At 37.0% G+C, this 243,793-nt stretch overlaps 1 protein-coding gene across 3 annotated transcripts; it reads right to left on the bottom strand.

Moving 5' to 3' along the window:
• Positions 1-7,591: 7,591 nt before the first annotated feature.
• LOC117399447 (cadherin-12-like) lies at positions 7,592-111,123 on the bottom strand. Of its 3 annotated transcripts, XM_033998604.3 has the most exons (13): positions 110,665-111,121; positions 81,489-81,530; positions 62,644-63,017; positions 49,404-49,698; positions 40,814-40,933; positions 35,146-35,313; positions 31,326-31,513; positions 24,171-24,424; positions 18,395-18,531; positions 15,260-15,381; positions 12,626-12,743; positions 9,690-9,941; positions 7,592-8,857 (listed from the first exon to the last, which is right to left on the bottom strand). In XM_033998604.3, the coding sequence occupies exons 3-13, from the start codon at positions 62,875-62,877 to the stop codon at positions 8,358-8,360; spliced, it is 2,388 nt and encodes a 795-aa protein (XP_033854495.1). In that variant the 5' UTR covers positions 62,878-63,017; positions 81,489-81,530; positions 110,665-111,121; the 3' UTR covers positions 7,592-8,357. The 3 variants fall into 3 exon arrangements, with proteins under 3 accessions (XP_033854495.1, XP_033854494.1, XP_058879084.1); XM_033998603.3 differs by lacking the exon at positions 81,489-81,530; XM_059023101.1 differs by lacking the exons at positions 7,592-8,857; positions 12,626-12,743; positions 81,489-81,530 and having other exon boundaries at positions 9,789-9,941; positions 110,665-111,123.
• Between the last annotated feature and the right edge of the window lie 132,670 nt (positions 111,124-243,793).

Below are 243,793 nucleotides of genomic sequence, written 5' to 3'. Positions count from 1 at the left end.
TAATTTGGCAGGTTTGACTTGCAGCATATGCCTGACTTGCAATTGAAAAGGAACAAAGGAACCAGCTTGCAATTACTCTTGATAATAAAAAGTAGAATTCATTCTCCTCAGGCAGCAATAAATGTTTTTGAATTGAGAAATGCGATAAAAAAAACAACATATCTAGAAGCCTCAAGATATATAGCCTCATTGTTGAAGTTCTGATCCTATCTATAAGATCGCTTCCAGACAGCTGTTATTAATCTGAGTTATTGCTTTCATGAATAAAAATAATTGTATCACAGATGACCCAGGTCCTGTCTCAAAAGTTGCTGAACAGTGAAGAAGTTTTATTGAGAGAGCTGTAAAACAGATTTTTATAAAACAAAATGGCTCAGTGCCTCATTTCATAAAGCCTTAAAAAACTAAATTGTAATTATAAGTAGGCCATTTAAAAGTGAATGTTGGTTTAATGAGCTGTCTTAATAAACAGTCTACTTTTTGTCCTACAATTCAACCTTGACCATAATGACTACACATTTTTATACAGTGTTAAACTAGACAGGCACATTTGCAGTCTCCTTCATGTTTAGTCATTTTAGACATGTTTGGAAATGCATGATAAGCACTACATATCCTCATACATTATTATTTTGCTGTCTAAATCATGATTGCTTCCAGCAAGTACAAACAATCAATATCAATATCAATCAGTATTTATTTTATATTGCTTGATATAAAACAGTACATTTAATATAATTTAATACCATAAAAAGACATTTTTATACCATGTTTTTGCCATTATGTAAATGATTCCTTTTGGCATTGGCACATTGTGGCAGGGAGATTGCCCTGCACAATGGGAAATTAGTGTTGGTGTAACTTGTATGGGGACATGGGTTTGTTTTGTGTGCTTTTTGGAGTTTTTGTGTGTGATTAAATTATTGTTTACAGACGGGCGCTCAGTTTAGACAAGCTGCCTGCTGGGTTTGGTTGAGAAGAAGGGCAGCGAGTGATTGGCTGTTCCATTCTTTAATCAGCAGGTGGGCGGGTCTCAACTGCATGTCCATCACCATACAAACATCTGGTGGGGATCACTCTGGGCGACTGCAACGTCATCCTACAGAAGGGAGCTGTGTATACTCGAGAGGAGAGAATCCGCTCTGCAGGAACGACAGCTACGCAACCAAGGCCATAGGAAGCAGCAGGAGTCGTCGTATGAATACCGGTTCATAAGTAGGTTAGTTTAGGGGATAGTGATCCCAAGTAATGTATAGTGAGGGTTACGTAGTGTAGCCAGTTCCTGGAGTGGGAGGCCTCATTTTATAAGGCTAGCGCTCGCCCTGTTTGGCACTGTGGAAGGGTGGTGGGCAATTCACTAACACACACAGGAGGCAGAAGTTTTATTTGCAACACTGCACTGGTGCCCAGTTTTATTATTTTCTTTTGGCGTTATTTTCTTTTTAGCCTGCAGAGGGCGCGGTTGTCTGTGGCCTGAATACCGACAACGGTAGTCAGGTCCACAGTAATACCAATACAGGTACTTGCAGGCGCACTCACAGGTGCTCAAAAATAATAATGAAAACCAAATGCGAAAGAAAAAGGGAAAATAAAACACAGTAATAAAACTACAAAATAAAGGTGCTGCTTACGCAGTGCCCTCACTGCTGCTGAGCCAGTCAGTACGGGTCTCCGACCTACGCTCAGCTATTCTCTATATACTGGGGTGGCCAGAGTTCCCCGTATAACTACACGCGTCCCCTCGGGTACGTAATTATTTCTTTTAATTCTTGGTTTATTTTAAGGCAGGCTGTCTCCCTCAGCCGTGCTTGCCTGTTCTTTGTTTACACTGGTGTCTTCCGCCAGCGTCACTGGGTATCCTCTCTCCGGCCACCCGAATGCATAACCAAGTACAGTACTTATGGCCCGAGCAATCCCCCAAGGCCCGCCTCTCAGCCACTCAGAGAGAGGGGAAGCCAACACACCCTCTTCCCCACCTCTCCATGTCATCGCCATGACTGACAGGCGAATCTTACAAGGCTGCTGCCCTCTTCCTGCAGAACCACACATGCGTCAGCACAGACCTCCACTCATTACAGGCACCTTTTATTTGTAGTTTTTGTACTGTGTTTTATTTTACCTTTTATACAGCTTGCTGTATGTGTTCTCTGTGTGTTACCATCGCTCGTAACGTCACACGACCCCTTTGTTTATTTATTTTTGTATTAATACATCCTGCGCGCCTGTGGGGCATTTCAACTCCACCTTCCATGTCTCTCTGTATTGCATATCAGCGGTTACCCACACACATGACACGATCACCCTGTCACACACATACAACACATTGATCAGGTACATGTGAAATAAATAGGGGTGTGCAGGAAAACCCATTACTTGTTCTCATAATCATACTCGAAAACCCGATGCTTGTACAAATACTTATACTCTGATGGCGTCATAATAAGTCTTAATGTGTCATTTTAATTCTTGATAAGCACACAACTCGTGGTACAAAAACAATGCGTACAACTCGTGGAACATATCTTTGCCATAAAAAAATCTTAAAAGTTAATGCTTTTCAACAAAATAGCTTGTATGTGCAAAGTAAATGAACACTAGAACCGCTGCGGTTGTACCCATACCTATAACTGCCAGAGGCAGTCATTATGACGGTTACATTTTAAACAACATCACTATTAAAATGAAAGACAAACTATCGGATACAACTCAAAAGTTTTATTCAAGCACATCATATCATGCATCTGCACAGCCGAAACGCTGCATTTAAATGAACAATTAAACACAAATGGGTTTATTTTCTAACTTACTACTTCAAAAAATGAAAAACGGTAATAAAATAAACTATTGTGTAAACAGGCATATGTACATCCAAAACTGTAAAAACTAAATTATTTTTTAATTTAAAACAAAAGTAAATTGTGCGTGTGTGACTCGGTGCAGCACTGAATCCAGGTTGAGCTGCAGCAGCTTGCTGCTTTGCAGTTTTCTGATAAAAATGTTTCTGCCGAAGCGCTGTAACTTCCTTGTTTTTGTGATCCTGCATTTCAAACTTTTAAACACCATCAGGGTATTTAATATATGTTTTTAGGAAGTCATAAACGGACAACCTCATAACTTTCAGACACACAGAGTAATTTCAATTTGAAAACCTCAAACTGTCAAAATGACTGCCGAGGCAGTTCTAGTGTTAAAAGCAGAGTCATTGGCAAGGTGGTCAAACAAATTTTACGATTTTATCAAAAACAAAAAGTTCAAATAGATTTTTGTGATCAGTTTTCATATAACTTAGACATATCTGAAATGAAAAAAAATACCAAAATACGTTTTAAACATGTAAAAAACACCTTTTTGCGCACCAAATGTAGTTTCTTTATTTTTCTGGCAGCCTATTTCAAAGTGAATGTATGTACAAATTTGCTGACACACTGAAAGCAGCTCTCCACTGAAACTGTAAGGGGTCATCTAAAATTATCATCAAATACAGCAAGTGTACACAAGATCCCCCCCCCCCACCCCCATACATAAAAATATACGAAGTGCAAGAAGCTTGATAACATGGAAACTCAAGTTGTGCAGCAAAATTGCTATGCAGATTCTTTACGTATTACATTTAAATATCATACGTAATTCATGCATAATGCAATGCATAAAACACCCAGTACGCAGCTTATCTGAAGTGCTGTGCGGAGGTCTTTAAAATGACAAATAGACTTGCTTTCAGGTTGCTTCTCCATTCTGATTCAGGGATATAACCCTCGGGGCATTAAAAGCTATCAAGGAGTAATGGAAATGGTTATTGTATCGAAAACCAAAAAGATGTGTTGAAGAAACTCTTCACTGTGCACATAATTATTTCTCTCCATGAATATGTTAATGATGTTAGCGCCTGCCATATTTACAAAAAGGGTATTATGTACTGTTTTATGCCTTCCTATTACAACATTATGCTTTTTACCCCAAAACATTCCTAGACTAATAACACACAATTAGACATATTATGCAAATGACCTCTGTTAATAGTGGGATGTAAAATGCTTGCATGTAGTTATAGTTTTATATAATGCAAGTCTTTTCCATTAAATTATTTCATAAATTACAATTAAATTACTATTTTCTGTAGGAACTTGTTAGAAAATTGCAGACATTTGACATTTGCATCATAATATATAACGCTGCATTTGAATGCTTGCTTTGAAAATTGTGCGTTGGTAAGTTCCTAAAATGCATCCATTAATGGTTTCTGAATGTATATTCTGTTTAATGCTATTGAATTCAAAATAGATTGGCACTGCAGGTGCCATTGCAGAGCCATGAAACATACAGAGGCTCAGGGTCCATCACAGAATCCAAACATATCTGTGTATTTGTGTTATTTAAATATACATAAATAAAAAATGTACAATGATACAAATATACTATTCATATATGGCATACCCATAATACAGATTAATTTATACAAATGTTTAAAGGTGGATTACATTTATTAGTAATGACCTTTTTGTTAAGGACTTTTAAAGCCCATTTTGATCATTTAAATCAAGTTTACAGTTTATGATACCCCTTTCAAAAGTATAATGGAGGTCGTATGACTGTTTGCACCATTTAAAGTAAGAGAATGTATATCTCCCAATAAATACCAACAAAATTAATGCTTTGCGCTATCCCTTTAGTACTTGCCAAATTTGACAGCATATATTTTTAAATATCATTACCAAAATAAATGGGGTTTTTGAAAGGCTCCTACTTTTGGTATGCATTAGCAATCTTGATGTTGATGGTAGCCTACATTCAGGACTGAAACTCAGAATCAAAATACTGCAGGGTCAGTACAAGGCTCTTGCTGTTTTATATTGTTATATTGTTTGAGTTATTGGTGCTACAATAGGTTATACATGCAAATTATATACATTCAACAATTTTCTCAGTGGATGTTTAATCCATCCTGGATGGATTCTATAATTTTCTGGACATATGCATATATCTGTTTGTAATTGTTTGGATATAGTAAAAGACATGTCCATTGTTTTACTCTGCACTTCTGAAGACTGTTAAAAACCCAAATATGTGTACAAACATAGAACATGCATTTGAGAATTAAACTTACAAACGTACACACCTAAAACCAATATTGCTTGAGAATCATGTCCAAGGTGTTAAAAAAAAAGGTGGTTTAAACAACTCCACCATTAGTGTTGAATTTAAATCAAGGGAGGTAATGTTAAAACTTTACAATACATTAGTAAGACCTCATCTAGAATATTTGTTCAGTTCTGGTCACCTCGTTACAAAAAGGATATTGCTGCTCTAGAAAGAGTGCAAAGAGCGACCAGAATTATCCCGGGTTTAAAAGGCATGTCGTATGCAGACAGGCTAAAAGAATTGAATCTATTCAGTCTTGAACAAAGAAGACTGCGCGGTGATCTGAATCAAGCATTCAAAATTGTAAAAGGTATTGACAATGTCGACCCAGGGGACTTTTTCGACCTGAACAAATAAACCAGGGGTCACAAATGGAGATTAGATAAAGGGGTATTCAGAACAGAAGATAGGAGGCACTTTTTTACACAGAGAATTGTGAGGGTCTGGAACCAACTCCCCAGTAATGTTGTTGAGGCTGACACCCTGGGATCCTTCAAGAAGCTGCTTCATGAGATTCTGGGATCAATAAGCTACTAACAACCAAACAAGCAAGATGAGCCAAATTGCCTCCTCTCGTTTGTAAACTTTCTTATGTTCTTATTATAAAATGCAATAAAGTAACACAATACTACCGCTGAAAGCATTTTGTGAAAAAAAATATAATAATCTTAATCACTTTAAGTTCTTAAACTACTTTACTTAATTAGACATCTGTTCAATATTAATAAAGTGGGTGTACTTTCAGTTTTTGACAAGGGCCACTGATTGCTCCTGTCCAGTGGAATACTGTAGCCAGGCAGTTTGCATTATGTGCTTGGGTTTTTTTTATTATTATTATTATTAGTCGTAGTAGTAATCGTACTGCTACTAGTAAGTCATAGTAGTATTTTTATTATTAATTAGACACAATGCAATATTAATCGGGAAGCTGTTTTATTGGCTATTGCAGAGACGTTTTTATTCCGTACATAACTTATTGACTGTATTTAAAAAAACAAAAAACAACATTTTCATTAAAGCCTGCTTTTATTTAACTTTACCTGCTGTAGTTAGGCTATTTAAACAAAAGGTTATGAACAATGTAGAATAAAAAAATAATAATAAAAAAAAAAACATTTGAAAACAACATGCATGAGGACCCAGGAAAAGACCTGAAGCACCAAGCTGACCGTAAAGGGTACATTTTCCTCACTGTTGCATATACCTTTGTTCATTTTGCACATACATATATAGTTATTTTACCTGGAACATGCTTCCTTATCCCCCCCCCCCCCCCCCCCACCCAGAGAAGAAGTGCATGGCTGTCTTAATAACCTGCATAACCACTGATTGTTGTTGATAGATCCCTTAATGTTCTACCATCTTCTACTGCCAGTTTCTAAAGTGTCTTGCGTAACCCAAGAAAAAAATGGTGCTACAGAATGTCAGCTTTAAAACAAGCTATAGCTTGGGGCTATTAGGTTTTTTTGTTTTGAAATTGGAAGCATTTATTTATTTATTTATTTATTTATTTTGTTATGCACTTGAAAGATACTTCATTACTCTAAAATAACTAGTAAGCAGAATTCAAATATAACTGAAAAAATAAAATACTTGCAAATTGTACATTAGCTGTGAGGGCAGTCACAGAGCAAGTCATAGAGCAACATGATAAGGTAAAAACATGGTAAGGTAAATGGTTTTGGCACAAAAAGAAACACAAAATATGCTTTGGATTTATAAACAATATGATCTACCATTCCAGTCTGTCAGGCAAAGAAATGGTTCACAAAGAAGCCAAATAATTATAGTCTAGATATACTGACCAGGAAAAAAAATACATCGGATGGGGTACAATTTGATCAGGATATTTTCCTATATGAAGTTCTTGTTTGTACTGCTGTCATACCATAGTTGTAAGCTCCAATAAAGTGAATCACAGATTGTTGAAGACAGACGGTTCCAGCCCAGGATCAGAATATTTACCTCTGTTTACTAGCATTGTATCTCTTTGCAGGTGGAGCAGGTTATAATGATAGTATTTCTTGCACATGAGTTATGGTGTAGGTAGGTAAGCCCTCTGTGGCAGAACTGATCAGCTAGTTTCTTCTACATTCGCACGCAGGTACCTTGATAAAAGTTTCAGCAGGCCACGATGACTTTGGGAGCACCACTGGAATGTCCAGTGAGTGGTGCTGAATTGGCAAGCAAGAGCATTTCTTTTCTGGCCACTGTCCAGGGTGGTGAACATGCCTCCAGGGCTGTTTAAAACATGTGTAAAATCTATAATGGGGACAGTGTGCAGGGCAATACCAAACTTTTATCATGCTGCAAAAGATTTGAGAATAAGGGATTACACTGTGTGTGGGTGTGGGTGTGTCTATATATATATATATATATATATATATATATATATATATATATATATATATATATATATATATATATATATACACACACTGTATAGTTGCACTGTACGTATTGGAAATAAAACTGATGAAGTGCGCAAATAATTACCCTAATAGATTTGTAACTAAAATGTCTTCATATTCTCATGAAAAACATTTGATTTCAAAGTAAATTATAAAACAATTTGTACTGCTGTTTTGTTTATTTAAGAAAAAAGGGTGTTTATTACAGGAACTGAATATTAATATTCAACTTTAAGCCCTAACATTTTTTACAAGTTACAACTCATTACAACAATCCCCTCATGATTGACATGTCTGCTCCATGTAGTTCATCATAAAACATCAAGAGGAAGTTTAATTTGTTGTAAATAAATCAATACATAAATAAATAAATAATGAACAAAATCTTTGGCCAAACTAGGGCCACATACATGTCCCCACATTTTTGTCATTAGTAATGTTGTTGCAAGAAAATATTGTTTTTGGGGTTCCATTTTAGTAAGTTGCCTTCTATTTCTTATAGTAGGATCAAACTGTTGAACACATTTTTTTTCTTACTGTACAGGAGATTTGAAACAAAAATAGTTACCTTGAGGCACTTTATAAGAATAGCAAAGAGAGTCCTTGCCAATCTTCCTTTCTAAGTCTTTCTTTCATCTATCTCTTAGAAGTAGACTGTAAATATTAATTGGAAGGCTGACTTATTTCCTTTGTCTTCTGTATCACATTTTGCAAGATGTTCTCAAAATTACTTGATAATAATAAATAAACCCCCAAATTTAAACAGTAGGTTTACACAAAAAAGACCCCCTACTCCTGTAAAAAACCTTAAAGTTTGTCTGTTTTTTCCAAATGAGACTCATATTCTTCAAATATTCCTGCCAGGGTTTTAAATCGAGGCCCCCACTCCCTGAGGTAATCATAATCCTCATCAGCGTCAGTAGCCAGTGACTCAATGGAGCTTAAAGACTCTGCTACAGAGCCATCACCTTCATAGGCATATGTTGCAAGTGAGTCATATGGGGGTGCACTGGAATTAATGTCATTCTCCTGCAGCCGCTGGTGAATGAAATCTCTGATGTCTGCACTTTCTTGGGAAATAGGTGGCTTGGGACAGGTCTCAGTCTCTGGCTTCACATCCCTTCGAAACGTGTTGTCTTTAATCACTTTGGGGTTCCTCAGGGTGCCCATGTCAAAAGCATGGGTATCTTCTTCTCCACCACCTTCATCATCATAGTGTATGACATTGTCACGGATGTCTTCCTTAGAGGTCATCAACGTTTCTTTCCTCTTTTGTCTCCTGAGCCCAACATAGAGTACCACGATCACTGCAAAAAGTACCAAAAAAAAAAATGATAAAGACAACCCTGAGTCAAAAATGTTGCAAATCCATTTTTATATGGTCGTGTTAGGTCTGCATACTGACCTATTGTATCCTGTTGTAAAATAACTATTAACTAAATAACAAACAGCTATCATGAAAATATCAATAATCTCAAGGGGTTTGTCTGACTATAACAAAATTAATGTTATTCTGTTAAAAAAAAACATTGACAGTATTACTAAAGCAATAAGGCACAATGGAAGGGGGTAACAATGAGGTGATCCAAGTTTTAAGGAACCTACAAGTGTTCTTGTGTTGCAGTTATCAAAAACAAATTAAAAAGCAAATAGTGGATTCATGGTACGTATTTGTGAAGGGTTTCATGTAAGAGCTTTAAATCATCAGTTTTATCAGAGCATGGTAACAATTAATTTACAAATAAAATAAAATAAAATAAAATAAATCAATTAATCGCATATTTTATATGGAGTATGGTAATACTCTGCCACAAAACACTGAGTAAAATAATACATTTGACATAAAAATTAATCTAAGTACTAGGACAGACATTAATTTATTATATTTAATTTTACTCACACATTTTTATTATATTTAATGTTACTCACATATTTTTATTAAGGCTCACTTGGACAATATTTCCCTCATTTAACACACATATTTTAATATTTGCAAATCCACTGCCTTCATTTGAGTGGTACTTAAAGAACTTGTTTATACCAGTCCTTGAAGTCTCTATGAACCTGCCTAACCTGGACCCGTGGAATGTATCCCAATCCAGAAAGGGCTGATGAGAAGAAAAGGGAAAAATAACTAACCCAAAAGTATAATGATGCATACAAGGATTGCTATCAGTGCCCCCGTGCTGAGCCCCACTGGTAAGAAGATTGCTTCAACATTGCAAGATAAGAGGGTGCCATCAGTAGCACATCCACAGACTCGAATGGTCAGAGTGTTTGTACTGCTCTGGACCGGATACCCGCTGTCTTCTATTACAACAGGCAGGAAATAGATCTCCTGCATTCTACGACTATAGCCGTTCCGTTTGGTTAGAATCCCAGCTGTGTTGTCTAAAACAAAATAGAACAAAGCAGCGTTAATACAGGCTGACACAGTCGCATCCACCACAGTGCTGATAAGAAGACTGTGATGAAAAAAGCTTGTAAAGATACACTGAGCTATCACGTGAAACAATATAGTGGCATCATGACATTCTACAGTACAATTTAAAAACAATGTTATGGATCAAAAATTAAACCCACGTACCAAATTAGAAGATCATAGCTGTGCTTCACATCCTTACCCATTAAGTAATTATATGGTTGTTTTTTTTTGGGGGGGGGGGTTGTCTTTATTATTCATGTAAGTGGAGTGTTGTTTGTGCCCAAGAAGTTATGGTTTCAACTTTGTTTCCATATTAAATTGTCCAATAATATATTGGCAATGTTGGGGTAGAGTGATGTCCTTTGGATCATAAACACTTTGTGACATTGTCTCTTTAAATATTTAAACAGTCTTTCAACAGGATTAGTATTTTAAATGATAAAAGGTGGGTCAACACGTACACATTTCCCCTGTGTACAATCAGAGTTATAATGTAATTTTTCAGCAGGCCTGGAGGCGCTGTGTGAGAATGCTGTCTGCTCTGCGGGGGATATCGGCTCCCTGTGGCCAACATCCTGGAACGTATTTTCGGTCTGAGGGCCTCCTGTTCCCATTCAGTTCCCATGGTGGTGGATTTTCCAAACCCTGTGTTACTATCTATTGTATGTATGTATTTTGTATATCTGTTGCTGCATTATATAAAAGGCTTATCCTTATTAATAACACAAATAATAATTCTGAACAACAATCTAAGGGTATAGAGCTGCATCAGTGAAGCTGCTTGGCGCCCATCTCTCTCTCTCTCTCTCTCTCTCTCTCTCTGTGTGTATGCTGAGAGTGCGTGTGGAGTGAGTGGTGTAAGTGTTTTCACTTATTTATTTTTGCGGTATTTATTTGGTTTAAAAGTATTATTTACTGTAGGTGTTTTTTTGTTAATTCCAGGGACAATATATGGCCAGTCTAGGGGGTAAGCCTCCCCAAACTTTAATTTTGATAAACTAACAAAGAAGGTACAGGCTAAAATAAAAGTCATTGCACAAGAGTTTGTGTCGGTGGAATCCTGTGCTCTTGCAATTGGAAAAGTTGTTGGATGTGAGAATGTGAAATGTGCTTCAAGAATGAGTAAAGCAGTCGCAGTTTTTCCCAAGTCGAGAAGACTTGGTAAATATAATACTTGAACAAGGTTTGGTGGTGAAGACACTCTTGAATGTTACCCAGAACTTTTGTAAGCATGAGCAATCCAGAGGTAACAGACCGTAGTTTATATTTTCAAAATACTTGTAGCAACAAGAATTAAACCAGGAAATTATTTATTATGAAGTGGTTCATAATATGGAATAGTTTGAACTTAATTAAAATACTTAATAGTTGCTATAAGCTTGCTTCAAATTCCAAATATCTAACCCTTCAATCAGTTCACAATAGAGCCAGCAGTTGTTGGAATACATACTTTGTCAAACAGGTTTTTTTTTTTTTACTTAGGAACAGGTGAAGGTTATTATTTTTTTTCTGAAACAAACACAATAAGGGGAGGCCTGGAGGAGTATTTTTTTTAAAGTAAATAACATCTAAACATGTCTATAAGAGACTGAGTATGTGTCAAGCAGTACACTGAATGTGCTCCTCCAGTAAGGGAAGGTTAGCCGACCCTGTCACTATTAATTTGTTCAGCTCATATTAACAAAGATTTTCTTGACATGAGTTGCCAGGAATTTAGAATCAAGGTGAACGGGTAAAGGTTTGTTTTCCTTTCTTGTTTCACCTTTACTTCTGTCATCCATTACTTATCAGACCTAAGATGTGTGTTAAATGATTGGTACCCCATTCATGCAACAGCATCATTAGCAAAGTTCATTACAAACAAACTTAACCTGCTATCCACAATGTTGATACAATTATTATTGCCTTTAGAATTTTGATATTTGCAATCAGTATGAGGGAAGCTAATATTATTGTGATCCAGGTTTAGGCAGGATATGTAAATCTGTCTTGTAGCAATGCAGTGACTGTCATGAGTGACATCAAATAGCATATTAGAAGGTCAACGCAGGCTGGGTATCAGATAAAAAGAGGTGTGATTTTGTTTGAAACTAGAACACACTAATGATGCAGTTCAATGATCATACAAAAAGGATTCCCCATAGAAAGTAATTAAAAGTTCTGCGATGACAGTCTTCATTGTGATTCAAAATATTTTTAGTCACACATCAATGTTTATTTCAAACCCCAGAGTTTGAGACCTCAACAGAGAATTATTGTATTATTTGGAGGCTGTGTGGTCCAGTGGTTAAAGAAAAGGGCTTGTAACCAGGAGGTCCCCGGTTCAAATCCCACCTCAGCCACTGACTCATTGTATGACCCTGAGCAAGTCACTTAACCTCCTTGTGCTCCGTCTTTCAGGTGAGACATAATTGTAAGTGACTCTGCAGCTGATGCAGAGTTCACACACCCTAGTCTCTGTAAGTCGCCTTGGATAAAGGCGTCTACTAAATAAACAAATAATAATAATAGTAGCACAATACACACTATTAGTTTCATCAGGATTTCAGTAAACTTTTTTTATTTAAGATGGTAAGGTGTACACTGCTGGAAAAAGATTGTTGTGAAATACAAGAGATGTGGAAACAAGTGCAGATTAAAGCATACTTACTTCCGTAATCGTAGACTGTAAAATTGTGTTTCGTGGTGGCCTCTGGGGGTAATTTAAAAAAGAATTTCTGACCAGCAGGTGGCAGATCTCTGTCATTCGCACTGACGGTTTGAATTAGCTGTATAAGGAAATAAAGTTAAGGTTATGTCTGTTCAATGTATAAAAAAGGAAAAGTGCATTTGGGCACTGTACTGCACAAAGCTATTGAGTTAATGGCATCATTTTAGCATCAGCCAACCTCACTGAGCAATGTCCAAGGCTTTTAAGTGTAGCCTTGAAATTGCAGTAACTTCTGGTTTTTAAAGTTAAAAAAAAATATATATATATATTTTACTGCGGGAAGCTTCTCAACTTTTGTCTTTAATTTAATGACCATATACTGAATGTCTGTTATATCTTTGTATTGGTATTTTGCAAATGTAAGGTTATTGTTCTCTTTAAGCCTACAATGTATTGATTTTGTAGAACATTAACTGACAGCTGGAAAACGTAGACAGCAGTTGTGTTTTATAAACTATAACAATTTATATATATATATATATATAATATATATATATATATATATAAAATCTTTTTCTACATTTAGATATTTTTTGTTTTGGATGAGGCGTCCATTGCAATGGATTTTCACTTGAGATATATGAGTATTCATTATAAAAAACTTAATTAAAAACAGTAATGGTTTAAGCTTGAAGCCACAAATGTCAAGAAATCCATTACAAAAACAATGGTATTAACTTCAATGGTGCAGCTTGAAGTCACAAAGGTCAAGAAATGCTGTACCACCTATAGCTATTAGGTATTTAGCAGATACTGAGATGTGATGGGCAGGTAGCATTCAATGATAAGGGAGGCAGTGAATATTATTTTTAAAACCTTAGCAACAACACCTTAAACAGGATCAGAAATCCCATATACACAATATCTAGCACATAATATATGCCGTTGAAGTGGCCTGAAATCCATGAGCTGCATTGAGCCGATATCCAAGTATGATGAAAAATAACGTTATAATTTGCATTGTACACAGGGGAAAGTTTAAAGAGACAATGCTACAAAGTGTTTATGTTTCAAAGCACAGCACTCTACCCCCAACCATTGTCAAGATATTAATGGTTGAAAATTGGACTTAAGCAAAGTTGAAACTATAACTATGGTGGCACTGTCATGCCGCAATAATAGTTTTATACAAGTTTATCATTATATTTTTTTGTATGCAGTGGATTTCTTACTTTTTCACTTGTGGAATGTGGGATCTGGGTTGACCAGAAATTACATCTTCCCTCATCCCTGATTTGTGCATAATTACTGTTGTGCAGGGTTGGAGTTTGATATATAAATATGTCAGGAACCCATTGGAGAAAAATAAAACAAACATGAAAATCTTAAGTAGGAAGGGAGGGTGGAAGGGAGGAGATGAGATGCTACTTTTTCTGTCTATAGTCTGTAGTGCTGTTGTAATTAGAGCCATTTGTAGTTACAGTGTTTTACTGTACTCTTCAAACGTACTACATCCTCCTATCAAGCCTTAATAAAACCCTTCTTTAGAATAATTGTTTTACTATAAAGAACAAATTAGTGTATGAAATAAACAGTCACGCAGTCTCCAAATAGCTCAATTGTAGTTACATCAAACAATGTACAGTAAAAAATAAAAAAAAGTCAGATTGAATATTTGTTAAAGTCTGTTTCTATGAGTAGGAGCTGTACGATTAAAACTCAACAACAATCCTGAAAAATTACAACAAATGTGTGCAAGATGAGAAAGATTTAGTTTCAGTGTCTAAAGCAGACATTCTTTGTTCTTCCGACATTACGTGCGGCTGGAGGCACAGCTCGCTGTAGGTCTTTCATTAGTCCCCCAGTTGTGGTACCAAATCTAACTCTGGTTATGCAATTCAGTCTAATATGCCTACATCTGTAAATGTGCCAACAGCTATTTTCACAGGTGGCTTTATTTAAAGTCTCATAGTGCCCCGGGGGTGGACTGTCATAGCTTACAGGGCCATCATGAGCCACTTTAGATTTGTAAAATACTCCAGAACGATGTGTAACAGCAGTTAGCGTTTTGTTGCAATTCTAAAATTCCTGCAGGAGTGGAGAAGGTCTTTTTTTGTTTTGTTTTCATACTAGACAGTTTTACACTGCACTGATGGTAAGTTGCAGCATCATTAAAAAGAAAAAAATATTATGAACAAAACCCTGTAATCCCACTTGAAGTATCTGATGGAAGGATGTAAAGCACTGGAGCTTTGCATTCAAGCTTTATATCTATGTCATAATCCCCTTCACACTTGCTTTATTGTGGGCTGTCAAGAACATTTTGTAATTAAAAATCTATATTTCAGGAGTGTCCATGGACTGATTCTGATTGTGGCAGACACCAGTTGTTCAATGACCTTTTCCAGTGTCACACGGTTTGTTCAGTAAATAAACTAAATATTTATTAAAGGTTGCATACATCCATCTTATACTCTATAAGCAGTTACCAAAGCCATGGCTACCATTTCATTTCAGCTTGTTTAAAGATGTACAGTTCTGTAAAATAATAATGTATTGGGATTTTTGTATATATTATATCTACATATATTTAAACGTATTTATAAAACAAAACATAGAAAAGATGGTTGATACCTGGTTTGTCTTAGAATTTTCACATACAAAAGTCTCATACGGTATTGACAATTCTGGGGGAAACTCATTAACATCCAACACATGGACGATGACTGCAACTTTGCTGGAAAGCACAGGATTATCTACATTAAAAAACAAATACATATAAACAGTTAATAAACAGTGATGAAAAAGCAATTCTCTGAGCAGACTTTTTCTTTAATGTACGTGTTTTAAATACATATATATATATATCATATATATCCTGCAACCCCCCCCCCCCCCCCCCTAAACTTTAAGCCATCTTCATGTTTAGGGTCTGAAAATCATATGTGAGACCATCTCAGAGGGTGGCCCAGAAATGACTAAAATCTTCCCTAGGTGTCCTGTACATGCAAGCAGTCCTTGAAACAACCTTAACAAATATACATGGATGACTGTAAATGAACATGCAATTGCCAATAGTACTCATACATTAAAATAAAACTGTTTGAGGTAATTCATCCTGTTTCTGATGACTTCTTGGGTCAACAAGCATGTGCACTCACACATTAAATAATGCATTAAATAATCAATTAAAAAATATATTGCATCAATATATAAAATATACAAATATGCAAATCGGTGATCATCAATAACAGTAAAGTGATGTCCTCTTGAGCAACTATTTATTTATTTTTAATGTTCAAGAAGTGTATATAATGAAAGAGAGATGTGGAGAAATAAAAATGAAGCTGAACATGAATTACAGTTTGCCCTTTGTTACACAGTGAATGAGCAACATCTAGTGGTTTAATGGTATGCTACAGCTCTGAAAGGGTACATTACTTAGCAGTATGTATGGAGCTCTTGAGTTCCAGGTATAATTAAGAGAGTTAACATTTTCACAATGTTAAACAAATAAACTTCAATTTGAACAGGCCTGAAAACAGCTGTTTAACTACGGTATGCCAAACACAGCACAGCTGCAATTTCCTCAGGCATCGTAAAAGATTACTTTAAATATATTGTGTTACCATACCCAAAGCTTACATATCTATTTGGTTGATGCTTGCTATACTGTTAAGGACGTATAGACACCAAAAGAAAATGTTTTCATATTTCCAATTGTGAAAATGTGTGCTGAGGCAAAAGAAAATGTTAAACAGGAATTTGTATCATCCCTGAAGCAGTTGATGTTTTATAAGCTACTGGAGTCTGAATCAACTCCACTACGGCACTACATAATAACTGGTGTCTTTATAGCATTGCTGTATATATTGCTTTGATCAATTCTCAGAGTTATTTAGTAGTGGGTGTAAGTCACAGTTTATGTAAGTTATGGCAGTTTTAGAGCCCTGTTATGTTATTTTTCTGTTTAAGATGATGTAATACTCTTAATAAATAGAGCTGGTCTATGTATGCATGCTGGATTCTCAGGTAAGGATGTGTATGGTTAAACACTTCAAGCTGAATTGTTGTACATACCATGGTCATATGGTTAACATAAACCTACCCCAATGACGTGACATTTTTAAATATCTATTAAATCAGAAGCTTGCAAGGGGGGGGGGGGGCAACGGCCACACTGCAAAATTTCAATCACACACTCAAAACACTGCCACATGAATACATCTGCTGCTAAAAGGCACAAGTAAACCTCATTACTTTATGAAAAAGTGCCTATGGCCACTGTTTCCTGCGAAGAAACGGCAATGGCAAGGAATGAAAAAAAAAAGTAAAAAATAAATAAAATGTGGTGTCAACTTTATGTACTATTTGGGAATAAAGAAAACAACGTTTAACTTGAACTGCTATTTGGCATCCTTACAAGTTGTAACGTCTTGCTGTAAAATAAAGGCATGCACACAGGGGCCATGCCCCCTGCCCCTGTTGCTATGCTGTCTCTGCTTGCATTCTGAGCAATATTACCTTTTGAAAATGAATGAATATCTGAACGAATATTTAAATTATGAACGAAAATTCAAACATAAAAATCCTGTGTTCGTCCCAGCACTAATTACAGGTGATAAATTGCAGGCAAATGATAGCTGAGACAAACGAGAAAAAGGTGTCGATAATTAAAAAGGTGTTGATAATTCATTCTAAAACGTCTATGAATTAAACTACTAGTAGTCATTTGTAATAATTGAGTTTATACAATTTATATTAAAGACTAACTGTGGTGTGATAGTTTTGTAATTAAGTGATAAAAAGGGTAAGTTTTATCGATTTTAAAAACCGTACCAGCTGAAAGCTTACAGCTTCAGTTTAGAAAGCAATCTATATTGTGTCCCAGGGAAAAGCCAGACACAACTAACACCATTAACTCCTGTGCCTGACCTTGACAAACCATACAACCTATTCTGAGTTTCTCTAACAGTATTTACATGTTAACTGATTTTTAAGATCAAAAGAATTATGTGAAGTTTTTCTTTTCTGTGCCATATAAATAAGGTGCTCAGGATTTGTTCCCCCTTTGTTTGGTCCTAAGTTTTCTTTGACAGAAACAGCACTCTATAGGTCCGTCTCTCCTCCATGTTTCCTTCCAGTAAGAGTCTGCAGCAACTCCATGCTCACTGATTGTCCCTTTCAGAGGGAACACAGGTAAGAAGTCAAATTAATTGAAATTAAAACTGCAACTGCGTAATGAATGCGAGCAGTGAACAGTGTACAAAAAGTGAGTCAGATAATGGATAGTAAAATTGTAGGGACACGTTTTAGAAAAACACTGACATACAGTAGGAATAATACTAGGTCAGTTGCAATATGTGGCCTAAAGGTGGCCCTAAAACATGTACAAATGTGGCTTAACTCATGCACACACTCAAGAACGATCTTGACTTGAGATTAACTGGTTTATTAAAGAATATCTGTATTTTAGATAAATTACTCTGTCAGTACAAAGTCTGGTGTCTCAAGCAACAAACATTGCCTTCACATACCAATCAATAGATGCTGTAATCACAAGGCATTTATTTTTTGAATTCTGCCTGCAATATATAGAAAGTTCCTACTAATGCAATCAATAATGTTTTATATTCCAAGACAATACAATACTGTTCATATAAAATCGGCCATTTAATACAATGATTTAAATGTATAATATGTGGTTGTTGACAATAAAAGGAACATGTAATTCCCCATAAATTAGTATTGATTATTTGTCATACTTACTAACTTTAGTTGCAACAATGGATATATTGTGCTGTGCCATGTTCTCTCGGTCCAAGAGTTCCTTTGTAGCGATGGTTCCTTCCACTGGATCAATTTCAAAATAACTGTCCAAATCACTCTTCCAATCAATAGAATACCTGAGGAATCACAAGATTTTGTTTTTATGAATATATACAAAACATGAAATACATTTTTTATAAAACAGACCACAGCAATTGCATTGTTTATATTAGTGGTAGTTTGCTTATTTTTATTGTGAGTACAGTATGCATGTCCTCACTCTTTTTTTCTTCACAATTTAAATCTGCAGTGTCCCACAATCTTGTTAGACTAGAATATAATTCCTGATGGTTTACTAAATTATTCCATAGTGTAGTCTCATGTGCATACTCTTTATCAGAACGCGGACCGTGTTACATAGGAGCTTTATTTATACAGTATCACCCACATATACAGTAGAACCTGGTTTTTGCAAGCATATTTTGCATGTGTTTTTTTTTTCACCATGTTGTGTGCAGTGTTTAAAAGGGTGGGTATCGGTAAAATCAGACCAAAACTACTGTAGATCGACCTAAGCATTATCTGACGTAAGTAAATTGAATGAAAGTCGACTTGGGCCACAGTGAAATCAGAGGTAAATCTGGTCAGCTACAGAATCATAATTTCCCTAACCTTTACAAAAGAAGTGGAATTTTCAGCACCAGATGAATTATCAACACCACTAGAATACTTCACCAAGTTTTTTGACAATTAATTGTTTGAGCTCATAGGCAGTCAAACCAATCTGCAGTAAAGCACATAACATGCATAGTATAAGCATGGAAAACTGCATATTTAGGCCCACTGTTTATATTTACTGTGGTGTCAAACAAAACTTGTGTTATTAAAATGCCATCTCTTCTCTAATTCTCTAATAAAATGCAGCGTACTGGAAAAGGGGCTTTGTATAAATATGAATAATGTTTATCATTTTGCACAGTCATTATGCAAAATGCTTGATAAACAATTGTACCAAACCTAACGCTCCAATGCTGAATGATTCAGACTGACAGTGCTGGAGTGTAATTGGTTATAGTAATTTGATTACAAAAGCCTTGAACAAGTAATTACAACAATTACTCTTCAAGTAATGTGATACAGACATTTTATAATTAATTACATTTTATAAAACAACGTGAGAAAGTTCAGTGCAGGCAAGTCAAAAAGACTGAAATGGCCTTTTTATAAACCACACATCAAACTACAAACCAAATTTAACTTCCAGAGAGATCACATTATATTCTCTATGTCGACTTCCAGAGAATGTTTTATATTTTAATTGGTATTATCACAGCATTACTCCCACTGCACCAAAAATAACCTGTATGTGCAGAACAAAGTAATTTAATACCTGCTTACAAAAACACATGCTAAAGGGAATTACGGCACACCACTACAACTTAGAATCATTTAAAGAATCCATGAAATGTAAACTAACATTGAATGTGAAATATTAATATCAGGTTTCTTTTTTAAATATGTTGCAGTCACATGATAACTCAGCAACTTTCCAGTCTGTTATGAAACAGCATAGCCTTTTTTCAGTGCAAAGATGGTCTGTACTTGCATTTGTTTTCTCTACGTACTTGCAGTTTATTGCAAGTCTGTTAATGAACCACAGCCTGCACAATGCCCCAGGGTCTAGCCAGGAAACTTTTGTGTGTCGTAGTTGACGATGTACGTCCCTTTTTTCACGTAAATGGCGTTTAAGACTGCTGCTATCCAGAAAGCGGAGTTTGTGGGTTGTGGGTGTTCCTCAGTACATGCTGCTATGAGTCTGTTTAGCTCCTATTCTCCCTGAAGAATTGTTGTTTGCTTTTCTGAATGCCACCAAGAACACATGTGGAATTAACTTTTCCTTAAGTAACTGTTATTTGTGTTTATTCTTACTTGTTTATAACTGAAAAAGTATGATATAGGTACTGCTGCTTACAATTACATGGTATATGTTTATATACCCCAATGTAACACAATATTGATTTTACAATGCTGTTCAGTTTACTGCAGAAGGTTGTTTCCTAAAAAATGGCAGCATGCCTTACTTAAAACCTTGATTAAGAGTTTGTACACGTGCAGCCAGGTATCCCAATTTCAAAAAAAAAAAAAAGACATGTTCTAAGTCCATCTCTGTTCCAATGCACAGTTGTAGTGGATGCCTACATTGGTCAAGTCTAAAGCAGTCATGCTTGACATTACCTATATTGTCCACTGAAGCCACAGATTAAATAACTTCTTTGTGGATTTGTATTTGAACCTGAATAGGTTTAGAAATTACTTTAGATTACGCAGAATAAAAAAAAACAACAACAAACAAACAATGGTTCAGTGGTTAATGCAATAGTCTCATCTATCAATTTAATTTTGGTGCATGTAAGTCCCAGTGGAGTAAAATACAGAATACAGTATTCTAAAAGCATCATTCTGTGTGTATCAGAAATTATTTGGCAGCCTTGATCTCACTTAAAATTCTGAGTGGTGCATCACTGCACTTTTTAACTGAATCTCCAAAAGAATAATGTCAAACAGACTGCAGAAAAAAATTTGAAAACAGCTGAAGCACGCTAAATCTATTTATTTAGCATCAAAAACAGAATGCTATCACGTTTGTTTTATTAAAAGAAATATGTATATGAAAACTGATATGCAAAACATTGCTTTACAAATACTTACACACAGTATATTGATTATGTAATTAGTTAAGTTGTAGTAACTTAACTAATCGAACCTGCGAATGCGAGTGATGCGACCTCGCAAGGTTTGTTGGTCGTCTTCTCTTTCAGGGAACCGGGGTTACATATGTAACCTATCTTCCCTTTCAATTCGAAGACGACCAACAACAATACTTTTGGGAAAGTATACCAAAGCCGTCATGAGGGAGCGTGAGTGGAGACAGCAGATGAGAGACGTCTCGCTACCACCAAACTAATTTTTGTGGTGTGAGCGTGCAACCTCAAGGACCCTTGTGCCTAATGAAGGCATAGAGAGATCTACCACATTAAGTCGGTAGAACCTAGTGAATGTATGCAGAGTAGCCCAGCTAGCCGCAGTACAAATATCAGTCAATGAAGCTCCTCTAAAGAGGGCCCATGACGTAGCCACTCCTCTGTTAGAGCGCGGCCACCTGCCCAGGTGGGGGCAGGCTGGCATCAATATATGCAGCCGAAACTGTGTTCACAATCCAGTGAGACAGTTGCTACTTCGAGAGGGCTTGACCCAGGGTCCTTTCACCATGACAGAAGAAGAGCTGGTCCGACTGAAACAGCGCTCTCGTCCTATTCACATAACCTCTCAACGCCCGAACCAGGCAGAGGAATTCAATCTCCGATAGTTCCACTGACTGGTTTAAGTGGAAAGCGGGGTTGCTGACATGCAGATATAGCTGCTAGGTACACCTCTAGCAGATCTTGCAGAAACTGTAAAATAAGTAATGCCACCAGGAGAACGGTCGCCACTTTTGTCTGGACTTTCTCTAGGAAGGCTGGGAGCAACAGTATCAACAGGAATGTGTACAAGAGTGTCCTGGGCCACTCATGGGCTAGGGTGTCGACGCCTAGTGGACCGCCACAGCGGTGGAGGGAGAACCATAGGGGGCAGTGGGTCGTCTCTGCCATGGCAAAAAGATCGACTCTGGCCCTACCTAAACGTTCCCAAATGCGCTCTACCACCTGAGGGTGGAGTCGCCATTCTTACGGGTGAGGACCCTCCCTCGAGAGGAGGTCCGCCGCCCAATTCACTACTCCAGGGAGTGAACAGCCCGGAGGTTATAACAGATTCCTCTTTGCCCAGCTCAATAGCCGGAAGGCTATGCGGTGCAACCACAGGGACCAAAGCCCTCCCTGGCGGTTGACATACTCTACTAAAGACACGTTGTCCGTGCTGACAAGGACATGTCTCCTCTGGAGCACTGGAAGGAAATGCTGGAGAGCGAGGTAAATCGCTCGCAGTTCCAGCGTATTTATGTGCAGGGATGTCCAGCTACCCGACCAGGACCCGCAGACTCCGCTGCCTGCAGACCGCACCCCAACCCGAGTTGGATGCATCTGTCATCACCACAAGCCTTCAGGGGCCCTGCTGGAGCTGCTGAGGCTGAGGTGGAGCCTGCTTTGGAAGCTGCCTAGGATGGCGTTGGAACTGCCTCATCCCTCCACAGGACGTGCAGGGGTGAAATTTGGGCATTGTTATTGAAGTGCCGAGGTGAAGCATCAAGGCACGGAGCGTCTAAGCACCACGGGTGCCAAAGCACCAAGGCTCTGAGGCACTGGGTAAGGGTGTCTATCCTGGGCCGTGCGCAGTCACACAACCGGTGCAGTGTGTACCTCGCAGCAAAATGGAGCACCTCCTACAGGCGGAGGGCATCAAGGCACCAAGCACTGAAGGCGCAAGCACCGAGGGTACTGGGCAAGCGTGCCTAGTGTGGACCACATGCTGTCACAACTGGGGCAGTGCATAGCTTGCAATGGAGTGGTGCACCGCCTACAAACAGAGGTGCTTAGTCTAGACCACGTACAGTCACACAACTGGGGCTGCGCATACATGCAACAGGGTGGAGCACAGCCTACAGACAGAGGGCACCGAGGCACCAAAGCACCGAGAACCAAGGGTACTGGGCAAGCGTGCCTAGTCAGGACCACGTGCAGTCAAACAACCGGGGCAGCGGAGTGGAGCACTGCCTACAGACAGTGGGGCACCGGGGGCACTGAAGCACCAATGCACCAAGCACCAGTTGCACTGAGGCGAGCTGAGACAAGCCGGCAGAGCCAACTCAACAGTGGGTTGGAGTAGAGCTGGGTCCCGGTGGAGGAATCACGCGTGTCTTTTTTTTTTTTTAACTGCACGGCAGTAAGAAAACACACACACACAACAAGAGCTGTGAGGGTAGAAAGTCACTGCTCGGTGAACTGTGAGATTTTTGGCTGAGTGCACCGAGAGGGTGGGTCGAGACAATCCGGCGGAATTATTATTTTTTAGCTGCAAATAGCAGAGGAAAAAACACAAAACAGCAAGTTCTGAAGGTTAGAAAGCTGACTACAACCGCAAAGCGATGTAGGCTGTTGAAAAGAAAAAGTTAAACGCAGCACAGTTGCACAGCGTTTATAGCTCGGTTCACAGAAACTAAGTTTCTGATTCCAGGGAAGTGGCAAGCTGACTTCCAGCAATGAATTGCAGGCAATAAATTGCAGGGGAACTCCAGACAACTCGAGTGAGAGCTTGTTTACACAGACTCAATCACAGCAACTGGCCAGGTTAGTTATACCTACCTTACTTACCTGATGTGAGAAGCAAAAGAGAACATGATCTCTGCGGAGTGACTACTTATTCCCTCGGTAAGAGGGACTGAGGACGTCACTCCCCAGAGGAGCCTATTGGCAGCTCTGACATAAAATGCTCAGTAAATACCTGACCTGTGGCAGGCATATCCCAAAAGTATTGTTGTTGGTTGTCTTCGAATTGAAAAGGAACAGTGTATTGCCCTGCATTGCAGCAAAGCTTGTGTTTGTAGCACCTTTCTATTTGTGTTCAACTGCTAGATATTTAAGTGCCTATTTAGAAACAAAAATGACACCTAGGCTGCCAAATGAACACTTCACTGTATCAATCATGAACAAAATATTGTATCATGAAATACATTAACATTTGATGTTTCTTCAGAAGTTTTTTATATAGTTTAGTAAGCCATGCATACAGGTATGTTATGATATATTCCGAAGAAAATAACGTGTTCAAACTAAGAATTTACCTTACTGGACTGCTACCAGCATCCAGGTCTTCAGCGGTCACTGCCCCTATAATAATGCCAACAGGGGAATCTTCATACACGTCCATCGTGTAAGAAGGTTTGGTGAATACCGGAGGCTCATCCACATCCAAAATATTAATCTTGACAGTAGCTGTGTCTTTATATGGTCCAAAGGCATGAAACCGATGGTCTAGATGAGCATTAGATGCTTCCACTTTGAAAGTATATGCCTTTTTTGTTTCAAAGTCTAATGGCTGGAACACAAGACACATAAATAGGAATTATCATTCTCCCCCACATGTACACCAACAGTCATATCTATATGTAAACTCCTGTTCCATTTGGAATTAATGAGATTTGCAACTTGCTGTCTACTAATAATCAAGCATTTTCATTGAACATCCTGTATACTGGGTTGTCTATTATCTTTCAGTGTCTGTAAACAATATTTGTTACATTTTGTAATCATCACAGAAGGAATAACCATCACTGTCTAGTACTTTTTTTCTATATTGGGGCTCATCTATTACGTTCTATTCAAGCTGCTGTTTGTAAATCAAAGATTTGAAAAACCAATGTCCACTGAGTTAATAATCCATGGGTGTTTTCTTGAATTTCAGAATTCATCTTGGAGACACAGGTGGGCTCTGCATAGCTAAGAAAAGAAAATTGATTTTAAGAAAGAGCATTAAAACAAACTGGGCTTTGATTCTAAATCAAATCTGTCCAAAAAAAAACATAACAGCTGTGACAGTGATATCAGCAGGCATCAATAGTCTATGAGCATGACCTCCATTTCAGAGGAATTAAACTGCAGTTTTGATGCCCCAAAAGCAAACCGAAAGTATTGGGACAGCATGAGTATATCAACATTATTTGTGTGTAGTCAGTTTAGCAACAAAACAATACACTGAAATGTCGAATCTGTCTACCAGTATTGGAGTGTTACATTGTGTAGATAAGAGTCACTAAAGCCTAAGTCTGCTATTTTCAAAATAGTTTGTATAAAAATACATCATTCTGGTAGGTCACTGTGGTCTCTTGTAAACTGCCTTTGCATGTTTCTCTGGGCATCTTTTTCCTGTGAAGTATGAATTGAAGCTTTGCAACTGCTGTAAAAAAAGCCAACAAGGTCACCACTGCCGTTGGGAGACCTATTATGTACTGTATACACCTGGCTTTCATTCCTACAGTATATCAGTGTGCTGCTAAATGTCTTTTGACTTGTATCGGGCTAACTCCAAAGCATTGTATGAGGGGAAACACAAAAATTTTATACAAGTAATTCAGAAAGTAAGGAGACAATGTGATAGTCAAATCATCCACAAACCAGCCACAATACAGATATATTGTACTGTAGGCTAATTCTTTAAAATAATCCCAATTTACACTACTGCACTGTCCTGGTGTGACACAAGGTTGCATATGCCTGTAGAGAAGAGGTCAAGGCTATAGCGCAGAAGGGTCTTTGATAGATGTACAAGCGTTTTTTCTCTACAGGCATCTACAACCTTGTGTCACGCTTGGTAAGACAGCTAGTGTGGAGAGGGATTATGTAGAGGCTGCTTAATGTCTCCCACTTCAGTCTCAGGTAGACTTTTATCAATCTGCTTTATGTTTCTGTTTACTTGGTATGTTTTGTCTCAACCTAAAGACTATCTACATAGACCAGTAAATATTGCTCATACTCGACGGCTGTCTCGTTGTTTGATGGTTGTGCAGCAAAAATCCTAAACAGAAGGTACAGTTCAGAACCGAAAATAAATAAAGGAATACATGACAGTATATATTTATATAGTTTAAACACATGTTGTGTTTAAACTGTATAAAGCAGTGTGGAGTAGTGGTTAGGGCTCTGGACTCTTGAGCAGAGGGTCGTGGGTTCAATCCCAGGTGGGGGACACTGCTGCTGTACCCTTGAGCAAGGTACTTTACCTAGATTGCTCCAGTAAAAACCCAACTGTATAAATGGGTAATTGTATGTAAAGAATCATGTAATTGTAAGTAAAAATAATGTGATATCTTGTAACAATTGTAAGTTGCCCTGGATAATAGCGTCTGCTAAGAAATAAATAATAATAATAATAATAATAATAATAATAATAATAATAATAATAATGTTGTATGCACATTTATAGGTATGGAATAGTTTTGTATTATTATAATAGCACCAGTTTGTATTTTTTTTTGTTATTTTGGTTTCAGTTTAATTTACAGGTCAGACAGTTATCAAACATACCGTACATTTTTGGGAGGTGTATATTTATTTATTTATTTATTTTTCTTTCGATTTTACCTCTGTTCCTATACAAAATATTATTGTCCCAAATTCTGTTACAGTATATGAACCATATTTTCCTTTCAATCCTACCAATTATGAAATGTTTACGTTTCCAAAACAACACAACCTGGGAAATGTGCTTTAAAGAAAGCTTGCTCCTTTGTGATGTCATCAGCCTGTGTGCGCTTCTATCAAATCTGTAGGAGGCAGAACTGCTTTGGACACATAATTTCCCCTGAGAAAAAAATTATTTACAAAAAACAATATGTGCCATCAAAATCTCAGTTTGTTTTTCCCCATATGTCTAAGCAAAGTTGCCTAGCCAAGTTGCAAGTACAATGCTACAGAAATGAGCTCTAGGCAAGCTTCAATTAATACATTTTAATGAAGGGCACATCATTAAATATCAATTGACATTTGGAATACTCTAGAAATGTCATTATTAAAGTAATTTGTGAGCCAAAAAGTCATTATTGATAGTCATCGTTTGTAAGAGTTCTTTAAAGCACACTAATACGATGCATTTAAAATCCCTATCTCCAGGCAGATAGTTTTCATTCAGGTTTTTTTTTCTGAATGTAAAATATGTATCGTTTCATGTAAAGATTCCATTTTTGTCTTAGATCTTTTTGCCCGTCCATTTGTAAGTTTTTACAAAGACTTTAAAAATATAAAACCTGCATGAAGCTGAAGCTGTTCCGTTTATTGGTAGTCGGTAAAATATCACTGAAAATATTTCCACGTTTTTCCACATGTTTTGGTATAACCTAGTTATGATGGCCTGTACTCACATAGTTTAATATCAGAGTGCCTGTCTCATCTATGATCATATTACATTTCATTGAGACAGAAAGTATTTAATTTACACCATATGCACAGGTGCGCCCTAAAGTTGCTACCCAAGAAATCAATCAAATTCTGTGTGAAATATATCAATAAAAAGTGAATTTTGTCTAAATTAGTTTGTGCTGGGCTAAGCGATTTTAATAATACATGTCTGTATAAGTGAGATCTTTTTTTCTGTTTTTGATTAAAGTATTTCTCTGGGAAGGTGATGGATTTTACACAGTGGTGTAGTGGTAAATAAAAAAGTGGGTAAACTCCCCTGTTTGGCGCTCCAGGCCATTGTTTCCGATTTTTAAATTGCCATTAAAATGGATTTGTAGGGACATTAACAACACTTTTTTAAAGAACTATTTTAAGGATTTTGTAAAATCACAAACTGAAGAAGAGCCTTCAAAGCAAACAAAGTGTGCACTATATATATATATATATATATATATATATATATATATATATATATATATATATATATATGAAGGGTGGGCCTTGCACTGTCTGGATCTAGTGTCATTGACAGAACGGTGCTTTTGGAGCCACGAGCTGACGTACTTTTTTGGTTCAAATAGTGCAGTGGGGGGTCCATTCAAATTAATCATCATCAAACTGGCAATATTTGACACTAACAGAGCTGCTCTCATATCGCTTGCAATGTTATTCATGAGGCTAAAACCTCTTTCACAATCTGCAGTGCTACATGGAAAAGTCTGCACACAGAGCAAAAGTGGTTTCAAGCCCTCAGGGTCACTGTTGGGTTTTTTTTAGATAGTCTCGCATTCCATTAATGGCTTGTTCTGTACTCAAACTGAAGCGTCTCCACAGTCTTCTCATTTGTTCCTCACCATGGCAAACACTTGGAGTTGATGGCTATCTACTTGAATCCAAGATGCTGAGATCTGCCTGTATGAAAAGCACTTTTCCATATTGTTAATGAGACTCTGAAGAAGCTGTCCAACATTAATACATTTCAACTTTGGATTTGGCTTCAGAGTAATTGATCTGAATTCTACCAAGTCTTTGGCTTTCAAAGCCTCTACATATTTTTCTCCTGGGGAGTCCTTGAAGGAGGCTAACACTCTAATAGTCTGTTTCACTAAATGTTCAGTCCTGAGAAGGGTCATAGAATGAGCCTGAAGCTCCTGAGACAAATTAACTAGCTCATAGAGCACATCATTCATCAGGGCAAGGTCACAGAGGGATTTTGAAGCGGTCTGCTAAACCTCAATATATTTGCCTTTCCTTGCCGTTTCTTAGATCATCAGAATCAGCATTTTCAAAATGCTTACAAAGGGCCCCAAATGTCACCTATACTGATCGTACTGTCCTAAAACTGCTAGCCACCCAGCGTACATCTAAGATTCGTCCAATGCGTAAGATTTGGGATCCTACTTCTGCTGCTGCTTCATTGAGCTCACATTCATTTTTGTTTGACTGGCTGTAAATATTATGGAGCTTTTCCATAAAGGCTTTGAAATGGTTGACACTGTTGACCTCATCAATAGCATCTGCCGCTACCAATTCTTGTCTATGGTTCATACAATGCCACGTAAAAAGTTTTGGGTATTTTTAACACAATCTTGTCACCACACCAGAGTTCATGCCTAGAATAACACTAGCCCCATCAGATACAAATGAAACACAGTTTTCTTGAAGATAACTGTCAGTGAATCCAGCATTCCTTAAGCATTCAAGGAGTGCTGAGACAATACCCTCAGCTCTCTGATTTTCAAGTTCCACAAGGTCAAGGAACAAAAAAATAGGACTTTCACCTTCAATAGAGGCTTTAAGAGTGACGATCATGGCAGCTTTTGTACTGAGAGTACTAGAGTACTGAGAGTTTGTTTTTACTGCAATACCAATAAAATGTAAGGCTGTAGTTAATCCATACCCCATAAGTTAGCATTAAAGTATGTACAGTATGACTTTAAAGTAATGGAGGGATGAACATGGGATTTTCATGTTCGGATATTCACTCATAATTTAAATATTCGTTCGGATATTTGTTCGTTTTCAAAATGTAATAAAAGCCATTATATTGCTCAGAATGCAGGCAGAGACTGCATAGCAGCAGGGGGTGTGGCCCCTGTGTGTGCCTTTATTTTACAGCAAGATGTTAGAATATGTAATACGTAAAAGTAGAAAAATATTCCAGGACTAAAGAATACATTGTGTAGGCCTTACTTTACCCAAGTGAATTAACTACAAAACAACGGATGCTAAATGCTAAAAAGGTATTGACAATGGCGACCCAGGGGACTTTTTCGACCTGAAAAAAGAAACAAGGACCAGGGGTCACAAATGGAGATTAGATAAAGGGGCATTCAGAACAGAAAATAGGAGGCACTTTTTTACACAGAGAATTGTGATGGTCTGGAACCAACTCCCCTGTAATGTTGTTGAAGCTGACACCCTGGGATCCTTCAAGAAGCTGCTTGATGAGATTCTGGGATCAATAAGCTACTAACAACCAAACGAGCAAGATGAGCCGAATGGCCTCCTCTCATCTGTAAACTTTCTTATGTTCTTATTAGGGATGCACCGAATCCAGTATTCAGATTTGGCCCAAATACCTACTTTTTAGGCAGGGTTCGGATTCGGCCAAATACTTAGGATTCGGTGAACCGAATCCAAATCTTATATGTCCGCCCAGACGCACATCCATTTTAATACATCCCTCCAATGTGTGCAATTCTTCTTTAAATAAAATACATGAATCCGGTATTGAACGTAACTGTTGTATTTAATAACAAGAACACGTTTGATGAACTCTGTCTCGACTCCCTAAATTATTGGTGGCGCACGCACTAAACACGCAGCTGCTGAATGCAAACATACCCCCGTATGCAACAGCACATTACATAACACTTTTCATGGAGTAAAGTATGCAGTAAACCTGTAATATATAGTAAAGGCAAACTGTTGTAGACTTTTGTGCTTTGTTGCTTTGTCTGTCAAATGTGTTCTAGAGATCATACTGAGATAAATAAATAAATAAATAAATAAATAAATCGTGGCAGACAAATATATATTTTTTGTAACTTTACATCTGTCAGGTGTGCAAGATGTTGTTGAACAATATGCTTTAGTAAATTACATTTTACGTTATTGCGATGTGCCAATACAAGTTGAAAAATTTGGGAACTGCTGTTTTATTAAAATAATTTTTAAACTATTTCATAGCCTATCTGAATGTGTTAAACACACGGTGCATTTAAATGGGTTTTATTTCGTAGGGAGATCATTCAGGTGACTCATCACAGTAATTTTTTCTTCATAGCTCTCAGTCTCAGATCAGGTGACACAGGTTGAAACGTCATTAAAGAAATGAGTGGGTTATGGTAAAGATGCAGCTCTCCTTTCTTGTAAAGGTAAAGTAAACAGTTCTGTATTTTGACATTTCTGTTGGGGGGGGGGGCTAGCGGTAAATTGTGTACATTTCAAACTGAAATCTTGTTCAGGGATATATTCGGTAATAAAAATACTATTAACTAAAAGGCTCAAAACTATAGATTGTGTGCGTCCCTTGTTAGTAGGTGCCAGTCTGTTTTTCGTTCAACAGTTTCCTTCAGTTTTCTTGACAGTTTTTGTAGATTCGGTATTCGGCCGAACCTTTTGAGATGGATTCGGTATTCGTCCGAATCCCAAAAACTTGGATTCGGTGCATCCCTAGTTCTTATGTTCTACCAGTACAACAGGTTGCCAACATTTCTGAGCAAAATAGGTTTTATGAGTGTGATTCTTTTTCTTCTTTTGTAGTATACTTTGTAATTAATTTTCTGTCACAGAATCGCAGTTCAGTTTTTTCATTCAGCCATTTTCATCTTGTTGTTTAGGAGTGGAGGTGGAGGGCATTCCTTTGAAAAAGGGACTGACAGTGATGTGAACCAATGACAGACCAAGACTATTGCGGTGCAGTGTAAGGATGTGAGGGCAATAGTTAAATCTATTTTTGCTCCTATGATGAGGTTTTAACCAATCACAGGCCAGAATTTCGAAGCACTGATTTACACCATGTGTAAAGTAACTGAATGTACCTTTTTAAGTATAAGAATTCCATCTTGAGTGTGCTCGTTTGTTGTAATGTCAAACATGTTTCCACCATCTCCTGGAACTATGCTGTACTCAATCTCAGCACTTTTACCAGCATCAGGGTCGTGAGCTTTAATTCTTCCAACAGATGATCCCACACGAGAAGACTCTGGCACTCGAAGGTGGAAGATACCTATTATAAAATAATAAAACAATATTGTTTAAAAGCCCTTTTAAATTACTGGAACATATAATGAAAATATGGATGAACCATGTTTTCAACAAAAACAGTTTCCATTATATAATAATAATAATAATAATAATAATAATAATAATAATAATAATAATAATAATAATAATAATAATACTCTATTTTTATATAGCGTCTTTCATAGTGGACCACCATCACAAAGCGCTTTACAGAGTTAGGCTGTGAACTGTGCATTATATGCAGGGTCACTTACAATAGGACATTGATTTAACATCTCATCCGCAGGATGGAGCACAAGGAGGTTAAGTGACTTGCTCAGGGTCACACAGTGAGTCAGTCAGTGGCAGAGGTAGGATTTGAACCGGTGACCTTCTGGTTACAAGTCCTGAACTTATAAAACCAACAATGCATCAAACATAAAACCACAGCCATATTTGAAATATATGAAGGTGGTTATGTACTGGTACCCATCATAAATAGAGTATGTACAATGAGATAGTAGAAGCACACTCCGAGGTGTATTTTAGTGTGAGCCACATTCAAGATCACTCCAAGTAGCAGCTTTTTTAGCAGGACATCTAGTAAATTGTGTGCCTCAAAAACAGCTAGATTCGGTGATAGGAATAAGACTTCCATTGCATAACATTTTGATGCATTCCTAGTTTTACTATGAGTTTAATAAGACACACCTGAGCTTGTTACCTATACACTGGTGCTAATCAAGCACATTTTAAAAACCTGGAATGCATGAAAGTGCTATGCAATATGAGTCATATATCGATCCCTGAAATTGCTTGCCACTTCCGCATGAGCATGTCAGGCAGATCAGCAAAGGCTAGCATCTTATCTGCTCACTGTTAAACATTACAAAAAATGAACAGTCTCCCAAGTAAGCTTACTTAGCTGCTGCACGGGACCCAGTGAGTCAGTTAAATACTGTAATACCTAATTGGAATTAGATTACCTTATTAATAATAGTAATCAACATATTTAAATGTGTTGATTATACCACACCTGCCAACGCTCCTATTACAGTGACAAACACCTGTAACTCCAATGCAGACATAAATATCAGAAGATTAAAGGTGAGGTGATAACGGACAGGTAGAAAGAGCTTTTGGTAAATCAATCCAACCCCCAATTATCCCATAAAGAAGTCCAACAAAAGTCAGTTATTCCTGAGTCATTGACACATCTTTTTAGCCTGTGGAATATATTACCATCAAATATTCTTTTAATACTGCGACAGATATTGAACCATTTCATTAGCATACAGTATACAATTATTATTTTCTTACTTTTTAATGTCCCTTGTTCACAGTTCCCCAGCTTTAAGGAGATGTTTTGTAGATATATTACCGGTAATCCTATATCATTTTGTATTCTTAATAATTACCCTCTTGAATTTATTTTAAAATCTAGAGGTTTATGTTGACAGATCGTTTGACAGATGCAGTCTCCATTTCAGCATGCTGATCAGATTTATGACTACATTTCTTAAACCAATGCATTTCTTGATTTGTACTAGATTAAGTATAATGGAATAAACACTGGGTATTGGGATATGTAAAATATTTAAAGATGATTATTACACTTTGTTCTGCTTATTATCTACATGCCACTACTGTTTCAATGACATACTTTACTCTAACACGGATACAATCTTTTTTAAATCAATTGGAGATCAAAGAACATTTCTGATATTCAAATTTAGAGACATACTGAGGAGATATTTCTAATGATGACCATATAAAATGATATAATGCACAATTGTACTTTTCCAGGGATATATGATTTTGGAATTATTGGAACACAAGAACATGCAACTCTTTAATGATTGTTTTAACAGATACAGGGTATTTGTTGCTTATTCTAAAATACAGTATATGCATACTGTATAACCAATGTAAAGTTTCAGGTCTTTCAAAAGTTAACTTTTCGTAGAATATTGGAGGTATGTGGAGAGGGTTTGTGTCCTGCATTGCTTCGTTTCCTGATTTAACGACACAAAACAAAACCAAGACCTTAGGACAAACAAGATGATAATAAGGAAACTGTTGGATAAATATGGAACTGTCAATCAATCAATCAATCAATCAATCAATCAATCAATCAATATTTATTTATGTAGCGCACTTCATATCAATAACTTCGTCTCTGAGTGCTTTATATAAAATAAAAAGTACATAAATAAGAAAATATCTGCATAGCTGAGAAAATACATGAATGATTAAATGAAATACACAACAATTAAATAGCAACAACAGCATTACCCCCTGTGCTGAACACTCTCGGAGACTGCACAGTGGTTGGTGGACATGCCATAAACAGAACGGGCCAGTGTGTCAGCATGAAAACTTTTGTGGCCAATACACGTGTTGTGTTGGCCAGTCCTAGTAAAAGAGCCATATTGTGTTGTACTGGTGCTTCCACTGCCAGATGTTACTGAGAGGGTGGCTTTCTTGTTGCTCTTTAGAAAATTCAACACAAAGCTGATGGTGCTAGCAGCAATGCGACCGCCGCTAAGTCATGAGTTGATTATGTTAACCACCTCACATAAGTGAGTGCTATTTTGTGGATTGACTCAAAGTAGTTGCTGAAATACAAGGTTTTAGTTTAATAAAGTTTATTGACAAGCTGCAGTCTTTATTTCATTCTTCCTGCTCTAACAAAGAGTCTAAATAAGCCAATTTTACACAGCACTTTGATAACTGCTTAAATAATTACTACTCAGTTTGGTACTAAGTTGTCTTTCAAAATTAGAAATTGTACGAAAAGTCAGTTTCTTCTGCGTTGCGTGCAATGTTTGCTTACCTTCACTTCTGAGTGGGCTCCAATCATGGCGTCCGTAGTGATACTTGCATTGAATCATGGGATAGCATGATGGAATCACAAGATTGATTGTCCTATCCTGCTTGCTCTGTGTTGGGGCAGGGGAAAGGTGACCCAGAGTGCCACTTGTCCTGCCCACTGGCTATAACTGCTACCAATGTAGCATCACAGTTCAGCCAGCACACAGGGCTGGGGGTCGTGGCCCAGAGTGTCATATGTCCTGCCCGCTGGCTATAACTGCTATAATTTTTTTTTTAGAAAATTGCTTGCTGCACATTCGCCACTCAGTATGCAGTGTATGCGTAATTTCAGTGTGTTATGTATGCATCTCAGTATATAGTGTATGCATTTTAGTATACAGTATATGCATTTGCATATATGGTGTATGCATTTCAGTATATCGTGTATGCATTTGAGTATACAGTGTATGCATTTGAGTATACCGTGTATGCGTCTCAGTATATAGTGTATGCATTTCAATATATATTGTATGAATTTTAGTATACAGTTTATGTATTTCAGTATATAGTGTATGCACCTCAGTATATAGTGTATGTGTCTCAGTATACAGTGTATGCATTTCAGTATATAGTGTATGTGAATATCAGTCAGTGAATTATGCCCCATACGGCACCTCATACAAGGACCCCACATTTAGCAGCGATGTGTTGTCCTGTGCAAGTGAGTAAAGTGATCTGCAAATACAGTCGACTTAACAAGGTAAGATATGTACTTTGCAAGTAGGAATAAAACAAACAAATATCACTTTAATTTTCACTTACTTTTTGGAAATCTGGGTGGATTGTCATTGACATCAGCAAGAGTAATGTTAACAGTGGTTGTTCCAGCTAACCCTCCCAATTGTCCGCCCATGTCCTTAGCCTGGATGAGAACCTGGTACTGCTCTTTCATCTCTCTATCCATGTTTGGTAAAGCTGTCCTTATAACTCCTGGTGAAGTCATGGAATTAAATTAGAAAAAAAAGTAAAGGATTTCATTTCTCAGAAGATAATACATACTTCCTTAGAGCCTAACAATGTTTGAATTAATGATTATGTTCAAAACACTTGCGAGCAGCAGCTTAAATTCTAAATCACAATAATGAGACAGACATACATATTTCAGACTTGCTCAGAAAACTGTTCAGAAAAGGGTCTATTGACGTTTGAAACTGGGATCATCAGACCTAATAACTTTCCCCACTGCACTGAGGTTCAAACCGTGTACAACCTTTTCTGACCAGTACAATAAATGACAGGTCAGCACAATATCTTAATGAATCCACTGTACTTGGGTTCTGATATAAACAGGGCAATATAAGGTTACAGTGCAAAACAATATTTAAATACAGTGCAGTTTACAGTAAGTGCAAATACTACTAGAATACAATATTAGATAAGAAGTAGCAAGTTGAGATTAAAAAAAAATTGTATCTGCAATGACATAATAGCAGTGCAATAGTGCAAGGATAGTACCAGCCTTAAGGTGCAAACAATGTATGGGATGAAATTAAACTATTCTACTGTTTTTGCCACAGATCTTTAGGGGATGTTGTGCACTAGTTTGAATTTATTGAACATACCAAGAGTACCAGTCCTTTGCTTCAGACACCAAGAAGAGTTCATCGTTATATTGATGCAGTTAATAGTCGGCATTTCCAAATGGGTCACGGTTCATCTTGCATGGAGAAATTGTCTCTATGTTTTAAGCCATTTTATTGGCATGACATTTTTTTAAGCATTGATGATATACAATGTTTGACCCTTCAGCAGACTTTCTATTGGTTAAAGTGGCCAATTAAAATAATGGACCATCTGGTGCTGCAAGCATACTCTGCCGAGCAGTAATGGTCACTATTAGCACTATTACAGTCGTCAATCTTTGTCATGCGATTCATGATTGAAGTTGCGATTTCAAACTAAAGTTCAATAAATAGCAGGGCTAAAGGGCTTTACATGGGAACCCAGCATGCTCAAAAACCATCACAAATATATCAAAGGGTGTGCTGTGTTATTTGCATAGTTGCATATCCAATGAAAACATATTGCTAATTTATTTTTCCCAGTGGAATTCAACTGGCATCTGACCAGGCTTTTGTTATTATAGCACAAAAAAACTTTATAAATACCTCTATTAACAACCAATATGGGACATACTGTTATTCACCTTTTGTAACAGCTGTTTTATAATTAGAACCATGCTCTAAATCCATAGGAACAGCATTCTTGTGTAGACAACTATTAAATAATTATTGTTTCTACAGTGTAGATAAATTCATATTGTTACTGTATGTGTGCACATAAACATCAGTATATGTATGGAGCTATATACTATATAAGTGGAATGTAAATCAGGCCAGACCTAAAAAAATAAATGCTTCGTCAGAATTGCCACGCCCAAACAAAATGTTTACTTTTATTTCAAATTATGAAAGTGGAAAATTAGTGCATTTCAAAAACTTTTCATCTGTGTTGACCCCAATTATTGCCACGACAGTGCCTTCACAATCTCACTTACCCTACATTTTATTTTCAGTCACCCAGTTCATCACTGCCAGTAGTAAGCTAACAACCATTTCCCCTCTGTGTAGCAGCAGTGTTATTGGTGGTTGCCACAGGGTTTCAAACAACTACATTGCAAAAAGCATACTTTAAACATCCATGTGTATCAAATAACAATACTTTAAGTATATATGTACTGGTATAGTTAAACAAGGTTTTATGTTTTGCTGCGATATTTTTCTATATAGCATAAGTATTTTGTCATGATTCTGTGCTGCATGTAGGCCTACTCTGGGAATACCTTCAAGTTTGACAGTGACTTTATTTTTTATATTAAAAAAGGCACTTTGTATTTCACTTGTTATACTGTTTTGTTTTTTCAAAATATAATACTTGTGTAGCAATAAATCTAAAACCACATTTTGAAGACTTGTGGACCATGTACGAAAATATCTTTCTACTGTATGTTATTATTCCAGTTTTGGTTTGTAATTTGTTGGTACATATATGAACGCCAGATATTTGATTTATATGTGTATTGCACTGATTTAATGTTGTGTTCTCAGTTAAAATGCTTGCACAAAAATAGATTTGCAAAAGGTTTACATTTTTTTTTTGACATGTTCATCGCTTCTTGAAAATAAGCTCTGTGGACGTAAATATGGGGCAGGACAAAGCCCTGCTAAAAATGTATTGTTTTGGTTTTAGAACGGGTGAATTTATGGGTGTATTTAAATGTATTGTGGGTTTATTTAATGAATGAAACCGATTGGTATTTAAGCAATGTGTGTCCTAAAAAATTGTCTTGAGAGAATATTGTATAATATCAAAAACTATGATAATATACTATATTAGATATATTTAGTGTACTGTTATAAAATAAAATGAGTAATAAAATGTCACAACAATCCAACTTATTAGGTCCCGAGTTAAAAAATGAACTAGTATTCGTATACAGTAATTATATATTGTCCCTTTCTTGTTAATGCTCTGTCTGCTCTCTCGCCACCTCTCCCTCCCTGCTTCAAAACTCTGTGCCCAATAACAGCAGCCGCGGCCTCTCAGTTTGTATACCATCACTCTCATTGTCACTCTCATCCTCGTTACTCCCCCAGCTTCATTGGGGCGTGTCTCTTCAGGAATACGGGTAGGAAAAAAAAGGACACATGCTGGAATGTGGTACGTGTTTTTGGTGGTGGTAATTCTTTCGTGTTCAAGATTTGCTTTTGTTTGAACTTTTTATTTTGCTCTGTGAGCAGTGTTTTGCATGCTCAGTTCAGTTATTTGTGATGAATTATGTTCTGGAGGCAGGTCTGCCCCATAAGCAGAATAATACATCTCAAATCTGATTGGTTTACTATGGAAAGGAGGCAGGGTTTTGTTTCAGTGACATTCCTCCAATTGGTTTACATTTGGAGGCAGGGTTATTTTTTACTTCTGACTGTTGAAAGAAGCCACTGATTTGGAGGGAGTTGTTCATTTATATTATATTAACTTACAAACTTTTCAATTTAGAAAGCTTTGTAAGAGGTGTTCCTTAAAAAAAAAAAAAAAAAAACCTGAAGAGAAAATGACCGATTTACATCACATACTTTTAATAAAGCATTTATTTAAGGTTTATGAAGCATCTTCCCCCAAGGCAGATTCTCACACTGACAACGAAGCATCTTCCCCCAAGGCAGATTCTCACACTGACAATGAAGCATCTTCCCCCAAGGCAGATTCTTACACTGACAACGAAGCATCTTCCCCCAAGGCAGATTCTCACACTGACAACGAAGCATCTTCCCCCAAGGCAGATTCTCACACTGATAATGAAGCATCTTCCCCCAAGGCAGATTCTCACACTGACAACGAAGCATCTTCCCCCAAGGCAGATTCTCACACTGACAACGAAGCATCTTCCCCCAAGGCAGATTCTCACACTGACACACACACACACACACACACACACATCTTCCCCAACGGCAGATTCTCACACTGACAATGAAGCATCTTCCCCAGTGCAGATTCTCACATTGACAATGAAGCATCTTTCCCCAGGGCAGATTCTCACACTGACAATGAAGCATCTTCCCCCAGGGCAGATTCTCACACTGACAATGAAGCATCTTTCCCCAGGGCAGATTCTCACACTGATAATGAAGCATCTTCCCCCAGGGCAGATTCTCACACTGATAATGAAGCATCTTCCCCAACGGCAGATTCTCACACTGACTCAAGCATCTTCCCCTAAGGCAGATTCTCATACTGAGAATAACACATATTCTCCCAAGGCAGAGGACAACCATGACAGTAACACATCTGTAAACATAAATATTAATTATCCACACCTGTACATAATTATATACGGCCTATATAATATTATTGTTAAAACGAATGACTATGAATGACCGCTTCTGTGAACTTCATTCTTGCAAACACTTGCATATATTTTTGGTCACGCAGTAAATAATAAACATATTATTTAAATAATAAATTCCCCAGTAATGTTGTTGAAGCTGACACCCTGGGATCCTTCAAGAAGCTGCTTGATGAGATTCTGGGATCAATAAGCTACTAACAACCAAACGAGCAAGATGGGCTGAATGGCCTCCTCTCGTTTGTAAACTTTCTTATGTTCTTATGTTCTAATAGCAAAACAGTATGACATTGTGAAAATGTAGGATGACATTTTGAAACATAGCTCGCTGAATAATACTCAAAATAAGAATATTCTATAGAAAAACCTGACAGGCTCTATTACCAGCCTAAATTAAGTAAAACATTAAAACGATACCTTCCTTATTAATACAACTGGGACTGCATGTTGGAAAATGCTGCTTAATTAATATGAGGGAAGCTTAAACAAATGCTTTATTAAATAAAGAAAAAGCTCTGAAAACAGAGATGTTAAAAAATAAAGCTTAAAAATAAGACTACTTAATTTATACTGTAAAGTATGCAAGCACATTTAGTTAAAATATCAAGTCAAACTTTAAAAGTTTAAGCAAAAGGAACACCTCTTACAAAGCTTTCTAAATCAAAACGTTTGGAAGTTCATATAATATAAATGAACAACTCCCTCCAAATCAGTGGCTTCTTTCAACAGTCAAAAAAGTCAAAAATACCCCCACCTCCAAATGTAAACCAATCAATTGGAGAAATGTAATTGAAACAAAACCCCGCCTCCTTTCCATAGTAAACCAATCAGATTGGAAATGTGTTATTCTGACTGCGAGGCAGATCTGCCCCCAGAACAAAATTCATTGCAAGTAACTGAACTGAGTGTTTTGTATATCTTTTTTAGTTTTTTTTTTGCAATAAATAGGTGCAGCAGTGCTTTCACCCATAGTATCTGTCGGAGCGTCTCCGTCAGCTCCCTGGTTTGGGGACGTCACTACCCAACCGTCCTGCCACAGGCTCCGTAAGACCGAGGAACAATATATACATTTTTTTAGGTCTGACCTTAAACAGCTTTTTAAATGTGTAATTACAGTACTTTTAATATATTTTAAATCATTTGGGATTTCAATTTATTACCCCTTCATATAAACTGCTCAAAATTTGGTTTCTAGCTAGTTCTGTTGTTATGTAACTAAAGCCAGTTTTATGATGTGTTTTTTTTTTTAAAGCTATAACTTAACACAGTTTACAAATTCCACGTGCGTTACGAGGTGTTATCATATTTCTGTTTTCAGTTTTCTGCACTGATATGTTTACTGAACTAATAAACTCTCAATTAACACATTGACAAGATAACATATGACACCTAGAACACAGTCTAAAAAGGTAAAGTGTAGAAAGTAAAGTAGCTTGCAATGACTCGGGCAATCAGCTGACAGGGGTCACTGTGACCTTCATACCCAGAATGTGGAAAAAATAACAAAAAATATCCATAAGTTAATCAAACTGTGGAACGTTGTATTTTACTATAATGCATCAGAAAAAGAAGATTGTATGTGATTACCTGTTTTAGGGTCAACTGAGAAGTAAGGTTGTCCTTGTAAAATACTGTATACAACTCTGGCACTGTTGCCATAGGTTGGATCATCAGCATCTGTAGCACTTATCTGCATCACATAGGTTCCTTTTGAGAGAGAGAGAGAAAAAAAAGATATATATTATTATTATTATTATTTATTTCTTAGCAGACGCCCTTATCCAGGGCGACTTACAATTGTTACAAGATATCACATTATACATTATTTCACATTATACAGATATCACATTATTTTTACATACAATTACCCATTTATACAGTTGGGTTTTTACTGGAGCAATCTAGGTAAAGTACCTTGCTCAAGGGTACAACAGCAGTGTCCCCCACTGGGGATTGAACCCACAACCCTCCGGTCAAGAGTCCAGAGCCCTAACCACTACTCCACACTGCTGCCCATATATATATATATACACACACACACACACACACTGAAGACAGCACCAAAATAAACATCATTGGCTTCTAAATGTAATAAATGTTATCCATTCTATTCTACAACAAAAGCAAAAGTAATATGCTGGCTACAGGTTTTGTTTAATTTGGATTACTTTCAAGTGAATTTCAGCTTCATACAATTGCATATTTTGAGAAAACACAGGGCTATTACTATGATCTGAGTACATCTACACCCTTTCCATGTGGGCCAGTGAGAATTGAGAGGTGCACCCACAGCCACAGCCTAGCATTGGGTGTACCTCGGTGCCACTTTACCTGACCAGAAAAGAATGAAGATGTTATTAATGTAAAAACATTATTCACACCAAAGCTGTTACAAATTCTGAAATAGTTCTGAAAGGCAACCCAAGATCGAACACATCTACCAGACAGTTATAATTTATAGACAGTAGAGGTGATACTGGTTGTTTAACTCTCTTCTCACCCTCTTGCTTGTGGCATTGTAAATCTGTCAAAATGTGAAATATTGGATTTATTTTATGTGTTAGTCATAAACTATGACATCAAGGCACAAGGTCCTGGCTAGCTCCAAAAAAAAAAAATCCAATGTTTTTAGTTGGGCCTTGACATTCTCCATATAATATAGCTCCAGCCATACAAAAAATGCATAAATAGGCAATGTTACATCATAAAGTCACATTGCCAATTCATGACTACCAACATATTTCTTTTTTTAATTCTCAGTGCTATGTCTTTTAAACTGCTGATCCAAGCACTGAAAAGGTCGACCCGTTTTGAAATTCCCACATTAGGCAAACACAATAAAGAAAACTGCCTTCAATATAAACCTTGTGAAAACATACTTACAACAGGCAGGAGACAGACTAGACACTTACATGAAATAGGCATTGGGGAGCTCCATGTTCACTTAGCCCACTTTTTTATACTATAAAAAGTGGAATCCTTATAGTACAAAAATAGAGAATGGAGCTGAAATTAATTTTATGATATCACCTGATACCCTTGATGCAATTCAAACCTCATAATTCACAGCAGTCTGTCTATTATTCTCTATAGGAAGCATATAATATGCTTGCAGCTGTTATGAGGTAACACATCCTACAGGAAAGTAAATAACACACTGACACATTGATTATGCAAATTCTTCCCAATTCCATAATATGACTAACACACTTTTCTCAAGATAGTGTAGTTATCTTTTCTTCATTCCCAGATCCTTTATGAGATTTGTTTCTTAAATGGTGCACTCGCTTTCCAACAACATATGTTATGTCATGTGGTAGGTCATCTTAAAATAGTTTACAGTCCTGGTTGGAATAAATACCAACAGTGAGTAAGGTTCCTTCTAAACTGTACTGGTGAGCTACAGTAATTATAATTAGGCAGTCAAATGTGTTTATTCTGTCATACCTTCATATGTCTGTAGTGTGTACTTATATCTTCTAAAACTTTAAGTTAGTCATTCATAGCAGTTGTTAATGATCATTGTTGCTGATTGTGGAATTACATGTATACATTTTTGTTTCATTTGATATTTTATTTTCCCAAAAAACTAAACTTTCGTTGGCATTCTAAAAAGAAATGTTGAACTTGAGATTATTAGCATTTTTAGCATTTTTTAAAATTTAAAATCAGGTCAACACAACAATATGTGATCTGTTAAAAAGGCTGTCATAAAACTATGAATCTTATTTAATGAATTTCTATTGTATTAAGTGATGTTAAGTTCCGTCAAAAATTATTGTCATTTTCTGAAAGCATCCAAGGCATGTGCTGAAAATGCAATTCGTTGTTCAATGGTGGAAAAGGTGTGATTTTATTTGTTATACTGTATTACTCTAGTATGTGAATATGTGCACAATTATAATACAATAATATGTCTATCTGTTTATGGTACTGTACAAATAGCAGTGCAATAAAAAAAAGTAGATCAAACCTCGAATACAACCAGGCGTGCCTGGTATAACTGAAGGTGTCCTCTTTCACTAGAACAAGTCTAATATATATAATATTTTTATAACACCCCCCCCCCCCCCTCGCCGATAAACATCACAGATGAGGAACCATGATATTTATGACTCACCGCAGTGCTTCATCACCATTCTGATTAGGGAATGGCAAGCTCAGAGCATATTAACTTGTTCTGTCACAAGCATGAAAAAAGTAAATCTCTGGTATTATGTATTATGAGGAAAAATCTTGCTGATGCTGAAATCTGATCTCCCTTATGGGGTAAGCTGTTTTCTTCCACTGAAAAGTGTACACGCCATTTACTAAGGCAAAATAAAAAGCCAGAAAACTTAAAATACTGATAAGCAGAGGGGTGCATGTTTACCCACACAGAAAGAGAGGAGACACAATAGTACTAAGTGAGTATAGTAAAAAAAAATATTCAATGAGTGAGGGGTTATATAAACACAAAATATTCAATGAGAGGGGTTATATAAACACAAAATATTCAGTGAGTGAGAGGTTATATACACACAAAATATTCAATGAGTGAGGGGTTATATAAACACAAAATATTCAATGAGTGAGGGGTTATATAAACACAAAAGGACAAAGTTGTTTATGTTTTTACTACAATCTCAAGTGCAGCAAGTCTCATCTGGCTAATCTTGCTGTGTTTTTCAAAACAAAAACCCAGACAGAGAGGGAGTACATAGAATTCAAAAACAACAAACAGCTCTATATCCACGGAGAATCAGGATCTAATAGGATACTCATAAATCAATTGATCGACTGAAAACGTTTGAATGTTTTAAAGTTGCACAGTGACTTACAGATACATGTTCTAATAACACTGTGACATAGACAGTTCAGAGGTGAAGTCACAATCCTAAAAGAATGCATTGTCTTCCAGGTTCAGTCCATGGGGAAATTCAGAGGTTCCATAAGAGAGCGCTTTGGACTATCAGTGCATTATTTGCTTAACAATTTTGACTGCATATATATGATAAATTACCCATTAGTGGCTGTGGAAGGGTGAGGGTATTCACTGACACGGGAGACAGAAGATTTTATTTGGAAACACCGCACAGGTGCCCAGATTTATTTATTTTTCTTATTAATTGTTTTATTTACTATATCCCGCAGAGGGCGCTGTTGTCCGTGGTCTGGATACTGCCGACAGTAAACCAGGACCACGGGGTTACCAACACAGGTATCCAACTCCATGCACCTTCAAGTGCTCAAAAGTAATAATGAAAACAGAAGGCGAAAGAAAAAGGGAAAATAAAACACAGTAATAAAACTAGAAACAAAAGTGCTGCTTATCGTCCCCTCGGGTAGGTAATTATTTCTTTTATTTTTTAAATTATTTTTACAGAAGGCTGTCCCCTCAGTCGGGCTCGCCTGCTCCTTATTTCATGCCGGCCTCTTCTGCCAGCGACACTGTACTTCCCCCAACACGGCCACCCGAGCACATAACCAAGTCAGTTCTTATGGGCCGAGCAGTCTCCCAAGGCCCGCCCCTCAGCCACTCAGAGAGAGGGAAAGCACACACACACTCTTCCCCACCGCTCCGTGTCATCGCCATGGCCGACAGGCGGATCCCACGAGACTGCTGCCCTCTACCTGCAGTAATACGGATGTGCCAGACAGTCAGTCCAGATCTCGCCTGTTACAGTGGCCAATTCAGTTAAACTCCAGAAAGCCATTCCCAAATTTGCAATGATTACCAAAAAGCTGGATTAACATGTTTTATGTCCCAAAACCATAGCCTTGCTGACATAAAGATTCTTCCAATAAAAAAGTGTAGAATCCTAGCATGTTGGATACAAGGGAAAACATTATAAAGGCTTTACTTTTTAAACCACAGCACCACTCAGACTCCAGCTTCCAGTGAATGACTCGAACATTGATCTATACTGTATTTCAAGGGGCCTGACTACCATTTTGGCACTGCTGTCTGTCTATATCTTTCTCTCTATTTACTATAAAGAATACAATTATTCAGTAAATAATAGCAAATCAGTAAGACATTGTGAAAATGTAGGATGACATTTTGAAACATAGCTCGCTGAATAATACTCAAAATAAGAATATTCTATAGAAAAACCTGACATGCTCTATTACATGTCTATGGTTTGGCTACAGTACCTAAACGGATAGAAGATTTTAGACAATATGTGAAGGAAAGGCTAAAAATAGCTTTCGATATTTCGCTTGGCCAATCCAGCCGTCTTTGGGGAAAGTTTGCAATTAAACCTCCAGCCTTGGGCTTTTCTTTTATACATGCCAGCTGACTTTCGGTTAACATTTAATTTTCTTGAAGTGTCCTATTCAAATTTTACATTGGAAGAGTATTATTGATTCTGAAAAGTATATGTCTATGGGGCCTCATTGCTGTGCCCCATGAATCCAATGGCAACATGCCATCTACCTCATTATGTTTAGGTACTGTATTCCCATGTTTCTTTGTAAACTAATTTGTAATGCTGCATTGTATTATCTTTCCATCCACAAGAAAACAGCTTGCAAAATTTAAATATTGCCCAAATCCAAATAATTTGGAGGCTAGTGTTAGTTTTATATTTGTATTGTTCCATTTGAAAATGTGTTTAAAACATAATAATAATAATAATAATAATAATAATAATAATAATAATAATAATAATAATAACACAGTGTAACAATTTTTTTTTTTTTCTTTGGTTCCTGGGTAGTAAGTGTTATTTCCTAATTGCTTATGCCTCAAAGGTACAGAAAATGGCTATTATTCCCCACAAACTTTGCTTTTGTGACCAGGACAGTGATATTTTGAAATTTACCTATTTTCCAGAACATTCCAGATAGATTCAGTGCTGAGTAAACTTGGAGTAACTTCTAGAACTTTCTAGAACTTTCCAGTAATATAAATAGTAGTATAAATACAGGGGCCTTAAGCCCACCAGTTCAGTTTAGTTCCAGCTGCCTAAGTGGATACATATCTGTATTTTTCTGAGATGGCATCAAGAGGCTGCAAGCATCCGACAGACGCATTTTGCTATGTCTGCGGCCAATTTATCAAGACAAGAGCGAAAAAGTACTCCGTGGAAGCATCTGCTAAGATGTGTGAGGCCTACAAGGCATATTTCAGCATGCCTGTCGGGGATCAAGACAAACCCTGGGCACCTCATTTCACCTGCGAGCACTGCAAAAAAACTCTGGAAGGTAAGATGGACAATTGTTGCTCGGAATTTTATGTTATAAAATTTGTTAAAATTTTTAAAATTGTAAATGTTTTTAATTTTAAAATGTTTTACAATTTTCAATGTTATTGAAAAAATATATCATATATGAAAAATGTTGCGAGAATCTCTTACACATTAGTCATGGGTGAAATAAATGTATTTTTGTAGGATGGTACAGAGGGGAAAAGAGAGCCATGAAGTTCGCTATCCCAAGAATTTGGCGGGAACCCACTGACCACTCAAGCAACTGCTACTTCTGCATGGTGGACCCTTCCAAGCAGACCAAGTTCTCTGTGGGGAGGAACGACGTCAAGTGGGAACCACTGGTGGACCCCCGGAAGGTGCTGATGCCACCACTGCACATCAAATTGGGCCTTATGAAACAATTTGTCAGAGCTCTAGATAAGGAGTCGGCAGCCTTCAAGTACCTTCAAGACTTCTTCCCTAAGCTGTCTGAGGCAAAGGTCAAAGCCGGTGTCTTCGTCGGACCACAGATAAAGAAGATCCTGGAGTGCAATGAATTCCCCAAGAAGCTCACTAGTAAGGAGAAAGCGGCTTGGAACAGCTTTGTCGCAGTGGTTCGGGGCTTCCTGGGCAATCACAAGGCCGAAAACTAGGTGGAGCTGGTTGAGACTCTGGTGAAGAACTACGGCACAATGGGCTGTAGGATGTCCCTCAAAGTCCATATCCTTGATGCTTATCTTGATAAATTCAAGGAGAACATGGGAGCGTACTCGGAGGAGCAAGGCGAGCGCTTCCACCAGGATATACTGGACTTTGAACGCCGCTACCAAGGACAGTATAACGAGAACATGATGGGAGACTACATTTGGGGGCTGATTCGTGAAAGTGATTTACAGTATAATCGTAAATCTCGAAAAACTACTCACTTCTAAATCTTTTGTAGTCATTTTTGTATTACTTTAGTATAAATACATGTTAATTTGGATTCATATGTTGTTTTTTTCTGACTTTATGTGAATGAAAAGACACAAATTTGCCAGTTTTCTCATTGGAAATAGGTCAATTTCAAAATATTTATTATTTATTTCTTAGCAGACGCCCTTATCCACTGTCCTGGTCACAAAAGCAAAGTTTGTGGGGAATAATACTCATTACATATTACTCATTATATTTCTTTCTCCTTTATTGTCCTGTGATTATTGTTACTATTTAACTGTACATCTGGTAATCCATTTATTAAATATGTCAAACAGGTTTTAAAATTGTTGTTGTATAACAAACAACTTAATAATTTAGTGGCTGTAGCAAATAGTAAATTGTAATCATTACAATAGATGTGACTTTGCGGAAGTCATAAGGAATGAAAATCTAAAAAATCAACTGAAGTCACATAAAGGCTTTTTGTAAGAGAATAGCGAGCGTTAGTTAAAAAAAACTAAATTAGATAAATTACTTAACTTAATAGATACACACATGTATTCTGTAGATACATATTATAGATCTATGCATTAATTATACTGTAGTATTTTTCATATGCATGCAATTTGAGTTTCTCAAAGCGTACATTGTCAAACTATTTTAAATGTTTTGTTTATAAATCTAAATAGTCCTTGTATCGCATCAAAAGGAGCGTAGGTTACTGAAGAAGAAGCTGTGTATGTACCTGTTGGGATCTCTGTTATGCATTTATTAAGCTCTGTACTCATCCAGTTAATCCTGATTGTGCGCACACACACGATGAAAGCTGTTATGTTTAGGGTTTACCTCAGATGTATTACACCCACCATACAGGTTTATAGGGATCATTAAAACATAATGTAAAGACGCTTAATAGACAGTGTAGGCTTTCACAAGGGGTGATTGATACCACTTGAAATATATGTAAGTGAACTGTGATAGCATGCAGTGAAGGCATGCTTTGCGGACAGAAACAGTGGTAAAAATAGCTTCAATATAGAGATGCAAAGAATGCCCTTGTGGAAATTCTAATTTCCTGTATTCAATATGTGGTGCAACTGTCAGTGTAAGCAGCAAAATTGCTCTGAGGATAACCAAAGCATGCAATTGTGTTCTGCTGAACATGCACATTTTAGATCAAATTCTGACATGCTTGTCTAAATATTCAATGTTCACTGTTTAATTGTGTCTCATTCTGAAAAAAAATATAGTTGCTGGTACTCAATCGGGCCTATTCAATTGATATATATATATATATATATATATATATAAATATATATATATATATATATATATATATATATAATTGAACAGAAAAGACCTTTTTAATGCTGCCCTCTTTACAAAGCAATATGTCAATGAATATGTTTTTGTTGTACTGATTTTTATTACATGAGAGTAGCTGTTATTTACTTCATTCTAGTATTACTCGGCTTTTGCCAAGATAAAATGAGATAGTAGCAGACCAACCAAGATTTAGCTTTGCTGTAATGTATCAGCTTTCAGTGCCTTTCCTCTGCCAGGTAATGTGGATTTCCTATTGGCCCGGTGTTGATGGCTGAAGTGTAATGCTGGCTCCAGGGATCAAACCAAAGTGCAGCCTCCCTAGTGCCTCAGCATTGGCAACCGTCTGGAATAGGTTTTCAGGCTGTATCTCTAATTGAGTAATTGCAAAATGTGTCCGGGCGGGTTACATATAAAGGACTAAGATAAACTAAGCAATGGCAATGCCACTTAATGATAGAACATGTCCCAATATAGCAGGATGTGCATGTTGCAGGGGGTATTGTTGTCTTTATGAACCATAAGTATGTTTTTGTGCACATGTACACATTGTAGACATTTGTGTGTGTGTGTGTCATATATATATATATATATATATATATATATATATATATATACACACACACACACACACACTGCAAAATGCAATTTTATAATTCATGATTTTGGTCAATTCATGGTTAGATCATGTTGACAATACATGTACTGTAGTGTACTGTAATACGATTACATGGAAAGCTGTAAACCAAACATCCACTTACCTACTGGAGACATTTCTGGTACACTAGCTGTGTAAGGACCATCCAAAAACTTGGGCTCATTGTCATTTATATCCTGTACCTTGATGACAAACTCTGATTCAGGCTCTAGAGGCCTGCCAGTCTCTGTATCTACAGCCTGAGCACGTAAAGTGTAGTAAGGCTTTTCTTCTCTGTCAAGTCTCCTTAAGGCATGAATGTCCCCAGTAGTCTTGTCGATTGTAAAAATAGAGCCAGCCCCATCTCCCGAGAGAGTGTACTTCACTATAGTGTCACCCTTGTCCAGATCTGTATGCAGCTAAAGAAAGTGAAAAAATACAACAGACATTTAAAACAGGTTTGTCCAAACATATTTTTTTAACAGAAAATTATGCATGCATGTAACTGTGGCAGGGCGAAACCCCTGCAAATGTAAATCGTGTGTGTGGGGATGTATGTTTGGCAGGGATGGGGTTAAACCTGTCAACAATTGACAACATTTATTTAGACTCCACTGAGATTAAACATCATTTCTACAATAGGCACCTGTGAACATATGTTACTATACATTACATTATTCCTATTTCTTTGATTGTCAGTTTCTCCCCTTTAAATAAGAAGCAACATTTCAATGAAAATCTATAATAAGAAAACAGAATCAATGGGCTCACTCTTAGGAATCTTCAAGCAAGATACTGGAAAAGCAAGTTGGAGATTGTTATAGTATAAAGAAAAATAACTACAGGTAAACTTGTTATTTTAATCAGCATTCAGAATTACATTATATAAAGTTCATGGAAAACACAAAAGAAACATGCTACAGTATTCGTTTTACTGCAGCTGCATCCTGCTTTAATAATGTTTCTCCTTTGAGAGACCTTGTTGTGGGGGGTGTCTACACTAAGGGCCTCTCCCTGAGAAATAGGCAGGCTACCTTGATACATCTTGTAACTTGTCATACATTTGAACTGAATCATGATTTTCTTTTCATATTATTTTTACACTTGTCCTAGATCATTATTCAACCATGGTATAGTTTCTGAACCTATTCTAGTGCCCACTATTTTATTTATATTAGCTCTGATAAAGTTGGAAACAGACTATTGTAAAAACTGACAGAAAGCTTTTTATTGTAGGGTGCACATAATTGTGTGACATGTATGCATGCATGCATTTAAAAATATATATATATAATATGCAATAAAGTCATTGTTTACATTCCTCTTTGAAATTTACAAAACCGTACTTTAAGAGGTATGTAACAGTTATCTTAACTAATGTATTTTTCTTCTTGTTTAGAATGACTTATGCATATTATATTCTGTTTCAGTCATCACAGCTTGGTGACTTAAAAGCTCAATAACTTGACAGCACCTTTGTGCCCTCATTGAAGCTCTCAGTGCAGTACAGACCAGTGTAGTTGGTGCAACAGAGTGTAACCACGAATCTGTCCTCAACAATGGGAAAATAGGGCAGGTGATGTCATTATTCCATGAAAACCACTTCCAAATCGCCATAGAAAATAGCAGTAGAAAAAAAGAACCCGAATTGCAGTACATATATAGACCCCCCCCCCCCCCCCCATTCCCCATTCCCCATTCCCCATTCCCCATTCCCCATTCCCCATTTATTTATATTTAAATATATACATGCACATTTTACTAAATAATAAAAATACATTGAAAAATAGCTGCTACATAAAATAATATTATGAGGTATATTTTAGTTATCTAAAGAAAGTTAGCTCTAAAAATGGTGTTCTTCAATAATCCTGCTGGGATATTTATCCCACTAATTAACATTACATAAAATACCGTCTGAAAAATCAGGATTATTATCTGTACATTTTAATAGTAATGGCCCACCCTCAATAATGAACCACACAACAATACAGTTTGCGCATATAGTTATGAATACACTTTTATATAAATGTTTGTTATTAGTAGTCATATTAGTAGTATTGTCACCTGGCCGATACGATCGGACCATACAATGTAGTACCAACTACACCAGCACGGTAGTTACCAGTACAGATAACTAAATACAGAAACAAAATAGCACCTATACGTTCTCTATAGGCGATCCTCACTTTAAAGCTTACACAAGTTTGCTCGTATTTCATTTAAGGGAGCCACACCAACAGAGATCCACCACCAGCCAGGATTGAGAGCAATAAACCACAGATGACTATTTAACAGTTTTATTTATTTAATGTCAGGTATTTATACAATGCAATTGGACATTTTCAGGGTACACAATAATTAAAAAAATGCACATTGGCCTCTAGTGCCACCATCTTGGATGTACAGGCAGCGACACGTGCAATCACTCGTTTCCCGTAATTTACTACAATTTCACATTAGCCAAACTCATTGAAATTGTAAAGCCAATTAACACCCTCCCCCACGAGTGCCGCCCACCCAGCCAAAACCTGTACCACTCAGCTCTGAATACTGCACTTGTAAGAAGCTTCAGATCCAATCCCCTTTCGTTCCCACAGAAGTCCAGAATTTTTGTCCCACAACAGTGCTTGTCCAGTAAAGTTCTGATGGGACAGGATGGGGGATAGTGCTTGGAGTCCTGTCCCACTCTGCACTGATGCTTGTGGGTGACAGCAATGGTCAACTTAAATAAACACAGACGAGGTAGGTAAACCTGTAGTTAATCCCAATAGATTTAACTTTAAAACAATCCTAAAAAGTTTCTTACTTTAATATATTAATAAAAACACTAAACTAAAACCTTACCTATTCTTCTAAAATACTGATTATAAACCACACTTAAAATGTGCTCTGCTGAATAGCTATGATTGAAGTTTAAAATCAGGGATGTAATCACTAATAAATTAGTCGAAAAACAGGAGAAAAGACATAATCATAGAAAAATAGAGACACAGAGAATAAAAGTGCAAAACTCCAACAATCCTGTTTAAGGCTAATTAAGATCAAACTAAATATACAGTATATATATATATATATATATATATATATATATATATATATATATATATATAAACAGATAGATAATATTCAGATGAAAAAAGGCACTACTTTTATAAAAATATTCAGTATTGTGTTTTATACCAGACAAAAGGAAACAGTGTTTAACTACGCTATCACAGGACACTAGTCACACATTAAAAATAAGCTGATCTGTCCAGCCACTGCAATGCCGCTTCTTCTCAAGTAGGTGAATCCTTGTTGCAGTTGGCTTGGCTGTAATATCTCCTCTGTTGGTTTAGTTTATGTTTCTCCCTCCATCCGTCCTCTGTCCTGTCTATTTAATCTCTCTCCTTTGTTCTCTGTGTGTCGCTGGTTTGTGTCCCCGTTCTTCTCTCTGTCCCAGTTCCTTTTCTCATTGTTGCTCTCTGTGTCGTTCTTTACTTTTCGTTTTAAATTTGTTTTAAGTTTTAAATGGACTTCCTTTCCTTTCTCTCTGTGTTCCTTAGTGTTTCTCCTTCTTGTTCGGACTGTTTCCTTTCTCTGTTCTCCAGTTTTCTTCACCTAGTGTTTTTCCCCTCTTCTGTCTTCTCCTAGTGTTTTTCCCCTCTTCAGTCTTCTCCTAGTGTTTTCTCCCTCTGTCTCTGTATCGGCTTCCTGCCTTTTAAACCCAGAGCCAGTCAAGCACCTGTTAATTAAGTCAATAGCTTACAGGTGTACATAGTCACAGGGGGGTTAAAATGCTTGCTGCAACCAATACAAACAAAACATGTGAAAAACCCATACCACATATAAATAATGACAACAGTGCTCAAATAATCATAACACAGACGTGATTCCAAAGAAAATAATAACAAACAGAACAAGTCTTCAGTGCACAAAAATAAATAATAAATAATTCAAGTGAATCTCCTTAACGTGTTTGACAGCAAAGCACAACCTTTATATTGTCACCTCGTGACAGTATTATTAGTATAATAATAATAATAATAATAATAATAATAATAATAATAATAATAACATTATTTATTAAGTTAAAATAAATGCATAAATAAATAAATAAATAAATAAATAAATAAATAGCTTTTATGGCATGTAACTAATGTTTTTCAAGAACAACATGCATTTAGATTTACTGAGGATGGCAGAACAGAACATATTGTTTTTCTTTTTGAAAAAAAAATTCTATTGAAATCATGTTTATTATGCTTTAGGATAGACAATTTTTCATGTGACACTGGACAAATGTTTACATGTAATTTAAAGTGTGTGTGATTACCTTTGTGCCTGTAACTTTATATCTGACATATCCTGTCAGAACAGGCATTGTAAAATGTACGTGTGAAATAGACATATTTCACACGTACATCATATTATGCCCAGGAACAAAACAGTTTATTTAAGGCAAAACAGTTATTTAAGGCAAAAATAAAAATGTTCTTCTGATTCTAACTTCTTATAAACAGTGAATCCCCTTGTTCAGCATTGTCATATTTGTCCTTGCAAGAAATCAATCATCCAATTACAAAGGTAAATCCAGCCAGTAAAGATGATTTATAATGATTGTTTTCTATTTTTAAATATTTTTGGCATACAGCCTATCCAACTAATAGACAGTACTAGACCCTGAACATCCTGCTTCAATTGTCTTGAACACATATGTATGTTTAAATAGATTATTATTATTATTATTATTATTATTATTATTATTATTATTATTATTATTTTTTAGGAGTACTTGCATTATTCAGTTTTGGTTTCAACTGTGTTTTGTTGTATTCATGTACTGGTGTTACAGAGTTTGTTTTTAAAATTGAGATTAGCAGTTTTTAGGGTTACCATGTGACTCCAGATTAACCGGACACTGTGAGACAGAACAGGATTTCAAACTTGCCCCTAAATTGAAATAAATGAAGGTGTAAATGAACCATCCTTAGCTACAATTAAGAATGGTGCTTAAATACCCGCATGCACGTCAAATAATTGTATTATACTAAGAATGAATTGTAGCCAGTCGCTATTTTTTTCTGTTTGTTAAAATTCAATCGCCCATATTATTCTGCAAATACAATCGCATCATCGTCTCGTTGCTCTATCGATAAATTAGCTATTCGTTCATTAAGATCTGATCAGAAGCAGCTGATCAGTGTGAATTGTTTGCTGTGCCCAAGCAATTCCACCACAGCAGGATTAATCTCAGCAAAGGTGGAGCTCATTTAAACGTGAATTACTTTCAATTTAGGGGGAATTTTGAAATCCCGGTCTGTCTCAATGCGTCCGGTTAATCTGGAGCCATATGGTAACCATAGCAGTTTTATCATCAACCTTATATATGGGTCTTGCGTCACCACCTAATCTTATTATACACCACTGTGTATAATAAGAGTCTAGTACACCAAGTGTATACGACTGTTAGCGTTCACCATGTGTAGTAATAATAATAATAATAATAATAATACATCCGAAATACATGTACTGAATGCAGACTGTACAGAATTTTTCTGTTTAAAAACTGCATCCCAAAAATGTACCATCTGCACTGAAGAAGTATTACTCCAGTTTCCCGAGTCGAAATAGGACATTATTATTTTATTATTATTTATTTCTTAGCAGACGCCCTTATCCAGGGTGACTTCCAATTGTTACAAGATATCACATTATTTTTACATACAAATACCCATTTATACAGTTGGGTTTTTACTGGAGCAATCTAGGTAAAGTACCTTGCTCAAGGGTACAGCAGCAGTGTCCTCCAGCTGGGATTGAAGTTGAACCCACAACCCTCCGGTCAAGAGTCCAGAGCCCTAACCACTACTCCACACTGCTGCTCCATGCTTGGTATCAAAATAAACACATACTGGACATTACTTTTTTCATGAAATGTGGATAAATTTGTCAAAATAACTTTCAGTAGTTAAAACTTATACTACAGCTGTCAAATAAATTGTAATTTCCCACCAGCGATTATATTTAAGCAATAATGACCGACAAGCAGGGCATTTCCTGGACATTAATGCTCCGACTGGGAGAGTTGAAGGCCCGATGTGTAAATCTAGTACAAAGCGTCTTTATGGTTTTAACAGCAATAACATTAAGATTTATAACCTTTTATTTATTTATGTCCTGCGATGCTCGTCTCGTGCTGCTGCAGTGGTTCTTTGACGGTATAATTCCGCCTGTGAACAGCGAAGTGAACTATTTTTTCTCAACAAACAAGAACGTGTTTCGTCTGCTTTTTCGAAAAGAAAAGTTAGTTTTAAATAGGTAGATATAACAAACTGATTCTATAACTAAGATTATTATTAAACAAATTAATGTATTCTTAAAAGAAAGGAATTCAATTAGTAATTTAAATATTTTAGTTATTTATTTTGTAAAGTTCATTGTCTTTTATTTTATTGTTTTGTTTTTTTAAGTTTATTTATTTCAAGTTGAATTGCTGGTTTCCTGTGAAAGTGCAGTTTTAAAACATAGCGGGTATGTTCATGGCTGGGATTTCTGAGGGTGGAGCTAGGCATTGGGCTTCGGTTTTTTAATGTGCTTTTGCAGGTTTGCGGTTTTTAGAAGGTTTGCTGCTGATTTTCAACTATTGACGGCTGTTGCACATCAATAATTGCAGGAGTTAATACATTGGAACGATGTGAAGACCGTTCTCGTTTGCTAGATAGAGATGTTGACAGTCATTTTTTATAGAGGACTCGTTTTTGTGACCTGTTATAGCCATTATTTCATGGGTTTGTTGTGGTTCTGACAGTTGACAGTTATACTCAATGTTCTTTTTGGTGGATTGATACCTTACTGTACTTTATCGGTGATGGTTGTGTGGACATTCTGAGGGCATTTCCTGGCCATTAATGCCCTCTATAGCAACCAATCAAAAGACAGCATTCCCGTTATATTTATCTGACAGGTTTATAATACAGGTTATTAATCAGTATGAGATAAAAAAAATAGAATATATCTTCCCTTTGGGGAGGCTCACAAGATCAATCATAATCCTGGATCCAGTAGGAACAGCAAGTGAAACTGATGGGGACATTAACATTTTAGAAATATGTCCTGACTGTGATTTGAACAGCAGTCCCATTAATAACATATTTGAAAAAAGTATAATTTGGCAGGGCAAATAAATGGTGTCATTATCCTTAATGCAGACATCATTTCAACGCCCATTTTCGGCAAGTCTCACAGCATGTATCACCCACATATATTACAATACTAAATCTTTCAGCTCTTTATTACATAAAAATGACAGATTGTAAGTGACTGGCAAACCTGCTGCATCATTTTACGTACAGTAATCCTTTTAAATTACTTAACATCTGCAGCTGTGAATTATTTTGGCAAGACATTTTTGCTTTGCCCAAAATGCAGAAACTATTTATGTATAATTATATCTGTGATTACATTGTTGAAGTTAATTTCCAAACCCAGTTCATTAAACCAGGTTTAATGAGTAGAATTCAAATGCACTGCTATATATTTCCAACTCATAACCCTCATTGCTAATTCCCTCAGAGCAAGTAATGCAGACTCTTTGAATAATGTATTGTACATTCCCATTAATACAGGAAGCCTATTTACCATGTACATGTAGAGTGTGTCCTTTATAACACTTATTTAGTTTGTACTAGAAAGTATTTTATTTTTTAAAGAAGGGTCTGAATGTTATATTGTTATTTCTAAATGTAAGAGGTCTTTTCTGGACAAATAAATATATTTGTCAACGTGCTGATTGGCTAAAACAAAATACTATAAAAAAAAAAATACTGACTGATATTATGATAAATTTCATCCAATTGTAAATTGGTTAATCAAAAAATATTTTATTTCTAACCCAGAGCAAAATCAAGCTTGAAATGATGAGCATGTACTAACCAAACAAAGTGTGCACTGTTTTGTGAATAACAGTGTGTACATTAATATTATATTAGTATAAACAGACTTTTAACAAATGAGAATAAACTTTAAACGATACCTAAAACAGTTAAAAAAGGGTTTAGTGAAAGGCAAACTTCATTCAAACTTCATTTAATGAATTAAAATGAACTTGGAAAAAAAATCCTTAAAACAGTCCTTAAAACTTTGTGAATAAGGCGCTTACGATACTATTGATAGCATATGCTTCCTTACACCAATCATATTGGTTCACTGTCAAATCAGCCATATATATTGTAGCAGTTACTCGGGTAAGGCCCTGATGGAATCAAACAGATACAGGGTGACTGTAGAAAATGGGGTAGTAGCCCGTATTTATTTAGAATAATAGAAAGGGAAAGAGCACGGGGTAGGCAGACGGATGGGGGAGGGATCAAAACACACACAGACACTGAACTCCAGCCACAGCTCCTCTGGGCTCGTCACTCGGACTCCCGTCCTGTTTCCCTTTTCCCACTCCCAGTCGCTCCCTTATCCAGACTGGTTGTCCGTCCTCTCCCTCTCTCTCACTTCCCAGGGGGGAATCGCACAATGGTGGGTAAGGGGCTGTCACGGCTGGCCGTAGTAATGACGGATGCTGGGTGGTCCTCTCGCTGTGTTCTTGCTAGTCGTCAGTTCGCCTGTCGTCTCAAACATTGTCAAAGTGGCTAGCGTTAAATCCAGCAATTTTCAAAAGTTGCTAAATTGTATAGTCACGACATCATCAAAAACACTTCAATACACCATGCTTTTCCCGTCCTGAAGTAGTACAGTCTGTTGCACGCCATGGTGACTTTATCACATCTACACAACCTTAACATGCCCTGATGATTATGCAGTTTGTTGCATTACTTGCGCATAGTAGGTAGTTACAGAAAGGAACATGTGAAAAGCAGTAGTGGTCATTTTGTCGTATTTTTTAAAATAATTTTTGCAGTCTAGCTCAAATAGGGGTGTCAAAAGACAAAGCACAATAGACTTAGCGATTCCAAGAGAAGTGTCAGTCTCAGAAGTAATTTAAGGGTTGGATAAAACCTGTGAAAGGCAAATCGACCAAGGCCTATTGCTGTTATTGCAAAGCTGAACTGTCTGCAAAGGTTAGTGATTCACAGATCCACTGTTAAAGCAACACAGCCATTCAGCAGCAGTCAGCAGCCTGAGCCATGTGCCGGTAATCAAGAACCATCTACATCCAAAGAAGGAGAATGGGACTGGGACTGGGATGAGGACATTATTAAGATTCAGATATGGAACGATTGTTAGTATGTACTAAGAAGTATAATATAAAATCATCAAAAATGCCACTAGAACACCACTCTCCTTTTTATAAAGTTCTCTAAATAACACCTAGCGACTTCTTGGGATTTACTGTCTGGAATACTTGGTAAATTGTCTAGCGACATTTTTGGTGACTTTAGAATGTCTAAATAGCAACATCTAGCAACTGTGGTGTTCGGCAACTTCCTGCTTTGTGGAGTTGGCAACACTGCATCCTTCCCTTATGTCACTGCATTGCTTGTGGCAGTAAGGGTGACAGTCTCTGGCCCCTTTGGGACAATAAAAAGGATGTTGTACGAAATAAGATGATATGTACTTCATGAGATGAGGTCAGATAGGCACAGGGATATCTAAAAGTTAACTTAAGAAGACTAAGAAAACTGCAACTTTCATTGAAAAATGTATAAAATATCCCATTGTAACTTCACGGACCATTAAGTCTCTGTCAGGGATGAAGGATTGCTGTTAAAGCAATGTCGCAGGAACCATATTAGATCTGGTCAGTGGTTTCTGATAAATCTAAAGAATTCAGGCAATTTTCTGTTTTCTAAAACTTTTTCAAAGAAGGGGTGATATGGGCAAATGCAGGTGTCAAACATATAATGCTGACTATTATTACTAAGGCACAGCACAATAAACAGTACCAGAATGAGGACATATTCAATGTCTTTTTGCAGACTAAATACATGTGATAAAAACAAGAAGACAAATGCATATTCAATGGATCTTAAATCACTATATGAACAGATCAGGAACCAAAATATTGGCGGTGTTGTAATAATAATAATAAAAAATTGTCAAACAAATACCTTGCAGTAAGTAAAGGAAGATGACGTCCACAAGATCACCTCAGCGTTTCACATTAAAAGATGCTCTGTTGATGAACAAATTAGTACTAAAGAGCTGAAATGGTCTCACCAGCATCACCAGTTAGAACTTGCAAACATTAATAAGGACAGGATCACAATCAACCACAGATCCTGAAATCCTGGAAAGTTGGGGTATGTATATAATAACCTTTAAGTACACTATATGTATATGTCACAGGGTGACAAGCTTAAGTGTTTAAGCCCTTTTTTTGATTATAATATTATTTATTGTCAATTGCACTTTATCTTTTGTTATTCACGATTTGAGTTTTTGAATTGCACGTTTTTATTTGATTTGTATTTATTTTACGTATTGTTTTTTATATATGGATTTATTTGTATGCACTGTTTGTGTTGCACGAGATCGTTTGTTTTGTTGATGTACACTCTCTCTCCGCCAACCCAGACTGACAGTTATGGCAGAACCCTGATTACAGGAAGTGTAGCGGCGATTGGGCGAGGCAGTGGTTTGTCCCGCCCTCCAAGCTATTTGAGTGGACCCAGACGCAGTAGGAAAGAGGGAAACGAGACGGGAAAAAAAACAAAGAAAGAGCGAGGGCAGTGCAGGAGGGCAGCAGGAGCGATGGCGACAGAGGACGCAGCTAAGAGCCGAGGCATGAACTAAGAGTAGAAAGAAGTTGTGGTGGATCGGGTGAATTGGATACAGTGGCTGAGCGAGTGGAACGAGTATTTATGAGAAGAGCTGACTGGAGGATTCCGCTGGTGTGGCGAAACGGCGGAATCAAGAGGAAGGCGAGAAACTACAATAGGAAGGGCGTGTCGACTAGCCCTCCCGCAGAGTGAAGTGCCTCTCTGATTTTTAACCTTTGTTTTGGTGTTTTGCACCATTAAGGAACGCTGAAATTGGAAGCCTCCTGCAATTTGTATTTTAGATATCCACTGCATTTGGTTTTAGTGTGCTGTGCACTTACCCCTGTACCCGACTTTATACTCTAGCCCTGCCCCAGCTGTAGTTGTAATAGGTGTATGGATTTGCTGCTGTAGTTGTAATAGGTGTATGGATTTGCTGTTGTAGTGGTAATAGATGTATTAAATTGCTGCTATAGTTATTTTTCGGTCTGAATGTGTTTTAGCTTTGTATAAATACACTACCACAATTCTGTCCTGAAATTAGTTTTTGTGTATTTTTATTTATCTTAAACAGTATCTGTCTGGGGTTTTATTTATTTTAAGGAAGATTGACTGCGTGTTTTGTTTTATTTGTTAGTTTATTGCAAGTTTACACAGAGAAGATCCTTTGGATTCTGATGGGACCGGCAGTTATTCAAGTGGATTGGAATCACTGGCTTGCAGAACCACGTAACATACTGACTCTGTTCCTAACGAATGGACCTTGTCTTGTGATTGACGTTTCGTCATTTGGACTGTGTGATCTTGCTGTATATTGTGTTTAATTATTGTATTAACCTTGTTGTGTCTTTTGTGTTTGATTTAAATAGTTTGTTTTGTTTAGTTTCTTTTATTTTATTATTTTGTTGTTTTTTTGGTTTATTAATTGTTTCTTTTGTTATTAGTGGGTTTTTAACAATTGTTAACGAAATAAAACTGTTGTCTAGTTTCTGGTGTGCTGTCCATTTCCTGGGTGTTGGTTGGTTGGTGGTGTGGCTCCCCACCAGAATATAATAGAACTTGTGTTGCTCTTTTTAGTTTGAACTGTTTAGCTATTCAAATATATTTCTGGGGTGCAAATCCCCAGTGGCGTAGTCGGAACCCGTATAATAGCGTGCCCTGCGACATATATAACCGTGTCCCTTTGAAAATATTTATTGCATTATAGCATATCCGTCGTAATGCAGTCCTGTAAAATTTAAACAATGGTTACTGGAATAAAAATGTTTTAGTAAAGTTAACACAAGTTGCAGGATAACTACCGACTGCATACATAAGACTAGATGGGGAGCTTGTCAATAAGTGATTTTCAACTATTATTTCCTCCAGTCTTCCCCAAAAAATCGTCATGCAGTTTTTAGCATGATGCAATGGGTTTACATGTAGCTCTGATTTTAGCCCCTTTATGATGATATAATTGGGTTATGTAGTAACCCAATTGCTGCTGTTAATTTAAGCTCAGTGGTATTTTCACAATGGACAACATTTGTACAGCAGTCTGATGACTTATTGTCAACCCATACATGAAGCCTGTGCTGTATCACCATTTCATGACAGGTGCATGGTAATATCATATTTTAAGACTGCATGTACTGTAAATATAGCCACCGCCCGATACTACTTTAAAGGCATTTACATGTCTTAGTAGGATTGTCAATGACTTCTAGTTATGCCTCAATATACAAGCAATAATATATGTGTAGCTTAGCTGTTTCCGTAAGATTTTATTTATAGAAGCAAGTTGGACATACCAAAACAGAGACTGAATAAACTGCTCCTTTGGTAAAAAAGATCAGGTAAAACATACTATACCTTCCAAAAACTACACAGAAGCAACACAGCAATTGCTGTGAGATGGTTTTGGACTGCACACACATTGCAATGTGTGGGTGGAGAATCTATTGATGAACTTCCACTCCATAAATACAGTCATCTCTCATTAGTACAAATTTTAAGGGGCTGGCAAAACAATTAGTCTTATCAGTAATTCCTATTATGAGGAGTTTAAGCATACTGTGAGTTTGTATTGACATTACAGAGCCAGTGAAATCAAATTTGAATTAATCAAAATGATTATGCAGTCACTATGTCAAGGACTTGGAGAGTGGCTATGCAGTAGTGTGTTCCTGTAAGCAGAAAGGCCAAAACATGTGGCTTTAACCAATTGACAACAGGTGCAAAACTTTCCTCATGTTCTAAAAGTGAGAGAGTTGTGCCACATGCATTTCTTGTCATGATAATGTGCTGCATGCACTCTGGGAGTAGCTTCAAGTTTAACACTGACTTTACTTTTTATATTTAAAAAGGCACTTTGTATTTTATACAGCTTTGTTGTTCTTGTTGTTGTTTTCAAAATATATTACTTTTGTAGCAATACATTAGAACAGCAAAGTGGTCCAAGACTTACACATTTGTTTTAAAGACGTGTGGACCGTGTACAAATATATCTTACTACTGTTTACTAATGTTAGATTTTGTATTAATATGTGGATTGCACTGGTATCATTTTGTGTTTTGGGAAAAAAAAAACTTAATAGGTTTGGTAAGAAAGGTTTACCAAAAAATAATACTACAACTTGTTTAAGGATGAATTTCAGGTGTTTGAGAATACAGTAAACAAACACATATTACCTTGCCAACATACTGAGGGTCCGACCCCATATACTCCTCCAGGACAAAGAACTGGTTCCACACCCAGCCACGTTTAACTCGTTGAAAACTTGGTTGTACATTTCTCAGTAGTCCCACAATGCCCCCGGGATGTTCCTTTCCCAGTTTTCTATGTGGTGGCGACTGCAGGGGTGTCAAGAGACCTTTGTCAAACAGGAACCAAAGAAACAGCAACAAGCAGTTCCTTGTAAGCATTGGCAATCTGTTCAGTACAGGATGGTGTAAACTCCAAAAGATTTAAGTGAATTTGACAGCAAGCAGAGAGGTGAAAAACTTGACTCAGTAGGAGCTCCTCCAGCGATGTGTTCTGTTCAAATCTCTTTCCTGTATAGTACCTGAAGTGGAAAAAGATGTAACAGTTACATTTTGTTTACTTTGCTTTTCTTTTTAAAATTATACCAATAATACAGGTAGTGGACAAAAAAATGGAAACACCAATGTGGGCCACTATGGTATCCCGCTCTGTACAGTTCTCGGCGGGCCGTTTTTGATGAAACTGGCTGCTCGCGACCCAGGTTGAAATTTGCAGTCAATTGATCTGCAGTTGCTCGCCTGTTTTGCCTTGCACTTCGAATTAATGCACGGATATCACGATCCTGGAGTATGTGCTTCCGCCCACTGTTGCCCTTTGCTGATGATGTCTTTTCCTCGGAGTTCCATGCCGACATCACCTTAGACACCATTGCTCGTGAAACATCAGCAAGTTGAGCTGTCTTGGTCACTGAAGCTCCTGCCAAATGCGCCCCAACAATCACCCCTCTTTCAAAGTCAGTGAGGTCTCCTCTTGCAGCCATGCTAGCCATAATTATAGGCAACCAGGCCTGTCCAGCATTTTTATACATGACCCTAAGCATGCTGGGATGTTATTTGCTTAACTAATGCATGAGCCACACCTGTGTGGAAGCCCTTGCTTTCAATATACTTAGTGTCCCTCATTTACCCAGGTGTTTCCATTGTTTGTCCACTTCCTGTATGTTTGAGTAGCAGGAAAGGGCTTGTAACCAGAAGGTCCCCGGTTCAAATCCCACCTCAGCCACTGACTCATTGTGTGACCCTGAGCAAGTCACTTAACCTCCTTGTGCTCCGTCTTTCGGGTGAGACGTAATTGTAAGTGACTCTGCAGCTGATGCATAGTTCACACACCCTAGTCTCTGTAAGTCGCCTTGGGTAAAGGCGTCTGCTAAATAAACAAATAATAATAATAATAATAAAGTAAAAGCAAGCCAGAAAATAATGCATTGTATTGTATTTTAAAACAATGCAATCTAGAGTAAATGTACAGCATTGTAAAATGATATGAAAAATGTAACTGTGTAAAACACTTTTATAAGGGAACTTTTAGTCTGCTGGTACAATTCCATCATTCAGTAAACCAATATACATCAGTATGCAAATCTTTGTTTGATTATTCCTGCAGTTTTAATTGACATGTAATAATTGACTAGCAGCACTCTACAACCCCTACAAGCTATTCATGACATACACTCACAGACACATGCAAATTTATCAGTGGAATAACACATTTTTTCAGTGCTAGTGCAATGTCAAAAACTTCTGACCTATTGAGTTTGTGCTCAGGGTATTCTGTGACTATATTATAAAAAATAAAAAACAAAAGAATGGCAATTTATCCATTTTTTGTGTAGATGAAAAGCACTGCTCAAGGTGTAATTTTGTGACTTGCAGCCTCCCACTTTTAACTGTTTCTGAAACTCAAAAGTTTACCTGTTATAGTGTGTAATAAAACTGCTTAGCAGGGGATTGGCTAGTTCAGTGACAGAGGAATGCTTAAATACATCCAGCTCAAATACCATTCTATTGTATCTATTTATAAAATGAAAAAAAAAAAAACCACCTAGATTGTATATTACAAAAGGTTTAGAACATACACAGCACACCAATCAAGTGCATTTACATAACTAACTTAAAAATAAAGAACTGTATTTAGCAGCAGTGTGGAGTAGTGGTTAGGGCTCTGGACTCTTGACTGGAGGGTTGTGGGTTCAATCCCCAGTGGGGGACACTGCTGTTGTACCCTTGAGCAAGGTACTTTACCTAGATTACTCCAGTAAAAACCCAACTGTATAAATGGGTAATTGTATGTAAAATAATGTGATATCTGTATAATGTATAATGTGATATCTTGTAACAATTGTAAGTCGCCCTGGATAAGGGCGTCTGCTAAGAAATAAATAATAATAATAATAATTTATAAAGGTTGTTCTTAGACTGATTGTTGGAGAAAAAATCTTAACCCTCTTTTTTCTTCTGTAACTTGTGACGTATAAGCCTGCCATGTTTTGATACCTGCTGCCATGAGGAGCTGAATATGAAACAGCAATATGGAGACTTGTCTTATTAACATACATTACGTAAGGTGGAAGACAGCCAATGTGATGTAAAATAATGGACTTTCACTGTCAATTTAATTTCTCATATTGCTGAGAATGGTTCTGAAACACTGAAAAATACTAGTCATTGACAGTATGTTTGTCATTGTATTTACTTAGTTTCCTCTAGTATTTCTGATATATGTACACAAAAACGGTTTTAACCTTAAATGTTTTTTTGTTATTATTATTATTATTATTATTACAAGTTGGTCCAAAATTAGCTTGACATTTAATTTTAATTAATCATCTAAATTAGTTTCCCAACCCACAAAACAAGACTCCTAATTTTGAAGCAGTATTCAAGGTCATCCACCTACTGAAAAACACTACTAGAACAAAGGTTTGCTGAGAATATTGTTAGCACTAATCAACAAAGTCCCACTGACACACTTCTCACTATACTTCTGGGATTTCTGAATCCCTAAACTAATCCCTACTAATAATAATACAAATAAATAAATAAAAAAAAATCCCGGTTCCACACACAATGGTCAGAGATTTTTAGTTTATTTTACCGAACACAGGTTTGTTGTCCGGGTAGCGTGGACTCTTCTGGTCTTTTGGCTTTTCAGCAGCCTTACGGTGTGTCAGCTGACCCATTTTATTGTGGGATACATCCACCAGCCAATCAAGAATCACAGCCATCCAATCCTCGACTGCGATTCCCTGTAAACAAACTTGGCTGGCAGCGCCTCAGGCAGAGAATCTGACTCTCTAATAACTATTTACACAAAACCCCTCAACCAAAATAAACAAAACACAAAAACATATTTTCATATGCAGGGCCTCAGCCCTGCTGCACTTGGATGTTAGAATTAAGATGGCAACACAACATTAGCACTAGTAAAAGAACAAAGGCCAAATCTGTGCGGTATGTAAGTTTGTCCACATTGTGGAAGTTGACACACTTTTAAAAGACACATAGGTTACAATGTTATTTTGCAATATAATTTTCATCTAGATATAGATGGTTTTAAGATAACTAAATAGGTATATAATTTGTTATATTATTACTGACACAAAAATAAGGCTGGAAATATTGTGTAAATTGGAAATATTAAAATATTAAAATAATACTGGAAGTTTAATTTTGAAGAAGCAAGACTCATTCATCTTTCTAACCGTACACAGTGTGAAGTGTGGCTGGTTGGTTTTGCCCAGAGACATAAGTGAAGCTAATCCCATTGGTTCTCAAATGAACAGAGATGAGGGAATTAGATAAATGTGTGTGACAGACGTACCTAAACATCTAGTCATATGCAGTTATGTAAACATGTATTTATTTTCATAGAAGATCTGGTACCTCCAAGATGTTAGTATCACTACACTGAAAATGTACAGTATATTAAAAATACAATATGCTTTACTTTTTTTTATAGGCAAATGAATAATGAATATATAAAACAAGTGTTGAGAAATCTAACTTGGAATAACTTTTTCATATTCAATGTATCCGAGTAAATATTCTTTTTTTACGGGATTTCAGTTTAGAACCTGTCATCGCGTGCCACTTTCCAGCTCAGCTTCACAGGGCTGGGCTTGGCAGACCGTCGGCCCTGGACGAAGCTTTCTCTGGATAATTTTAGTAAAAGCATTTGGAATAACTAATAGCCATTAGTATCACGTAAGTTCCTTTTGAACAACGTTACTGATTCCAAAAAATATTCAAACCAATTATGTGACTAACTGATTAATCTCAGACAATAGTTTCCACACATATAGGTGTAGTGAGTGATTTATTTTTGCACACTCTTAAAATTCTGGTTGCGAAAACAAAGGTTTCAAGCAAATGCTATTCCAGGGTGGTACACATTTGGTAGGCCAACATGACATTAATCAGTTACATTTCCCCATTTACTATGTGTAAATTCTATAGAGCAAGGCTATTCTTACTCATTATAGTATGAACTTTCAGTAGACATAGTTGGAATAATTCTAATGTCCATTAGAACTACAGGTAGTTTTGACAAAATATGTTCACACCTTTAGCAATCTATATTAAAACCATATCCAGTAATTTAACTGATTTATGTAATACAATATCCAAATCATATACAGGGTTATGTGGGGAGGTCAGCATTTTGTTGACTCTTCACACACAATCTATACAAAAAGGTTATTATAATTAGTCAGAATAACTAGCTGTATATTGCAAAATATTAATGGTAACCTTGCAGATCACACTCATGACAGCAGCTCATCAGCACACTACTAAGTATACCTTATCACTGTGTTCCCACAGGAGATTTAGGTCATGTAACATCTTTAACAAGTGATGTCAATCTAAGCTTAGATCCCCTTCTCTAGGAGAGGTAGTCTGAACAGCGAGGGGAAGAATGTACGGGCTGAACTCAGTTTCGCCGCAGTCTGTCATGCAGCTGCCAGGAGAGTTTTCGCTGTGATGCGAATATGTCTCCCGAGCTGAGAGCGAGAGATCCCCATTTACTGGGAATAAAGGGATTTGATTGAGAAGGCAGGGAGATTGAAAATCATTTCCCCTTTCTTGTATGTCTTTTGACCGCAGTGGGTCAGTCTGTGTGCCACAGCTGCTTCTCAGTGCTTGCGCCCTGTTTAGCGAATCAAGCTGATCCTGAAAAGACTGCTTGTCCTCAATCACAGTACACAATGCCTTTTGCTGACTATCTCTCTGATTTACCAATGTGTCAGACTTATTTACCAAAGCATTTTTTTACAGACCACTGATAAACATTTGAATTTTAACTCGTCTCTCTCCTGAATTACCACCTCGCTGATTTGGACAGAATGAACTTCTGCTTCTTTTGCAGTTGTTATTTCAACCAGATCAGTTTGTTCACGTCCAGTAATTTGAGACGATGTGGGTTTAATGTTAAAATCAACATCCAGTATACTTTCAACGCGAACAGGGACTTCATCCCCTGTTGCTCTCTGGACTAAACGTTCAAATTCACAAAACAACGGTGTCACTGTTATTCAAAGCAATACCAGCAAAATAATTATATCTAATTACTTTCCACCAAAATCTGCTTGCAGCTGATTTAATGTGCACAGAACTGAACTCGCTTTCACAGTATAACACACAGACTGCAGCTTCAGCAGACAAGCAGGCCACGCCCAGTTTCTCTGCCGACTCAGTTTGTGAGAGGAGTATCAGAATAGTGCCATTTCATTTTAGTATTTCTGTGTTTAAGAAATTATTTTTAAATTATTGTCACTGTAATCCAGTTAATTTCAGTCTATGATATCGCAGCGGGGCCTCCAAAATGTAGTGAATTAGGTATACAATTTATTTAAATATAAATTAGTCTCTAGTCGCCCACTCAGGGACGTCAAAATCTAAGAAATGAGACACACCATATTAAAGTTCTGGATCATGTCTGGATTCCCTTGACAATAACTGACATTCACACATGTCAGAAATATAAAACAATAGTTTATTTAAGAATAAAAAGGGGTACACAATGAATCTAATATTACAGAAAGGAAAGGCTATTGGTTAGAGATATGCGTGAATAGTATACAGTTAATTGATTTATGATAGATAGTCAAACAATTACAACCACCATCATCATTAGCATACGTGGTTAATATACTAACATTCATTATGGCTGATCACACAAAGTGTCTACTTTGCATTAGTATTTTCAATACCCGTTTCTCGTTGTAATTCATATCTGTATGCACAAGAATTCAAGATCACACAGTGAGTGAGCCGGGATTTGAACTGGGGACTTCCTGGTTACAAGCCCTTTTCTTTAACCACCAGACCACACAGCCTCCGAGGTGTGTGCTGTATAAAACTTCCCATTCAGAACGGAATCCAACATTCCAGTACCTAATTTAGCAAATTAGTTTTACCGTGTTAATTTATTTAGTTAAGATGTGATCTACCAAACTAATAATATGTTATCAACCTATATTCAAATTAACTCAGAAATGGGGCAATGATCAAATTCTCTGCATTTACGAGGCAACTCCTTTGCATTGCACATTTCAACAAACAAAATACATATTTTATATACTCTAAAACAGGAAGTTATATTCTATGCCTAGAACAATTTATCCACTAACTTGATAGCATTTGCTACAGTTAATTTCTCGAGTCATAAAGTATTTAATATGTTGAATCGATCTTAATCGATTTTCAACAAAGAAGAAGTCAATCTTCTTTGTTGATGAACACTGCAGCTTCCCGGTACTTTGCTTTAAGTACGCATTATGTTGCATAATCTCACAATAAACAAAGTTATTTTCAAATGGAGATCAGCTTGTTGATTTCCAAGTCTTGCAGCATTATCTTTCTTATCGGCAGTTTTCCAACTGGAAATAGTTCAGTTGATCAGATGTAACTCAGTTCAGATAATGCATTGCAATTGAAAAGTTATGTAGTTTGTAGAGTGTTCTCGTTGCAATCCTTCTGTACGGCTAGTACATGACCTCAGGTCCGGCTGCTGGCTATGCTTCCATCCGTTTTGTGGAGCGACGTGGAAACCATGACCCGCTTTCAGATAACGGCAGTGTCCCATTTACTGTTTCAGTCTCTCGTAGGGTAAAGAGCTAGGGCTCTCTTCAAAGCTGATTTCAGCCATTCTTTAGAACATTGGTTCTTCCTTGCCTTCCGTGAATTTGAGCACTTATGCTCCCATGACTTCAGAAACTTTCTTCAGAGCAGTTTAGCTTCCATTTTGTTCCTCCACACTCCAAGCCACTTCCTCTCAGCACGACTTTATCTTGCCTAGAGCCCTGCTTCTCCTGTGGGGAGCTTGCTTAGTGTGAAGCATGCTGTATGGGAAGCACGTCCTTTGAAAGTTGCGCGGCTGCTTTTGTGTTTCTCACTTCCACCCTGTGATTGGTCAGTTTGTTTACTTTGGGCTGTGCCCGAGTCCACATGGGGTGTTTCTCATTGGTTGTTCTCGTTCAGAGATGGCCCCTTGTTCTCAATTGGTCTGCTGTTTCGCCCCGTCGGCTAGATTTATGAGATGGACTGTTTTCTGTCTGAGGTGTCAAAGCACCCAAAACTGTGTGGTTTACCTTGTGCAAGATACTACTGGCGCCAAATGATACATTCAGCGATGGGGGAAGATCAAACACTTGTCCAGCAGTTAGTTTATGACTCTTTTTTAAAAGCATTCTTTGTCAGTGGGGGGAGTTTGTGACCAGAAACCAAGTAGACAGAGAATGGCTTATATTCTCCATTTCTGTTAATTTCATACACAGAATGATATTATGACCCACTCTGACACTACAAAATCCAGTCACATACAAAAACTTTATTACAAATATATTTGGGATACTTTGGCATTTTTGTTATTAATTTTTAAAGTGTACATTGCTTCTAAATAGTTTTGTTACTTTTACTTTTTTATGTATCACACACTACAGTACATTGCTTGTAAACTGTTAGTTTGCTGGTCCATTTGATTTGCAAGAGAATATTGCATGATAAACAATATTCTGCTTTGATTTCCTTGCAACTGTGCAATCTAACTGAGGATCAGATGTCTCATCTTGTCTTTTAGGTATTGACAAAAAATATTTTGTGAGTAATTATAATTGCTTATGTTAAAACAGATATTAATGCAGTTCACATCTAAAGAAAAAGCTACCATTGCTCCAGGTTAAATATGGCAGCACATCTCCTTGGTGGACTTGACAACACACATCAATACAAGTTTCTGAAGGGAAGCTTCAGAAGTACATTTTCTCAATAGTTCCTGTGGTGTATAATATGGAGACAGATGCCTTGTGTGGTTTTGTGCTTACTTGGGATTCAACACAGGAACTAGTCAAAAACACATTTTGACTGATTGCTGCTTTTATTTAAACAGAAACATTCACAACATAAAGTAAAATTGATTTTCAGTAGCATTAATTGTCTTACTTTAACAGAATACAGTTGGCAGTTTGATATTAAAAAAAATGTTTGTTCGACATGGGGTGAAATAGGTTCTCACTGCATAAAGCCAAAGCAAATCAAACATCCCTGAAGTACAGAACAAGCCATACAAAAGTCTGGAAATATATATCTTAGTTCATTTCTCACTTTGTAAAAACATAATGGGATTTGGCTGTTTCAAAACTTACATAAATGTTCATCCCTCTCACTTGATGCATATTTTATGAGATAAGTTCATTACCATATGTCAGCTCTCAGTACAAAGCTCTGACCTTCTTGTCTTGTTCAGATAACATGAAGTAAAGGGCTGACAAGATACTTGCACATCACCTCTCATAATCAGAGAACATATGGCTTCTAGAGATGGGAATGAGATTTAAAATGGTTACAGAGTTATACAGAAGTTATTAGCTGTCAGACTGCAATAAACATGACTAACAGATAACGGAATTAACTGTGCTGAATAGAAATCATGTAGATGAGCAAACCTCACTCCCCGTCACCAAGTATCTCCTTGGAAGGAATTAAAAAAAAAAAAAAAAAATGTTGTCATGATGGGCATACGAGTGGGTTGTCACATGGTTAAAATGAAAATCTCTAAGGGGGAGCATCAGAATACCTCTCATGCTTTTAAAAGGGTCCAGAATCCTGTATTTTATTAATCTGCAGGGTAGCATGGCTTGATATTTGAAGTGATTTATTGCTTGGTAACACAATATAATAAATTAATGTTATACATTATGGAGTAGATGTAAGTATAGGCGCAGTGCAAATAATTACTGATACAAAATTCTAATTGCATTGCAGCCAGGCAATTATTTTGCACTGTGCCCTATGTAAGCTTAAGAGCAATGTAAATTACTCAAACCGCACAAATAATGATCCAGAATTATGATAACGAGGGTCTCAATGTGTGTATCAGTCTATTTAGCGTCCGGACTTGCACAGTTCGGAGTACAGAGAGCAGTAGTCGCTGTATGATATTTGTGGAGCACAAAAAGAGTAAGGGCAGCAAAGTCCTCTTGGTGCACGGAAAAGAAAAGAAAAGTTTTCTGAGAAGGAGCTGAGAGTCCTTACAGCTGAGGTCACTCAGCATGAAACAGAGTTGTTTGGAAAAGCCTCAGCCAGTATCCTTAGGAAATGATATGTATTGGCCTGTCCTTTTCAGCATGACATCCAAAAATGTGCCTAGCACTCTGGAAAAGGTGGATTGGGCTATCCCTCCAGACATTCCGACTGTGGTCTGAAAGGAACCAGAGGCTAAGTAGTGCAGAGAACACAGGGATAGCGGTACCTAGATTGATGCTGGTGTCCAGCTTATCCCTCAATTCAGCTATTAGGTCTAGGATGACTTGTGGAGTGAGACGATAATGCTTTAGCACTGCATCCTCCGCCATCTCAAACAAAGTGACCCTAGGATTGAATATTTGTTCCTGCCTCTCCTTAACAAAACCCAAGTGTCGCTGCATCAGGCAGTGTACCACAGCAGCCATCCTGAAGCCAATGACAGGTCTCTGCAGGTGTGTGCTTTTATACAGCACACACCTAGGAGGCTGTGTGGTCTGGTGGTTAAAGAAAAGGGCTTGTAACCAGGAGGTCCCCGGCTCACTCACTGTGTGACCTTGAGCAAGTCACTTAACCTCCTTGCGCTGCTTAGTAGCCAGATAATTTTAATGGATTAATGATAACAAAGTGTACATTTGATATCGGGTGCAGAACGCCAAGTGAACACCATTCTTTACATATGCTGACTCTAAAATCAGACTTTACGACTGCTCAACACGATTTACAGCTGCATTATCGGGGTTTTGCACCCGCAAAACACTTTGCATGTATCCTTACATCTACCACTATGTTATGTATGTTAGATACAAAAGACAGCCATAGCCATCCTATCATCCAGATTCTTTTGTAGGGCATATGGATTAAGAAGTTGTTATTTACTACAGGCATGCAGTATAAAGAGATAAGTAGATGGCTGCAAAGATAGACCATCAAAGTCATGACTGTTCACAAAAACCCTACAAACAAACGTATTTAGGTCAGATACATATTATTAGGACATATATTATAAAAAAAAGCACATATGGCACCTCATGGTATTTGAATCTGTGGCAAGAATGTTATATGATTTCACATGAACCAGTATGAACATACATGTGTTGCAAAATCATCCCCTGTCATTTTCATATCATTTTGCATAAAGAACCCTATGTTACAGAACAATCATTACAGCACCTCAATGGGAACAGGGTCCTTCCATGTCAACTCCCAAGAAGGTCTTGCTGACAGGAATCTAAAATTAAATGAGATGAGTGCATAGAATATGACATATTTCCAATTCCTCCACTGTATATCCAGTACATAACAAGTTACCCACCCCCAAACTTCCCCACTAAAAACAAACAAAAAAAGCCAAGCAAATGCTGCAGGGCACAATATTATTAAATACATCAAGCTGTCAAATCACAGTCAAGTCACTCACCTCACAATGTTATATCATTTATATTCCATATATAGAAGTATGGCATCAAAACATCCTATAACTCACCACACAATGAAAGAGAATGCCAAAACTGAGATACAACTAAAACGGCAACAAAATACAAAAATAATAATGTGTCATGCTAAATTATTCAACAAAGGTACTGCTGGGGATGGAATGGGTGTTGTGTCCAGCTTTGGTCAGAGAGAGATTCTATGACTATACTTTTCTGGTATCTTGGTTGTCACTGTGTAGCTCTTTGCTTTATTTGTGATGCTCATGAACAGCATGATACTGCAGACTAAGATTGGGATTTGGGGAATGAAAATGAAAACAAGTGATTAATACACAAACATCTGCCAGTCTTTTATAAACTAACACAGGAAAGAAATGTCTGTGATTTTGCGATTACAGCCAACTTTAGTATATAATTAGGGCTTCTGTTTTTCAGGTTTTATTAATTGTATTTTTCGGTGCTTATTTTTAGCTATTTTCAAGTTTTGTGTAAATCGTTTTTTTCAGGGCTTTCGTTTTTGATATATTGTAAGAAATGAGTGTTTTCAGTTACTTTCCAAAATGCTTGAGCGTTTTTTTTGTGTGTCAAAATATGTATAGTAGTAACTCGACAGTACTTGCACACTTAAGTTGTACCTTATTTCCTTTGCTGTCTTCCACAACAAAATCCCTATGGTCACCGGCACATTCTTCTGGGGTTTTTGTGTGTAGGCATTTTTGTACATTTTGCCAAAATTCTGTTTTAAATCCTCCGTATTTTAACTGTAATACAGCTTGAAATCGCGTTAAAAATCCTCCATCCTGATTGTAATCTCGTTTTAAATCTCGCAAGCGGAGTCTCCGATAGAAATGTAGGTACGTGCTATCATTCAGTAGTTGGGGCGGGTTTAAAGTATTGAGAACGAATCAATGATAGATGCAAGTCAGGAAGGCGGGACATTGCCCAGCAGCGCTGGGAAATGTATTTATTATTATTTGTGTAGTAGGTTTTATTTTTTAATGGAAAAACGGTAAAGTCAATATGAATTGATTAACCATTTTCACAGTTTTTCCGGTGTTTATTGACTAGCCACCGATTTTTTTTTTTTGTATTGGTTGGTGTTTTATCTGGTTTTATCAGTTAAAACCGAAAATCAGAAGCCCTATATATAATAAGGGTGCAGCCACTGTTGTTATAAACCATTCATATGGATGATGTGCTACTTTACTACAACTTCCCCACATAAGCAGTAATGTAAATACATGTGCGGCCTAGAATAAGATTAATCTACTTTGTTAGGGGGGTGTACAAATATATAATTTCAAATTAATTATTATACGATTAAGAAATGTACAAGTATACTTCAGATTTAAGGAAAAGGTGTTTGGAGCAATTTGGTGTTAGCAGAATATGGCAGTGTTTTTTCTTGGTGAGATAGTGTGGGGACCTTAGTTTATGTTTTTAAACGTTTCCTCCCCAATTTTGTTTGTCTATAAGAAACAATAAGCTCCTAAGAGGCTTTATCTGAAATTACGATAGTGTCCGCGACTGGAGTTATACATCCCAAGCCAAAGTCGCTAAAGAAAGTCAAAATCAACTACCACATGGTAGAACCTTCATCGAGTGGTCACTATTGCAATTAGATAACAATTTTTCTCATTATTTATTTAAAAAAAAAAACACTTTAAAACCTAGATTTGCCTTGAACTTGTCAAGATTTGTCAGGCGCTCTTCCGCTGAGAAAAGTTTTAGGAAAATAGTCCAGACAATGTTCATAAAGAATCACATACAGGTACATCATTACAGAAAAAAAAAATAAACAAATAATGTTTTACTTGTCAGAGCTTGTCAAGAGCAGAGTCATTATCAGTGCCAGATATCTGAATGGAGCAATGTTACTGAATATTGCTCCATGTGGTAACGTGGCGGGCAGTCAACGCTGGTCACTGGCAGGAATAGCACACCCAGAGGCATTAACTGGAGTTTAAACGCCTTGGCGCTCTTTTATTGTTTTACAAAAACAAAACAAAAAGGAACAAACAAAAGGTTTAAACAAAACAAATCCAAAACACTACAAAACAAAACAGCACCCAAGCACAGTTATCCTGGTACCTTCTCTTTCACTGTTCTCTCCACACTGTTCTGTTCAGGCTTGACAACGTCTTCACTGAACTTTGTTAAATGATTAATTTTGAAAAAAGCTAGGCTCATGACACAAGTAGTTTTGAAAATACTATAACAGAGGTAGGCTGACTTTATGCAATCCCCTGACAGGGAAACTTCACTTTTATTGTAATTGCCCTAATTAAATATCGAGCAATAAGCCTGGTCCCTGGGTGTTTCTCTTTGCCAAATAACTGGTCTTGCCTCTTTCATTCTCACTCCAGTCAATGCCAGTAAAAGGTTTTTGTTGTGCTAGCCTCTAGATGCCCTTTTCAATGGCTCTTTTTCCTGCTGGGAACAGAACCCCAATTGAGTTATGATTGTCCAGACCTTAATGTAATCTTCATTCAGTGTCAGGGGTCTTTGTTTATTGACTGACACCTTTCAGCAGCACACAATTAAAATGTACAGAAAACAGATGATCACATAGTCTGGATATTGATATTTCTTTCCTTATTTACTAAAAGTTTCAAATTAGTCATGCCATGCACAATACTGCTTCTTGCTTGTATTGAATATTCTTTTGTAATATCAATTAATAAGTGCAGTTTCCAAAGGGCATTTCCATTAAATATTATGTTATGAATACAAATGCAATTGTTTTTAAATATTAGTGATAAAATGCATTTCCTAAAACGAAGATTCATACTTATTTTATTAAAACAGTAATCTAAATGCAAATTTCAACTATCCTGTCTACACAACAATAATGCTTTGGGCAAAGGTTCATGTACTTTAGATATGTACTTTCAGGGGCATGCTAACAAATGAATGTGGCGCAATGCTCAACAGAGACTCATTTTTCATGGGGTCTCCAGGCATAAGCAGGGTTCTCGCCAGCGCTGTTGAGCGTAATGGGCCGTTATGTTGTTACCTGGAAAAATGACGCTGTATTCAGGCCGTTAGACTGTGTTTTCAGTTTGCATAACGGCCAAAAAATAAAAATAATCCTGTGAAACATTGTTGATTATTCCTTCATGTGAGAAATTGGTTTGCTTAAAATACTTCAGCTCTCAATACTCTTCAATGGGTTGGTTGTGACAGCATGTTCTTTAGTTTGGTGCATGTAATGTATGCGATACGAAGACGAGGTTGAACTTCACTGAATTTTATAGCACATTCCCCCCTGTTGACAGATGAGACTAGATCCTGGGTGCGCCCCTGATACACAGCTCTGTAACAACCAACACCACTGCAGATCTTTATTATTATACCATAACAAGCTGGGTTAAATAAATAAATCATTCAGACGAAGAACAGTAATGTGTATTCCAAACAGTTTTGAGATATTCAATCTTTTTTTATTTCAAGGTCTTTAGAAAAAAATCCAAAGTTCCACAATTTTCCAATAATCCTTTTGTATGACTTCAGTTTCCCATAGATATATTTTCCCATAGTATGTAAGTGTAAGTTTAATGGTGCAACAACCATATATATCGGAACAAGGACAACAAAAGCAAAACTCACAATCACATGATCACAGTAAAGTTTATAGAGTATTTAAAATGTGAGATGATGCACATTTCTAGTATAGCTTTTTAGTAATCAATAAGTAGCCTATATTAGTTTAACTACAAATAATACAATACAACTCACATGCAGAAACTACTACAGTACTATGCAGTAGCCTAAGATTGAATTAAAAAAAAATGTTTAGAAAACCTAATATTATGCAATTTTTGAAAGAATAATAAAAACAGCACTAATTATATCCACATTATCGTAGGCCATTCTTAATGTTTTGAAAGGTAAAAACAGGTTTCTCAGTCGGACAGAAACGATGGCACAAATCTAGTTTCCCCTCCGTGGAATGGCGTCCATGCGTTGCTAGTGAGTACGTCATCCTATGACGCAGACTCCATATCTACCTACTGACAACCACAGATATAGAATAGTATATATGCTGACAACTACTTCCACAAAGTGGAAGCATGTGCATGAGTTGTCCTGCCTCGCCTGCAGGGGGTTGCGAGGATCTCCGTTTCTTTCACTGCCCCCCCCCCCACTCCTCCCACCACCATGCTGTGAAAAATTCCTGGTGAGAACCCTGATAAGGAGACTAAATTTATTGTGCACTAAAAAATACATACTGTATATGCTTGTCTGCTCAGTAATATAGCACATATTTCTTGTGAAGATCATAATGAAATACCTTCCAGACATGCTAAAATACCATTGGCCCACTATGTTTTTTGCATACTTGTATTCTGTAAGGGTAGCAATGTAATGGAATTCCACGGTTGTATGCAGCATGACAAAATTATTCATAACACATAGAAAATAAATAAGTCATAATGCTTAGTATGCAAACTAGATTTCTTACAAATAATAGACATACTATGTGTATTATGATTTCTGTCAGTGAAATTAAGCATTAATATTGTTTTCCGAAATTTAGAACATGCCCAAGGCCTACATTAATTTCGCACTGTAAAAGAAATAGCTTCTAAGCTTAGGGCCTATTACCAAAGCAAACTATTCTCACCAAAGGTTATTCAGATTTTTCTATAAGAAGATTGTATGACTTTGAATGAGGACAATGGAATTAATTTACCAATAGCAACATAGTGAAGAATGGTCACTATCTATCCACAATAGATTGACTACCTCCATGATGTATTGTACAATTCTTTTTTTGCTGACATATAACCCAGCTTCACCCAAAACAAAACAAAATAATGAAGAAAAAAAAAATGAATAGAATGCAGTTAGTTTACTAATTTCCACCAAACAATTATGGGAGTGTGGAACTGTTTGGAAGATGTCAAAAAAAAAAGAACCAGACTCAGCCTTTTCATTTTTTCAAACCATTACACCCAAGGGTGACTCAGATCGGCTTGGCTTGCATATCTTTTACATCACTAGTATACATATTGCAACAGAACACAAGAGAATTATAAACAGTACTGAGATCAGCTGATCATTAACATTTACAAATTAATTTCTTTTTTATATATAAGTAATAACAGATGTAAAAGTAGTAGTGAAAGATCGTTCATGTGTATCCATAGACCAAAAACATTTTTAATGGCATTATACATTTATATTTCAATTTACTTTCCCAAAAAACACTGTTCTCTCACAACAAAGCTCTGATAACCATAGCTTTCAGATATCTTTTTGCTGAAAAGAGATGTTTGGATGTGGTTCATGTTCTAAAGGGAACATATGTTTGAAAAAAAAAAAAACAGTGGGGGTATGTATTGGTTCTTGATGGCATAGCAATTATTTATTTTAATATTACTTAAAATTAGGAAATCCAAATTATTTATTTAAATTAAATAGAAGCATTAACATTTCAGGATAGTACCATCTGAATCAGGCACAAAAACCATTTACTGCTAAATAGAAAAAAACTTAGTCAAAAGCAATCATTCTTCATGATGCACTGCTTAATACCATATTGTCCTACATAAATACATATTGAAAAAACCCAATTACAACAGCAGAGTTACAGTACAATGCACTGGCAGTGAAAAATGTATGCAGCATCTGTGAGCACTTGCTGAGAAGGATCCTCATTTATTTCATGAGGAAAACTTAAACTGATGGCTTGAACACAACATTAAGCAATGTTGTTAACATACCAAAAAGCTGCAGACTGGTGAGATAAAATTAGTAGTACATTCTAAAAAGTATTATGAAAGCTGGAAATGCCCTTGGCAGAATCCACTTATATCTGAAGCACTTAATGTATGTCCTTGTGTCTGAATTGAATGATTTACTGTATATATTATTTAATATTTAACATCATTTATATGTAATGTGAGAAAAAACTAAAACATGAAAAACATAACTTTAATTGTTTTGGAAAGCATCACAAGTAGTAGTCAAGCACAATTGTAAGTAATTTTAGTCCTGGGACGAACGTATTTTCATGTTCGGATATCAGTTAAAATGTCTGAACAAGTATTTCAACACCAATTAAAGACACTGCATTAAAGTAAAAACAGATATCCCAGAAGTAAGAGTATGTTATGAAGGCCTTACTTTAACCCACCGAATTAACTACAAAAAAGATGCCATACATTAGTTAAAATGTTTGTGTACATAAAGTAGACATAACTTGTATCAATTGCAACAAACTTGAGAACGTAGTCCTTAATTTTGTACCAAGTTGAGTACTAACTAGCAAGGTACTATCTGCAAATCATCCCCAGCTCTGTACTATCTTAGTACCAATTGCAATTAAATAAATACAGAGAACAAACTCGGGTATCAGCTGATCCCCAGAATTAGTACAGACCTCAGGGTTAAACTGATCATTTCTACTTGGTGTATGGGAAATGGCAGTGAGTGGGGCAGGGACACTATATTTGTGTATACTTATAATAATACACTCCATGTTAAAATTAGTAGGCACATTTTACAGTATGTTTTCAAATAAAACCCATTTTAAAATATGATACTGTTCAAACAGTTGTCTTTTTAGTACTAGTGAAGGAAATAAAGCAGTTTTTGCAAAAATCAATAAAATTAAGTGTAACCTTGTAATCATGTAACATGTATTTTTTCATTCTTTAAAGCATCAGCAATTACAATGGACGGTGTCTAAATAAATGACAATGTACGTGTTTATTTAAAAATTTAAAATTGAACACCGAAGTGGTAAAGAAAATGCAAATGCGGATGGCTTGTCGTTATGAGGATGATAAGATCGCTCAAACCAATAGGTTGGAGCTGGGGAAAAGGATATGTGGCAAATAGAGGTTTGTAAACAGAGACGAACACTAGACAAAGTGGGGTATTTCTAGTGTTGCTGTCTGTAAGAGTATAAGAATAATTTGCCACAGTTGTAAAAACGGTATTCTACATAAACAAAGGTATACATTTGTGTTTGGCATAAAAAGGGTTAAAAAGAATGTGGCTTCAAGTGTATGGGGAAAAGACTACATCTCCCAGAAGTACTAGCACAGACAGAAGAATTGACAGCTGGGACAGCTAGAGGTAAATTTAAATGGAGCTGCGCTAGTTTGAGGGCGAGAACCAGGAAGTCAGTGCAGACTACTACACGCAGTAGATCCTGAACCAAATGTATGAACAAAACACCAAAGGAAAGGAGAAGCAACGTTGTCTTCTATCTACTATTACTTCGGCAAGTACAACTGATAAGATTTATGAAAGTTTTACCGCAGCTATTAAAAAGTTTGGAAAGTAAAATAAGCTGACGGGTATAAAAGAAAGCTTAATACATACGTGAATGTGGAAATAACAAACACAAAGGTAATGTGCAGAGGGATACGAATGTGCAAATATCTTTCAAGTGGTTGTACAAATGTTTAGTACTGTTAAAAGACTGTCTTGTACCTGGACGAGTAACAGAGTGGAACATGTGTTGCTTTGTGCAGACGGAAAACGCCACAAGTGGTAGCAGTCACTCAGATATAAGTGCATAAAATATATAATCTGATTTAACATTTGACTGGTGAATAAGAAGGTATCTGTCAACACCAACCAGAAATAAAACGTACTCTCAGGGGAGAAGAAACCCTGAGACTTGCATAAGAACATTGTTTGTAGCCTGAAAAAGGAAAATAACAAAGTCAAAGAAAACATGCAGACAATGCTTAAATAGCTTGTTTTATTTTTTTAACTGTTTATTGAAACAACACTGCAAGGCATTGCTTTCTGGAACCAGCAATTCAGCAGGGTTGGAGGATTTAAAACTCCTGTTAGGAGCTGCAACCTGAAACAAAGAAATCACTAGATTACAAATAATTAAAAGGGCAGGCTGCATAATTGCAGGTACAAGGACAAGTATCCACCTGACCTTTTCCTTCTGACCATAAGGGGGCAGCACTTGGACATAAGCTGGTGCACGGATAATCAACCACAGAGGGGCGCCACCGCACTCAAGCAGCATTCCTCAGCTCTCCACAAGGGGAGCCTACTTACCTTCCACACAAGCTCCCTCTGCTGGGGGGAATTCACCGGAACCTGGGAAAGAAAGGAAACCAGTTAAACATAAGCAAGGATACAATGAGGGAACTTAAATTAACAAAAGAACGTTACTTACCTTTGTGGTTATCCACGGGTCTAGCTCCCAGTAGCAAATCTGGGAAGTACAGTCTCAGCTACACAGTTTTGTTATTATTTGATGAACTTTTAGTTTCCTTAATTACTGAGACTGCAAGCCGGAAAGCCCAACATTAGGACCCGGTTGCTGTGTTTTTGTTAAACTTGATTTGTTGTTTAATAAATATTCTCTTGTGACGTCTGTGGTCCGGCCTTCTCTGTCCTCACACGATACTTCTTCGGACATCCTACACTCGGTGAATACCTACCTTTCACAGCACATTCAGAATTATGTTAATTCAATGCTTTATTAATTTAAAAAAAATAGTCACTTTGTTTAATACACTGAAAATACACATCACATGGTTCTATTCATATGAAAAACAAGTTAGTATAGTTCTTTGGACCTTATTTATGAAAGGGCACTAAATGAGAACATTAAATAGTGATCCTAACGTGCATCATAAATCTAAATTTACTGTCCCATTTACTAACAGAGAACTAATTCATTTATGTGCACACTGTTTGGCTAATTTACATACCATAGCGTGCACACTTCATGTATTGTGAGTGATAATTTAATGTGTAATGTGATAATGATAATGTCCAAGACTTACCCATGACCACCGTGATATAAAAAGCTGCAGCAGTCCAGGCATATCTTTTGGTCAGTGGCTTATTGCGAAAGGTGGCTTACATTGACCAAAAATAAGTGATCAACAGATGCAGCCCTCTGCAGGGGACAGGCAGAGGCAACGCAAACTAAAACTGCACGCAGAGGAGTTAGAAATTCTAGTGGAGGAGGTTGTTTTAAATTATAATACCTTGTTTGGTCTAGAGTTTTATTTAACCACTCTATTATTTGTACCAATGTAATTAACTATAAAATAAAATCAAAGAAATAATAACACTAATTCACGTTTATTCACTCTTTATATAACCTGTTATTTACAGGTAATTGCTCTACATGAAATCTTCAATGCATGTAATGCCTCCAAGATGCCAGATACATTTCAGCCCAGAAAAAGAGGTTTAAATAGAGCCTATCAGTGGTTAAAGCCTGGTTTCCAAACAAACTAATTATCGCTCACTTTAAGGTGCACACTATGATTATCGCCCTTTAATAAATACGGTGTGAATAAAGCTCATCTCATTATTCAGAGCAGGGTGCCTTATTTAAATACATTATCACTGTACAAATCACATACTCATTCTGATTACCATAGCGTAGCACAATAAAATCAGTGTGCGCCATAATATGCCCACTATGTCACGCGATAATGAATACAATTGCACGAGTAAATACAGAAATCATGAACGTGCACTCTAATTGCAAATTATGGTGCACCATAATGTTTCGTGCCCTTTTGCAGGGTGGTGTAGTGGTTAGGGCTCTGGACTCTTGACTGGAGGGTTGTGGGTTCTATCCCTGGTAGGGGACACTGCTGCTGTACCCTTGAGCAAGATACTTTACCTAAATTGCTCCAGTAAAAACCCAACTGTATAAATGGGTACTTGTATGTAAAAATAATGTGATATCTTGTAACAATTGTAAGTCGCCCTGGATAAGGGCGTCTGCTAAGAAATAAATAATTTTGTAAATAAGGCCCTTCTAAAGAATCACTTGACTAACTTAATACCTTGCTTTCCAATCCTCTAGGGGACAGACGACTGATACACCGTGTTCATGCAATTGAGAACATCTTAAAACTTAACCTTCAGTCTATCTTCAAGTGTTCAATTTGTTGCAATTGAAACCTGCAGTCTATCATTAGCATTGTCCTCTGTACTAACCACAGGATCATCCCCAGTTAGTACACTACCTTTAGTCTGCTGCAGTTGACCAAAAGTGTTTTTTTTTTTTTTTTTAAACCCTGCCATTGCTGTTTCATCACATTAAACAAAAGGTCCAAATATGCATTTTCTTAAAGTAATATCACTGCTCAGGTTTATTGATGTCTTTTTTTGGCTGAACAAGCTAGTGAAAATTGTTAAATTGAACTTGAATAAACACGTAAAATAAATGTGGAACCATGTTTCTTGTTGACTAAGTCTGAGTATCGTGTTGTTTTAAAATGCTCCAGTCTGTAACATTTCAAGTGAATGAGTCAGGTTTCTGGATTTTGCCATAGTGTATTTAGATAATAACTTGTAATAACTAGAATGGCTAGAAATATTTAGGTAGCAGGGCAAGGTCTGAGTCCATGAGTTTTGTTTCTACGTCTTCTTCTTGCAGCTCTATCAACTCCATCTTAAGAGCAGCAACTTTTACCTGTCTAAAAGTTCTGAGGACCTCAGCAGTAAAGTTTTCACTTTTCATAACAGGGGTTTCATCACTCTAAGTTCATCACTCAAAGAAGATGGTGAAGACTTGGAGTGTAGGAAATTCACAAGCTTTATAATGACAGCCATGGCCTTTTTCTCCAAGGCCAGCATACAGGATAGACTGGTGAATGATAAAATGGTAGATCAAACTGGGATATTGTTCATTCATGCGCTGCACCAGCCACTTTTCTTATCAAGCAACGATCAGTGATGCTTTAGTCATTTTTTTTCTTGCTGAGTCAGAGAAGTAACCGACACCTTCGTAGAATCTTTGATGAGATGAAGAAAATGAAGCAATTTTTGAAGCGGTTTTGTCTGTATTCTGTGTGTATTTCTGATTAAAAATGTGATCTTTTGTTTCATAATGCCACTTCATGTTGCTGCTTTTTATATGATCCAGGGATTGAGTGCAGATTAAACATACTGTAGAGGTTCTGATGTCAAGCTCCCTGATGTCTGTTGGGGGGTTAAAACACTCTGTATGTTCATGGTGTTATTGTTCCCATATTTATGTTTCCTAAGTTAGATCCTTTAAATATTTAGTATTTTATTAAATTTAAAGGCTGGTAAAATGTTACTCAGTGCTGCGTTAAAATAAATAAACCAGCTGTTTAATTTTGTAGTTTTAGCTCATATTAGCAGTCAGAATGCTACAGCAGATTTACTGTACATCTGTCTTATGAAATGTTAATTACAAAGAATAATTAGCATGCCTGAGGTGACTTATGAAAGGTCGTCTTCCTCAATAGTGAAAAGGGAATTATTATTTCGGACGGTGCAGCAACACTATATATAGTGATTGGTGACTGGGACACAGTACAGCTACCACGCGGTAGGATAGAACACACCGCAGTGGTAGTATATGGGAGACTGCAGTGCAGGCTCACACACACGTGGTCTAGCCAGAGGCAAAACCGAGGCTGCAGATGCACGCGTGGCCAAAGGCCAACGCAACGCACGTCCTACACAAATATATATATATATATATATATATATATATATATATATATATATATATATATATATATATACACACAATATATACAATTTTTATTTACAAAAAACCCCAAAACACAACAATAATTATAAAATAATTATTAATAAACACAGGAATGACAAAGACCGCGAAATTAAACAAAATGCGATGCAGAAGCAAAGTGTGAAGGAAATATATAAATATGTAAAAATACAAATTATATAATCCTTAAAAAACAATAATAATAATTACTCCGAAGGGTGTAACTGAAATAAACTCGGAGAAGGGTCAATAACTAGCTTTTCAAGCCTAAGCTTAGTGAGTACAATCAGTCTTTAAGCTCTATTGACCTACCGCTACTGATGCTGAAGACAAAAGAGGAAATGAGTCTCTGCGCACTGCGTATAGTAAGCTCCCAAGGGGGCGGGCTTACACGGCAGCTTACGCAGAGGCCTTTCGGCAGCTTTGCTATAAAAGCTCAGCCAATCCCTACTGGCTGACGGCAATATCCCATACCTTGATGGTTATTTTCAACTTGAAAGGGAACCCTATTTACACCACGAGTACTATCGCACTCACTGTGGACCTGTGTTTGTGTTTTGTGTTACGTGTGGGTGTATAAGATCGGGACTATTATTATTTCGGGACCAACCCGTGGATTAAAACAGAGCAATACACACCGCTGTATTGCCTGTTAGCATTGTTATTATTTCCTGTATTTGTGTCATCAGAGCATTGGATTTACAAATAAAATATCATTGCACCTGGATTATCGTTGTCTGTCTGTTCATTGATTACTGCTGCATTCCTGCACCTGCACACTGTTAATCACTTTGCCACAAGGGTCTTTCTTCTAAAATGTAATCTGGAAATTACAAGCAGTATTGTTTATTATCTATCTTCAGCCCCAAACCCATGAAATCTCAAAAAGCCTAATCATATCTGCATCATTATCCACAAAGTACATATTGTCTCTCTATTCTGAAACCATAATCTTGGAAACAATCACTAAAAGTGAAACTATATTGTCACTATATTTTATAAAACCTTGCAGCTATATGGCATAACGAGAAAAAAAAAATAAACAAGTCACAACTTGACAACATTTTTGAATATCAGAAAACTGTATACATACCTGCAGTGATATTTGCTGCTATCAGCAGTAATTGGACTGCATAAACACAACATGTTGTGCTTCAGGGAAATCTTATTTCGGTGCAAATTAAAGGTACAGTTACTCACAACAAAAGGCCAACCAATAAAATGTTAGCAACCAGCAGCAGCACTCAGTCAGGGTCAGTTAAAAAAAAACTCTGCTGGTGGTTGCAATATTTTATGACTTAGCTTGGTGTTTACCAAATATGACGGTGGCGGTGGAGTATGGTGGCGGATATGGGCTCTAATTGTTATTGTGTAAGGACCCTTCAGAAATATATAAATAAAGCACTGGCATTGTATAGCTGTTCTGTCAGTTAATGGCACAAGACAACGTCAAGGGACATGCATGTTTACAAAAGACAACAACTGCACAAAAAGCAAAAACTATTTTTTTGTCTACATTATACAGAACAACTGCACTAAACATATGGATTCATAGTGAAGATGTGGTTGAAAGTGTTCACATATTCCTTCTTATTATTTAAACATACTGCCATGCAGGGCTCAATTTTAAAGACAGCATTTTATAGGTAATTTTACCAATTTGTTTTAAAGTACATCATATTTTCATTGTATTAGCAAAATGTATCTGTTTTTGTTCTTATCCTCAATTTTATTACAGTTTTTATGCATTTATTACATTATTGAATCTGAAGTTGTGTTTTTATTTTTTTTATTTAATTGAATGCACTAAATAAGGACCTGACTGTTAGTTATATTTTAAAATAAAACTTGCATGCTCATTTAAATGCTTTTCCTGAAAACAAAATATTTTTTAAAAGCCAAGGCTAATTAATTACAGTATAATCTATGCTTTTATCACCAATTATTATTATTATTATTTTTTAATTAAGCTTTTATACTACTTAGGATCCTTACCAGATTAAACAAGTTGCTTAAGAAATGTACATTTTCAGAAACTAGAAATCCAGTTTTTGTGAATAAACCATCCCCAGGAGTATAATCTAAGGGCAATTTAGAAAATGGAACTTCAAAAGAAAAATGCACAGAATATGTCAAGTTTTCTAATGCAATCTCGCAATGAAACAAAGCAGTAATATAATACAGTATATTTTCTGACATTGAACAATTAACAGTATTTTCATTTGGCAAGTGGTACTGTATAACATTTGCCATGCAAATGATCACCTACAATGTACACAATTATGTTTTATATGATAAACACATTTCATCAGAAAGGAATTTGAAAGCCCAAGAAAAGTTTTGAACATATACAGTACACTAAAAAGTGTGGAGTAGTGGTTAGGGCTCTGGACTCTTGACCGGAGGGTTGTGAGTTCAATCCCCAGTGGAGGACACTGCTGTTGTACCCTTGAGCAAGGTACTTTACCTAGATTGCTCCAGTAAAAACCCAACTGTATAAATGGGTAATTGTATGTAAAATAATGTGATATCTGTATAATGTGAAATAATGTATAATGTGATATCTTGTAACAATTGTAAGTCGCCCTGGATAAGGGTGTCTGCTAAGAAATAAATAATAAATAATAAATCAAAGCTTGTTGACTCTTTATTCCCTGTGCGCTGTGTGAATGAAACGTGTTCGAACAGGATCTCTGTTGTCTGTAGTACTGTTTCTGAAGGCATGTGAACATTTCAATCTCTATAAAAGTGTCATCATTTTTTGTATAACCTTGACCCCCTCCTGTGCATGCTTTCAGAAAATGCTGACATTTTTAGACGGCCACTATTGGAGGACGTGTTGCTGAAAGACTGCTGTACTTATGGTAACCCCTCCTTACCCCTTGGATTGTCTCTCTATCGATATCACTGCCCTAATGGAGCCAGGAGTTGATTTAATAAATGTTTTACGTACATATTTTTTCTCCCTATATCAAGTAATAGCAAAATTACTCGTGTATTATTTGTAATGGCCATACTCATTACGAACACTTGTTTTTACTTGTACTCAGGCACACCCTTACTAGAGAGCAACGTTCCCTCTAAGGCTAAAATGCGTGCATTTTTCGCAGTAACTGGCCCAAACCTTCGCACTCAGTTTACTAACTTTCGCAAGTTATTGTCAAATATCAACCTCAAACAAGACTCCAGCCTCTCAAGGTAAACCTATTATTTTGAAACCAATCTTACAAAGCATTAACGTAAGTATATTTGCGTCTGTCTTGCAGCTGATTCTCTGATGTCCCTCTGTAAAAATGCACGTCACATTAGTGCAGAGCTTGCTCGGGCACTAGCGAATCTACTGGTACAGAGTGGGCGATTCTGCTTCTATAGAGAGTGCTGCTCATCAACTATAGTTTTTAACTCGTTGTATAATTAAATACTAAAATCAGTGACGCACAATCTTCCTGCATTATTTAGAAGTATAAATACTCCGGTAAACATAAATAAAAGAGGATAGATAGCATCCCGGTTGATCGTATCGCAGAGGTCCTTCAGTAAAAAAAAAAAAAAATGTTGAGTACTTACAAGCACAGCATAAGCGAGCAGCACTGTCAACAGACTGCTGTGACGCTTTTTTTGGAAAATGTGTTTAAAGCTTTATTTATTTTCCCACACTACGACCCGCCAGAAATGCGTTCACGACCCATAATTTAAGAACAGCTGCCACGGGCACAATGGCCTGGCTTCGTGGGCACGAATTTGCCAGTGGGCACCACTTTGAGGACCACTGATGTAATCACTACACTACACACCATTGGTTTCATAAAGACATTCTTTCTGGAGACATTCCTCTTTTTAAATCTTGCAAATAACACTGCAGAGGATTAATTATGCGTTTACATTAAAAGGGGTGCTATTTAAATTACAATAGGGTAATACATAGCAGTGAACCTGTTTTAGAGCAACGAGTCAGTCAACACGCCTTTATCAGTGTTTCATATTTTATCCTGGTTATTGTTATAATGCCAGTAAAACGCTAAACATAATTTGTGGAGTACTGTACATAGGATTACTCTCACATGACATTGCTGGACTGTTATTGATGATTTATTTCTTAGCAGACGCCCTTATCCAGAGCGACTTACAAGATATCACATTATTTTTACATACAATTACCCATTTATACAGTTGGGTTTTTACTGGAGCAATCTAGGTAAAGTACCTTGCTCAAGGGTACAGCAGCAGTGTCTCCACCGGGGATTGAACCCACGACCCTCCGGTCAAGAGTCCAGAGCCCTAACCACTACTCCACACTGCTGCCCTTATTGCCAGCAATAAGCTAAACAGGCCGTTTCAAAACACCTTTATTTGTAGACTGAACTACCGTGTTAGTGGAAGACTGTAAATATGATTCTCACAACTGTGCTGGACATTTGATTTTCAGAAGTGTTGTAATATAATTCTTAGGTTTTCCTGCATGTTTTAATGCCAGCAATGAGCCAAGCGATGTCAATAAACATAATTGCTCTTGCTCTTATTGTATTACTTGTATTGTAACACTTGAAATGTATTTGCTTACGATTGTAAGTCACCCTGGATAAGGGCGTCTGCTAAGAAATATATAATAATAATAATAATAATAATAATAATAATAATAATAATAATAATAATAATAATGACAGGTTTGAAGTGTCTTCAGTTGCTTTACTTACTATTACAGCAGCAAGAGTATGATTGAAAAAAAAAAAAAAGAATTGTGGTAATATTTATTAAATTTACTTATTTTAACTACCAACATTATTTTTATGTTCAAATGCTATGTTTAATTATTAATACGTTGATAAAAAAAAGTGGGAACAAATGGAATTGGCCATTTTTGAAAAACGGAATTTGGTATTCCCAAAAATGGAACAATTAGTAGCCCTAAAGATGGTTACAATTGAAGGCAGTGCAGATGCCAGTGGTTTATACAGTAGTTTAAAGTAAGTCTATGCACGCCACCATTTAAGCATGAAGTCTATATCTATGATAACAACTGACAGCGCTGCATAGGATCAGAGGATGATTCAAAATCAGAGGCAGAGCCACAATAAATGTCTTGTTTAAATTTAAAGTAAATTGGAAAATTGTTGAGATACTTGTGTTGGAATTGTTTCAAAATTGTGTAATGCAACAAAAAATATATTAAAAGGATTAATGCGTGGCCAAAGGTTTCTCACTGATAATTTGCCCTCTCAGTCAAAACAGCAAGTTTCTCAGTATCTAAAAAGCTTAGCGGGAACGCTGCTAGAAAGGTATTGTAAAGCATATTAAAAATATTGGAAACTATGGTAAATGCATAGTATAACCATGGGGAAAGCATAGGGAAACTGCAGAATTACCGTGTAAATTTACTTGGGTAAACTTTTATAAGGGTCTGCTTTTAGAATTTCCAAAAATAAATATCAGCATGAATTTCATTATTATGTGGTTTGGATCAGCGTCTACTTCCAGGTAACCATTTTTAAATAAGAGAAAGGACACCCAACACATTTCTTAAGCATGTAAATTATTATTGCAGTAAGGCATTTCAGTTTGTGGTGGTGGACATGTAAAGATACAAAACAGTACAAAAGTGATTTAACCAATGCAAACCCAGAGTATGCATACTATTGTTTACATATACCCTTTTTGCTGAATGTATTGTTAGTTCAAATATACACTGTGGTGTTGGAAGTATTACAAAAATAAACGTAACTAACAGTTTGCATTTCACAGAAGTCTTCTTATAGCTGATGAAAAGTGATGCTATCCTGCAGGCTCTCAGGCAGTATTTCTAAAACATTACAGACAGACGGTCAAAGTTCCATGCTGCTTGTTTAATCATCTTCACAGCAACTGTAGTCCTTTATGCTACTTTCACTTTCAGCTAAACAGAATGCATTAACCCCCTTCTACTGCCTTAGAATTTGTCATATAACATGAACTCTGTAAGAAACCAGGCCTGGTGACCTTGAGTAAAAGCATTCTACTGCCCATGCCAAGATGTAGAGTCTGTCAAAATGATTTCTTATTCATTTTACTGGAACAGCGCAAGGCTTTATCACTTCTGAGTCCATAGTTTATAAATAGCGAGGAATAGTCCACTTGAAATGGTAAGTTGTTTAGTTAAAGTATACTGTATATGTGCTGTCCTAACAAGTAACTGTGATTTAATAGCAAGAGGAGATGGGCAAATGCATGATACATTTTTAGAGCTAGATTTGGTTCAGATCCTATAAACAGTGCAAAATTGTAAAACATAATAGATACATTTAAGCACCAGAGAGCCCTGTAGCAGACAGTGTTTTCTGGGCTTGGCTTGTGCTAGGTTCTATGAACACTAGAAAATATACAATTTACTGTTATCATCAATTATCTTCTAAAATGGTTACATTCTTATGTGCTGTAGTATTATTCTTATTATAGCTTTACTGTAAACCTAGTAAATTTCGCTGTGCTTTCCCCAAGCTTATGCAAGATTTGCCATGTTTGTATGTGCTTCACCAAGCTTTAACCATGATGACTACACTTTTATATGCTTTAACATGCTGTTTTAAAGTAGAATTTACTGTATACGAACAGACCTGTTTCAGTTCACTGTTCAAAACTAAAAAACATTACTGTTCAAAACCCAGTGGTAGCATAGGCGCAGAGGGGGGGGGGGGGGGGGGCTGAGTTAGTCGTCACCCCCCCCCCCATAAATATAAAACACCAAATGCAAAATAAACAATTATGTAAAATAAATGTGCAAACCAATATCAAATCCCCAAGTAAAATCAAACAACGAGACCAATTCCTGCGTCTCTAGTACATGCAGGCCATGGTGGGTTTGCACTTTGTTGTCAAGTTACACAGTGCAAAAGGAACATTCAATAATTAATAACGCTAACCGAAACACAGGGTGTATAAAATAAGAAAATAAGAAATGACATTCCAAAAATAAAATGTTGATTTAAATTATTTAAATACAGGGGAAGGTCAGTAATCATAGACAAATAACCAAATAAATACAGTAAAGAAAGAGAAAAGGATTGATAATCATAAATAAACAAATAAACAACAGCAATACAGGTAATACAGGTAATAAACAATAATCAGCGCTCACGTCCTCGGCCAGACTGGTGTGTTTATAAAGCATAGAGTTCCCCACAGCTTGCCACAATACCTATAAACAATAATGATTTAAACCAGTAGAAAACAAAATGAGCGATTCTTTAAAATGAAAACAAAAACATACCTCAGGTAAGCTGTTAATATGCATACAAGTTGGAAAAGTCTCGCACAGCTCACCCGACAATTTACCGAATATGAATGTCTACAAACAGCAGTGCTCGAGTCCTGGCGGAACGCACCGGAACGGAGGTCCTGCACTTTTTTTGGTAGCCAGAACGGAGTTCCCACACTTTTTGAAACATTTTCTAAAATAAATAAAAATCTTTTCCAGCAAACTATTTTCGAATTTGACCACACACTTGTGGAAATGTATCAAAGAATATCGCCGTCGCCTCGTTCTGGACGTTGAGACAGCAAACTCACGGTGCAGTTAGACTCAGTTAACCTCTGTGCATGCTCATTGGAAAAGACAGTAACTGTGCGGATTGTACGGGCTACTGTTTCCATTTGTATAGCTTCTTAATTAGTGATTGCAAAACGGGAGCTACAACCTGCATTCCGTGTGGTCCTAGTGTCCCGCATTCTACAAGTTCATCAACATCTTATCAAATACCCAGAGGGGGCTGAGCCCCCTTTTTAAAATTCCGGAGGGGGCTGAGGACCCCGAGCCCCCCCACAGTCGGTGCCTATGGTGTCTAGTGGTTGATGAACTTGTAGAATGCGGGACACTAGGACCACGCGGAATGCAGGTTGTAGCTCCCGTTTTGCAATCACTAATTAAGAAGCTATACAAATGGAAACAGTAGCCCGTACAATGGGCAGCAGTGTGGAGTAGTGGTTAGGGCTCTGGACTCTTGACCGGAGGGTTGTGGGTTCAATCCCCAGTGGGGGACACTGCTGCTGTACCCTTGAGCAAGGTACTTTACCTAGATTGCTCCAGTAAAAACCCAACTGTATAAATGGGTAATTGTATGTAAAAATAATGTGATATCTGTATAATGTGAAATAATGTGATATCTTGTAACAATTGTAAGTCGCCCTGGATAAGGGCATCTGCTAAGAAATAAATAATAATAATAATAATAATAGTGGTGTAGCAAGCATGTGCCATGTGATCTAATGGTTCTTTTCTCTCCCTATACAGAAAACTAAACAATACTTTACAGCCAAGGCACACTTGTATTATGTGTTTGAATATCTGGTGCTGCATTTAAAAGAAAAAGATAAAATAGATTACTGCCTTCTGTACAGTAGGTTTTGTTTCAGATTATATTTAAGGTGAAATTAAAGATTACTTATAGGTGATACATACATTGTGTTCATTTTATGGGTTATAAAGTGAGCAATGTATTCCATTTTTAAAATAATATAACTTGCAATATTTTACAAAATCTCGTTTTTTTTAATATGTCTTAAAATTCAATCTTCATAGAGAATGCAACTGAGCTCAAATTCAAGCTTTTGAGTGTCAAATTGAGTTTGCTTGGTAGTTAAATTTAATCTTAGGAAGCCCCCCCACCAACACACACACACTTACACACCGTTTGGATAGCCTAGATATACCAATGTCTGCCTTAACCCAAAAAGCTGCACTTGACACACTATTTAAAACTAGCATAGATAGATAGAGGACTAAATGGTAGGGCTTGATTTGGGATTTTAGCTTTATAGGGAAGATTTCATAGCACCATGCACTGAACCATGCCTGACAGTCATATTAATCCAGAAGCACACACACACACACACGATGCATTTAAACAACATTCTAGCTGCCCTACACTAGCTGTTGATTGAGAACAGATACTGTATTGGCCATAGGAGACTGCTGCTGCTGAAGGTTCTGTGTGTTGAATAGGACAGAACAAATAAACTTGAAGGAAGAAAAGTGGCTCATTTTATATATATACCGTTTTACTTCGAATTAGCGCCACCCTCGAATTAACGCCCCTCTCAATAAAGAAACATAAAGGTATTTTTTTCTACTCCTGCTCAAAAAATAAATAAAGAAACGCACAACTCTGGCTATGAACATGCGAAACCCCCGAAGAGACTGCAGCTTCAACCTAGCATGTAATACAAACTAATCTACACACACCTTAGTAAGCAAATTTGTATTTTATGGTACAGTCCCGACAACCCAAGATGAACTACTTACAGCACAGCAGTCTTTCACATCTTTTTTTTTTCCCCAGCAGAGAAGAAATAAAACAAGGGCTGTCTGCTTCCCTCATCCTCAGCTGGATGGTGAAAACTTAAACTCACAGGAACTTAGTGCTTTGCCAGTAACTCTAACTGCTATCTGAAAGCTGGCTGAAGATATCTTCTTGTAAGGGGTTTAGTTTTGTTTTTTATTCAACTGGAATTTTACTCAGTCCTGTACAAATATATATATATATATATATATATATATATATATATATATATATATATATATATATATATAAACATGCTTACTATCTAAGTGAAGATTTAGTTTCGGTTCCTCTTACAGAGAAATTACAAACAAGCAGGTAAATTACAGTGAGAAAAAAAAAAAAATAACCGAGTAGGATATATTTTAGTTTTAACAGAACTCAAACCAATATTCAGAGGTAACATTTTTTGATAAAAAAAAACAACTGCATCACACTCAACTACCGTTCTTTCTCCTCTTCTTGTCCCGCCCCATAGCAACCAATACAGACTCCTGATTTGCTGGTACAGTACTCCCCTGACCTCCCAACTCACACCTAATAGGCTCTTGTTAACTGTCAGTAAATGTACTGTATTCAAGCCTCCAAAACACACAAGATTATATTGCTGCAGATCGGAGGCTCTCACGGCGCTGCTTCTAAAATGCCTTAAATCATGTTATAAAATACTGCACTGTTCAAAAACCATAGTATTTCTGATAAACGCCACCCTCAAATAAACGCCGCCCTCAATTAAGTTCTGCAGCCGTTTTTAACAATTTAAATTCGAAGTAATATGGTATATATATATATATATATATATATATATATATATATATATATATATATATATATATATATACACATACTGAAGATGCATTAAGAAGTATTGTGGAACACTCTGGCATGCTTTATTTGAATTGCTTTTTGCAACTTCTGTTTGAACATGAAATTATCCTTTTTAGCTATCTTAATCTGGGTGTGAGACGAAGCTCATGCCATTGTTTAATTAATGTAAATGCATCTAGTGTTTTGTCACCTAATTTATGAGGATTTTCCTTCAAGCTTAACAGTATATTAGGCTTGCTCAAGCATTTACAATATAAAGCCACTACTGCAATACTAATGTAAATCCATGTGTTTCTGTCAACTAGGCATTTCATCTTCACAGTTGTGGGTTTTGCCTTTGTAACACAAGTAACAACATTTCCATTCAAACAAAAAATATCCTACCCAAAGAAGTGCATCAGTCCAAATCATTTATATACAGCCAAAGATTAATTTCCCAAGGTGTAACTGGAGGGGCTCATTTCAATATTATGATTTATTTTTAATTGATTTTCTTCCAACACTTTTGTCAAGCTCAGTGGAACTTCAGTCCCCTTACCCTCCACACTCTTCAGACCTGAGGCAACTAAACCTAAACATCAATATTAATTACTAAAATATAACACATCTTTTGCTATTTTAGAAAGAAAAGGGTAACTGAGCCAAATCTAGAGAACCATCTTTCTTCAGGCATTTGAGCATATCATACAGGTAAAGAGAAAGTTAAACCTTCAAACCAATGTACATGCTGAAAAAAAAGAATTATTAAAGAATTAAAGAATATTTGTACTATACCCTGTTTAATACAATTATCTATAATTTAAATATAATTTATTGAAGGTCATAAGATTTTTCTGATGATCTTTGTTGGGTTGCACAGAATTGTTTTACATAATCGGTGCATGACTAAGCAATGCAAGCAATGCACATCTGAAAATAAACAAATCACACATCAAATAATAAGATCAACTGGCATTTTAAGCTGACTCATCAAGCCCTTATGTCACATTCAACATTTTGGGTAAGATGTGATGATGTTAGGAAAAAAGACACTTTGATCATGGCTCTTCATTGAATTTTTTGAATAAGTAATTTTAATAAGGCAGCAAAAAAAAGAAAAAAAAAAACTTAATTACAATTTTGTTTTTGCCATTTAGTAGTATAATGAAATCAAGAAAACATCCATCCATCCATCCATTATCATTAACCGCTTACTCCTTTTACAGGGTCGCGGTGAGCCGGAGCCTAACCCGGCATACACAGGGTGTAAGGCGAAACTACACCCTGCCAGTCCATCACAGGGCAATTTAGAGTGATCAATCAACCTGGACAGCATGTCTTTGGACTGTGGCAGGAAACCGGAGTACCCGGAGAAAACCCACGCGAACACGGGGAGAACATGCAAACTCCACACAGACAGTACCCTAGGCCGGATTCAAACCTAGGACCCTGGCGCTGTGAGGCAGCAGCACTAACCACTACGCCACCGTGCCTCCCACCAAGAAAACAGTGCATTCAATATTAGCATCATCAATTTACATGTTATATAACCCAGATTAAAAAGAAGATTCAGTTGCACAATAAAAATGCATAATTGGTGATGGTCAAATGCACAATAATGCTACAGCAAAACAAATGAACAACTTAAACCGTGTGGTGATGCATTTAATTCAATAGTATCACTATTTAAAACTAGTACTGTATCACAAAAGACCATTCCTTTGCTGCTTTGTTTATTGATTTCAGGTTAGCCTGACGCTCTTCCTACTAAAGAGATGTTAACCTTACAAATGAGTTCATTCAGCAGTGAGTAGGAGTCACATAGGAAGGTCATTTTTCATACTTAGCTTTTTTCTTTCACAGCCTTTCCTTAATATGGAAACACACAAATAATCCTGGAAAAAAATGAATGTCTGAAGATATACTTTGAAACGATGAGAAGGAATTTTCAAACACAGAAAAGAAAAGGTCTTTAAGAAACAACATTAAAAAAATGTGGTTACAGCTGACCATGGCTGCCACAATATCATATATACTATTGGGCTCTTAAAAATAGACTGGTATGTCATTGGCTTGCCTTTGTAATACGATAACATTATCAATTTATCTGCTTTTTTTACCACTTCAACTCCAGATGTAAAAATGAAACCCCTTTCCAGGTACCAGATTTTAAAAATAATAATAATGTTTTCAAACCTGTCATTGCTACAAAATGTTAACATATCATGAATAAAACACTAATAAATGAATAAATGACCCAAACTGTGTTTTTCATTAACCCTTTATGCTCCTGTGTACTACATACCCATGTTCAATACAGAGATAAAAACACTTTTTTTTTTTGAACAATGAAAACAAAAACGCTGCTAATAACAATAATAATAATCGGTAAACAGTAATTATCAAATAAAAATCATACAACATTGTGGCAGGGCGAGGAGCCCTGCACATGAAAATGGGGGCCATAAATATATTATTTATTACAACGGGGTACCCCTCCACCCCTGTGCAATTTATTACTTTGTATTTGTTTTGTTGTATTATTATTATTATTATTATTATTATTGTTGTGATTTATTTATTTATAAATATGACGGCGTAACTGTGTTTTGTTATTGTTTTATTAAATGTGATGGTGAAGAGCCGAATGTTTTGTATTGTTTCGTGGCGTGGATGGGAAGCCCCTTCCACATTAAAAACCTTGTGCAGAAGGTGACCATCTCCTGAGTTAATTAATTGTTTAATTGTTGCTAATTGGGAGATGGTCACCTGCATATAAGCCTGCAGCTCTCTGCACTCGGGGTGGGTGTTCAGAAGAGGAGAGAACGAGAGAGAGCGAGGAGGAAAAGGAAAAGGAAAAAAAGATCCAACATAGGATCAGTGAAAGCGATCTGCCCAGTCTGACCTGTGTGTTTGGTATTTTGTGTTCGGGATTTAGTTTTTGTATACCTGTTCGATTTGGCTCTGTGAGCAGTGTTTTTGTTAAAATATTTTATTTTATTTTTGTTATTTAAATAAACGGCACATGCCGCATCTTTTGCCCTGCAGTACCTGCCTTTGTTTTCTTCCTGCATCTGGCCTGACATCATCACATCAGCCATCCTGTCACAAACATCAAAACATGTGCCATTATCGACTTACCATTTATTGCAATGTTCAATACAACAGAACCCGGGGTTGCCTTTCCAACCACTGCACATTTTTCTTGTGTCCTTTTTTTGTTTTCATTTTCGTAGCAGACCCTGCACCTTTTTCACGGTCTCTGCTTCCCTTGTGTTGGAGGGATAGTCACAGATGCGTGTACAGGGCTACTTTGCGCAGGCATTGTGATGGATCTGGCTGCCGCAGACGCCTGCTTTATTGCCTTGTACCCAGTACTGTATTTTGATAGTATTTTGTCACAGCACTGCCATTTCAAACCAAACAGCTTCCCGTTTGCAGATGGCTTACCTGTAAAGTAGCTGCATGCTCTTTTATTTGTACAGTCACAAAGGTAAGTGATTTGTTTTTCGGGAATAAAAGCCAAAAAAGCACTCCAATGGAGAACGCAAACTCTCAAGTTCCACAGCGGAGTGCACATCTGTGTAAACAGGTGCAAAATCAAATGATGGAGGACTGGCATCATCGTAGGGATCAGTAATAAACACCCAGTCCCCTGCTGTTCTTGGCTCCACATCCTCGTCATCATCATCGCTGCTTGTACAAGTTGAATGGCTTCCCACAATATATCTCAGTCTTCTAAATGCCCACAGCTAGATTTGAATCGTTACATGACACGCAATTGGATACAAATGTCACCTGACCCTCCCTCGACTTTCATTGCACCTTCCACAGTACTAGCACTGCCTTAGAGAATGAAAATGCTAGACTGAGAAACTTCTCATAGAATAGAATAGGAAACTTAACGTACGCTCTAAGTGGGTTTTCATTTGACGTACGTACGTGCGTACGTCATGGTGTTGAAGTGGTTAAGGAGGGTTTACAAGCATGTTATAGTATAATAAGTGCAAGGAACTTTTACACACAAACAACAGCCCCATTTGCAGACTAATGCCACAACTCATTATTGTTTTGCTAATGCAAGAACTACTCGAAAATAAATTAATAAATAAAGTGTGAGCAGCTTTTCCCTAAAATCAGTTTGTTTGTTGTTTTGATACCAAGTAGTATTATAATAATATGCTCATCACAGTTCATAACTGCAAAATACATTGGTACACAGGGCTAAAACAAACTCTAAATGCAGGCAATGTTTTATCAAATAACGTATGTTCAGTAAAGCATCTTAAAAAGATGGAATCATATAACCACAATAAGGTGTGGAAATTACTTTAATCACAGTCACACATAAAGCATTTTCTTTCAAATAAAGATATATCAGCTGTGAATGGTGGACGTTGGTCATACAAATAGTAAACATAAACCTGCAGTGACTGAGGAAACCTGACAAGACTTGCATAACAGATGAGCTCCCACTTGTTTACAATACACGCATACAAAATGTATTGCACCACTAGTGGTTTTAAGAGGTATTGCGTCTAGAGGGCCAAGATTAAGCAAGGTAAAATTCGGGAGAAAGGTCAGTAAAAACCAGTAAGGATAATTTTAAAAAAGCAGGAATTTATTGTTTTTTCTTTTTTTCTAGCGTGTTAAAGAAACCTACAACAGATTATAGAAGGATATCAAGCTTGATTTAATCTATCAAAAAAAGCCTTAAAAAAACATAATTATAAAAACTCTTGTGACTATGACCCAATATATCAAGTAAGGAACTATCATTTATACTGTGCAGTGCATGGGGAATTGTTTAACATCAACTTAATGCATACATATATTCACGCTAACAAGCTCCCTCAAAACTGTACACAAAATAAGATAGTATATTCTATAATGCAGATACATAATATAATACAGATACTGTCGTCTTGCATATAAGACAAGGTGATGGGATATAAGTGCAAAAAAGAACATATCTGAGGGGATTCATTGTTTTGTAGATTGGTCACGATGCTTTCTTGGGAATTGCAAGGTCATTGGTTGGTCTGTCACACACATCTACCTATTCACTAAATCTTAGACCCTCTCAAAAAGTAAAAATCAGCAAAAGCAGGTAACACTAATACAGTATTTGGGATAACAAATCTAATTACATTCAATGCTTTTGTTGGAATTCCTTGTCAATTTGGTTATGAATAACCACCACCATAAATCTTGCACATTTTTCTTAATAAAAAGGACACGTCAGACAAAGCAGAGGGGTGTGCAGAATTGTTGTTTGGAAATTAAAGATCTGGCAGACGTTCAGCTAAAACTGGTGTCTGTATCGAATACTTAAATGTTAACCTGAGGCTCGTATTACATGCTGCCTGTAAAAAAATATTCTTGACATTTATAAAAAGATGCATTTCCATACTGATTGCATACAAGCGGTAAGGTTTAGGATGAGGATGTTTTACTAATAAGGTACTGTTCTTCTGCAAGATTAAGGCCATTCATGTACAATTCCACAAAGAGGGATGGAGCTCAAAATAAACCATTCCACCACTAGATCTCTTATAAAAAGACGCATACAAATATGTATTGAACTATGCTTGTATTTTTCTTGCATATTAATTCAATGTGCTTGATTAAAGTCACATTTTAGCTAAACTACATTGTACTGTATAGATAACTGAGGAGATTATTTTCCTCAAAAGAACCAGATCCCCATTGGCGACATTTACAATAAATATAGCGATAGCCCACTATATTATTCCTGTGTGTTTACTTGTTAATTTTACTTACATAATCGTGGCCATCCAGGTTAACAACAGGTGCAACTTGATCGTTCTATTTGGCTCTGAGGATGGGTAAATGTACAATTTGTTGAATGTTTCCGCTAGTACTAATTGCACTAAAGTCAATTTATCAACTGTATACTGTTAATATCTGTATCGTGCCAGTATTCCTCATCAGCAATGCAATCATCTGTATCAAGAGCTTCACCAATATGAATAAAACCTTGGTCACATTTTTACAGATTTAAATTAAAACAAAATATGTAACATAAAAGACACACGGTTCTTAATTCCAAATCAATTCAATCTTCAAAGAGAGGTTATAACTACTAGAATTATAGTAAAGTAAGTACCTTTGTATTAAAATACTTTCCAACAGCAGGACTTATGCTCTTAAAGCCCGTTAACTGAGATTTTTACTGACTAAGTTATTTTTCGCTGAGATTTCTGCTTGGTTCTGACATTTTAGTGGTTTTATCAGCAAAAGTCTGGAGGTGTGTATGTACAGTATAAACAGATTAACCTGTTTTGTGATTAACCTGGTTTAAGTACGTTTTGAAATTACTAATAATGTACTTTTGACAGTCATGTTGAAGCACTAATGTAGCTTTGTGCCCTTTCCTTGGTAAGACTTTTGACACCGAGTTTCAATGACTGTGTTATTTTTTGTGAAGTTGTGTGATAAGCATTACTTAACAGGTGATTTACAAAGGGATTACAGGAGATAAAGATAAGTACTTCTGTCTCAGTAAAATAATGCTTCTTCAGTTTCTCCCTTGAATTTGACCCATGGAACGATGTCAATCGTACCAAAATCCCACTGGCCTACCCATATCCAGGCATTCCATGCTTGGAACGTGTATTTCCAAAATCTGGAAAAGTATAGTACGATGACAGTATAATGGCAACAAATTCTAGAAAAATAACGTTCCATTCTGGGTACCAAAAGTAATTGTAAATGCATTCTCTACATTTACATAAGTACAGTATTAAAATAAATGAAAATTAAATGACAAACTTTCGACAGAATTATTTTTCAAAGCCTTCTAGTCAAAATGTTTGCCATTGAAAGTTTATTTTAGTATTTCTTAATTCAGCTCTATTGAGTGTTAACACGGAAATGAATAAAAGCTTAATCTTATTCCTGGAGGGACAAACATTAATTACAGTTCAATGAAATCCAATGTAGTTTTAAATTACACAACCATTACTACTACACATTCTTAGCATTTTTCAAAACCTGTAAAGAAAACGGCTAATATACAGAACATAGCATTTTGGGGCAGATCAGAAGACAATCAGTCTGTAGCATTTCTCTGCCACAAGACATATTCTTAATACAGCAATATTACCAGTATCCATTAAGATGCCACCAATACCTTCAGGGTCTGTTTACTAATGGCATTTCACCAGCATGACAGAAAGCACATCTAACAAAATAACATTTTAAAAAAAAACTTGCCAATGGCTTGTCAAAGATGAGATTCAATATTATCAAAACTTCAAATACATATTAAAAGGCTACTTGTGCCTAATACTTTGCTGCTTTGCATTCTTTGGAATAAAGAAGAAATAACACAATGGGTTATATGCATAAAGTATTAGTTGGACAGCAATGTGATGCTCACGGTCTAAATCCCAATACAACCCGAAGTCAATTTCTGTGAAACAAATATAAATATAATTCTAGTTCAATCCAAGACAATTTGACTGCTGCTCAATACTAATCAGATTGTTTAGCAAAACCATAAATCTGTACGAATTTGTTCTCCTCTTTTTTATTTTGTATTCTGTCAGAGCTTATGTTACTGAAGAAAAATACATTGAGGTTTTGTACCATGCTGCTATTTCTGTTTACTGCTTCTCTGGGTTAAATCACATGAACTTTCTGTCATTCCTAGTTGTGAGAGATCAGGATGCATTTAAAACCAAGGAACCCCGAGGTGAGGCGTCACCCCTTGTTTAAAGTAAATGCTGGGTTCTCTTTTTTATGCTGCCTGGATATCAGTTCTGCTTTTAGTGATAAATCAATTGACACATTTTTCAAGAAATGTAGAAAATGTAGTTGAAGGCATAATGGCCATAAGGCTTGAAAAAATCTTTTCTTTCCTATTAATCTTTTTGTTTTCCAAAGATTGTTTCACTTCAACTGAGGTGAGACAATTATTCCTGCCACAATGCATGTATTTTACTTCCAGTGGTACAGATAATAGCGGGAGCGGGAGCGGGGGGGATCTATAACTATAACACAGGAAGTGATGGGCGATAGGGAGCTTAATATTTCTGCATTATGGTATGGTAACATAACAGGACCAGGCACTACCCTTAAATCTATTTTATATACAAAAAGAGAGGCTGTTGAGATTCAAGGAGGACAAAGCAGTATGTGCAGTCTCACTGTGATGCTCTTCAGCAAAAAATTAATTGAGCATTCTCCCCAATTGTCAATTCTACTTCAAAAAATGTGGTTGACTGCTTCAAGTTATGTCACTGGAATTTGTATAAGACTTTAATATATTTTTTGTGTAAACAAATCAGGTTATTTTGTGTTTAATAGACTATATGACATTGATACATTGTTATACACCCTGCCCAGAGATCTCCATTAACTTGATACCAAAGGACTTTGATTGGATTTTGATCTGACAGGTAAAATTGATGGTTAGATGCATTGTTGCCTTCACTAAGTACCCATTCAAGAAATGATGCTCTGCAGCAGAACCTCATCAGTTTGATATTCAGGTACAACTGCCACACAACCTTTGCCTGTCGAATTAAAGATCTCAATTGACTTCACTTGACGTCCCACAGCATAGTATCTCAGGAGACCAGATGTGTAAGAAATATTGTGGGAGATGGCCTGGGTGTATAGGCAGTGAAGAGAAAGCCACAATGGTTCTTGCACGCAGGTCTAACAAAACATCAAGAGGTCATAAGCTAGGAGAAGTTGGGTTCTTGGCCAGAGTATCTACCATGGGGTTTCCATGCAAGTTTTTAACTCGAGACATTTGCTCGAGAAAAATGTCTCTTGTAAATGCTTTTTTGGGTTTCCATTCGCTCAGTTTATTTTACTCGAGTAAACCAGGCTTTTCACCCGACGTCATGCAAATGAATGGGAAAGGTGGGGGTTGATATGTAAATTAACTATGAGTAAAGTACTCGTGCTGTTTTTGAAGATTCTGAGAGGGCATCAACAACTTGGATGTAGTTGCGCTGTTTTGGGTGATCAAGCTGGCTTATGACATCCAGTTCACAAACTATATTTATTAACGTGGAGGGCAGACACGCGTTGTCTTTGGACATAGCTGGAATCAAAAAAAAAGGATGGGAATTAATTCAGTTAAGTAGCTCACTTGCTCTTTGTGTTTAACTTTAGTGTAGTTTTTACAGGAAGGGTATTCTCAAACAGCTGCTTTAATACTATAACAAATGCATAGCGCAGTTTGTGGTAAGTGGTTTTATACAGAACTGTAAACCCACAAGATATATACAACATGACAGACAAGACACAGCAAAAAACAAGAATAAAAAAAGCCACCCGCATTGGCATTAAGGTGAACTACTCCACTGCTAACCATAAAATCGGCCATTAGCCACTACTTTCTGCCGTCTTGGAATCCACAGTAACAACCGACCTGCTCCCTTGCAATATTTATAGTTAAGGATAAACACGCTCATTAACATTTACACGTGAAATGCGGGTTTCCATGCGAAACTGGGCGTGGTTTTCCCGTGTGTTTCATCATTTACACGAGTAAATGAGATTTACCCTATCCCTCTCTTTGGCCATTTTTTTCGGCCACAAACCTGATTTACCTGAGTAATTCTCCCAAACGTGCACGTGCATTGCCATTTCACTTGTAAATTGACCCACATGGAAACCCCATGCATCATAACTCCCAATCAGAAATCATGTTTCAAGCCAGAAAAGATAATAACTGACTGTGGAATTCTATCTGCTACAGAAGTGTGAAATGTCCTGTACATGTTATATAATTATATATTTTCATTTTTAAAAATGATATCTGATTCCATATTAGGTTAAATAAATCTCAGTTGGCAGTTTAAAACATTCACATGTACATAACATGCAGTTCTAAATGCATTTTATATTATGGAAATAACACAACTACATTCTCAACTACTCGAAGGGAAAGAACTTCAGAATATTGGGGGATGATTATTAAGAAAAAAAAAAGTGTTTGCAAGTGTTTGAAATCTTCTACAAAGAAAAAGGTATTACCATAGCAGTAAATTCTACAGTCACTTAACTGAAATGTTGTCAGAAATGTGATTACGATCTAGTGGGAATTGAAAGTATGCATTTAGCTTGTATGTTTGTGTGGATTCGAAACGCTGGTTAGGAAAGCATAATCGTATGGGACTGAGCCATCTCAATTAAATAATATGTCCTTTACATTCTTGCTTATTTTAAATGTATAGCTTCTAACACATACTTACAAAAGCATTGATAAGATTGACCTCCTTAAGGGCCATGTTTACATTTCTTAAAACAGACGTCTGAGAATCTGTGAAAACCTAAAACAAACATAGTTAATTTAAAATAGTTTAAGAATTGCACCCTTCATGCAAAATGCAGTTTAATGGAATAATAAAGAGCAAGGTAATATTTCAACTAATGATGTTTTTTATAGTCAGAAAACATTATCTGAATATATAAAATGATTATATTGATGTTTATTTAAAAGTTGTATTTCCTTTGCCAAATTATTTCTGTTTTTAATTGAATGCACAATCAAATTATTGTAAGTCAGATATTCACTATGGATTTTGAGGAGCAGGGCTAGTAATATAAACAACAAAAAACCTGCATTGAAGTTCAGATTTAATCCACCCTTTGCACATCAAATATGATGTTGGTTTTGTATGCAAATTAAACGCTTGTATTTTAGGAACTGGCATAGATATTCAGATTTATGTTTGTCCATGTGTTTGTGTGTGTGTGCAGGTGATTTCTGAATTTGTCTGTATGCCATACCACATTCTGTAAGTAGGCCTTTCTTTTTTTGTCTACTCACACTTTAAAGGATGTCAGTCTGTCACGTCAGTCATTCTTTTTCACAGCCTAATTGTGTATGTCTGTCCATCTATCTATCGCCATGAAACATCTTAAACTATGCCACATGATTACTCTAGCCACAAGTTCAACCCTTGAGGCAATACTTTTTAAATAGAAGCCTCAACTCCAGTAAATATTTGTATAATATATAATACAGTTGTCAGTTCTTTTTCTGTAAAGTATGCATTAATTATTTAGTGATTTGTTCAAAATGGTACAGACAATAGACTATTACAAATGTAAATCATTATTTATTTAGAAGCTCTGTGATTTTGTAAAATATTACATTAGAGCATGGTGTGCCCTTTATTCCATAGCTAGGCATTAACCCATGACAGGGTGCAGTAAGACATACATTACGCACATCCGGGTGTCTTGTGAGGCACGAGGCTTTAGCGCTTATAAAATGACTCTGTTAATTTTATAAGAAAAAAAAATAATAATAAAATAACATTTTAAACTTCAAATTAAGTTTTCTGCCAGTACAAAACAGTTCTTTAGAAGCTACCTATATCACTACTGAGTACATTTGTAATTATAAATTTTTTTTTTAACCCCTTTAAGTACACAAGGAATTCAGCGGCTGTTCACACAATTTCTTCTTAAAATAAATTTAAGAGTGACTCATGTATAATGAAGAAACTGTCGATTTGGATGACCAGATCCAACCTGTCAGTACATTTTAAACCCTGTTTAGTGCCCCTCATTGTAAAAATAAGAAAGTTAGTTACAAATATGTCCCTTGTATCTTAAAGAGTTAAAGTGTGTGTGTGTTTTTTTTTAAGTGCAGTACAAATATAACTTCTTATTTCCATGTTTTATACACTTTGGTAAGTAAAGTTGACTTTTGAAATCCCTTTTTCCCCAGTACAATAATCTCGCTCTGCACCTTATTTTGTATTCTTGCAAACACACTGCCTACGTCTCTTCTCAACACTAACTTCCCCAGTCTGTGAAGCAGTCATGCAGAACGCCAGATCAATCATGTCAGTCAACATACACACTAATGTCTGCAATTACAGTAATGTGTTTAACTTTTTATACCATCTTCCTTTTGTCATAGCTTCATTGTAAAGCTCTAACCCAACTGATCTCCACCCTGATTTAAGATCCTGCAGTCCGGCGAAGCTTAACAGGAACTATCGATGTGGCGTGAAGAAATCAAGATTTTGAGATTTTAAAGAAAATAAATCCACGGAAATCTATAATCATTTACATTTTTTTACAATTCTATTTAATTTTTGTTAAGTGTTTGGCTTTCTAAGTGCCCTGAAGTCCTGAACTGGAAGTTTTTAAAACCATTGACCCAGATGACAACAACCCTCCAGATTTCTATTTTTACAACATTGATATGAAATAATGGAGAAGGGCTAATATTGAGCATTCCTTTTGGTATTTTTGAATAAACAAAGTGAAATAATATGCAAATGATGAAAATACTGTGATTGGCTGCACAAATGTGCTTACTTTGGTGATTACTGGTGTACACATTTAGTAAAACATGAATAGTAGACATCAAAAAATAAAACCTGAAAAAATTCTTAACTGATTTATTGTTAAGTTTATGACCGGAGTTACATGTGGTTACCATGCCATTAAATTCTTCAGCAAACCATGCGGAAGTTAGAATCGAGGATTGAGACTTCAGCACGGCTCATTTGGCCCACAGACAAACACGTGGTAAAGCCTAAGGCTTCAGGAGGTTCGGATTGGCTGGGGGGTGGGCCAAGGGATACTGCGTGGAGAAAAAACATCTGTGCCACAGTTCGAGGCTACTGCAAGGCCATTGCTACACAGACGGGCACTGAGCGGAAGCGTGTGTTTGTTTACATCAAGGAGGGGAGCGTCCGCTCTGCAGGAACTACTACGGAACCCTTGAACTGCAAGATGGTGCCTGTGAAGGCGCTTGGCCAGCCAGCACCATCGAAGCACCCAGGAGTCGCTGAGAGGCCGGGACTTTGGAAGTAACAGTAGTAGGTCAGTTTAGGGGCGGTTGATCCCAAAATAGTGTAGAGAGGGTTACCGTAGAGTAGTAGGTTCCTGGAGAGGGACATTCCTTTTAGTGGGACTAGCGCTCGCCATTTTGTGTGAAAAACTTTGATTTTTGCTTTGTTTTGTTTGCATTTCTTTATTAAATGTGACATAAGGGTTACCATTGCTGGTACAGTAGTGTCAGCACTAGTGTGTTAATTAAATCTGCATGCCTGTGCAGCGTGTCAACACCAGTGCTCTGTGTCTGGCTCAGTATTATTCAGTGACGACACGTAACACATCACCCTGTTACAGGGGGCTTGTGAGGGTTTGAATTCATTATGAACTCGAGAGGATTTTAAATCATAAAAAAAAAAAAAATTCCAAAAATTAAAATCCATATTTAGCTTTGAAAAAAAACCTTTGTTATTTTTTAATTTTTACCTCCAGAAATCCCTGAGAAAGGAATAAAAACCTCTACATCTTGAGGGAAAACCTCCGATCTGGCAACACTGCCAGACGAGCTTTGATTCTTACAGCACAGTCATGTGATCTAGTTCAACCAATCACTTAATTTAATTGATCCAAGCCATTTTATAAAGGCAATGCCAGTTGTGTTACAGACTAGATGCTAGGAGGGACACGGTAACATGATTAGTATTCGAGTACAGTAACACCAAATATACACTGATAGATTTGTGCCGATCGGGTTGGGATATTTGCTTCTTTATAAAAAAATGCTGGGATCCGGTCATAAATAAATTTCCACTTTCAAATACACTGTATGCAACACAGATGTGTACATAGACTGGTGCAATATTCAGTGTGATACAAATGTCCCACCACAAGCACTGCAAAACAGCAAGTGTGGTTGAATACTTTTGTACATGTGCTGAACAGTGCAGTGGCACTGGAAGTGTGGGTTTGTCTAGCTATTTACCTGTGCATATACTATCTTAATTTCTCACAAATGTAATGATTTTCATATTGTACTTTATTGTGTAGTTAGGATTAAACAGCACCATATATTTAATCTGAATATTTAAAAACAGCACAATCATTCTACTAAAAAAGGACTCACATGACCAAGTAAAAAAATGACCTTAAATAATGTGCTGCATACATTTGAAGTAGAATATTACATATCATATTTCATAAGCCTACAGTTTATATACAAATTAGCCATCTACCCCTTATCATTCAGGAATATATATATATATATATATATATATATATATATATATATATATATATATAAATTGCATAATCTTATAGTTTCTGTTAGAAGTTTACAACCCAAATACAGTGCGTGGAGAATGATTTATAATATGTCCATATATGCCAACAGTCCCTATATGGTCTGGACAGTCCTGACTTATGATCAAATGTCCCGCGTCCCGAAGCATAGGACAAAAGTCCAGATATTTACCCATAGAAAAAAAAAGCATTTATTCTGCACAGTAGAGTTAATTGAAAACCGCACGCTCTGCTCTCCGTGCGGCTGACACACCTGCTGATCACTAACTTATACAAAGGGAAGAACGCTTCATTTTCAGTTTTTACTGTCATGATGGTCGTGGGGTGTTGAGTTGGGGTGATACATCTATTATATGATAATGAGTGTTTTTTGTGTATGCCCCCTCTCAGGTGTATGATGCATAGGACCCCCTGGGGACGAGCGTCCTGCTGAACAGTTTCAAATTGCTGGCAAGTATGTATGTCTGATCTTATTAGAAAATTAAGCAAAACTATGTAAATAACACCTGTGTTGATAAAGGTATCCAGACAATGCTGTATACATGTGTTCTGTGTGAGCTTTAGCTCACTGCCTGCAGCAGCTGATGAAAAAGGGTGAAGACGACTGTGAGTGTGGACAAAGTGCAGTGCATCACATAAGAATCATGGTGCTATTCATCATTTACCTTCTACCGAAACGAATTTTAGGGCACGATGAGGGAAGCATTCACAACATAATTATCTTCACATTTCGAATATGCAAACTGATAATCAAAGCTAAATACAAAATTGCCATTAATTATTTAAAACATAAAAACATGTATGGTTGAAGTTATGCTGATTTCAATGTTTAACTGTATTGAACATTCTGTATCTTAGAAAAAAAGTAATTTGTTAACCCTACAGCATACTTCTGTTTCTTAGGGTTTTATAACAGTTGTATATTAAAAAAATATATACATTATGTAGAATATATATATATATATATATATATATATATATATATATATATATATATATATATATATATATATATATATATTTATGTTTTTTAATAACTCATCTAAATAAACTATTAAAACAAAATAATAAGCAAAGTTTTAAAATGACACTGCAGATTTCAATGACCCCAGTGCTGTTTTCATACACAGGGACATGATATTTTTTGATTGAAAAGATAGAGAATCATGAACTATAGAAATTAGTTTCCCATAAACTCTTTTAAAAAATACAGCAAATATATAAAAAAAATATTGAGGTTTGCCATCATAAGTGACATTTTACATAACATAACCTCAAAAAAGGAACGGAAATGGGAAAAAGCTTGTAATCTTTAACATAACTTGAAGAAGCAATAACACAGAAAAACAAATACAATCTAGCCAATTTCATAGAGCTTTTTTATTTTTATTTTATTTTGCTCATAACAGCAACGCACTGACTTACTACCAATCAGCAAATAAAATCCCTGAGACCTTAAAAAAGCAGCTATTAAGCAAAAGACAGAAAGCAAGATAAAGACAGAGGCACTTACCTTAATTAAAACCCTGTGGTAGATGGAGTAAACCAGTTTAATCCAATGACTAATGAACTAGGCAATCAAACTTCCCTGCAAGCAATTCTCTCTGATAACTAGAATTGTTTCTTCAGCTGCCTTTATCTCAGTGCAGAACTGTGTTCTGCGTGAAGGAAGGAAGGAAAGGGAAAATATATAAGCGAAACAGTATTTCCCAGTGGTTCAGGGCAGACAGTATGCTGTGCTCTCAGACGTTTGCATGTGCATTTAGTAGTCAGAGACCCGTGACTGGTGTGAAGCGGTTCTGTCAGGCCCCCAGAGCTGCAGGATCTTCATCAACCAGATTAGTGGCAAACCCTCCCTCCTGTAGTGAAGCAGTGATTTGCTTTGTGGTCATTAGGGGATCTTTAATTGAGAAGACAGGGTCACTTGGGACTCTTGTTTCTTTCAAGCTAGTGCACTTGCTGATGCTGTAGCGGGTTGTGGTTAGAGTGTTAATGTATGTGTGTGTGGAGGGGGTGGGGTTAGAAAGGGGTACGTCTGTGTATCGAAGGAGTTAACCCTCTAAGGAAATAGCAGCCTCAGCTGGTTTGGATATATCTCCATATGTCTTCACCCCAAAGTGTGTTTGTTAAAGCAGGAGCTGTTTAATATTTAAAGCTGCACTTTTCTTTTGACGTATAATGTCTTTGTTATGGGGTGACCTAATTTGGAATCTACTTGTTTTCTGTTACCATTGCATGCCCTTTCCACTTGGAACTCTGTTTAATTTATTTTCAATTTTAGTAGGTAAGAGTTGTTTTACAAAATGCACAAGGGCCATAGAATGTATCCATGTAACATGGTTTCATCTGCAATCTGCCTTTTCAAAGTATACAACTAACTCATTGAATTCTGACTACTGTCCAATGAGAATTGTATGAAAAATACACTGTATTTATGTTGAATATCTAGAACTCCTATTCCTGTACTTTACAACGCGATTGCTACAAAATCTGTAAGGTACCATTTATTTTCTGAAAAGAAAAAATAGTGATCTGTGCTTATGCTGTAGCAATCTGGTGGGTAGTTAGTTATGTCAGTTTAATCTTAGATTACCTAAATCTTTCAAACGAGTTTTTGGTGTCCCTAACAGCAAGGCAGTGTGTACCGTAACAGCCTTCACCAATAAACAGCAAATGTTTCACTCTCCAGGAAAATGTTACAATGAGGGTGAACAATGTCAACCATGGAATCAATGTTATTGCTGACTGTCACACAGTAATAGCAATAAAACAAGCTTTTGCATAAGGCGTTTTCTTATAGGTGAATGACATCTAAATTGGTAAATAGTTGACTGTGTGTTCTTTAGTTCTCTTCATAGGGTTCTTTACAGTACAGCTGTACACATAGACTTCTTTACTGGCACTCTCTGTTTCATCAACAGCAATCAAGCAAGTACGAGCTGTATAAACACAAACACTGGTTTCCAATAATCTTTCTTTGTATAGCATTATATCAGATTAATACCCATTCTATTGCATATTCACTACCGCATGGATGTTTGAACTCCCACTGAATTAATATTATTTAAACATATATGTACCTCTTTTATCCTGAATGCATCTATAGCTCTCATTTGATCTTATGTCTGGTATAAAACCAGACTAATATTCTGTAAGAATGGAACCTCTGAAGGGGATATCATATATGCAAAGGGTGAGGTTTGCGTTGCATCTCATATAAAACTACAATGTTAAGAATGGATCACATTTAATCATTCTTTCTCTAATAATTTTTGTGAAACCCACATATTATTATGATTGTATTGGTAGCCTAATTCAAATTGTGTGTAAATTAAATTTAATGCAAAACCATGCAGATGCCACATCCTGTGGAAACTTGAAAACGCATCTTCAGTGTTTTTTTTTTTATTTTTTATATATATATATATATATATATATATATATATATATATATATATATATATATATATATATATAAATTGTAATATTTACACAAAACATACAGCAAATAAAAGTCTTTAAATAAAATAAAACAGAAAGTGGATGTTCAGCACTATGCATATCACTTCATCCTGGCTGCAGTAAAGATATGCTCACCAGGATCAGCACTCTGGCCATTGACCAGTGGAAGCAACTTACAGGTACAGATCGAGACATTCTGAATGAAGTGAATGACAAACATGAATATTCAAAATGTGTTCAACCCACATTATTTATATAGCACGAGTAAAGTATTTGAGCAGGTCTGCCCTGCCACACACATTCACGTGGCCTGATCCACTGTCTGCAAGGTATGAATTGTCCTGAACAAGTATTATTCTAAAGATACTGCAAAAACATTTCTACCTAATACACCAGAAACATACACTGTAATCTTTGCCTACAGGTTTAAGGTTTCAGTCATCCCATAATATGAATCCTTTACTAATCAACTGCTGTCCAGATGGTGCATGTTCCTGAGAATGCTATGCAAATCCTCTTTGCACATGGTACTCTGATAGGTGAAAGGATACTGTAGTACTGCCTCTTTTCTGCAGTCAAGCATATGGAAGGTAGCAGCACTATGTAGGGGTTGCTTCTCGCCTGAGGGTACTATGATCAAAGACTATGTGGATTGCATTTTACAGGACAAACCTTGACTTCTGAAAAACAAAATATCCGGTCAAAGATGATCCTCTAGCAATTGTATCCAAAATATACCTAAAGTGTTTGAAAATAATACACAGATATGTTGAACATTATGGGGTCTATTGTAATTATCCAAACAGTAGTGGATTAAACTGGTAATCCTTCTAGTGTTTTCCTAATACAGAATGTACTGAACTTGACTGAATAATATCCAGTTTAAAATTGCATGCTAGTATAACGTTGACAGTGATGGGATAAAAAAGGGAATAAAACAAACATTTAGTGTAAGAATGACTTCATGTGACAAGCACAAAGTCAGGAAAATTCATCATACAATGGCTCTAGCTTTGTAAGCAAATAATGCAGCTTAATTTCTAAAGAACTACTTCTAAAATGAAAGCTAAGCAAATGGTTTGGTTTTAGTGCCTAGTAAAACATATTTTGCATTATCCTTTGAGTTACATTATCATTTGCTTTATTTTAGATATGTAACATGTTGCAGATATTTTCCCAAGGGTGCAATATAAGTTAACAAAAATGTTATTTTTTTTTTCTAAATGTGTTACATTTACATAACTTGATTTAGATATTTGTGCTACCGCAACATCTATGGAAATTTAGCACAAAGTGAACAGACTGACTAGCTTCTGTTTTCTCCCTTTTAACCTAAAGCCATGTAGACCAATAGATTTTTTCTGAAGATTTTGAGACTATACAAAGGGTACACTGTGATATTGGCAAATTACAAGCCGTGAGGAAAACAATGAAAAAATGTAAATGAATTGTTAAAGTCAATATCATGTGGTTAATTTGCTACGAGCATTAACATCATTGAGTGACCTGGTGCTGAACAAATGTGCTAAGGCCTGAAACACACACTATTATAGCTACTCAGTTATAAAAACCTGCAATATACCCATAGCAGCCCCTATAGGACATTTTCTGCATTGAATAATTTTGCTCTCTGTGTTTTGTTCTGTAGCGTGAAGGTGAAGTAAATAAATAATTACATTTAGAAAGGCATCACTTTAGAGAATCCCTGAGCTGTGCCATCTGGAACAGGTCACAAAATACAATCTGCCTGCTGCACCCATACTCTCTGAAAACAAATATTGTCTACATCTGTCCACGTCTAAAGACACAGCACTGAGAGGCTCATGGGTCATGTGTAGGAATCCCAGTACCAATGCCCAAGGCCACCCAGGGGCATCCAAAACTATTCAGATTAATATTTATCTTCTTTGACACAGGCAATTGTCCCAGGACATCTAGGGCAACTGTCCCCAACGTCAAACCACAAGTCCACTTGGGGTGGTTGCAATTCTTCTCCTATTGAACAAGGGAGGAAGTCATCATCCTTTACATTCAGCTCTAGCAGTTTCTCATTTTCTCATCTTCCTCGTCTTATATGGCCCTTGATTCACACTTCTCCTCCTCTTTCCTACTTTTCCCCAGTGGCAAATGTATATGCTAGAAGTTGCTCCTGCACAATCTACACTGAGTCTACTGAATTATGTTTCAGGTCCTGGAACAGCCAGACTATTTACATGGCCACGGATCAGCTCTTATTCTGCAGAAGCCAGCTTTAGTGCCAGTAAGCTATCAGGGTCCAGAACTGTTGACCCCTTAAACTTTAATATTAATCAATGCATCTCCTGTCTTTATTTTCCATGAGCAGGTGTGTTACCATTGTCAATAACTTTGATTTAATTAGTCATATATTTAAATATCTTTCTGTATTATTTCAATTACAGATTAACAAATCCAATTAATCATATTTAAATGTATAGTTAAGCCTAGCTAGTTAAGGGAAAGCAGCAATCGCAGTTGCAGGGGGATGTATCTGTTTGTAAACCTGCATATTAGGCCATACCAAATAAAACAATTTGCCACTCCTATATTGTTTTCTACAGCACACGTAAAGCTCAACGCAATACACAGATGTAGTCATGTAGTCCATCATGTAGAAGAAAATTGTATGCAATATAATGAGGCATTAGATGAATCCTGCAATATGATACCATCACGGTTATCTTTGTTTGTCTGTTTTTAATCTGTTGCAAATCTTACAGATGTACAAGAAATATAGATGTGTTTTTTATTCGTAAACAGCTGAAATAATGTATATTTTTTAAGTATAAAAAATTTAACCCCCCCCCCCCCCCTCCCCCATTCCACACCCAGTGTATGCATGCTGGAAACTGAGACAGGTTACTGGGCAGAATCGTTGTGCTTGGACCACACCGCTATACTATGTGCGATATTGACAAAACCTATACTGAGTAAAATGATCATACGGGATGTTAGTGATGGTGAAAGAAAAGGGGGGATTATAATAAAACTCTCAGATAAACGTGTATAGTGGATCTTTTGAGTTGTGTTATTTTATCTTGTTTCTCCCAGTGAATGCAAATATATTTGTATATTAGCTGTTTAAAATATATGTCCTAAAACATCTCCTAAAATGTATCTGTTGGTCTGACCCTCATTGTTTCCAGTTCTCGTCATTGTTTGGCTGAATGTCCATGTCTTTATTTTGAATTTACTATTTCTTCTCTGTTGTGCTGTGCTTGTTGTAGTGAAAGTGATAATGGCGGCGGTTTGTTTAAGCTGCCTACCAGGGAAAAACATGTATATTACAACTGGGGTTCCCAAACTTTTTTACCTGAGGCCCATCTATTCAGCTGCATTTGGCACTGCGACTCACTATTAGCACTCCTTGGGAAAATGTCAAATTAAAAACATTTTATATGTTTACACCTGTAACATTATAAATAAACCTAATATAAACTGTCCTTTATTCATTTGAATAAATATTGTGAAAGATGGAAATCACAGAATATACACGGAGTGAATAAATCCATCTGCAGCGAAATTTGAATTAGTCAAAAAACTTTTTTGTTTTTTTTTAATTATTAAAAACATATTCTAGCGTTATTTTAAGACGACTGTGGACGAGCCAGTAATCAATAAAATAGCAGTATATCCAAACAATATAATAAATCAATTACTGGTATGTAACATGATTTATCAGTTTGATTAATAACTTGATTTAGTTAATATTGAAACTTACATCAAAGTACTCAATATTTTAAATGTTAATAGCTAATTGGTCACAAGCACGTATTCATCAACATCAATTGAATTTTTAAATGAATGTTATCAAGTACAAAAGTTAGTATGAAAACATTACTACAAAAGAATAAAAAAACATTCCAGCACCTCAAAACTGAGCCCACGGTACAAATGCATTCAAACTCCTGTAGCTGCCTTTTTTGTTCTTTATATTTTGCAATACATATTCTTTGGTAGTGGATTCAACATATTGTAATTTTATTAATACTGAACGCAATTTTTACATCTACCAGCAGAACGATCACATGACCTATAACATGGCCCTATTGTCAGAGCTCTCGCTCTACATTCCGTCTACAGGTAGGCAATCTGTTAGCTTTGATTTGTGGATTTCTGCTTTGATTGACAGTCTGCCAATACTGCCTTGCTACATGTTATTTTTCTACAGTTACAGCAGACGCTGGCGCCTGCTTTTCGCTATTAATAGAAAAAAAATACACAGAATGTCATTGCTCCTGCGGCCCGCTCACTTTTGGGCCGCGGACCACAGATTGAGAACCCCTGTATTATAGGAATATATTTTTTGCACGTACCTACGTATCTACATTTAGATTACAAGGATATCTATATCTTTAAATATAGCGTTCTGTTTCTATTGCTACACAGAATATAACATAGTAAGCTACATGTATCACATTGTTTCAACACATAATGTACCATATTGTATTGTTAGTGCCTTTCTTACATTGCAGAAACTGTACTATGTAAAGCTGTTTTTGTGCGAATGAAAACACAAAGAGACGCTGGCTGAGAAGGCTAGAGGTTGGAGCGAGCGACCAAAACAGGCAAGCACGGCTGAGGAAAACAGCCAGCAATAAATAAACAATTTTATTAAAATCTCTTGTTATGTTCCCAAGGGGACGTGTGTAGTGATAGGGCCACCCCAGTGTATAACAGCGTAGGACGGAGATCCCGAGCTGACCGGCTTAGCAGCAGTGGGGGCACTGCGTAAGCAGCACCTTTATTTTGTAGTTTTATTACTGTGTTTTATTTTCCCTTTTCATTTCGCCTTTTGTTCTCATTATTATTTTGAGCACCTTTGGGTGCGCCAACTTTTAACTGTTTTACCAGTATTGGTATTCCTGTGGTTCTGTGTACCGTTGTTGGTACTCAGGCCAAGGACAACAGCGCCCTCTGCGGGCAATAAGAAAAACTAATAAAATAATAAAACTGGGCACCAGTGCGGTGTTTGCAAATAAAACTTCTGTCTCCCGTGTGTGTCAGTGAATTACCCACCACCCTTCCACAGGGTGTAATAAAACAATAATAAGTATATTTCCAAACAAAACTACCAGCATCAAATATGCTGCAACACAGAGTTGTACACTTTGATTGTATTTTGCATTTTAGTGATAAACTGTGACACAATGATGCATGAGTTACAAAGTTAAGGCAGCATTACAAATTTAGAAATCCATTTACATGACAAATAATTTGCCACAAGATAGAATATGGACAATAACTGATTGTGATGTCCTAGTTTGAACTCTGTGGTAATGCTGGTGGATTAAATTAATGCTAGGAAAAATAATATTTGAAACACGATAAAACACAATAAAAAAAGTGTAAGAAAAAAACCAGTGAAACTAGATTAATGTCATTTAAGCTCTGCCCTGAACATAAAATCACATCTGACAGTGTATTGTATTCTACTGTGCACTTAAATGCAGTACAACATACTGTAACTTCAAATCCAAGAATGTGGCATTTAAATGCTCTATAGGGTCTAAAAGAGTACCTGAACAACTAAAAAAATCAAATAAAACACTTCACAGGTTTGGCAGCATTGTCTTAAGTGAGCGCTTTGAGGTATGATGGAATGCAGTGCAGTCATTGATTTGTTTTTTTGGGGAAAAAGACTAATCGCAATGTGACTGATTATGGGAGTAAATCACAGGCACGTTTACTAATTAGTGTAGGTCTGAAGAATAGAAGGGCATCATATTTAAGAAACAATCTTAGAGAATCCGGTTTACAAAAGCAAATTATGTGAAATAAAAAGCAAGCATAGAACTGCATGTTAATCAATTCTATTGCATGTTAATATGCCCTCATTAAAGCTCTACCTTTTAATTGGTGTAAGATAACGAGGAATATATGAAAAAAAGAATGTAAAAATGAAGCTTAGACTTTATAAAAGGTACCACGTACACGTTATTGCACCTTCTGGCAAAGTCAAAAAAGGTTACATTTCATTCTCTAAGCAAATGTTACAGACATATATTTAAATATATGGATACAGCAGACTGATATGATTATTCAGAGTAGCCATATTTCTAATGCTCAGAACCGGGACACACATCATTTGCTCCTAGTATTTGAATATAGTGCTTTTATTATTTGTATTACTGTTTTCACATTGAACTAACAAGAAACAACATCTTATGACTGCTGCACAACCACAGCACTTTCCCTTTCCAATTCGTGCCCATGTTTAACTACAGGTTTGACTTTGACTAGAATAGACTTAAGCACGTTCAGACATAAATATGCTTTATGAATAAGCCACTAAAAATAACCACAGGATTTAAGCACAGCAGTTTTTTACTTTTGTTAGTGTAATTAAACTCTTGGAAAAGTGTTGATTGTGAAACAAGATCACTTTAGTTTTTTCTCCTGTAACTTGAATGAGACGATGATTCTGTTTAATTGATAAAGTAAAAAAAAAATAGGCAGCTCCTTATTTTTAATTCAAACAGAACACAACAAGCGAGTTCAGTTAAATAGCTGTTCCCGGATATAAAATCTTAATGACATGTTATAACCTGTTTTGCAAATGATAGTTTCCACTTAAGTATGATTTAATTAAATCAGTTTAACTTAACTTGCTGTTTGCGTTCAATTTGAATTAAAAAGAAGGAGCTACTTTTTTTTCACATTGTCAATGAAACAGAATCATAGTCTCAATCAAGTTATGGGAGAAAAAACAAAGTTAACTTGTTTCACAATAAACACTTTTCCAAGAGTTTAATTGAACGGAGTCGGCTCAAAAAAGGGACGTCATGTGATAAAAAATAAAAACCGGAAATGAACAGCCCCTGCTTGTTAAACTTAACTGGCCCTGATTGGTAATGAATTAATTACAGGTAGACTGCAATAAGCTTCTGTTCTTCAGCAGGGTAGAGGCTGGGGCTTATAGATCTCCAGCAGGTTGCTGTTCCTAGCAGCCAAAAGTTCACCTTGAATGTTTTGTTTCCTTTTGCATAATTTACAGTAGGCATCTCGCAGCATATTGTATTCTGATTTGTTGTCACAATGGGTTTCAAACCTGAGATCGGCAGACCAAGCTATTTACATGTCTACGGAGTGTGGATATTTGACTGCTTATAGATAATCACCATGACAATATGGGAGGAAAAAAAGAAGAAAAAAAACACATATCACCTAATTAGCTTAAATAGAAATTTGAAAATGAAAGGGATAAAATGAAAGGAATACAGTACTCTCCTATGAAATTACAGCACAGAATTTCTTGTTAGCTTATCAGGTCCACAGGGTGCACTTTGCAGGTTGACTTAATTAAACAATGTTATTCTTTCCTGCTTTATACTGTGAATGTATTACAGCTACAGAATAGCAATAAAATCCTCCATATACTATAGTATTTGCATGAGAAAACAGGTTTCAGTCTTCAACACTAAGATAGACCTTAAGAGGTTTGGACCCTCTTCGGTTGTTTTTTTTATTATTATTTTTCTTTCCAAGAAGAATGTTGTGCATGGAAAAGATAAAGGAAAGAGAGCCTGGAGAACCTCAGGCATTTTTTAAAATTTCGATTTGGTGAATTTTTAATCTAGTTCTAGAAAACCCTTTTCTTTACTAACCTCTGCAGGGAAGTCTGGGTTCATTAGTCATGGTGTTTTTGCAGAATATTTGCTTGCCACTGCCAATGTTTAATCACTGGTCTGTCACACAGTTACTGTTGCTGCAGAATCTTTTCCCATTAGAAACCCCATTGGGAGAAACTACAAATCCCCCACCACATATTTACCACATATTTAGTAGTTTTAGTCACCTCCTGACCCACACAATAAGGTTCAAACTCATGTCATTTCATTGGCACAGAGTTTGCAATGCTCTCCTTTGATCTGCTCTTCAAAACTGGATTTCAGGCCAAACATCCTAGCTGGTGAGCTTTAAAAAAAGTTTAAGAAAATGAATGTTTGTTCTTTAAATACCTAAGAGTGATGTGTCTAATAAGCAAAACACTATTCACACCTCTGTGAAACTGCAGACATATTTGTGTGCTAGCTTGAATATGGCTTGTCATAAATGTGACTACAGAAAACAATCATGCATGTTGTTGCCTCAATAGATCTTCTAATGCTGATGTGTTTTGAGGTACTTTACCAACAAAGATTATTTTGTCAACTGACTCTCTCACGCTCTCACATTCACACATAGATATCTCTACCATTCTCCACAGATTGAGTTTACACATGTTCATTATTTTCATTCGCTATAATTACAAAATAATTGCACACTTCTGATTTACCTCTTGAACTATTATCCACTTACATGGTATAAACCCTGCGCTATCTTTTGTTTCACCTTGTCCACAGACATTTTTAATATCACCAAGCAGACGTGATAAAAGGATCTTGCGAGGTATCAAACAAGTGAGAACACTGTTTAGTCAGCTGACTCCTCCCTAATTGCCTCCTGCTTCAGTGCAGGAAATACTGGTACATTTACCTTCTAATACGTTATTTGGGAAAGGGTTACAGACGAGTACGCTGAATCTGCACCCGAACCGCAACAAAATTCACATTCCAACCAAATAATGACTAATACCAGTTTCCTTTTAAAAATACAATGTGAAAAAATGTTGTATATTGAAAGCATAGACATACTTGTTAATGTTTTTTTTTTTTTTGTTTTGTTTTTTTTTAAAAAGCATTTCTATTATTAATACCCTTCGGATATTGAAGATGCTTTTAAGAGCTAAAATGCCATAGCTTTACACCTTACTAACTGTAGTAAGTTGGATAACCTGAGATACAGGATACCTACACTGAGCCTTACAAGATGATAAAGAAGCCCTGTTTATTTATTTATTCACTGCATTTACCCTTTTACTGGTTTGAAGATCAAAGTAGTTCACAGAAGTTTCAAAAAGAAAAAAGGCTTGCATTATTCATTATTAAGCCATTGTAACATTTCCTTTTCACTCTAGACTAACTAATATCAGCCAGCAACCTATGGTGTTCAGTACTAAAACAGACCAGGAGGCAGAATAAATATAAATTCTGTGTGCTGCCTAAATGTTGTCATTAAGACAACAGATTCACAGAAACGCCAATTTGCTTGGTATTAAAACCAAATGTAAGTCTTTGCACAGATGGTATTTTGTAGTGAGTATGTCATTTAACATGGTATAAAGACACATTAATGTTTTCAAGCGTTATAGAGACAAAAATCAGCTTCAAAGTTGCTCTTATATAAAAAAACAATCACACAACATTATTCCATACCAAACTACATCAAACACAACTATAGACTATTTATGTGTAAAAGGCAAAAAACTTTTAAGAAAATACATTGGTCTTTGTATTTCTTATTGTGTTTTAATTATAGGGATATAAAGAAGGGCACATTTTGACCTTCGAGGGTTTGGAACACATTACTGAACGAAGGTTCGAACCTTCGATGGCACTAATTTGCATAATTTACTGGTGACGTCACCATAGCTACTAGTTTATATTTGATTGAAAATCCTATTATTTTACAGGTAATCCATATAAATGGAATAAAACATTCATGTGTAGTTTAAAAATCCGTTATATAGAACAGTAATCATGTTTTTATAATTTAAATAAAAATAAAAATATACATTGTATATGTACACGTAATTGATGCTGCTTGTGATATATACAGTAAGCTTGCATTGCAGAAGCATCTTATTGCGGTCAATTAAAAGAACTGCAGCTGACTTAGGAAAAACAAAGCTTTATTTAAGTCCGTACCAAGCAGGTTATCAGTCACAGTCACATTTTACTACTTTAATACTACTACCAATAATAATAAAAATAAAAATAATACAAATAATAATATGGACTTATGCTTCTCAAGTAATCTCTGAGATTGGTTGTGTCTCCATGATACAAGAGTCACTTGCACAGTTTGCTTTCAACATTTTTTGGTCGTATGGGCATATAACAAAAAAATCCCAACCAGCAGAGGGTTTTCAAGACATTTCTTTCAATACTGCTCATGCTATACAACGCTTTGCTGTCGAGATGGCGACTGAAGAAATTAGTTCTACCTCAGGATAACATAAGCTGGAAGAGGGGGGGAAATGGGTACATTTAGACAGTTGGGTTTTTACTGGAGCAATCTAGGTAAATTACCTTGCTCAAAGGTACAGCAGCAGTGTCCCCTACCTGGGATTGAACCCATGACCCTTCGGTCAAGAATCCAGAGCCCTGACCACTACTCCACACTGCTACATGTAACATTATATTTATGTTTAACAGCTACAGTAATCCATTGTGTATCTGCCCATCACATATCCACTCCAGCCGTTGTGGGACATATTTCCTGAATATGATAATACATGAACATGTATTAGAAATGTAACTGGATTCATTGATGAAACTTTGTGTCTTGAGAAACAGGGCAAACTGCTGTGTCTTAAGAAGGGGGTCCCTTGGTTCCTGGCAGACATATTGAACTATGTGACCTACTGATTAGAGGACTGGCGCCTGAACTGGATTAGGCTGAGCGGACAGTTGAATTATGTGCAGCAACAATCGTTTTGACGCAAGGAAGACATAAACCAGTGATGTCCCAGTGGAAAAGGACATTAAAACATCAAAGGACTGTGAGTTTTTAAAAAAAAGGCAAGATACACAAATGATCTCATGAAAGTGGCTATTTAGCAGAGTGAAAAAGACTATAAATATCCAAACCAAATGAAACATTTTGCGCTCCACATCGAATGCTAAACAAGGTGCTGTCACTCTGCTAAGCAAAGCTGCAACTCCGGGACTCTGCCTAAAAACGTAATCAAGACAGGACTCTGCCTAAAAACAGACCCAAGACGAGGAAGCAAGCTACAAGCGAGTTAACAACCACAAGCAAGAACACTGAGGCCCGGCTGGAGGACTGCCATAAAACTTACAGAGACTTATCAGACAAACCAGTCTAGGTCTGCTGTACACCTAAAACCACAGTATCCAAAAGAAACTGTGCCCTGCTACCTGCGTAGCTAAAAGTTTCAGCGAAGAGGACCGAGGACTGAAGACTTTGTTGCAGCTGTGTGTTGATTCTATCAAGAATTGAAAGCTTTGTTGCCGAGTTTGATCCAGTGTAGGATTGAAGACTTTGTTGCAGAGAGGAGAGTTTTGTACTGGACGCTTCAACAGATTTGAAGATTTCAACATTTCTTGTGTCTGCGTGTGAATGTGTGTTCATAGTAAATCCTCGATCTTTGTAACACGTCAATTAAATATTGTTAGTAAGAGAACTAATCAACCCAGATAAACATTAAATTATCAATTATTGAATTGAATTACTGAAATGATCAAGCTCTTCAGAGTGAGTGAGTGAGTGAGAGAGAGAACCAGAACCATGGTTGAATACTGAAGCGTGAGTAAGCAAGTCGAAACCGCCGGCGAGTAACCAGATTTCGTTTATTATTGAACAGCAAAAATAAGTTCGGAGATTGTAGATCCCACCAAAGTTTTCGTACACTGTGTTATATGAACTCTGTGCGCTACCATTGCTGGTGTCACGTGAGCTGTTCAGTGTGTTGATATGTAAATAAATCCTGCTTGCCTGTGGGGTGTATCAATTTCAAACTCTGTCTCGATCACCCACACGGCAGATGGCTTCCCTGTCACAAGCATTAACATCCTGTATCTTCCTAAAAAAAGATTTAGGGGAGCTCCCTAATAAAAGTGGAATATCAAAACAATAATTATGTGAATATAGTAATTGCTATATATAACGGTATTTAAAACAGGATTCATTTAGCTGACTTTTTACATATCCGCCCTTACTCTGGTGCCACTGCAGTCGGATACACGACTGTACTTTGTATTTTTTTCCAAGCAGCTTAATGTATGCAGTTATTTAACAGCCCTCCAATTAAATGCATGATCTGAACATTTACAGTTTTGGAAATATAATTGGTAAGTTTTCAGGAATAAAAATGGCAAAATACACTTTTATTTGAAAACAAGCTCCCGTTGGGGTTGCTAACTATCACTGCAGAGAACCACACATCCACTGACAACTTGGCAATCTGTCAGTTTAATATAGTGAATTCAACAGAAGAAAATAAGTAATAAGAACAGCAGTACATTGTTATTATTATTATTATTATTATTATTATTATTATTATTATTATTATTATTATTATTATTTTGCGTATATAATTCAACATGTTTATGATAGGATTAATGATAGTGAGGTTCAGATGATTATCTGGAACATGCTGTGAACAATAGCTGTTAGTTTGCTCACCATATCCTGCTGTCTGCAAAATTCAAGTCCAACACTGTCTAAATGCTTGGTGAATGCAATTACTAGTCCGATTACTTACTATGAAAAGTTCTTAGAACTGTAACCTTCAATTGATTCACCGTTACCAGTAAATTGAAAGTGAGGAAACACATTTTAAAAAAGCGCCATAAAGCTAAATCCTGAATCTGCTATCTTCAATTTTGGCAGGCTTGGTTAAAGAAAATCTTACAGTGGTGCACTGTAGCCTGCCAACTGTTAATGATAGTTTAATAATAAATGGATTGATCTTTGTCAGTAAGAAGTCAGTGGAGTGTATATCTAAGAAGTTTTTGTACCAACCATCAAATGGCTGTAAGAAATAACACTCAGCCCTAGTGATTGGTATTGGTATTGGTATTATGCAATGGTAGTAATTTAAAAATGGAAAAAAGACCCTGGAAACTACCAAAGAAAAAGTAAGCAAAAGTAAGTATTATTTAGTATGTGTAGTCATAATTATATTGTACTTTTGTATTGATTTCAAATTTACATTGATATCCACATCGTGTCAAATTACATCAAGATAATGTTGAAACCTTTTCAAAAAAATTATAAATCAAGTAAAATCTACATATAACAGGACATTTTTGGTTAAGCCTTAAGTAAAACACTACAGGCCAATCTGTGATCATGGGCAATGCAAACGCTAATACTATATACACCACTCTGAATAGGACCATGTCATGGGAGTCACATCCCAGTACAAGTGGTGACGCATAGGGGGGAGCACGCCTGGTCACGTGCCTCCCCAGATTTCTGCCAGGCAGTGGCTTAGCCACTGCGTTACAGGAAAAAAGGTGCTCAAATCAGTACTGCTTTCAATTGATATACACATGAAGCACCACTCACAACTGACCAATGACATGCTTGCTTGCTGTCTGCCAAAGCGCGCATTTCAAATTTATGTTTGTGATTGGGCTATTTACTGTCATTTGTGAGAGGTTCAACCTTGAACTCTTCTGGATGGACAATGCACACAGCTTTTACACTTTACAGTCCAAACGGACGCACAACGTGACGTAACACTGAGTGAGAGACGCGAAGTATGGCCTGACAGTAGTAGGGGAAAGGAAAAAATAATTTAAAAATTAGCTGTTTGTTTTGGTCGCCCTAATTTGTCTGAATGGCAGAAAACTGTTGATGAACCGTCTGAAGACAACAAGCTAGCAGCTACCACCGGCAGTCCTGCGCCAGTCAAATGGTTATTAAATTAGTCAGGATTTGTGAGATTAAATAAAATGGTTTACTAAAATGTTAGTTAACAAAAATGCAACCATAAGTATGAATGACATTATACAATATATAGTTATTTTTATCATAATGTGAAATTGAAATCTGATGCGCATGTTAAAAGTCCTTTGCTTGTATTTCCTTTTTTGTTTTTAATCGGAAGTGTTCTAAACTGAATCTTTTTTTACTATTTTGCACAACAGTGTATTTGGTTATTGGATCTTCTGTTAAAAAAAAAATTGTTCTTCATTTTTTTTTTTTTTAAATAAAACGTCAATGCACAAATAAGAAATCAGGCTCCCAATTGCACCACTGTAATTACCTAAAAAAGTTACCATTTCCATCCCCACCACTGCTGTCAGGGTTTATTATTTAAAAATAAAAATATATATTTTTATGTTTTTCATAAGTGTGTAGAGAATATGTAAGTGTGTAGTTTATTTAAAACTTTCAAACCTTAATAACATAACCAAAGAGTGTCTAAGCCTCTTCACAGTTATATTTGTTCTCATGTGAGACTTTCACTTTTTCAGTCAGCGAAAATATGTGCTAAAAACGGAGTGAATTTGGAGTTTTTCTACAACAAAAAAGCTGAACCACCAACGCCAGAGACATCAACAGAAACCGAACCTGACTCTTCTGTAGCTCAGAATGTTATTAACAGCACGAGAGTGTGACGATACTTCCATTTCAAACGCTCATTGTAATGGGGTGATGATAAAATAATTTTCATTGTTGTGATATAGCACCAGAAGTTCCTGCACAGAAATGGCGAGCCAGACCCTCTAGGAATCCTTGGAGTGAAAGCATGTATTCCTAATCTACTGGGTAAAGTTTCAACCATACTGTTTTGGGGACTTTCCTACAAAGTAGTAGGAATACAGGTCAACCACTACATCAAGCACATTTGCTCAGGTCTTTGATGATCTGGCCATATTCATTTTAATTATGATTGTATGGTGCACCAAATGTCTTCTTAAATATATACAGCCCACTTTTGTAGTAATTTATTATTCAACCTCTTATACAAACCTTTACATTAAAGGTTGCCATTGGTGGGTTACACAAGCAAATACTTAAAAAAAAAAATCTTGATTAGTATTCAGATCAGACATTTTACTTCCATGTTTTTCAACATATTTTTAAAGCATTTTTAATATTAGGAATTCTGGCTAATTGTTAAACTGTAAGTACAATTTGAAATTTTAATTAAAATTAACTACTGACCTTTACATAAAAAAAGAAAAAACATACATGGGAAATAAAACAACAGTAAAAGTAAACCATGTCATCATTTGGGACTCATTTGTTGACAGTACAATAAAGCCTGTCGAATCCAACAAGTGAACATTTATGGGGCTGGTTTAAACAGGCCTGTGCTCATAACAGGTACATATTTTGTTGAGGCACTGTTGTGTTTTAGATTTTTTTACAGTAATGCTGTAATTTTTAATTAGTCATTTAGCAGATGCTTTTATCCAAAGCGACTTACAGAGACTATGAACTATTAACAACTATTAACAACTGCTGATGCAGAGTGACTTACAACAGGACCACTGTTTTACGTCTCATCCAGTGACTCCGGATTGGTCAGGTTTTATTGTACTTGCATTTGGCTTTTTGTTTCAAGAGACCTTTGCCTTCCAGAGAGCAATAATGTGACAATTCTGCCTTCCTGGGGCGGAAGACTGGAACGGTTCCACAAACTCATCTAGTCAGCCAGGTTGAATGCCTCAGCAATGTCTCCCAGGAAAAGAGAAGTGAGACCAAAGGTCTGTTTCCTATTCAGCTCAAGTGTATTTGATATATAATGTATCTTTCAAATACACTTGAATGGGATCCTGACTCACTAAACTATTTTGATTTATTTCAGTTGGTAAGTAAACTAATTATTTCTCTGTGCTACCAACCCTTCCTTACCTCTCACATTACAAGGCACATCCTTCATTCTGTTGCTGTCGCCTACATATCACATTAGATTACTTTTCTCCCACATAACCCTTTTGTAATTAAAAAAACGGCCTAGCACTTTTTTTTTTTAATAATGTTCTGCTTTATAAATTGACCTTACTGTAACCTACTGGGGTATATTCGGTTTACTTAAATATTGGCGGATCAAAACACTGCCAATGTGTAATAACTAATTAAGGAACCGCTAAATACACCCCACTGCCTTTTTCAACGTACAGGCAAAAGTTTAAGATTATAAGCTTTCAGTTGATATCTGTAAAATATAAAACATGTATTTTCAGTTTTCACCAAATGAAAACAGTTGAACTTAAAATAAAGTTGGCAGTTGAATCTAATAATGTGGATATCTCCTACTGTATTTTATATTCAAATCCTTTTATTATTCCATAATGTAAGCACAAGGTTGAAAAAGTTCAGTCTGAATATAATTAGTACTGAGGTACTGAAGCCTTGCAAGCTGCTTTAGAAGACACTTCCCCAATATAATAAGGTGTCACTTTCTTTGATGTAAGCTAAAATACAATGCTTTTGCTGCCAGATACATTTAAACACACAGATAACAGGAAAAAAAAACTTATAACAATGCATGTCTTTCCTCTCTTATATCAGCTAGCAATTGGAATTTTGAGAGAATCTTTTAAACATTATTCTGAATGTTCCATACAGGTAGATTTTACACTTGTTTTACAGGTATTTCAAAACACCTTCATCATTATAAAATATAACAATTATAAAAATGTTATACTTGTGGAGGATTGCATTTCTGTTCACATTATATTGGATAACAATGCCTTCTGGGAACTGGCAAGCTTCACAGTGGCAAGTCAAGGACTGGCCTAAGCAAATAAGATGGTAAGCGAGGAAGTGATTTACCATGATCTTTTACTAATAAACACAGGGCATTATCATTCTGAAAGCATGGCAGAGTACTACTTTAAAAGCAATTAAATTAGTATTGTGTACTGCATTGAGATCATGTTAAGAAATGAAAAGAAACAATTTTTTAACCCCTTAACACGAATACCTACATTTGAATCTGGGGTAGTTGGGTTCAAATTACTAAACAGGTAAAGTGACAAACCTCTGTGACATTATGATCTGGATCCCCTTGAAAGCAAGATTTCAATCTGCAGTTTTAAAATAATTGTACTCTCATGTAAAATGGATCTGAGTAGTTATTAGACTAAAGTCACTGAATGAAACAGAGAAAAGTGGGATGGAGGCTTTACCCTTCAAATAGTCTAATATAATTAATATGTCCTGAATCTTAATTGTGAACAGTGTTAAAAAAGGAACAGCTTTTATACAAATGCAACATTTTAAAAAAATGGTCAGATAATAATCTGGGATCAGCAAGTCTCTTTTTTCTTATACTACTTAACACTTTCATTTATTATTAAGAAACGAGTGGGTTTTTTTTTTCTCTTCTGTGTGCTGTGTCAGTCTGCACTTTAGAACCACATAGTCATTCTACCTCTGGAGGGAGGAACATAAACATCAAGTGGATATTCAAATGTTCAAATCAATTTAGAAAAAAATTGATAAAGTCCCATCTTAAATGGAGTGCTTAAATTACATTGTTCATATTGAACAGATGTTCGGATCCAGGCTTTTTCAATAGGATATGATTTGATTCCTCTTTATTTTAAATTTTAATGAACCATATGAGCATTTAAAACTATTTTCCCTGTTGCAATACATTTGTGTTAATAAATATTTAATACTTGCTACATTATTCGGACCCCAAGCTCTGATTGTGATTTTAAAATACCAGGCTCAATAGGTACATCTGTTCCACTGTCAATCATGACAGCTGGTCCCTGTACCCTGATCTCTAATTCATGCCTGTTTACTATATTCAAACATTTTGACATGCTTACTGTAGTAACATCCCATTCAGCTGGTGAATACTAATCTCAGCGTAACCTGAAAAAAACTTCTGACAACATCTGTTAACCAAAATCACACTCTGCATCATGTAACATTTGATTTTTTTTACCAATCCTATTCTAGTGCAAAAATGACCTACAGTCATATCACAACGTCATGTATGTATAATTGCTCTATTAAACACACAAAACAGTGCTCAGGGTCATTTTAAAAGGGAAGTTACAGGTAAACACAACGAAAACACGGATGGTGGAGAGTAAATCTCATGAGAAGACTATTATGTTAACTTAAGGTAAGGAAAGGTCACGTGTGTGTGACGAATCATTACCATTTTGCTAATTTGCATATGTTTTGCGTCATGTAAAGAAGATGCCAGCTCCCAGAGGGATAGGAAAGTTTGCTTCCAAATGTTTTTTAAAATTCATTTTGTTTAGAATAACGTCCTCGATCACAAATGTGCCAGCAGAGGAAGTTGAAGTGATCACAACGAGCGATCATATCCTGTATATGCAAAGAAAGAAGCTCTGAAAAAAAAACACCACTCTATAGCACATGATGCTATGATGTCAACATGAAATGTGCTGCCTGTAAGTGTAAAAAGTGGTCAAAATGATGGACTGAATGGGTTAACACTACTTCTAAAATACAGAGTAACTATGAGGCACACAGATATAGAGAACATTTCTGAATTCTTAAAAAATGATTTCTCGTATGAAATCCGTGTGCTGACTGACCCTTACTCATGAGTGCTTTTTACTGCATATAATTCATTATAGCAATATTTTGCCAGAATGTTTTTGTTTTGTTTTGTTTTGTTTCAAAGAATAGATAAAAAAAAAAGCTATAAAATTGAAAGGTCACTATATATATATATATATATATATTTTTTTTTTTTTTTCTGTATACCAAAAAAAAACAAAACTATCTGTTAGTTATTTTTAAACCCTTTCCTTAGCCCTACTTAACTCTGTCAGTTAGTGGTATGCAGTAGTATAGCAGAGTCATCTATTTGGGTGATGATATAATGTTTTTGAAAGCTATAGGAAAGCACACTAAGCTGATCAAAAGGATAACAATCTGGCTGTCCAGAGATTCTTGGGCAGGACCTTTTTTTTTTGTTGGCTGGAAATAAGTTGTGCGTTCAGTGTGCAGACTACAGGGAGAGAAAGGCAGCGTAACGTTAAAGAACAACCAGGAGCGCAAAGAAACCCAGAACCTTATTACTAATTAGATTAAATCATTTTAATCTGTATCTCTTGACGTTCATTAGTCTGAATTTGATAATCGGTGTCAATTTTGGATGCTAGGGTTACCACTGTTGGGTATGAGCTATGGTCTCAAAGCTCCACTGTGCAAATTATTATTATTATTATTATTTTTTTTTTTACAATTTACGAACAGAACTCCCCCCGGGCAACCCTAAAGGAGGCACATTTTACAGTATTGGTTTTCATCGGATTTTAGCTTGAGTCTGAGTTGTTAGTGTAAATGAGGCTTAGAAAAATTATTATGCAATACAAAACCATGTTACCCAACTACTTTTAAACACCTTGCCCCTCCCCTAGAATTAATTCTGTGGAAGCTAATGCACAGCAAGTATCACATCCATCAGGTAGCTGCTCCAGCTTTGGCTATGGCCTTTTCCACTTTCTCATGGGTGTTTTCTAATAGCTATATTACAAAAGGCTTCGCTCCTTTGTGACAGTGAACAGTGCATCTCCATAGCCTTACAATTGCCTGGTGTATGTATATATATATATATATATATATATATATATATATATATATATATATATATATATATACACACACACACACAGTAGTCCATCATGTATGCGACTGTGGTGGGACCAGAGTAAGGGCGGATTTGTAAAAAGGTTGGATAAATGAATCCTGTTTTAAATACCATAATACATAGCTGTAACAATTACTATATTCACACAATTATTGTTTTGAGATTCAGCTTTTATTAGCTCCCCAAAATCCTTTGTTTAGAAAGATACAGGGTATAGTGCTTGTGACAGGGTAGCCGTCTGCCGTGTTAGTGTGTGCATTCACTGCTGAGTGACAGGCAGGAGATCGAGGCGGAGGTTAAAGTTGATATGCCCCACAGACGAACACGATTTATTTACATATCAACACACTGAATAGCTCAGGTGACAACCAGCAATGGTAGCGCACAGAGTACATACAATACAGTGTTCAAAAACAAAATTAAACATTGTACAAAAAACTATGAAGTAAAAGGTGCTGTGGACAATGTTCAGCCTGTTGACTTTGGCTTTGCAGTAGCCCTGAGGTGAATAAATTGAACCTTTTTATAGCCGACGCCCCACTGGAACACACCTACCTGCTGATTAGATTCCACAGTTGGTAATCCTACACAGCAGGTAAGCTCTCGCAGGAGCGTCAGGTACTTCATTAATTAATTACAATAAATACCCACTATTTACACAAAAAACCCTCTTCATGCGCAAGGCTCCTGTCCTGCCACAGTGATGTATACACTTACATTAGTGTTGTGTAATTTACACAGTAGCAAAATGCATAGGTTTACAGAACATAATTGTAAGCACAACTCGCTTTCGCTTTACTGTAGCCATTTTGCATTAGCATTGACGTTCCTGAAGAGCTTAATCATGGCGGATAAACTGTTAGGGCCGATATTTGATGTGTGGATACACGGCAGATTACTGTATATACTGTATATCTATATATATATATATATATATATATATTAATTTCTGTCCCTGCCAGATAAATGTAGGCTAGGTGTGTGGCACAGCCACAGGTATACTTGTTTGATTTAATTTAATGGGTGTCACCTGCCTGTAATTAGCAGGCAGGTATATAACAGAACCAAATGTTTCTACTGGGCAGTCTGTGTGAAGGTAAGAGGCTGTCGGTAAAGAGAACTCAGTGCTGTGTTTGTTGCTGGTAAATGGCTTAGTCGTACAGTTATAGTTAGTTGAAGAAAACAAAGTATTGTTTAGTACTCCATGTGGGAGTTAGGTTTTGTTTTATTTATTTTTGTTTTGTGACTAACAAAAGTGTGCAACTGCGCTAAACTTCAATTTCTGTGTCCGGGTCTGCTTAAAAGGGGCAAACGAACCTGTGAACAAGTGCAATTCCAAGGCAGGCTATAATTAGCTGTCCCGGCATTTCTATGATCCATTCTCTGGTTACCGCATACAGTAAACATAATCAGAGTGGGGTAACTCGTTACTTAAGTAATTTGTTAGTGTAATAATATTTCTTTCATCATTAACAAGATAATATAATGTGTTAGATTTTTAATGTGAGTAATAATATTAGTTATTTGTATGCAAAAAATAAACGAGTTTGTCTCGTTACCTTTTCTCTGTTGTACACCTAGACTGGTTGTCTTATTTTTTTAAAGCCATTTCAGTTCAGTTGTAACCGTAAACTGCTCTTTATTGTATTTTACAGATGCAACCACTGTTTGTAATCTGTGTTGTCTCAGTGAGCAGCAGTACCACACCGTCAAACTAGAAGCACAAACAACTCGCCTTGAATATCATGACAAGTTAAAGAGCTAACTGCTATTTACCCTGAATATAGCAGCTTTCATACAAGCATTATCGGCACAGAGGTCTTAATTTAGTTTTTAATTGTGTGCATTGAATACTACAGAGCTTAATAAAAGCACAGCAATCCCAAAAGGTACATTTTGATGCGATACAAGGACTATTTAGATTTATAAACAAAGTGTTTAAAATAGTTTGACAATGTACGCTTTCAAGAACTGAAATTGCATGCATATGACATATACTACAGTTTAATTGATGCATAGATATATAATATTGTTGTGAACCTCGGTTCCTGGAGGCAGGGGCATCTCGCAGGGGCATCTCACAGGCGGACGCAAACCCGGGACCTCCCGCTTTAAAGAACAGAGGCGATAACACTGTACAAAAGAGCCGGGCTCCCTTGCAGGAGCAGATATCAGACTTGTGTTCATATTTAGATTGTGTCATCTACTAGCCCTGACCCCTACCCCTGTGTACGCTACATTAAGTACCTACAGAATATATGTGTGCGTCTATTACGTTAGGTGATTTATCTAACACATATACATTTTATATACATTGTCAGTTTTTTCCTCAACTAATGCTCACTATTCTCTTATAAAAAGCGTTTTATGTAACTGTAGTTGCTTTTTTAAATTTTCACTCCTTTATGTTTACATTGGAAAGATACTTCTGCAAAGTCACATGTATTTTAATGCTTACTATTTGCAATATCCAATACATTATTAAGAGTTGTTTGTTTGTTATACTACAATAAAAAATAAAAAAAGGTAAACCTGTTTGGCAAATTTAAAAAATGAAGCAGACGTATAGTTAAAAAGTAAAGAATAGTTACAACAACTGTTTCACAGGACAAAACAAGAGAAAGAAATGTAACGAGTAACAAGTATGTAACAAACTACTTGTTAATTAAGTAATAAACAACGAGTAACAAGTATATAACACACTACTTTTTTTATTAAGTAATAAATAAGGACACTATATTACTTTTTTCTGAAGAAACAAGTAACAAGTAATAAGCTACTTTTTTCAATAATTTGCCCAACTCTGAACATAACAGAACCAGACTGATTGAGGCATTCTTCCCCACCCCTTAACCTTCCACTTTTCATCCTGCCAGCCATCTTGAAAATAATATATAAATACTGCTGACTGGGTGATTTTTACTCCCTCCCATGTACTGTATTTTACAGATGCTCACAGTTCAGTGCTATTATCAACCACACATGCTTCCTTAAGTGTATTTTATGTCCTTTTTTGTTGTAAATGAATTTCTGTATCCCATTTTTAAACTCCTGTTCTCCTATCGTTTTATCGAAAATGCCAACTCATTTGTTTCCACCTGTGGTTTTGCAATACTTACAATTTCATCTTGAAACGTCACTTCTCTTATACAGAATTCATGTCATCTCTTTGTATGATTCCTCTGTAAAATGTTCCAAAAACATTATAAGGAAACAGGGAAGACAAATAAATAATTTGCTTCAATATTATAATATTATAATACAATATTATAACTAACATAGCTGTCGACATTGAGAGATGAAAATAAGGGAGACTCTTAAAGGGGGGTGGGGTTTCGACCCTCCGTCAAATTCCAGAAAACACAAAACCACGGTATGATAATACTATGTGCCTGGGTACTTTTTAAAACACACTTCAAGACTGTCAATTACTGTAAATGTATTCAAACCATATTTTAAATGTCAATAAAAACAGTAAACGCTTGCTTACCACTTACTATCTGTGTATCTTTGGGTCTTCCCAGCAAAGAATTTCCTGGCAATAGCAGAGTCTGGGACGAGATTTCCCACACATTTATTATATTCCTCGCAGAAAGCAAAAGAGACATTTTGTTTGGAGACTAACATTGCAATTTTTGTCTCGGCATATGTTACCTTCTCCACCTCCATTCTCCCATTGGTAATAAAAGTTGTGATGGTGCCACTTGTTTTCTGCGCCTCAATTGCCTTTTTGTGCTTCTGGGATTTCTCATGTTGGACTACATCACCCCGGCCACCGTGCTCTACACCAAAATCAATTCTGCACACCTTGCAGAATGCGTGTCCTTTCCCGATGGAACTTGGGACAAGAAAGGAAAAGGTTTCGCTCCAAGTTGGTAGGTACCTGCATGAGTATTTTGCCATTTTAGTGCTTTGAAATGCCATTATTGCTGTGAGAGTGTGCCTAGAATCTCGAAAACAGCTCACAAAAACTAAGAACCAATGAGCGTATAGACAACCCCTAAAAATGATATGTTCATTATGTTCATTGGTTGAACTTTAACTTGTACTTTCACTTGCGCCTGACTTCCACCTGGGTCCTAAAATCCGACGAGCCTATGGTATTAGGCTTAGGTTTTTAAATTTTGCTGCAAATATAATTTCTTTGAAATACCGGAGAAATACGGGAGAAATTATATTACAGGAGCTGTCCGGGAGAAGGGGTCAAATTACGGGAGTCTTCCATGAAATACGGGAGAGTTGACAGCTATGAATTAATTACCTTGTAATTTCGCAAATAAGCAGTCTCTTGTTTTAGTAGGTGTTATGTGAATAATTTTTTTATGTATTTAAAGAGGATATCATGTAGACAGGTGGACGTACAGGTCTTTCTCTTCGTGAAGTAAATATTATTGGATTTCCTTGGTGGCTGTAAGCACATCGGCCTCTCACCCAAGCTTGGTGTCCTCTGCAAATTTGACAAGTTTGTTAGCTATACCCCGATCTACGTTGTTGACGTAGATAAGAAACAACAGGGACCAACAACGGAGCCCTGTGGCGCCCCACTGATGTTTTAACCATTGGGGGGGATGGCGGGAGGGGGGGGGTAATTTATATTTGGGTGGCTAACATAAAACAGCTGGTAGTTTACTTGCATTGAACACTCAAAACTGCTGTCTGACTAAATCTAAAATAAACCAGTAAACAATACATGGACCCAGACCGTACACTCATGCCCCAGCACTTATACAAACACACATTTGCAAATGTAATCTCTTCCATTTTTTAAAAGCATCCCCGACTGCCACTAGAACCCTGATGGCTACTCCCCTTTAACTAATGTAGATTTGAATAAAATTAATTATTATTTTTTTTTAATAAAAATTACAGAACATTTTATGGTATGACTATAAAAAAGACTTTTTTTTACAAGGGTAGCTCAAATCCATATACAAAAGATAACTCCTTCCTGCCTCTGACATTGAGATCACAACGTTATTGAATGACATCACGTACGCAACTCACACACACACACATCCACAGCTGAAAAGTCTTATGCGACACAAAGAAACTAAACCTACACAAAATAAAACAAGAATGTGGGGAACAATTAAATAGAACACAAGTTTGTTATAAAATAACCAGTCAAAAAAAAATAATCAACCCTGAAAATGAAACAAACAGTAAAGAGATTTGGACCCTTGGAGCTTAACGCAAATCTTCTTTTCCTCAGACCAATGGTCGGAAATTCAGTTTGCAGTTTGGTATAAAAAGGTTATATATTGAATCTTCATAGTGTACAGAGGTCTTAAACAACATCCCTGCCAACCTTGCAAAAATATTTATGGCACACCATTGTACCATGTGGCTCTAACAAGAATTTGTTTTTGTATTAAAGAAGATGTGGTCACGATATAAGTGAATCTTTAGAGGATGGTGTGCTAGCCCGTAAGATAACATAAGGAACTGATATACCATTGTTCCCTTGATCCTTCATTGACCTCTCATCCAAATCTTTAAAACTGCATGTAAAACATAAAGGGCTTGTGTAATCATTTTCAGCAAACATGGTAATTCTTTATGTTTTTGACAAACTCTACAGGGAATAGTAATGGGCCTATTGATGTTTTCGGTTATGGCTAAATTAACTGAAGACATTACATTTAGAAGCTTTCTTTGCTCCCATAGATCAGTGAAGGCTTCTTATTATTGCTTGACCCACTTAGACGATATATGTGGTGATTTATGTCTATGATTATACAATGACTGCATAAGTAACTGAATTATGAGGGATACATCCCACCAAGGACAGCACAAAGTCACATCCCAGTAGAGCTGTTTATTAAATAAGTGCACTCGCTTGATTAAAAAATGATTTAGTTGTGCATCCAAGTTGATAGACATTTCCTTAGTTAATTATTTTTTATGTCTGTGAGAATAAATATGTTTTGGTACTCTGTATGGCAAAAGTTACTGGATGCTGTCCTGGGAACAGGAAGCTAAAGCTTGAGAAAAACTTTAATGTTTGAATGATTGCAGATTACATAATGGAGCAAATAGTTAATTGTCTAGTTAAGGTTTAAAACAAATTTAAAAAGCATATACATGTGACAGGTATTTAAAACTGAATATTGGTTATTTAAGAGGAATCAAGTTAAACATATATATTGGTATTTTAATTATTATTATTATTATTTGTTTATTTAGCAGACGCCTTTATCCAAGGCGACTTACAGAGACTAGGGTGTGTGAACTATGCATCTGCTGCAGAGTCACTTACAATTACGTCTCACCCGAAAGACGGAGCACAAGGAGGTTAAGTGACTTGCTCAGGGTCACACAGTGAGTCAGTGGCTGAGGTGGGATTTGAACCAGGGACCTACTGGTTACAAGCCTGTTTCTTTGGACCACACAGCCTCCTAATTAATTATAATATCTTAAATTGAAAAATTATCCAACTCTTACCAGTTAAATAAATTCAATTAAAATACCAAGGTGAACAATTAATAACTCAATATATTATTTTAATTTAATATTTTAAGCAATATTCACCATTAGCTTAATAGATGTTATTTATAACAGTGCTTAATTAACATCCAAAAATAAAATCAGACAAATCAGTTTAAAAGTAAAATTACTTTTGTTTATTTCAATGTTACAAAATTAGGTAGGTTAACCATTTAAGGACCAAGGAATTTTTAGTGGGATGCTCCCCAAAGACCAGTTTTTTTTTGGCTGTATTTGACTCTCTTCCTGTACAAATTCACTTTAAAAAAAAAAAAAAAAAAAAAGCATCTTGGAATTGGTGTCTTTTCAGAACACTCTGGGGAACATTATAAAGTACTTCAGGAACCATGCAAGCTTCTCTATTTGTCACTATATTTAGTATTTTATATATATATATATAGGGCTTCTGATTTTTAGTTTTAACCGATAAAACACCCCCAATACAAAAAAAATGAAATCGGTGGACAGCCAATAAACACCGGAAAACACCGGAAAAACTGTGGAAATGGTTAATCTATTCCCATTACAAAATAAAATCTACTACAAAAATAATAATAAATACATTTCCTAGTGCTGCTGGGAAATATCCCGCCTTCCTGACTTTCACCTATCATTGATTCGTTCTCAATACTTTAAACCCGCCCCAACTACTGAATGACAGCACATTCCAACATTTATTGGAGACTGCTTGCAAGATTTAAAATGAGATTGCAATCAGGATGGAGGCTTGTTAGCGGGATTTCAAGCTGTAGAAGAATGTGCCCGTGACCATAGGGATTTCGTTGTGGAAGAATGCAATGGAAAGAAGTACTGTTAAGTTACTACTATACATATTTTGACAGGAAAAACAAAACAAAAAAAACGCTCAAGCATTTTGGAAAGTAACCGAAAACACTAATTTCATACAGTATATCAAAAACAAAAGCCCTGAAAAAAAACGATTTACATAAAACTTGAAAATAACTAAAAATAAGCAAATTGAATATTGGAGGTTATATTCAAAATAAAAACATGTATTTTAAAAGGCGGTTGTAGTGATAATGAAATGTAACTTTTAGATGTTCCACAAACACACATACACACACATAAATAGAAATTCTAAGTAGTAAAACTTGTAGAAATTATATGTTATATAATTTTGTGTGTGTGTGTTGGAAAGGTAACCATTCAAACAAGTAGCTAATGCGCGGCACATGTAAACACCGCCATTGTTTCACCTGAGTGATTTTGTGTTTGTTTTTTTTACACATTTTTAGCTTACTTTGCCTTTCTATCTTTGAAATTCATTGTTGGCTTGTAATAGCGTGGATTAATTCAGTGGTCTTTCCTCAGCTTGGTTTCGGATGAGGAAGAAATTGAGGACATCCAGCAGGCAATCTTTTGATTTTCCTTGCAGCCTTGTCTTAGACGCTTGTTAGTGTGCAACAGGATAAAGTCAGTTGTCCCTCTTGCAGGCCATGCTGTGTTTGGGATGAGATGACACACTGGAGGGTTTGAAGGTGTTTTATTTCAGAGCGTGTGTGTCAAAATACCCTGTGTTTCAGTTTAAGTATACTCTGAAAAGAGGCAGGCCCTTCCCAAATACTGGTCCATGATTGGGCAGTTTGACTTGACCTGTCCCATGGTGGCCAACATGTTGTGAAAGAGATGGGGATCAATAAAGCAGCATCTAAAAATGTAGTACCCCTAAACATGTTTCAACATTTTTTAAGTAAATATAAATAAAAATAATACACAGAAAAGCTAACATTACAAAAATATTAAAAGTATATCCTGTCAGGCATCTTCTGCCACTAACACAATAATGTGCATTTATTTTTGTTTTATTAGATGATGGCAGTGGAGTAGCAAACTCTTATCTTTTGACACATGGGTATTTAAAATACTATATATATATATATATATATATATATATATATTGTGAGATGGCAGGGAGGGGGTTAAAACCTCTCTGCAGAAAAAACATGTGCGGAAGGCACACTTTTGTTTTGTTTAATTGTTTAATTGTTTTTGTTTAATTGTTTTATTGTTTAATCAGTACCTGCACCTGGCTATTATTGAAAATTAGAGCCAGGTGCAGGGTTTAAAAGGAGAGCAGTCAGTCTGCTCTGGGTGGCTGCTGAAGAGGGCAGAAGCCTGACTGTGCTGGTGTGTGGGTACAGCCGTAATTAAAAGAAAAGGTAGAGTGAAGCCTTTGTTTTGTGTGTGCTGTTCTGTTTGTTTTTGTACAGGTAAACAGCTTAGCTGTCCTGTTTAATTTAGGTTCCTGTTTTGTGTTAGTTAGTGCTCAAAGAGAGCTAGGTGTTTGTTTTGTTTATTTTTGTTTTTGTGTTTATTAAAAATTGCGCAACCGCGCTTCAAAAATCCATTTGCGTGTGTTGGGTCAGTGCTTTTAAAGGGGCAACGAACCTTGGTGAGTGTGATTCTTTCACTATATATATATATATATATATATATATATATATATATATATATATATATATATATATATATATATATAATGTAGTGATCCGTGTATTGTGTTTGTGTACTGTATTCCCTCTTGTTTCTACTGTCTGTGCTGTTAATGCCGCTGTATTGTGTTCTTCTCCCCCTGTCTGTATTACCTGTAGTTGCGGGTTCGCTCTATCCCTGTGGCTGTGCGAGCTATCCTGCACGCATGGTGCGCCCTGGTCCCTGTCATTGGCTGTTGGTTGTGTGTGCCCATTGGTCCTAGTGTACGGCTGGGGGCCAATGGGATAGCTGTTCGCTCTGGCGGGCCTAAGTTATAAAAGGGGGCGTTGCACGCTCATTGTGGCCGGTCCAGAGCAAGTGGCTAGAGCAGTAGGCTCTGAAAGAGATCCTAAATAAAGCTTTGAACCTGGAAGCAGCATGTTGTCTCCTTCTGTTCTGCCTACTGCGTGAAACGCTACAATAATCTGAAATTAAATTGATTACATCTGTGCTGTTTAAGGAAGATATTTAGGCTGAAACTAATGATGACTAACCTTCTGATAATGTGGACATGTATGTATATGTTAAGCTACTTTTATGTTATCACCACCATGTGAAAGTTTCTAAACTAGATGATAGATACCGTAGGTGTCTAAAATAATTTATTACAACAAAAACAACATTGCACTTACACAGTGCCTTTCAAGACCACATACTATGAAAACAATGAACAAATATTAGAGAGAAAATATGATTAAAAACTAATAGCTGAAAATTAATGACACATTTTAGTTATTAGTTAGCTATTTAAAAGCAATCAACAACCTTAAGGCTATGTACCAAGAAATGCCTTTTCAAAGAAATGTGTTTTTACATGAAAATTTAAAAGGGGCAAACCCCGTTTGTCTGACCAAAGGTGGTAAGGAATTTCAAAGGCTAAGGCGTGAGGTAAGAGAATATCCTTTCACCCCTGGTATGCATATTAAACCTTGGAAGTCTCAGTAAACTGACCTCCTGTGAGCGTAGTGTATGGCCAGGGTTATGTATGGAGATAATAATTCCATGAGATATGATTAGGCTTGCTACTTTTCGATTTTAATCGGTAAAGCTTGTTAAATGTCAAATTCTCCAAAAATTTAGGGTTTAAGCATAAAGGTTTATTTCACCCATGCTCTGCTTGAATTGAAAAATAAAGATTGAAAAAAACCAGTAAATTCTTTAAAAAATAAATGTCGATATTAATCGTCGATTTGGCAAAAAAAAAAAAAATTGAATAGTAGCAAGCCTAGCTATAATGGAGCAAGGCCATGTAACGCCTTATAGGTAAGGAAAGGGATCTTATTAAAATGAGCTCTAAATCGTACCGGAAGCTAATGTAATGAATTCAAAATCAGGTTGATGTGATCATATTTCCTAGGCTTAGTTAACATTTCCAGTGGCATTTTGAACAATCTGAACATGTGATACAACTTTTTCGGGTAGACCAGCAAAGAGTGCATTGCTATAATCAGTCCTAAAAGAAATAAGGCATAAGGCAAAGATAGATAGGATCTAAATGTGGCTAAGATGGAAAAAGGAGACTTTATTGATGTCACAATCATTATAATGCCATACATTCATGTTGCATGGAACACGGTGAGTCCCCAAACAATCAGCATTTGTTTTCTCCATGTGAAATTTATACCGGAAGCTGAAATTGAAATTGTGGAGACTGAAGGGACAAACTAAGACCAATATTACATCTTAGAAGAGGATATGAACAGAGTAGCTACTGCTTTGAATATATAAAGGGGTTAGGTGATGACAATGTCATAGTTTGAACAGACTGAGGATGAGGATGACGAAAACAATGATGGTGATGATGATGCAGTTGTGAATAAGTCAAACCAGTATTGCAATCATACAGTCCTTATTTTTGTAAAAGGATGTGGGTGTTCTAACAGCTTTTATTCTACTGTATTTTATTTATACAGTAATTGTTGTATTATTTTTTTTATTACTGTAAAATAAAATTGTATTATTGGTCATGTATTTGTATTTTTGTATTTTCTTGGATTTTTAATTATCCTTGTTATAGTGCTACCCTCCCTTGCCAGTTTGGAAACTGCCCAGTACTTGGTGACATAACAAGAGAGCACTGCATATGCAAAGTCAGTGTTTAATGGGGAGATCATTGCAGATAGTTGGTTTTGCTCTATTCTTTGTGCTGGTTGGTGCTGCTCCACTAGGACGTGCAAGTAAGTTTTCTCCAGGGTGCCGTACATGTTTTTATTGTTGCTAAATAAGAGTACAGGCACATTTAAATCAGTTACATTTCAACAATGCTTGGATGTAATGGTGACCTGTATGAGGGAGTCCAGGTTTAAATTTGAAATCTTTCAGGGACCTGGTTTAAAGTAGTGATTGACAAAATGGACTGAAACCAGGAACCATTATCAGGCTGATGTAAGTATTTAAAGTTATAAAGAATATACCATAAAATGCTGAAAATTATGAATCTGTAGCTACTGTATTCTGTGTGTATTACATAAAGCTGCTTAATCCTCGAAGATGGGAATTCAGTATACAGGAGTACTATATAGACAGTTCCCAAAGGACAGAACATAAATGAAAGGGTAAGGTAGCTCTATACGTTGGGGAATAACTAGAATCCAAAATACGAATCTGTCAAGTCAGTAGGAAGAACAAGCAGCTGTACATTTTACAATCATTACTGAACTAAAACTGAAACTCATGTTTATATGAAGACAGACATGTTTGGGATATTGGGTGACTTTAACCTCAAGATAAATTCAGAAAGGGAACACAAGCAGTGTTTCACAGTGGAAACTGAATGAAATTAATGACTGCTTCTTGAACCTGTGTTAGAAATCCAACTGGAGGTACAGCATGTCAATAGCTGGTGTTCACAAACAACAATGACATGGTATGAATCACTGGGCACCACAGCAACTGGAGGAAATTGACAAGGCAAGAGGCACTGAAGACAAATCACTTTAGATGAAGTAGAATAGATACAGTTATATTTCAAGATATGCAGGACAAGCTAAATAACAAAAGGCTTAACCCTTTGCAGATGGCATGTTATAATTTCAGTCGGATTCAATGATGTAATTGCATACAACGTGGTGACGAGTGTTTTTTTATTAGCATAAAAGCCTTCGTCAGACTTAAGACAATCAACCAAAATGCAGTCTATAAGTCAAGAACGATATTTATTTTTTTAGCAAAGTTTTAGTTTGTTTCTTTTTGTGAGATTCGGCAATCACAAGTACAAGACTTATCCGAAATCCTACAAAATCACTGAAAATGTTCATAAACTCAAATAGAAATTAACGAAATGTACTGTGGTGAAATATTCAAAGAGAAACTTTAGTGATGCAGCCTTTCACAGTATCTACGGTTTCAATTACTGTATACCATGGCTTCAAAGTGCAGGCATTACCAGAGAGCATACTAAATTGCTTTACATAACCAAGAATGCTTACCAACCCGAAATAAGATGTTGACAGATCTCTCAGATGATGAACTTCTTCACACTGATTCCAGTAAAGCATCTGAAGTAGACAAGCCTGCACACCCATTAAACAATCTGGTGTAAAATCAAAACCATACACAGTATCTATAAAATTCTCTCTAATCCTAATTCCTGTGGGTTGTGGCTACCACTGGTAATTTTTAGGTAGGAGATGACTAAATTACACTTATGGAGACATTTAACAAAAAAAATTGAATTTGAGTGAATTTGAAAACTATCAAAGGAGATATATCATCATAGAGTGAAAATGTTATTTTCTTAATAATCCTCAGGCCCTCGGCTCTTTAGAAAGGTATAATACTATATACTTTCGGTGGATATTTGCCCTGATACAAACCTGATTAGTCAGGTTATGTCAGCTGGACCTCAAAAGGGTAGAATTTTCACAGTCTGCAAAGGGTTGAGGATGAAAAAGTGATAGAATAACATATGCATTAGAGGAACACAGCTTTAACATTTGAGATGCAGAGCAAAAACTTCAAAGTACAGGTGATACCATGCTCCTCAGAAAAAGGAAATGTACTAAATTTTTTAATCACACATCTTGACAGCACTGTACCTATATTATGCTGTAATGTGGCATTTGTTGTCACCAAGCTGACTATTTGAAATACAAGTCCCTGATGCCTGAAAGCGTGCCTGGAAAAAAATGTGAATCCCTGAGAGACCTTCTCCACAGACAGCTTTGAGATATGGTACCTGATTGTTTACAATGAACCCCGCATTACCTCTTTACAGGTTTAACATCACTTCCGATGATTCCTGCTTTTTATCTTTATTTCCATTGTAGGTTTTACAAAATGCCTCCCTATCATTCATTAGCTATTGTAGATCCAGACTTCCCAATAAGAATGATTACAAATTAGGGCAGAGAGATGCACCACATGACCATAAGATTAGCTCCATAACACATTTATGATACAATTTTTTCATTTCCTACTCAAGGCCCCTAGTTTGGGTCTTACATTTGATATAGGGTTGGTGGAGAAATGGTTGTGTTAATCACTGCAAGCGTCTTTCATGTCACTGATTTGTCAATTGATTTATAAAAAATATAAGTGATGAAATCATTGATCCCATGCTGAAAGCCAGCAAGTCACATGATGACATCACTTACTGACAAAAAAAATGTAATGCCCTCCAAAACAAATAACAAACCAATCCATTTCCTATGATAACATGTTTGGTCTCTTCAAAAGATTTAATAAAAAAAGTATAAATACAAAATCAAATCAAATGATGTACAATATAAAAGCACTTTTCTGTCACTTAAAAATGACAAAGTGTATTCCTAAAGGATACTTTTACCACTGTGTCAGAAAAAAAAGAATCCATACTCATTATGGATACTTGATTATGCTTGGAACTTGGCACACACCAGGTAATAATGTTATTATTATCTTGAGCAAAACAGGTGGAATGTCCAAAAGTTAATTCCAGTAGTATCATTAGATAATTTTTTTCATAGTATTTTAAAGAATAAACATTTGCCTATAAGCGTGGTCAATTGATGTGGCCTAAGAAAGACAATATAATAATTTGGTTCTCTGTAGTATATTTCTTTTTTTTTTCTTTTGAATCTCAGAATATCCTGAATGTAAGCAGGTGGAAATGTGGTAAATTATGTCAATTAGTGTGCTGTTAGAGCTGAAAAAGGCTTCTCCCATTTCCATACCACAACAAAACCAAACCATCCAATTGAAGAATAACCATTAATAGCAACTGACATGGCAATGCAGTATAAAGAAAAAAGTGCATGTAAAAAACGATCAAAAAGAGACAAGGTGTTATGGTGTAATTATTGCACCCCTCCACATTTATTTTATATCACAGAACCTTTGTATCTCTTGGAGCTGGCAGAAGCTTTGATACACAGTATTGTACAGAATTAAACAATGCACAGTATTGTACAGAATTAAACAATGCACAGTATTGTTTCAAATTAAATTAATCTAGTTGTCACTTGATGTTAATTGCTTTGGTGACTTTCGGACAGTTCAGTGAGCAAGTGCTTACAGGACATGGGCTCACTTATCTGATTAATAATGCAGCAGAGTGGGTCTTTGTCGAAAGGGGTGCTATCGAAATGTCGATATATAAAAAGTGTGCCCTGGTTTAGACACAGCTACCATTTGGTACCTCGGCATGTTACAGATGTACTCTGGTTTCAAGTCGTGTTTTGTGTTGCGAAACGTTTATGACATCCCTTTGTAGCGACATTTGTCAGACCTAAATACTGTAGCGGAACGCCCCAAGGCACACTAGCGCACATGGCGCACAAAGGATCGTTCGTAGGATAAAAAGGGAGCTACAGGGCTATTTTTCTATTGAGTGTCTATAGAGGGGGGTCGGATTGGGCTGATATTTCAAAATTGAAACACCTTTTAAAGTCTGTTTCACTGTTCCCAATGGCCCATGGAAGAAATATATCAACCTGGTGAATGATGACATAAGGTAATTGGTAAGAAAAATAATACAGTTCTTCATCCGCACATGCGCAGTTTAGATCACAGGTTTTCTAGTGTTGTGTAAAAACGTTTTGTGATTGCAGTATCATATTTCCACGTAGCTAAATATTTTATTTACTGCAGTAGTATGGTAATATATACATATATATATATATATATATATATATATATATATATATATATATATATATATATATATATATATATCATATAAAACGTCCCCAATACAGTTTAAATAAATAAATATTGCAAAACGGTAATCCATTAATAAGGGTCTTTGTTTTGTTAACCAGATGTAAAAATGAATGTACACGCTAGATACCAGATTTTGAAATAATTTATAAATACTATAAGATAGAAAATAAAACAAGGTTTGTAAAGCACAAACATAATAACTACATAAAGTAACAGTGCCAGATGAAGGACGGTATGTATACCATGCTGCGTGATGACTGCTGAGGTTTTTTTTATCGAGATTGACTTCTTAAAGATTGACTTCTTTAAATGAACAAGAGCTGGACAATACACTGCAGCGTGATGATATACAAACTGCAGAGCAAAGGTGGCACAGATCAGCTTACTGCTTACACAAAGTTACATTTTTAGGCAGTAAAAGTAAAAAGAGTGGCCCGTAGGGAAAAATAAAACTATATGCGTGAAGCACCAGGTCAGTCAAACCAAATTTGTTTCCTCACAGTATGACAGGGGATTCTTTTTTCTTTTTGACGGAGTAACATTTGCTTTATATTTTGTGGGTTTGATTCCATAGCAGAAGGATTTTCTCCTGTTAATCTGAGTGCAGCGCCTGATGTCATTCTTTCATTTACTGATCTCCATCTGTCACAGACAGGCACAATTAGTTATCTATCTCTATTTCTCAGAAGTCATTTTCAAGTGTAGATCCCAATATAAGGAGCGGTCATCTGTGAAGTTGGAACAATTGTTTACTAAAATTTATAGATATTGTGTTATAAATTGAATTTAACTGTACTTGTATATATTTATGGGACCATTATCCTGAAAATAAGTTTGTCGGGTGACACCTAGTACTGTATGACGTTATGGGAACAACTATAGGAAAATAGGAGGCTGTGTGGTCCAGTGGTTAAAGAAACGGGCTTGTAACCAGGAGGTCCCCGGTTCAAATCCCACCTCAGCCACTGACTCATTGTGTGACCCTGAGCAAGTCACTTAACCTCCTTGTGCTCCGTCTTTCGGGTGAGACGTAATTGTAAGTGACTCTGCAGCTGATGCATAGTTCACACACCCTAGTCTCTGTAAGTCGCCTTGGATAAAGACGTCTGCTAAATAAACAAATAATAATAAATTACAGTTTACCAGGTAAGAAAATAATAGTTTAAAAAACATAAACCTTTGCAGTTTTATTGGACTATAAGAACATTTACTATCGAGGAGGCCCTTTGACCCGTCTAAGCCCGTCTGGTTCCTAGTAGCTGATTGATCTGAGCACTTTGTCTTGGGTCTTATAGGATCCAAGTGATTCTGCCTCAACAACGTGACTAGATAGCCCATTCCATTCCCCCATCACTCTCTGTATAAAGAAGTGTCTCCTTCCCACTGTCCGAAGTCTATCTCCACTTAGTTGTTAGTTATTGTTTGACACTGTAAAAATACTGTGAATTGCAAGATGGAGACATTTTAATCCCAGTAAAAAAAAAAATACACAGTGTATTAGTACAGTATACAGAAGGCTTCATTATTCTGCAGTGTGTTGATTCTGTTTTGTTTAGTGTACTGTGCTGATGTGATGAATTTGTGTACTGCAGTATTTTCTTATGCCAATTATTAGCATTAGTATGGCAATTGCACTGGTATTGTGAAAGTGTGGTCAGTGCTCTACACAGACTGTCTCATGCTTTCTGTAGGGTTGGTTAAGTAGAAAGGTGGAGACCAGGTTGGCAGTGAAATACAGGGTGGTGTACATTTATTAAATTAGGGCACTGGCCCTTTACAGCACAAACAAAAAACACTTTTTACTAAAAAGAACACAAACCCTTGCAGCTGTGGGCACTAGCTACCTTGGTCTTCAAACCCTTTACAAATCTGCCTAACGGGGGGAGCTAACCTCTATTCCCCTAAGCACATGGCCACAGTAGGATTAAAATTCAATGCACCTGAATTCTTACTTTAAACTGCTTAAAATATAAATTAAATAAACTGGGATGTATTCTTCTACAGTGGTGTTTGTTTTTGGATCTGCATTCTCAACGACGGATACAACTCAATATTCTTATAATAAAACAAGGATCAGTATGCCATTTCTTATATCTTTTTACTACATTTCAGCTCTATTATTATCACTGTATTGACTGTATTAATTGCATTGTGCTAAGAAAGTTTAATAACTTATGAAAGCACCTTGTTTCGATTCCCATTTTTTTTAATTTTATTTTTTTTATAAATTTAGTTGTTGCCAATTATTTTTTATTATTTTCTCCCAATTTGGAATGGCCAATTATTTTATTACGGTCGGCTCACCGCTACCACCCCTGCGCTGACTTGGGAGGGCGAAGATGAACACACACTGTCCTCCGAAGCGTGTGCCGTCAAGCCGACCCCTTTTTTTCTCACTGCAGACTCACCATGCAGCCACCCAAGAGCTACAGCGTCGGAGGACAACGCAGCTCTCGGGCAGCTTACAGGTAAGCCCGCAGGCGCCCAGCCAGACTACAGGGGTCGCTGGTGCGCGGTGAGCCGAGGACACCCTGACCGACCTAATCCTCCCTCCCCCCGGGCGACGCTCGGCCAATTGTGCGCCGCCCCTTGGAAGCTCCCGTCCTCGATCGGCAAAGGAATAGCCTGGATTCGAACTCGTGACTTGCAGGCTATAGAGCGCATTCTGCACTCACGTGGAGCGCCTTTACTGGATGCGCCACTCGGGAGCCCACGATTCGCATTTTTAAGGCTCTGTTCACACTGGGTCTGTTTAAGGGGATTTGATCCGCACTCGGTATGGCTTGGTATATTTGGTGTGAGGTGTGAACAACAAAGTCCGCTTGGGAAACAAACGATAATTTGGTTTGCTTGTGCAACCTCAATGTGAACAACTGCTGGACGCTGCCCTTTTGCACATACAAGGTAACCTGACTCGGAAGTTAACATTTTGTGCATTTAGTTCAGTTCATATTCTGAGGAAAAAGCAGAGCAAAAACCAAAATGTATCGGGGAACTGCATTAGGCTTACCAGACATCCCGGGAACACTGGGATTGTCCCAGTTGGAAACAGGAAAATTGTTAAATGACTCTGGAAATCCTAAGCTACATGGACAGTGCGAGAAACTAAAGCTCTGATAGAAATTTGGTCAGACACCAAAATCCAAGCCACACTGGACAATTCACAAAATAGTAAAATATACTCAGTCTTTTCTCAAATTACTTTGTTGAATGCCTACAGTAGGAGAACAGTGCCGTATAGAACAACTGAATACTGTACTATTCTCCTACTGTAGGCATTCAACAAATGTATGAATTAAATTAGCGAAAAACCAGAGCAATACATCAATAGCTGCTATCTTTCAAGATACAAAGATGCCTTGCGGAATATTGTAAATATCCAGTTCACAGACCATATAAACGAACCGAGTGCACATGCAAAATGAAAAAGGACCAAAAAAATGAACTTTAGCTTGCATCCAAACGAACTCGCTCCCTTTGAACAGTGTGGACAGCAAACAAATTGATACATTGTTTAAAACGAAACAAACCAGACCAAATCCATTTAAAACAGACCCAATTGGAATGCAATCTAATTTTATTTTTTAACTTATTGGGAAATTTAAAAAAAAGTGTGTTGTTGTGAACAAAAACAAAACACACTCCAGTTTGTTTTTTAAAGAAACATAAATAAAAGCATAAAAATAATAACAATAACATTGAAAAAACTATTTTGTGCCAGTATTAGTACCACTTTGTTTGCCTGCTTTTTTATTTTATTGTTTTTTGTTTATAATAAATACAGTTCAACCACTTGTTTAGTGACTACACAGTACATCCTTACTTTGGTCCTTTCAAACATTCCACATGACTCTTACAATTTAAGTAAGTCAAACACCAGGAAGCGGTCGAGGTCAAACAACTGCAGATCAACATGATGGTCACCTTCTCTGACATTTATTTCAACAATAAAACCTGATGAGGCTGACATTTTGGTGTAGTAATGCTTTCCTTGGTCAGTTATGAGGCAGTTATTTGTGTTTGGCTTATGTAAGTAAAATGTACAATGTAGAGGTCATTACCTACCAGATAATTAACTGCAGTGACAGTTAGGTGTACCAAGTCGAAGGCAAGGGTACTTAACAAAAGACAAGGTCAATTGTCTCCAGGTAATGACCGCTACAGATGCTGTTTTAAATTACTTAAGTTTGAAGATTCTAGTCCTGATAGCTTTTAGAGGGAATCTGTTGGCAAGGTAATGACCACTCTACTCAGAACTTGCTTGCCTGAGATGAGGATTGTAATTCGTTTTATTGTTCCCCAAACGTATGATCTCTAAGAAATAGAGGAACAGCAGATAATAAAAATAATCTTTTTTTTTTAAATTGACTTTTTAATGGAGATATTTTCAATGTGTTATATAAACACGCCTTGGAATGATACATCAATTAAACTGGTATGGTATATGGGTACCACCAAATAGTTGATTAGAAAGCTGGGTGTCGACTAATCGCATGTCACCTAATTGCGATGTAATTGTAAAGCGTGTGGTTTCAGATGAATGGAAGTGCTGTTGCAGTTGCAATACATTGACATATAAATGACATTTTAGAGCATAAATAAATAGTTTTAAAAAATTCCAAGCAGTTTTAAAATATAGTGCACAAACAGGAAGAAGCTACAACAATTTGTTCACAAATAGAGTACCAGACACGATCAAATACATGACTTCCTGCTATTTCTTTAGAGTGGCGACTAGTCGACCTATCTGACTATTTTTCCTTTAACTATTTGACACTGTCAAATTAGTAGTGGTTCTACCCCTAGTATGGAAAAATATAATTTGGATATGGTGTGTATTTAGCTGTTTGTAATATAACTTTTGAGTTTATATAGCTTGAAATTAGAGTAGACAAGAGACTTTTTTTGCCTCTAGTCATACCTTACAGAATGGTGGTTATTTTGCTGTTGGATCTCTCTAGTGCCAGGGAGAAAAGCCTGTTTAGCCTCTGGCCTTATCCCTGACAAAGAAGGGATCAGGTGTTTATCAATTAGATTTCACTGGCTGTGAGCAAAAAAAAAAAAGAGACAGCTTATACTCAAGCTTTATTTTGGGGTACAAATTGAATAACTGGTAGGTAACCAAAGCAGTAAAAGGTTAGTAGTCTCACATGGACCATACATTTTTTTTAACTGAATTCTGCTGTATGACAGTGAGGATGCACTGTACTTACCTAGCAGAAAGATTGATTATAGGAAAACTTGGGTATATACCTGAAATCTGCTTCTAGATGATTATGAAATATTGCTTGGGGAGATGAAAGGGGAGGGTAGCCTTTGATCCCTGAAACAGAAACGACTGATCTGCATATTTCACTTCCAATTCCAGTTACCTCATGAAGACAGGACCATCCCATGGGTTCTGTTTGTTCCACAACACAAAATAAATAGGAAACCATACAAAAAACGAAAAGATGACTGTCTTTTGGATTCACTGGCAGAGTTCCCTGTGTAGAAAGCGCTAAGCTTGCAGACATCTAACTAAAAGGCATAAAGTACAGTGCATTATTCAACCTTGCAAAAACCTGAGCAGCAGTTTTATATGCTATGTTTCAGTACAGAGTATTGATTAAACTAAGGTTCCAAGAACAGGAAAGCTAGTACACAATGTACAGTTTTCTACAATGTAGAAACAATGTTAGGAAAAGTACATTATGAAAATAACATTACAAATGTGGGACATTTTATGGCTACAGTGGCTGGAGGAAGTGAGATGTAAATTCAATCTTTGCTTAGCTGTGTTTTTTATGAGGCAAAAAAATGCTTAATTGGTTAAAAAAAAAAAAAAAAAAGGTTAGACCCTGTATCTGTAATATTGTGGAAATACAGAGGGGTTTGAAAGCCACAGTATTGAAGCTGGTGTTTAAAATTAAAATCCATAATGTATCATCCCAAAGGCTTTTGAACTGCAGGAATAGTCTCCATGGCAGGCTCGTTGACAGCCCCCGAAAAACACAAACTTGAAGTTCTTATTCAGAAAGCTTCTTTTACATCTTATGTAATATATACTTTTTGGACAAAAAAGAAAGTAAAAAGCATTTGAACTATGCAGCACACATGTGGATGCCATTGTTGGACTGATTTAATCTTGACATTTTCTATTGATTGAATAATAATCTGTTCTACGTGATCGATTAATCACACCTGTTTGCTAGTGATATGAAATTATATTGAATTACAAGTAATACAAACAAGTAACATAATGCAATTTACTGCAAACGTTTCATAATGCCAGATAATGTTTAATATACATATATTTACTTACTGTAAATGCAATTTGACAGTTTGAAAATATTTGCTTACATGTAATTGGAAGTTAGCCAAAGTGAGTCATTTAAATTATTAACTTAATTTATAACTGCTGTTTTATGGGTTGGGAGGGCTCACACCTGGCTCTTTTTAATATGAACCTTTCATTGGAAGGGGAGGGATAACCACAAGGAAGGGTTTCATTTCTCTTTTTAATCACTGGTGCTGAGAATGGGTAAAAAAGTGTATAGTGCTTCTAAAGGCAAAAAGGGGAAAGATGAGTGGCTGGTTGTTTGGATTGTCACGCTGTATTTGTTTATTTGATTCACTCTTGTTTTCATGTTTTTAACGACTGATTAATTACATTTTTTGACATTTAAAAGTAAAAAGAATAAAAAATGGTCCAGCATTGGACATTTCTTTAGCTTTCTTCAGCTTACGTTTTAACGCTCCTGACAGCAAACGCGAACTGTATACACAGTAAATCACTAAGCCAGCCAGTTTTTCAGAGAAACACGTCTTTCAATATTATTTTTGTGATACCATTTGAAATGACGTACATTGAATAAAAAGAAAAATTAAGTTAGGTGCAACTAAGGTGATACGATAAACTTGTAGTACTACCATGAAAGGAAAGCACCGGTGAGCAAATTTTGCAGGCTGTAGATTCTTAATGAATTGATTAATCATTAATCAGTTAAACCCCTATATATATATATATATATATATATATATATATATATATATATATATATATATATATATATACACACTACCGGTCAAAAGTTTTAGAACACCCCCATTTTTCCAGTTTTTATTGAAATTTAAGCAGTTCAAGTCCAGTGAATAACCTGAAATGGTACAAAGGTAAGCGGTAAACTGCCAGAGGTTAAAAAAAAAAAGTTTAGGTTACCAAAAACTGAAAAATAATGTACATTTCAGAGTTATACAAAAAGGCCTTTTTCAGGGAACAAGTAATGGGTTAACAACTTACAGCTGTTCTGCAGCAATGGAAGTAAATTAAGCGTTGAAAGTTGATGCTAACAATTCCTACAGGTGTCCCAACTTTTGTTGATTACTTACAAACCCTCTGTCTGTATAAAAGCAGTGTTGGAACAGACTGTGTTACTACACCCTCTTAAGCATTATTTGGACAGTATTGTACTGCAGGAAGTAGTATATTGCTCTCATAATGGCGAGAAAAAGGCAATTAACAAAGGAAGACAGACAGACCATTATAACCCTTAAAAGTGTAGGTCTTTCCTTTAGAGAAATTGCAAAGAAAGCCAAGGTGTCAGTGAGTACAGTTTCCTACACCATCAAAAGGCACTTAGAAACTGGAGGAAACTCTGACAGGAAGAGGTCTGGCAGACCCAAAGCCACAACAGAATCAGAAGACAAGTTTCTGAGAGTCAACAGCTTGCGTGATAGGTGGCTCACAGGACAACAGCTTCAAGCACAGCTTAACACTGGTCGAAGTAAGCAAGTCTCAGTTTCAACTGTGAAGAGAAGACTTCGAGCTGCAGGTTTGACAGGTCGAGTGGCAGTAAGAAAGCCATTGCTAAGATGGCAAATTAAGAAAAAGAGGCTTGCCTGGGCCATGAAGCACCACCAGTGGACTACTGAAGACTGGAAGAAGGTCTTATGGACCGATGAATCAAAATTTGAAATCTTCGGTTCATCACGCAGGGTTGTTGTACGCAGTTGAGTAGGCGAAAGGATGGTTCCTCGGTGTGTGACACCAACTGTCAAACATGGAGGAGGAAGCATGATGGTCTGGGGCTCTTTTGCTGGATCCAGAGTCAGGGACTTGCACAGAGTGAGTGGCACCCTGAACCAAAACTGCTACCACAGCATTTTGCAGCGCCATGCAATACCCTCTGGTATATGCCTAGTTGGTCAGGGGTTCATCCTACAGCAAGATAATGACCCAAAACATACCTCCAGGCTATGTCAGAACTACCTTAGAAGAAAAGAACAAGACGGTAGGCTTCAAATCATGGAATGGCCAGCACAGTCTCCAGACTTAAACCCCATCGAGCTGGTTTGGGATGAACTGGACAGAAGGGTGAAAGCAAAGCAACCTACAAGTGCAACACATTTGTGAGAACTTCTGCAACAGTGTTGGGAAGAACTTTCCAAACAATATTTGATTTCCATTGTAGAAAGAATGCCACGAGTGTGTTCGGCTGTTATATCTGCAAAAGGTGGCTACTTTGATGAGTCAAAAATTTAGATTAAATTTTGTTAAACAAAATAATTCCATGATTACTTTTTTATCTCCAATTGTTTATTTGTTCTATGCTTTAATTTCAGAGTACATTGAGTCATTAAACTGCGTAAATTTCAATAAAAACTGGAAAAATGGAGGTGTTCTAAAACTTTTGACCGGTAGTGTGTATATATATATATATATATATATATATATATATATATATATATATATATATATATATATATATATGTGGCAGGAAGATGGTACAGCGAGGGTATAATAATAAAAATAGATGCACTGTTAACATTGCGCAGGGTAATGTTGTGTCAAAGTATTCCACAAAACAGGATAAATGCAGCACATGTTTAAAGGCAAAGAAAACTACAAGACCCACAAGCACTAGTGAAATCAGCCGATGCATGATGGGTAGAAGACCCGTATTTAAATCGGCTGGTGGAACTAGTGAAGAGAGAGAAGGGGGTGTGTAGAAAGTCGTAAGGCGAAACTGAATTGAGGAGTGTGTACGAAGATGACATGACTTTCAAAACGGTAGCTTGAGGTAATGCTGTAAGTCGCCTTTTCACCCTTAATGCGAGTAAATGCATTTTAAATACTTTGCTGTTTAAAAGTGCCTGTGCGTGTGTTTATACCAGCAAGTCGATTTGTTTATGCACAGTTTCCATAAGCATTGCGTACAATTGAAACGCGACGAAAAGGCAGAAGTGAAACCAATTGCCGTAGGTGATATTATTTTTAAAGGAACTACAATTGTGTGCGGGACTGTTTTGTGTTGTACCTTTTTTAAATTACCTTGATAACTATTCTCAGAACTGTTGAAAGAAATGGGACTGAAAATAATAGTAACAGGCTGTAAACCTGTTAAAACATCAAGTTTGTTTTACTGTGTACTAGCAATACTGAAGAAATACACTTTGCACCAAACGGCTCTTGGGGGGACAACGCTGAATCCCCAGAGCTGGATTACAATAACAGCTCTCCAGAAACGTGATACAGACTGAGTGAGACAACACTGGTTTTAGTAAGGACAGAAGACAAAAATACTGAAAACAGTGATTAGCAAGACTTTTTTTTTTATTTTACCCCGAGTTGGGTTGGGGATTGTTTACTGTTTTTATCACTGCAAGCACAAAGTGACCACTGGTTCCACGGTTCCAGGAGGGGCAGTACGGAGCCAGTAGTCTTGTAATACAGCAGAGATCCAGGAGTGGCAGCACTGGAGCTGGGCTGTCTGTTTCAAGCCTTGGAGTTACAGATACTTACCTGGGAGGGCCAGCTCAGCAGCACCCTCAGCTGGTCATAATTGGAAACCTGGAAAAGAAAGAAGAAACAGTAGAACAGCCAAACCACAGAGCTTATTAAAATTCCGGTGGACGGTGTGTGAAACTCTGCACCAGTTCGGGACTTTATAAAACGCAGAACTTTTGTGTGTTATCCTTATTATTATTTGAACTTTAAGTTGGGCTTAACCCTTAAACTGAGGTACAAGTTTTTGTTGTCCCTGATTTCTTTTTCCCCGCAGGAAAGGAATTAACACTAGGACCGCCTGGCTTATGTTACTACCTAGAACCGCCAGCGGTAGTCATTTTGACGGGTACATTTTAAACAGCTTCAATATGAAAATGACACACAAACTATCAGATACAACTTAAAAGTTTTATTTCTGAACATCATAGCTAACATTTGCATAGCAGAAACTCTGTATTTAAATGAAAAAATAAACATAAAAGGCTTTATTTTTTAAATTAGCGCATTTAATAATACATGACGTAAAAAAATGAAAAACTATAATAAACATTTCAAAAGAAGATATTGTGTAAACTGCTATGTACATGCAAAATTGTAAAAATGAAGTAATTATTTACAAAAATAACATAAGACTTTTCACATTAGCCTACTGCATAGCACAACTTCAAAAAATGAAAAAACTATAATAATAACTATAATAAAATAAACATTTCAAAAGAAAATATTGTGTAACCAACTGTAAACTGGTTATATGTAGGCCTACATACACAATTGTAAAATCGAAATCATTATTTCTAAAAAAGAAAATAACTCTGTTCACATTGTGTAACAGGAATGCATATTCAGGGAAACATACTTCAAAGTAGCCTCCATATTAGCATAATCCACACAGATGTAACGCTTATTTACCACATGCTGCTCTTTCACACTGGGCACAGATATCACACATTTTATTTTTATTGCATTTAGTTACCTGGCATTGTTTTCTGTTGCGTGTGTCACTTGGTGCGCACTGTATCCAGACTGAGCTGCGTTTCTCTGCCGCTTTGCAGTTTTCTGATTGAAATGTTTCTTCCAAAGCTCCGTGGCTAGCATCATAAGATGATATTTTTCCCAGTGCATTCATTGTACGAAACGAAAGAATTGATGGCTGCCATGACCAGTACATTGTAAAATACAGCAACTGGACACCGGTGATTGCTTTCACGGAATACTAAGTTTTGCGCAGATGGTGGAAACTCTCTTCTCTCTTTGTTTACTATTCCAACCAGGCTGTTTTTTTTTCTTCAACTGTTTTGCTAATTACAGTGAAATAAAAAAAATGTCATTGGTAACATTCATCCCTTTTCCTAAGCATGGTTACATCTGCCTAAGTACCACATTGTCATCCAGTCTCTGACCAGCTGGGCGAGTTTCATCTTTGCACAGGTAGGGGTAGTCCGCTGCCAGCCAAAACTTGATCCCAAATTTGACAGGTTTGTTTGACATGCATTGTGTCCAGCGACACTGTGCTTTTGTCAGAAACAGCTGCTTGTCCATGTATTGTAATAGTAAGATTATGAGACAGCAGACTATGCTCACATAGACAGCCAGATGGCAGTTCTCCAAGGAATTGATAGGATTACAGTAGAGATTTGGATAACACATATCTAGACTTCAAGAGCAATATTTTATTCAAATACATACTGCTGTAAACTCGGCGGAGTTAGAGATAACAAACTGGCTTGTATACATCTAAAAAATAGCGTATTGTAGGTTATATTGACAATAAAAGCATGTATTGTAACAAGCCGTCAAAATGACTACTTTTGGTGGTTCTAGGTAGAAGAGCTTATAACTACTTTATTTTTGCGATTCTGACTTTCAAATGCCATCAGGGTATTTAATATATGTATTTAGGAAAAGTCCAGAACAGACATCTGCGGATTTTTAACACATGCAGAGTAATTTAAATTTTAAAAGTGAAAACCATTAAAATGACTACCGTGGCAGTTCTAGTGTTAAAAATAAAACCTACCGTATTTTGTATTGCTGTTTTCCTGCCTGTTATTCACCAGGAGTCTACTTGTCAGTCGGTTCTATATTTTAATTAAGTCATCTGTTTGGCCAGTCATAGGAAAAAATAACATTTATTGGGCCCATCATATCAAAAATAACATTAGGTACGTGCATTTATCTTGGGTTTAAAGGAAAAAGGGGCAATGTGTAACACTGAGTGGATGGGGGCGGATGCTTGTATATGAATGTTTGTCACTTGTTAAATGCGTAAGCTTTTACAGAATAATTTTGCTGATTCAGAATAGTATTTCCTCTGTTATATGCATTGCATTTAATTTGTTTTGTTTAGCTCTTGTCACAATAGTGATTAGCCAGATCAAATTTGACTATTTCAGTTTAAGAAGTAATGTAGTTTTGTTTTTAAATACTACAAATAGAAACCATCAAAGCAAAATGACACCAAACCAAAGAGCGAGGAACAGGAACTGGCAAATAGCACACCTCTGAAAGCAGGCAGCACATGTGACAATAACTAAGAAATAAATGTCTTTCCTGACGCAGCTCAACTGAGCTTCAAACATATGCCATTCCCACAACCCCTGCCCCCGGAAAACAAAGAACCAATTTAAACTAAAGAAATAATGAAAGAAATAAAAAATAAATAAGAAAATAAAAATGACATATTGTAGCTCAATAGAAGTGCTGTATAAGTCTAATATAAAACTAAAAATATTGGGCCAAATATTCAAATGCCTTGTGTGTGTTGCAAGGGGTGTTGTAGAGATTTTTTTCGAAAAAAAAGTTGCGCAACGAAGATGTGACACTGGTTAATTTATTAGGTATAAATCTCTCACCTGATCAAAAATTTGTTAAATTATATTCATTAAAAAAAGGAAAGAGAGAACCAGACCGTTATCATTGTTTTTAGACTTTTTTTGAATAGGGGAAGTTAGCAGGCAATGTTCCTGTGTGGGGAGTAGGGGTTCAGGCAGGCTTGAACGCATTTAAGTTCAACACTAACCCTAAATAAAATGTTGTTCCTTGTATTAAGCAGTATTATAATTGGAAGCAGTGGCATTTAAAAATAACAGAAGCCAGTTTTCACTTCATTAGAAACTTGTTTATTGAAATTAATGTTCAGCTTTCATATTGAAACTTCTTGTGTACTACTCATTCAGTCAAACAAGTATTGTAGGAATTTGCTTGTATCATTCAAGACGTTTTTCAAATCAAGTAAGCTTATTTCAATTGTGTATAAAAAATGACAATAGAGTCACAGTCCTTCTTTTGCAGCCAGCATCATCTTTATGGCATGTAAATGGTAAAGTAATTAAATGTCCCTGGCAGTGGACTGTCTCTGTTTAGCGCACGCAAGAACTTGCTGATATAAACCTCACAAAGTTTTATTTGGGAGAAACAAGAAAAGATATCTGAAAGACGTCGGGGGAGAAAAAACTTTCAGATTTTATGTAGATACTAAAAAAGAAAAATGAGGAAGCCTTTGAAGTGAACTATGTCTTTATTTTGAGTGTATTATTTCTTCTCCGTTATACTGTCCTTGTTGTAGTGAGAGTGATAATGGTGGTGGTTTGTTTTTAAATGTTACTCACTTGTTTATGCTTTAAGAAATATAGAATATGTAAAATAACATATGGGTAAAAATAAAGAAACACAGAATATATAATAAAACGGGTCAGAAAGTTATCACACAAAAAGATGCCATGAGTTGGTTCTGGGCACGAGTGGTGTGTACTGCATTTTGCAAAGTGCTCATCTGTAAGGGTTAATACAGTGCACTACACTTAAAACTGGCTTTAATTAGTAGTGAAACAAATACAGAAGTAGAAACCTTTCTAAATTAGGAAACTACTGTACATGTTATATTAGACACTTAGAGCATTCAGTCCCAAGGGACAATACATTGGTGACAGCTGATTACTCATCTAGTACATTAACTATATTGGATGGGTGCATTTAATTCTATATACCTTTTAGGGGACTACTTGCCTTCTGTTTCTTTTAAAACATATATTATTTATTCTCCTGTGAGAACAGAAAGTGTTTTCATTTAAAGATGGCACTATCTGAATTTGTCCTCTGAGTGCAACTGTAACAATTTGTCATGCTCCTATTAATACTGCTTGTCACTTTGAATTGTATTTATTTGTCAGTTTGTCAGTAACTATTTATCACGCTCATTGAGAATTTTAGTAAGTTAAAAAAACAACATTAGCAGCATTGTAGCATTCACAATAGTATGTTAACACATGCATTCAGAGACACACCTTTTACAGACATTTTATGAAAACAAGTAGCATACATTTTTATTTACTTCATACTAATATTGGACTTGAATGTTGCTCAGATAAAATTAGGTAGTAGTGGTGGGGACCAACCAAGACATAAGCTATGTTTCCATCAAACTTGTATTATGTATCCTGTACGATAAACGATGAGCACAAATGCAATGGGATTACTTTCCGAACACATTTTATTAGGTACTGCATACTTTTTCAGTCAAATGGTGGTATTTACGTGGTCAACGCAGCACATCTCTAACCAGACAGGGCACTTAATTAAAACATACTGGCACATATCATATGTCAATCAAATCGCCTATAATTTTAGGATTGAGACATAATTTTAAATAAAAGAAACTACATGAACATAATTTAGATATTTTATTTAACACCATTTAATCAGACAAACTACAAAATGATATTGCAAGTCTACCGTAAGCCATAAGCAGTACAGTATCTCCTGTTAGATTTCGAAATGTCACATTTTGTAATTTTTTTTTAGTTTTTCATTAAGTATATGGAAAACTACAAAGCGGTATGTAATTCAATATATTAACGTAAACATTATTCAGCAGCTGTAATTGCCCCCCATAGTTATCAAAAAGAATGACTCTTGAATCTCTCACATGCTCCTCGCCTGTTACCCACGCGTTAATGGTCTTCCCAATTCAGTCTTCAGGTTCCCATTCCCTGATGTGCCTTCGCTTCAGGCGTTTCCACCCCAGTAGTTGGTTCTGGCAGCACTGTTGGACTTTCGAGGAAGCTTTTCAGATTTGAGTTCCCTTTTTGTGGGGAACCATTTTCTTACTAAGCTCCCTCCTCTTGTCCACGATCTGCTTGTTGGTCTTTGAAGTTATATGACCAGCTATAAGCATGTTTTTAAATCTTACGGAACTTGATTAGCATTGCCTCCTAATCTCTGGTCCAACAGCTGCGGTGCTTGCTTTGCTGTAAGCTCTCAGAGTTCTGTTCAGTTGATCTTTCAACATTCCGGAGGGCTGGGTAGGCATGCCTTTTGTGTTGCGTCATAGTTACTCCCGCCATTTACTCGCGCTTCATTGAATTTCCTCGCGTTGACATTCAGGGCACTTCCCAGAAATCACATCGCATCAACACCCACCGCGGGAATTCGCAATACTTTATTTTAATAAACAGATTCCCCTGGTCCACACCAGTTCTAAGTCAGCTGATAGGCGCCAGCCGAGTCGGCATGCTGGCTCTTGATGGAGCCGAAGCACACCGCAGCTGAGGCAATCCACAGCAAGGGCCTGGCCTGCGACATAAGTCGCCGCTGCCCAACCCTGCATAGATTTAAGGCAGTAAATAAGCCTTTGGGTTGAAGGCAGATCTTGATTGCTACAATATTTCTTGGCTACTAGGAAAAGATCTGGTCACCACCTTTTAATATTATTTTGAGATATATATATATATATATATATATATATATATATATATATATATATATATATATATATATATATAATGTGTGTGTATATGTGTAGTGTAACACAGCAGGGAGGGGGTTAAAGCCTCCCTGCGTGGAAAACATGTGCGGAATGCACATTTGTTTAGTTTAATTGTTTTGGTTTATTGTTTAATTGTTTTGCTTTATCGTTGAATTTAATTTGTTAATTGTTTTATTATTAATTATCCCCTGCACCTGGTAAATATTGTCAAATTAGAACCAGGTGCAGGGTATTTAAGAGAGGCAGCTAGTCTGCTTATGGCTGCTGAGTAGAAGGAGGCAGAAGAGGTGCGCTGCTTCCGAGCAGTCCAGAGGAATATAGTAAGTGCTGTGTTGAGTGTTTTGTGTTGTGGTGCCAGGTAAACGGCTTAGGCGTCCTGCAAGTTAGTCAGGGACTTACCTGTACAGTCAGCGCTCCAAAACGGAGTTAGGTGTTTATTTTGTGTTTTGTTGTGTTTGTTTATTTTGTGTTTATTAAAAAATAGCGCGATCGCGCAGAAAATTCAAAGTTCCTGTGTCCTGGGTCGTATTTCTAAAGGGGCATGAACCCGTGAGTGGTGCAGTTCATTTACAGTATATATATATATATATATATATATATATATATATATATATATATATATATATATATACGTGTAGGACTCGAGTTGGACTCAAGTTGCATTGTTTGTGACTCGGACTCAGACAAGTCACGGCCGCAAAAGACTCCGACTCGACTCGGACTCGGACTTGCATTCAAACATTTGGGCTCCATGACTCGGAGATATTAACGACGAGTCCTTTTTTATTTTCTATTACACAAATAATATTAGTGACTAGGAAACCTGTGCACAATAAAAACCCACCCAACAAAACATTATCCAATCACTGGTTAGCCCTGTTGTCTTTGCAGACAATCATAGTAAGAATAAGAAATTGGAAGCGAGGTAGGTTGTAGTGTAAACACACCGCCACACAAATCCAACTGGCTGTAAAACGCCCCCCTCCACAGTAATAAATGATGTCAGCATAGTACACAAGTAAGTACTTATTTCTCTTTACTACTTTAAACCATGTTCTAAGTTTTTTCAGCACTTCTAATCTCCACTTGTTCTCAGCACACACTATCACTGTTTGCAAACAATGTCAATGAATTCACCTGGCAAATTCAGTCGAAAATTGCCTACCGTCAAACAGGCAGATAGATAGGACAGAAGGACTGATTGATAGCAAAAAAAAAGAACAACAAAATAATGTAATACCACTTAATTTACCAAAATGAAAATGATTTATTATGGATGCGGGAAAAACACATTAACAATACGCTGTGCAGCGTCAACCTAGAAACCAGTCTTGTGTGAACTTCATGTTTTTGTTCCATTATTAACGTACACAAAGGGGACATACCAGGGGCGGCCGGTTAACAGTGTTTGCTTGCTCGCTGAACCCCCAGTCTCTTATTAATGAATTGCGCTTTTCTTCTTCTGGGTAATGTGCGTTTCATTTCCCCCTCTCACGTGACACTGGCACATCAACAATGTCGTTCATCACATCTGTTTAATAGGCTGAAGTAGGGCTGTTCTTGCTCAGAAACTCAAGCACCCAAATCCACAGTGCACATGTGCAGTAGCAGCCAGCCGTCAGCCAGGACTGGTTAAGATTGGCTTAAAAATGTCGCAGCCAGTTCGCGAACACGATGATCAGCGCGCATGTGCCGAGACAACAAAGGCTATAAATATGAGCAGCACAACTTCGGCTCTTCTCAGTCTTGCATAGTGTGTTACTTTGTGGAAAGACAGAAAACGTTTAAGCTGTTTAAATAGTAAAATAAAAGTCTAATTATCTTTGTGTAACTTTGTCTAACTTTAAAGTAATGTTATTTGTCTTATTTGTTCAACTTCTTTCTTTTCACAATTTTAATCTGCTTTTATTTTGTGCCATCTGTCCCTTTTTCTCCCAAGGCTGCTGCACTTCAGCAGTGCTTTAACAGTAATATCTTGCTGTGTTCGGCAATTTTTCTTTTTTTTTGTTTTTTGTTAATTTACCGACCACTACTTTCTGTTTGGGTAATCGGTTATTAAATATACTGTACAGTATATTTGTATTATTTTAATATTATTTATATTATATTTTATATTATATTTTTTTTAAATCTTGTTGACAGCTACGTCCGGCTGGACAGTGCTTCTACCACTGAGGTTGGCCCCCTGGACCCCACCCCCTCATCTGCATTTTGGCCACCAGCCGCCACTAGGAAATACATAAACATAATGTTTATGTGTAAAAGAGAAAAGATAAAAAATACATGATCTGAAATCAAATGAGTTGAAGCACGATCTCATAAATGCATCATTGTATTACAGACTTTAAAGTGCACTGCAATGAAAGTGAAACATAATGTTTCTGTTTTGCAAAACAAATAATAAAAATAATACTAAATGTACTATTTAAGAACACAGTATATATACTGTTCTGGCAATGTCTAAATCGGATTGGCAGATTTACAAGAATTGAAGTCAAAGTAGATGCTGTAGTCAGAGGTGAAAGTAACTTTAATTTCTTACCTGTGTATTGTTATTTTCAGGTACACATTAAAAAGTGGTACGCAGCGCACTGCACTTACTCGCGCATGCCTAAACAACTTCCGCTAAGAAAGCAGGGACCCATTCAAATATGGTGCGTTATGCTTTTTTTGTCATTTACCACTTTTTTTTTAAATTGTATTTATCATAAGTTCCAGTCTTTTATGTCATTTTTAATGTATTTGTCCACCATTAAGAAAATAGTATTCAGATATTTATCATATGCAATACATTGGGTCTTGTACATTTTTTTTTTTTACTTGTGCAACTTTGTGGTCGACTTCTTGTGAATTCTTTTTAGAGAAATTAATTGTTGCAAGTTTGCAAAAATAATATGTATAATTAATGGTAAATGTACCTCTTTAGACATAGGAAAACACCCATCAGATCTATCTATCTATCTATCTATGTATGAAGATAGAGTCTCTACAGAAATACAAAAGCACAAAAATCTTTGAGCCAAACATTCAGTTTTAATGGCTTACCAAAAAAGTTTCCATAGGGCCATTCATAATCACACTCTCAACATTTTTCTTCTTCAAAAGGATTTAATACGTAGCTCCTGCTCACTATTCATCAAAAAAAATATTTATTTGTTAAAAACATGGTGGTAAAACAAACAAACAAATAATGTGTTTCGACACCTAACGTGTCTTCATCAGGTTCACATTAATTGTGAATTAGAGGGTGGCTTTACATTTATAACAATCAATTAAACAAGTAGTTAGATATCTCTTATGTGTCTCAATTAGATAATGTGCTAAGTCAATAAAACACTGGATATCATTCTATGAAAAGTCTAAACATCATCAAATCGGCAATTTCAGTATCGACAAGTTAATTATACTGAACAATCAAATGACAAGTCGTCTTTAATAATTTAAGCAATATACACAGAATTTACAAGTATACCGATCAGTTAAGCAGACAATAAATTATCTAACATTGTGGAAGGGTGGTGGACAATTCACTGGCACACAGGAGACAGAATTTTATTTGTAACGCTGCTCAGGCGCACTGTTTTATATTAGCCCGCAGAGTACACTGTTGTCCGTGGCCTGAATACCGACAACGGTAATCAGGTCCACGGGAGTACCAACACAGGTAAACAGTTCACAAGTGCAGCTGCACTCACAGGTGCTTTGAAAATAATAATAATAAATGACAAAAGGCGAAATAAAACACAGTAATATAACTACAAAATAAAGGTGCTGCATTCTGCAGCTTCACCCCGACCGTCGCTACCCGCACGGCCCGGGTCTCTGTCCTATGCTCACTGGGTCCCTCAGTACCTAGGCGGATACTCTCCGGGGTTCTGCTCAAGTCTTTTTGCCGCTGCTAAAAAATAATCCGTTCTCTTTTTATTTCGGTCCTCTCTCTGGCTGTGCTCGGTCCAGCAACAGCGCTTCCGCTGGCTCGTATTTCGTCTTAGAGGGGCAGATCTGAAGGAACAACAGAGCGTTATTTAAAGGTTCAGCAATCCCCCAAGGCCCGCCTCTCGGCCACTCAGAGAGAGGGAAATCCAACACACCCTCTTCCCCACCTCTCCGTGTCACTGTCATGACTGACAGGCGGATCTTATGAGGCTACTGTCCTCTTCCTGCAGCACCATACATACGTCAGACAGTCAGTACAGATCTCCCCTGTTGCAAACATGTATTAGTTCATTTAGTTATTTCATAAATAATTAAATAACCCTTATATGAAGACTATACTATTATTTTATTAGGCAGACCTGATATCAACAGATGAATTATCCTAAGCTTCAAAAGATAACTCGTCAATACAAATTTGGTCCAGTTTGTTTCATCAGTGTTTTCTAAAAGTCTATTTCACCAATTTTTTTGCTGAAGTTTACTATTTTCCGCATTCTGTTATATAAACTCAAACTGGCACTGTCACACACTATCACTTTATAACTGGGTGCAATCATGTTATGCTAACACTGCATACTTTGGTTTGTTTTTCTTATTTGGTACTTTTACCAAGTCTGCTATAGCAATGTCTTAAGTAAAATGTTATTATAGGCACAGGCCCAAAAATAAAATATGTAATTATTATATCTTTTCAAGTATGTTTTGTATGAATAAACACTCAATCATATCATATATATATATATATATATATATATATATATATATATATATATATATATATATATATATATATAGTATTGGTTTTGTGTGCCTGCAGTGAAAAGCATAGAAAAGCTGCAGAAATGGGTAACAAACACAACTATCAAAGGTGTACTGCTACATCACCATTTTAAGACTTCTCATTTTCAGATCTGTGTTGCCAGAAATCTCTAGTGCCTAATTTAAACCAGTAGGTGCACTTGCAAGACTCTTGATTTATCTTTAGGTTGGCTGTCTCACATCTTTCAAATTGAGAAGCTGAAAAATGACTATAATTATTATGATGAAGTTCAAAGGTAACACCCCTGTAATGGTCTAGTGATTAAACTTGTTTTACTTCTAACTCCTAATTAGGAGTATCAAAAGAGATTTTGATGATAAATGGGAAAAAAACTTCTGTAACCCATGCATAACTTGATTTTGGTTATTATGCTAATACATTGATTTTGATTTTGGCTGCACTAAACGTGACAGCTTGAATAAAACTGGTTGTTAATGTTGTTTTTTATTAAATGTACACCACAAGTGTTGAGGATTTAAGCATTGGGCATTCATTTTCTTGGGATCTCGATCTTCTAAATAATTATTGAGATAGCCATGAATATTGCTCACAATAATATTTTACAGATTGTCCTTCCTTGATCACTGCCTGATACTTTCTTGGCACTGTTGGAAAACTGACAAAAAAAAAACAAAAAAAAAATAAGGGGTATTCAACCACTAAACAGACTCAACAGACAGCATGCCTAAATTAACACTGCTTAGAAATGACACCTGCTGTGAGAAACAGTGTTGGGAAAGCTGTGTCCACACATAGCAGCTGGTGGTCAATGGCAGTTCCTGGTTAAGTTTTGGTTTTCCCTGCAGTAGGAAGAAACAGCAGTCCATCATGAGAAACAGTAATTTGCTGTGTATAAGTGTACACCTTAATCCCCTTAATCCCCAGCAGCAGAAGAATTATATTATTGTATTTTGACTGAAAATACTTTTCATATCTTCTTAACATTTTACCCCAGTTTGGCTGTTAAACAAATCTTCACTAGCCATCATAGTTTATTGTAATAAGCTGTTACACACTGCCAGCGTATGCTTAAAAATGCACTGTATACAACAACATAGCATTTATACTTGACCAAAGTCAAGCACAACCTATCGACTTAATTTACTAAACTTAAATAAATGACCAGCAAAATAATTATAAATACTGTATAGACCTGGACAAAAAACTAATAACTATAGCTCCAGTACCCTCAATTTCCTACAGTGGCGAACAAAGTTCTAGCGAACTTGCAAAATTTCGCACAAAAGTACAGAAAACCGTGAGGTTTAAATGGGACGGCATGTCGATAATGCAAGCTCAGCATTATGAAGTATGTTTATTTTATATTATAATTAAACGTACATAATATGATGTATGATCATGTCCATTAGTGAGGTTAGTATTTTGTAAGGTGTCCGTCATGTAACATGACTGTGCCAAGCCCTTGATGTGTTATTTAAGTTGAATTACTGGAACTGCTCTGTCCGGTGCTCCCCAAGTTTTTTTTAATATTACAAAAAAACAGTGATTCAAGAATCATTCTTTTTGATAATTATGGGGGACAACAGGTGATTCAAGAATCATTTTTTTAATATAATTATGGGGGGCAATAGGTGATTCAAGAATCATTCTTTTTGATAATTATGGAGGGCAATTACAGCTATGGAAAAAAAAATTGCAGCGTCCTTGTGACAGGGTACACCCCACCCCTGTATTATTATTTGTATATTTTGTATTATTATGATTATTATTGTTATAGTTATTGTATTTGTAGGCGGGCGGACGAAGCCGTCCGTCCTAATCATTATTGTGTTTATGTGCGGGTGGTCGAGCACCGTCCGTCTTTTATTATTTGCTGTTTGAGACCGGCGAGAGAGACGGTCTTGTAATGTGTAGTAGGTGGGGATGGGGTTAAAACCCCTTCCCTATAACTCTCGTGGGAATGTGGCTGGAGCCTTAATGAGGTATTTTATTAATAGGTAATGAAGGCTCCAGCCACGAATATAAAAAAAACACTCTCGGCTCAGAGGGGGTTGGATGTTCAGAGGAGGAGCGAGAGGAGCGAGTGAGAGAGAATTAAAAAAAAAAAAAAACCATACAGGATCAGTGAAGGCATTTGCCCAACCTGACCTGAATTGGCTGTTCATTTTGTGTTTGTGATTTGTTTTATTTAAAATATTTATTTTGCTCTGTGAGCAGTGTTTTTTGTGTTTAAACTTTTTATTTTATTTTTTGTATTTAATTAAGCGGCGCGCAGCGTCTTTTTGCCCTGCTGTACTGCCTGTGTTTTCTTTCCTGCTTCTGGCCTGACGTCACCACACACGCCAGCCTGTCACAGTCCTACATAATTAACCAGTTTTGCTTCATAAAGACAAATGAAACCTGCTGAGTAATGTTTACGTTAACGTATTGAATTACATACTGCTTTGTAGTTTTCTATATACTTAACGAAAAACTAAAAAAAAAATTACAAAATGTGGCATTTCGAAATCTAACACGAGATACTGTACTACTTATGGCTTACGGTAGACTTGCAATATCATGTTGCAGTTTGATTAAATAGTGTTAAATAAAATATCTACAGTATATAATGTGTTCAGAAAGTATTTCCATTGCATTTGTGCTCATCATTTATTGTACAGGATACATAATATGATGGAAACATAGCTTATGTCTTGGTTGGTCCCCACCATTACTATCTAATTTTATCTTAGCAACATTCAATATTAGTATGAAATAAATAAAAAATTATGCTACTTGTTTTCATAAAGTGTATTGACCCAAGATAGACCAAACAGATGCATCTTCTACCTCTCCATCAATTTATGTAGCTCTTCTTTTTTTTTCCCAGTAGTTATTTTTTGAGCCTTAAAAATTCCAAGACGGGCTAATATTTTTTCACCTTCAAGGAATCCAGATCACCAGTTAATTCACTACTAATTATGTCATAGAGGTTACTTAACTCCACATAGGAGATTCAGAATGGGGCTTTTCCCCAATCCAATGTGTGGATTTTGTCAACAGGATACTCCAGGCACTTTTATGCATATGTTTTGGTCTTGTTCAGAGGTTATTTTCTTTTTGGAACCATGTTGCTTCCACTTTATCAAGGATACTTGATTATAAACTTCCTCTGGAGCCTTCTTTACTTCTTCTCAATGGCGACTCTACAGTTCAACTCTCTGTTCCGCAAAAGAAAACTTTGTTAGCTGGTCTTATTGCTGCTAAAAAAACTCCTAGTTCAGCGTTGGCTTCCTCCACACTCATTATCTTGGCGACACTGGATGCTCACCTTCTCTGATGTCATTCTGTTAGAACTTTCTACTGCGAGTCAACCGCGCCTCTGCCTTTGCAATTGAAATATGGAAGCAGGCCCAATGCTAATGTGTCCGTGCTGATCATGGAACAGTTGTTTATTTATTTATTTATTTATTTTTTACCTTATTTGGGTCCTTGGGAGGGGTTGGGGGGGCTGGGGGGCAGGTTGCTCAGATCTGGGTTACTGTATATTTTGTTATTGTGATGTTCAGTTTTTTTCTAAATAAAAGAACAATTATTAATCACAAAAAAAAGAATTCCAAGACCTTATTGCAAAATATGTTAGCTTAGTACAGTTTACCCATACTGTTTTGCCCAAACTATTTTGACAATAGAGCAAATTCTTTAAATTTGACAATAAAATAAGAAGTTAAAATCGATTTATGCATATGAGGTGGTGAATGAATGGAACAAAGTATTTCAGCTTGCAAAAACAGAACCAATTGCTTATGCTTTGAAGACTGGAACTAGCTTTAATGGGGTATGCAAAATATTTTGTTTAATCTTCCAGACAAAATACAATGATTTCTGGTGCTACTTAAAAAATGAAAAAGTTTTCAATATTGGATCTTATGCACATATACCTAATATCTATCATCTATGAACAGTATATACTTTTTAATAAACGATGAACAGAAAAATTGGATTCTTATGAATCCAAGCCAAAATGAAGACTGCTGAATTGCCCAATTTCTACATGCTTTTTAAAAAATCTATTTAAAGCAATCGTTCAGCCAGCCACACAATGTTGGTCTTAATTGGGAATATTTAATTGTTATTAATGTTTATTGGGCTTTTTGCAATTTATATATATGCATATAAGTAACTATATTATTCCCAATGCACAAAACTGCCTTCATCTTGTGTAACTGAAAGTTTTAAAAATGTAACTAACTTTATCCCTGAACAATGATTACATACATGCTGGGTTGTAATCCCAGGCTTTGCACTATTGCTTTAAGAGGTTAAGAAGATGAATGTTCATTGCCTTTAATTCTTGCCATGATTTATGACTCCCTAAGTGTCCTTCCCCTGAGTGCTACCACTGTGTGGTTCTTGTGCAGCAGTTTAAATTGCTCAGACATCTGCAAGTAAATGATGAGTTTTGTTTAACAATCATGTAACATCTTCACCTTCACAATGTCTTTGTTATGTCTCCACCAATGCATTCCTATATAATAGTAGTTCAAAGCTGCATTCAAGGTAAATGTCATGTCATTTGAACTATATTTTGATCGATATGAATCTTTTATTCACAAGGATTTGATAACTGGTAAACATGCTGATTTACATGCTTTCAGACAGTTACGGGGCAGTTGAATTATCATGGCAATATAGTGCATCAACCTTAAATCAAAGCTGTGCAGTTTTGCAGTTGCCAGTATGATGTTGGTATGAAGCAAAAACTACAGGAATTTCAAAGAGACTTTTTTTTCTAGATTCACTAATGATTTCCATTACATGAGAGTAGCTGTTAAAACTTCATGCTGATATTGGACTCAGCTCTTTCCAAGATAAGCACCAACTAAGACATAGCTTCTTTAACTGTAAACTAATGTGAACCATCTACATTTGCTTCCATCTGATGATGTAGATATCCTTCTGCCTGGTGTTGATGGCTGAAGTCTAATGCTGGCTCCAAGGATCAGCCTATTTTTGCCTCCCTAGTGCATCAGCACACACAACGGCTGCAATGTTGGCTCCCAGGATCAACCACAGTATGGCCTCCCTAGCGCATCAGCATGACAACCGCCTGGACTAAGCTGAGTAGGGTACTTCTCTGGGGTCTTCAGGTGGATACCTTCCACCCCTGGTGTCTCGTCGACTAGCCCACAACACCTTAAGTGGGCTTGACAGTGATTCTGGTATCCTAGCATCACCCCCCTCCTTCCCCCACGCAGCTAAGCCCAGCTTACTTACCTCCCTTTACATTGATGTTGCTTTCTTTCTACGATGCTTGAGGTCCCCAACCAGAATCTTTTCATCTCAACCACAGCCAGTTGCGGCTCCTCTCTGCTGCTTCACATAAGTTCTTCACTATGCGTTGCAACTCTTGACCACTGAGAAACTACGTTGTGGACTGTGCTGCAAATCCTCGACAACCCACCTCCACTGGGTAAATCTGGACTCTCCATCCTTGTTGTTCCTCTTCAGCAGCTAGTTGAGCATACCGAAGTTTCTTCCTTTCATACGCTTCATCCACAGCAACTCTACCAGGTAAACAAGGCATGCTGATCCAAACCACAAGACAATATCAGGACGAAGGTTAGTGGTGGCAATCTCAGGTGCGAAAATAAGCCGGCGATGAACGCAAAGGACACCACGAATCCTCTCCTACCCATAGATTACGGTTCTTTGGTGATGGGAGAATATCATGTTGACCTGATGAGGAAACTGATCCTGCTCTGTTCCATTGTCTATAGATCACTCCAGCCGATCATGTGTTGTTCCACACCCACACATCTCGTCCATTCTCCCTGCTTGGTGTAAACTGCCTTTACACACCTAATCCTCTCCTCCTGCTTTTGCTTGAGCTGGGGCTGCTTTGTGCCATGTAGGGGGAGCTGAACTGAGACCAAGGCCTACTCTTCCATGCTGTACTCGCCCCATGATATCACAGATACAAAGGGCAGCCTTTGCATCTTCCACAACTTCCTTTGCCGCCCACTTTCTTCCAGTTTTCAACACAGGTGCTGCCTCCCTCCACATTCGTCATGTGACTCTACCAATGTCATTTACAATGGAACCTTGGCGCACTTAAACTCCTCGGTTAGAGCTGAGACTGGCAGCATGGAACTCCTAACCATTTCCTGACGTATGAACTGATTAACACTTCCAGCTTCTCTACTGTTGTCAAGGAAACCACATACACAGTGAGTGGCCACAGAACTCTTGGCAGTAGACCAAACTGAAAGCACCAGAGTTTAAGTTTGCCCGGTAAAGCGCTACTGTTTATGCTCTTCAACCCTTGCATTGCTTGTTGTCTCACTTCTCCCACACGAACTGTGTCATATAGGTCCCCATCATAACATCTCCCAAGACTTTTCACAGGCTTCTCAGACACTGCTGGGATTGCCTCACCATTAATGTAGAACCTCTTATCCACTACTTTACCTTTAATTATAGAGATGCTCCTTGACTTAGTGGGCTTGAATTGCATTCATGCCCATTCAATGTTATTGATTAGTTTGCCCAATAACCGATTAGTGCAAGCTACTGTTGTAGTCATGATTGTCATGTCATCCATGTATGGTTTAAATTGTGGCAGTCGCATTCCAGAAGCCAAGCGTTCTCCTCCCACTACCCATTTTGATGCCCTAATAATTACTTCCATTGCCATGGTAAAAGCCAGTGGAGAAATGGTGCATCCTGCCATTATTCCAATTTCTAGACATTGCCATGTAGTGGTGAATTATTTAGTTTAAAAACAAAATTGCAAATCTCTGAAGTAGGCTTTCACTAAGTTTGTTGTTGTCCTTGGTACACTGAAAAAATCAAGTGCTGCCCAAAGAAGCTCATGTATTACTGAACCGTTAGCTAAATTCAAGAAGCTCCTTCCTCTGCTTTTTAGCTGTTTGAATTTGCTGCCACATCACACTGATGTGCTCTAAGCATCCTGGGAAACCTGGAATACCAGCTTTCTGTACTGAAGTGTCAATGTGTTCAATAGGTAAGCTGACATTCTCTGAGTAACAATGCTGAAGAAAATCTTGCCCTCCATGTTTAACACCGAAATAGGGCAAAACTGATTGATAATTGATGAATCTTTTTCTTTGGGTAAAAAGACCCTACCTGCTTGGCGCCATGCTCTTGGTACAACCTGTTTTTCCCATGCTACTTTCATCAATTTCCACAGGATTCATAGAACACCAGGGGCATTCTTGTACACTGCCTTTTTCACAGCTAGTTCTACTTTCCACTTAGATGCGCAGTCCTCCATTTGGTATTCTGCTGGATTGATAGGTGGGATGTCTGAAGGAATCGACATAGGCTCCTTCCTTTTGAATCTGTGTGCGTTTCCTCAAGATATCTCTCCAGCTCAGAGTTAGTTGCTTTTAGTGTGCCATTTGTCTCCCTGGTAAATAACTTCTTTGCAAATTTGAATGGGTCTTTATAAAAGTTATTTCTCGCACGCTCCTTCTTTTTGCAGCGTTTCCATAGGTGCTCAGCTCTGCACAATGTTGCAAGCTTATCTTTTATGATCCTTTGTAATAGATTGCCTCCATTGCTTCCTCAGCTGCCTCCTTTCTCTAAGTAAGCACTCAATCTCCTCCTGCTGTCTAGACTTTACATGCATAGTTTGTACTTTCTCCTTTCTTTTTTCAACTCCAAACCTCTCGCTTCCATATGCGTAGATGGTATCCCCAAATGTATCCAGCTTATTTTCGAGTGTTCCATCTAACTTTTCCAATGCAAAACAGAGATCTGTGTTTACTGTGTCCCACACTGTTTTCTCACAAGCTCTTAGCCATTTAACTCCATGCTTGTGCCGATTGAGGTTCTGTTCTCTCTTATGCTGGTTCATCTGACCACGTTCACAAGGATCATTAGGTTCATCACTAGTTGTGATGAACCTAATGAGTTCCTCTCATCATTGACAGGGGTGCTGATATCCTGCTAGATTACATCAGAACAACTGATGTGTCTGTATGTAAATATCTGTATAGGTATGTTGCTTGTCCAATTGTGTGGAAGCAAGCTAATTACTTACAAGTTTTAGTACAAGTCATCATGATGTCAGGGTTAATGGAGGCTATGTGTCATAATTACAAATACAGTACAATAAAAAATGAAAGGAGAAACATTTTAAACGAGTATTTCAAGGGAGCACTCTTTACACACAGAAAATAATTTAAATACATGTTATTATGTGTGTAACATCAGTATCATGTATATGAACAAGAGACCCTTGGAAATGCCTATAGGCTTGGTCACTGGAGAATATCTCAGTATTGAGTATGGGCCCCTCTAGTGTTGATGTGATCTCTACATTGACGGGGCATTCTTCTAATCAGGTGGAAGATGACGTCTTCAGGTACCCTGTCCCATTCTTCAGTCAGTGCAACACCAAGCTTCAGTGTTCCATGGAGGGTTAGAATGTGGATGAACATAACATCCTAGAAGGTCACAAAGTTTGTTGTTCTATGGGATTAAGGTCCACACTGCTTGCTGGTCAGTCCAGAACCTCCAGTCTCCTTCTCAAGATAATCTATGACAATCCTAATGGTATGATGACAGGCATGTTCTTGCATCAGAACAACCTCAGGACCAATTGCATTAGCAAATAGTCATACTACAGGGTCACACAACAGTCTATGTACCGCTGAGCTGTAAATCCTTGCTTTAAAAGCACAATAAGATCTGTGTGACCTCCAATGCAGATGCCTCTCTATACAATTACTGAGTCCCCTCCATAACAGTCATATTCAATGATGTTACATTGAGCTTTCCATTCTTGAACATGTCGATCATCAGTGGACAGATGAAATCTTAATTTATCAGTAAACAAGGATGTCTCTTCATTGTTGCGGGATCAATTGTGGAGCTTATGGGGACCAAACTTTCTGTATGAAGTGGATATTAAGCCCATGTGGGACCAACAATTCCTCACTGTCATATAGTGTAGATATCAGTCACTACATGGTGTGATTGACCTCCCACAATCTCCCTCCTACAATCTGGAAACAACACACTGAATTGACCAACTACACTGTTTGTGTATTTCTAAATTCCAGCATTTGAACATTTATGTGTAAAACAATTAACATTAAGAAAACACATATAGTTCATAGATGGAAATAATTTGCATCACTAGAAATCATGAATCTTCTTAACCAAGATAAATATGTAGGCTAGTGTGGCCCCTATTGCAGTGTGAAAAAGCAACATTTAATTTGGTAAAAAGTAGTATTTTAAAATAATATGGATTGTCACACATTCAGAAATCAACTGCAGTTTAAAATATATATATGACTGAATGCACTGCTGGGCTCTTATGGTAACTGTAACCTGTTCCTCCATCTTGTATACAATTTCTACTAGAATCATTATCTAGTAACTAGATTTATTATCAGGTATCTTTCCCCTGGGGCTATAAAGTTCCTGTCCTGAAGTAGAAATGAGGCTCTCTGAATGTCAGGTATCTAATAAAATTGAATTTTACTGGATCGATCACAGGATAAAGGTTGAGTTGAAGGTTAAATTAACAGATCTACCTTGGTGCTCTGTCAAAGACTCTGTCAAAGACCACTCTGTAACAGCTGGCAAGATGATCCTCACCCATGATGAATTGTCCCCATTGGGATCAGTATTCTTGAAAAGGGGGCAACTCAACGTCAAGTCGCTCAAATACCGAATATGTCCCAAAGTGTGGTCACCCATATGCGGAATCAAGTCTAAACCAGTGGCAATGATAGGGTCACAACCCCTCTGGAAGATTGTCATGTTAAAAATGAGTCATCTCAGCAACCTTTAGCACATGCTAACCAATTGAAATTTTACCTTCAAATGGTATTAGAATTTCTACACAGAACGTTAGTCGGTGGCTTCATGAGGCTAGTATGACTTTCAGAAGAGCCTTATTCCGCATACCACTGACACCCCAACACATCCAGGAATGTTTGAAGTGGGCTAGAGATTACATCAGGTGGAACAGCAATTATGTCTTTATTATACTGACAGGCATGCCAGGGTCTGGAAACAATGTGGTGAACATTTCTTACTGCTGCATGTTGAAGAACATAATAGATCTTGAGGAGGATCAGTTACAGTGAGGGCTGGACTGGACAGTGGACTTTCATGTCCTCTAAAACAGCACCCCTACGACAGCACTAGTTAAACAATGAGCAAGTCCTTTTCAATATATATACAAAAAAACATGCATACAAAACAATACCTTAAAATCTTAAACCTTTCTCTCTTCTATGTAAAAACACTCAACCACAGAGAAAATAACAGCTTTTATTCTCTATTTTAACTTACTGGTACATTATGTAACACAGGAGTCGTCCACAGTCCTAGTTCAGCGGATCATACAAAACAAAGAAGAGCGGGGAAGCAGTTCTCTCTCCAGCTTTATATTGCTCCCAGATTGATGGACAATTTGTACAGGTGAATCCCTGGACTGTAGTAAAGGTTGTTTGCGGACTAGTGGTTCCCAAAAAATCTTTCCAAAGTGATCCAAATTTAGCTGACATTTTATAAATATAAAACGGATCATACACACATTAAAGGACATTCCAAATTGTAAGAGCACCTATAAAGTATGTAAATATATTTGTAAAGATTAAAGTCCAATCCCAAATAGAGAAAATAAATATTCAGTATTAAGAAACCTGTCACGCAACTATCAACCTTGTGTATGGTACATTTTGCCAAAAATGTATTAGAGACAGGTACAACATTATATAAAATAATACATTATCACCTATCAAACATAAAAAATAAAAAAGTAAATGAACCAATAGTTTAACACGCCACAAAAAATAAACTTAACATAAATTATCTTAAATGTGTAGTTTTAGCACAAACAAAACCAGATAATGTACACTGTGAAAGATAAAGGAAAATCAATGGATAGACACAATACCATAATGCCTGTAGGTTTAAATAGAAAGATACAGTAGATGCCGGTTATTAGCAACCCTGATAAAGACAACCTTCAGTTATTAACAATATTTTCACGGGAACCAATCCCATCCCATAGACTTTAATGTTAATGGATTTCAGATATATGCAACTGTCTGCCGCTTAATGACAACTTTTTTTACAATTTCTATGGCTATGGGACGCACACAAATACATCGCGCGCGCACGCATCGCAGCGTCTATTTTTGTATCAGTTTTCATAACACAGCTGTACATTTATTGAGTCTGATTGTCGTCTGTCATCATGGGTTCAAAACGTGTAGACCTTTCTATAGCCGATAAAGTTCGGATTCTGGAGGCACTACGTGAACCCGGTGCTAAACAAGTACAGGTAGCACAAAAGTTTGGCATCTCAAAATCTGTTGTATCCCGCATTTTGAAATTGGCTACGAAGCTGCACGCAAAATTGAGAGTGATTTACAGCTGGAGGTGGCAAAATTGTAAAAAAAAAAAAACAACATTGGATAACTGCTTCTTTTAAAATTATGCTTGTATTAAATGTAAGTACTGTATACCAAGTTTGTTTACTGTTTTTAAGGTAGTACATTGTTGTAGTACTATGTGTACAATACAGTACTGTGTATACCTCTTTGTTTTACACATCCGTGTAGTATTAATAAACAGTTGTTGTTCTTCTGATATTTGGTGTTTTTCGTGTTTATTTTTTAACACTGTATTGAACCAAGACGTGTTTTTTTCTGTGTGCTGTTTCTACAACTATAGTATACATTGTTTTCCATATACATACACTTGAAAATGTGGCTTTTCCATTAATAACAACGTTCGGTTAATAACAACTTTTTGCTGGGAACCGAGAATTTGCTAATAAGCGGCATCTACTGTAGTTCAGTCATTAACTATGTAGTAAATTATACCACAAGCACATTAATAGATTCAATATTAATAAACAGGTAGTTATCATGGCATCAAAAACCTAAAAGTACCCACTGTTTATTTTCAAACACACTTTCCCTTGACAAAGGTATGTTAAACATACAGAAATGTTGGGAAGTTTATATGAGAAAACCTTTCAGCCTAACTGCCATTTCCCCGGGGTGTTTATCAAAATAACAGCTCTACTTAACCATGCAGAAGGATTTCCTCCACTAATTGTAATACTCCTGTTCCATTCATACATGCACCATTGTACTTTGTAAAACCTCATTAAAGCCAGTCATAGTTTATAATGACTGCCCACTTACTGTATAAAAAAAAAAAAAAATGTGATTTTTGTCACATCTTCCACTCCCTCTCATGCTGTGAATCTTTGAACCACAGGTGTTTTTGTTCTTGTATACCTTCCATGTTTTTCACTCTCTCAGCATCATTTTTAGGCTATACTTACTTCTGCCTCATAAGACTCTTTCTCAAGTAATTATTTGCATTGCTAAAGCAAATATAAAGAAATCCTCTTTCTAAGGGTTTTTCAACTTTCATGTCATTTATGTATGCTAAGTAACACCTCTACATTTACCCACATTGTACATGTGTTTTTAATCGGACTCTTCTCTTGGTTATTTCATAATAGCATGCATACACGTGTAACCCATAAACTGATGATAAAGGTATTGTTAAACACCTCACATATCGTCTTAAGCAACCAACATTATTATTCTACGGTCAGTGCCAATACATAAATACGTTTTCTATAAGCATTCCTGCTTGGTAATTGAACTTATCTGTTGACTTCCTCTTGGGTCACTTAACTGTGCTTGCAAATGCTGGTTTTCTAACAATAACCATGCGTATGGGAGAGACAGGAATGTTGTTTGCCAACACATGCATCCCTGTTTTGTTTTATTTTTTCACAAAACAAAAAACAGTGTGGGTTCAATACAAATAACCTCCACCGAGCTACCAACAATGGTATCACTCGGGTGATGTTGCATCTTCAGCAGGGCTGCAGCTTACACAAACGATGCTCAAAAATACAAACAAAAATGGAACACTATCCTAACTAAACAAATGAATATATAATTTGTATTCTTTATTTCTTTACTGTCAGTCCTTTGGAGTAACAGGCACTACATCCAGTTTAGCAAAACCTACTCATCCTATCTATAGAATAAATAGAATTGTACCTGTTTTGTACATATGGCCAGACTCAAACTGGCAATCAATTAGAGTCAGTCCACATTCCACACATGGTTTTCCAGGGATGAGTTTTTTTTTTTTTTTTTTTTAATTTTTTTTTATTACAAAAAATTTAGTCGTTGCCAATTAGTTTTTATTATTTTCGCCCCAATTTGAAATGCCCAATTATTTTAGGCTCAGCTCACCGCTACCACCCCTGCGCTGACTCAGAGGGGCGAAGATGAACACACGCTGTCCTCCGAAGCGTGTGCCGTCAGCCGCCCGCTTCTTTACACTCTGCAGACTCACCGTGCAGCCGCCTCAGAGCTACAGTGTCAGAGGACAACACAGCTCTGGGCAGTTTACAGGCAAGCCCGCAGGTGCCCGGCCAGACTACAGGGGTCGCTGGTGCGCGGTGAGCCGAGGACACCCTGGCTGACCTAACCCTCCCTCCCCCCGGACGACGCTCGGCCAATTGAGCGCCGCCCCCTGGGAGCTGCAGTCCACGGTTGGCTGTGGAATAGCCTGGACTCGAACCGGCGACGTCCAGGCTATAGAGCGCATCCTGCACTCTAGCGAGTGCTTTTACTGGATGCGCCACTCGGGAGCCCCCTTCAGGGATGAGGTTTTAACCCCTTCCCTACCAAATTTAACAAAAATATTTCAAAGTATGCATTTCTTTTTTTACAAATCACACTCAACACAAAACATACATCCATCTGAAATGTATTTGCATCAGGTGGAAGTGACTGCATTATGATTTACAATGTTTGAGCGAGTAGCCTCTAACAAATCATTAAAACAAAAAAAACACTGCAAACAAAATGACCGAAAAGGAATACCAGCCTAATTCTCCCAGAGGCATGTTAGTAGGCAGTATACAAAGATATTTTGATCACCATAACTACAAGTCTCACCTTGAAATGAGGCAGAAATTTTCAGAACTTAAGGTCACAGAGGCCAGAAAGCCCATTCATATCAGTTAGCACTCACATACCCGACCCTATAAAATGTTGACTTCAGTGACAGTTAAAAGAGTGTAACGCATATCTGATTATTTCATTTTGGCCCTTTCTAACCCTTCTAACAAAAAAGATACAATGTCAAAAATACATAGCTGAAAGGACTGTGTTTTAAAATAAGTAGGCTTCCATTTCGATATACTGTAGTTGGTTTTGTTGGTACAGTACTATATTTTTAACAGAAGAAGTATTTTAATTCAGAACGATATGATTCTGAAAATATCACTTGCCAAAAGAGACGACTGTGGACACGTGGACTGTAATACAGTACATACATTTAAGGTATGTATTGTAGCAGTATGTAAAGTTCCCCATTAATGACCCAAGAGCAAAATGAAATTAAAATGTTTCCCATGCACAGAACAGCGTAAAACATAATATGCAATGCAATATAGCAAAAGATTTTAAAAAAAAAAAACAACACCAGTTTCCAGAATTAAAATAGTATCTAAAGTCAGTATTCAAAATTGCAGAATACAGTGCTCGATAAGGTCCTAATGTCACAGTTCACTTGCAAACGAAAATGCACAAATGCAACTAAAGATCACAGATTTTTAAAAAAAAATGCATCACAGTATCTAAAACTGTGTAATGATTAACTTTTACATTACTGTAGCTGGTCTTGTTCGCTTTGCTTTTGCTGCATTTTTGTCATGTGAAATTGGAGGAAGCGCTGTGTGAGATGGGCTTTATATCTGAAAACTGGTGACGGAGTTGGAAATTAGGGGTAAGTGCATTAATATGTTACATATATACATCATGGAGATTAATTTTATTCTTTATACAAGGGTGGTAAAACGCGACTGACGTGTAACAGGGTGACAGCTATTCGAGTGCTGACTGGATCAATTTGTTTATGTCGTACAGTACTCCATACGATATACTCTCTGTAGGGCTTATCTTTACAGTACATCTTAATTTAATCAATGACTGCACACTAACATAGGAGATAAACATGTTGAGTAGTGCTAATTTAGGATAGATTATTTTTCCCAGGTTGCATACTTTGTATGCAAAACAAAGGCAATGCTATTTAGAAGATGTTTGTGTGTTTCTCTCCTGAATGCAGGAGATAGATTTATTTCACCCTGTAAATAAATTTGAATTGCAACAAACCACCACTTCTACGTGATGTGCATGTTTCTGTAAGGCAATGAATGGCTGCTGTCTGTATATAGAGATAGACACATTTGAAAAATGTAGCCTTAATGCTGTCTGAAGAAATGTGTCACTTAGTCCAGACTGTCTTAACAAGGCACCATACTAAAATGATTTTTCACAAACAACAACTAACCACTATAAATGCTTAATTGTATTATATTTTCTTTAACTATGGCAGAACAGTTCAACCTATCCAATTCCCCTCAAGAAGAAAAAAATACAATTACAGATGACCTGTCTGTGATGATGTAATTGAATTTCCACTTACAAATCACCTATTAAAACATTACAATAAATATAAACTTCATAAAGTAGATGGTTAAATGGATGCAGCTATGATGCATGTTAAAAAAAAGTTGAATAGCTCAAGATTTTGGCAGTATATAAATGATACATTAAAGTGAAATATGCATCCTGTAAATTAGCCTTACATTTAGGGATGCTCTAATTACCAATATGCCAAATCAATAATAGGCAGATACCGATTCTAATATATATATACATGTAAGAAATGACCCAAGACAGGGTGTGCAGTAAGACAATTCCTGGGGCATGTTGCGAGGCACAATGCTAGGTAGAGTACCTTCAACCACCCAGGAGATTTGCTTAAATAGTATTTTACAGTAAATTCATTTCTTATGTTTAATCTTCAGAGCTCTTTCTGATGTAGTTATCTCAACTCCCTTTCTGAGCTTGGAGTAATAAAAGGCTTGAAGCAAAGATATGGGATTATAAAACAAAAAAAGCAACAAAAATAAACTTTTAAAAAATAAGCACCAGGAATGAAAAACAATGTCATTATTTTAGGAAAATGTGTAATCAGCAGCAGAACTGCTGTTCTCGTAGGTTTAGAATTCCCAGCAGGCCTAGGCTGAGAGCTGGCAGACATATACTTGATTAATTTAGATGTCAATACAAATCAGATAATAATTAATAAGTGGTACTGCGGCGTCCGATGGCCAGGGTGAAATAATTCCAGATGACTCACTTATTTTCATCTAAATGGATGGCCAGTTTATTAATGGTACACAGACATATACAAACTAAAAAATAACCAGTGGTGGCTTGTCATAAGGGGTTATGGAGGCTAAGCCTACATGAAATTTTGTAAAAGAAAAAAAGGATTTTATTAAAAATAATCGCAGTGCAATAACCATACTGATCTGTGACAGCCGTGCATTGTGGGTGGGTTTCGTTTAGCTTCTAGCGCCTGTTCCATACATTTCCGAACCTTACGTCATGCTTTCTAAGGTCTACTGTATTGCTACTGGCTGACATGACAGAATCCCACCCATTTTGAGTTTTCTGTAGCCTCAGAAAAATGGGTGGGATTCCGTGTATATTCCACCTTCAGTCACCCTCTGTCGGTCAGGTTTTACTGTATTGGCTACATGATAAAAGTTTGCGGCTAGCCTCCACCACTCATAATTACACTTAATCATGACGTGTCTGTTGCCAGGCAGGGTATAAGAGCCTCAATGCTCAGTCCATTTTTAATTGTATTGATCGAGCAATGAATGAACTGCATTATGTAAACAAACTGGTAGCACAACATATGATGGTGATGCAGTGATGGCATCCCAACTGAATGGCTTTCAGGCAAAGGTTAAGAAAAAGGTGCCCATGGCTATTTTTATACACTGTTAGTCAAGCAACAAAGTTCATCAAAGTAGCAAGAATTTTCTTTGTACATTATCCGGATTTGCAAGCTTTTTTTTCAAACTCAACAAAGCGAACGAGCGTGCTTGAGCTTGTGGATCTGGCAGATTTCCATCGACCGCTCTAGCTCGTTGGAATTTTACTTCCAGGGCAGTCGGCACTGTGCTGTCAATACGTCCACTACTTCTACAAACCTTTGAAACCATTATAGACTCGGCAAATTTTCATACAACCAGGTTTTCACCGGACTGATCCGGTTTTCAGGTAGAACTCACAACTTTAACCTGATCTTCACCAGTGATATGATCTAACAGTATGGAAAATATAGCTATTTTCATGTAACTGTTTTCAATAAATCACTTTGTTTGACCCAATTACTATGTTCCTAAGTCAAAAGACACTGATGAATTATATATGACTGCATGCAGAAATAAGAAAAAATAATCAATTGTGGAGTATGCTGATATAGTTGAATCTGTGAATGAATGGACTCAAACAGTCAAGTCTGAATGCTTTTACAAATTCTTTGTCATTATGTTTTTCCATGTGGTTATCAAACAAAGCACTGAGTCATGCACAGTAACTGTGCTGTAGGTTAGACTGGTTGACATAACCAAACCAGATACATGTCAATTGATTAGCATTTGTTTTAAATTGTTTAAACGACACATGTTCAAAAAATACAGTATCCCACAAAAACACACAATACAGACGTGCTCAAATTTGTTGGTACCCCTCCACAAAAAACGAAGAATGCACAATTTTCTCTGAAATAACTTGAAACTGACAAAAGTAATTGGCATCCACCATTGTTTATTCCATATTTAATAGAAATCAGACTTTGCTTTTGATTTTTTATTCAACATAATATTGTAAATAAGAAAACAAATGAAAATGGCATGGACAAAAATGATGGGACCGCTAACCTAATATTTTGTTGCACAACCTTTAGAGGCAATCACTGCAATCAAACGTTTTCTGTAGCTCTCAATGAGACTTCTGCACCTGTTAACAGGTAGTTTGGCCCACTCTTCCTGAGCAAACTGCTCCAGCTGTCTCAGGTTTGATGCGTGCCTTCTCCAGACTGCAAGTTTCAGCTCTTTCCATAGATGTTCGATAGGATTCAGATCAGGACTTATAGAAGGCCACTTCAGAATAGTCCAATGTTTTGTTCTTATCCATTCTTGGGTGCTTTTAGCTGTGTGTTTTGGGTCATTGTCCTGTTGGAGGACCCATGACCTGCGACTGAGACAGAGCTTTCTGACACTGGGCAGTACGTTTCGCTCCAGAATGCCTTGATAGTCTTGAGATTTCATTGTGCCCTGCACAGATTCAAGGCACCCTGTGCCAGGTGCAGCAAAGCAGCCCCAAAACATAACCGAGCCTCCTCCATGTTTCACTGTAGGTATGGTGTTCTTTTCTTTGAAAACTTCATTTTTTCGTCTGTGAACATAGAGCTGATGTGACTTGCCAAAAAGCTCCAGTTTTGACTCATCTGTCCAAAGGACAATTCTCCCAGAAGGATTGTGGCTTGTCAATATGCATTTTAGCAAATTCCAGTCTGGCTGTTTTATGTTTTTCTTTCAAAACTGGAGTCCTTCTGGGTCTTCTTCCATGGAGCCCACTTTCGCTCAAAAAGCGACGGATGGTGCGATCAGAAACTGACGTACCTTCACCTTGGAGTTCAGCTTGTATCTCTTTGGCAGTTATCCTTAGTTCTTTTTCTACCATTCGCACTATCCTTCTGTTCAATCTGAGGTCTATTTTCCTCTTGCGGCCGCGCCCAGGGAGGTTGGCTACAGTTCCATGGACCTTAAACTTCTTTATAATATTTGCAACTGTTGTCACAGGAACATCAAGCTGCTTGGAGATGGTCTTGTAGCCTTTACCTTTACCATGCTTGTCTATTATTTTCTTTCTGATCTCCTCAGGCAACTCTCTCCTTTGCTTTCTCTGGTCCATGTTCAGTGTGGTGCACACAATGATACCAAACAGCACAGTGACTACTTTTCTCCATTTAAAAAGGCTGAATGACTGATTACAAGATTGGAGACGTGTGATACTAATTAAAGAAACTAATTCGTTTGAAATATCACTATAATCCAATTATTTATTATCTTTTCTAAGGGGTACCAACAAATGTGTCCAGGCCATTTTAGAATATCTTTGTAGAATAAGCAATAATTCATCTCTTTTCACAGCTTCTTTGCTTTATTCTATGACATACCAAAGGCATGCAAGTATACATGATAAAATAGCTTTTAATTTCATCACTTTTCAGGAGGAATGAAGCATTATTTCAATGAGCTGTAAGGGTACCAACAAATTTGAGCACGTCTGTATATATGCGCAATAAGGCCCTTCATGGTGTCGTATAAGTCCAATATATGGATGCTTCGGGGTGTTGTGCATTCCAAGGCAAAGCCGGGTGCCTCCAACCCCCCGAGAAGTCCATATATTGGACTTATATGGACACCATGAACAACCTTATTACATTTATAATCCAGTTCAAACAGTGGATTTGAAAAAAAAGCACAAATCATGTTTAGTGAAAATGTTTTATTTTTTTATTTAAATTCTTATGCCAACAAAGGGACCAATAAAGTAGTCCACAATTTATAACTTTGAACTACACACTAAATTAAGCTGAGCAAATTCATTTAATTGAAACATACAAAAGTAAGTACATCTTTATTTTTGATATGTGTTGAATTGTACATTACCACTGAAAAGATCCACCAGAAGGCACTGAATTATTTTTTTTCTCTCAGTGCAAGATGCTGTTGTTTTAGCAAAATGGAGGGATGGGAGGAATAAAAATAAATTCAGTGGCATCTCAGATTTAAAATTGTTTTAAGGTCTTTGTCGGAGAGGGTGGATAATATGCAGACGTGTCTTTTTGTTTTTGAAGTGACGAAGTCGGGGTGAGTGTATATACTGTACCTATCTTCTAGATAGACTGGGTATAACTGGGTTCATCTTGACATTTGACCTGATGAAGGGATACTAGCAGATCCCACTCACCCAGGATTCCCAGGAGCAAAGCTGTGTTACAGCTGAATCCCATCTGTGCAATCTGCACTGTTGTATTCACTGTTTGGATAGAACGTGGCGACGTACTGATTGTGTGGGTGGGATTGACAGAGGCTCTCCCCTTACTGTTGGAACCTGTGTTAGGCCTGACAATGCTGTGTTTTGTTCTTGTATGTTGCAGGATATTAGCGCAGCCAAAGGAGGAGAGGACTGGAGCTGAGACCTACACTCAGCACTTGCACCAACACCTCTTCCAGCATGCCACAAACCTACACAGCACAGCAATTGGGAGCACTCACCATTGTTGTTGTAATTGTATTACACCTTTGTCACTTTATTAAACCTGTATTGGTTTGAGCTGGAACCTGCCTGTGTGTTCACCCTTATCACTCACCATCCGTGACACAGTCTTAAACTCACTGTCAACAGAGATGTTAAGACTTCTACTGGTTACCAGTTTAACTTTTTGCACTGGCATAAAATTCCCTCAGAATGCTGTTGAGATTTTCTGGGTTTATTTCTTTAAAATGTAATGTCCATATATTTTTCTTTAAGCACATTAACAGCCCATGTTGTCGTTTCTTTTGTTTTTTTTTTCATTTTTATTTTCTTCTATTTCATTTAGCTTTGCCTCATTTACTCTTATGTGTCTACTGTTGACAGTTGCTGTATCACTTACTCTTTTTCTCTGGGAAAGTTGGTGCAGTGCCTGTTATCTGGAGTTTCATCCCAAAATATATTAAAGAAAATCAGTGGACTGTCACTAGTTTTATGGCAGTGGTTTTAAAACTACATACAATGTCAGTGTGTGATGGATTTTATAATGCAGTGGTTTGTATTGATTTATACAGTGTGAAGCGGCTCATTAATATGCAAGCTGTACGTACATGCTATTTTTCCAGCATGGTATTTTTTTCTTGGCAGACGCCCTTATCCAGGGCAACTTATAATTTTTACAAGATATCACATTATTTGACATTATACATTATTTGACATTATACAGATATCACATTATTTTTACATACAATTACCCATTTATACAGTTGGGTTTTTACGGGAGCAATCTAGGTAAATTACCTTGCTCAATGGTATAGTAGCAGTGTCCCCCACCTGGGATTGAACCCATGACCCTCCGGTCAAGAGTCCAGAGCCCTAACCACTACTCCACACTGCTGCCTATATATACAAAGACAACTTTTGGTTATTGACAACAGTTACCCAGGAACCAATCTCATCCCATAGACTAATGTTAATGGAATTCTGATATTAGCAACTACACACTGCTTATTGACAACTTTATTACTAGTTGCCAGTGCTACAGAGCGCACTTGCATGATTTATGCACATACTTCATGCAGCTTTTATAACACACTGACTTCGCAACTGCGTATTTCTGGCGGACTGAGGCAGAATCATGGCTTTGAAACTGGCTACGAAGCTGCACACAAAATTGAGATGGATTTACAGCAGGGGGTGGTACATTGTAAAAAGCAGACAAAGTTGGACAATTTCTTATTTTAAAATTGTGTTCTTTAGAATTGATTGTAAGTACAACACATTTTTTATGTTTGCTTTACTCATTGTAAGGACAATTGTAGTACATCATTGTGTAGTACTATTTATGCCTAGTCCTTTTTTTTTTGTTTTACACACGCGTGAAGTAAACAGTTCTATGTTTGGGTATTTTTTGTTTCTCATGTTAATTTTATAACACTGTAACATTTAAAACACATGAATTTCAGTGCCATATTTGTACAACTACAGTATATGTCGTTCCATATAAATACACTTGAAAACGGGCTTTCTGTTTATTGGCAACTTTCGGTTAATGACAACTTTTTGCTGGAAACCGAGAGGTTGTTAATAAGCGACATCTACTGTGTGTCTATACTGTATATGTATTTATAAAATAGGTTGGGAGATATCTGTGTCCTGATTGGCTGATAGGCATTCCAAACCATTGAATTATTATAGTACAACCAACGGGTAAAAACAAGTCCCAGCAACTAAGACTTTTTACAAACAGATATTATTGCACCAAGCATTTAAGAACATTTTTAAAAAAATTGAATTGGCTGCCATTTTTCCCCAATAAAAACAAAATAGTAATACAATGGCAGTCTTCCTCCATGTAAATTTTATTATTATTATTATTTTATTTCTTAGCAGATGCCCTTATCCAGGGCGACTTACAATTGTTACAAGATATCACATTATACAGATATCACATTATTTTTTACATACAATTACCCATTTATACAGTTAGGTTTTTTACTGGAACAATCTAGGTAAAGTACCTTGCTCAAGGGTACAACAGCAGTGTCCCCAACCTGGGATTGAACCCACGACCCTCCAGTCAAGAGTCCAGAGACCTAACCACTACTCCACACTGCTGCCCTCAAGTTTAACTTGATGGTGACTCCAATGTCCACACATTCCTGGAGGCTTTAGACACAGTTCAGTTATGGAACTGACAGTAATAATTAAACCATGAGTACTACAAGACTCACCTTTCTCAGTACTGCTGAAATTAATACAATTGAAGCCAATAAAGAAGAGCGGAATAATAAAAAAGTAACCGCTTGGGCTGTGTCAGTTTTTAATGATTGGTCAGCGCCAACAAAAAATCTGGACTGGAAAATCTACATCTAAGACTGAAATAAACACTGTTTTAAGAAGTTTCTTTGCTAAGTGAGAACATCAGCTGGCACAGAGTATTCAGTTAGCAGCTACACAAGCTTGCGAGCTGGCCTGAATCTTTTTTTTTTTTTTAATTTTTCCACAGTGGGACGATCTATAAACATAATTTCAGATACCCACTTTAAAACATTTGGCTGCAGGATCAACGAACGCTGTCACCTCCCAACCCAAAGAAGTCCCAGCTGCCATCCCAAAAAATAGAGATGGTCCCCTCTGCCTCCAAAGCCACCTGGAGAAGTGGTTTGGACACCCTACCATGGTGCCTCGCCTGTGCAAAAGGCAGGCACTACACAGTGTGCTGCCCCCTCCAAGGTGAGAAAGAGGAGTCGCCACCTGCCTGGAAGAGCAAGAAGGGGAGGAGCGGCCACTCCCAGAGGCAAGCCAGGAGGACAGTGCTAGAGAGGGAGCCGCTGCCATCCCCAGTGCCTGAGAGGGAGGAGCTGCCTTCCCCAGCGGCCAGAAGGGGGAGTCCAAGCGTCCAGTGCCCAGAAGAGGGGATCCTGAGCGTCCAGCACCCAGAAAGGGGGAGCCTGAGCTTATTCAAAGGATTGCATCCAAGCAATTGCGTATGCTTAGAAAATGTGATACATTTCAGTGGGTTGAAATTGCTGCTGCAACTGCCTGAGATTTTGCAGAGTTCAATTTGAAAAAAAACATGTGTGTGTTTCAAAGATTTCTCAACATTAAAAGGAGTAAATGAATACAAGAAAGACAATATATGGCAAAGTGCTGCTATTGCAAGTTACTTTATAAAATGTCAGTAGACTATTTAAACCGAATGTTATTACAACAAATTGCTATGGCAAAATAGAAAGTTATTATAGAGTGGCTGTGATTGCTGTACAGCAATGCTGAGGTAGCTCTGTGACATATAGCATTACTTTTGACCATATCTGTAGTTCAGAAATATTTTCAGTTGCAATTTTGAAACTTTGGAGGGTAACATATCGAGGCTAATGCTTTTCTGTGCAATGCAGTAAAAAATACAATTATTAATGACACTTCAAACCAAATTGCATTTCTCCTCATAATAAAAAAACCTCAAACATCAATAGTTTTACAGACACCCATTAAAAATGCTCACCATAATCTCTCCAACCCTTTCTTTTATCAAATAATTTTTTTTTCAGCGACTCCATAGCAGCTAGATTATATAACCCATAGCAGTATAGTAATCTTTTATTTTCCTGCTTTTTAGATTTATGTTTTCCCTTTTGTCTGCTTCTATTAAATTTTCAGTGTAAAAAAATAACTCCACCGTTTGTTCAGTGTGTTTGAATGGCCATTTCACTCTCAGTGCTTAGCTTTCACAAATGAATTATGAATTACTAGGATCCACTCAGTGTTTGAAATAGTGGTACTCTACCAATTGAGTATCTACTGTACATAAACACTGCAATCACTTAAACACCTTTAATACACTACGTGTTGCCATCATTTTCTTGTAAAGAACAGTCATAAATTTAGTTGAAATTGTATAATGTGAATTAAGAGGATTTTTTAAGTTTTTTTTCTGTGATGTTTGGTGTTGGAAAGTATGTTCTTTTTAAGTCCAGATCCCATGCTTGGTCATTTCAATTGGGTTTTAATCAGCTTGGAAGATTCTACAGAAAAATGAATTGGTATCTTTGTAATATGATAAAATGCTATATTTACCTGCTATTGTCTAATTTTGTCATGAACAAATTTGAAATTGCTTAATTGCTTTTTTTTTTTTTTTTTTTTTTTTTATAAAGACTGTTTGTTAAACTACCAGAAACTGTGTATTTTGATCTTTGTCATATTATTTATTTGTTAATGTTCGCTAAATGTTTGTACTTAACATGTTTTCTTGAACTGTCTTGTATTAATAAGGTGCCAATTATGGGGTGCCAAACAGGCAATATATAATCTTTTATATATATATATATATATATATATATATATATATATATATATATATATATATATGGATTGATATTTGATATATATATACATCAATGTTTGATATATATGGATTAATGTTTGATATATATATATGGATTGATGTTCGCTATATATGGATTGATGATTGTTGGTATATATACATCAATGTTTGATATATATGTATTGACTTGGAGCAGGCACATTGTTAGTAAGCTCAGCAGGGTCCTGATACTTATTATTATTATTATTATTTATTTCTTAGCAGACGCCCTTATCCAGGGCAACTTACAATTGTTACAAGATATCACATTATTATTATTATTATTATTATTTTTTTTTTTTTTTTGTAATAAATGTAGCCGAACATTCATTTAACCAAAGCGTTATTAAATTTGTATATTTTTTAAATGAAAAAATAATAAATAATTAATATATACCGGTATATTATTTTGAATTAGGCTTTCCGTTAGACTACTAAAGGGCTTTAAACTATACCTCCTAATCTGTAATGAATAATAGGAGTGCCAAACTCCTCTGTCCGCTGGTTCAGACGGAGGGGGCTTAGGTGGCTTTTTTTTTGTTTGTTTTGTTTATGATTTAGTTAGAAAAATGAAAACAGATTTAACAAATTTGCATGAGCTATTTCCAAATACAAAAAAATAATTTTCTTGTGCATAACCAAGCGACGTCTTTGGAAAGATGTAAAGGCATCTCCAAAAATAAAGAAAGCACGTAACTGGTTGAACAATGTAATTTTGGATTTTGTAAGAGGTATAGGGGGGGATTCAATTTGGCATCCTGAAATCAAATATGATCAGGTTGGGCTTTTTTAGGGGGGGGGGGTCCATATGAATGACACTGGTAATGATATATTCCTAAAAAACCTCCAGCATGGAATTAAACCACACCTTCTGTAAATATGTCCTTCCCTTCCCATACCCACCATTACACTTTTGTTTTTATTGTATATATTGTTTTGTATTGTATATTTTGAATTTTGTACATGTACAGACGTGCTCAAATTTGTTGGTACCCTTACAGCTCATTGAAATAATGCTTCATTCCTCCTGAAAAGTGATGAAATTAAAAGCTATTTTATCATGTATACTTGCATGCCTTTGGTATGTCATAGAATAAAGCAAAGAAGCTGTGAAAAGAGATGAATTATTGCTTATTCTACAAAGATATTCTAAAATGGCCTGGACACATTTGTTGGTACCCCTTAGAAAAGATAATAAATAACTGGATTATAGTGATATTTCAAACTAATTTGTTTCTTTAATTAGTATCACACATGTCTCCAATCTTGTAATCAGTCATTCAGCCTATTTAAATGGAGAAAAGTAGTCACTGTGCTGTTTGGTATCATTGTGTGCACCACACTGAACATGGACCAGAGAAAGCAAAGGAGAGAGTTGTCTGAGGAGATCAGAAAGAAAATAATAGACAAGCATGGTAAAGGTAAAGGCTACAAGACCATCTCCAAGCAGCTTGATGTTCCTGTGACAACAGTTGCAAATATTATTAAGAAGTTTAAGGTCCATGGAACTGTAGCCAACCTCACTGGGCGTGGCCGCAAGAGAAAAATCGACCCCAGATTGAACAGAAGGATAGTGCGAATGGTAGAAAAAGAACCAAGGATAACTGCCAAAGAGATACAAGCTGAACTCCAAGGTGAAGGTATGTCAGTTTGTGATCGCACCATCTGTCGCTTTTTGAGCGAAAGTGGGCTCCATGGAAGAAGACCCAGGAGGACTCCACTTTTGAAAGAAAAACATAAAAAAGCCAGACTGGAATTTGCTAAAATGCATATTGACAAGCCACAATCCTTCTGGGAGAATGTCCTTTGGACAGATGAGTCAAAACTGGAGCTTTTTGGCAAGTCACATCAGCTCTATGTTCACAGACGAAAAAATGAAGCTTTCAAAGAAAAGAACACCATACCTACAGTGAAACATGGAGGAGGCTCGGTTATGTTTTGGGGCTGCTTTGCTGCGCCTGGCACAGGGTGCCTTGAATCTGTGCAGGGCACAATGAAATCTCAAGACTATCAAGGCATTCTGGAGCGAAACGTACTGCCCAGTGTCAGAAAGCTCTGTCTCAGTCGCAGGTCATGGGTCCTCCAACAGGATAATGACCCAAAACACACAGCTAAAAGCACCCAAGAATGGATAAGAACAAAACATTGGACTATTCTGAAGTGGCCTTCTATGAGTCCTGATCTGAATCCTATCGAACATCTATGGAAAGAGCTGAAACTTGCAGTCTGGAGAAGGCACCCATAAAACCTGAGACAGCTGGAGCAGTTTGCTCAGGAAGAGTGGGCCAAACTACCTGTTAACATGTGCAGAAGTCTCATTGAGAACTACAGAAAACGTTTGATTGCAGTGATTGCCTCTAAAGGTTGTGCAACAAAATATTAGGTTAGCGGTCCCATCATTTTTGTCCATGCCATTTTCATTTGTTTTATTATTTACAATATTATGTTGAATAAAAAATCAAAAGCAAAGTCTGATTTCTATTAAATATGGAATAAACAATGGTGGATGCCAATTACTTTTGTCAGTTTCAAGTTATTTCAGAGAAAATTGTGCATTCTTCATTTTTTGTGGAGGGGTACCAACAAATTTGAGCATGTCTGTATTGTGTATATTGTTTTCTTTTAATAAAAGTGTATTTTTTAAATATCTTTTGTTATTGATAAATGTATATAGACATAAGTAGTACTGTATGGTATGTAATGAATGCTCTATGATATCTTTATTATATTCATGGTATCTATATTTGATTCATGAGATTGGGTGTAAAACATAATAATTAAAGCAAATCAGATAAAGTTAAGAGCAAGTTCTCACATGGAGCTTGTGATATGACGTTTCATCTTTCCTGGTGAGTGACTGGTGAGTGGGGACTTTTATTGTAGAAGTGAGGATCAGAGATTTGCACAGGGTACTACATTAAATTGGAGAGCTATCTGAATTATTAGTACGGTATTTGGTGCTGTGCGAGTACATCCACCATGTCAACTAGGATTACAGATGTTCATATAAATAATTTAACTGCACTTTAGGACGGTATGCATAGGAAGCCAATAGTTGTGTGCGTTTCTTAAATTATATATACACCTTAAAACACCATCTTCCACTAAAAACGTGTACATTTTCTATATTAAAACAGGTTGAGATATCCCACGTAGACTTGACTAAAATGTCAAAAACAGTATTCTCTACATGAAAAAAAGTGTTTGTACCCACTTTCCCACTCAATTCATTGAAATGGTTCAAAGTCACCGAGCAATTTACTGTGAAAATAATATAATTGTTAAAGTGAGCCTACATAAACACTACTTTGCTTATGCCACAATATACGACATGTACACGAACGACATTTTTTAAAGAAAATACACATTGCAACTATGCATAGACATAAATTATACCGACAAAATAATGATGTTTTTAAAATATGTATTTGTTAAAAAAAAAACAAACTAAAATACAGAGAGCAATTTCCTGAAGATAAAATGTATTTCTAATAAAAATGGAATGTAAATATACATTACGATAAATGTCACCTTTTTAGACAAAAAAATACTGTCTGCAATACACTTCGATAAATAAGACGACAACATATTTAAACAAAAATTACTGTCTGCAATGCAATCCCTGTTTTTGTTTCTCAAAAAAATACAAATGGAGTCCTGTAATTTTGAATGAATCTCCACAGAGTACCTTGTATTTAAGTTTGTGCATGCGTAGAAACGCTCAAAAAGGCAAACGCTAACTTATTTCCCAGGTAACTTATTTCCTGTGACGCCGGTACCTCTGGTTCTGGCAGCAAATCCAGTGCAGACAACTCCCCCTTCACCAAGACCAGCTCGAGTTCCGACAGCTCAGGTGCTTCGGTTGCTTTGCTGTTGCGCTTCTGTCATTTGCAGAAATGCCTTTATTATTATTATTATTATTATTATTATTTATTTATTAGCAGACGTCCTTATCCAGGGAGACTTACAGTCGTAAACAAATACATTTCAAGAATCACAGTGCAAGTAATAATACAATTATGAGCAAGATAAATACAATGATGAATACAATGACTTTGGTTCAAGCAAGTACAAGTGTGACAAAATATAATTCAATAATACAGCAGATAACAGTGTCAGTGATAGTTACATCAGGATATAATTAAATACAACATACTAGAGATTAAACACTTAACAGATTATAGTACTCTGAAATACAGGATTAAATGCAGTAAAATAGGGGGCAGATAAGAGCAAGTAAAGCGCATTTAAGGAAGGGTGATATGTGTCCCAGGGGGAAAACAGAGGAGTTCTACAGGTGCTTTTTGAAGAGGTGAGTCTTGAGGAGGCGCCGGAATGTGGTCAGGGACTGGGCAGTCCTGACATCTGTAGGAAGGTCATTCCACTACTGCGGGGGGAGGGTGGAGAAGGAGCGGGCTCTGGAGGCAGGGGAGCATAGAGGAGGTAGAGCCAGTCTTCTAGTGCAGGCGGAGCGGAGAGGTCGAGTGGGGGTGTAGGGAGAGATGAGGGTCTGGAGGTAGCTGGGTGCAGTCTGGTCAAGGCATCTTGAACTGGATGTGAGCGGTGATCGGGAGCCAGTGGAGTGAGTGAAGTAGTGGAGTTGCGTGGGAGAAGCGAGGCAGAGAGAACACCAGGCGAGCAGCGGAGTTCTGGATGAGCTGGAGCGGACGGGTGGCGGACGCAGGGAGGCCAGCCAGGAGGGAGTTGCAGTAGTCTAGGCGAGAGAGTACCAAGGCCTGGACCAGGAGCTGGGTGGCGTAGTTGGTGAGGAAGGGTCAGATTCTTCGGATGTTGCTCAGGAAGAATCGGCAAGTGCGTGCCAGAGTGGAGATGTGCTGGGAATAAGAGAGGCAGGGGTCCAGGGGGCCTCTGAGGTTTTTAGCGGAGGAAGAGGGAGAGAGTGTGGTAGATTCCAGAATAACAGAGATAGAGAGATCAGAGGAGGAGGGAAAGAAAAGGAGGTCAGATTTAGAGAGGTTGAGTTTGAGGTGGTGCGAGTGCATCCAGGAGGATATAGCAGACAGACAGGTAGAGATACGGGAGGGGATGGTGGAGTCAGAGGTGGGGAAGGAGAGGAAAATCTGAGCATCATCAGCATAGAAATGGTATGAGAAACCATAGGATGCGATGAGGGGGCCCAGGGAGCGGGTGTAGAGCTAGAACAGGAGAGGACCCAAGACTGACCCTTGGGGGACTCCTGTTGAGAGAGGGCGAGGTGTGGAGGTTGTTCCACGCCAGTTTACCTGGTAAGTGCGGTTGGAGAGGTAGGAGGAGAACCAGGCCAGAGCAGTGCCAGAGATTCCCAGGTCAGCGAGAGAGGATAGTAGAATAGAGTGATTGACAGTGTCAAGAGGTCGAGGAGAATTAGGACAGAGGAGAGAGAGGCAGCTCGGGCAGAGTTTAGTGAGTTGGTGACAGACAGGAGGGCGGTTTCAGTGGAGTGAGCAGCGTGGAAGCCAGATTGGAGAGGGTCGAGCAGAGAGTGGTTGGACAGGAAAGCAGAGAGCTGGCGGTGTACAGTCCGCTCAAGAGTTTTGGAGAGGAAGGGTAGGAGGATGTCCTTGCGGAAGAATAAACACTTCAGTCTAAATTTAGATCCAAAGTTATTCAGTGCATTTTATTAACATTCCAGCAATTGCAGGGAGAGACAATCAGAAGGCAACCGAACATAAGTTCTTCTAGTTAACCCATGAGTTCTCTGCTCGCAGGCAGAAACAAAGAGTTTATATAGCTAAACAGGCTTGATTCTACATAAGGCAGTAACCAATCAAGTCTTTACAAGTATTCTACTTGTACCAATCACATTTTAATAAGCTTTTTATAGTAACCTTGTATTTCTATCGTACAGTGGCTAGTACTTTGCATTGTGTAAGAAAAGTGAAGATGCAAGCAAAATGTTTATCTAGTTTCTTAGCAACTTGCAGTTACAGATAGTGACAGCTAGAACATTCTGAAGAAATAAAAGACCTATTGTACTCATTCTCCAACTTTTTATCATGTATACAATTTTTTCAGACACAAGTCTATGTCTAACATTGTTCACTTCCACATCCTCCATTTCTTCTGTTTACTTTATTTCTTCTGCTCAGTTCTGTGCTGGGTGTGTAGGGCGCACATCCCACCGCTGCCACCAAATGTAAACGTAGCCTTACCCAAACAACACAGTACCTCTTACTCTTTAGTTGTACACTCAACTTTTCTCTGTCAGCTGCCTCTTAATTGAGCTCATGTGCTTTTGATCTCCTGCAGTCCCGTGGCTTTCTGGGAGTTGTAGTCCTGCAGCTCCCTTCTTGGACTACAACTTTTCTCCTTTCTAGATTTCCTCCGTTGTTTCTGCCACAGTATATTTAGTACATAACATTTTTTTGTAAATCAATTTTGTCTGAGGCAGATCTCCTACTCACGACTAAAGTCTCCTTTGCAATCTTTTGTTTTTAACAAGTAGCATTGTGCCATTTCTGTAAAGCTGCTGTGTTTGTAACCATAGTACGTGGTTCGAATCCTATCTCAGCAAAAGTCAAATTGAATCCTTCACAACATGTTTATAAAGTAACTATTTTACTAAAGTACCACCTGGCTGTTTTGGTGTATTTTCAGAATGTAGCATGGGAAATGCCAATATATTGGTGTAAGGATAAAACAATCCCACATAAAATACATTATAGGAGAAAACAAATAGTAGGCTACAAAGTTAGATTGTCAGTGTGAATACAGGCAATTATTAAAATAAAACTACAAGAGACATATATATGACAAATTCAAGGTTACATTTGTTTAGTTGATTTAGGTATAGCTTTATTGAGCCCCAACACAACACACAAACAACATGAGTACATTTTGTAATAAATAAAACACTGCATAATGCTCAGCAGATGACCGGTGAGAATTGTGGAGTATATTGCATAACCTAAATATGCTAATAATAATAATAATGTATATTACCGAACATCCAAAAGGGTTCTAGCATTATTTTTTAAGGACATTTAAAAAAAAAATAGCAGTATAAAGCAGTTGTAGAATCTTATCCCTGGTCACAACAACTTTCCTAGTGGTCTTCAAGAAATACAATTTTTATGAAAATAAGTGGCACAAGGGCAATCCAATGCCATGACGCAAATGTTGCCATAGGGACTAAAAAAAAGGTTCACATTTTCAGCACAGTGACACAGTGTAAAAGCTCAACAGCCCTATTTGCACATGCAAATATACGGAGATGTTAATTTATCTAATTGTCATTTGTGTAAAGGAGGGTGCCCACAAAACAATTGCTAATTAATTACTTGATTAAGTTCCCACTAGCTTGCTAAATTGCTATGATTTTCACAATGCTGTTAATAATCTGTTGATAATGGATTATTCCAATTAGACTTTATGAATAAAGACATGTTTTCAATTAACTCTGAAACATTACATTTATTATAGGTTTAAATTAGAATGAAGTTGTCAGCAACAGCTAAAAAAAATAAAGTTTATACCATTTTAGTATATCAGATGGTTACTATAAGGTGCCAGTAATTATAATCTAAATTGTAATAACTTTTAGTAGGTCTCACAAATGAAAATGTCTTGATATTTACATGTTCTCAATAATTTCCCAAAGCCTAATTTTCCCGCCATACCTTGACATAGTTAAATGTTGATGGATTCAATTTTGATGAGTTGTGCAGGTGCTTGGGCAAGATAAAATCAATGTCATATTTAAAAGTTGCGTCATTTACACAGCCAAGCTATAGTATCTGACCATTGTCCTTGTCAGACTCTGTTGGCACACAACTGTTATATTATTTAAGTGGTAAATGAATTTCCTTTCATCCAGAATTTATTTTTTTTTTTTTTAAATTTAGTCGTTGCCAATTAGTTTTTATTATTTTCTCCCCAATTTGAAATGCCCAATTATTTTTAGGCTCAGCTCACCGCTACCACCCCTGCGGTGACTCGGGAGGGGCGAAGATGAACACACGCTGTCCTCCGAAGCGTGTGCCGTCAGCCGCCCGCTTCTTTACACTCTGCAGACTCACCGTGCAGCCGCCTCAGAGCTACAGCTTCGGAGGACAACGCAACTCTGGGCAGCTTACAGGCAAGCCTGCAGGCGCCCGGCCAGACTACAGGGGTCGCTGGTGCGCGGTGAGCCGAGGACACCCTGGCTGACCTAACTCTCCCTCCCGCGGACGACGCTCGGCCAATTGAGCGCCGCCCCCTGGGAGCTGCCGTCCACGGTTGGCTGTGGAATAGCCTGGACTCGAACCGGCGACGTCCAGGCTATAGAGCGCATCCTGCACTCTAGCGAGGGCTTTTACTGGATGCGCCACTCGGGAGCCCCCTTCATCCAGAATTTTAACCAATGCATTTGGCGTTTAAGATTTTTTTATGATTTTCTTCTTTTTTTTTAAGTTTTAGATCAGGACTACTCATCACATCACTATGCTTGTAAACAGTGAAATCTATGTAAAACCTTCTAAACACTATATTTATAAATTATAATTTAGTACTTTTTGGTACTCAGGTTAGATCATCCTCTAATAATTAAGCTATTCTGCTATTCCTAATCTACATTAATGATTTAGATTCTTGTATATTAAGCAAACTTGTTAAATTTGCAGACGACACAAAAATAGGAGGAGTGGCAAACACTGTTGCAGCAGCAAAGGTCATTCAAAATGATCTAGACAACATTCAGAACTGGGCAGACACATGGCAAATGACATTTAATAGAGAAAAGTGTAAAGTACTACACGCAGGCAATAAAAATGTGCATTATAAATATCACATGGGAGATACTGGGATCCTTCAAGAAGCTGCTTGATGAGATTCTGGGATCAATAAGCTACTAACAACCAAACAAGCAAGATGGGCTGAATGGCCTCCTCTTGTTTGTAAACTTTCTTATGTTCTTATGTTCTTATGTTCTTATGTAAGCACTTGCAGGTCTGGTGCTAGGCAACGTGCTGCCCTAGGCACCCTTATATCAGTCATGTAATGATTATTTTGTTTATTTTTAAAATCAACAGATTTTTGAGTCGACTTGTATTTTGCAATCACTCTGTGTGCTCGTATATAACCTGGTTTCTGTTTTGAAAAATGGTATGGATCATGTACAGATATTAAATTGGGTTTCCCACAGCATATGGGTGTGAGAGGGGAGGGATCTGGACTGGCTGTCAGGCCCGTGCGTGAGCTGGAACGGGGGTTCGGACACCCTGTGTATTCCCCCGCTGTCAGGCAATGTCTTTTGACAGAAGTCATCTGTGAATGAATCAGCTGGCGCTCTGTCATTGGCTGGGGGTGGAACTATACGGGATGAATGGCTAAATAAAAAGGCACTGTTTTTGTATCCTCTGTGGCTCATACAGGAAGTATGGCGGAGCGTGACTTCACAGCGGAATCTTGACATTTGGAAACGAAACCTGGAAATTCTGGAGAAACTGGGGAGACAAAGCGGCAACTCTAGCGTGAGATAAACCCGGTGGTGCAAGCAAGCCACGCAGCGGTTATTTAATTTGACTATTTAGAATAGTTAGTTTAGCGGGACTGAGCCGTCCCACAGTGTATAGGAGAGGGTACTGAGCAGTGCCTGTTTCTCTGGGCTTCCACCGCTAGAGGGATCAACGAGCCGTGGTTTAACACTTTATTTTGCAATTTTTCCTTAAAGTGTTTTGTTTTCCTTTTTTCTTTCACCTTTTGCTTATTCTTATGGTTTACACACCTGCGTGTGTGGTTTATGAAGAACGGGGCACAATTCCATTGCTGGTAGAGTGCCACGAACTGTCAAATAAGCACTTGCCAAGAGAGATGTGAACAATAAATCCTGGCGCCTGTGCCAGGGTTTCATATTCAAACTGTGTCTGCCTTGTGCTTTCCCACACCCTTCCACAATGAGATTTTGAAATTACTCCAATAACGTCATCATTTTAAACTAAATATGAAACGAAATATACTGGTTGAAAATTAATGTTTTGGCAACAGTGTTAACGTTCCTTTGACATTGGAAACTAGCTTTTTCGTGCTTAACAACTATTCTACAGAAGAACACAACACTATAGGGAAATATCCAGCCATTTTAAAAAGGTAGGTTGTGGGGCAGATACTAATGTTAGAATAAACTAAGCAAACTATGCAGACTGAAAAGATAAAGCTTTTTAAGTTACACATTACGGATCATAATTTAACATTAATCTGTACTGTCAAATGATATAATGCGCTGGGAAACAAAAGTTTATTTACATCACAATATTATCAAAAAAACACACTCACAATGTACCGTACCATTTGAAAATGCAAACTTGTACAAAAACTTAGCAGAAAGGGCTGTAGGGCATCACAGATGTTGTCACACTAACTACTACCTTCCCCAATACTGTCAGTCTAATTACACACAACACTGTAAGTAAACTAACGTAATGCTTTTAGAATACTTGCACAAGTCCCTATGCATACCTTTTTTTTCTTAAGGGTACGCATGGAAGGCTATTATACATGAAGGCAGCAAACGGTGTCTGTATGCGCAGCAAATACAAACACGAAATACAGTACTTCACAAGTTTATCATTATTATTAATACATATCTCAGTTGTAATTAAGCTACATGAATGGTTATCACCAAAAAAACACACTCCAAATGTACCGTACCTTTTGAAAATACAAAACTTGTACAACCCCACACACCTGTCTGTTATGCATTGGTGATGATGGGAGTCTGTAATAAACCTGAACTCTCTCATACCATTTTCACACAGAAATGCAGCTACTGTGCCGTCTCTGAAGCGTTTTAACGAGTGTGTAAAATACCCCTTCATATCCTTTCACACAGCATAAAATTGCACAATCTATGCCGTCATAACCCTTTCACACAGCAAAAGAGATCACGCGAGTACAAATTTCAAACCTGTCAATCAACAGATTGTTGTGATGGCAACAACAGACTGTTCTCATGCAATCTGAAACCAAAACATAGCGCTATCTTTTGTCGAAGAAGTACATTTGGCTGCATTTAGTTTTCTTCTCATTTTAAGTTACATTATACAATCTAACAACCTGCTAAGTGTGAAACTGACAGAGCTTCAGTCACAATGCAGATCGCACATTTTAGTGCAAAGGCGGCGTTATAGTTTCTGCAAAAGAAATAGGGTCCAGCACTTCAGGAAAAATCAGAGATTGAAAATCCGGTGGATGATGGCATTTGCTGTACTTGAAGGAAGCTCGTGCGAACGCTCGATTTGGGCAATGGAACGCCAACATGGTAATGTTGACTTTGAAACCACACCCACTATAGCACTTCAGTGGCGGTATAGCCTTTCACACAGGCGGTTATGACGGTTCAGTGCCGTCTCTGAACTACCTCGCGAGGTGGTTCAGAGACGGCATAAAATATGATGGTTCTGTGGCAGTATAAGCAATTCACACAGACCTATAAGCCGCTACAGTGGCGGTTCTGAACCGTCATAACTCCTCTGTGTGAAAGCACCTTCAGTCTGTCCTGGTGTTATGCCAAATAATGTCTTTGGAAGAAAAGTGTCTCACCGGTGACACAGACCTGTCTGGTCACCCCGTAATAATGACATTTGGGTAGGAAGATTTGAATGTGATGACTATCAAAATACCACACATTCACTAGGCCTACGTTTAAATTATTAACTTACCAAATTCTTGATCTGACGGTGAAAATCAAGGCCTGTCTAATTACTTCTTGAAACTTTGCATCTCTATAGAACGGCATAATACTTTGAATGAATGCAATTTACTGTTGATCACTCCATACCATGCGAAAGAGCACGTTTGGATAGGATTCTTCAGTGCGATGCCAGTTACTGTGCATTTATATGGAGAGTAAAGAGGATTGGTCCAGGGACTGAACCCTGCGGAACCCCTTTAAATGGAGGTTCACAGGAAATAATCCTATCAACTCTTATTGCTTGAGATTAGAGTATGCTCTGTGAATTTTAATTTATTTGCTTCAACTTCAGTTGTCAGCTCCATGACACTAAAAAAAAAAAAAAATTGTGCAAGACAAACTAAATAACAATGTACGCAAAAAAGTAAATGGTTATAATAATTGGTGATACTAAATAAAAATGTGATAAATCAAAAACACACAATAAATATAAATACCATGTGACAGAAGCGCTAAACATCAATTTAATGAAAGGATACGTAACAGCAGCAAACTTCTTTCTTTTCTGTGCTCAATGCCAGCGTCTCATGACAATCTGGCTGGAGAATGCTGCAGCTCTATTTTACAATAGCCATCCAGATGACAAAGCCTAACTCTGAGTTGAACTAACATGAATATTTGTATTTATTTATTTACAACAGGGAACTATTTGTAATATTTGAAAGTGTAAACAATTGTATTTTCACTGTATATTTCAATGCCTGTTATTGTGATTATTATTGTTAATGTTATTCTACTGGCGATAGAGCAGTTGTTTATTATGTATCGTGCATGTTGTTGAGAAAAGTGTATTTGATCTATGACGGTGTATTGCTAATGCAGTTGCCGTAGCTACATGTGGAACAAGGGTTTTGTTATAGCCATATGTTGGGTAATCTTCGAAGAGAAGGGATAATTCTGATGTTCAGTCTTTACTGGTAATGGTTAGGGACTAGAGAATAATAATAACAATGATAATAATAACGAGTAAACAATAAAGTAGTTTAACGATCGTGTTTGTAAACAAAGACAGTATTCATGCAGTAAATGCGTATAACTGAGAAGAAACATGTGTGATGTAAATTATATGAATGTTTATTGTAAATGGAATGAATGTTAAATAATAGAGTATTTTTGTATAAACTGATTCCAGGTGTAACCGGTTATTGAATAATTAATTGTTATTTAATGGCGTGTCTTTACTTAGGGGGGAGCAGTAGTATTAGGTGGTCAGTCGTGAGATTGTGAATGTCAGTTCTTGTATGGACACCCTGTTAGTCATTTACAATCTGAGTGAAGTATCTATTACGAAAATAAATATTTATACCTGTGAACACTAGCGGGTTTCCTGCGTTCTAAATACCTCTGTGTTCTTGAGAGAAAAATGTGATTGTGGGTGGGGGTAAGCTCCGACCGTCACCTTGTTACACACCATAACATTAAGTAAAAATAGTCTATATACAGTATATATATATATATATATATATATATATATATATATATATATATATATAGAAACATCTGCAACAAGTCAAGGATTACTGTAAATCCCAGTAGCTTTTCCATTTTGAATGCAGGTTATCATTCCATTTAAAAATTTTTTAAAAAAAGCAATTCGCCACATTTTAGGCCTGCTTTTCAGTCACATACGTGAATGCGCAAAGGCTCCTTAAACCACAAACTGTGAATGGGGTTGCAGACCTAAATATGAGGCGGCCCTGGGCCAGCACAGTAGCATGAACAGGGTCTAACTAGTTTGAATGCTGGGGATCTGTTTCATTTTATACTGTATAAAATGGTATTATCTTGAAACTATGCCAAACAAAGATGGTTAGAGCCACTGATGTTGTCTGGAACCCTGGGTTGGGTGTAGAACTAATGCAAGTTTCTAATCCAGTTATAGCTAGGTAAGATTGTGTATTTTTTATTTTATTTGTTTCTGTTTTTTTTGCTATGGACTTCTAGTCCAGGAACTGGTTAGAAAAAGGTACTGAAATTTACTAGAAGAGCCAAAAGTATTTATACTTTGGTTTTGGAGGTAACATTTGTTTATGCTGACTCATTTGCAAGAATATGTGGTACAGATTTCTCTTAAATCTGGACTACAAATTGAAAAGCAAATCTAGTGTTCTCATATTTCCTATGATTTCCAATCCCCAATCTTGATAAAAAAAAATGTATTTTAAAAAAAAATTGCCTGCAGAAATTGATGCATGACCCTCTCCCCTCTATAATCCCTGGGCATATGTCTGCTATGCATTCTCAGTACTATAGACGGGTCGGCACCATGTTGAGTGATGGACATTTATACAAAAACACAACATCTTGGCCACGGACAAACAAAACGGAAGCTATATACAATTACATGCATGTGTGTGTTAGACTGTTCACTGCCGCGGACACGGATAACTCTTGCCTCGGACATGTGTGTCTGTGTATGGACAAGTTGCCGACCCCTGACTATAGATCACTGTAGATCAATCTCTTCTTCTGATAAGATGGGTGCTGTAAATGTACAACAAGAATATTTTTCCTTTATCTGCTAAAAAAAATGTCTCCTTACTGTGCATTATAAAGATCTAACAGCTCTCTACATCTCTAGAGTAGTTAGCTATCCAATCAGTCATATTAGGATGCCAACACACAGAGAAAACCCACCATCACAGTAAGATCACCAAATTCTCCTGAGGGCGCATATATATATACAGTGCCTTGCATAAGTATTCACCCCCCTTGGACTTTTCCACATTTTGTAGTGTTACAACCTGGAATTAAAATGGATTTAATTGGGATTTTTACCATTTGATTTACACAAAATACTTAACACTTTGAAGGTGCAAAATATTTTTTATTGTGACACAGAAGTTAATTAAACAAAAAAAACAGACATCTGTTGGTTGCATAAGTATTCACCCCCCTGAGTCAATACTTGGTAGAAGCACCTTTGGCAGCAATTACAGCTGTGAGTCTTTTTGGGTAAGTCTGTACCAGCTTTGCACATCTGGATCCTGCAATTTTTGCCCATTCTTCTTGGCAAAATTGCTCAAGCTCTGTCAAGTTGGATGGGGACCGTTGGTGAACAGCAATTTTCAAATCTTGCCATAGATGCTGGGCTTTGACTGGGCCATTCAAAGACATTCAGGTTCTTGTTTTTAAACCACTCCAGTGTAGCTTTGGCTGTGTGTTTAGGGTCATTGTCCTGCTGGAAGGTGAACCTCCGCCCCAGTCCCAGGTATCTTGCAGACTGAAACAGGTTTTCCTCTAGAATTTCCCTGTATTTGGCTCCATCCATCTTGCCCTCAATCCTGACCAGTTTCCCAGTCCCTGCCGATGAAAAGCATCCCCATAACATGATGCTGCCACCACCATGCTTCATCGTGGGGATGGTGTTCACAGGGTGATGAGCAGTGTTGGCTTTGCGCCACACATAGCGTTTTGCGCTAAGGCCAAAAAGTTCATTTGTGGTCTCATCAGACCAGAGAACCTTTTTCCACATGTTTGCTGTGTCTCCCACATGCCTTTTGGCAAAATCCAAACTGGATTTGATATGGGTTTTTTTCAGCAATGGCTTTCTTCTCGCCACTCTTCCATAAAGCCCAGCTTTGTGGAGCGTCCGGGTTATAGTTGTCCCATGGATGGTTTCCCAGATGAGCTCTCCAGCTCCTTCAGAGTTACCATTGGCCTCTTGGTTGCTTCTCTGACTAATGCCCACCTTACCTGGTCACTGAGTTTTGGTGGATGGCCTTCTCTAGGCAGAGATGCGGTTGTGCCATATTCTTTCCATTTTTTAAAAATGGATTTAACGGTGCTCCGGGGGATGCTCAAAGTTTGGGATATTTTTTTATAACCCAACCCTGATTGGTGCTTCTCCAGAACTTTATCCCAGACTTGTTTTGATAGCTCCTTGGTCTTCATGATGCTGTTTGTTTAGATATGCTCTCTAACAAACTCTGGGGCCTTCCAGAAACAGGTGCATTTAATCTGAGATCATGTGACACTTTAATTGCACACAGGTGGACTCCATTCAACTAATTATGTGACTTCTGAAGGCAATTGGTTGCACCAGAGCTTATTTAGAGGTGTCACAGCAAAGGGGGTGAATACTTATGCAATCAAGACTTTTCAGTTTTTTATTTGTAAATAATTTTGCAAAATATATAGATTTTTTTTCCCCACTTCGACATTATGGACTATTTTGTGTAGATCAGTGACAAAAAATCCTAATTAAATCCATTTTAATTCCAGGTTGTAACACTACAAAATGTGAAAAAGTCCAAGGGGGGTGAATACTTATGCAAGGCACTGTATATATATATATATATATATATATATATATATATATATATATATATATATATATATAATTTTTTTAATATATTGGCCTTCTTAAATAGTACAACACATTTATTTCTGAAGTTGCAATTCTTTGTTCCAGTGAGAAACTTTTTTTTTTTTTTTAATAACAGTAAGGGATTAAAGGGGATAAGGGACATACTGTACCTAAGCAAATTACAGAAGTTCTGAGGATTTCATGGGAGGTTATTAATGAGACAGGAATATGCAAAGGGAATTCAAATGTGTTTGAAATGTTAATTATAAATGGAATGTAATAATGAAGATAGTTCACACACACCAATAAATAAATATAAAATGCTGTGTTGCTTATATAAACCTTCAGCACTGTAGAGTGAACACCTTTTTTGTCCTACAGTATGTGGATCAGAACTGAAAAACAAGCACATTGTTCCCTCAAGGTCAGCTTAGTGCAAGCAGCAATACCGTAGAGCTCAGACTACAGCGACTGGGGCTGGATTTAAACGTGTCTGGTAGATTAAATTCAAGCAATCCTAGCAGACTGCAAAACAACCTGGAAATAGTTGTGCTTTTATGGCCTAATAGCTATATAGCCTGATAACAAATTATTCTAGGATAAAACTCCATTAAAAAATATCATTTTATAGATATACTTTTATCTCATAATTTATGATTGAGTCTTGAAAGGACAAAGTTATTATTTACCTCATTTCCATTCAGCATGTTAAAGCATTTTCACAATAAGCATTGTATAGGTGATCTGTCACAATATTAGTAAGCAACGTTCTATGAAACGCAACAACAGTTTGTAAAGTAGGGGCCAAATTAGATTAAAATCCACTTGACCCTGTCCTTTTTTGAGGTGGGTTTATAAGAAGTTCCCCACCGATGGGTGACATTTTATGATAAATAAGGAGGGGTAATATTTCAGATGCCCTGCATCAAAAGAGCCATACTATAAATTAAATGTGCATTGCATTAAAAAGGGTGTTTACAACAGTTTTATAAGACTTTAGAATGATATTACAGAGCCATTCTGATTTTAATTACAGCCTTGGGGGTTTACGCCAGATACAACTATAGTGTTCTACTTGTGAGCCTTGCTTTTATTTATTTATTTTAATAGAGGCTTGCCATAGTTCTAGGAGCGAGGCTCAGCTTGCAATGCTAATCCTATTGGTTCCTCAACCTATATAGTCCAGGCTTACCTTCCAATACTTGTTCTGCAAGCCTTTCTCTTCCACCACCCCACCGCCTCCTTTGCAACTGTATCTCCCTTCTGGGGGTCGGTGGTCCTCCATCACCTGACCTTGGTGACCTCTGACCAATGTCGGAGGTCGTACCCCAAACGAGGGCGGCTCCTATCGGTCCAGAAGGTGAGATCATGGGCCAAATCGGCAATTTTCAAATAGTGCCACAGATTCTCAATGGGATTGAGATCAGGACTTTGACTGGGCCACTGTAGGACATTCACCTTTTTGTTCTTGAGCCACTCCAATGTTGCTTTGGCCTTGTGCTTGGGATCATTGTCCTGCTGAAAGGACTGAAGCAGGTTCTCTTGCAGTATTTCCCTGTATTTTGCTCCATCCATTCTTCCTTCAATTTTAACAAGATGCCCTGTCCCTGCTGATGAGAAGCATCCCCACAGCATGATGCTGCCACCACCATACTTCACTGTAGGGATGGTGTGTCTTGAGGCATGGGCAGTGTTAGGTTTGCGCCACACATAGCGCTTTGAGTTTTGGCCAAAAAGCTCTATCTTGGTCTCATCTGACCACAAAACCTTTTCCCACATCGCAGCTGGGTCACTCTCATGCTTTCTGGCAAACTCCAGACGTGCTTTCAGATGGTACTTTTTGAGTAATGGCTTCTTTCTTGCCACCCTCCCATACAGGCCAGTGTTATGCAGAGCTCTTGATATGGTTGACTGGTGCACCATTACTCCACTCCCAGCCACTGAACTCTTTAGCTCCTTCAAAGTGATTGTTGGCCTCTCTGTGGCTTCTCTCACAAGTCTCCTTCTTGTTTGAGCGCTGAGTTTTGAGGGACTGCCTTTTCTTGGCAGTGCCTGGGTGGTGTGATGCAGCTTCCACTTCCTGATTATTGATCCAGCTGTGCTCACTGGGATATCCAAACACTTGGATATTATTCTGTACCCTTTCCCTAATCTATGCATTTGTATTGCTTTATCTCTAACTTCTGTAGAATGCTCTTTGGTCTTCATTTACCTTCAGATTCACAGCCTGACCAATGATCCTTCAACAGTGGGGTTTTTATCCAGAAAATGTGACAGCAACTTTAATGGTTCACAGGTGGAGGCCAATGGTAAGGTAATTGTGTCCTCGTTAGGGCAATTTCTTTCATCGGTGTAAACTGGGAGCTTCCTTGAATACTTATGCAAGCAAGATATTTCAGTTTTTTATTTTTCTTAAAAATATTTCCCAACATAAAACCAATGTCACCTTACAATAATTGATTTTGAGTTTCAGTGTTTTAAAATAAAACATCAAACAGAATGAAATTTCAATGTACCATTTGTAATTCAGTAATATGAGAGAATTGGTCAGGGGTCTGAATACTTTTGCAAGGCACTGTATATATATATATATATATATATATATATATATATATATATATATATATATATATATATATATATACAGTATATTAGAAGGGTGTGTATACCAGTGCTAAAAGAAAGTTTACAAACTTTTCTCAACTGTGGTGCCTTTTCCTGGGAAAAAAAAGTACCGTCCCAGACGTAAAGGCACAGAAAGGAAAAAGACGGCAACTCCCAAAAATCCAGGTCCAAAATCAAGGTTTCAACACAACAAAGTTTTTATTCTTACAAAAATTTACATTTACATAATAAAATTATGTGTTTCAGCAACATGTCTTCCTCAGAGCATGTCTCTTACCAATCCACCAATTAGCTGTTTTCTCCTCGTTACCTTGCCCATTCACATAGATTTAAATACAAAAGGCAGCACTTTACTGTAGTCTTACATGGCTGGAAAGAGAAAAGCGATGCGCATCAGCACGAAAAGCCAGTGTAAATTAAATGTCTCTGTTAGATGCTGTGTGCTTGCTAAAGCATGCTTGGAACTCTGTCAGTCAGTAAAAAAAGCTGGGGACAATATGGGAATGGACCTGATTATGGACTGGGGAAGGGGATGGGAGTTCTCTGTAAATAATGTGTGTTTCTGTTATTCTTGTTCAGATCTGTTAGTGTTCTCTGTGTGTGTTGGTGCTTGTGTGACTTAGAGCTGAAAGACTGCCTGTGTGTGAGTGCGTCACTGAGGGGGGTGGGAGCAGGTCTGACACAACCAGTCAGAGATAGGGAGTGTTGGACCAATGAGTGAGGAAGGGGGAGGGACTTGGTTGTGTGTGTGGAGATGACAGTTTGAGCGAGAGAAGGGGGATCTGGCGGCAGGAGAATTGAGAGATAGAGTTAAGAGAGGTTGAGGTTTGCGAGTGAGAGGAGAGGAATGAGAGCCATTGTTCACGAAAAGCTAAAACAATTATAAATACAGCAGTTTCGTACTGCTTTGAACTGCAACTGTTGTCTGTCTAATTATATCCTGGAAACCCCGCAGCTCAGTGCTACAATCTGTAAATAAATCCTGTTTGCCTGCGGGGCGTATCAATTTAAACCTCACTCATCAGCGAATGCACACAAACAGCAAACAGCCTGTCTCAAGCATTAATACCCTATCTTTCTAAACAAGGGATTTAGTGGAGCTCCCTAATAAAAGCTGAATCTCAGACCAATAATAATATAGTACAGTTATTGTTCCAGCTGTGTATAATGGTATTTAAAACAGGATTCATTCATCCGCCTGTTTACATATCTGCCCTTACTCTGGTCCCATCGCAGTTGGATATGCGACGGATTACTGTACTTTTTATTACATTCATAGGTTTTAATACATATTTTTTATTAGTGCAATGAGTGTCTTAATAAAGATTTTTAACCACATACATGCTTGTTTGTTTTGATTACTGTACTGATTGGGGGACATTTTGAATGTCAGGTTATTGTGTGGGAGTTTATAACGTTCATCGCTTACTTCGGATGAATCACATTAAAGGGGAACTGTACTCAAAATAACAAGGCTCTCTAAATGCTCTGGATACATAACAAATGCATCTTGCTGCGCCAATTTTGTTAAAAAGTCAAGTGTGTGGCCAGTATTTCAATTTCTGTGTCAGCTTTCTGGGTCAGCTGGAAATGCAGGCCGCCACCATATTGGAACCTTTCTAGCGCCGCTGTTACGTCATATCGTTGACAGCCACCCACACCAGTGAACGCCGGCAGGGTGAATTATGTCGGAATGCAAAGCGTTCGGGTGCAAAAATAACAAAAGGAAAAACAGAATAAAAAATTATTTTTGTGTGCCTAAGCCTTTAAACCAACAAAGGGCGGTGTGACAGGGTGGCTGAGTTGCGACGTCAGGCCAGGAGCAGGAAGGTAAAAACACTGACACCAGATAAGTACTGCAGTTTCAAAACAAAAAGACGCGGTGGCGCCGTTTATTCAAATACAAAAATAAAATAAATATTTCAACATAAAAGACTTGCTCACAGAGAGAAAATAAATAGCCTTCACTGATCCTTTGTTTTTTTAAGTTTCGTTTCTCTCTCGCTCCTGTCGCTCTCCATTTTCTCCACCGAACACCCACCATGAACTGAGAGCACTGCAGGCTTTTATGCAGGTGAATTAATTAATCACTTAATTAATTCGGGAGATGGCCACCTTCTGTATGAGGTTTTCAAATTACAGTGGATGGGACTACCCATCCACACTACTAAACAACATAATAACAAACAAACACAAACAAACACACACACGGCTACGCCGTCATATTTAAATCCAATAAATAAATCATAACAATAATAATAATACAACAATACAACAAAAGAAATACAAACTAATAAACTGCACAGGGGCGGAGGGGGAGACCCTGTTCTAAAAATAAATAAAATCCATGTACAGGGCTCCTTGCCCTGTTACAGGCGGCCATAACAAAACAATGACTACATAATATAGGAATGGGACATACGCTCAATAGAATACTATGTGTGAATATAGAGCGAGTCAACGACAGGACGTCACACGAAGAGCGACGGAACAGAGCTCCAATACATTCAATGTTAATTTATTTTAATGGTTTTTATACAACATACTGCTCAAGGAGAGGCTGAAAATGCGTCAAAAGCTTTAGTTAACATGTTTTCTATTGAAATGGTTATATATTCATTTGCATTACAGTTCCCCATTAACACAAAAGCGCCCGTTCTAAGCGGTGGCAACTGTATATATATATATATATATATATATATATATATATATATATATATTCTTAGTAATTTTATCATCTTTATTCCAGGAGCTTTCATTCCACATCCACTCTTGAATTTCATTTCGAAGTCACTTTTCTTTTGAATGCCAGCCCAAGTCACAATATCAGAATATTAACAGAAGAGACATTCAGCATGTTGCAGAATATCAATTATAGTACGTTATGAAGCCTGGGTCTATAGAAACAAATAAACTCAGAAAATCTCTCTGAATTATGTGGTATTTTACCTTGTTATGGCGAACAGTACCGTTTGAAACTGTTAAAAAGAGTTCAGCATCTGGCAAATTTCCAGCCTTCCCCTGCTCAATGATTTATGCTTTCTCCCCTGAGGTTCACATCTCTGTGCTGCTGGAGGAGGGGAGAGGGACAATTCTCTGGCTCAAACATTTTCCTTACTTTACTTTGGTGCATCTGGTGTTAAACCTACCCTCCTTCACATTATATTGATTCTACTGTGCTGTATACACTTTCATTACTATTATTTACATTTCACTTTTTAAGGGATCGATTTACAAAGCCTAGTGCACCCTTGTGCCAGGAAGTAAAAGACGAGGAGCCCGTATTTGACATTATTTTCCATATTAAACATCAACTAATACAATTATTAACAAAAGGCGTGCGAGGGAGTAGCTGCAGGGCTGCCATGAGGGAAGGATGGCTCAACCATCAATCTAATAGCTATTGTAGCCAATGTCCTATCACTGCTAATAACGTTGCTAAATCATTCTAAATCTTTAACACTTGGAGCTCACGTCTTGTCAGTCCCAATTAGAATGTAACTTCCTCAGAAAAACAAAGCTGAGGCCAATACAGTCATTGTCTCAATTTATCATCTGTATGCATTACCAAATAAAGCATTCAAATCTATCGGTTGTGTTGAGTATATTTTGGTATGATATATGCCCATTTTATATTTTTGAATATTTATAGAATTATTTTGCTACAATTACTTCAATGTCCACTTTAACAGTTCTGTAGTCAGACAAGGTGGCAGAGACCACTTCCAAATGTACTAATGATTTTGCACAGAACCATGTTATAATCACATATAAGCATTGATTTATTTTCATTCATTCATCCTCTTCGTGAAAGATGGCACATAAGGCTCACACAGTTTCCTGACACCCTCTTCTGTCCTGCGCGGTTTTGGCAGCTGTCCCCCAGGTTAGGTGCGCAGTGGTTCGTCTCCATGTAGTTTTGGGGGCGCCCTCTTCTTCGCTTTCCCTCCGGGGTCCATCGGAGTGCTGTCTTGGCTGGGATCAAATCTGGCATAGGGAAAACATGATCGAGCCATGTCCATCGTCTGCATTTGAGGATGTTGGTGATCTCCTCTTGGCCTGTTGGTGCAGTCTGGCATTAGAGATGGTATCAGACCAGTGTATGCTAAATAACTTTCTTAGGCACGTGTTGTGGTATTATACTCTAATTAGCTGTTTTATTTTGCTATATCTGAGCAACAAGCATAGCAGTGCTTTTAATGTGTTTTACAAAAATAATCCTTGCTTATTAGTGAAGGTGTATCCCATCGTTTATTTCCTGACTATATTCATTAACAATGTAGGTAATTACTCCTTCAAGGATTACACAAAGGTTAGGCATATTTATATATTCTGAATCACTCATAAAATATAATTACAAGTACAGTAGCCCATCTGTTGCAGAGTGCAGATCTGGCATTCTGCGACTATTATCCCACATAGGACTCAGCTGTAGTACTTGCATAAATGATACATAAATATCATGTCATGGCCTAATCCCACCTGGCACAGTGTTATAATTGAAGCAAAGTTCGGCACGCTATGTCATTTCCTTTAATAATTGGTCTTCAGAGATTACATGGGATGGGGGTTGAGTATAAACAATCTGTCATTTATCTCTGTGCTCCATTCTAGAAAAAAAGGTCACCATTACCTAACTGCTAATGAACCAGGTTTGAATGTGTCAGTTATATCTTAATGGAAACGGGTGTCATTTTAGCTGTCACTCAGAAATCATGGAATAAAAGTACAGTGAAATACTTTAGACCCTGACCTCCAAGCCTTACACCTTTAAACATATAGCCACTAGTACCCTTCATTAAGCATTAATAGCTCATATTTCCATTAAACCTCTGCCTTAACAAATATTGACTTTAATGAAGCCAATGTGTTTTTCACATTCCTATAAAGCGATTTCCTTTTTCTTTACATTTTAAGTGATCAAGAAAAAAAGGTTTGTTTACACAAAATACAAATGTTGAACATGTTCAAATTAAATATTAACAGTTAAAAATGCATAAGTATTTCTAGTTTTCAAAATATATAGTATTTTTTTAGTAATCACTAGAAAGTTCAGTGGAATACTGTTTCTTATAGAACTGAAAGTAAAATATTCGGGACTGAGTTTAGAGGTAGTATCAGCAAGCAGTAAACAAAGTACTTGAAACATGGAATGGAAAGCTAAAATAAGTGAAATAAATTCCTCCTTTCTAGTAAAATATTGCAAGATTTGTATTTTGCTGAAACAATCTGAACACTGGTGAAAGGAAAAAGGGGTACCTGCATTTAAAGTAAACTTGCAAAGAGAAAAAAAGGACACTAGAAACAGCTTGCTCAGTGAGTAAACAAATCTGTTGTTTAAATATTGTCAATATTGTCACTGACCACATCACTTGTTTTGTTGTGTTTTTTGTTTGTAGCTTTAGGTACCTATATGCTACTTTGTTGTAACTGATGAAGTTAATTTGCTGTTACAGGGTTACTGAAACAGACCTGACACCATTCTACATTACCTCCTGTTGTCAGCAAGTCACCTTTGGAGTACAAGTGTCTGACAAACATATTTCCCTGCTGCAATACCACAAAAATAGTGGCTGTTACATTTCTGCATACTAATGCTCAAAATGATAGAAAGTCACACACCTAACATTACTTGTGCCTTGTATTTAGCCAATCACCTCTCTACAACACTTGCCTCTTAATTACTTCACAATCAAGAAGGAACCCATTTCCCTATCAAAAATTAAAAAACATATGTAAAAAATACAAAAACAAAAAAAAAAATACGCTGCAAAAACAAAATAAACGTGACAATAAACATGTCTTTGGGGCATTTGTAAAACTCCTTAATCTTGTAGGACGCATTAGTTAGACCTCCTGTCTTGTTAATTTAAATCCCCTGCTGACACCTCGGAATTCAATTAAGACCAGAGCTCAAACTAATGCAGCCTCCTTGAAACAAGGCTTTTTACCTATATTTGTTGAATCAGTAGAAGTTAAGTGTGATTATTTGACAGCCCTAATATATATATATATATATATATATATATATATATATATATATATATATATATATATAGTGATGCAAACATTGCTGTTTAAGAATTTCAATTTAAAGAATGTATCAAGTTGATAGCAACACTCAGTAAACAAAATAAATGTTCATTGCCTAAATTAAATCAGTATAGCTGCTTTAATTTGGTTATTAATGTTATTTTAATGATCTGTATTATGTTCAATCATACTTTTCTACTGTGGTAAATCTGCTTACTTTGTGTGTAGATCAGGTGAAATGCATTTCACTCTTCATGTTACTCCATATACCTTCTATTGTTTACAGTTAAAAAAAAATGTGAGCAAGTGTCTACAGAACATTTTGTAAGGGGCTAATTTAAATGATATAGGGAGGTCAAGGAATGGGCGATTTGTTTTGTCATATGTTTATCTTTGTTTTTCAATGACAGAAATTGACAGCATATCTTTAACACTTCAAGATAATGACAACCTGTCCAACAACCCATTTTCTCTTGTCACACTCTATACCTTGAAACAGTGATTATCAGTCATTTATGTCAAAAGCAAGTGACAACTAAAGCAAGACCTTGAAGTGGCTATATGTTTACGCAACATGCATCTGCACAGTTGTCTGTCAACTTCATAGTTTTATTGCCTTCTAGACTTGCAAACGAATCCAAATTACTACACGGTCGAGAGTTATCAACTGTTGCATTGGAATGCATTATCAGTAATACACTCTAAAACAAACATCAAAATAATCTTTTTTTCTATGTGGCAAAATCACACATCTGTAAATGCCTTTTGTCGGAGATGCCAACTTTTGAAAGGAGAAAATACTAGCATGTTCTGAGTGAAGAAAGACAATTTATTTTTTAAGGCCAGGGGCTACAAGCTTCCAGAAATCAAGTGGCTAATATGCTTTGACAAGACAGTGAAACTCATTCTTACTGTTGAATCCATCATTCTGGTAACTGAAAATACACAAAACTTATTTACAGTTCCAATATATATATATATATATATATTTATTTTAAATGTATTCTGGACTTAACTATTAGCAAGGATGGGGACTTTAAATATTACACAGCAAAATAACTATCAAAATACTTTGAGAGAAATATAACATTGCAAGAAAGATCCACCATAATTACTTCTTTTTTCATTGTAATATTAATGTCCTGCAACAATCCCATATAAGAAAATACTGTAGTAATGTCTAAAACACTATTGTTTGCTATAGCATCGGTAATATACTTTTGGAAACGATAGTGTTTTTAGATGGTACTACAGTATTTGTATATGGGATCAGACCACAGAACATTGTGTAGTAACCAACAATGCATTCTTTAAAATGAGTTAGACATCAAAGTCATCTGCACAAACATTCATTATATTAAGCTTTGCTAAGGGAGTAAAAACCCTTAAAACTCTATAAAAACGGTTAGTTAAAAGGGTAACAAATAATCTTTTAAAACTAATTACACAACAACAATTATGAAACGCCAAACCCTGCTAAAACACTATATAGTGAAAGCTCTTAAAACATTCACTAAAATGCAGATACACTGCCTGACAGCAAGCAAATTAATTTAAAAGTATATTGATTGAGGGTTGAGCTTGCAATGCATTACACAGAGAGATCAAGTGATGTATGCTTGGGCATGTACTATGGACTAACAGTAACATTATTAAAAAAACAGTAACACCGATGATCCCACTAAAACAAATTAGTAATAATGTTTGCACAACTTCAAAACACCAGCTTTGCATTATTATTAATTAATTAATGGTGTAAAAACTGTATATATGCAGTAGTATATTAAGAATGACTGTGAATACTAATACTTAAGATGAAAGCCTATTCACATATTTGAGGATCTCTGCTTTCAATGCCACAGAGCTGCTGGTGTTTCAGTTGTGCGTTTCTCTTGCTAGTTTTGCCGAAGTTATCTTTTTCTGATGCCGAGTGAGTCAGGAAACACAGCTTTGTATAGAGAGGACTGATGCTATTGGTAACAGCAACCAGAAGATTTTGCTCAACAATAAAAAAATATCTCTGCTTGAAAAATATCTCTCACTGAAGTTTCTCCATCATTAAATACAGGTCAAGCGTGTACTTTGAATTAACAACCTATCTTGCGTATTGCTTGTGTCTCCTTGCAAATTATCGATGTAAGTTGCACAGTTATGACAGTCACTATATTTTAGAGAGAAGACTGCCTGGTGTTATGCCAAATAGTCTTGCACATTATTACTTTATTATTACAATTGTGCTAGAGACAGTATTTGGCACCACACTATTTGGCACCTAAGGTGCCAAATCCTGCCAGACGACACTATTTGGCACAACACCGGCAGTATTCATAGCAAACGTTAGTACTATCACTCAGACACACCATATTTCTGACAAGCTGAATGGGACCTTAGGTTTTAGAGGGAGTCGAGTCTGATTTCTGCTTCCAGTTTTATTAACTGATAAAGTAAGCAACGTGCAAGATGGCATTCGTGCAACCGTTTCTGAAGGACCCCTTTGCCGGTTGCTAAGTAAAATGGCTGTCAGTACTAAGAGCTTGAGGGAGCCAATTAGAATGCTGTAACACAACTGTCAACAGCAGAAATGTATATTGAGGCTAATGAAATTATTGAAGAAAATTGAAAAATTGAAGAAATATATACATGTGGTATAAAGAAAACTCTTAATGAATGTTTATGGATCGTCCTTCATTTATTTTTCAATACAAATGTTAGCTTACTACCCCTTGGCATACCGCCGTAGCAGAACCTCCAATATAGTAACTGCTACAGTTGGATTGTAGCAGTTGGCATCTCTGTGTTGCCATTAGCTCCCATGGAAAGGGCAGAGCCGCATCCGTGTAAAAAGTACATCCTCAGGCATTTCACAACAGGCTTCCCTGAGTAATCTCAAAACATGTTAATCTGTTTATACATTTATTTATATATATAAAAAAATCAAATACATTATAATATAGTTGAGATGTACTCTACAGCAGATGATAAAAACAATGAAATCTCATCAGCAAGCATAACTCTCCGTGAAGCTCAATCAATGAAGCCTTTAATTGCAGTATCTAAGATCATAGATTTGAATCCAGCAGTTAGAAAATATTTTAATACAAAACACTGCTCTTCTAATAATTATAGAAGTAATAGCATTTCTTTAAAAATTGCATTAGTTTGGAATTAAGAAGTGTCGTTATTTCAACAGACAAATTTAGTTTTAACTTGAAGTGATTGTAACATATTACAGTGAAACAATGAGGCTAATGGTACATACTATACATATAGTAAAATGCATCTTAATATTATGTAGTTTTAAAAAACACTTCAGTTCAATTAGTTTGATTGGAATAACATTAGTGCAGCAAATCTTTTCTCTGCTACAAGGTAATCTTAGAGTTAACATTTAACAAATGATTGCATTTAACTACAACACCGTGTAACAATTTTTTTTTTTTTTTGGTTTCTGGGTAGTAACTGTTATTTCCTAATTGCTTATGCCTCAAAAGTATAGAAAATGGCTATTATTCCCCACAAACTTTGCTTTTGTGACCAGGACAGTGATATTTTGAAATTTACCTATTTTCCAGAACATTCCAGATAGATTCAGTGCTGAGTAAACTTGGAGTAACTTATAGAACTTTCTAGAACTTTCCAGTAAGATAAATAGTAGTATAAATACAGGGGCCTTAAGCCCACCAGTTCAGTTTAGTTCCAGCTGCCTAAGTGGATACATATCTGCATTTTTCTGAGATGGCATCAAGAGGCTGCAAGCATCCGGCAGACGCATTTTGCTATGTCTGCGGCCAATTTTTCAAGACAAGAGCGAAAAAGTACTCCATGGAAGTATCTGCTAAGATGTGTGAGGCCTACAAGGCATATTTCAGCATGCCTGTCGGGGATCAAGACAAACCCTGGGCACCTCATTTCACCTGCGAGCACTGCAAAAAAACTCTGGAAGGTAAGATGGACAATTGTTGCTCGGAATTTTATGTTATAAAATTTGTTAACATTTTTAAAATTGTAAAAGTTTTTAATTTTAAAATGTTTTACAATTTTCAATGTTATTAAAAAAATATATCATATATGAAAAATGTTGCGAGAATCTCTTACACATTAGTCATGGGTGAAATAAATGTATTTTTGTAGGATGGTACAGAGGGGAAAAGAGAGCCATGAAGTTCGCTATCCCAAGAATTTGGCGGGAACCCACTGACCACTCAAGCAACTGCTACTTCTGCATGGTGGACCCTTCCAAGCGGACCGAGTTCTCTGTGGGGAGGAACAACGTCAATTGGGAGCCACTGGTGGACCCCCGGAAGGTGCTGATGTCACCACTGCACATCAAATTGGGCCTTATGAAACAATTTGTCAGAGCTCTAGATAAGGAGTCGGCAGCCTTCAAGTACCTTCAAGACTTCTTCCCTAAGCTGTCTGAGGCAAAGGTCAAAGCCGGTGTCTTCGTCGGACCACAGATAAAGAAGATCCTGGAGTGCAATGAATTCCCCAAGAAGCTCACTAGTAAGGAGAAAGCGGCTTGGAACAGCTTTGTCGCAGTGGTTCAGGGCTTCCTGGGCAATCACAAGGCCGAAAACTAGGTGGAGCTGGTTGAGACTCTGGTGAAGAACTACGGCACAATGGGCTGTAGGATGTCCCTCAAAGTCCATATCCTTGATGCTCATCTTGATAAATTCAAGGAGAACATGGGAGCGTACTCGGAGAAGCAAGGCGAGCGCTTCCACCAGGATATACTGGACTTTGAACGCCGCTACCAAGGACAGTATAACGAGAACATGATGGGAGACTACATTTGGGGGCTGATTCGTGAAAGTGATTTACAGTATAATCGTAAATCTCGAAAAACTACTCACTTCTAAATCTTTTGTAGTCATTTTTGTATTACTTTAGTATAAATACATGTTAATTTGGATTCATATGTTGTTTTTTCTGACTTTATGTGAACGAAAAGACACAAATTCGCCAGTTTTCTCATTGGAAATAGGTACATTTCAAAATTTCACTGTCCTGGTCACAAAAGCAAAGTTTGTGGGGAATAATAGCCATTTTCTATACTTTTGAGACATAAGCAATTAGGAAATAACACTTACTACCCAGGAACAAAAATTGTGTTACATAATCAAAAATAGACCAAAGCAAGGATAACAAGTAGAATGCTCCAGTTACATCTGTTGTAAACCCAGGTGGCTATGATTAGGTACCAGTAAGTAAAATATTAGTGTTTCTATAATAGATGTATATATGAAAAAGGACAACTTTTGTAAAAACGTGAAAGAATGTAAAGTATGTTTGCTCATGACCTTTGTCTCAGTCTAATATATCCATATTCATTACAAAAAACCTTGTTCAAAAACATCACAATTAAATGTACTTCAACTTTGCAGCTTGAAGCCACAAAAGTCAGGAAATGCCATAAATGTAGTTGACACATGGTTTAAAATTACTGCTCTTCTAATAATTATAGGAGTGATAGCATTTCTTTAAAAATTGCTATCACCCAGTGGTCCCGGGGACATTTTGAATGGTACCTTGCCCATTACTTCACAGTATCTCTGCTAAAAGTCTAACCTGGATGCAGTTGAGTTATGGGTGGTATGGCATTACTTGACTTTTGTGGCTTCAAGTTTTACCATAACTCTTTTTTTAACAAGGTTTTTCTAATAAATATTTTTCAAAGGCTGTGTTACTCTTTTTGTCAAACATTGTCAGATACATTCTTGTTCTCCCTATTCCTGAACCGGAATGCATTCTGTTAAACCAAATACATTTATTTACAGGTTTAAATATCAGATGCTGTTCACAGAGATTAGAAATTCCCATCAGATGCAAGATTCCAGTGCATTGCAGATGCATCACTCAGAGAATCACAGCACATTGTAAAAACATGATGGTGTGTGCTTTATTGCACTGTGGAGAGAGATATGAAACAGCATCATACATCACACAAAATGTCTATTGGCAATATATCACCAGACAATGCTAAAAGTGCACTTTTCAAAATGCAGTCATTTTAAGCTAAATTTGCAGTAAATAGCCACTGGGTAAATTAAGTCACACAATGAGTTCAAAAGGAAAGCCACCACGAGGCTACCCAGACAATCATATAAAGCATGTCCCTATTATGACTCATATAGTAGGGGAACAAATTTTGAGAGGTTGAATTCAATCTGTGCTTTGTTTATAAGAATGTTTTTTTTTTATAATACCCAGCGTGTGCCAGTTTAGCTGTATATTGTTGAATGCCCTTAAGTAGGGGGGGTGTGAATAACAGAAAAGCTATTTTTGGATTAAAAAGATTCTGAAAGCAGTGCAAAGAGCAACAACTGAAATGTTGGCTACTCTCCAGAGAGTAAGACGTTTATAAAAGGTAGCCTATCTGTATATGTGTGGAGTAGTGGTTAGGGCTCTGGACTCTTAACCAGAGGGTCGTGGGTTCAATCCCAGGTGGGGTACACTGCTGCTGTACCCTTGAGCAAGGTACTTTACCTAGATTGCTCCAGTAAAAACCCAATTGTATAAATGGGTAATTGTATGTCAAAATAATGTGATATCTTGTAACAGTTGTAAGTTGCCCTGGATAAGGGTGTCTGCTAATAAATAAATAATAATAATAATGTGTTTGCTTTGATGTCCATAGCATGCTGTTCCTATGCTAATGGTACCGCCATTTTTGTCTTCATCAGGGGTGTGATTAATGAAGCCTTGCAACACCATTGCATTTCAATCCTGCTATTGTTTATGCCCATCACAGGGTGCAAACTGTAATCATGTACATTATTAGTATTCTCGGGGGTGGATTCCTCTTGTACAGTGTTTTACAGCATTGACCGGGGAGTTTAAGAAAAGGTCTCCCCGCTGCATTCAGCAGGATAGACTGTGAGAACCAATTTAAATTAATTCTGCCTCTTTAAATGTTTCGGCTCTTTTGGAAAGATCACTATCTGCGTCAGACACCATGCTAAGATAATTAACAGAAACACTGCAGGATGCTGATAGCACCAGCAACCAATCTGCTTGGCAGCATCTCAGATTTTCATGCAATGTAAGAGAAGCATGCTGCCCTTAAAAACATGTAGGTTTTCACAGAAGGCTGCTTGAATTGTCTATGCAAATAGAATGCACAGTAAATAATTATATAGTCCCTTCTTGTCATATTAAACACTGAGATTGGAAAATCATTGAATTATGTCTCAATACCGAAGGTCATCATCAGTATTGAGTTGTTTCTCCTACCTGCCTTACTGTATGTGTCTTCTTCACCATTAAACTTGGCTGCTACATGCCAAAACTGGAAGATGTCATCTCAACACAATCCTGTAAGAAAAATGCAAAAAGGGCAAGTAAGATTAATTCCACATTTATTCTGCCTCAAGTATCAAATAACAAACACAATTTTTATCTTTTGGTCTTCCGGGCAAATTTATTTTGCTTTTAGCTGTTATTTGCTCTTGTACATATTCAGTTAGTCTGATTTATAACTCCAAACTGTGACTACTCTTATAAAAGTGTACTACAATAAAAGAAAAGAAAAGTGTAATAAAGCACAAGTAGGGCATCTGATTTTCGGGTTTTAACCGATTTCTCCCCCGAATGCTTTTTCCTGCATTGGGGTTAAACCCGAAAACTCCCCGAATAGACACATACTGTATATGAATAAACGCATGCACAGTTGTCTGTGATTCAAATGCAACAGAGCAGAACTGGCGCTGATGATGGTAAGCTGATTTACCTATTAGAAAAATGTGGCTTCTTAGTGTAATATATATATATGTAATATATATACAGTATATATATATAGATATATATTAACAGTCGATCGTTTCTCTTTGTAAAACAGCATGGAGTAAAGTTGTTTAGTTTTCCGTATGTTCTGTGTGCAAACATATGATGTAATTTAAAAACATGATATCTGGTACAACACTAGGTTAAAAAAGGTCCCAGTTTTCAATCTTTACTCTCAGGAAATCTATTACACTTGTACTTCCTAGGTAATTTCTCCTCAGCATGTTACATAGGGGAAGCAGATGCTTGGTTAATGACAGTAAATAAGCTGTTTTCACTTTTTGTTTTTTTAATGGAGAATGTGTTGAGTGTGTTGATGTAGTAGAGTAGGCAAAACCCATCAGCATGCCTTTGTAGATCAATTGCATATTTTATGTTCTAATGAAATTAGAAATGAATACATCATTTAGACGGACGAGACCGGTAGCGAACCCATGGGAAATGCCCAGAAATTAGGTAACTGACACATTCTTTGTTAAGATGGAGTCTGAGTTCTTCAGAAATGAGGGGGACCTTGGTGGATGTGAACATTGAAAGTAGTGTTGAATGTCATTTGAAAAATAGAGGGCAGACTGAGTGGGAGTGAGCATCGCAGCAGAAACTGCACATGTGGAAGAAGTGACAGGATTTTGATTAGCAGGATGAGGAATTTAAGTTATTGCATAACTGTTTGGCTCAGGAATATTTAATAGACTCCCGCTGTCTTTCTGGACGGTGGATATTAGGGGGTCGTTGGAGAAGGTAGACTGGACGGGGGAGAGACTGCCTCAGAGGTGTGGATGGATGTTAAATGAAGTTTGAATGTAGAAGGAGGCTGCTTCGGGACACAAAGAGGTGGAATGGACACTGGAAGCACGTACGCCACTAACATTGATGCAGAGGCCACGGAAAAAGCGGTTGAAGATTTGAGTTCAGCTGGGAAGCTGACACAGGTCTTGTTGTGGTCATAAACAATGGTGCTGCTGTATTTAACTGCCTATCTGCAAGGGCAAGTCTTTCGATGGCTGGTCTCAGGCTTTACACTAGAGGGAGAATGGGTAAGACAGGATCAGCAGCAATGAAGACAATATAGGAGGAATAATGATTTGCGATCACACTGGGATTTGAACACCTAATTTAAACAACGCTTTGAGTAGTTGGGCCAGTCTTGGAAATGAATCAAAAGAAAGCTTTTGTTTTGATCTACAGGAGGCTGAGAAACATTGGGGGCCAGAACGGAAGGTTCGGCGGTGGAGTTTGATGTAGGAGAGGGATAGTTTGGGTGTTTTTAAGATGTTTTTTTGCTGTTCTGCTGATTGGGAAGGATCTATAAATGTGTGGGCCTAAACTTATAGAAGTTTGTTTGCTTATAAAACCAACCTAAAAGGTTTAGGTAAATGCCCTCATCGGATTCATTCTTTACTGCCCAGGGTATGTCCCCACACCTGTTTAATGCCTATTTCCTCAAATGTCCAACATATTGGACACTGGGCAGAAAAGGGTTACATTTTATATCGGATTTGTGGGATTAATGTGACCAAATGTCTGCCATAGGCAACATTTAAACCTGTGTGCTCTTGTTAAACCTCTGAAACTGGTTGTTATGTTAGATAAGAACATTCTCATCTCAAAAAAGGTTTTGTTAGATGTGATCTGAGGGCAAGGTGGTAATACATTAGAAGGTGGTAATACCTATCAAGGTGGTAATACATTAAAATTTTAGGATGAATCCGTCAGAAATTTTGTGAAACTTGCAGCACATTTTCACAGTAATAATGCATTGATGAGTTACTTAGCTTCCACAGCTTGCAACATGATAAACTTGCAAATATACTTGAACTGGTCACAGTAATTATCATTGGATATTTTTTTTTTTATATTAATGCTGTTGATTATTTTCCTAGGCAATTTGAAATAAGCAAATAATAACCACAAATATAGAACAGCAAAACAACAACTCCCAACACCTCAAGATCATAATCACATGCAAATGAACAGAGTTAATGTCTCATTTGCATAATAAGTAGAGCAATCAATCAAAACAAATTATGGACAGACAGGCAGACCATTCAAACCACAGGTGGTATTAACATAGTAAGAAACCAGAAAGCAGATACAAAGAAAATTGCTGAACACATCAGTCAGATATCCTAGCCCACCAGCTGTGAAAGGTTTAAGACACAGTAATCAGACATTTCCAAGTTATAAAAACAACAGAATTTGACATTATTCATGGTTTTCTGGAATTAATTTTTTATTATTAATATATTTCTCTACAACAAAACAGAAGACAATTTGTTAACAAGAATTCTTTGTCAACAAACAGTAACTATATAATTCTATTAAGGGCTATTAATCTGATAAATAGAGGTAGGGTAATCAAATTCCCCAACAAATACATTTCACATCAATTAATTAATTATATACTGTAGGTCATATACTGTAGTGTTTACTCTTGTCTTTAATTAACTCCTATTTTTGAAAGATGTAAAACACCTGGATAAAACTACAACCAAATAACAAAGTACTTATATTTCAAGTTCTCTTGGGCATTGTGTTTCTTATTTTGTAACATCAAAAACATAACATAAACTGCTAATAAACTCATAGAAGTCAACTGCCTAACATCCACAGGGCCCAATTTTGATAAAGGATAAAAACAATGGAACTGGTAAACAGAGCAAAGGCTTTTAATGTGGAATACTTCTTACTGTGTATGCGTATGCTGTGTTATTTTTTTTTTTTATATATATAGTAATAAAATAAGCATTTATTATAGTAAACATCCCACCATGGGAGCTTATAATGGGAAGTATGGAAATTATCAGTATAATAACATGGAACAATATGGAATAATATGGACTAAAACAAATGTAATTGTTGCTATGAAACAAAAACATGCATTTATAAATAAATACAATTCATACTTCATAATTACAAGCAGTAATTTATTTTTAAGCATTTTTTATTTTGGTAATGCAGTTATATATTTTAAACCTGACACAAATTGGATATGTGCTTATAATAAACATAATCTGTTTGTAAATAAATACTTCACACAGGTATGAAATATGATATGATTTTGTTTTTGTTTTCCAGAGCCACAATAAGTTTATCAACCCGACTCGTCACATGGCAGAGCCTTGTCTGTTCAATACAAGGCTACAAGCCTGCAGAAGCAGGAATCAGAAGCTAAACAGAAAGTATTTTGGCAGTTTTCTGTGTTGCTTGTTTTGGTATCCAGGCTGCATACTGTGTTTTCTTCTGTTAAACCTGCTTTTAAACAAGGCATTTCATAATTTGCTGTAAGTACTGATGACAGGAAATGATCACAATAGTTTTGTAAGCTTTTATCTATGCACAATAAAAACACAATTATCTATGCAAAATCAAAATTCATAAATTGGTCCAGCTCCCCAAATAACAGATTACTTTATTCAACCATTCACTCTCTGTCATTCAATGTTATTGCATAGATTTTGATGGTATTCAACCTAAGCACTCTTTTTGCTGATCAATGTGTTTTTTTATATTAAAGGAGTTAATATTGGCCAGGGACATTTTTTTTTTATTTACTAATGTGGTTTGTGAAACTAATTCAGAATGCTGTATAAATTAATTGGAGGTACAATATGAAGCTGGCACTTCAGTCTATGCAAGCTATTGGCAGATAATACTAGGATCGTGCTTTTCAAGGAATATAAGACAGTTGCAGTTACCTTACATACAGTTCACTGGGGGAAAATTGCCAGAAGTACTTTTTCCAATTGGTTTATTTTACTTCTGATGTTGTATTCTCATTGGGTTATTATAGGTATGTGTGAGGTAAACATTTGATTAATCTATAACAAACAAAAATGGGGTATTTTATTGAAATTTCAATCTACCAACAAACATACCAAATGCATCTAATTAAGCGCTTTATTAAACCATTCTCAGAAATCTGATGTGATAATTTACAGAAGGAAGGCATCTTTCGAGACTGCCATTATAAAGGTATGTAAGGTGCCCAAATTTTTTAATTCTGTCATATGTACTTAAATTCAAAACAGGTCAGAGAGTATAATTAGCAACATGAAATTCTGAATAAGGGGATTTAAAGGAAAATAAACTGATGTAAAATGCAAGTGAGATTACATTTCAAGGATAAATGATATAACCCCCTTTCGCATTCATGTTTCTCCAGCAGTCGTTCTCAATGACAACTGAAGCTTCTGGCAAACAATAATGTTATGTCAAAGACACTCAGCCACAGGATCGGAATATATAATGCCACCTTTGAATTGTATTTATTCAGTTTTCCCTGGCACATCAGAAACCAAAGCTGCCTTCTAAAAAATGCAAACCTTTTCAATCTATATATATATATATATATATATATATATATATATATATATATATATATATATATATATATATATATATATATACACACACAGACACAGCTCTCCAGATAAGCTGTGTACTGGGTGTTTCATGCATTAAATGTTTAAGTAATAAGCATCACAAATTTGCTGCACAGCTTGAGTTTGCATGTCATCGGCTAATTGTAGCCTGCATCGAATTGCCAGAAACATGTGACCAATAAGTCCAGGTTTGCAATAAAAAAAAAATCCACTTGCAATGCATGTTTGTGACTGTTGAATATGCGACTGGAATCTTGAGATTGAGATTGACCACAGCCGCTTATTTAACGACTGTTGCTATTCATAAGGGACAACTGACATGTGCCGTTAAGCCCCAAGGACATTCATTCCTGAAGGAATATTTGAAATTTATTGAGATAAAGGTTAATGAGTACCTCATTAGCATTAAGTTTTAATCGCTTCTGAATGTCAACCTGCTAATCATAAACCTGTACGTTTGTACAGTACTGTGACAGAAATACAATGATTCATGGTTGTAAATCTCCCTCCCGACCTGTGAGGGCGCTGAGCAGCGAGAACAGAGTTCTTTGGATGGGCTTGCCTGACAGTTCTTTCCCAGGGTCGGGAAGTCGGTCAGTCTGGATGAAGGCGAGACTCCATTGCAATAATGCATTGACCCGGAAGGGAAACGACGTGGCAGCCACAGATTGGAGAGGCGGATGCACTCGTTTACCAAGGGGTCATGTGTGACGGCATAAAAGGGGATTGAGAATCTCAATCTGTTCCTTTGTTTTGGTTTTGTATTTTAACCTAGAAGGACTGTGAGAGACCCCAGAGTATGTAACAGTTTTGTGAGTGTTTTGTTTGTTTTTGTGTCTGTTAGTAATTGTCTTGTTTGTGAATTACCAGATGACTAACATGTTTCCGGAGCTGTCACCTTGGGCCAGCACAAAGACGGAACAACACTTCACCACTGTCACAAAATAAACTTGTATCACCCACCACGAGCACTACTGCACACACCCAGGACTGGTGACGGTGTTTGTATTTATGTGGGGCGGATATTATTGTTTATTATTTGGGACTACAATCCTATTGTTATTTACTCCGTGCATTACACATTGGTGTGTATTGCCAGAGGATTATTGTTTGGTCGCCAGACCTGGAAACCAGTAATAAAATCCTTTCCAAACCGGATTATAATCATCTCTGTCTGTTTCATTCACGTAGTGCATCACTCCTGCACCTGTATCCACTCAGCCACTTTGTCACACGTACATACATCCGATTTTTCTTTAAAAACAAGAGTTCAGCACCCTGGACAGCTACCAGCTCAATTGACTCAACTGGACTCTTGACCGGAGGGTCGTGGGTTCAATCCCAGGTAGGGGACACTGCTGCTGTACCCTTGAGCAAGGTACTTTACCTAGATTGCTCCAGTAAAAACCCAACTGTATAAATGGGTAATTGTATGTAAAAAATAATGTGATATCTTGTAACAATTGTAAGTCGCCCTGGATAAGGGCATATGCTAAGAAATAGAAATAATAATAATAATAATAATAATAATAATAATAATAATAATAATAATAATAATAATAATAACAACAATACCATCATGGATCGGCTGAGAAACAATTTCAGGCTTCCTTGTTTACATGGATGTTCCCAGCCACAGATCTGGTGTGGGAAAACCCAGGGTTATTGTTGGTATCACTGGACAGTATTATATCTTTTCATCCCGATTGTGTTGTAAAGGTTGTAAGAAGCGCTGGTTTGCTGATAATCCACAGTGGTTGGAAAAACTACCTCCCAGACATACCAACATTTTGCCAGCAATCCTCACCTACAAAAAGGCTATCTGCAAACAGTGATGGATGAACTGAGACGCTCTGCTAGCTCTCCAAACGACATGGCAAACCAGATTATGGATCTGATGCACCTTAAATATGAGAGAGCACACCTGGCCTACCTTATCGGTGTGCAGAACATCAGGGATGGTGATTCTGGAGTGAATGGCCAGAGAACCATTGGTCAGTCCATCAGACAAGACAACACACCAGCTCCGTTTGGTGGATATGGTGACCATGATGGTTGGTGTGGAACATCAGTTAGTGCTTTCTGCTTGATGGGCTGTCTATTGCAGGAGTATCAACAACAGGAACCAGCAATCAACAAACATATGCAAGGCACGTTTGGGCTGGTGATCAGATCTGACCACACTGGGAAAATTGCCAGAAAGTTGGAGCTGAGGTCTGGCGCCATGTCATCATATAATGTGATGAATGAGAACTGGATGATCCTTTCCTGGGTGATGGTCCAGTCTGAATGTGAGAGATCACTGGAGCCGATGTTTCATGGACTGGCTAAGAGATATGAAGGTGCTGCTGTAGAAAAGGCCCAATACCACTGGGTAGATAGATGAGTTTTGAATTATTAAAACAATGGTGAATAGTTTATTTGTAATTTTTTTCCACATATATTTTGTTTGGTTTTCTTTATTAGGCTTGTGAGGGATATGAAACATTTTGTCCCTCACTTAGATCAAAGCGGATGCACTGTTTCAGAATGGAGCAAATAAACAGAAAAATAAAGGTTGCAGGAGAGAAACACTGCTGGAATACCTGTTGAAAGATTTAAAAAAAAAAATTCAAAATGCTATGATTGCTAATTGTGCTCAGCAAAATGAACTCACTAGTATACAATTGTAACCTAGTTAAAAATGTAAACGTTTTTAGTATACAATTGTAACCTAGTTAAAAATGTAAACATTTGAAAACTGTTTATAACAATGCTGAGTTGTTGCCCTTGAAAAGATGCCAGGATTACCTGAATTATTATAAAGAAATGAAAGGGAATATAGGTTACATTTAATCATTTTATATATTACGTATATACAATGTACATACAATTTAAATGCATTATAATGTTAATTGCATTTCATTTTTTTTTTTTGTAAACACTTGATTGCAAGTGCAATTTATAAATTGTTTTGCCTGATTTTAAAGGGACTGCTGTGCAGCTTTCAGGATTGAGCAATCCGAGCACCTCCAGTGGGATGCCTGGAAGACCACAGATGCTGTGAAGGAGATGGCAGCAGCAGGTTGCCTGCTTAATAACAGTGCTTCACAGTCAAAGTTCAATTCAAGTATTACAGTAAAGTTGGACTTATTCCACTGTACGAGAAGGTTCAACAAGGAGTGTGTCTCAGAACATCATCCTCTCTATGGCTCTTTCTGCCAGTTTCTGTCAGCCGCCTTCTGTGTCAGTGATCAAGCAGACCTCCAGAAGCTGAAGGATGCATACTCATTCTGTGGGACTGATCCACCAAATCCCACCAAACAGCACATCCGAGAGCACTGCAGGATGAATATCCCTCGCCCAGAAGAACTGGTGCAAAGTGTAGAAGGAGTCCTTAATCACTTCTTTGCGGCCACTGATGTGAATGGTGTACTGCTGTTTAACCCACCCATGCTGCAGGTTTGGCGGATTCAGAGGGTCCATATACTCTGTGCATGCCTAAGTGACCCGAGGTGACTGGTGGAATCCTCTACAGATACAGAGGAACACAACAGCTGAACCATGTCCATGGAGAAGGTGCTTCTGTACCTGTCTGGATTCCCATCAGAGGAACCTCGCAGCAGGAAAGCTATCATTTCCACCAGGCTCAGTGGGTTACAGGGAACCATGTTTCTAATGAGTTGTTCCAAGCCCAGGGTATGATGGGGGTGGCACGGTGGAATTATCAGAGTGGTCGACCTCAAACAGTCAGATGTGGTGCTATCGTCAGTGTTTTAACCCATATTGGAGGCTGTGTGGTCCAGTGGTTAAAGAAACGGGCTTGTAACCAGGAGGTCCCCGGTTCAAATCCCAGTTCAGCCACTGACTCATTGTGTGACCCTGAGCAAGTTACTTAACCTCCTTGTGCTCTGTCTTTCGGGTGAGACGTTGTTGTAAGTGACTCTGCAGCTGATGCATAGTTCACACACCCTAGTCTCATATCTTGTAAAGCGCTTTGTGATGGTGGTCCACTATGGAAGGTGCTATATAAAGAGTAATATTATTATTATCTTTAATAGCAGACCTGAATGAAGCCTCAAGCAGAGTTACTGGTAATGAGAAATACCCTGCGCTGCAGATCTCAGCCAGAGATACAGGAGAGAGGTTGGACTGCAGTATCTGGAACCAGGATGTCGCCCTGTACATTTGGACTGGAATAAACACAGGAAAGTCAGAGCTGAGGACATGTCTGTAGAGGAGAAGAAGGAGAAGAAAAAGAGAAAGCAGACAGAACCACAGCCATCTGGTCGGCTGTGCTGGTTCTGTAGATCAGGAACCAAACAGCCCCCATATCCATACAGGATTTCCTGGCATGGCTGGAAAATATAAATATTGTCCTGCCAAGGTGTTCAGCCTTTATAAAGATCAAGGAATGGCACAGGAAATGACATGTTCTGAATTCAAGTCTTCTCCTTTTTTTAACACTGAAAATGAGAGCTGGCAGAGAGAGAAGGAAAAGTAAAAATGTATATAATGGGGGCTCCCGAGTGGCGCATCCAGTAAAGGCACTCCGCGCGGAGTGCAGGATGTGCCCTATAGCCTGGAGATCGCAGGTTCGAATCCAGGCTATGTCACAGCCGACCGTGACCGGGAGTTCCTAGGGGGCGGCGCACAATTGGCTGAGCGCTGCCCGGGTAGGGAGGGTTTAGGTCGGCAGGGGAATCCACGGCTCACCACGCATCAGCGACCCCTGTGGCCGATAGGGCGCCTGTGGTTCTGTAGTGGAGCCGCCAGATCTGTGTTGTCCTCCGGCACTATAGGTCTGGTGGCATTGCTGTGGATCTGCAGTGCGAAAAATGACGGCTTGGCAGGAGCACGTTTCGGAGGACGCATGTTCCAGCCGCCATTTCCCCGAGTCGGCGGGGGGGTTGCGAGCGGTGAGCCGAGGATACCGATAATAATTGGGCATACTAAATTGGGGAGAAAACTGGGGTAAAAAATTGGCGACGACTAAATTAAAAAAAAAGTATATAACTGTATAATAATAATTATATATATATATATTGTAACACAGCAGGGAGGGGGTTAATCCTCCCTGCATGAAAAACATGTGCAAATGCACATTGGTTTAATTTAATTGTTTTGTCTTATTGTTTAATTATTTTTGTTAATTGTTTTATTGTTAATTATCCCCTGCACCTGGGTAGTAATTCTAAATTAGGACCAGGTGCAGGGTATTTAGGAGGTGCAGTCAGTCTGCAGAGGGCTGCTGTGTGTATAGCCTGCTTGCGAGTGTGTGCAGGCGTACCAAGTGAGTGAAGGTTTGTTTGTGGAAAAACTGTGTGTTTTGTTTTGTTACAGGTAGCCGTCCTGTTTATAGTTTAGGTTCCTGTGTTGTGTTTCAGTTATTGCCTGAATAGAGCTAGGTGTTTGTTTTTGTTTATTTTGTTTATTAAAAAATAGCGCGTTAGCGCTTTCAAAACCTGTTTCTGTGTCTAGGTCAGTGTTTTAAAGGGGCAACGAACCGTAGAGAGGTGCAGTCGTATTACTATATATATATATATATATATATATATATATATATATATATATATATATATATATACTGTATATGTTAACATCTATTTTTTTTTCAGTGTTGGAAAATTATATTAGATTAGAAAATCAAACCTAGTTATTTCTTATTTAGTTATTAGTCTCATAACTTGTAAAGCGCTTTGTGATGGTGGTCCACTATGGAAGGCGCTATATAAACAGTAATATTATTATTATCTTTAATAGCAGACCTGAATGAAGCCTCAAGCAGAGTCACTGGTAAGTGCTGCACATCTCAGCCAGAGATACAGGAGAGAGAAAGGCTAATTCTATTACAGTGCACTACGCCAGTGATAAAACCTGGGGGAGGTAATGTAATAAAGCAGGGTGTTCATTAAACAAGAAGAAAAGTATTGGTAGCAAATCTTAGAACGACTGATTACTTTAGTGAGAGCTCTTGGTATGCAAAATCTGGCCTTTCGGGGAACACATGAAAAACTGCACACTTCTGGTAATGGGAACTTCCTGAGATTTGTAGAATATGTAGCTTTGTTTGACCCACTTATGGATGAGTCCTTCACACAGCAATACAATCGGTTGAAGAAAGATTCACACCAATGCATCAAATTAGTTCTGTGTTTGGCTTCCTCTATAATGTTCACAGTTTGCAGAATAGAACATCAACGCAAATTATGGAACATTACTTGAAGCTAGAGCAAGCTTTACAACATGGGGACTCCAAAGATATTGATGCTTCAGATTTGTGCAGTGAATTGCGAGCCATTGCAAGAGGTGTTCCAAAAATGTGCATCACCACAAGATGTATTGAACTTTGTGTGCAAAAATAAGCTGACAGATAGTGTCCCCAACACATTTATTGCTCTCCACAGCCTCTTGACCCTCCCTGTTTCTGCGGCCACTGGTGAGCGAAGCTTTTACAAGCTAAAGTTGATCAAAACATACATTCGTTCCTCGATGATGCAAGAAAGACTTGTTGGGCTATCCACCTTGTCAGTAGAACATTAAATTACACAAAACATTGACCTGAAGAAACTCATTTCTACATTTGCCAAACTGAAAGCACGGAAAGTAAAATTCTAAATTCTAATGTGCATTTCTTCAAGTACATTTCTTCCTGTGAAAAGTGTTGAACAAATTGAACAATGAGAATGTACAATCGGTATCATATTCTCCTTTTTCATGTAAAATAAATCTGTGATTATAAATGCAGGATTTGTATTCATACTAATGCACAATATAAATTTCCAAAAGTTAAATATGGAGGGGGGCAAGGCTGAAGGTTCGCCTAGGGCGCCTAATACCCTTGCACCGGCCCTGCTGATAAGGCAGTGTAGTTAAAACAGAAAGCAAAATAATAAAGGACAGCACAGTCTTCATTTTGAGGCCAAAGGCCAACTTCACAAGGGTTAATTAGATTCAACCCACAGGGTGAACTATTGTTACAATAACAATAGAAATTCATAGCAAAAACCTGTTAAGATAACATTAAGTTTGTAACACAAACCCACACAACTTGGGAAATTGGGGGTAAGTTTGCACACTTAACATATTCTACCTAGGCATTGCAGCATAGACAGGGAAAGTGTGGAGTCACCATAAATGCCCACTTGTGTAAAAGTTGGTCAATGAAGTCAATAAAATAAATAGCAAAATATGTGTCAGCACAGTACTCTGAATATACATTTTATACAGTTTTGGAACAACAAGTTGGCAGGGTTTTGAGATCACTATATTATGACCCCCTGAATGCAATTAACTACACTTAAATAGAGGTATTTGTAAAGCACCTGATAAGAAAGATTGAAGTGTATTATTAAAAAAGTATAACTTACAGGTGCCTGGCCATCAGGGTTTGCTGTAGTATGATGAAGAGAAGCAGTCAATGACAGTTTTGCCTCCCTAACCCACGGGAGCACCAGAGCCAATGCGATGCTCCCTTCAGAATCCCCAGTGAAGACCAGCGACTCCACACAGCCAGGATTCGAACCTGCGCTGTATGACACTTTACAAAACATGCGGTTGGGCTTTTACCAGGTGAGCTACTCAGGGACCCCCATGGCCTATTTAAGATATATTCTACACAAATTTAAATTCAGCCATCACTTTTAACACAACTTACATATATACTGTATCAGTTGCTAAGCAGCAGTTTGATTTAGGTGTTTATATCATATACAAATAACACATATAATATGGATTTAAAGTCCAGTCTGCCACCATCTTCTTGAATGCACAGTTGGATATAGTGTCGCAAAAGTTGTTATTTATTCTGAAAGCACCTTTGCAATATTTTAGAGGTCTCCTCTACACTAAATTTCAATTGACATTCCTTTCCTTCTCTATACTTTTAACACATTGCTCAGAATGTTACGTAGATATGTCACACAGTTTACATTATAAATAATATGGCACATATTTTCAGGGTCAGCCAACCAAAAAGGATCCAGTTTCTCTTAATATCTGTCCCTTCTGTTCTACCAGATGCCAACATGGAGCCACTAGAGACAGGTGTCACAGACACTCAGAAGCACATCCCTGCTCATCTTTCAGGGGGATAACATTATCCATCAATGTGCAAACTAAGCCATTGTCTGGCATGGCTGGTTATTTGGAAATGTAAAATTGACCTGCAAAGAAACATTAGGGATAACAAGAAAGTCTGCGAACTGAATTGTGCAATGATCAATCATTACATTTAGTGATCCAAAGCTTTACTGAAACTGTACTGTAAACTGATGGATCATATTTGAAAAGCTCTGGGATTGAGTCAACAATTATTTCTTGAATATTTGTTTTTGATCTGTTGTATTTTCAGAAATATAAGTTCTAATTTTGGAAGAGTCACCTAAGGTTATATAAGTATATATGACTATTTTTTATTGTACAGGGGAATCTGACCCCTGGGTACCACCAAAACTTTTAGAAACCTGGTGCCGATGGACTGGAGAAAATATTAGAAAGAAAGAAATTGCTTTGAAACAGGTGGGTTTTCCTATTGTGTAGTGCACTAGAAGCCCAGGATATCCCTCTCATTGTTTTAATACTGTATGTACAGAAACAAAATCCTACTTGCCATCATTATTTCTTTCTGACAGCTCATAATTGTTTAGAGGGACTCAAGACAGCAATGACTGGGTTTGATTGTTTTCAGCTGCTCTCTAATGGTCTCAAAGGCCCTTCATGTGTTTGATCGTTTCATTGTTGAGAACACGAAAATCTTTTGTATAACTATTGTAATTTTAGCATTCAAGCCATTTTTTTCTATTTGCCACTCATACTATTGTCCAGTACTTACCAGAAATGGTGGGGTATTCTAACAGAGCTTTAATGGTTTCACTTTACTGAGAATTGTTTTGCAGTTTTCATTTCAACTTTTTGTCAAGAATAATATTGACCCCAGGATGCCAAGAGGGTGTCCTTCACACTCAGAAATAGAAAACCTGAAACGATTTTGTATCTTCATTAGAATGTCTTGTCCTTATACTTTGTATACAGGACATCCCATTTCCGTCTACTTGTCCAGAGAGTAGGGTTACAACAGCCCACATTTATCTTAATTCAGAAAGGGAGTTTATTTTGAACAGTACACAGTACATAAATACTGTTTATAAATGTGGAAAGGCAAGAGGGAAACAGTTTAACTGCTGTATGTTGACTATGTATGTACAGTGCATTGAATTCTATTAATTGTGCACCATCCTATAACATGTTTAATAGGAGTGGACTTTGTGCCTCAGCAGTTGCTTGTACATCATGTTTTGTTTTGGTGAATAAGACTTATAACTAGAGACCCATGAAATTATTTTTATTTTTTATAATTTTTCATTCGATTTTTCTCAAATTTTGTTTTATTTTGTTTTATTACATACACATTAATAAAACAACTCAACTAGATGTATATAAGTAATAGTATGTTATTTTATATGTTTTAACTACATGCATATTTTTTATATTAAACATTATCCGTTTTTTTTAACATTTTGACATAAACAGACCTCGCGGAGAAAAATAATTTAGTTACGATAATTCCTCATTAGCAGCAGTAACAGTAATGTACAGTCCTCCACTCTTTAATTAACTGCCTATTTACAGTAAATACTGCCCATGTCCTCTGTATAGAAATACAGTAAGATAAAATAAAAATATATATTTACACTGCCCTACTATTGTGGGGCTGTTACAATAATTGCACATAAAGCAATCTACCCATAAAAAAAACGATAGGAATTGTATTTCAATCCCACTGCACTGACGCAGGGCTCCAGTATCCAAGCTTGGGGTTTGTCATTTAAAGTTATTTTCCCAAAGAAAGGAATAAACACCTAATGGTTAACAACGGTATCTTTTGACTCCCTTTCCATCCAACAGTTGCAAAATCTGCACGTCATTATTTTATCACCGTCAGCTGCATACATCCCCTCATGCTCAAATTATTTGCAGCGTTGTTTAATTGTTTTGTGCGGTTTAGGCATTTTAGAAACAAACGTCTCTTCTCACAATTTGAATTCCCAAACGACTCGCTCCAAATTATACATCTGTGCAAGTGCTAGTCAGAGCTTGCTTCTCCCTTCAGAAGGTGTCTATGGTAACGGCTGAGCCTTGACAACTACGATTGCAAGTACATATTTAAAGTATTTCTTGTATAAACCTCCCAATTTTAAAATTTAATTCTATGTTTGCTTTATCTTGATTTTTTGTTTCATTTCGTTTTATATTTACTTTAATTTGATTTAGTTTTATATGTTCCATTTTGTTTTATTTCGTGCGATTTCGAATTTCCGAAAAACACTGGGCTTTACTTATAACCTAAACTGCAGCATAGATTGCAATGCACAGGAGATTGCACCATGGAAAGGTTAATGCATACAGCCCATAGATTGAATTTCACATAGCATACTCATTCACACTTTTGTCGACAGGGGCATTGCATGCAAGCCTGAGCTTGTTATGCCTCAGACTAATTGCTTTCCACACTGCAGCTTAGTACCTTTAACATTTCACTCTTCAGTCTAATGACTGTACACAATTTATAACACATTAGCATGTTGGTAAGTGCACTGGAATTCAACGGATTCACCGGCACCCTACATTGACTTTAGAGAATTTAAAGAACAGCCAGCAGCTGACTACTTCTGTCACTTTGGCTGGGTTTGCAACATTATGGCACAGTATCTAAGGACTGATGACCCTCCATGCTAGGCATTTTATTTAATTTGGTGGGATAGATTGCATTTTTTTTTACTGTTCTCTTACATTGGTATGGTTCTTAATGCAATTCTAACAATGACCTAAGACATGTGCAGCATAGGCTAGCCAGTATCTTTATATTTGTAAGCTCCCGAGCCATCTTGTGAACAGGTGTGTATTGTCAGAAAAACAAACTTAGATGTGATCCAAAGTGAACGATCACTAGATGGTCCTGGCTCTACATTACATATATGGCAGGCAACTCATGGGAAAGCACTTTAACACTAATATTAATATGTATTCTGATCTACTAAAAACACCATAAAAAAGAAAGGGACAGTAAAACTGCAATTCACCTTGGATAAGGGTGTTTGCTATATGAATGAATAATAATAATAATAATAATAATAATAATAATAATAATAATAATAATAATAATAATCCATCAAGATATTGCCATACATTTCATCACAAGATTCATCTGCAGTTCAGGGCTTCAGTATACACCATTAAAGTAAAAAAAAAAAAAAAGCTGTTGGCTGAGGTGATGAAAACACCTTTTCTAATAAGCTGCAAGGTTATTGGCTGAAGCAGTTTTGCTTGAGATGGCCTTCTCATTGGTTTAAATTTGAATACCTGCTCCAATTGGCTAGATATGGTCACAAATTTTTGGCACAGTGTGAGACTGACAGTTGGCAATTCATCTTTTAATTCGTAAAATCATAGGTCCATCGTGGAGCAATCGATTCACCCAAGAAGCCTGTCTAGCCTTTCGTATGGATGAATTGACTGCACAGATTGATGAATTAATTGATGAATTGACGTTCAAATTGACTCATTTGTTTATTGAATTTCTGCAAGAATTGTTTAATTTATTGCTGAATTGATTAATTCATTGCTGTATTGTTTTGGCACAAATAGCACTCTATGGAAATGTATGGGTTTCTTCCAGTGAAAAGTCCAACAAAAAATATTGGTCCATAGTAACTGACATATTGTAGTCACTGCTAAACTACTTCTGTAGGTGACACATTTGCAACCTTGAGCTTATGATCAGATAACTATTAGAATGCAATGCATTTTAAGTATGTTTCAAGTATGATAGGATAGTAACCTTATCTTCTAAATATTCAGACATCTTTTTCTGCAAGGCAGACAAGTGAATTGAATTGATTTATAGCATATAAACAATTCTCATAGAGATACTTGCTGTTCATTATTTAGACATAGATATATGGCTGACAAATCATGCAGGGTATCATTTTATGCTTCACTTTGATAAAAAAAAATGGCTTTGTGATGAAGCTCTGACTTTAGGTACAATTTCAAAGCAAAGTCAAAAAGCCACAGATTGCCAAAGCAAAAATGCAGTAAACCACTTGTGTGTGGTCATGTGCTTCAAACCTTGAAAATACTTGCAATCACAATGTCTAAGTCACCCACTGGGGCTGAAACAGTAATTCTAGCCATAGAAAAAAAAAACATCACAAAGCTAGGTATCTCTGTTTTCCAGAAACACTAGCTTATCTTTTCGTAAGTAGTTTTGCAGAGTAAAGAAATGCTGCACTTGCAGATGACTGTTTCTTTTTTACCCAGTATTGAATGACATGAAATATGTATTTATATGTAAAAAGTAAAAACGTTATGTAAAAGAGTTCGTGAATTGAAACCTTAAAAACATTTCAAAAGGAGGGAGAGGGGCTAAATACACCCCTATTTAAAAAACTATTAATTCTGTCATTCACACCAGCAGGAACATGAATTATTTTAAGCTTTCAATGTTTGATGTCCTCTGTTCCCACACCACTTGAACAGAGGACATCAAACATATGCTTGTTTCTAAGCAGCTTCAGGGAAACAATAACTTGTGGAAGTGATCCTGCACATTAATACAGGAGCCCAATTTATTATTATTATTAATTTCGTAGCAGACACCCTTACCCAGGGTGACTTACAGTTGTAAATAAAATACATATCAAAATTACAGTACAATTAAGAGCAAGATACAAAATACAATGACTTTAGTCCTAATAAGAGCAAATACAAAACACGGTTAATATCGGGACAATTCAAGAGCAGATAACAGTGTTGATAGTTACGTCAGAGTTAGATACAAGTGCAAGAGAAACACAAAATACTACAGATTGGATTAAGTACAGGATTAAATACAGTAAAATAGAGAACAGATAAGTGCAAGTTAAAAAGTGCATTAAAGGCAGAGTGCTATATTGCCCAGAAGGGAAGAGTTGCGTTTTATAGGTGTTGTCTGAAGAGGTGTGTCTTGAGGAGGCGCCGGAAGGTGGTCAGGGACTGGGCAGTCCTGACATCCGTAGTAAGGTTGTTCCACCACTGCAGGGCGAGGGTGGAGAAGGAGCGGTCTCTGGAGGCAGGGGAGCGTAGAGGAGGTACAGCCAGTCTTCTATTGCAGGTGGAGCGGAGAGGTCAGGTGGGGGTGTAGGAAAAGATGAGGGTCTGGAGGTAGCTGGATGCAGTCTGGTCAAGGCATCGGTAAGCGAGTACAAGAGTCTTGAACTGGATGCCAGCGGTGATTGGGAGCCAGTGCAGTGAGCGGAGCAGTGGAGTAGCATGGGAGAAGCAAGGCAGAGAGAACACCAGGTGAGCAGCGGAGTTCTGTTTGACCTGGAGCGGACGGGTGGCGGACGAGGGAGGCCGGTCAGGAGGGAGTTGCAGTAGTCTAGGAGTGAGAGCACCAGGACCTGGACGAGGAGTTGCATGGAGTAGTTGGTGAGGAAGGGTCATATTCTTCGAATGTTGCTCAGGAAGAATCGGCAGGTGCGTGCTAGAGTGGAGATGTGCTGGGAGTAGGAGAGGCAGGGGTCCAGGGTTACTCCGAGGTTCTTGGCTGAGGAGGAGGGAGAGAGTGTGGTAGATTCCAGAGGAATGGAGATAGAGAGAGATCAGAGGAGGGTGAAAATGAGGGGAAGAAAAGGAGGTCAGATTTAGACACTTTGAATTTGAGGTGATGCGAGTGCATTTTGGAGGAGATAGCAGACAGACAGGTAGAGATATGGGAGGGGATGGTGGGGTCAGAGGGGGGGGAGAGGATGATCTGAGCAGCATCTGCATAGAAATGGTATGAGAAACCATAGGATGCGATGCGGGGGCCCAGGGGGCGGGTGTAGAGAGAGAACAGGAGATGACCCAAGACTGTTCCTTGGGGGACTCCTGTTGAGAGAGGGTGAAGTGTGGCGGTTAAGCTGCACCAGGTTACCTGGTAGGTGCAGTTGGAGAGGTAGGAGGAGAACCAGGCCAGAGGAGGGGGGGTGATAGAGGCTTGTTTGAAGGCAGAGGGAAAGAGGCCAAAGAGGAGAGATGTGTTGAATACATGCAAAAAAGACAAGGATTAGCCCTTTTGTGATACTTGAAATACTTGATGGTTATGCAGCTCTAACATTTAGAAGTAATTGGGTTATTCATAAAGGTGAGCTTGTGGTGATAATCACTGTTCTTTGACCATAGTCTGTGCTTTTTTATTCCATAAAAATCATGTGAGACTGACCTCTGAACTAAGTGGGTGACTGCTGCTTTTATAGTCAATTATACCTTCTTGGTAGCACTATTCTATTCAGTGTAATAATAATGACTATGAATATTGATCTACTAGTAGTGTAACGGTTTCCCAAAATTTATGGAATACTGTCAGAAAAAGAAATAGATTCTGGACCTAGTTCAATTACCAACAAACAAGTGTATTGTACAGAAACATTAACGATGTAGATACAACAATTACAAGTGACCAAAAATAACCCCAAACCAACACCCTACAAATATATACACAGTCCCAAACATGGATAAGGGAGTGGTTAACATGTAGAAAACACAAAGTACGGATTAGAGGAGAAACCTCAAAATGGAGCGAGGTAACCAGTGGTGTACCACAGGGATCAGTATTAGGTCCTCTGCTATTCCTAATCTACATTAATGATTTAGATTCTGGTATAGTAAGCAAACTTGTTTAATTTAGAGACAACACAAAAATAGGAGGAGTGGCAAACATTGTTGCAGCAAGAAAGGTCATTCAAAATGATCTAGACAGCAAACAGAACTGGGCAGACACATGACAAATGACATTTAATAGAGAAAAGTGTAAAGTACTGCACTCAGGCAATAAAAATGTGCATTATAAATATCATATGGGAGATACTGAAATTGAAGAAGGAAACTATGAAAAAGACCTAGGAGTTAATGTTGACTCAGAAATGTCTTCATCAAGACAATGTGGGGAAGCTATAAAAAAGGCCAACAAAATGCTCGGATATATTGTGAGAAGTGTTGAATTTAAATCAAGGGAAGTAATGCTAAAACTTTACAATGCATTAGTAAGACCTCACCTAGAATATCGTGTTCAGTTCTGGTCACCTCGTTACAAAAAGGATACTGCTGCTCTAGAAAGAGTGCAAAGAAGAGCAACCAGAATTATCCCGGGTTTAAAAGGCATGCCGTATGCAGACAGGCTAAAAGAATTGAATCTATTCAGTCTTGAACAAAGAAGACTACGCGGTGATCTGATTC

The sequence above is a fragment of the Acipenser ruthenus genome, chromosome 4, assembly GCF_902713425.1.
Source record: "Acipenser ruthenus chromosome 4, fAciRut3.2 maternal haplotype, whole genome shotgun sequence".
Classification (NCBI taxonomy): domain Eukaryota; kingdom Metazoa; phylum Chordata; class Actinopteri; order Acipenseriformes; family Acipenseridae; genus Acipenser; species Acipenser ruthenus.
This window is presented reverse-complemented; position numbering and strand designations above follow the sequence as displayed.

Coding starts and splice junctions, on each gene's coding strand:
- LOC117399447 (XM_033998604.3), bottom strand. CDS start 62,877: ATGCTTACAAGGAACTGCTTGTTGCTGTTTCTTTGGTTCCTGTTTGAC. Junction 9,942..12,625: donor TACAGTCTACGATTACGGAA/GTAAGTATGCTT, acceptor ATTTTGTTTTAG/ACAACACAGCTGGGATTCTA. Junction 8,858..9,689: donor ATGCATCATTATACTTTTGG/GTTAGTTATTTT, acceptor TACTTTTTGCAG/TGATCGTGGTACTCTATGTT.